The following is a 287,698-nucleotide window of genomic DNA, read 5'->3' as shown; positions in this document are numbered from 1 at the left end:
CAAGGTGGTCGTGGTGCGGTGCAGAGAGAGAGAGAGAAGTGACGGGATTTCGTTCGGAGATGGTGCGGGGAGGATTTTCTCCTTCACAGCCGGTCGAGAGAGAGGCAGAAGGGGAAAGACAGAGAGAGAGGCGCTGCATCGCAAGGCAGGCACGTGTATGTAGTGCCTTCTTTACGTTCGCGCATCCCATATGCGCGCCGAGAGGAGGCGCACGAAGGAACGGGAGACGGAAAAGTTAAAAAGGAAACAGGAAAAGGTGGCGGCATGAAGGGCGTCGGTCGTCGCCGTTCAAGTCGTATGCGCGCACGCTCATCTGCGTTTTGAGGAGGGGTCTTCCTTCCCGAAGCCGCGGCATCGTGTGCCTGAATGCCCGCTGCGTTGCGGGGGTCAGCTGTGTTGTTGGGGTGCGGTGGCGGCGGCGGCGGTGGTTGCTCGTATGGGCCGGTGCTGCGGAGGAGAGTGCGGCGGCGTGGTGGTGGTGGCCGGTCCTCTTTTTCAGTGCCCGCGCCGGGATGGGCGGTGGTTGCGCTTTGCCCAGCGCCACTCTCTGAACCGGCGGCACCGAACCGGCGGAAGAGTGGCCGACGCGCCTTTCTGTTTTTTAGGGCGTTGGGATTAGGAGTGTTAAAAAGGAAATAAGTGCATGTGTGTTGTTCGGAGTGTGGTAACCTGGCCACGTGGTAGAGATAGAGAGGTGACACACACACACATATGTATATATATATATATATATATGTATGTATATATATATATATATATATATATATATATATATATATATATATATATATATATATATATATATATATATATATATATATATACGCACACACATATATGCAACTTTTCGCTCCTCGAAGAGGCAGCATGTGTGTCGAGTGGGCTCCTGAACGGCGCTCTGAAGTGTAGTGAGCGCGGTATAAAACATGGATCCGGGATTTCAAGCAGGTGCGACGTAATGCTTGCGTATTTCCCTCGTTTACCGCTGAATCGCCAGGGAACTTCTTTCTTTCGTCCTTTCAATGTAGACCTCGACGCTATCTGTAGGCGCTATGCATGGGCGCGTAGCTTGCTCGAATTGACGCCTGGCGGCTTTGGTAGCGCGTGCGACTGAGATTGCACCGACGTGGGCACCGCTTCTTGTTGGTCCCCCCCCCCCCCCTCCCTTTGCTCTGCCAGCACCATTACGCGGAGGTAACTGCTTGTCTCACTCTGAACTCCAATCATTTAGAGTTCTCAGTCTGCCCGCGATGAGTGCACGTTTACTCTGCTTGGCACCGAAAATAGGCGAGCCTACTGCGTTCAGGTAGTACGAGAACTGTAGTAAACGGGGGTCAGTTACTCCCTCACGAAGGAGTCCGACAGCACTCCTCTTGTTCCCAGGGTGTTAACAACAATTTTGCACGTTAAGTAATATATATAGTAGTGTTGAATGAGTTCTGCCTGACTCCCATTTATCATCCCGCGAAGGCAGCTGTAGATGGCGACATTGTACGCTTCTTCCAATGGCTCCGTTCTGGCTGGAAAGGTGAAGTCGCTGAGCCAGCGTGTGGTAAGGATTGGACGTTCGTTAATGATTGCGAGGCGTGTTAGAAGCAGTCGCCTCTGATAACTGCCTGGTATTTCATTGCCATTGGCACCGACATAAGACACGGCAGAAACACGGGCTTATATCAATCAGATGGATGGCCTTGCGAAGACGTAATACGTAGCCGGCTGTCCACGCAAAGAACACAGCGTGAATACGCTTAGTTGAAGGGACGTGACTACAAGACATCTCGGCCCGCATTACTGACAGCCCAGAATACTCTTTGAATCCATACTCCCTGGAACATCGCCTCCGAGATGGGGGAGCACGACGCGGAATCTCGGAGGCCACGCTTTGTTTCGAAAGCTTAACGCATTGCAGCGAAGATTGGGGCTCGTGTCACATACTCAGTAAATGAGAGCGGGCTGCGTGTTTCAGAGACAGGAGTAGTAGGAGCGCTGGCCCAGTGTGGCCTACGTGTACTTATCCCTACATTCAGTCGGCGTCGCGCGCAGAGGCTGGACAGTGGAGGAGCGCTTCCTCTCTGTCCCGGTTGGCTGACTCGACGCGTAATCTTCACTGCGCTACACGGAGAGTTGGCGAGGTGACGAAGAACCAGATGAACTAGAGCATACCCGCATTTTCGCGTAAGTCATCTCGGCTCGCAACGACCGGATTGAATCTGGAAGCCCGGACAACGTAAACACATCTAACGTCCTTGGCCAGCAGAACCCATAGGTATCTCAAAACTTAATTCAAAGTCAAGAGCCAAGGATGCGATTAATTTCGCATCGCTTCTAGCGCTAGCGCGTCGCTTGCCTTGACGCGATTTTATTCGCTCAGAGACCTCCGCGTGGAAACATGGACCTGGTGTTTACGGCCGAAACGACCTGTCTAAACACTATGGTTCTCGCAAAGCCGAAAGCGGCGAGTTGGTCATAGGAACGTCGAAATCGACATAATCTCTTCCCCGCGCACATTCGAATCTCATATAGAGACCGAGTGCTGCTTCGTCCTTTTCGCTTCGCGCCGAAATAAATAAGTCGGGAGTACCTTGACCTCGATCGCTAAGCCAACGGCTGCGTGTGTATATATGCCTTCCGAAAGTCCCCCTCTTCGATCACCGGCTCTGTCGTCCCGCTGGGCAACCTTGCGCAACGGAAAGCGTAGCAGACGGCAAGGAACACGTCATTCCGCTCGTGGCCGGTCTCGGCTTGGCTTCGGGGGGGGGGGGGGGAGGCGGCGGTCCTCCTCTCCTCTTTCCTCGGCTTTCGTCTCTTTGCTCTCGATGTTGTGGATGTTGTGGTACTGCATGCATCCACCTTGCGGTCGACCCGTCTTCGATGCGCGCGCGTGTGCTTCGTTGCGGCGTCGTTCGTGTTGCTTGGCGGGGCTGGCTGGCGGGCAGGTCCGACTCGAAAGGAAGAGACCAACCGGTTTGACGCCGTCGCTGCTGCTGCTGCTGCATTCGGGGGTTCTTCGGGGCCGCGTTGCTGGGATTTGGAAGTGGTTTCCGAGCCATCCTTTCAGGGGGGGGGGGGGGGGGGGGGTTTGATGCGAAGCTTTGCAGGGATGGCGGTTGGAAGTGGGGAGCAGGAAGGGAGGGGGTGAAGGGGGGGCCATGGGGGATTTGCTGTTGGTGCGGATGCGGCGGTGTGCTCAGAGAGGAGATTCGAGGCAGGCTTTACTGGTCGGTCGTCAATCCGCCGCGCTTAGAAAAGTGACTTGCGGCGGCCGCGGTGTGCGTCTGCTTTGAATGTTTTACGTTCCGCTATTCGCGTGTTATGTATGTGTATGTGTACGCGTGTGCGTGCCTGTGTTTGTGCTACGAATAATGTTTTGAGGAGGGGCGCGTCGGCTGCTTTTGGGGTTGGTCCAGAAGAGAGAGAGAGAAGGAAGGGCAGGAATGAAGAACACTGTATTCTCGCGCGTGGCTTACAAGGAAGAGGAGCGTGGTAAGATTGGCGGCGAGGAATTGAAAGACGACGTTTCGGACGAAAGGAGCGATTTTCACGCCCGACCGACGCGCGCCGGGAAAGGGGTTCCGTTGCTCGCCGACAACGCGCGCATAGCTATGGGATGCACGTGGGCTTTTCTTTGGTTGTTGTTCTTGTTAAAGCGAATCGTAAGCAAGACGAACGCCTCGGCGATGAAGTTGTGGACGGTGGTTTCTCTTTATGGTTGGGTAAGCTCCGATCAGGTTGAAAACTGCGACACTGCTTGTGGGTTCGTCAGGAAGATAGAAAAGCACATTCGAACGCCAACTCGCAAAGCTAAGCACGGATACGTTCTTTATGTTGTTTCTTTCTTTGCGCAAGCTTTCGTACCTGCGGCTCTTTCTTTTGTCGTTCAGTGGTTGTTCGATGTGGTTGTTTGCTGGTCTGCGTTTCACTCTTGCCCTACTCGGAAATAAAGGTTTAACGGCCAACTGCAGCGATTAGGAAGGGCTTTCCGTCAGTGGCTATCGGAAGCTAGGCTACTTAAAGCGCAGAGGCGGTCGTTCCTGCGGCGACCGTCGGCGTCACTTGTAACCGAGCGAACGAGCTCAGCGAAAGATGAGAGCGAACGCAGGGCGCAGCGGGTGATGAAAAAAAGCGGCGAGAGCGAAGAGGCGCGAGGAGGAAAGCGGAGAGGAGGGTGCAGCGGAACCACGAGGCGGAAAGCGGAGGAGGGTACGGCGAAAGGGTGAGGAGGGAAGCGGAGTGCCTAAAGGAGTGCCGGCGGCGACCAGGCACGTGGCGAGCGTGGGAACAAAGTGCCGGCGTGGGCTAAGGACCCATTGCGCATGCGCGACTTCGCCTGCGGCGCCACCGCCGCTAGACAATGCGCTCTTCCCGAGCCACACGTTCCTGTGTTCACGCTTTCTCTCTGAACAGTGAGCGATGCAACCTGTGGAAGTGGTTCGTGTGCCGCTGTTGCTAAACGAGCTGCCCGAGCACAGGCTCATCGCTGATGCCGAGAGCAGCCTGTCGTTCAGAACCAAAATTATTTGCCACCGTATGGGGTGAATTCAGAACACCTAAAGACAGTGGCGCTCAAAATTCGCGTTAGAGGGGGTATCCTAATAATCGTCGGTGAATTTTGTTATCTGCTCTAAAATCGCGTTGGAACTGGCCGTTAACGACTGGCTGCTTCGTGAAGTTATGGCGTCATTGAGGTCTTGGATTGATATCGGAATACACGCAATCGGCGGAGCGCTGCATAGTTATCAGAACGACGCGCACCAAGGACGATGCTGCGTAAACTATAATCGCTGCACTAGTCAACGGGGCGCTATAGGCAACCGGTTGCCTAGGCAAGTTTTTGCCTAACCGGGCGCTAACAGTCTCGCGAGGGTCGACACTTTTTTTTTAACGTTCCTACGTTTTTTTTTTTTTTAACGCACATTGCATGCTCACTATACCGCTCTATATCTGGGCCCGCGGCTCACCCCGGAATTCGTGGTCCCGTCGAAAGATACGTGCACCTCCTTCTCTCTTCGTAACGACATTCGCGAGCTTTTCGAAAGTTCGCTCGCGGCATTCCCGGCACCCAGAGAGTCCTGTTCCCACGGGCACCCAAGGCCGCTGGGCGACGCACTGGCGAGCTCTCACACTTGACACCGATTCTCGATGTAAGCAGCAGCAGCAGCAGCAACGGAGGTTGAGGAAGTTTGTTTTTTTCCCCCGACGAGTCCTAAGCCCGATGCGTTCGTTCGTTCGTTGGTCAGTGGCACGGTCTTCCCCCGAGATTAGGCCGAGTGTGCGGGTTAATTGGCTCGTGTATCATGACGCAGGCAGCCTCTTCCTCGATACCCGGGCTGGCGCTCTCGCGATGACTTCTGGATGTTGCCACGACAAGGACAACTAGACCTTTAATTGCGGAACATTTCTCTCGATATCGATCAGACTTGCGCGATTATACTTAAGGAAAACAAACATGTTTGCGTGATGGTGGGGTGGAGGGAGTGGGCGGGGGTTCATTTTTGGGTCGAGACTCCCACTTCTGAAATTGAAAGAAAAAAATTAAGAATAGGCATACTGATACGGTCAGTTGGGGTAGTTGGAGAAGTATGGGAGAGGCCTTTGCCCTGCAGTGGGCGTAACCAGGCTGATGATGATGATGATGATCATGATACGGTCAGATTTGGCGATGAATATCTCGGGAACACAAACGCTTTAATGGGGCTTGATTTTTTTAATAGTCAAAACAATATGTATGAAGTAGCAGACAGGGGAAAGAGAAAAAAAAAAGGATTAAACGGAATGGTATTGTTTACGAATACCATTGTCGTCAAGTTTCTAATATTAGGGCATACCGTAATCGCGAAAGAAAGAAAAAAGAATGTCAACAAATTTGAAATTACGTGTTTGTGGACTTGTTCACAGGAACTGCCTCCGTCAAAGCCCGTAAACCCCACCTGGGGAAGCAACATTCGACTAGCTAACGTAGCCTACCTTTTCTTTTTTTTTTGTCGTAACGTTACCGATAGTTTTACTTTGTGAAGGCCGTGCACACCGCATTCCGAAAGGACCTTTTCGTGCGCATTCTTGTACACATTGTACATTGCTGTTGTACATTTAGCGGCGACGTTACGCTATACGCTCTCTTCCGGCAGCTCTCGTGTTCGCACGAAGTAGGCCCGCGTCGATCTATTCCTCGCACGTCCTCTCTTAACAACGAGAGACTCCGCGGAATTAGTCGGGCGTGACGGAACACTTGCGTTTCCGCCTGGCAACCACCACCGCCGACCGCCCTCTCACGAACCACTTTCCTCGCTCCCCGTTGGATGTAAGGCCGAGCGTCGCATATACATGCTCGTTCCGGGGGTGGCTGCTTCAGCGGGCGGGCGGGCGCGTGGCTTATTTGCGTTGTCTCCCGCAACTGTTCTCGCGACGAGATAGGTACCGGAACGTTGCCTTTCGTCCTTGCGTCGATGTCGGCGAGATATGCGACTCACGAACGCCACGCCCCAGGGCCGGGTGGGGAGGCCGACCAATTCTTGTCGCTGCGCCCGTTAAAACACACACGCACACGCACAGACACACGAACGAGCCCCCTTTTTGCCGACCTGTATCAGTTATACGCGAGCTCGGCGCCATGCAAATTCCGCGGATTGCTAGAAAGCTTATCTCTAGCGGGACCCGAGTGGTTTGCTGCTCTAGTGTGATTTATAGATATGTGCACGACGGAACGCTGCTCCATTGTGATCAGACTGGACTCGGAACTGGCATTAATAATAACACTGGCAAAGGCGGCCAGCTTCGGTGACGTCGCTGAAACCTTCGTACAGTTTGTGTGTGTGTGTGTGTGTGTGTGTGCGTGTGTGTGTGTGTGTGTGTTTTCTGTCTGTACGCTCCTCAGACGCAAGCACTTCAAGGATTCGTTTTCTGCTCGTATCTGGGCCGGTGCAACGTATGCGAGGATTTATTTCGTTCGATTCTGTGACTTCGTCGTCATAACGCATTTCACGAACGGCCGATATACATACAAAGGTCCTAACGTTCTGCTTCTTGAACCACTTATGAATAAGAAGAAAAAGCAATAGACAAAAAGGACATGTGGATGGCGAGGCCGTCCCGAAGTTGATGTCTTGGAATGGGACGTCGTCTATTGTGTCTGGTGTCCTTTCTTTATTTTATTTATTTGTTTCGTTATGTACGGGAACGGAAAGAAATCTGTAAAAAAAAGAGAGAGAGAATCCACTCACATTTTGCTTGTACTCAAAAAGTTATAGTCAACCAGCAAATTTCGAAGAACCTCTCGTACAGCACAACGCCCCAAACGCAAGTAAAATACCTTGAAATCCGTGACGTCACGCTCATGTTGGAGTGCTGAGCTTCCGGCGCCAAATTCGAAAGCTTTTTCTCCGTATATATATGTATTTCACTAACAATAGTAAACCCGCGTTCGCAAGGCGAGCAAACAGGGTTTCGAAGTAATGCTTTTATACGAGTCCGAACTCATTTTTAGCATTGGGTCTTTAGCGTGCCTGTAAGCAGACACACGTATCATTCATAGCTCGCGCTTTTCATGCTCTCCTCTCCATATGTTGTCTATACGGTGCTTGAGGTCGGACCATGTACGCTTCGAAAGAAACGTCACCGGATGCCCCCCCTCCCCATATACTTATACCGATAGAGTTTCTGACTGTATTACCTAGATGGAATTCTGGCGCTGCTGCGCTGTGGTATTCATGGGAATGCCGGTATATTGCGACTTCGGATTGGCATCGTTCTCGGAGAGCTAGGCAAGCACCGTTCCGTCTGTCACAATGATTCATATTCTACTAGAACTGCACGTAAAAAGCTGTTTTAGCTTTATTATTACACAAAAACATGTTTTGTTTAACCATAAGAACTTGTTATTGCATCTACAATTATATGGTACGTAAAAAGTATCAGCGGGCCGCTAAAGTTAGAGGACAGACGACAAGATTCGCGTTCGCTTTGAAACAGTTTGTCGTCTGTTCTTGCTTTTCTTCCCTTCATCATGCATTGTAGGTGAGTAAAGATGCAATTTGCGTGAGTAGAACTATTTTATGAAGCTTTTACTTTCAGAACGCGTTATTTGTGTAGCCATATCCACGTTTTAGACGAAGCCTGTTACAATACCAGCCAACACAAGCCTCGCAAACACATATACCGTCATTCCCATGACGGCACGTCGCCCCTTATAACTCTGTAACTCCCCTGTAACTCCCATATAGCCGGTGGCGCCAGTTTTCCCTCTAGGTGCTATAGTGAGAAACTCTCTGCCTCTACCACGTGTGCTCAGTCACATGACGAGGCGCTTGAAAATCTCGCGCTGGGCAGCGCGGGAGAGGGGAGGGGGGCAGACGTCTTGCGTGTCCTGCGGTGACTCGAGATGACTCGAGGGGCTGCATCGAGCAAAACGCACGGTTGGTGTCTGACTCTGAGTCCGACGCCGGGTGTCCATTTACGAGCGGGCAACAACGGAATTTGCCCGCCATCGCCGCCTCCTCTCTTGCGTCCCAGCTCGCGTGATGTCACCCGAAGCCCGTGCTTGCCTCGCGAATTCAACGACCGGTGCGGTTAACACGTGTGCGGATGTTTGTCCGTTGTTGTGACGCCTCTGGGGGGAATCGAACGCGACGCAGTGCGTTGGTCGGACCTCGCACTCGGCGAGAGACGTTCGCTGCTGGCCGTTCCTCGCGTTTCGACGGCGCATTCCAGTCTGGAACCGCCTCCGCATCGTCCGCCTGCTGCAACGGCCATGGCTTTGGTTTTCGATGGCACGGTCCCCCCCGTACGTGGGAATTGGGAAGAGAGAAACCTCAGGACGGTCAAATAGCAGCAGGCGTGGCATTCGGTTCGCGCCAGCAGGTGTACACTTGCGCAATAAACAAAGCCAGGAAGATAAACAAAGCCAGGCGTTGCGAGTTATTGATACCCCCCCCCCCCCCTGCTCTTTTTACAGCGAAGCTGTATACCTGCGCCGTCCAAGGAAATTTTCGTGTCGTAAGCGAAAAAACTCGCCATACGTGGGCCAATCCCGGAGATAGTGCAAACCGGCCCGACCCGCGGCGGAGGTGCAGTGCGCCATTAAGGGTCCCACATACACAGCTTCGCTGGTCATCCTTCTTTACAGAGTGGAAGGGCACTGAGATTTTTTTCCCTGTTTGCTGCGCTTACGAGATCTCACTTTGATCTGTAAACACGAGCGACTCGTGTCTTCCCTGTCTCATACGCGAAAACCCACAGCTGCGGTGGCCCAGTCTCTGTGGCGCTGAGCGCAGGGTCGCGGGATCGAACCCCTAGCAGCTGGGGCCGTGTGACTACTTGGAAGTGACGCCGAGGAGGAATATTAAGCCGAGCCGTACTAGTAAATTACGGTCCTGCATTAGGAAGACGGCTACTCTTTACTGTGACAGGAGTCTTGGTGAAGCCAGAAAACACGCAATGTACGAATTGGCGGGTGGCGACGCTTGTTCGAAGTTCACGCACTAGCCTCTCCCGTGACGTCACCAGATTTTGACGGCGTCTGCTCGGAGTCTCGTTATCAATTTATCTGTTAAAGAAGTACTGTAAATTGGGATTCTGGATAAACAAGACTCAGAATGTGGTTTGCCCAGATTGTGGGTTAGGAGGGAAATTCAATAACTGTATGTTGACCTTTTGTGTGTCTTAAGTCGCCGTGCTCTCCGAGTAGGTTTTCTATAGGGGATCAGGGACTTCAGAAGACTGTCTCCAGTGGGTGGTTGACCTGTTTTCAATTCTCACTAAATCAGGCAAACGTACATGTACACAAAAGAATGAACAAAAGAACAAACAAGAAACACTATATATATATAATGCGGCACTTTCAGTTGTGGTCGACAGCATTGTCCGCAAGGGTAAAAGGCGTACAGCTCGTTCCGGGAACGCAAGACCTTGAATGTTCACTGTAATCAACGAGGCATTTACTTTTTTTGCTTTCTCCGCAATAGTCGAGCCGAAATCGGTGGCCTTGCTTTGTCGGTGGGAGTTTGCATGAGTATCGTGAGAGGGTACCCGCCGTCACCGCGATACGACTGCTCCGTTGCGAAAGAACAAACATGCACGTGCGCTCCCCCCGTGCGTGGGAGGGGCGTTCCACAAAGTTCGTAAGGATAGAAGCCCGCGATAATTTGTTTCGCTGCGCTAGCCAGCCTCAAGAACCACAAAACCGCACGGCCATCTTAGGACGGGTATTTAGGGGGAGGTGCTCAGAACGCGAAAGAAAAAAGAAAGAAAGAAAGATTGTGATCCCCCTTAGCGTTATCATCTCGAAAAGGCAGAGCAGAAGACAAACAACCACAGCGCCAATCTTCTGCTAGTGGGTATCTTAGCAGACGAAAAGAACACTGCTGCTGCGATCATGGCTGCAACGCCTTGTGACGCACGTGTTCCTCCAGCGGACGTGGGCGTTAGAAGAGCTCAGGCTATTCTCTTTGCCGAGGGCACCCCCCTCCCCCTCAAGGGTGCAACAGGTCGTTCCTCGGGGCGCCTTGCGCGCGAGGCCGTCGAGACTGGTCAGTCAGCGGGGGCGGCCTCTTCGGCTCGCTTGCAGACCGGACTGAGCCGGGCCCGGCCCGGGCGAGGTTAGAGGTCATGGCGGGCTCGCCCAGCCGCTCGCTGGCTATCTCTCTCTCTCTCTTTCTCTGGGGTATCAGTCGCGCGCACGCTCATGCCGCGCGCGCGCGCGCCGGCTAGCCAACCCTGGACAGCAGGGTACGGTGCGCGGGGCATCGTACGTACGTACACCTACCTCTACCGCGGTGTGGTTGCTGGTGCCCGCGGTATCTTCCCCCACCACCTATCGCCATCTCTCTCTCTCTCTCTCTCGCCAACATCTAGCAGGGCACAAGGCTTCCCAAATGTATGCTGCGTGCGCGCTTGTTACCGGGTCGTTTGTCTTGTGCCTGTTTTTATCCCTGCGTCTCTGCCGCCTCTCCTTGCGTTTGGTTGTTTGGTTGCCGTCGTCTGCTTGCTTGCTGCTGGACGGCTATTGGCCGTCGTCGTCTGTTTCGTCGTTGACGTTCGTCTGCTTCGGTCTTCAGTTTTTTTGTCCGCTGACTTGTTTATCGGGCCTTAGTCGTTTGTCGGTTTCCTTGTTGACCTTAGACAGCTAGGGCGCTGTTCATGGTTTGCAGTCCTTTTCTGTCCCTTTTCTTTCTCCTTTGGTTTTCGTCTGCTATTTTATCGCGTACTTGCTCGCGTTGCGCCTCTTTGCTGTTGTCTCTTTCGTTGTTGACGTTTTTCTGCTTGGTTATCTTTTCGTCTGTTCCTCAGCGGTGCGAGTCTTGTCGTCTGCGCTTTGTCTGCTAGCTTGAAACGTAGTAGATTCTAGTTAGCGGTCATTTCCTTCTTGTGCTCACTGGACTGCTCTGCGTGCTGCGCCCCCCCCGTGGGCAAGTGTTGTCCATTACTCGTATCTGCCCGTGCCAGCAGCACAGGTCTCGCCTTATCTTTTAGCTCCACTGACGCGACACGACCCACCACGGTGTCGTGATGTGCGCCTTTTGACTGCGTGATTCGTCTTCGGACATATCTTCGACAGGCACGTTTCGGTCACTTTCATTCTCTTCTTTTGTCGTCGGCTTCAGCAATGGTGAACGACTAATGCGCACCCGGCCTGTTAAGTTCACGTGATCTTCCGCTTGGCTAATCTGCCAAGGAAGGTATAAGTTGCTTCAATTCTTGCAGTCTTTTCTGTGACTTCTTTTTTTGGTCTCTGGAACTTCTCAAGTTGTCATCGATCGCTTCTCACTTTTAAAACGGTTTCTTTAGTTCTTTTCGTTTATCCTTTTTTCGTCCACTCGAATGTGTGCGCTTGCCTGTTTTGCAAGTGCACACAGATGGCGCACGTGACATGAGGTGTGGAGTTTGCCGATGAAAGGTTGCAGACGTACGCCCTCGGTAAACGTTTCGTACGCTCATCTGTCTAGTTGCGTGTTTCATTATGGCGGTTTCACGTCTCGCTTCTCGACCTTCGGCCTTGGTCGCAGCACGTTTTCTTCGTCTGTTCGAAGCATTGGGCATTGCAATGCATTGGGCTCGACCACTCGCCCACCTTGAAACGTGCTTCGTTACGAAGTCTCCGGTTTAGACTTCTGGCAGTCATTTCTGTCTCTCCCGGCCGTGTGCATATATATCGGCACTTGCAACACTCCCACGGTCCATATCGTCATTGACTCATTTACACATCATAATTAACTCATTTATAAATCCGAGCTTCCTTATTTTAGATTGCGTGTAAAGCGGGTGTCGGGTTCTTTTGCTGTCATAGTTCCCGTAATTATCTTTCTTTTCTTTTACGCTGTGCGTCTGGGAAGTCGCTTAGAACCTATACGAAAGAGAAGCGATAAGACGCGTGAATAAATGCCGTGACGTTTAGTAATATGCCGAGGAAACGAGGGTATATACCGAAAACGCAGCGAGAGTGCAATGAAGCAAAGGCAGCGACTATATAGCCGGTTATACGGCCTGCGCTTGGTCCCCATGGCTGTGTACGCGTGCGCGTGCGGTGCCCGCCGATTGCGGCGTTTGGGAACCTGTTTTCTCGAATCGCTCGCTGCCCGAGAAAAGATCGCTCGCCCAACACGCGCTGCACATGGGCTTGCTTGCGAGGTCTGCGCGCGTTCGGCGAGCTTCGTATGTGGGGCGCCGGGTCTTCGGGCGTCCGCCATTACTGCGCGGAACACCCGTGTGCGCGCACTCGGTGGATCCGACGCGTGTGTGCGAGTCGGGTGATGAGCGAAGCTCTCTTTTGTGTCTGAAACGTCTCTCACTTCACTTAACGCTACTCGCTTAATAAAGGTAACAATAATAAAAGAAAGGCTTCGCTGTAAAAGCGATGTCATCCATTGGGAAATATGGAACGAATCAAATGCCCGTATCAGTTTCTTAGACAGCTTCGCCGCAGGTGGAGGAACGTTCTTCCTGGTCCGGGGGCATCGAGCCCTGGACTATCCTGGTCCGGGGGCATCGATCGGGCCCTGGACTAACGTGCTTCCGCGGGGCGGCCGCTATACCATGTCAGCTTACCTTACGTTTCTCGCTGCAAGCCAAGTCAAAATATAACGTACTGATGATGAACAGAAGTATTGTCACGGAAGCGAAATGTAAATAGCATGGAAGAAGGGAAAAGGAGGGAGCATCGCGCTACGCGATTGAAGCCAGACCTCTCGGTCCAACGCGTAATAGCAGTTCAAAGTGCGCGGTTGGTCTTATGGCGAGTTCGGCAAATCGCACCGGTGCGATTTGACGAATTCGCTATTACTGTTCCCGCTGTGCAGGCAGAGCCGCGGCAGGGCAATCGAACAAGCCCTCACCGAATAAAAACTATTTTCGTGGCTACTCTTGTTTTGCTCTTGATTCTTGCTTTGTGATCTCGACGCAAGAGGTCACCTGTTGGGCCGCCACTAGCAGAGGAACTGACTTCACGGAGCGTTCGCTTGCCAAGGCTGGCTGCGTGACGTTAATGATCCCTCCTAACTTTTTTCTTCCTCCATTGTAAATACGGGTGTATCTGCAGGCTGTTATACAGATTACATACGACACATTTACAAGATATTAAATAGGTTTACGGCAGCTTACAAGACGGCTAGTGGACCTCTTGCCAAGGCAAACGGTCGTCGTAATTGTCCCCGTCGACCACCTTCCGTCTTCGTCGTCCTGTCGCCCCTTAACAATCTTCTTTGAGAATTTACGCTAATATGACCTTCTTTGGCGAATGCCGAGTGACGTAAAAACCGCGATATGCCTTAGCTACTCGAATCCAAGCAACTCACGCCCACCGTAAAAGCCGTACTCGCAACTCTACGGCCGCAAAGACGCCGCAACTCCGGTTTTCTTTTATGCATCCCGTTATGCATATGACTCCGGGTGCTTTATGAGCAGGCCTGGCCCCTGCGCAGCTCTTAAAACCCGCGGACGAGAACACTGCGCCTCGCACCGCGTCGACCGTTCATTCGCTTCGTTGACCGTTCCCATGAGCGCCGACGACATCAAAAGCGTCCATGACTCACTCGCATGCAAACAGCTCGCGTCAGCGCTAGACTCGGCCGTAGGGTAGGGGAGATGATGACAGGCAGGCCGACGAGGGAGCAGAGGAAAATAAGAGAGAAGCCGCCGTCAAAGCGGGGGGTTGGTGAAAACATCAACAAACATCGCAGAAAAGCGTTGCTTTCCCGACCCGGATGCAAGAGAGAAATGACGACGTCGTCGTGGTGGGGCGGCACGGGCGATGGCGGCAGGCCGGTCTTTTGAAAAGCACACGAAAATGCCAGGCACGTGTCATCACATGAGATCTCGTTTTCGCTATGGGGTTAAGCGAGAAACCGAGCAGACGACAATGTCGCGTGTCGCGGCGGCGTTGATCCTCTGTCGTCTGCTCGATCACACAAAGCGAACGAGAGAAGGAACGAAACCGGCCACGGCTGTTGGCACATGACAGTCTGCGTGCGTGCTTTTAATCGCTCGCGAAGCAGAAGCGCTATTTCCGATGCGGGCCGCAGAATGCAGACGACTAATGCAGGCACGCGTCATCGTGCGAGATCTCGTTTTCGCTTGGGGTTGAGCGAGAGACAGAGTAGACGGACGACCGTCGCGTGTCGGGCGGTGGGCTGATCGTCCGCTCCCGTTTGCTGCTTGGCGGAACGAATGAAGAACAACCATGGAACAAATACGGTGCCCGCGGCCGCCCTTTCGGCGCATGCCCCCCTGTAGGGGTGCAGTCGCTTGTAAACCGAAGTTGCCGAAGTGCTTCGCAGTTCTTTGAAGGGGAGGGAAATGCAGGCGAAAAATGTAGGCACGCGCCATCCCGATATCTCGTTCTCGCTCGGGATTAAGCGAGAAGAGAAGCAGACGAGAATCGCGTGTTGTCGGGCCGCGGCCGTTCTTTTGTCTGGCCCAGTGAGAGCGAACGAGGAGTAGACGGTCACGCTTTTGGCACGCGACCGCCCGGCTAGTCGTGCTTAACCGGTCGAAAAAAAAACAACAAAAAAAAAACGGCGTGATGCAGTGACCCCGCTTTGTTCTGCGGTGAGTGGACATAGAGAATGCGAAGGAGAGAATAGAGCGGCCAGTTGGAAAGTGGCGATAATGTAATTGAATCGCGCAGGACGTACTGCGGTACAATAGGCACTTTTGGTTCACCCTCAACTTACTGCGCGTGCCTCGCACATGACCTCGATGACGTCATTCCGGGGGCCCTTGGTTATCAATCCCGTCGTGCGACAGTCCTTGCAAACTCGTGACTCACGCGGACGATGACGTCACCTGCTGAATCTAACCAGCAAATAAGTCATTATTGTGACCGTTTCGGTGCGACGAACTGCTTTTTTTCTTTTTTGGAAGGTGCATGTGAGGAGAAGGGTGTATGTGTGAAGAGGTTCGTGTCGTCTGTGCGAACTGCACTGAATACGTATGATATGCGTCAAAAGTTTACGGACCATGAGTTTCGCGGGAAAGTAGAATTTATGAGCAGTTGTTGCCCTCAGCCAGTACGACTGTGTAGCGTTATGTTGCTTACATATAATAGTACGGACTAGAAATCCGAATTCTCTGCTGCCTGCGGAACTTGAGGAAATGTTCAGCTTTCGCTCAGGTCTCGTGGTCTGTAATTGTTTGACGCCGAGTGTACATTTGCATCGGCGAAACATCCGAAGTATGTGCAAAATGTAACACTTTCCTTTTCTCGTGTAGGCTGAGGTCAGTTTCAAATCTATGTTGATCAAAATCATAAAGGTACGCCTGAGCGCGTGCAGGAAATAGCCTGCGCACTGACCAGTGCTTCCGCATGCACGTAACGACCCAATCAAAGCCTACGATAACGGCGGGAAGTAAACGAGAAAGCGGGCGAAAATGGCGGCTGAGCGCACTGGCAACATCAGCGGGATCAGTTGCGACAACAAAGGGGATGGTAATCGGCGACCCTAATTTTAAAGCACTTAGTATCCCGGCGGGTTCGGCCACAGCGACCAATACGTTAGACGCAGCGGGAACCCCCTCCCTCCCTCCAAAAGGAACCATCCATTCTGTCGGCACTTCCCGACGTCCCCTTAGTGCCGCTAATCACTGCAGCAGCAGCCGACGCACAGACCCACAATAAAGTGCACCGCCTTTACTGTTCGTTCAAAGCAGCACCAACAGTGCACGCCCATCCCTAAAAACTCGTAAAAAAGGTGGACCTCTCGCCGTCTTTCTCCCTGTGGCCGGGATGTGCCGCTATGCTTTACGAACACTCGTAAGAATGGCTGCGTTCTTTTGCGGCGCTCCTCTTCCTAATTGGCCATCCCCGAAACGCCCGGGGCAAACCAGAAGGACCATCCGAACAACGTCGACGATTTTTTGAAAGCAGTTCCCGCGCTTTCCCGGTGCGGCGCAGTTCCTGGTGCGTAATGAGCACCCGCCCTAGTGCGTTGTCGTCTGCTTTCTTTCGTCTGCACCTGATTTTCGTTTTATTCTCTCCCTTCTCGCCTCTTTCCGGTTTTCTGTTCCCTGTCTCACCGATTCCCCAGGCCAAGTCGAGGGACAGGAAAAGAGAACGACAGTCTTGTTCCTATTCAGCTTCATAGTTCCTTGCTTTGCCCCCATGGTATCTGGTTGGCAAGCGTCGTCGTCTTCAAGAAAGGGTCCCTTGTGTCGTCTGCTCCCGCACCCATCGTCATCTGCTTTTTTGCGGTCAACTTCCTAGCTAATCGCTTTTCCGTGCGGTTCCCCCTACACAGCGTCGGCGCTTTCTTTTCCCGCAACACTCTCTTTCTTTCTCCGTTCTTCGTCTGTCGATCGCTCGCCATCTTTACCTCAAACACGACTTCGAGCTGCGGGTTACACCCCCCTCTCCCCCCACTGCTTTGAGGTCTGTCCCCATTTTCGACCGTTTCGCCCACGACGCAGTGGAAACGGCCGCCTGCCTGCTGACTTCCTCATCTCCCCCGTACGTTTCCGCAAACTTTCTCCAGCTTCTGCACCTCAGTGGTCCTTTGTTGGCGCGGTTTGCGTTGCAACGAGTGGCGTTTTTCAGCAACAAGGATGCCTTGCGGGGGACAGTTGACGGGAACAGAAGACAGCGACAACGACGCGACCTGGCAGTCGCCTCTCTCCCGTTTTTCGCGACGTCTTCTGTTGGTGCTGCTGCTTCCAGTGATTGAGCATTAGCGACGGTCAAGTGGTAAAGTGTGCAGCTGCGTGCCAACAGTGCGCTGATGCTGCTGGCGAGAGAGAGAGAAAAAAAAGGGGTGACGTGGACAGACGCCGGACAACAACGCTTGGCCTTGTGGCTTCTCAGGCCTCCCTTAATTGGATTGGCGTCGCGGACCTCCCGTTGTTGACGGGCGACCCCGGCGAGAGAGCTGGAACATAAAGAGAGCGTTGGTCACGCGCGCGCTCGTACGTCGGAGCGACGTTGAGGACTTGACAGGCCATCTATTTCTCGCCCGGAGGTCGTTGCGTCCTCCGACTAGCAGGGCGTTTACACCTTGAATGGAGTCCCCTTTGTGCAGAACGTTCGCGTGCTGTGTGTCATCGCTGAGGCGACGTTTCCGCGAAGAGACCACCACCAGCACCGATGTGGGAAGCCGTATAGTAATAAGCGAGGTGACGTCGAGAGCTTGCGTTTGTGACGCCGCGCGTGTGACCCGTTAGGTTGATACTTTTGACTAGCTTCTTGAAGACTTAATACCGAGTCCGCGATAGTGATTTGAAAGCAGCGACGCCCCCCCCCCCCCCCCCCCCCCACCCTTTTTTTTTTTTCTTCAGGTATATCCGATAAGCTTGCCGTTTTTCACAGATACGTCTGTCTACTCGGTAGTTGCTTCAAAAACCATGAGAATCGAAAATATCTATTAACCTTTTTGAAAGGTACGAACTGTTACAGAGCTATTAATATGCGCCTCCGTAAAACTGCTTTGCCATATTCAGTGTCCCTAGGCTTAGAGTCGATTAACTCGGTCTTCCACTGCAATCTGCTAACGTCCTGGTTAGCTTGGATGGTACAGCGATATCGCCTCGGAAAGGCGTTGATCCCGGGTTCGATTACCTGGCGAGGAAGAATTTTTTTTTCTTCTTTAACTGAGAACCTTTCTCTGAGGAATTCGCGCGGATTTTCCTAGTAGAACCAGAGTCCTTCCATGGTAGTACTTTCGTTCGATCGTCGGGTGGATGACAGCTGGTCACTTCGATAAAAACTTCCTCCGCCTTATGGATGCTCGCAGGACCAATTTGCTCAGCATATTGACACTACAACGCAAAAACCCCTATATATCAAAAATTCCTGCATATTACTTTGTTCTCGATGCCTCTATACTCATGATCAGGCAGGAAGCACGCTCATAGTTTTATCTGTTTAATGTACTGCCTGTGATGCCATCATGCAGGGTAGATGATATGTCACCTCCGTTACTCAGATATTGAACTTGAGAGAAAAGAACAATCAACAACAACTTCTTGCTAGTACATTTTAGCTTCAAAACGCGTGTCGCGGTCCATTCTCTACAATCTTCTTTTTTTTCTATAGGGTGCTACTAACGTCAACTTCACCAAAATATCGCTTTAAGTAAATTTGTCACAAATGAGTAGTATATACTACTAAAGCAATCTTGGCAAAGCCGCAGGGCCGGTAGTTGTATAGATTTCTTGTTCATAGCCTTTAAATGGCTCCTAAGCAGACGACGTGTGCACCTGGTGGTTTTCGCAAGTCCCACTACGTCGCCTCCGAGGTTTTTCAGCGCGGCGCGGGCGCCGCCTCATCTCGGAGGCCATGCCAAAGAACCACGAACTCTAGGTTATGCGTCACTTCCGGCGAGCGGTAATAGCATCATCATATATTTTTTTTTTCAGTTTCGGCGTCAAGAAATGCTATTCTTGCAAGCTTTTTTTACAAGCTAGGCTTTTTACGCGGTCCAAAATTTCGTTTGCAGTTGGCCTTTAATGTAACGGCATTGGAATTGAGAACTTTCGCGTAGCAACGAGCAACACTTCCACCGGAAACGGGCAGTCTCCGCCATCCGAGTCCCCGCCTTCGATCTTGTTACCGTTATACTGTTGCGCCGACTCGCCATATGGCCTCTGGCGCACGCATCGGTGGCGCTGGAATCTTCAGAGGAGCGGCGGAATGCGACTCTAACCACCACAGCGCCGGTCACAGTCACTCTCGCAGTTTGCAAACACGTCCGGCCCTCCGATACCACTCCCCCCCCCCCCCCCCATCTGCACGGTTCCCAGCAAACTTGCGGGCCCAACAGAGCATCATCCTTCACGAAAAGAAAGAAAGGAAAAGTGAAATGAAAAAGACAAAACAGCGCGCGCGAGTTTCTGCCGAACCCCCGAATCCGCTAGGTGGCACCACTGTACGGTGTTATTTGGCGTTATTAGCAGAGGCTTCCTTTCTTCATCTTCTCTGGGTCCATGGGGACCTTTTAACTTTGCTCATTTATATACATGTACGTTTCTTTAGTACTGGAGAGAAGGGCGGTTCGAGCGGGAAAACTCTACTCGGCCAGGATGTGCTTCGGCGGTGCGGACGGGCGGTGTGGGCAATCGCTTCAAAGAACCGAAAATGCCCGCTCTCGTGTGTCGTAAAAAAAAAAAAAAAAAAGCGGCAGTGGGTTATTCTTCTGTTGTTCTTTGTTGTTTTCTCCTACGCGGGGACGCTCGCACAACGGCCCTCTAACTACCGCCCTCTCCGCACCCTAAAATTCCTCCTCGCCATTCTCTTGCTTTGCCCTCGCTTAACATTCCTCCCTACTAGGAGTCCTTTACCTTCGTTTTCCTATATTTTGTCTGCCTGCGTTTTCTTTTTTTTTTCGTCTGTTTTTGGTTGCGGACGATCAGCTCGCTTTTCGTCTGCCCGTAACCTCCTTGCAGACGACTTTTCTTCGTTTTGCCCACCTTCTTTATTTTTCTTCTGTACTTTATTGCCTGACCCTCGCTGTACTCGGGGAACCCAGAGTTGGCGGGGTGTTCTTGGGCGGACCCTTCTATGTGGGAGGGAAGTAAGTTTTCGGCATTTTTCATTTGCCTACGTTCTTTTTTCTCTGATTTCTGTCGGCCCCTATCCTCGGCCTGTGACCGTCCCCGCCCTTGGCACACGCGCGCCGCCCTTCACTACATAGGCCACCGCGCTGTTCGTAGCACCGACCAGCCGTCAACGGTGAAAATGGAGAGAATTGCCCCTCAAACAAGCCCAGATACGGTTTTTCGCGCCACTTGGGCTCTCCGTTCTTCCTTTACGTCCTGGAAGAAAAAATATATACTGTTCGAGGAAACTGCTTCTCAACACTGATTGGTATTTTTATCCTTCCGCTTCCGTCCAAATATTGTTGAAACGACGAAACGAATTGAAGTGCAACTGCGTCTTGCTCTTTTCGTAGTGTCTTCTGGAAAGGCGCTCGCAGATGTTTCGATCGTCTGCAACAACTTCAGTGCGCCTAAATGTCCCACGACCAGATGGGCTCCTGCGAAATGCGCAAACCTCTGCACGCCCTGCGCGCACGGAATGTTGGGAAATCGTGTTGGCAGGTTATATCAGCGCAGTTTAGCGGCAATCGACTGATTGTGAGCTCGTGTTGCCTCAATATGATGAGGTTCTAGCGAGGTTGTCGTTTCATCCTAAGCGAGCGATATTATTGGTCTTCCGCAAGTAGAACGTAGTCGACGACGTTTCCTTTCCTTATTTTCCTGCTTGTGCACGCCTATATATTATCGCATTCATCATCGTCACCATTGACAACAACAAAGCAATAAGTACGGTGCTGGCCGTTCCCCCCTATATATATATATATATATTTCACGCACTTTTTCGAACAAGCACGCACATCACTGATGATAAATGACGAAAATTAGCCTCTTTAGGTCCTCGAGAACAATAGGGGCAGGCGCTCGGTGCTCCTACGCCGACCCACACGTGACGCTTATTGTCCACTTACTAGGAGGTTCGCGCGCTGTTTAAGCCTCGGCAGCAGACTCCCTAATAGGCTCGCGAATCAGCAGACGGGGTCAAGACGAGCAGACGACGCATCGCCAGACGGCACCATCTCTGGATCTTCCTCGACTCCGCATTGCGTTGGTGGGTGAGCGCGAAAAAAAAAGCCGCCATTCTTGCGAGAGAAAGAATAAAACAGAAAGCGTCATGCAGTCGACAGCCGAAGCAGACTAAGAAACGGGTGCAGGCGGCCATCTTGAAAGTTTCATCTTACCACGCAGCGTGGCGCGCGTAATGCTCGCCTGAGGGTGTCTGCCCTTGTCGACCGGGTGCCGGCTTTCCTTGCGTTTTCTTTCTTTCTGTATTCTTTCGATGTTTTTCTTACATAACTGTCGTGCCTGTCTGCCCCGCCTTTGTAGTTTTCTGTTCTTGTTTCGGTTTCCCAGTCTCGTTGCAGACGACTTCTGACAGCGCGCATGCGTCGGATCTTCGCGGTAATGGCCTCGCTGCTTAAGTAGTGACGAGTGAACGACTAAGCGAAGGAAGGAAGGAAGGGAGGAAGGAAAGAAAGAAAGAAAGAAAGAAAGAAAGAAAGAACGAACGAACCTGTGGTGCGCAGGCGCAGTTCCAACTTCGCCAGCTCTTGTTCTGTCGACAATCGCGTATAGCGGAAGTGCGAAATCGACTTCAACAGAACACTCTAATGAACAAAAAAAAAAAAAAGCCTGCCCCGTGCAACACAGGGTGGGGAAGAAAAACGCGCATAGTAGCCGCTAGCGATTTGCCGAGAACAGTGATTAATGTCGTGTGCGCATCGGTAATATTGTTCTAAACCCTGAATGTCAACCGAGCATAATTAATTGCTCTCTGTTCTGACCACCATTTCGTAAGTCGTTAAGGTGAGACCGTTTGTCTATAGTGGAAATTGAAGGACTGTGGGGATGTCCTTTAAACAAAGTTTGGCAATAATCACACTCGTCATACACGGAAGGCCATGCGGTCGAGGTCGGCTTGCCTGCGAATGCAAAAGAGGTTCCCCATAATTACCTAGCTAGGATCTCATTTCTTTCGCTGCAACGAACGACTGTCTGCTTGTGGTGGGAGTGGTGAGTGGCGGGGAGGAAAGGCTGATGCGAAATTGTGGATGGGCCTACACCGTTATAAAAGATGAGTTTAACATTGCCGCAAACTTACTTCAGCGCTCACAAATGAATGTTTGTTACTTATTGTGCAATCTCCGTTGAGGAAACCGTTCCGTTGTTGCGCATTTCAAGCGAAACTGACTTAAGCAGGCGATCCCACGACGATTCGGTTGTTGCCGCGTAATTACGCAGCAACGGGCTCGCTTGCCGTTGTTCACTCTTCCCATGAGAAGTCTCGTGTGAGCCATCGCACTTAGTGGCAACCGTCTGTTAATGTTTCTTCTGTTTTTCAAGGCCCCAGCGCGTGCTTGTAACCGCAAACACATGTGCGGCACATGTCCGCCTTTTTTTTCTGAAAGGGCATGTCGTTTTTCGCGGCCAACTATACGGCGGCCGCCAGAAGTCGGGAGCAGACGACACCCGATACGTTGGCTCCTGCTTTTACTAAGGGTGGCGCCCTCGTGCGGTGGGTCTTCGAGGCCGTTAAGGAGAGTTCTCTCCCCCCACCCCCTCACGCTTCTTCTTTTCCTAAATTTCTCATTTGTTTTTTTGTTTTTCTTTCCAAGGCTTCGCGTAAGTGCAGTTGACTGTCTTGCCGAAGACAAATCGTGCTTTGAGAGTATTTTAATTCTAGATTTCTGACTGTGCACCTGTGTGGACCGACAGACGGCAATTGAAAGCTTTTTATTTTGTGCTTACTGCTTGTTACGACCCTGCGGCGGCGCGCACAGGCTCACATCGCGTCCCCAACTCCGCTTGATGTGAAGGCGAATAAAGCGGCAGATGACACGTGCGATGTTTCATAATGAAGCCGCCTGGAGACCAGACGCTGTGCGCGCCCACTTCTCAGCAACGCGCACAACACAGCGACCGAAATCGTCTTCTCGAGCCCTACTGTAGCTCTTCGGAGGGCCGTCGTGGTCCCACTGATGCACTCCGCTGTTGGTGTACGGTCAAATGCACTGCATAGCGTGCTCTTTGCGCCAGACAACCGCATTTGCATTCTGCTCGACACGTCTTCTCTTGGCGCGTCTGCCGTTTGCGTTTGATATGGGAGGTCGGGCTTTTTTTTTTTTTTTTTTTGGTACCTGTTCGTTCCTGCTGCTAGCTCTTGCGTGTGCGGTCGATATCGATGAAACGGGTTTCACTCTTTTTTTGATGATCGATATATGCTCGCTGCGTGCTGTAAGACTTGAGGTTAAGAGAACCGCAAACTGTACCGAGTGCGTGACGAGGAAGTATCCTAATTTCTGTTCCTTTACTTACTTCGTTCAAGATTTGATACGGAGAAAGAGTTATCAGGATGTGGGACCCGACGGGCGATGCCGAGGGCATAATACTGCTTAAGGGTATAATACATTTCGACTAGCTTATAGAGCCAGCACACGCAAATAACTAAAGCAGAGTCGCGTCGCCACTTAAGCGCCCCACTATACGTGCCCTTGTTTGTAAACGAGCCCTTAGCAGACGATAAAGTTAGGCTTGGCATAGACAGCTCCGCATTTCTGTCGTCTTCGCAGACGACTCTGTCGTAAAAGTTGCCTTCTGCCGTCGTATGTTCGTCCTTATTTTGTTTCCGCAACTGGTCTGTGCTGTCGATGTGTGATACGTTCAAATTGAGCAGGGTTGATTGGGCAGGGTGGCCTTCGCAAATTGCTGCGGTTTCAATTAAGCACGATCTACGGTACGGTATACGCGACCAGTTTAAATGCCTGCTGCTTTTGTTTAGCTCTGTCGCTCTGGTCGGCTCTGTATTCAGGATGCGATAGTATCGCGTTTCTAAACTGCCTGGCCTGAGCTTATCGCAACGACTGCACAGCACGGATCTTTTAGTTCGGGTGGTAACCGCGGTCTGTTGTACTTACGTATACTGTGCGGTATTATCTTCCGCACAGAGGAAAGAACGTTTGGATTTGCATAATCCTTTCCACAGCTTGAGCAATCGCCATGTGCGCCACTTGCAAAATGCATCCGTCTGGTAACCGTGTGTTGGCGCTTGCTGAATTGGTTAAATCCGACTTGATCCCATCGACCGTAATGAAAAGTCGAGGATTATACCCAAGAACACAATGTGAGCGCAACGCTTCTGTGTGACCATTTCCTGAAAGCTATACATCATTTGTTTCAGGCGTTGCATTTCAAACAGCTAGCGTGTCTGTACGGCTTCCTATAAATTCGGCAGTTAAAACTTGCAAGAAGCTGCGAATGCATCTGCTTGTGCAAACAATATTTCTTTTCTATATCAGCGTCGTGCTTGCACGTTCAAACCTTGTGCAAGGGCTTTGAATAAACACCGAGCGCTGTTGGCTGCGCCGCCAGAGTTTTACTATTGAATCGTTTGCACTTCTTTGGCCGCCGTCAGCAGTCTGTTTCTCATAATCGAAATCGTGACCTGGGTGAACGCCAGCCCTCCCGCCAATGCTCGGGCGGCGTCCAAGAGCTCGGCTAAACGACACCCACATAAGAAATAGGAAGCAAACGCCTCCGATTTTGCGGGCCCCAAAAGAAGGCGGGAAGGAAGGTCGTCGATGTTATCGTCTGCTTTTTGTTCTCAACTACCTCCCCCCCTCTCCTCTCGCAGAACCGGCGCCCTATACAAGGGCGCAAGAAAGAGACAAAACAAAGTGTTCGCGCCTTCCATCCGACCACACACCATCGTCGTCACCACGTCTTCGAAAAAACAACTGAAACGAGCTCAAATCGATACGCAACAAGCTTGAAGCAAGTGGAACAGACGGAACTCGCAGGGCGTCCGGTTTTATTATAAGTCGTCTGCTTCCCCGCGTGTTGCCCGAATAGTTTTCCATTGGGAATGCGTAGGCAGTAAGCAAGCTTGGAACAGGTGGAACAGACGAACATGAAAACGTCCGGTCTCATTAGTCGTCTTCTCCCCGCGCGTTACTTGCCCGAAGTGCTTCCCATTGGCCTCGCAGAAAGAAACTTCGTGACCCGGTGACGGTGCCACTATGTTCTACAGCCGGGGTTGGGGAAGAGGGGGAGGGGGGATGAAGAGCGAGCAAGCGTGCGAGGTTGGAACACGATCGAACGTGCGTTCTTTTAAAACATTAGCGTCGCCCTTACAGAGGCGTGAAAAACAAAAGAAGCGGAGGCGGGAGAGAAAGCGAGCCGGGAAGCGATGCGTGCCGGTCCGTTATAGAGAAACCGAAACTGGTTCCCCTTCGGCGGTTCACGCTCGCCGCGGTGTGCGCTTCGAAAGCCGCACACGACGATGGCGTCCCGATTCGTGAAGTCCCTGGACGAGCCGTGTTCGCGCGAGTTGCGTGCGAGGTCAACCGGTGCAGCGCATGAAAATCGAACGAAAGGCCCCTCGCGGGTCGTCCGGAACGAGGTCGCCCATCGGCTCGGTCTGCACGTTCGGGCCGAAGCCGAAGAACGCGGCAGCCATCGTTGGCCCTCGCCTGCAGTCTTGTTTTTCTTTTGCGGTTCGTCTTCTGCACTCGCGACTGGTCTTCTGCATCTTTCATCTGCAGTCTTGCTCCCTTCAATTCTTCTGCTCCCCTTACAGGTGGTATTCTGCTTCGGCTATATGGCGCCTTCTTCGTCTTCCGCGATGATTTTTTTTTCTTACGTGGTCATTTCTCGTCTGCCATGCAACGACGTACTCGTAGTACATATTTTAGTTTTTGGACGTGCTTGGCAAATTTGTTTTCTTTTGCAACAAGCCTTTAGTCCGCACAGCTTCCGAATGTTCGTCTGCTGTGACGCCGTAGCCGGCGTCTCTACCGGGAATGCCCCCCCCCCCCCCCCGGCCCCCGCTGTACTCCTTCCTGTCTCATGTCTCCTATGCAGTGACCTACTCGCGACGCGCGTCCTGTTTTTGTGTTGAACTCATTAATATTCCTTCCATTTTGCTCCTGCATTACGTCTATCCGGTTCGTGTGCAGGTTTTGTCGTCTGCTGCATTCGCCGAGGAGAGGTTTTCAGCTCGCCCCGGGAAACAATGTGCTCTGCGCTGGCCTAACTGGATTATTTGGCCGTTTGCTTCTGTAATCATGCAGTTAAAATCATCACTAATCGACAGTAAGAAGAAAAGGTGCTGCTGCAAGCTGTGCATTGGATAATAATTCACGTCGCATGTATATTAGTTTTCATCTGGAGCGTCTCCCGCAACGTTCCAAACGCTAATTACACAAAGACTGTGGCTGTTTGGAGAGTGATACTATAGCTACCGGAGGGCATACCTCACAACGATGAACTGTTGTGAAGTCATCGTACAAGCTGCAAAGGTCCGCTTCGAAAATATTGGCGCAATTCACGCCCCTTGAGTGTAATAAATCACGACTTGGCATGAGCAAAAACCAAGCGTACTGCTGCGATCGTCATGCCACGGCGCTGCCATCACATTTCGTGCGGGCAAAAATATAAATAATAAGAAAAGGATAAATAAAAATCGTAAGATTCTAATGTAATTAGGTTATTTATCTCTGAAGGCAAAATTAATATACGTTACCGAGGTTTTAATACTTATATAGCAGGTACCACTATTCAAAGCGGCGAACTGCAACGTCAACGGGGTCTGCGCGTTTTGCCTGTACTGCGCCTGTTTGTTCACTAGCATGAAGCTGTATCAAAAACCCGCTTTTGATTGTTTGTTTTTTCACACCACTCCTGCGTAGAACGCCGCAACTGGTTAAATAAAGAAAGGAAAAACTACAAATTAGCATTTATAACGTATTTCTAGTTGGTCCATCTGCTTTTGTTCTACGTCACAAGGAAGCGTAACCTCCGAGTGTCTTCTGTTCGCGAAATTCCAGTTTTCGTCTGCACACACACGAAAAGGAAAACTTCTTAGCTCTCACAGAAATAAACCTACCCTTGCCATCCACAAACCGTCAGCGTATGCTCCGTAAAGTGGGTTCGCAGAAAAGTTCATATTCCTGTCCACGACTTTTCGTATCGGACCCTATTTATGGAAGGGGAAAGCGGCCCCCAAAAAAACTCGTGACGGAGCTATTTGGGTTCTCTAGAAAAACAAGGCTCTCGATATCGTTGCCGCATAGAAAGAGTTCCGCCTCATGGAGCAGTTGCTTTCTTTATTTTTTTTTTGTTCCTTTTTTATTTTACCGTCGTCGTGGTGCAGAAGGATTCTACTTTTGAAATATGTGATTCGCAGCGGGGACGAAATTTTTTTAAGGCTTCCGAAAAAGTAGTCAAAGAGCCGCCTAACCTCCAGATATGCACTTGTGCCATACGATCGCACGGTATTGTACGATATTTTGATGTAGGATGCTATGCGATAATACGGGGTTGTTACTGTATATGGAAGTTCCTGGGACGTACGTCGATTCCTTTAAATTGACGCTAAAGGCCGACATTAACTCTATTGAGACTGACGTAGTACGACTGCGTACTAGAAGTTCCTCACTCATATGCACACGCACTTCATCACAGGGGCATTCGTATGCGTGACTTTTCCTTTACCTTGTTAACCTTGGGTTTTATTTACTTACCTAGTCGTCGTCGTTGTTCTGTAGTGAACAGTTCTTCATTTCAGGCATGCGGTGTCTCCAGCGCTAATACTCATTTTCTTTTTTCGTTCTCTCTTTCTCAGAATGCAGACCGTGTACGGACAGGGAACTCCTGCATCACTACTGCTCCAGCGATTTCGGTAAGTGACCGTTTCGACACGCCCTGTGTTGCACACGTAATCTCCAACCATGAACCAGAGACATACTAGTATGTCAGCATAAATTCGGGAACTACATCAATCCGTTTGTTCAGGTTGTCTATAGGTTCACCTGCATCGATAACAGCGGCTTAATTCGGGCTCCGAAATGTATAATAACACTTGGGACTGCTCCTGGCTTGGAACAACCGAATACAGAGCGATTACAAGTCGTACTTCCATATAATTACGCGTGTGAGGCGTTCGGCTCGGTTATTTTCCTGTTCGCGTTTCAATTTATATGCTGATTGAGACCTTTTAAGACCTGTGCGCCTTCTTTCGGCCCATCAACTCTTTCTTTTTTTTATTGTTTCCTCAAGGGAATAGCTGTTACCCGTAAGAGTCCAGCATTGTGAGCAATTCGAGTAGTTCGTCTGCGTCGTCTGCTACTATAAAACCTTTGTTCGCCATGCTGCGAATTGTGGCTTAATGTATGAGCACGCACTTGTTGCAATCGGTCTTCCCTTTGGAAGCGATCAAGAGCAAAAAAGGAAAGCGTGGGTAGTCTTACATGCGGCCTGCGGTTTTTGCCGTCTGCTAGGCATATAACCAGGCGTCAGGGTCTTTATTATCTTTCTTTTCGCCGAGTCAAAGGCAAATATGTTATGACTGCTTCGTTTTTCTCGCAGTTACTCTCGATGAGGAATGAATTGCAGCCATTTTAATTCGCTTCGTGGATGTGTTCTCCACCGTCCCCGCATCGACGAAGATATCGTTGAACACGTATTCTTTATAGCGGGCTGTCTTCGCGGCAATGTCTTTAACCGAAAAGTCGTAATATTAGATGGCCCCGTATTTATGGACAACCCCCCCCTAAGCTTTCGCGTCATTCCACAAAGGACTCTCAAGGGTCATGGCACTCGTTAAAAGTGGTCGTCTGCTGTGGCCGCGCTTAACAGACGAGACCACGCGCACAAGCTTTCGTCTGCTTTAAATGAGATTCTCGCGGCGACAAGGTTACGACCGTTCCCACCCCCGCGCCCCCTGAAAGAAAAAAAAAAAAAAGGAAGATAAAAATGTGGAAGTCACAAACGAAAATACACAGCAGCAATAGGGCGAAGTGTAAAGAGATAGAGGTCTTCGGGCTAAAGACCCGCGTGCGTATGGCTTGCGAAGTCTTGTTTATGACGTCTCAAAACTCTGTGTGCCACGCCACCACGCGGCCCGTGTCTGCATTCCCAGAGTGTCTCTTTTCAGATTCTGATGAGAAAAAGAGGGCGAGGGAGCAGCGGCACACAGGGAAGGGGAGAGGGCAAGACGTTGAGCAGACGACAAACATAACTCGAACAAGCAGACGACGCACACGCGCAGACGCAAAGCACAAACGACGAAAAGGTTGCAGTAGAGGAGGAAGAGCGAGTGCATAGCTCTGCACTTGAAACTTGCGTGAGTGCGATGATAAGCTGTACGGGATATAAACAGAAAGAAAGAAGAAGAAACAAAAAATGACGCACTCATCGCCCCTGCGACATCATCAAGGAGATGCTAGCTCCCTCCCTCTCTCACACGCCGAGATTCATGTCTCCGTGAAAGCGAAGCCAATAAACAAGACACAAGAAAGGAAGATGTCAGGGAGTGCAGGCTCGTGAGTCTGCACCCTGGGTTCACTCCCGCGGTCTCACGCTCCTAGTGGTTAGCGCGCTCCGTTGTCACCAGAGGGCGCCACGATGCGCCGAAGTATAAGAAAAAGAAAAAGCAGAAGTGCCAGTGTGCTGTAGCAGAAGTTCACGCAACAGCAGCATCATCAAGCGGCCAGCCCTACGAACCACCGGCACAGCGGCTGGCTCGTCGGTGTCTTGACTACGGGCTAAAAATAAAGCTCGCGCCTCCTCTTCGCCTCGTTGTGGGCGTCGGAGGAGCTTCTCGAAGGTTAGAAAGAAGGGACACGGCAGGCAGCAACTCGCCAGTTGGTGCAGGAGCAGAAATCTCAAATCTTTTTTCTCTCTCGCCAATGTCGAGGAGGGGGGGGGGGGTTGCGGGGGGAGGTGGCAGGGAGCAAAAGAAGAAAGATTGCTGGATACGAGGCGACGCGGGTTATCTGTAACAGGCCACCCTGTGGACAGATGCGACGCAGCCGAAAAAACTTTCCCTCTCCTGTATACCGCGCATTTTTGGTCGAAGGGGACAACTCGGCACAAAGTGTCTGTTGGCGGACCGGCCGACAACAACCGAAAAGAAACAGGAAGAAAGAAAACGGGAACAGAAGAAAACCACATGACTCCATTCGCCATGTTGCATGCACGCGCAACATTATCGGCTAGCTCCCTTTCCCCGTTCCCTGTCTAAAGGCTGGTGGGAACAGTGGCGCGCGTGGGAAGATGAAGTTGTTGGCGGGAAATTGGAGACGCCATATTGTTTCTGTTATACTGAACCGGCGTGACGCGTCGTCTGCTTGTGTCGAGTTTTCGTCTGCTCTGTACAACAACAGCCGACCCGCGCGTTTTTCGAACGTCTGGCTTTCGTCGGCGATCGACGACTGTAGAGTGGCGCACATCGCGTCTGAAATGCCGTACGTTCATTGGCTAATGCTTGCTTCTTGACGTTTGGTATCAAGTCCAAATAGTCGGTAAATCTTACATATTCCCGTTACAAACATTCTGTATCACTTAATGACCACCCATGCACAGCCTATACTATCTACATAAACGTTCGCTACACAACAGTTACATTGTTAATCTGCAAAACATGGATGCTTGGCATTACTTGGACGTCAGCTACGCTTGAGTCTGCCAAATTTTTGATATCTTGATTCGCAATTTTACCAAGCCCGTCCAACTCCTGCAACTGGAGTTTGGGTTGGTCATGTAATGTGTACGGTGGTTTAGAGAATAGAGAAACAATGAGAGTTGAGGAAGCGCAAACACAGATGAGGTAGCGACAGAACTAGAGGACAGTTGTGAATTAAGGAAGTCCGCTGGCGCAAAGTGGATTCAGCTAACGTAGAACACGGGCAACGGGATGTCACTTGGAGAGGTCTTCGTCCTGCAGTGGATCTAAAACATGATGATCATGATGATGATAAATGCCGGAGGCTCGGTGCAGCGCACAGCATTCAGTATCCCTTTAATGTCCAATTAAACGCCAGTTTCACACCAAGGGAAGTTACAATTTATCCACATTTGTGTCCGGACCATGCAGACTACATTTGTAGAAGCGAAGATGAACAAATGTAATTTCGCTAAAAGCTAATTGTATAGAAATTAATTAATGATTGGTTTACGGAACTATCCACTATCGAAAATGCTTTCCAGCGTATCGAAAACGCTGCTACGGGTCATGCGTTAAGCTTCCAGTGATTTAAACATAATTTTGAGTTGTAAAAGTATGTGTTAGAATAATGACATTTGAGTTGTAAAAGTATGCGTTAGAATAATGACACGTGGGCCATTACAGGGATATCCTTGTATTCGCAAAAAGGCACACCTTGCCTTTTAGGGGACCAGCTGTATAGCCATTTGACAGACCCGCCATTTCTGAGATTTGTTGCTTCAACGTAAGAGGATGTACACCGAGTAAGCGCGCATGCTCGCATATGTGGGTCGCTCCGCGAAGTGTGTATATACACATTTCACTCAGGGTCACAACGCGAGGGCGCGTATACTACGCAGGCATGGGTTCCAGCGCGTGTGTACACTGGGTACACTCGTCTCTCGCGGGTAGCGTCTCACTCCCTGCGACCGAAGCCCCCACCCCCCCCTCCTCCTTTTCTTGGAACTACCACGGAGCGGGCTTTTTAGACAGTGGTTTCGCTCGTGAGAACCGAGCGTCGCACAGTGATCCACGGATCTCTCTTGCTTCTTCTACGCTCTCGGTACTGCGAAGCGTCTTGCGCAATAATGAGCACCGTGCGACCATGTCTTTCTCGATGGTGCGACTGTGACGCTGGTGTCATCTAGCGGCAAACAGAAGATTGCTCGGCGTGCGTTTTCGCGGCATGGACTTCCGTAACATTTCTTTCTTTCCGCTTCGTGCGTTTCGTTCTTTGCATTAGATCTCATTAAAACCGCGCAGGGTGGTGCAGCATAGAGCTGGTTTTCATCGGGTGGGGGGGGGGGGGGGGATAGTTAGGGGACGCTAACGGGCCATGCGTCAGGGAGGTTACTTGCGCGGCCAGCGGAAGTACTTTGTGCAGGCACTGGATCTCTTCAATTTGTCAATCACCACTTCGGGCATCCCTAGGCAGTCCGGCGCAACAAATCGAAGATACCCATTGCGTCAAACGGGTGTCGCCGACGTAGCCAATATGTAGGCCAGTAAGGATTTTGTTGTGGAGCGCGATCACGTGACAGAAACGATGGAAGATCTGGAAAGTGGAATAATGTTCTTGTCCCCTGCCCCAATTCATTCGTCCAGTGGTGCTTTGTGAACGCTGTGGATGAGCACAGACGCGCGAAACAGTATCTGGCCGTATATATGCATAGCTTCCAACAAACACTGCCAACGCTTCTGACGAGACAGCTTATGTGCGTGCTCCCGTTTTATGTTCAGTTGCCGAGCGTGTACTACACTATAGTTCGTCACGACTCGATGCGTTCATTAAACAGAGGCGCGGTCCTCTTCTGAGCGAAAGTGTATCTTCTTGGAAGGAACAAGGAGGAGAGAGGCTGTGTGTGTGTGTGTGTGTGTGTGTGTGTGTGTGTGTGTGTGTGTGTGTGTGTGTGTGTGTGTGTGTGTGTGTGCGCGTGCGTGCGTGCGTGCGTGCGTGCGTGCGTGTCGGGATTGGGGAAGGAGGGGAAGTGAGCGAGAGAGAAAAAAAAAAAAACGCGCTGGAGTCTTTGGGATCGCCGTCCACGTCATCTTCCCATGGTTGCCCCTCTCTCGCACTCTTGGCAAAGCAAAGAGCGCGCTGAGCTTGTGTACAAGAGCGCATAAAACGGAAACGGGAGACACCACGGCGGCTCGTCGACAGCGCAAGCGTACAAGCGCAACATGCCGCGTCTGTGTCTAAAGAACTTGTTTCCCACACCTCTGATCTCGCTCCCTAGCCCGCGCACGTCGCCTGTCTCTCTGATTCGTGTGATGTCTGTATACGTCCTTTTATAATTTTCTCTTTTGGCTCCTGTGCGTTGCGGTACAAAACAGCGTTCGCTGTATGATGCCTGGAGTGTCACACAAGCGAGCCTGCGGAATGCGCTCCTCTTTCGATGCCGCCACAGTCGGCTGCTTCTGCAGCGTACGCGCATGCTTACGGCCTACGAGTCTTTCCCACAGAAACCCTCGGGCTCGCTCGCTCCCTTGCTCATGGCACTTCGAAGCTCGGTTTATCTTTCTGCGTAGCAGTATCTTGTTTCATTAGTATACGAAAGAAGCACGCGCAAGTGCATCTGTCCTGTCGAGAAAAAAAAAAAAAGAATGTTCCCTCGGGGTTTCGGTATGCGCCCCGTTGTTGTCTCCGGGTCTGTCCTTCCGTTCGGCCTTGGCCGAACACTATCGCGTTCGTGAAACGGAGCGGTCGGCATGCCTGTGTGCTTGTCCCTGACTTTTTGCTTTCTTGTGTGACTTGGGCGTTGGCCGGTGCGGACGTTAGCGAAGTATACGCTCACGAAATGCGGCCACCGCACGACTGCGACTGGATGCGAATGCGCTAGCAGCGGGAGTTGTCACGAAACGGAACGTTTCTCTTAGCTACTGCTCCGCGAAACCCGTTATTTGGGGTGGTCTGCACAATATACGGTGGTCAGGGTAAGCCTGCGAATAACAGAACGTTGCCGATGTTTCCGTCCAGAGACTTTAAATAGCTCTGAGGTTGACATTTAATGGCTCTTCGGTGAATTACAGTTCAGGAGTACCAGAAACCTGGAACTGTTTGCGTTTTCTTATTCGTCCGCACTTTTGTGGAAGGGTGAGGTTCGACCGGCAAACTCCGACCCGTACATGCGTATGAGGAGTCGTAGCCAGTTATCGACAATTGGCGCTTGGTCGTGGGTGCCACTGAGCCGACTGCTCATCGACCTCGGAACTGTGGTGACGCGCGACATTTGTCAGTGCAGTCCGTCACGCAAGCTACGTTCCGTGGCGACCTAGGAACGCAGTGATAGTGTCAGACTCGGAAGAGAATTTGCATAGGTACGTCAGATACATTGCGTGCACTCAGTGACGTCACGGCAGAAGCGAAATGCTTTCAAAATCAACGTTTCTCAGGAACTGTTTCGTGGCGCGGATGCGCAGAGGGTAGAGTACACTGCGGATTGTGGCCGGAGCTCTGAATTTGCATAACCTGACACCGAGCTGTTGTCAAGTTGTATCCAGCGAACGGAGACGTTTGTTTGGAGTCGGCTAAGACGTGATAATTCAGCACGAGCTCCGGAGGCCCACAAACCTGCCCTGAACTTAATTCCATCTGTGCCTCCACGCTTCGAAAACATAGTGCCTGAAAAACACCCAACATTCGGAGTAGTTCGCGTGCGCCATGACGTCATGGAAAAAAAGAAAAACGAGGCACGTAATCGGCTGACAAATCTATACAAGTTCTCTTCGAGTGGAGCAGCGGTGTATTTGCCGCTGCGTTCTTCAGGTTGGGTTTTACGCTGTAGGCCTCGTTGTCGCTGTAGCCGCAGGCAGCTCTCGCTTTCTTTCTCTCGCTACGGTTTCACGAACGTGCGTGCCCACAAGGCCCAGCGTGTTGCGCCAGCACGAACGGCGGATTCCTCGTTTGAACTTATAAAATTGCCAGCCCCGTCCTTCCTGGGCGGAATCCATAAATCTCGGCGAAGCGCCCTCTGCGCGAAGCCCAGCGCAACGCATATCGCACCGCGGCCTGTTCTCTCCGCCCACCTGCTAAAAAGCGTGCGACGGCCGCCAACAGGTGCGGCCGGGCACGCGAAACAGGTGACCGACGCCGCTCGGCGGTGGACGACGTGCAGTCGACGATCGCGGGGAAATCTCGTTCCCCGATCACGATCTCGCGGCGCGCGCCGTGTCGGCTCGGCTCGAGATGGCTCGGGCGCGCGTGCCTGATTGACCCCCCTCCTTTTCCAGTCCTCCTCGCTAAATGCGAGGGTGCTGACCTCTGCTGGCGAGGCACAGCTGACCGACGCGAGGCCGCATCATGAGTGGCGTTTAAGTGTCCCCCGCAAGCGGCACGCGCACCGCACAGACCCTCGGCCCACACAAAAGCCCCCTTTCGCAAGGCCCGGCCATCTTACTGCACTCCATCCGCGCGCCCTCCACGCCCCAATGCAAATCGCACCGTCGAGCGAAGAGCAAAAGCCGCGAGCCCCGAAAGATCGCGAGCGAAAACACCGCGGCGGTGGCGGCGCCTGGCGGCGTCGTATCGGCGCTGCAGACGAAGTGTGTGCCTGTGTGCGCGCGAGCGCGAGCAGACGAAACGCAAGCAGAAGTAAAACAGACGGCGAATGCAAAAGAAGACCGGCGACCGACCGCTCACTGAGCAAACGACGAACAAGATGTACGCAGACGAGAGAAAAAAAGGGCCGCGCAGGAAAGACGCAGCAGACGACGCGTGCCCGCGTCTTCTGTCCAGCGTTGCCAGGCCGGAAACCGGTTCGGGGCCAGATTAGGCCTAATGCCCCAACCACTGGCACGCGCCGAAAGCTTCGGCGCGCGCTGGCAAGCGAATGCGTCGCTTCGCTTCGGCTGGAGGTAAAGGGCGCGCAACCACTGGAGAAAAGCTCCGACGCGCGCCGAAGCTCGCTCCTCGGCTGCGGCGCACTGTTGCTGGACTACTCCGTCTTCATCCGTCAAAGTCCGGCCTAAAACAGCTTGCTGTAAACTAAGCTCGAAACAATAAGTTATTGATCTGTATGTGCTTTTAGATATTAAAAACACGTTTGAATAATGAATATACACCTGCCGCAACAGTTTGTTTTTATTTTTGAAGCAACAATAGTGTATAAAATATCGACATCAGCGCTCGCGCGTCGTCTGTCTGCAAGATCGCTTTGCAAACACCTGCACGACGATGCCATATATCAAAAACTGTTGCACCATTTCATTTTTTGGTAGCTTATTGCACAGCCAACTATGTAAGAATTAGGCGTGCAATGTGTAACTGAAAAAAATCTGTGTTGGAAATATTGCCACGTAGTAGTGACGGTAAATGAATAGTGCCGGCTCAATCGCAACGATGGCGGCGAGCAATGTCGGCAATCGTAGAAAATCTCATCTGCGGGTCAAGCGCGTCGGTTTGCATACGGCAGTCGTCGAAAGTTACAGCCTATTCGCTGGTGTCCGCGTGCCTTCCAGAAACTACAACACAATTCGTGTCGCGTATGCAATCAGATTAGCAAGGTTCGTCGACAACAGACAGAACCATCGATAACATTCGCGAAACTTCCGATACGTTCAGGTGCATCCTGCACCGAGCGATAACGTTTAACATTTTTTAGCCGGTGAAATACGGTAACCGGATACAGATAAAGCATCCGTGTCAATATAATTATGCTTGTTGGTGCATGAGAGAAACGTGAACAAGTGGGTTCTGAGAAAATCAGCAAAACAGAATTGAAACCCCTGTAGCACTCAAAAAAAAAAAAAAAAAAAACTAGAATAGCTAAAATGTATGCAATTCGTATCTTGTCTCCCCCCAATTCTTGATTCTGCCAAATCTAGCCCATGGAGCACCTCTATTATTCTAGGTTGTTTTGACGCATCAACACCCCATCCGGAGGCCTTCACATTGAGTGTATTGCTACAAAACATTTTCACAGTGTAAGGGCCATGTTCTATTGTAACTGGTTTCCACATATCAAGTTTGCCTTTCTTTACATTAATCAAATGACATACCGTCAGATAATACAAGCTTGAGAATTAGAGGGCTTTAATAGGAGTCTTTCGTTGCCCTTTGCCAAGTCGTACTATTGAAGCACTTATTCGAATGTATGGGAGCAGCTCATTTGCATAACATTAGAAAATATAAACAGGTTATTTTCACAATTTATACACTTCGTCACCACAAAAAGAAAAATTGCAGTTTATTGTTTTCAGCCTGCTATATGTTTTGACTGAGAAAGATATATTCAATTTGTTCTGCGAGGCCCGCAATAATTGCTGTGGCATATTATTTTATTGCACAACACTGCATACAGTAGCCAGCCATTATTAAAACCCAGAAGAAATGAATAGCACAATGCATATGATCAGGCACATAGCATATTATTGCACTTTCTTAATTCATGCCAGAACGACGACCACAGGCGTCCTTCTCCAACAAGGTCAGCATCCATCGTGCCTCCTTACCATCGGGCTTCACACCCTCAGCACGTTCAACCTCAGCTCTGTGGTGTTTAAAGCAACCTCAAGTGCGTCTTACGGTTCCAGGGATAAGAAAGAAGACCGTCCTGCCTACCTTGGCCTTGAAGCAAGCAGCTCTGGATTGTTTGCACACTTTCTACTTTGATCGAGTCCACATATATACGGATGGTTCTTCCACTCAGACCAGCTCCACCAGCGCAGTGGTTATACCATCACGATCACTAAGCATCCAATACAAGATTTCTCATTTGACAACATCGACCGGTTCGGAGCTTGTTGCCCTCCGAGGTGCCGTTGATTATATTAATAACCAACCGGCTAATCGGTGGGCAATATTCTGCGATTCAAAGGCGGCCTTATAATGTCTTCTGTCATCTCTCCGTCGCGGGTCATGTGAACAACTCATGTCGGAGATACGAGAAATGCACCATCACATGATCATGAAAGGACACGATGTCGTGTTTCAGTGGCTGCCTGGTCATTACGGTATCTCCGGCAACGACCTCGCTGACGAAGCTGCTACGAAAGCCCACGAAGGAGCAACCCTTATTTCTGTACCTTTATCGCAGACTGACACAGCCCAACACTTAGGCAAGCTAGCACACTCTTTTGACATTGGAAAAGTGGCACACACCTGGATTCACTCAACATCGATTGCATTCCCTCGATCCCTCTATGCAACTGCGGCTGTTATCAGGTCTTCTGCGAAATGAGGAAACAGTGCTGTGCCGCTTATGTTTGGGCGTCGCATTCACCAGTGCATATGCATTTTTGATTAGAATGGCTGATAGCGCCGAGTGCAATGCCTGCGGTGTCGAGGAAACCATAGAACACCTAATGTGCTACTGTCCATCTTTTGAAGATGAAAGGCAAGACCTCTGCAGAGCTCTCAATCAGCTAGATGGAAAGCCGTTCACCTTGAACAAGATCTTGGGACCATGGCCTCGCATATCACAGCTACAAAAGGCCACAAAAGCGCTGCTGTGATATTTGAAAGATACCGGATTGAGTCAGCGTCTGTGATCCAGACTGAGTGACCGACTGATATCCCCAGTGGACTTTCTCTTCTTTTAATCTTTCCGTCTCCCTTTCCCTTTCCCCAGTGTAGGGTAGCCAACCGGGCTCAGTCCTGGTTAACCTCCCTACCTTTCATTTATCATTTTCTCTCTCTCTTCTTAATTCATGCCCTTTTTTTAATTGCACGAAAGCTACTGCACTAAAATAGTATACTAGTACATACTTAAAAAGCACAATTTTATACTACGATAATAGTCAATCATTCAAATTTTTATTGTAGTGCCCAGGAACAGCTAGAGAGCCTTTGTACTGGTGCACTTAACGAGCACTATGTGAAACAAAATGTAGAGAAAACATGAATGCAGTAGACAAAAAAATGGAAGATAGAGAAACAAATAGGGAAAAAAGGAAACGCGGAAAAGTAAAAGGGAGTTAATCCTACGTGATTATTTACAGATACACAAAACACAGGAAATGAACTCTGAAGTATGTTTTGGAGTCGAGTCTTATTAGCACAATCTTGTAACAAGCCCAGGCAACGAATGTGGAATGCTACCTGGTATACTGTTGCGGCACAAACAAATGCATATGATCAAGAAGCTTTAAGGAATGTATAATGTCATGGACCACCTTATACAGGAACAAAAGGTGCAGGAACAAAGGCTCAACTGTGGTCGCCAGAATGGCAAAAGTGGTGCTTGAAGATAGACATCAATTTATTCTGGATGCGTTCAATGAGGTCAGAATTAGATTTGCTCATTGCACCCCCCTCCTACAGAGGCATACTCTAGTAGTTGGAGGCACACAGCAGAATTTCAGAAACACAACAGGTGAGTGGAAATCATGCAATATACGGCATGCAATTCCAAGAGCGTGAAGGACATCTTGTGTAATTATCTATGTGAAGAGAAGCTTAGCATTTTGTCGAAGTACACACCAAGATCTTTCATTTCATCGACCCTAAGGAGTGGAGCATCACGTAGGGTGTATCAAAATTTCACATGGTGCGTTTTGTGCATATAACTTAATGCCATAGTGTTGGAAGCATTTAAGAGTACTTATTGTTTCTGCACCAGTTCGAGAGTGAAAAAATGTCTTTTTGGAAGTCGATGCAGTAGTGAACACTGTTGACAGTCTGAAATGTCGGCACACAAAGTCATGCTGTTCATATATTAAAATGCTCTTAGCACTAACAGAAAGCGAGGAATCCCATATCGATTCAAACACCTGACGCACTGAAGAGGATAGATATAGGTCGGCAGTTAGTAACTGCACATCTAGCACCTGATTTGTGCATGGGCAATGTTCATGCTACCTTCCGAGTGCTAGAAAAGGTACTAGACTTTAGGGAACTATTGAAGATGCTTGTGAGAACGAGGAACAAGTATGCTTCCATACATCTTAACCCTTTCAGACACCACTTTATCCCGTTGATTGAAAAGTTGCTTTCACCACATCTCTTGCATCCTCAGAATTGTAGGAAGTGTACAGCCGCAGCAAATATTAAGAATTTTCAATAGTTTAGCGAGTTTTGTCAAGTTTACAAAATTTCGACTCCATGCGAAAACTCACTACAGGAACACAAAATATGAAAACATGTACTATTTCGTGTTTTGAAAAGCTTGAAAAGCACTTATCCAGCCACTTGACAATTATGCCTGGTGCACGACATTGTAAAAAACAATGAAAGAAGTGAACCAGCTACATACAACATACTGACACAGAGTAACAACACCCAGCCGTCCACCTTCTCACTCATTTTGTTAAAACATTCTGCACATTATTCAAAATTGCAGCACAGTTCCAATAATAAGTGTTTCAAGATGTATGAAACACATTTTAAATACCATTACTTTCATCAGTGCTTTTGCTATTGATGCACGCTCCTGCTGTGCCCAATTGTGTAGACAGCGTCTCAAAGGGTTAAGCTCTGTGGAGGAAATACCATCAACACCACAAGAAAGGGAAAGTTTAAGGCAAAGTTTAAGGCACTTCATATACTTGGAAACGAGGTTTTCATTGACTGTTAGCATACACTGCGCCAGACTGAGAAGGAAGGTTACTTGAAGCATATTTCACACCATATAGCAAACAGAAATGTTCTGCAAAGGCATCAGCAGTGTTCGAGACAACACCACTATTTTCATGAAGAAGACGTACATCTTTGGCACTCCTTTTAGAAGAGAGCCCACAAAGCTCCAGAAATATTTTGAATTATGTGTCACGCTGGCTTCAACAAAATCAATGTGGTCAAAGTAATGATTCTAATAATAATAATAATAATAAAAATAATCTTAGTGGTAACTTGGCACACTAGACTACAAAGAAGGCTGATGCCTGTATGTTAGAGAATCTGATAACAAGCCATCTAAAGCAGGAATTTGCAGGATGCAGAAGACACTTCCTTCCCCTCCACGTGCACACACACTTGCTCAATAACACAGCACAGCACACACGCACACACTCGACAGGTGCACAACACACAGGAGTGCCAATGAAGTCTGGTTCCTGGGAAGGAGAATCCAAATCGCCAGGGGGGTGGAGAGAAAGCTCTGCATGCCAGATATAATCATGGAGTTGTGGTGTCGGGCCATAGAGGCGTGATGAGGGCTCAGGCTGTGCTGACCACTTGTTCAGACGAACTGAAGAAAGATTAGTGCTGTCCAGAGAGACGACAAACACCCTGCAGTATAGACTAGTGCAATGTTGCATTGGTATTGCAGGGTGTGCTACTTGAGGGGTTTGAGGCAATCCTCGAAGGCTGGCATGAGCTTGTGACAACCGAAAAGACGGGAGTAAAGGGTGCGTATTGTCCAGGCACAAAACAAGCTGAAGTTTTGTAGCCTCGCGAGTTTGGTACGGGAACTATACTGATGAGCAGTACTCAAGTCGTGACAGAATGATAGAAGTGTAGAGTGCTCGGAAAACCTTAGGTCATCAGGGAAGGGACACACGGGACACAAACCCAAGAAAGGGCCGGTGCTTACACACAGTGCTGGTGACATATGTGGAAAATTTGAGAGAACAGCTAAATGCTACACCCAGAATGAGAAGGGCCCGAACAGTCTTTATAGAAGTGCCTCCAAGGAAGAAGGTTGGACGTGCAGCAGTTTCGTTGTGGCTGATACGCATGGCAGCACTTTTTACGGTGCTACTACAAAGTTTGATATTGTAGGCCCAGTCGTTCACCTTTACGGAATGTATTTATTGTAAGCACATATGCTGTTCATCGGCATATTGTTGTTGTGGAAGCGTTAACTTGTTAATCAAACACATTCTGGGCAGATGCATTAGTAACTTGGTTTTGAGTACATCTTTGTCCTGACTACAATTTATAGTATCGCAGCAAGAAACATTTTAGTAGAGGCTGAAGGGATTCCAGCAGTTTAAGCATACTGACTGCACAAAACACTGATGACACCTTTTCACCTTCCCCACAATGCACTCACACCATCTACAATTTCCATAAGCAAAAAGTGAGATAAAAATTCAATTACAGTTTCATTGACTCAGTACTTGCTGCTTCTGAAGCGGGCATCCAAGCAATCGTGGTATACGCTGCTACATGCATAGGTCTTGCATGATGCAGGTGCTGCTATGCACTGCACACGCCCTAGGGCACACGTTGCAAACAGATAATTTCTTTTTGCAGTGCTCAACTATAACGACACACTGACTCAAATATGACTGCGTTGCCACGTATGCTTCAGTGCGTCAGTGTTCTTGATTGCTACACGAGCGATTTATCCCCAACTAGCCCAAAAGACGGTCGCACTTGAAAGAAGTGAGTGAATGAGTACAGTGAACTTGTACTGAACTGGATTCACATGCCGAATAAAAGAGCGCAATGTCATCTGAAACAGGCGGCACGGCTGATTATGTAAGTACTTCCAATAGTTCGGCTACTAGTGTAGTTCGCTTTCGGGAGTTATCTTTACCACTGGAAACAGCGCAGAGCTTGCCCGTTAAACTTGAGTCAACCGACACCACACGAAACACGCCGCGGTTGACCAACCCAACTTCCACACGGTTCATTCACCACATCACAGGTCACACGAAGTCAAGAGTGCCATATTTTAAATCACTGCAGCACCAAACGGACCTGAAAATTCATTTCCTTCGACAGATTTCTCAGGTGAGTTCGTTCACTCGCCAGTTACGAACTCGATGGACGCACTAGGCCTACGCGTAACGTAAACAACATCGGCGATAGGCGAGTGTTGATTATCCAGACTTCGGAGCTCGTAAACGTGTTTCCATTCGTTTTGAGCACAACAAAATGCACATACAACAAGCACAGACGTTGCGGCAATCGTGATTCGGTTGGCTGTTTTAGCAGACGATCGTACCGAGCCTGGCGGAACCCAGTGGGCAGGTTGGATTAGTCGGCGTCGTTCGAAGTCGCTTCGGATCCACGTCGCACTGCCACAACCTACGGTCGTCGGTCGGTTGATCGTGTCGTTGTCGGCCTACTTTTACAACACTGTCTTTCAGGAACACTGTCGCGCGCGTCGTGCGTCCAAAACACTCGGACGAACGTTGGTGCCGGCGTCTCCGCACGGTCGGCCATTACAGTCCTAGCAGCAGGAGGCTCCGCAGCCTCCGATTGGTTGACGCCTGCGAGGCGTCGCAGCCTCCCATTGGTGCACGCCGGCGCAGCTTCGCCGCGCGCCGGCGAACTTCTAGCATCGGCAGTAGACGTAATCGCTGCGCGACGTTCCGCTTCAGCGAGTTCCCGACCGACGCTTTGACGCATTTGACCCTTCGGCGCGCGCCGAAGCTTTCCAGCGCGTGCCAGTGGTTGGGGCTTAAGTGCGAGCGAGGCATGGAAAAGAAAAGAGATTGTGCGGCGGGAAGGACGGCACGGAGGGCCCCAGCCTGAGCAGCCAGACTGGCGTCGGCGGCTCGGGCTGCCTTGCTTCGTTTGCGGGTTGAGTCGAGTCGATGAGCCAGCGCTGCGGTCGGTGTGCCGGCGGGGAGAGGTCATGCAGCGGCTTGTGGAGTTTGGGAGGGAGGAAGATCAAGGGTCAGCCGCAACGCGACTTTCGAAACGTCACGAGCGCGCCGCAGGTGGCGGAGTTCCTCTGCGCGCTCGCTTGGCGGGGCTTTTGATTATTTTTTTTTCTTCTTGCAAGCGGTGGTCGTTTAAAGAGGATGCATCCGCGGTCTCGTGCGCGAGTCTCGTCTCATATCCGAAGCGACGGCGCGGAAATGAAGAGGAACGCCCAGATGAGAGAGACGCGGCGCGCTCGCGCGAAGTTACACATCCACCGAGGAAGGAGGGTGGCGATTATAAACGTGGGCACGAATCTCGCGTCCAGATGGTAAACACGGTACGCCCGTAAGGAACCCACCTCGGTGGAAGAGAACGATGCTGGCGGCAACAGCGACGCAGCCTTTTTTTTTTTTTTTCCGGTTCTGCCACCAACGCCCTCAACCCCTACCCCTTCTTTCACCTTCCATACAGACGCACTGGCTTGCAAGCTTACAAGTCACGCCGGTTCTGTTCCACGCCGTGTTCGCTGTCATGTAAATGCCTGCAAACCTTCTTTTTTATGTTTTTCCAAACTCAAACCCTCTCTCGTTGGCGCTCAGCGGGATGCTTAGATGATCACGAAGCTGTGTGCCTGGTAGAATTGTAACTGATGTCTGTTTCGGCGTGCTCAGACGGAGTTGGAAATAACCACTGCAGGGTCTCTACCATAGGCTGTCAGCAGCGACATCAAGGATTCAGCACTTCCGTTTTATATGATTATACGAGGCTCGTGGAAATAGTGGTCCTCGATCCCACTCCCACCCCATCACCGCTGCTTGTGGCTACACGTAGGGATATGTGTCTCAACCTGAACTGCATGTAACCGGTGTTGATGGGTGCATTGAATTTGCGCAATGAGCAACCATGGGTTATCTTTGGTTACCTTTTTCACCCGATATTTGTATTTGGGACCTCACAGTCCTCGATGTCTCCGCGCAAGACTGCATCTCTCTTGGTAATGACTGGTCGAACTGCCTTGCTTTTACGTTTCCTCCGCTTACCATTTTAGGCATTTGCAGGAAAGATGCGAGAAGAAGCGCAAGCGTTGTATCACGTTGCCACGCGAATTTATTGCAACATATATGTGTATCATATTAAGTCTTCAGCTGCTCATCAGTCAGCACACCTCGCGTGGAAGTGTGAACGCAGATAATGCAATTGCCGTGGAACCCTTTAGTGGCTTGGCAATCTGCCTAAGAGTGCCCTGAGTTGCTCTCACAGTCAACTTTGGGTTGAACGTGCCAAATTTCAGGTTACATTCGTTAGTCACGAGCGTGAACGAAGTGCTTCGCGCAACCCTTGCCCCCTAGTACACGGAATCGCTTACTGTTGGGATAAATATAGCTTAAATTTAATTTACTTCGCGGTAAAAGCCAACAAGGTAATCAACTCTTTCAGTAAATTGCGTCAACGCTGGCGTCATACCGTCCGCTTTTCTTGTTTTTTACCCTCACAGTAGTGAGAAGTGTTGTTACATCGGATTGAAGTACGGATGAGGAGTAGACGACGATCGACGCGCTATAGCTGATGGTGATTGTCCAGTATCGCCAGGTTGCATCAGTCATTGAGCCCTGTACCGCTTAGCAGAGGACACGCAGGAAACGTCACCGTTAAGTGGCCCCAAAGAGATCAATTACGCTCCTAGAATACGAAAGAGGTCACTGTTAATGTCAGAGGAGACTTGATAAAAAGGAAACACTGCGTGGCGGCGTCGCCTTGAGCTTCCCGCACAATCACGCCGTTGACGTTACGAATTTTCACGTCGTCTGCTCTGACCCGGTTAACGTTGTTTACCTGCAAAGATCGACTGGGCACCGTGTATCGCAAAGGAGCCAAAGACTGAACTCGGCGAGCTTCCAGAACTTTTACTGAGCAACATTGGCCGAAGTATGAGAAAATGCTTAATGACGTCACGCTCGCTTACTGACGCTGAGCTTTCGGCGCGGAATTCCAAAACGAGCCCTGTGACCTTCCATTTTCTTTCCTAATAGTCAAACTATTGCGCGCAAAATTAGCGATAAGATAGTCCTTTTTTTTTTGCGAGAACGGTTTCTCAGTATAAACTGATTTATTGTTTCTCTTTAGTGTCCCTTTAATAATTGTTTCTCTTTAGTGTCCCTTTAATACAGCATCTCTCTACAGTGTTTCTCAATGGCTTCAAGCATAGCCTCCGAGTTCAGGCGGCGCACGCTGCCGGATCTCGGAGGCCATGGTCGATAAGAGTGATTTCCTACGACGGCCTCTGCTGAAAAACATGCAACGTCCGCTACGCTACGCTACGCCTCGGCTGGGTTAAATAGAAAGAACAAAAAAGAAATATCGGTACCTCCCACGAGGGCACTACTTGTGCAAGGCGTGTACACCCTTGCATGCCGACACCTCGTGTTCCTTCTGGTCATGACTAAAACTGAGATTCCAGGAGCTCTGGGCGCGCGCAGTCGACCGAAGCGCGATGACGACGCAGTCCACGCCAACCCGACACGCCCTTAATTTGTCCCCTTGCTCGGTGCTTATGCAACGATAGTCCTCGGTACGGGCAGGCACAGATTGCCTTCCCGCGTGCCAGGCAGCTTACGCGGCGGAACCTCCTCCGCTTGCGTATTGCGTACGGTTCGCGGAAAGCCATAAGGCGCCCGTCACCCGATCCCAGAGCGGCAGCTTTCGCCATACGGTGCGAGCCTATCCCTGTCGGATACATCCTTGACTGTAAAGAATTTTCACACTGTGGGCGGAGCCACCGACTTGATCTTCGGGAGCCTTCGGCTTTGGCTCCCCAAGATCTCAGTCCCTCAGGACTCAAATAAAGTTCTTGTCATGTCTTGGGGTGGCTTATCTTGTTTCCAAACGATAGTGGCAAGTTGTATTGCTTGCATTTCCTTCTGCTATTGCTCTGCTCGCGCTATCCTACCATCAGGAACACGATTCCAGGATGATATTAGTGTGCCGTGTAGGTGACCTGAAAGTTCAGGGAGCGCAGGAAAAAAAGAATAACTAAATCCGCGCATATATGAGAGTTATCGTTTGGGGACAAGAGAAGCCCCAAAGCGTGAAATATTCCCCCCCCCCTTTTTTTTTATGCTGGAGTAGCTGTTTGTTTCGTATTTTGACCCTTTTTGGAGAGTTATCGAACTCCCAGATGGAGTAAGTTCATTCCGCTTGCACCTAAACGGAGTGTAAACGTACTAAATTGGTATATGTGCTGGCACTCCAGGCTGCACGAGCAGAGTAAACGTCGGGGACTACGCGAACACTAAAAACAAAGTTTAAAAAATGAGACAGTCACTTATTACTGCGTATAGGAGCTCTCGGCACTCCATTTGTTCCTGGAGTAGTTACAGTGGCTTCCGCAATGCACAAATGTGAGGATCACAACGTCTTGGGAGACGGTCTTTCTTTAAATGAAATTTCATTCTCTTTAGATAATTCTTCAGCATAGAAGCGCCACCTCTCCATTTTTTTCTTCCCACCGTTTTGTTTGGCGTTGTGGAGCTGAGGAACACTGTTCCAGTAGACGACGGAAGAGTCTCGGTTCTAGGCTTATGAGTTCTTTTTCAATGGGGTCATTATACTGCACACCTCTTGTTCACCATCGCCCCCCTTGGGGGTTCAAGAGTGCCGTCTCGTGTAATATTTGCCTTTCACTTAGCTCCGCTCGAGGCACGTTTCCGCTCCGGGGTTATCTACCGGGACCTGGAAAGACCATCAACGGCGAAAGAGCAAGCGACCAAAGTTTCGCGCCCAACTAAGTTGTGGTTATTTGGATCATTATTTTCTTTTTTGTTTTCTTCGTTCGCTGTGACGCCCTTCTCCCCACTATCTCTCTCTCACTCTCTCTCCACATCCTGGGGCGTGTCCCGCTCACGACATTCCCCGAAGTGCGTGCATGGAGTATGCCGCAGTATATGCTCCGTCGAGTGCAAATGGGCGTCGGCATAACGCGCGCACTCGAAGGAACACACTCGTAAAGAACAGCTCGCGCGGCGAAAACTGCGCCCCCGCCCAAAATCCCCGTCGCCATCGTCAACAGCAAATAGCGGCGCGCGCCATCTTTCGCCCTCGCAGACAAGCAGAAAAGAGAGAACAGACGAAGCGTCCTCGCCTGTCGTCTGCTTTCCCCTCCGACGCCACGCAGCTTTGACGCCCCCCCACCCCCCCCCCCCCCCGAAAGAGCGCGCTTTTGGGTTCTGCACAACAAAGGACGAAAAACGGTGATGGCACACACCGAAGCAGCCAACCGGGTTCGGAGCAACTTTGGAGACAGATTCGAACGCGCACCCCTCTCTTCCTTCTCGTCGCCGGACTGCAAATAACGCGGCGCTCGGCAAAAGAAATTTGCTGAAAAAGGGACGCCGCCTAGCGGTGAACCACCGCCCCGCCGACCGGACTGCATACACAGCCGGCAGCGGCGTCGTCTGCTATGGTTGTGTGTGTTTTCGTCTGCTTGAACGAACGAGTCCGTCTGCTCGGGTGGGCAGGCGGGTGGGACGCTGGCACAATGCTCGAGACCTGTTGGAGGGTTCTGCCTGCAACGCGCTCCGAGAGGAATAAAAAAAAAAAAGCGTTTTTCTTTGGGGCGGCGTCTTCAAAACCTGCGCCGTCATTATAGAACCACTATATATGCGGCGGACCCCGTACTTCGCTTCTTCGCTCTGTTGCTGCTCTCGTTCTGCGTTCTGTGTTATTCTGGAACTGCGCCTGAGATGAACGGCGCACATTCACGGCAGCCTAACCTTCGAGGGAAAGAAATGGAGCAGTGCCAGCGTGTCGATGACTCGAAACTTCTACTCGGTTGAAAAATTATAGGTCCTGTCACGTGTCCTTGCCCTCCGTTTGTTGGCGCACACTCCGCCGGCTGCTAAGGACAATTGTATCAATAGGTTACTCGAAGAACGTATGTCTGGCGCAGCATAAGGGTACACTGAGCTGCTCTTCAGAATTGAAGGTGGAGCGTGTACTGAAGGACTACGCAAGTGTCTGGAGAGTTGCACGATGTTGCCGCTAACGCAAGAGTCGACTTTTCGTTTTGGCAGTCTTGCTTCGCGATCTTCCTCATTTCTCATATAAGACGAATTTATGTCATCCTCCCTCCCCACCCTATTGCGGTACGCGGAGAAAAGTTTGTTGGATTTCATTCATGACCTGAAGCCACTGGTTCAAAACTTCCCAGACGCCCGTTGTTGTGCGGTGACATTGGCGGATAGCAGACGACGACGGCAGCAGACGACAATAACATATCGAAGAAAAGCCAGGCAGACGACAAAGACGAGCGCTCGTGAAACGCGGTTTAGTTACACGTCCAGACATGCGTCTGCGGAATGTATTTTACTCTCATACGCGTTCACTAAATCCCTCCTTTATGATTTAGCAGCCCTTTGCTAACGCCCACCTGCCGCGCCCATTCTCTAGAGAGAGAGAGAGAGAGTACAGCCCCACTCGCATCATCCATTGAAAATGGAAACCTCCCGACGCTCGAGCGCTGGCTGTGTTCGCTGACCCGTGCAGACGCGACATCTTTTCCCGCCTTGGTGGCGATTCTGCCTTTTTCAACAAGGTTTTGGTGTTGCGACCATAATATGAGCCTCCAAAAGACCCAGAATGCCAACTATCCGGAGGAAAAACGCGTCTTCGTATACGATGCAGAATGGTGGGTTGGAAACCAGAGACGATAGATTCGCGCCCGCGAAACTTTACGTTACTAGCCGAAACCCGCGGAGCCAGACGAGCCATTGTTGTGCTCGCAGTTAGAAGGCGTGTTCCTCCCCATCTTGCAAGATACAAAAAAAAAAAAAAAATAAAGGAAGGAAAGAGGGCATGCCCCGACGAGCCCACGTCTTATCGCCCGTGAGGAATAGTGCATGAAGCGCTCAGCGGGGATTAAGGGTCCGAACCATGAAAGGACCGCGAAGCGGGCAGGCAGGTCAGGGTATACAGAAGCGGCAGTCGCGGGGTTTCAGCCATGTTACTGCTGATGTCCAGCAGAGAGAGCCAACCAGCCATCCAAGAAGGTGCAGGGTCAAAAAGCAACGCTCTGGCGGACATGGGAGACAAGATCTTTTCACGCCGTTACCTTTACTCGCCCCCCCCCCCCCCACCCCCACCCCTTTTGCTCTGCCCTCTGGTGGCGGTTGGGCACACAATTGGAAGGGCTTCTCTGTCAGGGCTACGCGAAGCTTTGGAAACGGGGACGACACACTCGAATCGCAGTGCAAACGCCGTCGACCGAGATGTCTGTTGACAGAATACGGCCGGCGGATTAGTGCGCGCCGCAGTACCTTTGAAGAAGAGGCCTATCCAAGACACGCCGTAGTTCCGTTTTCTTATTCTTCGTTTCATGTGTTCGCGTATGGCTTGGCGTGCCTTCTTTTTCATTTGCGTGACGCTGAAGGTGGACGGCCTTTCACTTTCCGGAGAGCCCCCTCTTCAGGTGCTTTTATAGAACGCCCGTGGCCGACCTGGAAGAGCCCGCGTCTTCTTCCCCATCTGGAAGGTAGGGGGCGCGACTGCACAAAGCGTGATTGGGAGGCGAATGACATCTAGTGGTCCGCTGCTTAGCATATCCACAATAGAGATATATCCGAGGACCCGACCTCACGTTTCAGGCGGGTCGTCCGCTTTCCGACAAACGAATAGGTGACGAAGTGGTTCGCGCGGTTCATTGTTGACAGGACAGCGAAGCGTCGTCGTGGGTGTAAGGTAAATCCCGCCGGGAGTCCAATGATTAAAGCTCTTTTGTGGCCGCTCGAACGTGCTTTAAAGAGTCTCACGAATTCGTCGAGAATAAACTTTTTTTTATCGAGCAACCCGCGACCCAGGCATCGTGCGCTCGTGTTTGGTTTCACTCGCACATTTTTTTCTTTCTTCGTGGCGTTGACGTTCTTTGTTCGCTGCTACTGTCGTCTTCTCTTGTGACTTCGCTGCACATGATGCGTCAAGAGAATTAAAAAAACAAAAAAGAAAAAAAAACATTGCTTGCAATGCAGTTTCCTCCACTACCGGCGCACGGAGAAGCTCGTGAATGTACACAAGCTGTCGAGAAGTAGTGCTAGTGAATGCAGGGAAGCATGTTAGGTTGACGTGCCGCGTTTGTGTGTATGTGGTTATTACCCGTTTTGCATAACAAGAGCGTAGGGCATGCTTTTCTACGCCGTTACTAGCCCGTATAAGACAATGCGCAGCCTTTTTAATTTACACTTTGCTTTGATTCTTACTTTAATCTCTACCACTTGTTATTTGGAACTGTACGTTACCTTTGTGCGTTTCTCGCCGTAGAGTATTAGTACCTTAGTTTGCATAGTTGAAAGTACAGTGTACGTCAGTGTACAGTGTATTTACACGAAGTTATAGATTTCCCTTTTACGCTATGCCGCATTCAGGGCCACTAACCGACATTGTTCGTTGCTATTTTCCCATCTGCAGTTGCGGAAGGCGTGGTGGCTTCCCTGAGGCATGTGCATCGGCGCGACGTCACCGAGATCACGGTGTCCGCTTCACGCGTCCACAGGGATTCCATCGAGGAGCCCGCATTCCTGCCCGGCAACGACAGGAAAATGGCGGCGGTGCTGCACCGCCCACTCAAGTGTGGCACCCGCGCCGGAAGCGGACACTTCTTGTTCATCGGCGTACATATGCTGGGAAAGCCCACAATGCGCTGCGCGCCCAGACTTCAGTACTGGAGGAAGCTGAGGGACCGTGCTACGAGAGACGGGACGAGCATGTGCACCCTGCTCTGATCATCAGCGGATCGTGCCAAAAGGAACCGTCGAGCTGTTTCGTCATCTGTGACACTCCATGCGCTGGCTACTGGACTAGCCGCATCCGATTTCCGAGCGTCCGTGACGGAAGCGACAGCAGGTGTCGTCTGCTTCAAACAGCGGCCTACGTGCACTGCCAGGTTTCGGAGGCCACGCTCCAACATTGCAGGCGTCCGCGAAAAGATCGTCTGGAGAGATTTAACCTTATCCTGGCATTCCCCGACGGGTACGGCTGGATGTGCCGTCTGCTCCGCAACATCAACGACGAAGACCTTCCGTAACTGACTTCTGCTTTTCGAACGTGCCGTCTCCTGAGGTGGTGAAACGCCTGCTTCTCTTCACCACGAGGGAAGCTTCTGGATATGGCTCCGGCTTTCCTAACGGCCGAAGCGGAAAGCTTTGGATGTTTGGAACACCGACGAGGAAAACATCTGAAAAGATGACCTCTGCTGTTGCAAAACCCACGCATTGTCTCATTGATTCGTTATTGGTGCAGCTTGGTGCTTTTCTAGACGTCTGTTCTCTGACGTTATAAACCAGTGTTTGACAACGAACTGCGTGCACCCGTGTCAAAAGTGCGCGCCTGATTGTTACGATGATTTGAAAAGTTTATGTACTGTATGTATCTACGTGCAAGGATAGGAAGGACAATTATTTTGGAAAGCACTGGCAAAAGTCAATACGGCGAAGTTTTGTGTGTGTGTGTGTGTGTGTGTGTGTGTGTGTGTGTGTGTGGGCATCGTACGGCTTGTTGCCTTCAGCGTTCCACACCGTCTGTATTTCTCGGTTCATAGCCTCCAGTATTTTTGCAATGCCTTCAAAGTCGCTCCGTATTGCATGGGAGGCACTGGTCTACTGTGGCGGAGCCACGTACCGTTTCGTTATTTCGACCCTGTTGCTAGAGCATGTACAACTTTTACTGCGCTCCCCCGCTTTCGCATGACGTGCGATGACAAGAACGTTGACGTGACCCTTATCTTGCCCCATATACTGATCATCTACTTAAAGCCCCTTAAGCTTCGTAAAGTAGTGCCACGCCTTGAAGAATGCCGCCTCCTCCTCGCGCGCTCTGGCCGAGGCCGACGCCGCGTCGCTGTTGGCCTAATAGCATCACGTGGGCCCTCACGCCGTGCATCAGCGCCATTTTTGCTCGAGAAGTGTCTACTGAGTGGCGAGGAGCGCATGTTGGCGGCGTTGCTATGCTCGAGCAGTTTAGGCGGCGCCACGGTCGAGGAGGCAGCGTGAAAGAGAGGAGAAACGAGGAGGAGAGTGTCGCTACTCTACGAAGTTTAAGGGGTTTTACATCTACTGGAAAAGCTGCGCCCTCTCAGTAACCCCTTGTTTTAGCGTCACTGTGCAAATATTGAAAAAAGAAAAATACCGGAGGCTATGCTTTGCTGCTCCGCAATATGATCCGCCAAATGGACTCGTAACAACAGTATAATTATTATGGTATACTGTATAGCTTTCTCTAACCGAGTTTTAGCGTAGCCAAGCGGATTTTTAAGGCAGCTGTGTTGCTGCCTACTTATCGCCCGATTTATCAGTGCCAAAGGTGCTGCTAAGTGTTGCAGATTGCCAGGTCTTACCTGCTTTTTCAGAAGAGCAGCCCAGGCGACCGAGATACTACAAAAGTGCAATGTCAGCGTGTAAATACCGAACTATACAGATTCTTATGTAAATATTTCCACGTGAAGGAGGCGAAAGCGTAAAGATTAGAAAGGCGGAAGTGTACAGGAAAATATATATATTTTTTGCGCTTGCGGCAATTTTTGTAAACTTTTTATTAACGCCGGCTTGGCAACGTTGCTGATCTCTCATTGTTCTGCTGTCGTAGAAATGTACTGAAGGAAAAGTTCGTGGCAAGTACGATTGTGTTTGGCTTTTGTCCGTAATGCGCACCGTCGCTTACTGCGTTAACCTGGTGCTATATTTTTCTTGCTTGACTGGTGCAATCGGGCCAACCTAGCCATTTGTTCAGATTCCAATGGAATGAATTTGTTTGACTTAATGCCTGAATTTTTCTCGGAACACAAGCAAAAGAAAAGTATGCATGTAAGCAAAGGGGGCAAAAAAAAGAAGCCTGCCTTTAGTAAACGTGGCCCAATAACGCTTGTTGCATAGTGTGCCTATGTAGATACGAACGATGATGTACAGCGCTATGTATCATACTGTAGATAGTCCAGAATAAAGTACGTGTTGTTGCAGAACGCCCTTCGCATTATTGTGTGTGACGTCTTGTGGGCGACTGAAGCCTACACCATACACTGCATGTATATGTACCTCCGTGGACAGTGTCCGCGGAAGTATGTGATAAAGCGTCCGTCTGATGCTGCTATAAACGAACGCTTCCGCCCTGGCCCGTTCCTCCTCTGCCGGAATTGAATGGGAAACGGTACCTGGGTGAGGTGCCTAGGTGAGCAAACGATGGTAAGTCAGGAGAGGTTTCTTAGGAGTGTTCAGCGACAAGGGAGTTGTAGCTTGGCATTAAAACAAGAAAAAGCGGGTTACCGGAGACGCGGATGGCAGGAGCAAAGCACGTAGTGCCCTCTTGCGGCGAACAGTTTAACGAGAGGGAAACAGTTATTAATCTAGGGACCAGCCATACTATATATAAGTGCTTGGTGTAACGAATGCAGCGACTGCCAACATGAACTCTCTCTATTTTTTAATTTCCTTCGACAAGAACACCCACCTAAGATTAAATTGTTTCTAACGCGCTGTGGTTGGGCAAAACGTCACAAGATGTCGCCACCAGCGTCGCTACCGCCATCTGCGTCTCCGGTAAGCCGTATTCCGTAAAAGGTACGTAGCACGCAAGCTGAAGAGCTAGCCACGGTGATGCATCACACGATCAAACAGCCCGACTCTTCGGGTAAAAGTTGAGTTTGCAGGGTTGAACCAACTTTGCCTTTCGAAACTATAAATCAGAGAGCTAACATCACGTGCCACCGAGGAAAGCCCAAAGGGGACAACATTCCGTAGCCGCCTTGTTTGGCGCCCATTGACGCTCGACGCCGAGCCGGACCAAGAGCACGAAACATTTTATTTGATGCCGAATACACCGCACCAGAACGTCTCATTGCGCACGGTCGCACCCGTCGAACGCAAAAAGTTAAAACACGGGCTATAAAATTCACTAAACGAATGCACACAATAACTGTTCGCACGGGATCGGGCCGGCAGGTGGGGAACGCGAGGGACGTGCACCCCCTCCGGCATTTCGATGTCGTATTTGGCAGTTGTAACGCTACGACTGCGACGACCGACGTTCACAGCTAGTTCCGTGCAATCGCCACGTAAGCACAATATACTACAGTGTGCCTGCAGGTTAAAAAAATGCACGCTCGTTCACAGACGGGAAAATAGACGAGGAAGTACAATTGTTTCAAACGGGCAGTGAGAACTCGTGAGCCGCTTCGAGGCAGCAGGCCCCTATAGGGCACAGAACGTGGCTTCACCGGAAAGTGAACGAACTTGACAGTTGCGAGTTGTCGCAGTTAAACTCTGTCTTAGTCCTCGATACTTGGCAATTAATTGCGCGTTTCACTAATGAGGAACACGGCACTTCCACAGAAGCTGAAAGTCGTGCCTCAGTCATCATCGCTGCTTTGGCAACTTGCACATTTCCCCATAGAACGTAACAGTTTGGTAAAGGCTGCTTATGCCAAGGCTGTGGATTTCTCTTATGGTACAGGACAACGCTTGGGGATTTAGCGTGAACGCTCAATTTTCCAACACCGACGATGAATTGTGCACGTGACACACGGAAAGCACGCGCATCGCTAGGTTTCAGCAAAACGTGTCGAGAATTCGTTCAAGTCACTGACCTCGTATCTGTTACAAACACAAGACACGAAAGGAACAGAAGAAAGTAATTACAGCGAGCCAACGAATAGTTCGATGCAAATGATTTTACCACTCGGTCTTTTACTTCATTCCAATGAACACATAGCGAACAAGTCAAACAAAACAAAGTTTCTTCACGCAAAACCCCGCAGCCGATGTGAGCAGTCTATAGCCGTTGAATTGAACTCTCGTAAAGTAACAAAGAAGGAAACTTCGATGATCCTTGCGACCACCGAGAAACGTGCAGGGGTTGAAAAATAAACGAACGGTGCAGACTGCTCAATGATGTTCGGTCAAACATAACAGACCAGTCCTTTCAGCAAGATGATCAACCTCCATTCATGTAAGTGCTCGAAAAAAAAAAAAGAAAAATAAGAACACTTCGATCTTACTACTGCGTTAAGCCTGTGCTCACGATAGCCGCTATCCTTATATTTCTTTTTTTTTTTTTACAACTCAGGAGCTACACTCCGACCTCTGCCAAAGAGCCACAGAAAAAAAAAAAGGTCAATTTGACTAGTCCTCGTGCAGCTACCATCCGAGAGCACATTAGCAAAGGCTTAGCTCTAGCACATCACATTATGAAAAAAAAAAAAAAAAGAGGGGGGGACTGTTTCTGGGGTTTCTGCTTCGGTGGTCACAGCCTACGCTAATTCTTCCCAAATTGAATCAAGCTTCGTCTGCGCGATGCTAAGCTGCATAATGCCAGGACGGTTTCTCGGGTGTTCATTGCGCCTGGTGCAGTTCGCAGTCCTTGACGTATCGCCGCAGCTGTGATCCTTAAAAGTTCCCAAGGGTCACCAGCAAACGGTCCTGCAAATGGCGTCTGCGCGAGGTTGCCACGACCGCAGGTGCTTTTTTTTTTTTTCCACACGCGTCCACATTCACTGAAGCCTCCCACAAACGCTTCAAACCTACACACGTACGTGGTCACTCACACACATGGGCAACGCTCACACACACAGGCTCACACGGGCTGTTCCGTAAGGGCGAAGACTTGAGAACACGTCCACGAGCGAGTCAATAAAATCCCTAGAACACGTCCACGGGCGAGTCAACCAAATCCCTAGAACACGTCCACGGGCGAGTCAACCACATCCCTCGCCGTCGCGCAAGGAGCAGGTCGCTCCAGCCGTTGTTACTTGCCGTAGAATTTCTTGTTGAGGAAGAAGAGCAGCAGGTTGTTGTTGACGCGCGCCCGCTCGCAGAGGTTGGTGACGGCGACGCCCTCGTACTGCTGACGCAGCAGGTCCTGGATGTCGAGGGTGAACTCGTCGGTGCTCACGCCGAGGAACTTGGTGCGCACGCTGAACACGCCGGCTCGGTCGGTGGGCGCGATCTCGAAGCTGACGCTCTTCAGCTGGTTCGTCTCGAGCCCCGAGACCTCGAGCAAAATGCCTTTCTCGTGCAGCTTCCAGCCCGAATACTTGAGGGCGCTCCGGGACCTGTCGTTAAGAGGAAAATATATATGGCTGGCTGTCTGCTTGGGCTGACCGGTGGCAACATTCCCAGGCGTACTGAATGAACAACAATGGTGCCGTTGGTCTGCCTCCCAAGTCTCTGAACAAAGCACAGGTCGCACAAGCTTGTCACAAACACACGCTTGTCAGGTAAGCGAAGCTATATATAACTTAACTTATACAGCACCCGTTATAAGACAGCTCACGGCTCCCGAAGAATGTTAACATTCGCCTACAACTGAAGTATCGCAAAGCTCACGTATCCCAGGTATTATGGCAACACTTGCCTACCCACTGCAAAGTTGGTCATGTATAACCGATATTAGGGAAAAGCATGCAGTTATCAATGATGCTGCACTCCCGTAAAGAAAAGTCGATGACGCTTAGACAGCTCGATCTCGAAGGCCATGCACTAACTTCATGAATGTTGCACATGCATCGACAGAGTTGCTTGTCGCGCCAACTATACACATAAAACCCAATAAGTAGAAGTGTTGCCGAAAGGCGAAGCGTCGATTGCGATAGCAAATTATTAGACAGACATACGAAATAACGATAGTAGTTTATCGGCCGTATAAACTTGTAAGCATTCAACAAGCATGACATGGTGTCACGTGCGCACAGGCAAACATGAACACATCTTACTCGATGACCGCGGACACTCGCTGTCAAAAAGCTGGCACGAGGAAGCGCGGCAGCAGCAGCGAGCGAATTGATCTTCGTGCTGCCTCTCGCTCCAACGAGAAGTAAGCGGCGAGAACGAGCGCACACCTAGAATCTGTCCATACGACAGATCGCTTTCAAGGTAGGGCCCGCTCGGCCGCGCCCTAAGCAGCCGCTGCTGGAGCCGGAACCCCCCGCCCCCACCGGTGCCTCGCGCGCGTCTTCTATGCTGCGTCCTCCTCACCTTCCTCTCTAGCGCGCGCGAGATCGAGCCACCATCCTTTTCACAAGCTTTCACTCGCACATACAGCATAGGGCGCGCGGCCACGATGTTATCGCACTTGAGCTTAGTAGGAACATCACGGCGACGGCGGAAATGCGCCTGGAGTGCCCATATAATTGCTATCGCAATAAACTTAACTAGGTGTTCAATTCGGCGAGTTGGTTGGCGCTCATTGTGGCAGAGCGGCCTGTGCTGTGTGCTTCTTTATCTGGGTGTCACCGCGTCCTTGCGCTGCTGTTAGTAGACATCCAGAACCGCTCCTCCAATGTCCGCCGCTGATCGCCCTCTGCGCAAAGCCGACTGAATGGAGGCGTCAATGGTGCACAATTGGCGAACCGTCGTCCTCCACTCTTTGGAACACGCAGCCGGCTGTCGTTAGCGACTGGTCGAAACGGGCCCTACAAAGCCTTCACTGCACTACACGGAGAAATAGCGCCTCCAAGCGAGCAAAAACCGAAACTCGCTTGCGCTCTTTTGTGGCCACTCTATTTCGGTTTTGTGCGCATGGCCGATGGCGTCTTCTAACTTTGGGTCTCCTATTCCTAAAGCTCAACAATGACACGGAGTATGGGGAACCAGCGCTGTCCAGGAGGAGCTGCGGCAGTTTGAGTGTGCAACTAAATATGTGAAGCCACGAAAATGGCGCGCAATATTGAACTGTAACAGACGCGCGCCTGTGTGAACGTTTGCATGAGCCCGATGAATCCAGCCAAGCTCTGTCCGTGGCCATGCGCGTAGGAGCGCATGCTCTTCTACCTCCTATCTAGCAAGGATGTTCCAAGTCAGAAAAGTAACCGGGCACTTGCGCCTCAAGACGAGCGGTGAATTCGAAGACGGGAAATCGCAGCATGTGCTGCTGAAAACGGTTTCGCCCGCTCTCTATATAGCTGTGTGGTACTGCCGCTCGCACGCGAAGTTTCAGCGCTGGTTGCCCATAGAAAGGCTTCGGCGTCGGAAGCGTATACACGTATGCCCACTTGACCGCTGGAGTAACATGGCGCGAGGCTCACTTGAGTGGCTTGAGGTGCTGAATGTCTCCGGCCGACTGTCCGGCGACGCCAGGACCGATGGACTGCCGCCTGGACTTGCCCGCCGACAGGTTGGCCAGGCAGGCGTTCACGTACCTCTGGTAGTAGTCCAGCGTCTCCTCGTAGTAGCACGTCTTGACGTCCAGCTTTCGCTGCGTGTCCACCAGGTTGGCCAGCTCCCTCTTGCGGTTGACGCGGTGGTTGCGCTTCTGGAGGATGTCCGTCGCGATGCTGCTCATCAGGGCCTGCGAGTTCGTCGGAAAGAGTGAAGGCAAGTTACTGGGAGGCACGCGTCCAACTCCATAAGCACTGATGAGCTGCCCTTCCGCCCGAAGAGAGCTCACTCTGTGGTCTGTAGACCCCAAGCACTGGCTCATATCGGTGCCGGCCCAGGACGCGCTTCCCAACGACTATAGCAGGAATAAAACGACATCGAGACGAAACTTGCCCGGAAATTGCGACAACTCGGCAGATCACGTGATGTTTAACACTGAGCGGTGCAGGAAGGCAGTGCGCATCAAGGTATTCCAGAGTTCTCCCGGCTTGCCGTCGCACCCACAGCGCGATCACGTGGGCCGAAACACTCGAGACATTGCGCACGGGCTGCACACGAGCACAAACACTGCGCTATAGCAGTGCAAGTGTAGTAAACGCCAGCAGTACGACTCTACAGTCAATGTGTATAGTCTTGCGCATCATCGCGCTCATCCATAGCCTTTGCTATTGTTGAAAACAAGGCCACGGCCAATGAGAAAGCGGTAATTAAAACAAGGATTCATGTTCCTATTCTCATAAGGACTATAGCTGGTTAATGGTATCTATTGTCAGCGTGATGTGCGCAAAAAAGAAAAAGGAAATAAGGACAATATAACTTTGGCCGCGTCTTTCTGACCTCGAAGTAAGGTGGCAAATATATACACGCCCGTATAGGATTTGCATCCCTAGAACGTTGACTTGTGACAGTCGGTGCATCTTCCAAGTCAATGACAATGCACAGGGGTGATCTATCTACTGGTGCTGTGCACTTAACTCGAAACGGAAAGGAGCCCATGCAGACAGAGACAACTAGTATAATTCGAATGCCGCGCGAGCACACGCAGAGCATTTCACCTTTCATTCGCCGCATTTCCTGCTCCTTGCAATCGTGCCCAGCAGTTCGCGGCGAAACGTGAATGTTTCTCCTCCCGCGTTTGCATTACTCCCCGCGGCCTGAACCGCTTGCGCACGCTAGCTGTACCAGCGTGCCGCTTCCAAAGCACAATGGCCGGGCTAGCCCCATCTGCAGCGGAGACTGCAAAACCGGCGACGCCCAGCCGCGGGGCCCCTGGCGAGCCGAGCTGCTTCCGCAGGGGAAACGCTCCGGTGTATAGAGACCACGGAAGCAGGCGTGGGTGGCCGGCGGCGAACTGGCGCGACGGTGACGTGCGGTTTGACTGCCCCGTTGTCTCCTCCTTGAAAAATGATTCAATGAGGCCCCAAACTGCGAAAGACCACGTGTGTAACGGCAGACAATGGCGAGGGAGGCCGCTGGCACGCCGTGCGGTCTATTGTTACTGTATATAGCATATACAGTGACTCTAGTGCGGTCGACGCTCGCGCGACATTACTAATCAAGGGGATCTTCATTCCCATCCCTGTCATATTTCTGTCCCTTTTCCCCCTGTCCCCACACTGCTGACCGATGCACGAGCGTCGACCGCTCGTCAGACAGTTACGCGTTCACACTGAGGCATTCGGCCTCCGGAGCGGCTCGGAACCCAGTTCGGCGGCGGCGAGATCCGCCGGATTATCCCCTTCCGCGCCGATCGCTCCCGGAACCGATTTTTGCGGCAGCTTCCGCCGGATTACCTCACCGCGTACCAATCGGAGTGCGTTTCAGCAATTGTAAAGATGGCGGCCAAGACCGACGCGCTCGTCATATCGTAGTCTTCGAACGCGTTCGGAAATGCTCATCGAATTGGTGCGTAACCGCTCCGTCTTTTTCGACAAGTACCACTCGAAGCACAAGGACTAAGCGACCTGACGAGGTGGCGTGACCAAGGTACGCGCGCTCTTGCAAAGCAGCACGAACCCACCAACGCCGGTGGCGGCGTCCCTTCGCCGAATGCTTCTGCTCGTCACGCATCGGCAGATAGGTGCTTGCCAGTAGGCCTAGAAATGCTGCCTCCTCTTCCTCAGGGTTTGTTATTGTCGTTGCAAGCAGTGATGAAGAGGCCAAAACAAAAACACGCGAACTCTACCCGAGCGGAGATAACTGCGCAGTTTCTACAGGGTGTACTAGAAAGGGGGACTAGGTCCACGGCGGGTTCTCCTCTGACGATTTTTTTTTATTAAAAAATTACTGGCGCCACCGTCGCCATCACGAGCGGCTCCGCACGCCGGTCGGAGGCAGTCGCGTCGGAGACCCAACCTCAGCTGCACGGAGCTTTCACAGGCGTTTCACTCTGCATCTATAGTTCTGATACTCGGTGGCGGAAACAGTGACTTTCTTCCCCGCCGACCTGCAGTCAATAAAATGGAGAAAGAGTGACGGAAACAATGCTAACGACACGACAAGCAGACGACAGCCACTCGGCCCGTGAGCTCGTCTCAGCCAATGGGCGCTGCCGAAACAGGCGAAGCTTCAGGAGAAGGTGACGGCAGCGTCGCAGCGTTTTTGCAAACACCCTCGGCGCTTGCCAAACCGTCCGCTGGACCCACTCCCCCATTCCAGTACCCTCTATAGTTTCGTGTCGCGGGAACATCCGGGATATTGACTGATTGATTGATTGATTGATTGATTGTTCGATTGATTGATTGATCGATTGATTGATTGAAACATTTATTAGAAGGGATGGCCCGTCGACTAAGATAGGGGTATAAGGGATCAGGTGAAAGGAAGGATGCCTGCCTCCTACACAAAGGACAGCAAAGCGTTAATCCTTCTGGTGGCATCTGCTTGCGGTGCGATCCAGTCTTTTAGAGGTCGGGTGTCCACGTCTCTGAGAGATATCCCGCGCTTGCTTGGAGGTTAGCGTCCTACACGGCAGATGGCTCTGTATCGCGTTCCGGCGGCGCGGTGGGCAAGCAGTGTGCACAACGCGAATTTCGGCGGCAGGAGCATTCCGTTCGCTGTAGACGCCGGGTTCCCCAGTGTGAACGTTACGTTACGGTGCGAGCAGCAGCCCTTTGTTTTGCCTTATCAACCAATTCTCGCTCCACGAACGAGGCATGCCGCGGCAGAGCTCAGTTGCGGCGTATGCAAGCGAGAGGCGACCGCTAGCTTAGTAGGAAGTAATAGGAAGTAGCAGTAAGTAGTAGTAACAATAAGTAGTAAGTAGTAAGTAATAATAAGTGGTAAGTAGTAGTAGTGGTAGTATTTTGAACATATTTACATGGTAGAATAGTATAAGATACAGGTTCCAGATTATAATACTGAAATGGGACTTACTATGATTAACTACTGCAAACAAATGAATATCAATAGCGTACGAGCAGTTGTAGTAGTCGTATCACATATAGCAAAATAAATTTTGAAAAATCTAGGTGAATCGAAAAAAAAGGAATGCTAGTACAGAGTGATGCATGACAACGTATTACCAATTTTTCATGTATCTATACAGACAACAGTTGAAGAAAAAATGTACATTACACTCGTTTGACATCGACGGGGGGCGAGCTCCGCAGTTTCAAAACAGCATACCCGACAGTTTGTTGCCGACAGTTGCTATGAGTTGCAGGCAATAACATGTTATATTTCAGGGCAAATATTGTATTATTTGGGTTGATTAAGTGAATTCGGACCTATAAAAAGAAAACTACATATTACGGTTAAATATTATGTAGAAGGCTCTAGTGGCAAGCTACTGAGTAATGATATATTTAATGGGTTGTTAAAAATTAGATTCATGTGCGCATTATAACAAGAAAACTTAATTATGCAAAGCGCCTCGTTTTGTATGTTGTGTAGATGTTCTAAATGACAAGAATAATAAGGGAAGTAAGTGTGTGTGCGTTGCAGAGAATCACTGAAAGGTGCTGACGATTACACACGAGTTTGTCAGCCTATCTCCGTCGAACTGAATTGCTGACATGGCACTCGATCGTATCTGTTCTTTTGTTCAAAAAGTTGATTATACTAGATTGATTACTCGAGTTGCTGCAAGTTGCCTGAACTTATACGACATGGTACTTATGGTTATGATACTGAACCACACTGATAGTAAACCTCAGCTAAGCCTTTTCGCGTGTTCGCTCGCTTGCTTGCTCATTTAGGTTAAGCTTACGATGTTTGTCGCGAAAAAAAACGAAGAGCAAGCCTCCTGAGAAACTTTGGTGCATAAGGTATCGTATAGCTTTAAACTTTCTGTATACGGCTCTCTGTCCCGATTTCTGCCGTTCAAATGTTCGGGGAATGTCGAATCGTTTTTTTTTTTTTCTCATTCGGTTCATTAATGGTCAATTTGCGTATGAAATGAAAAAAAAAAAGAAAACAATCGCGTCCTCTTTATCTCACTTTCTGTCAACTTTGGATGCCCGTCACGGACTGCAAGGTGAACCATCAACTTATAACAGACTTGATATTGTTACGAGTAGGAAAAGACGTATAATATATTTGCGGGTTATGTACAGAAGGACGCTTCGAATGTCACTCAAGATGGCTACCGAACCACACGAACGTCACCGGGCGTCGTCGCTTTCTTTCTCTCCATCGCTGACAGCGCCTCGTAGCAATGTACACACGTGCGAAAGCCACGCATCGTCAGCGCAGCTCAAATATGTGTGCGGGCGCCCCAGCACCGGGATGTCGATAGTAGAGAGTTTTAGCTTAGGGGACGCAAGCGCCTTGCGTACGCAAGAACTGGAGCCCAACGGTACTGCGCATGCGCAAACAACGCAAGAACTGGGGGGCGACGGCTCTGCGCATGCGCAGAGCACGTCGGGGCTGCGCATGCGCAGTAGCGTCGCCCCAGTTCTCGCGTACGCAAGCCGCTTCCGTCTTCACCTAATATATATATATATATATATATATATATATATATATATATATATATATATATATATATATATATATATATATATATATATATATCTGGCCGCCTCCTCACCTGATAGTCGTCATCGGCCCTGGCAATGCCGCGCCCTTCCAGCATGTCCAAGTTGCGCAGCAGCGCCTTGCGGAAGGCGGACAGGGAGCCGTACTTGCGGCGCCCCAAGAGGCTCGCGGTGGACGTCTTGGGAAGCCGCACAGTCGCCTGCTGTGCCTCGAGGAAGGCGCGCTCGAGCTCGGGCCCGGCCTCCTCGTGCAGGATCTCGTCCACGGTGCGCGCGTGCCGGAGAACCTGCGGCGAGAGCGGCCACACGCGCGGTTGCCGACGACGAGGTTCGGAAGCAAGGGTCGCGAGTTAGGACAATTACTATATATATATATATATATATATATATATAAAGAACGAGAAGAAAGGCGGTTAACCGAGGAGCCAGGTTTTTATTAATCATATCACGAGAAGCCTACAAACACAGACACCGAGGACAACGTAGGGGAAATTACCTGCACTTACTAATTGATTTTATGAAATGATAAATTAATGGCAAATGAAAGTGGACGAAAGAAACAAAACTTGCCGCAGGTGGGGAACGCGTAGTGCGAGGACGTGGGATCGCTCTCCACCTGTGGCAAGTTGTTTTTTCATCCAGTTTCGTTGCCATTAATTTATCATTGTTTAAATTCAATTAGTAAGTACAAGTAATTTACCCTGTGCTGTCCTTCGTGTCTTCGTTTGTTAGCATAGAGGGCAACAGATTATTTGGACGACGAGTTGTAAATAACGCTTGCGAAATTCTCAGTACAAAAAAAAAAAAAAGTGTTACGTATTCTGCCCACGTCAAAGCACTGACCTTGAGCAGTTCGACGAGCATGTACTTGGTGTCCCTGAGCAGCTGGTCGGTCTCGGGGACGTCTTCCTCCTCTTCCGAGAACTTTCCGTACAGGGACAGAGATACCTTGGCCGAAGACAGTACGCCCACATCCATGGTGTCTGCCGAAGTGCCTCCGCCACCAACCAGGTCCTCGAGCGTCGGCTCGGGACCGAGGTCCTCCAGGAGGACGTGCAGGGGATCCTTGGAAGAGAACGGCGCGCCGTTCGGTAAGTATGCGGCCGGTAATGAAGGTCGTCAGTCGAATAGTGTACTCTATACCGCAGACCGAATCGGTTGCCAAAAAGTAGATGTGTATAGAGCAATTAACGAACTAATGAAGGCGCCTCCACCACTCCCCCGTATATATTTAAGGACAAGTGAAGAGCGAATGGCGCTTCAGACGACGAACAACAAGATCATTAATCATCATCAGCATCAGCGTCATCAGCCTGGCGACGCCCACTGCAGGGCAAAGGCCTCTCCCATACTTCTCCAACTACCCCGGTCATGTGCCAATTGTGGCCACGTTCTCCCTGCAAACCTCTTAATCTCATCCGCCCACCTAACTTTCTACCGCCCCCTGCAACGCTTCCCTTCTCTTGGAATCAAGTCTGTAACCCTTAATAACCATCGGTTATCTAGCGATGGCGTAGAGATAGAGGGTCGTGTTTCAAATCCCTGTACCGCGCAATTTTCCACCAGATAAAAAAAATCCGCGTGTTGATAAAATTGCATAAACAGGCCTGGAGTGCGGCCTGATCCCGGTAACCAGAACCGGTAACGCACTCCCTCACCAGAGAAGGATTGGCCACCCTGGTGCAGCACTTGGCCACAACCTCCTATATGAATAGAACAATCAAGATCATTAATAATTTAGGTTAAACAGCTGGACGGTCAAGTTGAATTTTTAACAGACTTTCGATTTAGCCGAGCTTGATAGATCATATACAGCAAATGCCGGCTGCTGACTTTGGTTGACTGAATGTGTTTTAACGTCTCAATGCAACGCGTGTGTCTTGTATCATTGTACGCGAGGAACCAAATGTTGCTGGGAAGCAAATTCTTGACAGCTTATTCACACGAAAAGGGTTGAATGGGATGACTATATAGAATCCACTGAAGAAAGGCACTCAGTTCTCCATTACAAGAGCTCTTGATTTTTCCCGCTTCCTGCGAGCCCACAACGCAGCTGCCTTAAGATTCCCGCCCCGAGCACCTTGGGATCCGGCGCGATGTCGTCCTCGTGCTCCAACAGCAACCTGTGCGTGCTTCGCAGCTCGAGGGCCGTGAGCGTGATGGTGGGCGGCGTGATGTACGTGGCCTCCGAGTAGCTGTCCACGTTGAACCGATCCTCGGGCTCCGACACTTCGCACGCATCCATGAAGAACCTGCGCCGCGAAGGAATTACACACACAGAGAGAGAACGACGCACTCTGAAGAGTGCGGATGTCCCCCGACAAGGCGGGACCACGGCAAGGGCTATACGCACATCGCAAACCCCGTTCAATGATCTCTTGCTGCCCCCCGTCAGCACGCTTTGCTGAGATCGCGATGGGGGTTGCCTTCGTCCTTACAGAACACTGCTGCACTGCAGAGAAACGCACACGCAAGGCAGTCATGCGTAATCTTGAAATACATACCGAGCACCAGCTTCAAAGAGCAATACTGCTTGAAACGGCATGATAAATGTGTATAAAAGTTTCGGCCTCACAGGAGCAGATGGCTTATAAGACTCGAAAGTCCACGGTGCGAACTAAATTCGAATGCATTCAAGGGCGCCCAGAAATGAGAGAGCCGCCTGGTCAACTTTATTGTCCCAAAGCTTTACACGCGCATGGTCTGACAGGCACCGCACCGAAAGACTAGGGATAAATATCAACCAACTTGGGTTTTTTTTTTCCAATGCGTATTAAAATTTTCGTATACGGCCGTTTCTGCGGTCGTATAGTCCGGAACCTGCCTTACACTGCAACGCCACTGAAACTGAGTTAAGGCATCGACTCATGGATCCCAGTGAACGATTGCGGCATATGTATATAAAGTACTAACGAAGATTACTTCTATCGTTGTAGATAGTGTGGCAAACACGCCCGCATATACCTGTGGAGGATTTCCCTGCAGGACTCGATGAGGTTGTTGAGGCGTATCTGGTAGGCGTGCTTCTGGCGGTACGGCGCCCCTGACGTGGCCGAACTGAGGATCTTGGAGATGTTGCCCAGGTTGCGCCTCTGCACGTTGGTCACGGGGCACTCGGGTTCCAGCTTGACGACGCCGAACGACTCCGGGGCCACGATGCCCGGGTTGAGGTAGCGGTAGTACAGGATGTTCCCGATGACCTGAATCCCCCCGAAAAAGGGCATTGAACGAATCGGGCGTCAGCTGTGTCCGCGCCAGTGCCGCAATATGCGTGCGCTCTCCGTTGCTTAAAGAAATAACTGCACTTCAGCGATTCCTACGACTCTAAAACTTAAAATTAAAGTATGGGATTCTATGTGCCGAAACCATGATCTGATCATGAGGCACGCCGTAGTGAGGGGAATCCGGTTTAATTTAGAACTACCTGGAATTCATTAACGTACACCTAAATCTGAGTACACGGGTGTCTTTGCATTTAGCCCCCATCCAAATGAGGACGCCGTGGCCGCGATTTCGATCCCGCGACTTCGCGTTTAGCAGCGCAACACCGAAGCCACTAATCCACCACGGTGGGTGCCTACGGCTCTGAACTCGCTTAATGGGATAGTTCTGCATGCTCTCGAGAGCACGCGGAGATGCTTGGAAGCAGCAAAAACCTCACAAAATCATGCCCACAACAAGGTCGGGTAGCACGCGACGTACGCACAAACTGCGACAATGGATCGGTGACCATTGTCATTTCTTTGTGTGGGAATCGGTGCTCCTCCGCGATGGGCTGTTCTTGTTAACTTTAAACTGTGCATTGCACACATTTATATAGGACTGCGCACAGAAGCAACACCGAGTCTCACGCAAACAAGTAGCGACGATCACATATTCTTCAACATTATCAGCATATTTACTTTCACCGAGAGACAAAGGTCGCGCCGAAGGAACTCTCGTTTACCACTGCCCAAATTTAGGCAATACCATGCCATGTTTTCAAAATACTTAACTCTTCTCCGGCCATTTAATCATCTACCAACCTCGACTGCATTTCCTTTTTTTTAGAAGCTTATTTTCCTTGCAAAGCAATTTATACGTGCCCACACTGCCAAGTGCATACGCGAGCAAAGGGGTCATAGGAACTCGAAACTTGAAGCGACTAAGATCGGTCGAACAAGGGAAGCTCAAGCCTGGAGCCGACGTTTCAACAAGGGGATTATCTTCTTCCGCGGCGACAACAGCACACAAGTCCCTCAAGGTCGAAACGTTGGTTCCAGGCTGGGCGTCCCTCTTGTTCGTCCACCGTTTATCACTCCAAATGTACATCACAGTGGCTACGGGTCACCTTGGTGATCTCCTCTCCCGCCGATTCGGGGAACTTCTCTTCCAGGGCCTTCTTGAGGACCTTGCAGAGATAGAGCATGCCGTACGGAATCTTGTTCTTGCTCTCCGCTATGGTCCGCGCGAACATCTTGGCCTTGTTCTCCAGCTGGATGACCGAGGTGTGCAGCATCTTGTAGACCTCGTTGTGCTGCAGCGCCTCCTCCTCGGTGACCTCGTACTTGAGGCCGCTGGGCTTGCCCGACGTGGTCTCGGTGTCGTTCACCCACTTCTTGTAGATGTCCACGGGGTTCAGGTCGATCTTGAGCTCCTTGTCGTCGAGCACCCCCTTGACCAGCGGCGAGAGCAGCAGCTCGAGGCAGTTGTGGCCCCCGCGGGTGCGGAAGAAGCCGACCACCATGCGCACAACCAGCGGGTTCCCGCGCAGTATGTCCGAGGGCTTCTCCAGCTTGGAGCGCACTTCCTCCTGCAGGGCGAACCGGAAGAGCCGCAGCAACAGGTACTCGTCGCGCGGCGTCGATCCGTAGTTGTAGACCGAGTAGATGACCGACTCGACGAAGTTGTTGGCCATGGCCAGCGGTATGACGAAGATCAGCTTGGCCAGGTAGTGGGGGTCGACCTGGTAAAGACAAAGACAATAAAAAAAAAAGAATAGCAGTCTAGGCGTCTGTCAAACGAGCGAATTCGCCATCTGTGCGACGCTCGCGATTTCCAAAAGCACTCCAACAATTTTGTATCGGCGTTAAAAGTCCAGAGATATCAGCACGTCTACCTTGAGGAAACAGCAGCTTTACGTTTTGCATTCTCCAGTGATGTTCGGTGTTATAATAACTATGTCATTCTTACTTTATTCATTGCGTGCGTGGCTACATTATAGGCTCAGTGCTAATGGCAACCGTTTAACTTGAATATATATGAATGTAATGACGCCAGAAGTGGCGAGATGTAATCGCAGGATGTTGACCCGCTCAGCAGCCTTTATCTGTGCTCCGTCGATACGGCTTCACTGCCAAAGACGTGCGACTACATACGGTCTCTACTCCACGATCTTCAACTCAGCCAGTTGATCGATCTACGACTGGCGATAGGACACGCACAAATGGGGAACATATGGCGAAGCTATTCGTTGGATGATTAACTTGAAGGCGGCCAGAAAGAGCTACACATCGAAGTGTTGGCAGGCAAGTCGGTCAAAGCCCTTCTCGAGACCAAGGACAAAAGGAACTATCTGACTACTGTCCATTAGCAGAAAAATGCTCATCGGCCCTTTCTTGCACACTGCTTGCTTCAGCGTCGAAAACAGTTGCAGAAAAGATAAAGAAAGTGTTATATATATATATATATATATATATATATATATATATATATATATATATATATATATATATATATATATATATATATCTAAAGAACGCGTTGTCCTCATGTGACAGCCGGACTGCGCGCGCGCGCACACACACACGCCACCGACCTGGAGCAAGTAGAAGACGTGCTGGTACGCCTCCAGCCTCTGCCTGCTTCGACGACTGAGTGCCGTCAGGCCGCCACCCGAGGTGTGTAGCCAGTCGGACTTGACGGCCGCGAGCGCGGTGTCCCTCTTCTTGGCGCCGTGGCTCATGACGTCCTCGAGGGTGATGCAGTTGCGCACCAGGAGGCCGATGCGGATGTCCATCTGGAAGACCTCCTTCTCCAGGGCCTGGTTGTGCCGGATGGTGGCCACCACCTTCTCCTTGACCTTCTGCAGCTCCATCTCCTCGGACAGGTCGTGCTCGCTGATGTCCAGCATGTGCAGGAACCGCTGGAGCACTGGCACCGTGGGCGTCGCCCTGGTCAGCAGCTGGTAGTCGCGCAGCGCCCGGTGACCCCGGTACCGAGTCTGCACGAACGTCACCACGTCTTGCCGGTCTCTGTTCGAAGGATAAAAAAGAAGAAACTTATGGGGGCTATACTCAAGGAAAAGCCTTGACGAGAGAAAAGTGAACAAGTTCCGGTGTATTAGTGAATTACCGTTCTACAATATCAAAAAAAAGCCACGAACTCCTGACGATATATATTGGTAAGCTAGAAAGGAACATTAGAGACAAGACGGGGCATGTGCGGGCTGTAGCAAAAGTATGGAATCGACTTAGCACATTGTAATGAACTGCCAAGATATTCGCCCAGTAAGAATCGTATACCGAACGTCCACCTCCCAGAGACGCTGGGATTCAAAGCTCATGGGAAAGTTAACTGGTTAGTGGTCGAGCTAAGCAAGAGACGTTTAGAGTACTGGTAGAAAAAACGAGGGAAGAGTTTTATGGAGACGGGGACGTTACAGGCATAGGTGGTAATGTCATGTAATACTCGGTCACCGGACCACTGAAACGTATTCAAAGACAGGTCTGATGTGTAGGTTGTAAGCTAGCACTATTTTTATCTCCTTTTATCACAAATTAAATCGAGCTTACGGTTACTGGAATTCAACTTACAGGAAAAAGTCACGCCACGACCACGCTAACGAAATTCACTTGCATGATCTACGTGAGGCCCGCCGTACATACGAAAAAACGCAGTGGGCGTTTTCCGTTGATGAATGTCGAAGTCAGTTTTCTTAAAATCAAGTGACTTACATTTGCCATGCGCTGTTCCACTTACAGAATAAAGAAGGTAACACTTTCGGCCGAAAGGCGAAGTACTGGTTGATAGCAGAGTATTAGACATCTATGCGCAGTAATGAGTAGTTTTACGAGCTGTATAAACTGCTGTAGATATCCGCTTGCTACCTAAACTAACAAACACTGTGCCACGCGCGCACAGGCAAATACGAACACATCTCACTCGATGACCGCGGACACTCCCTGTCAGAACGCTGGCACGAGGAAGCGCGGCAGCAGCAGCGAGCGAATTCTCTTTCCTGCAGCCTCTCGTTTCAACGAGAACTAGGCGCGCGAGAGCACGGCGTACACAAAGCCATCATATACAGCTATCTCAGGTCAGGTAGCCTTCGAACCCAGCGCAGATTGCCTCTGAGATCGTAGCGCGCCCCTACGTCACACGCTGCGCGGCTGCGACCTTATCGTACTTGGACTTTATACGGAACCTCAAGGCGACGCCGATGGTGGAATTTTGCTTGGAATGTCCATATAATTGCTATTGCAACAGCAGGATAACACTGCATCCTAATAATACACTGACTCAACCTGGCAACTGACCAGGACTGCGAAAAATAGACACATTCAAGGAGCTTTCGGGTGTTGCGGCGTGCACCTCACACACACATCTGTATTATTTGTACCGGTGCTGTTTGTGGGTTACGCGGCTCGCTAGACCACTGTACAGTACAGATGGCTGTCTCAGCTCTTGGAAGGTCAAGTCGAGACTGGGGATTCTTTTACGAAGTCCGGTACGGTCCTGCAGAATGAGAGATGGTTGACAACCGATTTCAAGCATATATGACAACTCCAATTAGTGCATCCCTGAGCATGCACATAAACGGTGTTTTGACGATAAAATTGCTTGAACGCCGGCCCAAGAATATAAGGATCCATGTTGGATTTCGACTGGTGCGGATGTATTTGTAATGACGGTTACCATTTTAAAACCGAATGTTTTTTTTTTTTTTTTGCGAATCTCGCCGGGATTCGTGACCGTGGCTCCACCTGGCTGTTCCCTCGTCGAATAGGCCAATCAATCACCGCGAAGTACGCGCGCCGCACGCGCCGCTGAGTTCCTTGTACCACCACCAGATGACGCTCGCCTCCGCACATCCGCGGCAGCGACGGTCATGCGGGGGGAAATAAAAGAAGATGACCAGGAAGCTCGCCTTCGCGCATCTGCGGCTGCACGGTAATGAGGAAGTAAACACTTCTTGCCGGTAGAAGAGATTCGAATTGCGCTACGTATACGTATATGCATGCTGCTTCTGAAACCATGATGCATTCAAGACGTCCGTCGTACTCGCTATTAGTCACTACTAACTACGCTTAACGAAAGGCTCGCTATAATTTATGTGCGTCCGCATGTGTGTGTGTGTGTGTGGGTGTGCGCGCGCGCGCGCGCGCGTTCGTGCATGCGTGCGTGTTTCAACTCATTATGCCCTCACACAAAGCTTCGCTGTATACAGATTCCAACTCATTGGATTTGCTGCACATCTTAATTTAAGCGGCAGCTTCATCGAGTGCGCGTGTACGCAAATGACTCCAACATAGACGGGACAAAACAAAAGAATAAATAAACGAAAAGAACTCCCGCAGAAGGCTTCTCCCCACAAGGACCTTGTGTTGCGGAGAGACTAGCGTCAAGGTAGACACACATCCGTCGGTGGCTACGCACGCACGCAGGCACACACGCGCGCATCTTTTGTGGGGGACATCGCAAGTACCGCGCACAGACCGCGCACCTGCGCAAAAACGCGGCGCGCTGTCGACGAAAAGCTCACTTGTAGTGCTCGTAGAGCTCCAAGACCTTCCTCCGGGCCAGGAACCCTCTCGCGTAGGACTGCAGCCGCACAATGAACGGCACCAGAGCCTCTAGTTCGTACAGCATCCGCCGGTAGCGCCGGCGCTGCCGTACTGCCCGAAACCACGACTGCAGACGCACGATGTCGTCCAGGTGCTCGCAGTAGAAGGCGTACTGTTCGCGCACAGCGCTGCGAATGAGGAACCCGCGGGCGCGGGCCTGGAACTGGGTGATCATCGGAGACAGCTGGGCCACGATGCGGGCCTCTTCCAGGCGCTCGTTCACTTTCAGGACGACGGCCTGTGAGGGAAAAAATGATGTAGCGGGTTCGCGGCACGGGAAGAACTTTCGGCGGATCTGCAAACTCTTAGTAGAGGTACACATCAAGAAGAGCGCCAGGTGGAAGCGACGCCACGGCGTCTCCCATCGCCTATGTGTTGGTTCTGGACTGTAAACCCGATAAGTTAATCAATAAACCAGTCCGACAACTGACGAGGCAGGCACTTATAAACCGCGTGGTCGTAGCAACGTGGTTTCGGAAGGAAGCCCGAGATTTATTTCGCTTGCTCAGCGCGAACTGCTGCATCGTCTCCATTCTGCTTTGTGCGCACTTGATAAAAATTAAAAGAAATCAAATTTTGGGGTTTTATGTGCCAAAACCACTTTCTGATTATTTACTGTGATTATCAGTCACTATTGATTGAATAACTCAATGATTCAATCGGTAAGTAATTCCATTATTCAATCTGTCAGCTACTAATTCACTCTGTCAGTCATTCCATGGTTCAATCAGTCCGTCACTACATGCTTCAACCACTCAGTCACTATGGTTCAATCACAAAGTTACTCCGTTATTCAAACGGTCAACCAATCCAAATTTCAATCGACAACCAACTACACGGTTCAATCAGTCAGTCACTTCATGGTTCAATCAGTCGGTCCCTCCTTGGATCAAACAGCCAGTCACTCTTCCATGGTTCAATCACTGTCAGTCATTCCAAGACTCAATCACTAAATCACTCCATGACTAAATAAGTCATTGATTCCATTATTTAATCAGACAGTCATTCTATCGTTCAATCAGTCAGTCAATCCACGATTCATCCAGTCAGTCACTCCACCGGGCAGTCCCACCGCATCGCTCTAGTGAGTAACGGTGAAGAAACGAGCGTCGCCACCTACCCGCACGTCGTCCAGCGAGAGGAAGGACGTGTGGTCGGCCTTGGGCGTGGGCGACCACTCGCTCCGGAACTGAACCACGTTGAGGTTGAAGAAGAGCCCCGGCCGCACCAGGTAGGCGAACCACTCGATGGGCGCGAACGCGAACGGGGCCCGCTTGTCGAGGAACACGGCGCGCAGCCCGAGCGTGTACGCCTCGATGGCGCCAGCGTCGTCGCCGCAGAAGAGCGGCACCACCCGCAGGCTCTCCAGGCCCCCTCGCACGTCCTCCACGCTCTGGTTGCAGACGCCCACGTTGAGCGTGGCCAGGCCGATGCACATGTTGCTGGCCTCCACGGCCACCTGCGATGTATGCGCACGGAGTGCACGGTGGGTCGGACGTGGCGTAACAGCCGGCAAACGACACACCATGGAAAGCACTTGACTTACCAGTGCTTGAAGTGGGGTTCAATACATGCACGAGCCGCTGTAGTTTTACGTACCTGCGTATGTATGTATGTATGTATGTATGTATGTATGTATGTATGTATGTATGTATGTATGTAAATGCTGTAGGCTAAGCCATCATTCAGCCAATTAACCATATTTGTACAGTGTGAGCACGGGAGCAGCGCTCCTGGTCACCATGTCTTACACGCTCTGCGTTTCTTCGCTCCACACATTTGGCTGATCCTGGCCCTTGTTTCGCCTTCTGCGGCCCCTGCATATCTGTCCTCAACGCTACGTTGTTGCTGATGAAGATCTTCAGGACTCCGTCTACAGCTCATGCGCCGTGGCCTACTTGTCGCCATTCCATGGTTTGCCGCTAGAGGGAGCGCTCGTCGCCTCTGGGACGACTACAGCGGCAGAAACGCACATCCCGTACCTCATAATAAGCAGCCCGCGGACGGACTAATCGCTCGTGGCAAAACGGTTTGCGCTCTGCGTCTCTTCGCTCCGCAGGTGCGTAAACAGACTGGCTCTGTACGATCTAAACGGAGTGACAATCGCTCCCTGTTGCCGCTTTCCAGCCACTTTGTTTTGGAGACCCCGCGAATAACGCGCGAGGTCTCCAAAAGTGCAAAAATCCAGCGAAGACGTTCCTGCATCGAGTAGTGTTGCTGAAACTCCTAGTGAATTCTAATGGCAGATTCGAAGTGGCCGACGAATTTGGCGCCGGCGGAGGGCAACAGAATTAAATCTGCGATTGAAACACAGGCGCTCCCGCCAGAGCGATTGGCAGGGGGCGCTAACGCACATCCGCTTCCCCAAGCACCCAGCATTCCTCGCGTTTTTCGCAGTTTTCGCGGTTTTCGGCTTGAACTCGCGCGTGCGTTGTGTTTAGAAGTTCATTCGTGTTTCTTTTTAGCCTCCTGCGCTCCCATGGAAGTCACACCGCATGTAAGTCTGCTTCTTTTGTCCGCCGCGATATAGCGTGTCGGAAACATCAGAGACGCAACGAAACCCGCGATCAGTTCGGTGGCACCACATCAGACAGCCTGAAGTGCCTTCGGAATTGCGTTTCATTAACTACTGTAAAGGCCGTTAAAATGCGAAGTTCTGAAAAGGAGCCGTTGTTACCTCTTCATTCGTATACTGACGAACGACGTCATCGACAAAACGCGTAACTTTCGGTCTCTTGGTCGGCGGCCGAAACATGATACGTCGAAAGCTTGCTTCGGTACACTATAGCTTCCGAAGCTTTTTCGTCGCTTCAGACCCCGCTGGTCGATTCGGGAGCTGAGTTATAGATGAAGCATCGCTCTCCGCAAGCGGTAAAAGCGCAAGTTGAATGGAAGCACCACTCATTGCTTCCGAGAGATCGCGATTCGCGTTCATGGGCGCGCGCGCCATAGCGATATACGTTGGCAGTGGGTGGCCTGACATCAAGCGACCTCGGGTCGACTCCGTCAATTTTAGCGGAGTAGAGAGCGCTTCTGCTCCGGGGAGTGGATCTAGCGGCGGAGCTACTCCCTATCCGCCAATGGGAGATACGGGAGGCACTCTCAATCTGCCAATGGAATAGACTTGCTCCTCAAGGAGCAGGAAAAATACTACTACCGGAAGTGCTCCGAGTCTGCCATTGGAATTCACCATTAATCGTCGGAAGAGGTTAGCGTTGTCCTACAAATGCTTACAGACGTAAAGCGAGCAACAGTTGAGCTTCTTAAAGGTCAGAGTCAAAATCGCACGTGAAAGACGCGAGAACTACAGCCAACTAACTGTCGAAAGCAAGATAACTGATATCTCCGCCTTGAATCACTCGAAAAATATATCTGGTGCACTACAGGCAATGTTCGCAGTGATTTTGCTGATGTTCAAGAAAAAGCGGAGTGATTGGACAAAACAGCAGGTTGAAATCACGTCGTCGCCCTGCTACGTAGAAAACACGCGAGGGTATACATGTATACAGTGTCGTAAGTCTCGGTGCTGCTCGCTAGCATAAGAAACTGCGATTAGCAAGCGCGAGGGGTGCCGGCTCGTCGACAGCTGCTCGCACTATCACACTGACGGAAACGTGGTTACAATCTCACGTAACTACACTACGTAGTGTAACTACGTAGCGCGAGGCGTGCCCGTTCGTCAAAAGCTGCGGCGCTGGTACTATCGCACTGACGGAAACGTGGCTCACGTAACTACACTACGTAGCGTAGCGCGAGGCTACGTAGTGTAGTTACGCTACGCTACGTAGTGCAACTACGTAGCGCGAGGCGCTTGCTCGTCGACTGCTGCGGCGCTGGTATTATGCACTGATGGAAACTCGGTTACAGTCTCACGTAACCACACGACTGTGAAATCTTTGACAAATCTCGCTTTCTTATTTCCCGTTGCGTTCGTCTCGCTCGCCAAGGCGGAAGCGCGGGTATACTGCTCGCCATTTCAAAATACCTGCCATGCATCGTCACGTCGACTTTCGATCACGGCGAAGTATATACAATGTATGTGCGCCTGCGTATAGACCCATGGGTCACTGTAAATTTGTCTTCGGCCTGTTTGTCGCCACCCTCCTGCTATACCCATGCACTTTCACCGTCAAGCTTTCACGATACGCTTTATCTGCGACATCGGTTTCGAAATTCGATGTTTATAAGGACGCGAACACCACCTACATAGAAGCTAAAGAAACTTGTCAAAAATTTGGAGGACGCTTAAGCTTCACCTTTAAGCGTTGAACGCCGATAGCATTCAAAGATCCCTGACTGCTTCTCACACTTCCCGGCAACTGCAGCGTATGTAACCGCTCGCTCGCGGCGTACGCTATGCACGAAGGCGGGCTTTCTGGTAGAAACGCGACCTTTTCCGTAGGTCGCGATGTGGCGGAGGCGAACGCCATCTGGAAGTATTGCAAGGAAACGGGCGCGCCGCTCCGAGGCCTCCAAGACATTTGCGCGCCGGCGCGCGCAAATGGCGGACGCCGTGGGCGGTCTATGAATGGTAGAAACGTGGTAAAAGGGGTTGGTTTGAATTTTTGCATAACATAACTATGTTGTCTCGTATATTCAAATTATAATCCGACCCTATCATGTTTGTAGGTTGTAAGTCGTACTTTACGATTTTTCTACGTATTTTAGCTTGAGAAATTCCGTTAGTTCAATGACTTCCTTGCGCCCCACGGAGGGCCTGGGTATGGGTAGTTCGAAAATCATTTTGCCGAGACGACGTCCGACGCTGGACGCCGACGCCGTATTTTCGGGGACACGGGGCCCTTAACGCTGTCGCGTTCAAATAAATTTCAACAGCGCACATTACGTGCAATGCCTAATAAATGGTCCGAAAATGTTTTGCCGCCTTATTATTCCACCCAAACATAATTCAGCCGCGTTAGCCGATTGAATCAGCGACACCCGGCAATGCTTGTCCACGGGTACTGACCTCTGTATTCTGCAGCAACTTCGTTGTGTGCCCTGACACTGTGCTTCCAGCTTTGAGTGTTGCAATTATCAAGCTATGCATTTTATTACAACTGAGCCACTTGGGGTTAGAAAATGTTATTAAAGGTTAAGGATGTCATCAAGCCCTGGCGCTGACTTGGTTAACGTAAGAAGAATATTTGAAAATCAATGTTGTTTATTCATTCCGAATACTCAAAAATATTCGAGCAATCTTTGTGACGCTAATAACCCCCCCCCTCCCCCCCCCGACTGCAAGGTCGGAAAGGTGGTCCCACTTCACAAGTCCGGCAGCAAAAATTCGCCTCTCAACTACCGCCCCATTTCTCTCACTGGTATTCCTTGTAAATTACTCGGGCATATTTCGCTGTCACATTTAGTAAAGAATTTAGACGATAATTTATCATTCGCACGAGCAGCACGGTTTCTGAAAAAAAAAGTGTCCTGTGAAACCAAACTTATTTCTTTCAGCCACAGCCTTCACCTTATTCTTGACAAAGGTTCGTGCGCTGACTGCGTTTTGTGCCACTTTTCCAAAGATTTTGATGAACTCCGTCATAACGAAGCCGGCGCAGCGCCGGCTTCGTTTCCGTTCAGTTCATTCTCGGAAAACGGATGGGACGGCCACTCGTTTTGCGTTCCCCCGAGGAACTGGCAGCGTTCGACGAGCGGCGGCGAGAACGCGCCCGTGAAAGGGCTCGCCATCGACGCGCAGATCCAGCCGTTAGAGCCGCCTGAACCGAGGCAATTCGACAGCATCGAGGAGATCCCGAGCTGAGGGAGCGGGAGGCCGAAGGAATCCAGCACCGTTACCCGTGGCTTACGTAACCGTGACGAATAAGTTTTTCAACTTATTAACGGTCATTATAAGACAGATCTCACGGGAATAATTACTTTTTCATCTGGTTATATGCTGCCGCTCGCCTTGACATAGCGACATAGCCGAACAATAACCCCATTTAGTACACGTAATAATTGTTTTAAGTATTCCTTCTTTCCCCGAACAGTCGTTGAATGGAATCATCTAACCAATGACAAAGTTTTAAAATCATCACTTTCGCCGTTTGTTTCAAGTATTGAGTAACAATTTGTTTTCTTGCTGTGCCACTGCTATGTTCAAGCTCTGTTAACCTTATTTGTATTGTTTTCGTTGCCTATGCTATAGTATTCTTTACATATGTATTGTTTCCCACCCTGCTAAAATCCCCAATGGGGATTGCAGTATTGATAAATAAAAAATAAATAAATAAAGGTCAGGTGCACGCAGAGCAAGCTTCGCTTACCCCCATTTTCCGGTAGGGGAAGGGTTGGTCTTTTTTTTTTAATGACGAACTCCTTAACCCCTGCTCCTCACCTCTCTAGTCCCCCCTCCCCTGCGAATGTTTAAAAAAGGAGGGGCGAGGAAGTTTAGGGGGGGGGGGATGTTATGGTGGCATCGGCTCTGGTATTTTAGTGACGTGCTGGCACCACCGTTTCACAGCTCGCCGTAAGCATACACCCCACAGAAAACATTCCTGCGTTCAAACTGAGGAACGTCGAAGCTGAGCTGCGCATCATGAGATTTGCTTTAGACGTATGCTCTGCTCAGTCAGCTCCTCTCCGGAGCCGTTCAGTTCAGCCGTTCGTTAAACGCGGTTCCGTTGGGCGCTCCAGGAAAAAAGAACACCGTGCGCTTTACCTGGTTGGCAGTGTCGATGACGCTCTGAATGTCTTCAACGCCGAGCGGCCTCTCATCGTCCAGCGACCTCTGCTTGACCTCCAGAAGGTCCTGATACAGAAGCACGTGGTCGCGGCTCAGGTGCTGAATGCCCGCGGCTGGCGCCAGCAGCGCTTCCATGGTGGCCTGCAAGAAGCGTGCGAGCACGATGTTGCACCTTCAGAAGTTAAGATGCGTGCTTTCAACGAAAGAGGTGTCCGGGAGTCCGGGATGTCACTTTGAACGTGCAGACTTGGTGCCACGCGACGTGCCCACCTATACCAACGTGATGCAATGCGCTTTAACATCCAGTAAGAAAGTCGGAGCATCATACACAACGGCATGCGCTCTAGGCGCCGTACGCCATCTATGAAGAGCAAACAAAGCTCGCCTCGAGCAATGAAGCGGCCCATCGCGACACAAGGCAGTGTCCCGACAAAACGGATGCAGTTTTGCGAGTACCAGTCACCGCGCCCCCCTTATTTTATCTCTTCGTATCTATATAGCGCACGTCGCTTATAACGAACCTAATATTTAACTGATTACTTTTATCAATACACGAGCGCGTATAGCCTCAGGTATAGCCACAGGTATAGTTACCTGTGGGTAACTCAACGCGGCGGCATAGCTGCGATATTTCGCTCCCATTGCGAATTCGTTATATCGAGCGTTACACAGACCTTCGACGAGCTAAACAACGGCGTCGTGGACGCGCTATTATAGTCCTCGGACGGCTACTTCGTTATATCGAGGTCAGACCGCAACACAGGTATACCTGCAGCGCGTCCAGCACGATCGACGACGTCAGGGACGCGCTATTATGACCAGACCCCTTAATTCGTTACATCGAGTTCAGAGCTCGGTAATCGCGCGCATACCTGCGGCGTGCCCAATGCGACGGCGTCGTTGATGCGCTCCAGGGCGTCCTCGAGGTCGGCCTCGCTGTCCTCCGCCGCGTTCACCTCGTTCACGACGTCCTGGATCTCGGTGTGCGTGAGGAAGCCGTCGGCGCGCTCGCCCAGCGCTGCCTTGAGCGCCGCCAGGTACCGGTCGTGGCTCTGCGGCCGCACGTCGGCGATGTGCGCGTGCGGGTTCTCGAGGCAGGCGGCCGCGTCGAAGCTGCCGCTCGCCTTGAGCGCGAAGTTCACCTCGGCGATAGCGTTCAGGATGCGGACGCCGCCGATGAGCTCCTCGTGGCTCAGGTTGTGGCCCGCCTCGCGGCGGATGAACGCGAACTGGTTGTGGTAGAGGGCCGCGGCCAGCGGGTACACGCCAGGCAGCCGGGCCCCGGGGTCCCGCAGGGCCTCCAGGGTGTCCTCGGGGCGACCGCAGTCTAGCGACATGTTCACCGCCTCGATGGCCGCCTCGAGCAGCGTCTCTTCCTCGACCTTCTCGTTGGCCAGCTGCACGGCCACCTGCAGGTCGCTGCGGGACAGCGCGAAAGGGTTGTTGTTCGCCTCGGCGTCCTCCTTGATTTTGGCCAGGACCTGCACGGGACGAAATAGAGAGAGAGAAATGATGACGTCCAAGACGGGGAAAGGAGGGAAATCGGCGGTAGAGGTTTAACTGCCGTTTTTTGCAGCTTTGTTTGCAAACGTGACTTATATATGAGCAGGCAAAACAAGCATGGTGAGTATGTTAGCAATTGATTTCCATCTTGCTCTGACGCCGCTCTCAGATGTTCGAAGGTTTCGCTTTGCCAGGTATAACTGTTGCAAATTGGACTCTGCAGCGTGCATTTTATCTTGCCTCGAGAAAAGCTTTGGCGCCGTTAAAGTCACATTGCTCCCGAAGTAAATATTGCGGCAGCACTGTCGCATCTTCATGACGTCACGCCTTGAAGATTGGGTACTGGTTCCTACTGAACAATAACCGTGCGCGCGCCTACAGGGCTTTCCTATACAAAAGTTACTTGATGAAATTCTGGCTCTTGCGATCGTTCGGCTATGTATACCATATGAGAATGATGGGTATAGTACATGACTTTGGCTAATCTTCCGGCTTGTGGCTTCAGACGTTTTTTCTGGCGTTATACTCGTTGCGCTTAATTTTCTAAATTTGAAAGCAATATCTTTTTTTTTTCTAGACGCTTGAGGGCAACAAGTTTGAGCGAAAGTGCAAAATTACTGCGAATCGTTGCACTTAGCACGCAATATTTAGTTGAAAATGGTCTATTAGTAAAGTCACAAAGTCGACTGAAACCAGAAGTACAGGAATTCTAGGCAGACCCATGTAACTACTCGTCGCTCTCATGCACGCTGAGCTGTCAAGTTCGCAGCTCCACAGATCGACACTGGCGCTAGTTTTCCCGAACGATTTGTAAGAAACTCTTTGGCCTGCGGGACTGGTCCGCCGCCGCCATCTTCATCGCCATCGACCTTGACGCCGTCCCACCTACGTTTTCATGTCTATACACCGTTTCAAAACCAACTTGCAGTGCAGCTAAAGCTACGAGGCGTGCAAGGGCGCCGACAGTGTCACCACTGTGGCTGGTATCGACATGAGCTGTTCATTTAACCAGGCGTCGGCCGTAAGACAGATAGTCTGCGAAGAGCTGTCCACGAAAAACGAACCGGCACGTATACGTCGCCTGCCTGATGTCTCCGACGTGTCCTTTCCGCAAGCCCCGGCTACCTCTACACCCCCGGATTTGTGGCAACCGTCGTTTACCGTAGTTGAACGCCACATAAACGTTTCTCTATCTCATAACATACTAAATCACTGCCTTTAATACGCGGCTTTTTGTATGAAAGCGACAGCAGCCTGGCACAGGCGCGGATTGATAAACGTTGCGGGGTTGATACCGTCTGCACGTTGGCTTCCATAGCTTTGATTAGCTCACGCGGGCTCCGCAACTTCCGCCGCGGCCATCATTATCGCCATCGATCTTGACGCCGTCGCACGCACGTTCTCATGTCTATACACAGTCTCTAAAACCAACTTGCAGTGCAGCGATAGCTACGAGGCGTGCAAGGGAACCGACAGTGTTCCCACTGTGGATAGGATCGACATGAGCTGTTCATTTAACCAGGCGTCGGCCATAAGACAGACAGTCTGCGAAGAGCTGTCCAGGAACGTGTCTGCACGTTGGCTCCCATAGCTTTGATTAGCATTGATTAGCTTTCGCCGCGCACTGCAAAAAGGGTGTCGTGAGGCGGGGCATCGATCAGAGGGCGCACCTGAAAGTAGGCGGGCACGTTGTCCTCGACGATGTCGTGGACGCCCAGGTCCTCCCTGGTGAGCAGGAGTTGGCCGAAGAGCGCCACGTCGCCGCGGTCCATGGCGGCGTCGATTTCGGCCAGGAGCACGTTGACGTTCGTCTCGAGGACGTAGCCCTGCACCTCGGCCAGGCTGAGCAGGCGCTCGTACATGTCCTCGGACTCGTCCTCGCCGCCTTCGAGACGACGCATGGCGCGCTGCCCCAGCTTCGAAGCCTTGGCGCGCTCCAGAACCTCGTGGTACCTGCCGTCGAGCCCGCGAGGGTGCGCGCCCATCGGTAAGCACGCTTGGTCGAGAAAAACGAACGCGCGTCCCTTACGAAATTTGTTACAAATTATATATATATATATATATATATATATATATATATATATATATATATATATATATATATATATATATATATATATCGCGTTTTTACAGCGTTTTTTGTTGACTTGAGTAGACTCTCTGTTGAGGTGCAGTTGCATTTCGTGCGTAATTTTTTGCGAGAGATGTCGCCGTCGAACCGTTCTCTTCCCGCGAGTGTTGGTAGCGACGTGAACAGAACCGGCTCGCTGGTTTTGCACGCACTGACGTCTGCTTGAAAACCGTTTACTTGCCCGTGGGATCACATGAATGGAATGCGTTTTCCGATTATGTCGCTAGTAAATCTGAAAGTTGTTTTGAATGTGCACTGCGGTCTTGAGGGACTCAGTGAGAGACAACATTATGGCATAATAACTGTCACTGCAATATCTTATGTCACGACGTAGTCCCTCACTGAGCCATTAATTTTTAATGTAATGTATGGCATATATACTCCACTGTTTCTGATACGTGAAACGTATTAACTAATGATTACTTAGACTTATGAAGGCATTTGTTAACTGCTGCAAACTTCATGTGCTGCTTTCTCATTTTCTCTTACACTCCCGTCCGCCTGCTTGGTCTTCCTGTAGACAACAGTATATATGCTTCTAAAACAAATAAAATCAAACGAACACGAAAACCAGCGATAACGGCACATGCACTAAATACAAGGTGTATGCAAGACAAGTTAAGTGCTGGAATAATTATTTAACATTAGTGTTGCTATAACCCCAAGGTCTCACCATGAACATGCGACAGCACGAATGTACCCTACAAGCACCAGGTACTACACACGCCACTCAAGCTTACTATGATACTCATTATTTTAGATAAGCATATTCGTCTTCAGTTGAGCCTGAAAGTATGCCTGGCGCAGGTGCCACTGTGCTTCATTTATTAATTAATCATTATTATTTATTAATAACGTTTATTATTTATGAAAATAGTTTATTAGGTAATAATTATGAATACTAATAATTATTTATTTATTTCCAACATTGTTTCAGACATAACTTGGTCTTGAATGACAGGACTAAAGGCAGATAATCTCTGCCTTTATCCTATGCGTCTAATCTCTGCCGAAGCCCACCTGGAAGGTTTCAAGAAAGCGTATGCTATAGACAACGATTAAAGCAGCTCTCAAATCAAATGTCCCATAAACTCAGAGGTGCACAGGAAGACGGTAACGTGATCAACAGTTGACGATCACAAGCAAGAGGTGTCTCAGCCTGGAGGCCACCGTTTCGACCAGGGAATTCGTCTTCGCTGCAGGGCTACGACTGACTGGTTGTCTGTCAACGCTCTAGACATACGGGCGCTCTGTCGCGATAACGAATCGCTGCCCTGGCGAAGACAAGTGCCCTTGTCGAAGCGTTGGCCTCCAGGCCGAGACATATACCCTTGCCGTAAACAATTGTTGATGACGTCACAGAAACGCGCGCAGTTTGGCTGTTTGCGCGTGAATGTGTTGCGAACAAGCTGCGGTAAGCAACGTAACGTAAAGAGCATCAGCGTCCAGCGAGCTTGTGAGATAGTGGAAAGAGAGGCGGCAAATCGTTCAACGTGCTTGTCCACAACACGAGTCAACCGATCTGCCACTGATATTGTCAAGGTCCTGGTGCCGCATTCAGGTGAAATGGCCACTCGCCTTAATGGGTTGGAGGCGACGTACGGCCTTCTGTAAGCTGATAACCAAAGCACGAGGTCGCAGGCTCGACTTCCGGCCGCGGTGGCAGAATTCCGATGGGACAGAAAGCAAGGAACGCTCTCACACTTAGATTTACGTGCGCGTTATATACAGGAAGGTTTGCGTTGAAAGTTAAACCGAAACGATCAAGTAGGAAATTTTATTCTTCTTCGGTGCTCGTCGCACGAATAGGTGTGCACAGTGCGTGTGACGCGGTGTCGTCAAGGGATCAAGACGTCGGCGCTCGCTTGCGGAGCCTGCAGTACGTAGGTGAAAGCATGGTCTTCGAGATTGGCGTCCGTTACGCCGAGGCAGCCAGCCGCTGCTTGAGGGGCGAGATGTGTGCCCTTCACATAACCAGCGACGAATGCTTCAGAGCAACGGAAACCAATCTCAAGAAAGGGGGAGGGGAAGGGCATGCGCGGCCGGCTAACCAGTGACGTCATGACTGACATCTTTTTGGGTGCATCACTCGTGGCGGGATCAGCATCAGGGTGCTTTGAAAAACAGCGCGCAGGACACAAACCGCGGTTTATAAAGTTTCGCACGACACGACTCGTAAATTACACAAGTGCACTGTGAACGGACGGGAGGCGCGTAATGCGTACCTGTGTACGTTCTCCGGCCTTACGCCTTTGAGCTGCGCGGCGGGGGCCGAGAGCGTCTCGAAGAGCAGGTCCGCCTCGCCCTTGTCGATGGCCGTGTTGATGGCGATCACGGCCGAGGAGTCGGCGCTCGTCTCCTTGGCGAGGATGCCGTCGATGAGGCTGAACGCCGGCATGGTCACTTCGGCGTTGAGCACCAGGCTGCGCCGGACCTGTCCGCAGCCATTGGAGCTCGTCAAGCTCAACCCGTCGTCATCGTTATCGTCATCAGTAAGCAGCCATTGGAAGTCTGCGCTGGTATGCTGTTTTGGGCATTCTCAAGTTCTTCCGTACTGTTGACTCCGCCATGTTGTCATCTCTGATTGGCCCAGAGGGCTGCTACGGCCTTTCTGATTGGCTTAAAATTACCCCCCCCCCCCCCATTACAGAATTCGACGACATGGTGGTATTTGAGGATGTCCAGAATAGCACCCCAAGTCTCGTCCGCGTCAGCAGTGTGCATATTCCTCGTTGTGCCTTGCAACAGTGCAGTTGCCAGAAAGTTATGGAGTATATAGCCAACGAGTTCCTACACTGATGTTCCACCACGGCCTTCGAGACCAGGATGCGCGTGCGATGCGGCGCACAATCTCGGAGGCTGCGTTTGACGTAAGGAAGTTTCTGCTATAGTTATCATCATCAGACTATCTTATGCCCACTGCAAAACGTGGGACCGTTCCCCACCTGCGGCAATTGTTTTTTCATCCACATTCATTTGCCATTTATCATTTAATTGAATTATTAAGTACAAGTAATTTGCCCTTGTTGTCCTTGGTGTCTTTGTTGGTTTCCCATGGTACGATTAATAAAAATTGGGCGGGAGTTTGTGCGCTCGATTCCCACCACCGCCGGGTACTCACATGGTTCTCAAATGGGCACAAGTGTGTACCTGGCCTAGCGTTCAGCTTTCTTCAGGAGTGATGCGCTTGTGAGAGGAGCCATGCGCCCCAAACTCGCGTCGAAGCGCGCGCGCGCACGCACAGACGCACGCACACACACACACACACACACACACACACACACACACACACACACACACACACACACACACACACACACACACGCACACACACACACACACGCGCACACACGCACGCACACACGCGCACACGCGCACGCACGCACGCGCACACGCGCGCACACGCGCACGCACGCACGCGCACACACACACGCGCACGCGCACGCGCACACACACACGCGCACGCGCACACACACGCGCACGCGCACACACACACGCGCACACACGCACACGCGCACACGCACACACGCACACGCACACACGCACACGCACACACGCGCACACACGCACGCACACACGCGCACACACGCACGCACACACGCGCACACACGCACGCGCACACACACACGCGCACGCGCACACACACACGCGCACCCCCCCCCCCCCCCCCCCCCCCACACACACACACACACACACGATGTTTGGGCCGCTCCTATGGCGCTTGCGGCGCGCAGTGTCGCTCCTAGCGGTAGGCGCCGGAAACGCACCGGTATTTTGTTTTTCTATTGGGTAGAGACGTTCCCTTGCCTGGCGTTCGGCTTTCGCGCAGGATCACATCTCGAATGGGGGGCTCACTAGAGATTTCACGAGTTGTCCGTGGGCGCCGCTAGTTGTCCAACTACAGCCGGCCCTGTTGAAGAGCATCCGCCGCGGCTGTGGGAGGTAGGTGCTGCCGCCGAGTACCTACCGGTAAAACAAGTACAAGCGCGCTCCCGACCTGGTGCTCGGCCATTATGGGGCCTCAAGCTTGCAAAGGGGTGTTTGTCCTCAACCCGAACTTCTCTCAATGAATGCATTTGGGGCGCCACGTGGGGAACGGCCGCCCCCAACATTACTTTTCTTTTTGTGCTCACGAGGGTTTCGGCGGGAATTTAGGGCGCAGTCTCCTTTCCCATGCGTACGTCCCTGAAGAAAGCCGAACGCCAGGCCAGGTATACACGTGTGTCTATTTGAGAACCAGTGGGTGCACCTTTTAAATTTTCTCTTTCTTAAGTTGGATTGTTCCATGAAAATGCTGTGTGACTCCTCCCTTGTGTATACATGTTGATGGTCTTTAGGCGTACTTTGAATGAATGAACCGTGACGAGAGAACGGTCCAGGTAGATAGCTCGGTCATATGGTTTGGCAAAGCAGGGAAATATGCGCGCGTGCGGCATTTTCGCGACTGGCGATGTTCGAGGTGGTTTTTGGTTATGCCCGCGGCACAAAGTGACCACCAAGGAGTTCGACGCTTTGTAATATTTAAACAGCCGATTTACATTCTTTCTACGGTCAAGATGTGCCGTACGTTGCAATAATGGTGTGCAGGTGCGCACATAATTAAAACACGGGAGCCGTGGAACTCTATACCAATGCCACCCAGCAGCCTCAATGCTGTTAGAGGACATTGGGATGTAGTTCGGCCACAGCTAGCTCCCGTGTTCCAATTGCTTTCTTTCGCACCTGTACATTATCCACGGAAATGGTAGTAGACTTCGCGGCCACGGAAAACGCTGATTCAGCCGCCATGCCAACCGGAGTTAAACTTTCCCTCTTCGCAACAGTGATGTTGCCACCGGCTCAATAAAAAGGCATAAGCAAACCGTAAATTAAACCCTACTTTTCAGTCGTGGTATTTCCAGTGCTTGTAAGAAAAGAAAAAGGAGCTCTAGATGTGAGATAAAAATAACGGCAGCGCAGGGAAGGGCGCTGGCAAACATCGCACATGCGCTCTACCATTCATTCTTCTCATACGTGTTACAGCCGATGATTGTAACGTAGAGAAATCGGCGGGCTGCTTATGCACTTATCGCCTTCTTTTTAGATCATGTAAGCTTTATGAAATATTCTACATTTTCCTTATCTGTGTCTCCCCGGCGCCTTGCATGCATACTGTGGTTATATATTTAAACGCCTTCCATTTCCTCCTGAGGCGTTTTTTCTTTTCCTTTTACAAGAGCTGGAAATGTCGCCTATGTCTTCCAACAAGCCCACCTTGCAGCTTTAAATGTCTCATTTTTCACGGTACATTCAGAACTGACACGGTCCCCCGGTCCGATTCCCAGTTACCGCTACAGAATTCTTCCACAAGAAAAAACCGGAGGTGCTGACAACGCATCCCGAGCATTTACAAAGCTGCAACAAACATTGCAGGGCATTTAAGGGGCAGGCGATATAACAGCATCGACCCACGTAACTCCGCATTCAGTCATACTACCTCGTGGGCCGGCCTACTTCATTTTGCTTCGACACTGCAGCGACGAAGAACGGAGCGGGTGTGACTAGTATAATGCCATCGCATTAAAGAACCGATCGCTCAACTGTGTGTACCCCGCTCTCTCGACGACGCCCTTCCTCGCGCACGAAACAGCTGCAGCAACAATCGCGGCGTATACACGTTAACGCGCGCATATACCTGTTCCACCTCTTCGTCCGAGAAGTGCAGCTTGCCCATCAGCTTCTCGATCCTGGGCGCCTTGCCCAACTTGAACAGGTACAGGCTGAGCGCGTGCAGACAGTAGATGACCTTGGGCAGGTTCTTCTTCTCGTACAGGTCGAACGGGTCCGGGAAGAAGTGCTCGGGAAAGCCGATGGCGCGCATCGCGTTCAGCCAGTGGTTGATGTTGTCCGTGTGCCGGAAGCACAGGCCGCGCTCCCGGTGCAAACTCTGGTCCGCGTCGTAGATCTTGCGAAGCGGCACCTCGCCGGGCGCGAAGAAGTGTGACAGCCGCGCCAGGTAGACGCCGTTCCGGAGCGACTCCTCGAGCCGGGTCGCCGACGGCATCTCTTCCTCGATGCACGACGACAGCCACAGCCGCGTCTCCTCCAGGTGGCACAGGTACAGGTAGGCCATCCGCAGCTGACGCTTCTCGTCCATCTCGTCCGAAGAAGGCCGCGGCTCTTCGTCGTCGGCGTCGGTGGACATGATGGCGTCGCTTTTTTTTTTCCACGCACGCTACTACTACTACTACGCTCGCAAAAAAGTACTACGCGCGTGCTTCGCTTTCGGTCAGGTCAGCAGGCCGGCACGACGTCCCGGCGCACTGCCATGCTCGTCCGCAGACGTTGGAACGTACCGGGAACTAGCCGTCCTGGACTGACAGACGGTCGTTCTTCGCGAGGAGCCGCAGTGACGGTTTGAATTTGGTGGCGGCGGCGGGGCCAGCGACACGGGCAGCGTTAAACATCACACACGCACCACAAACACGGCGTTCCTTTCTTGCTGTTTGTCCCTTCTTTACCCTCGTTCTTCTTTATCTGATTCGCTCCATCTGCATCTTTTGCAAGAGGTCGCGCAAGATTACGGACACTCGGTGGCTAGCGCTAGGCCGGACTTTCATTGGGTAGGCAGTGAATCACGTGACGAGAAAATGTTGGCCATATTTACAACAAAGAACAGTATATATATACAGAGACCATCCCCGTAGTGGGTACGTGCCATGTTCGAGACACATCAGCAACAACTGTGACCGCAAACTGCGAGACAGTGATGGTGGTCGTACTGCCACTCAGTTCGATGGAACGCGCAATGCTGCACGAGCAAGTCGTGTTATTCGGCGACGACGAACCACAGAACAGATAACTCCGTTCAGAACCTTCCCGAGATAAAAGCATTTATTGCCTTCACAAAGTCCTTGTTTTCGTTCTACGCGCACGCAATCCCCACGTACACTTCAATTTTCGTTTGTACCTTACGTAACCATTTAAAATTGGAAAACGGCTCAGAATGGAAGGGTAATCGAGAGTGGCAAAAGATTAGATGAAAAGATGAGATAAAGAAAATCGCGTGTGTAACGCAGCTTCGGCTGGCGCAGGACAACGGAAACGGGATATCTCGGGAACACCCCTTTGTCCTATACGGTATGGCAATGGCAGATGATGATGATCACCATGCCGAGGTGCACAAATTCCGTGACTCGGTCTTTCCAATCGATTATTTCTCGCGGACTCTGAGGTCGGCGACTATGTTCACCAAGTATTCTCCTCTACGTGTTACTCCCCTTTCTGGTAATGCCTGCACACTTTGACTTAACCCTACCCGGAGGCCCGCGAAAAGAGCTTTAAAATTTCGCGCCGAAGCTCCAGCGCCGGTGCGTCAGTGGATTTGGAAGTATATGGGCCGTTGTGACTCGGTAAAAGTTTTACGAACTTTCTAAGTACAGTCTTTGCACTTTCATATATGCCTTCGACATTCACCTTTAAAAAAATTAACTAGGCCTGAGCAGACGGCATCGAAATCCACGACGTCACGGGTCGGACCTGGTGAAGGAACTTCAAGGTGAACTTACCACCACTACGTCACGGGGACCTGGTGCAGGAACGTCAAGGTGGACTTGACACCACTACGTCACGGGGACCTGGTGCAGGAACTTCAAGGTGGACTTACCACCACTACGTCACGGGAACCTGGTGCAGGAACTTCAAGGTGGACTTACCACCACTACGTCACGGGGACCTGGTGCAGGAACGTCAAGGTGGACTTGACACCACTACGTCACGGGGACCTGGTGCAGAAACTTCAAGGTGGACTTACCACCACTACTTCACGGGGACCAGGTGCAGGAACGTCAAGGTGGACTTACCACCACTACGTCACGGGGACCTGGTGCAGGAACTTCAAGGTGGACTTACCACCACTACGTCACGGGGACCTGGTGCAGGAACTTCAAGGTGGACTTACCACCACTATGTCACGGGGAACTGGTGCAGGGACTTCAAGGTGGACTTACCATGCCCGGCTCATCCCACAAGGGCGGCATTTTTAAAGGGGTCTCTTTTCAGAGCTGTCTCTGCGAACCCTCCCGGACTTTCCCGACCGCGACTGCAGCTGCTGTCTTGCCCAATTGTTGAAACAACAGAAGGTATAAAAGAATATCACGTCCATTACTCTATGACACGCGCATGTAGTACTTCTGTCGTGCCAATGCCACACATTTATCCGAGGCGACTGAAGCGTTCGTTACGTAAATACGCCCGAGTAGCAAGTGTGTGTGAGTGAACCGTTTCACATGGATTCCGACATATATACGTGCGTTGCATTTGCATATTTTTTTTCTGTGTGTGTGTGATGTAATTTACTAATACAGTTCAAATACTTTTTTTAAAATTTAATGTCTCTTCAAGTCGCAGCTATATATAGTATTCCGTGCGGCGTTTCTTTGTGCATAATCGCAACGGTGTTCTCACTAAATTGGTTTCGAACATGATTGACCTGTTGAACTGTTGCGATCTGACGGAGGAAGCTTCAGCTTGGGCCCAACTCCGACGCCGCCTTTTCAAATGCACGTAAAATGCATGATTTTCTGAGATAGCTCTTTTTTTCAGTTTTAGTTTCAGTTTATTGATGCGTTTGAAATGGACTTGGGCCAGTTTGAATTATATTTGTTGAATTTCAGTTAGAAGGAGGACTTCTTCAGGCTGTTAGGCTGAATTTTGATTTAGGGTCTGATTTTTTTCCGAATATTGCCGGAAATTTGTAAGTTTGAAAAAAAAAAAAATAGGAGAGCGAAGTTTACAAGTCCGTAACTCTGCACCGAAAGCAGATATCGCAGTTCTGTCGACTGCATCCGTTAGAAAATTCAGATCGGACACATTAGATATACATCTCAACGTGAATTTGTTACAACGTTTACGAGGCCTGTGCAAAAATCATACTTACATATTACTGGTGTATTCAAGATCCATTAAAATTACATCAATTTAGTCCGCTTTAGATGCACTACAAGATGCGATTGACAGAAATGTGATATCGTTTTTCATTGCCGAGTTAGTTTCTGGAAATTTTCTGGAAATTTGTGATTCTCAGCAATTATTATTTATAAAGAAATCGACGTCCTAAATAAAAAAAGAACGCTTGGAACGGTCACTTGGAGTCGCTAGGTTTTTAACTTGTTCCTTCAAATGCAACGAACCTCATCAGATTTGGTGCGGTGGTTACCGAGAAAAACTATTTCTTCTTTCCCTTGTATTTGATAGGAGCCCCCGCGAGCTAAAGCTTCCTCTTAACCCTTTGAGGGTCGAATTATTTTGAAGAAAACTTTCCCGGGTGGTCAAATTATTTTATTGCGGATATTGAATGTACAAGATGTATAAAGTCGGGAATAAATAGTAAAAAAAATTAGGGAACAGTATTTTGGTGTCGGCATCACTCGGAACTGCAATATGTTCAATAGTATTTTAGAGTGTGGTACTCCTTGAAACACGAGTCTCCGCGCAGCCGCAGAGAGCGAGAATACCTCATGAGCGGCGGTGATAAACGAGCTAAGAGCCGTGCCAATCAAGATAGAAATCAACTTCCGCCGCCCCCGCGATAGCGTGCCGACAAAGATAAAAATCACGTTTCACGCGCCTCCGTTGCGGCGGAACCGAAACCGCGAAAGCGCGTTGCCGCTGAGAGCGAGAATACCTCGCGAGCGGCGGTTATAAACAAGCTAAGAGCAGCGCCAATCAAGATAGAAATCAACTTCCACAGCATTTGCAAGAGAGTGCCGACAAAGAGAAAAATTACGTTTCGCGCGCCTCCGTTGCGATCACGCGGCGAAACCGAAACCGCAAAAGGGGTGTGGCCGCAGTCTGCGCGACGCGCTGAAGCTTGAAGTCAGTTCTGTTTATCTCCCCAAGAAGGTAGCACAAATTTCAAACGCTTCTTGTAAGACCTAAGAGGTGGCAGCACCTCCCAGTAAGCGTGCATCGTCATTATGGCGCGAAATTTCAAACGGAGGGTCGAAACCGTACCCGTACGGCGAAGACCTTGCGGGACAGAAAACCGCCGCCGTACATGTACGGCAAAAACCGTCAAAGGGTTAAAAGCAGCAGACGGGCTACGGTCGAGACGTGGTCGTGCAGATATGGCAGGGTACGGTGAACTTTATTCAGGTCCTGAAGATCAACCCTTAGGTTGACGCAGACGGCTCCCACGTCGGGACAGTAAGGTTTAACCTTACCGCCGTATCGTGGGCCTTCTGGACGACCTGTACTTGATTTAAAAGAGCTCCACTGTGAAAGACTCTTCGCCACCAGTCTCCTTCCTTGTCACAGTCGGCGAAAGACACGGGACACTGCCAAAGCATATGATCCAGAGTAATGATGCCGTTACACTTCTCGCAGTTGATTGGTACCTCTCTTCCTGGAGCTGCGCATTCATTTTGAACATCTCGGGTTTTCACAACGTGCACCCAATAACACGGTGCGCCTCGTGCTCCGGTTTCGCGGGCGCCGCGACCACGTGACAGCAACGATGCGAGTGGTCGAGACGGACGTTGCGCGAACCGACGACTCGGTTCCGGCTCCTTCATAGAGTTATTAATAGCGTATTAGAATGAGGGAAGAAGTGTCCCGCGACAAAAATGAAGCCAACCAAAGTCGGCCGAACGTGTGTGTCGAAAGCACGAATGCAAGGACGTGCGTCCGTATGCTACAAGAAATAAGCGAAATTGCACAAGCATATTGAGAGAAAAAAAAAATTGCGCAAGTTAACGCGTACGCTGGCATACATGTGAAAGAGTTAATAATTAGATGCCATAAATCTAAACGCGATGCGTATACAGTGCCTTTTTATTAAGTCGTTGTGCACATCGCGTGATGTCACGCACTGTTAATTATGCACTTGCACCGTTCGCAATACATGCAAAAAAAAAACACAAATAAAAACATGCTAACGGCGCAGTTGATGCGAATGCACGCGCCAGCTTCGAGACGTCGACGCAGTGACGTCACGACCGAGGACGATGTTTGTCGAGGGACGAATGGTGAAGCGAGGTGTATGCAGAGAGGGGCGTGCGACTCAAAAGGCAAGCGCGGTACGACTGACTACATTATTCGCACGTTTCATTCGCCTCTTTTGGCCTAATGGAAACTGGCGCGCATGATCGTACTTTCGCTCGGTCGTGCCGTGCCAGAGAGAGAGAGAGAGAGAGAGAGAGAGAGAGAGAATCAACTTCTATCGAGCCCTTAGTAAAGGTTGGTGCGCGCTGGCACCAGACGGGGTGGAACCTTCTTCTCAGGTCCCATATGCGTCCAGCAGTTCCATGGCCCCTAGCCGCCAGCGCGAGCTGGGTCGGTAGGTCGGGGCTGGACAACAAGGTCTCCCATCGCTCGCGGGGGGGGGGGGGGGGGGGGGTGTTCTTGAGCTTCGTGTACTCTGCAAGAATGTGTGCTAGAGTGCCTTTTTATCGTCTGCAAAACGGGCATGAAGTGTCATGCTCTGTTGGGAACATCTTGTGCAAGAGCACGGGATGCGCTAGCGACCCCGCTTGCGTGCGTCGCACGATCGTTTGCTGCATTCGGCTGAGTTGCGGATGCGGACGGTGAAGCCTACATCTGCCGCTTCTGTACATTTGGGTGATGTCTTTGTAATTTGTCGTGCGACGCGACTGTATGTATGGTGGCCTATAATGGTTATAGAGCATCGAGCTCTAAAACCATTAGCACGCATACCTTTATCGCACTATTGCAGGCGGCGAAGGGTTTTCGACGACATCGCCGATTCGAGGAGCGATGCGAGGTTGCGCTGCGCAGCGAGGGCGGGTAGCGGGAGTGCGTTAAAAACGTAAGCACCCCGATTTTCAACACATTTTACCTCGTGCATAATCACGATTTTACAAGTTTGCCTTAAGTTATGCGAAAAAAATTATTAGGTTTGAGGCATTATGCGCCTTTCTTTCGTTAGAAATACGTAGAGATACTTTCCGGACGTCGAAACCACTTAACAATGCATTTCTTTGTTCCGGCGCATAGTTGATTGCTATTCTGGCACGTGACCGCGGATTCCAGTAACAACGACGTCCGATGCATATCCTGTGGACATCCACTGCCGGCTAGGACGTGGACATAGCAGGGATGTGTCGAGCACGCGTCCTGCGCGGATGTGTCCCTCAGACGATCATTTGGCCGCACTTAATTTCCGCGTCCTGCGGACATCCCTTCCATCGTTCCGCGAGGGACGTCACGAGGAAACGCAGCTGCATGCATTTTGTGGACATGTTGGGAGCTTCTGCACATTGTCTGTTGCGTCTATTACGTCCGTGGTGAGACGCTGTGCGCGAACAGGTGTATACATCTGCGTGCACATACGTTATGCGCGCGCACGTACGCGTGCGGAAGCACGTGTACACTCCCAATGCCTCCTTTACAACTAAAAAAAAAAGTTTACACCCTTTGGGGTGTTTATCTGCTACACAGCACTCTAAGAAATGTTTACACCCTTTGAGTCGTATCTTAATTGCCACATAAGAATAAACGTCATCTGTCTTGTCCGCATTTCCTTTCTTTAACGCTGCGAGCCCAGTACTTCCCAGTAACGAACAGCATGCGTGTGATCAGCATGACATAGCATTGCCGACAGGAATGTAGCGGGCGCGGCGTTTTCAAAAAAGGAAACGCAAGCAAGGCAGATGACGATTATTGTTGTGTGGCAGATATACACCCGAAAGGGTGTAAACTTTTTTTTAGAGTGCAATAATCGAGCCGAGAAGCTGGTTCCTGCCCCTCTCCTCTTTCCTCCTCTCCACCAGGGCCGGCTGCGAGCGCTAGTTGCGGCGGCTGCTCCAAACTTTAATCACGTTCCACTGCCTCCGAGATATTAGCGGCGCCCGTTGCAATCCCAGAGGCAGGACCCACGGTCTCTCGTCAAGCCATTGGTCGAGCGCACACCAGCCTAGTAATCTTCATCCGCGACAGGAAGTAGGGTCGGCAGCGAGCGCCGTCTATCCGCGACTACCCTGAACTACAGGAACCTCCACTCCAATGGAAAAACGAGCGACGCGGCATGCACCTAGCAAAGGAGGCATTGATACTCCTCATTCTTCTAGGCTTTTCTTCGAGCGAAAGTGGCTCACCGAACCACTAACCGACGTTTTTGAAGCAAACTGCGTCGGAAAATTTGAAATGTGTCGACGTACACGGGAGCCACAGACACGATATATAGCCTCGGACTTCAATTCGAACGTAGGGGAAAATGTAACTCGACTACGTGGAAACTCAAAAAGTTTCTTGGAGGACAAAATATTCACTGTATGCCGAAAAATGTCCATGGGCGATATCCTTGGGACGTCCATGGTAGGGCATATCCAACACTGGACGGCAATTGCGACGGCCCATTTGCATCCGAAATGGTGCACGGACATAGGGACACGATGTGGATGTCCTACGGATGAAGTGTTTGCACTGGAGTGATTTTTGGGGCCACAGTCCCACTGCCGTTAGTGCATACGTGGAACCATTTCAGGTGTAGTGGAGTGAAATTCAAGCTATGGGTTGTGTCGGACAACCAGCAGAGAACCACATGAACTCCCTTAAATCTTCCTCTTGTCGCCCTCCCACCAACTGAAAGGAAGGTTCACAGAAGTATTAGTAGTGCACGATGAAGTAAGCCTTCCTCAAGCTCTCCCTTCCATGTTGCAACGGAAAATGACAGTACCACGCAAGCATGCTATGTCTAGCTTTTCGACATACCTTTTTAATTCCTGCTGCGCTGGGAAGTTTCAAGGAATTTCCACGTCGAGCTCTTGCGATGGTCTTGGGTGTAACAGAATGCTTGTTTGCTCACAAACACTACAACACTGTCAAACGCGAGTTAGGGAGCTTCAAGGTGGCACAACCAACTGTTTCACATTTATGTCCTGTCTGGAACCTTCTGAAGGTGCCTGATCTAGCTTGAAATAACACTAAAGAGAATCAGTTGTGATTGGAAAAGTATTTTTTTGAAACCTCTATTTTCATTCCTCATATATGACAGAAATATTATGGGAGAAAACTATGACAAAATGACAAAAAAATTCATTTTATCACGTTCACCATGGCGGAACTTAAGTCTCGAATTCAGCGCGCCATGACCCACCGGTAGGCTGCTTTGTTGTATTCCCCTGGTGCATCGTGACCCACTGTAATGACTCACAAGAATTGTGTGCTCCTTTTATACTTCCTCAAGGTGAAAAAATATGGTGCTACGTGTCATATCAAAAACGGGAATTTTTCCTCTCCATTAATTTCTGCCAAAGACTCGACTTGGGCACTCCAAGAAAGCCACACCCAGCCATTCTGGGCGAATAACTGTCGTGACCCGTGTCACAATGAAAGTGTTAACTTAGAGCAATAACCATCACTCTCGCACGTTTCTGCGACACCATGGATTTCAATATATAGTACATACTCATGCTTGAGCAATTTTGGTGCCAGCGGAGCTTATGAAGATTGCTCTGTTGATTCCTTCGTTCACTGAAAGTCCAATGAAGTCCTTCTTTGGCAATAAGCAACCAACTCAACCAACTAAGCCCAAGTAGACGTGGCTGAAATCCACGATGCCACAACCAAATGGTTGGTGCGAACCCTTCAGTATGGCAGAGCCAACTGTACTTTGCTTCTGCATGTCTTCTGGCTTACCAAGCCTTCTCCTGTTGTAAGAACGGCCAATTTGCTATTCCACAGAAGCATAATTTGCTAATCAAGCTTCAATTAATTCTGCACGGTGCCCGCTTAAGATGTTTTATTTTTACCGTCCCTCAACACACTGCCTAATGTGAAACACACAAGTACTCCCGATTAGGTAAATGCCAACACTGAGCAAATGAAAACTGCTGCATCAAAAAGTAAACCACGTAGCGAACGGTCATCATAAAGTATGAATTTCAGAATACTTGATCAAAACTGCGCCTTGCAAGCTTTCAAACAATAATATACTCGTTTACAAGTCTGATGCAAACAGTATCACGATGCTGTAAACTGCATTTGACAAAGTATAAAAACAGATCAGTAGAATTCCCCACATGTGGCTTTAAACAATCGTGGCATTTCAAAAATGGAGTTGCTGCAAAACTGACATACTCATTGCAACTAATACAGTACACTGTGAAACATTTTTTTTTTCGCTTCGAGATATCAGGTGCAGCTCATTGATGTGCAATATTTTGGTTTCAAAGCAGATGTTACTGTTTAATATATTTCTTCTCTCAGCTCTTACAACGTAGTTAAGGGACTAAATACATTTGTTACAAATATATCGGTCACCATCTCGTGACTTTAACCTTTTAAGTGCAATATATTTTACTTTAAAGAGACACTAAAGAGAAAAATTATTTTTTTTCTGTATCAGTAAATCACCCTTCCACAATGCCAAAAACACCACTGTTATCACGAAAAAAACAATTAGCAGGCCAGAAAAGGGGCAAGAACAATAGATGGGGGGGGGGGGAGTGACACCTCCATGAAGTTCCCACACCAGCCTGCCGTGACGTCGTGGATTTTGACGGCGTCTGCTATGGCCTCGGTAATTATTTAGTGGTAAAGGTCGGCTGTGTTGTGTTCTAACGGAGCCGAACACCAACGACGGCAAGATTCAGGAATGTCTACTCAGCCAACAGCACCAAAATGTGAAATATTACTTTGAAATCCATGATGTCGCGCCGACGTATGGCATTTGACTTTCGGTGCAAAAAAAAAAAAAAAGTGAAACTCTGACCTTCATTTTGTCTTCTAATAATCAGCCTATCATCACGAAATTAATGACAACAGTTTTCAAAGGCTACTTTATCAGTCTAAACTGACTTATTGCTTCACTTCAGCGTCGTCCGTTTAACTGCCTCAAGTGATCTCCTAATGAGAGCATTTCTGCGTTCTTCATCAACAAGTATAGGAAAACTGGAATCTGGCATGCGCCCAAACTTCCTCAACAGGTTTGTACATAGCAGGATGACTTCACCAAACACGGAAACAAGAGAGACACTTGTTTTAACAGTTTGAAACTCGACCAGTGTTTATTTACACACATCGCTGTTAACTCGATCTCGAAAAAGAAAGAAAGGAAATAAAAGATGTGGCAGCCCAGTCCACTCACTTTCATACCTTGCACGCGTACCAACATCAACGTCGATCAGACGGTCGCCTTGGTTGCCTTGCGCAAATACATGACTGCTGTCGGAGGCAGCGGCACTATCATTTATGATTCTCATTCACAAACGCACACTTTCCCTTCGGTACTTCAATGCATGAACATACACACACCACTCACACAGTGTTTCAGTGCTTGCACCTCGCTTAAGCTAGTGCGTAGCAGCTACCCGAAGCACGAATAATCACGGACAGAGAAAGCAAGCAAATGCTGCCAAACACTTGGTGCCTGCAGCGCTGAAGATTGTTGCGTGATAAAAGCCGACTGCTTCGTTCCAACTGTAACGCAGATACTTAGTGTGCTATGTGTCCTCTGTGCAAATACTTTTTTGACCTGGGTCATTTCCAACATTGACCTGGGTCATTTGTGTTGACCCAGGTCAGTGACCTGGGTCACTGACCAGGTCAGTGTTGACCAAGGTCAGTATTGACCCAGGTCAACACTGACCTAGGTCAAATACTGACCTAGGTCATTTTCCAACAGCAGTGCAGAGTTTTCACGCTTGTGCCACGTATGCATGCAATGGGCAGCTATTTCCAGCACCAAGCGACACCGGGAAAAGAAACAAGTGGGGAGGATGTCGCATGCTAGCGTTCCCTGCTGAGACACACAAAAAGGCAAGCATTGAATCCATTGATGTCGTGTTACCCTTCCAGAAAATTTTTTTTGTGTGCCAAGAGCGGTAGCGGCTCTGGGAAACCAAGTGATCCCCCAATACTTCCTATTGGCCCCCTAACAGACCCCCCCCCCCCCCCCCCCCCCCTAGCACCGCGGAGTGCCAAGTGACAGAACACCCTCCTACAATTGTAACGAAAGTGGACAATCATGCTCTGTTCTCCCAACAAAAGAATCCTGGTGCCACCCCTGGCAAAGAGATTACTTAGTTTCTGAGAAAACTGCAACTTAAAGGGCCACACAATTCATCCGCAATTTGGATCAGCAACGACAAACATGGCTGCAACAACCTCGGACGTCGTGCTCTGCCGACTATTTGAGTCACGAGCTTCACACGGAAAGGTTACCCGCACTACCGCAAAACGGTGCCAATAGAAACATGTGACGTAGCAGCACCAGCCAGTTTGGCAAATTCAACAAAAAACGACCCAACTGTGTTAGTTTTCTGCTGCAATGCAACTTTTTTTATCATCAGTGATTGACTACAGTTTACTGGTTATAAATGGAGTCATGCTATGTGCCAACAAAGCTGGTGTCACTTTTTCACAGTGGCTACCAATTGTCTCCTTCCATTCATGGCGTTACTTTCATTATAAAAAATAATAGTAATCTATTGCTTTATCTCAATTTAATACTTGACTTTAATGTAGCATTAAGCATGGCTTTTGTGGTTTCCTATAGAGTTACAAAGTCTTCACAGTGCGGTCATCAATCCAGAACCATCTCCCAATTTAACAAATAGCTCGGAAACTGGCTGAGGCTGCAAGTAGCCAATCAAATTTCAAGCCACAGCAGTGCAAACTGACACCACATTCTGTCTGCATCCCATGCAATGCTAGTGGCTTAAAATACACCTCTGCTGTTTTCTCCTCGAGGTAGGTTCCCTTGGCCCTAGCTCTCTTTGCTTCGAGTGTTTGAGATTTCAAAACAGGGATCCTTTCACCCGACTCCGTTCCTCTCCTATCATCCATAACTCATGACGGACTAATTCTGGCGAAATGTAGACGGAGCACCACTAGCACCACTGCCTAAATGTGAATGTGGACTGGCATGGAATCGTCACATTATTCCAGCCCAAAATGTGCTAGAATGGCCGATGGCATTGCACTGGGAAGGGCACATTCAACACACCCTTTATCAACATGGAGCAATGGTGGTCTTGACTTGCCAACTGCAAAGTCAAAAGAAAGATGGAGTGCCAGTGCTCAGTTGAACAGTCAGATTGCGGCCAGACTGTTTGCAAGATCAAACCGCATCCAAATCCATTGAAGAAATCAAACACTCTGAATCGATGTAGCCAGCAACAACAACAATGCAACATCGTGTCACTTTCACCACATGTGTGTGCAGATGGCGCTATGCAAGGTGACAGTCACATAATGCCATCAAGACGGATGACACAGGCTGTACCACACCACTCTGTTGGTGTAACATGTGGAAATCCAAACCACATCATCATCATCATGTGCAGCTTGACAAAGAAAAGGTACTGACATCGATTCCGCACTTACGACGCAAGGAAGCCAGTGTCGGTGACTGCTGCAGAATTACGGCAGTCCCCACCACTAGACACTCCTGACCAAAGCCATACAAGTGAACGCAAGGCTTGATAATGGGAAACCCAGATCCCCACTTCATAACAGTGTGCAAAACGGCACGCCCAGACAAACCTACGTTTACAACACACCAAGTTCTAAAAACAGGCATTCCTGGAACCGGGTACCACTGGGCTTTTTTGCCACTTTGGACTCTATGGCTGCAGTAGAGCGTACAAGTGCCAAGGCTAGTGCGGTATGGGACAAGCAAACCTAGAGCTATGGGACCATTCGAAGAGTTATGCGGATGCCCTAGGGCAGTAATGGTTCATCACGCCCATGACACTGCATGTATGTACAACGTATACCTTTACATGGGCGGTTGGAGAGAAGGCAGCAGGCCACTGACACAAAGTGACAAGACTGACTGACAGGCTGCACACACCCACGTCTACTTTCCCGCTGCCTCTTCAGACATAGACAAAAAGCTCACCTGAACCTCGCAATTTCAAAACATTCCATCAGACGCTTATGGTGGTAACCATGAGGTCGTCGCGACCAGCGCAGTGAGAATGGAACAGACGACGAGAAGGGGGACAGTGCCAGCTTTTCTCGTGTCTCCTTTGTCGCCATCTGCTCTGTTCGCAATGTCCACTGTGGATGAGGCCGCTTCCAGCAATTCCAAACTATTCATTTAAGTTTGTAGGAAAACACAAGAAACTTCTTCAGCGCAAGCTTCTATGAAGCACGTGTGGTACAGCTACACACAGGACCAAGACCTTCCTCCGGTTGCCCACTGTAACACTTCCATTTGAAACTAACGGAAATCAAGACTTTGCAACTGTAACTCATCTGTGATTGCAGACTCTTCCAGTCGCTACAGTGTGCTGTTCTTTCAGGCTACGATCTCGCCATTACGTTGCATTTCAAGTCCTGGTGTTGAAGACGTTGGGTGAAACGAATACGACACTGTGCAATGAATCAAGGCAAGACTGAACATGCTGCTTCAACGGCTCATTAATTTCGTAATCGGAATGCTCAAAGAGTGAGTGAATCCATGCTACTAACCATTACAGCAGAGGCTCGCATAATGCAATTCACAGCTGTTACCGGAGTGAGAGTGCATAAATCATTCACTCATATACACGAGAGACTGATCTATATGCAGGACTTGTTCAAGACCCGATTTCATGGGGAAACCTGACGACCAGCTGCGGGCATGTTGAGACCAGAGAGGTGTGGACAAAGAAAAAAAAGAAAGAAAGAAAAGGAAAGAAAGAGCCCGCCGTCTGGTAGCTGCGTAACACACGCACAGCAGCTTATGGAGGTGCCCACCAGCTCGGTCTTGTTAAGAGCGAAGAAAGCAGGTGGTGACATGAAATCGAAGCGGGTGACTTTCGGCAGGACAGCGCACGGTCCTGTGCAAAGTCACGGCGGATGGGGCGTTCTCAGTAGTCGAGGGCCCACTCGTTTTCCGCGAGGAAGCCGTCCACCACCTCCTTCATTGCCAAGTTTGGAATCAGCTGGTCCTGGGTCAGCGGTGTTCTCGTCACTGGGTCGAAGTGGCCGACCCTCTGTTTGTGATTAAAAAAGGGAGACCAGTTATTTAGGCACCATACGAAGCAGCAAGACGGCAGCTTGCATGCGAGTTGCCAGAGCAAAAACATTGAGCATCTTCACTCTCTCAAAACAAAGGGCTGCCACCCATCTCAATCAGGTGTGCGCGCACACACACATACACACACGCACTTGTGCACGCACACACACACACACACACACACAAACACAAAAGAAAATGTGCGGGGCGACAGTCATGACTATAGCTCACTTGGTACTGCATTGCACACGTAAAGCACCTGTAGGTTTGGCTCCTACCAGGAAATTTTCTTTTGTTCCATTTGCATTTTCTTTCTATTTTGGAAAGGATATTAGCTGCACTACAAATATAACCATTTCTAATAACTGTACACGAAAAAAAAAAAAAAAAAAAAAACGCATAATCTTTCCCCACACAGTTCTTGGCGCAATAGTCTCTTGGTTTCATACGCATAAATATACTTGAAAGTCACCGCCTTCGCTTGTCCTTTTTTCTATGTATACATGTTTCCCCTGCGCTATTTCAGCCGCTATGAATTCATACCGACTAGCTCAAAACAAACTATGAGGTTTTACATGCCACAACCACTTGCTGATTATGGAGCAAGCCGTAGTGGTGGACTCGTAATTTGGACCACCTGGGGTTCTTTGACGTGCACCTAACTCTAGCGACTTGCTCAACTTTCATTGCTTCTACGGCTTCTTATGGTTGCTACTAAAGCTTAAGCCCCTTTGTTCCCCTATTCATCCGCCTGAATGTCAGCACGAAGCTAAGGTGGAAGCCCATACGCATTCCGTACGGGGTGAGTGCTTCACAGATGAACCTGTGTCCTGGTCAGGAGATCAAATCCAGCACCACCAGCTGGCGAGCTAACCGGCAGGATAACATCTGGCAGCATGAGGGCCAAAATGAGCACCAAATTTCAACATTAAAAAGGCAAACTGCAATGAAAATTTGGACTAGTACATCAAAAATCTCAGTTTCAGACAGCGTAGATATTTGGCAGCCTCTGGGCAAAATTACACATTCGACGAAAAAAAGACAAGTCTCCTTTTTTCATCCTGCCTCTTCCCAACCAGATAGGATTCCGCAAAACCCTGGATTTTAATTTAACATTTGAAATACGAGTGGATGGATCACAAGAAGTTTCCAAAAGAAAAAAAGAAGACGTTTTTGATACCAAAACTGAAAAACAAGAACACTGCCATCACCACTCGCCGAAGATGAGGCAGGATCGGGACGTTGACGACCAGCGAGTCGCTCCTACATAAGCTCCAAGGTTAGACGGCGCCTGCGGCACAGCGGAAATCTTGGGAGGCCATGGTCTTTCTGGGATTTACATCACGTCCACTAAACGCCCCCAGGCACTGTGCCATCTACTAAAGGTGCCACTTAAAGGTCGTCGATAATAAAGACAACTGCCAGCCCCGCAGCTTTGTCGAGATTGCATCAAAAGTACATACTATTATCAAAGGAAAGCTTTCTCTGGGAACCCTTCCAGACTTTCCTGAACATGGCAGCTGGCAGGGCTCTTCTGCTGCTGTCGTGCAGAATAGGTGGCTTAAAGGACAACACTGACATCTTTGCTACCCTTAAAGGTGTCCAGGCTGCTGGCCTTGTTTTCGACAAATTACTCGAGTGACAAAACAACAAATGATACCTAAACACCCCCACTGCAACGAAGATACGTTATAGAGAGCAATATTCCTGTAGCAAAGCAAACTTTTCTAATCTTGCTATGCCAACTTTTGTAACCATTAGGACTGTACTATACAGTGGAATCTCGACGATACGAATCTCACGGGGTCACGAAAAACATTCGTATTAGCCGAAATTCATATCATCGAAACACAATTAAAACTAGCTAAATTAAAGAATCGGAGGTGAACTCACTCCGGCACACATACGTAAAAAGCATTTATTTCTTGAAGAAAAAGTCTCTAATGTCCTTCTGCTTCTTTTTCTTTGTCAGGTCACTTAGCAGACTTTGTTCAAATCCATAAAAACGCGCGCACGTATCGCCGCCGATTTCATCCGCCGCCATCGCACACCTCGGAACGTCGAGCGCGTGCAGCATTTCAGCCGCCGGTGGTGGTCCTTCGCCGTCGCACACGTCTAGGTCGTCGACATCATTGCTAGAATCAGCAGCCTCGCATGTGGCCTCTTCGACAATATCTTCTACCGTGCGCGCACCACAGATGGCGAGATTGTCATCTGCCACGCAAAAGTCATCAGCTGGGCACTCTACATTAAGCCGTTCCCAATCCTCAATTGTATCCTTCCGGCTCTGGGGGCACCTCTTCTGGACTACTGAAGAAGCCGCACTTGCCGAAGCAGTTCACTACGGCAGTCGGAGTTACCCGATCCCGTGCCTTAGCTATAAAATAGATGGCGTCCAAGAGGCTTATTCGCAGGTCGCCTTCATCCTTTTGATCAATTTTAGCAAATAGGCGGCGCACAAGAAGGTGCTTGAAATGGTGCTTTGCGTTCTTTATAATCCCAGCGTAAAGGGGGTTGCAGATGCGTCGTCGTGTTTGCGGGTAAAAAGACAAGTTTGACGTTTTGAAGCGTTACTTGCCTCGGGAGGGCGGCGCACTGGTCAAGAAACAGAACAATCTTTCGATTCTTGCAAACCATCCTCTTGTCAAGGAGCGACAGAAACTCTTCGAACAGCACCGCTGTCATCCACGCCTTTTTGTTTGCGCGATAAACACATGGCAAATGACTCTCACTCTTGAAGCACTGGGGCTTTTGAAACTTGCCAACTGCCGTGAGCTTAAGTTTCTCCGATCCGTCGGTGTTACAGCATAAGAGAACCGTAATGTGCTCTTTGCTTTTTTTGCCTCCTTTGCATGCTTCGCCTTTTAAACAGAGGCTCTTCTCGGGTTGCCGGTTAAAAAAACAGACCTGCCTCATCAGTACTAAAAACATCACGAGGCTCATACTCCGCGATGAGTGACGGCAGCTTCGCTAGCCAGTTGCTGACAACTGCCTCGTCAGCTTTTTTTCGCTTCGCCGCAAACGCTTTTATAAACGAGACTGTGCCTAGTCTGAAAACGCTGCAGCCACCCACCTGACGCCTGGAATCCAGCGATGTGCAGAGCAAGTGCAAACTCGTCGGCTTTCTCCTGCAAAACTTTACCGTCAATATTTACACCAGCTGCTGTTACTTCTTTAAACCAAGTCAGGAGAGTCTCCTCAAGCTTCACGAGCTGAGTACTCTTCGTTTGCTTCGCATTGACCTTGAACGAAAACCATGTGTTTCATGATAGTCTCACGGTGCAACAATTGTGCTCAGTGTTGACGTTGTGAGGCCTAGCTTCTTAGCCAACTTTGTCCCCTTCCTGTTGGGATCCTCATCAACCTTTCAAAGAATGTCTAATTTCTCTTTAAAGGAGAGCACTTTCTGCTTGCGAGACATAGCTCGCTGCGACTAGGCAAAGTGGCACAAACACAAAGAACACGGCCCGAAGCACAGCAGCCACTTCGTTTAATGGCACACGGAAAAGGAGGAAAAGCACAAAAGCAACAAAAGCGCAATCGCTTGAAACTCCCATTTGCCCATTCGCGCCCTCCGCGCTGTCCGGCGCCGCGTTCGTGCCTCCGCACCAAAATAGAAAGGGAGAAATCACACGACTGCGCTCTGTTCTCTGTCGCGGCTGTCGGTGGGGCGGCATTTATTCGTAGCCAATGCGGGTCGAAAATCGATTCGTAACAACTGTTCTCTAGCATGTCGCAAAGTAATGAGGCTCGGCCGGGACCACAGAAACATTCGTATCATCCGGAAATTCGTATTAGCCGAGATCGTACCATCGAGGTTCCACTGTACTTGAAAGTGATAAACCAAAACTTGAAATGCCTTTACTGCTATGTAAAAATTTCACTGCCCTTATCGCATCTCACTGAAAATGCAATTCTCTTTCTCCGCTGTCACCATGGAAGACTAGACAACTATAACTGTGAACAAAAGACGTGAGGAAAACTTGGTGCAAAAGAAACCTTGCATGCGACAGCATGGGATAAAGAGAAGCTGGCGTTGGCAACAGACAGAGGCAAAAGTGAGTCACCTGTAGGTGCTCCTCGATGTCCCTGCGGTCGTAGGTGATCCCGCTGGGCGTGATGACAGGCTCGCGCATGATCTCAAAGCTGATCTTGCCGCACAGGTAGTCTGGCACGTCTCGCTTCTGCACGTCAACAGATTGTTTTCCCAATGTCGGAACATTCAAAAGAGAAAAAAAGTTCAACACATTTATCAGGCTGATAAAGAACAAACGTAGATGATGAATGCTTTACTACTCAGGCACAGGAAACTGAAGCGTAAGAAGCGAGGCTGCCTTACAAGAAGATTGTAGTGTTCTATGTAAGAAAAAAAAAAGGCATCACTCAAGGAATAAAACTGCAGTTTCACCCAAAAGGGGAAGAATTGATAGTAATAGCAAAGCAACAGAGAATTACACGGAGTAAGGTTCAGAGTTCCTTGGACCGTACATATTTCAGCGAAAATTTGCTTTCTCCCCGCACTTTGGAAAGTATTCGGGACAGCAAAACAATGCGCCTGAAAAGCGCGCGCGCGCGCTTTCCAGGTGCATTGTCGTACGTGTGTGTGTCACACACACACACACACACTAAAAGAAATGTTGGTCTGTGTCTCGCATGTGGAAGCATTCAAACAAGGTATGCGACATTACTAGTGCAGCCTCTAATCCACTGATCATTATGGGTTTGGTAAAACCCATGTGCCTTGCCGATCCTTAATTATGTGTTATACAAACTCGCAAAGTACACTGCTCGACTGTCAGTGGCACCATCCGGTTTGCTGCGTGGTGCACAACCTAACAGACGATCTTGTTATTCCTTCAGTGGTGATGCAACGCATAAACGCAACTCACCCTGCGCTTGTCGTCCACTTTTGCAAATATGTTGTTCAACTCTGATATGTACTTGTCCTGCAAAGAGAAAAAGATACAGTTGAAGGTCGTAATAACGACATCGTATCCGACGCAAAAATACCTTCATTATATCCAATATTCGCTATAAGCATATTACACTACACACTGATATTGGTGAGAAAGTTTTTATATTTATTTCCTTACATCCGCTAGTTCGTTACATCCATGCTGGTTATATCAAGGTTTGACTGTATAGCCCCAAGGTAAAAGAAAGAAACCACAAAAGCCTTTCCAGTCATTCCGTGGACATCTCAAGGTTAACGTTGATCCTGTGTCCAAGCATCAGAGAGGTGGTTATTCTTTTCAAAATGCGCAGGTCATGAAGAACAGTACTTGAACATAAATTACCACTGCATGTACGAAGTGACTCAATGTCTTTTGCGCTGCACTTTGAAGCATGCAACCTAGGGCCCTACAACGTAAAACTATTCCAATATGTTTTTATTCCAATCTCCCGACGTCAGATCTGCGTAACCGCCGACGCAAGCATCAGGCGGTGACCCGAAGGGTTGTGTAAAGGTCAATGAAACGCTCTACTCGTTTATAAGAAGTCACTTTTGTTTGCTTTAAAAACAAATAACATTGCTTAAAATGAGCGGCTTGTCTTATCTAATTGGGTGACAAGAAGCGAGGAGCATGCTCAAGTGGAGAGGGATTCGATGAGGCCAAGCCAGTGCACTAAAAATCGGTAACCGAATGAAGAGGGTAGTGCCCGTGCCTGCGATTGGTCAGTTTTCCCTTACTTAGCTTGCGGTGGCTGGTCGAAAATTGCGGTGGCATGCAACGGAAGGCTAAGAATGACGCTAAAACGGATCCTCAGCAAAGAAGAGTTGGCAGAGCCAGGGCGTAAACATGCCGAAAGTGCTCGAAAACACTACACGGCCACGCAAAAGGTTTTATTGTGTGCAAATAAACCCATGCTCTCCGGCAGGTGCGAGTAGCCAGTGCCTGAGCGATCGGCGGCAACCATCTTTTATTCCTTTCGGAACGGGGCAGCCTGCGGCTATTCAGAAAAAAAATTCAGTTTTGTTCGGCATATTAACACATCTTTAACGCGTACACATCACTTTGACGCGATGAATTGGCTGCAGTCTGAAAACTTTTGACCAATAGCGGAGGGCTAATGGCGAAAAGGTGTCGAATCAGAAATAACTTTTTCTTTTGTTCGGTCCAATCATGCATAATCAGTGTGTACATGTAATATCAGGTGGGGAGCCATCGCGGTTTTCGTGACGTCGCGTGACAGACAGGCTAAGTGGGGGTTGTCCAAAAAAGTTTTCGGCCAATCACGGAGGGCCGATTGCAGAATCGGAATAGAAAAGTTTGGAATAGCTTTACGTTACAGCGCCCCTGCCCATGGCTGCACCCTCAATCGCCAACGCATGGAAGAGTCTGCTCATATAACCCATGCAAATAAAAGCATACTGTTTGAAACTTTATCAATACAGCATGTCACGACAGAACCCCCCGTCCTCCTCATTCCAACTTGGAAATGCACTTCCCCACATGCACTTAGGACTAAATTATTCAAATGAAGACGTGCAAACCCTTGTACCTCATAAAATACAGTATCTGTGAACGTAACCGCTGGTTAATAATTTGGCTGCGCCACCATGAGGAAATTGTCAGCACAAGGAAAACACCCACCCCTCAAGAACATTGCATCTGCCGGTCATCACCACTTTCACTGCTGTCCTCAGGTATCGGGGGTAGCACAAGATAACTTCACAGCAGTGAGGAAAACATGAAATTGTGACTGCATATATAGTGGCGATCTGCATTGGTCAAACGGCAGCACAGGCAGAGGTTGGCAAGCAGTAGAGTGTACAGAAGACAAAGGCAGGAAACATTAGTGAAATCACCGTTATCATCATTTACTGCTATCCTGTCAAGTGTCTGTACACTCGTGGGTTTGTATCGCCCTCAGTGGAGTATATTGTTATTTACCGTCCATGTTGTCCTCGAAGCTTGTTATTTTTGTGTTTTGTCTTCTTTCTTTGTTCAGTTGATGTGTTCCAGAGCTGCCATCGTTTCAAACACAGCAAAACACGAACCTGCTTGTACAAAGTGTTTTGAAAACCTGTAGGTGAACTGGCCCGAAGTGGCACAAGTGAGACTAACTAACCTTTCACACGGCAAGTTGTTCGGTGACGGTGCAGCAACTTGGTGCAAACCACCATCACTCAACAACTCGCACTGTCACTAGAGCGAAGCTTTTCACCTGTGGGTCAATTTACCTACAGGTTGAACATTTTGTACAGGCAACCTGTATTTTTGCTCGCCCAAGGGGCAATCTCGACCTCCCCCCCTTTTTTGTTTGACAACTGAAAGCCCAGCGCTCACGCAGGAGCAGTTTTGATGATGAATTGAATTTTTTGGTGCAGAAGCTGTGTCGACTAGTGCACCATAATCGCGTTATGGAATAATTAACTTATTGCTAAACAGATTAAAATGGTGCACAGGGCTGGACAATAATGACTTCTTTGTGTTCTATAATCTCCACACACTATTAATAAATTGCCGCTTCGAAATACATAACGTTGTGACAGGATCAAGAGGTTCTTCTAAAAGAAGTTGAACATAAAAGAGGATGTCAAATTTTCTTAAGGTCACTGAAAAATTTAGGAGTAGCTTTGAACTGCAGCCGTCAGTACAGAGGCAGCAAAACGAACTTGAAAAAAGAAGAAGCAGTTTCATAAACGAACCAGTGCAGCCTCCACCCGTTCGATGTCCGCCTCGCGTGTTCCCTTCATCCTCATTTCTTGCACCCTCCTGGAAAATGAACGAGAACAGAATTACGTGCACGATTCCACAGCGCATGAGAGAAACACCGCAATTCTGCACTACAAACAATCGTACTACCTTGTCATTACACGTCAGGCCTTGGCCTTCAGGTCTACTCTCTGTGCTCCATTTCATAATATTAGGGCCAGGGTTGTGCCATTGTTTTCGGCGTACTTCTCGTGCCAGTTACAGCGATTTTAGCACAGCTATTTGCTGAGTGCCATCACTCGGTCAAAACGGGCTGAAGTGCATCGCATACAAGCCAACACTTCACAGGTGACTCCAACACTCCGCGGGACCCGATCGAGCAAGCACAATTGACATAGGCACAGTAGCCGACCTTGTTGCTTCTTCCTCGATGCTGCTGGCTGAAAAAAGTGTGTTCACAAGTTTTTTTTTTCAGTTAAATTGTGGAATCAATGTCGAACGACGCACTGACATCTCCTGGAGTACGACAAGTTGTAAAAGAAAGACTGCTTACCAAGTTTGGTGAGCAGTAGAAGAACAAGAATGCATGCAAAAAGGAAATACAATGATGCACAGTCCTGGCCCGCTCCGCCAGTTTTTGCAGAGCAGCCTAGGCTGCTCCACAGAGCGATCGCGGATCGAAATGTGCTCTCGATCTTTCATTGGAACACAGTTTCTTCGAGAAAGAGCAAGAAAAGATGCACCGACTCCACAACTTGACTTTGCCATTAAGTTACAGGTGCATTTTCTCCATGTTCCCGATACAAGGTTGCTGTTACTGCACATCTGGCAAATAATAATCAATTGTGCTGGTCTTCATGTTGAACCCGAGCTGTGAACATAGCCGGAATGTTAAAAGTATATCAGGACCTCCTGCCTAAATACATGGGGACAGAGAAATCATTTCGCTCAGCAGCCATTGCGTTGAATTTGACAAGGTCTGTTTCATTTAAAAGAAAAAAGTTAGAACCTACTGAATGCAGTCAGTAATTTTTTAGTTATGTAATCGATTCTATAACAAAAACTGTTCGATATTGCAAATAAAAAGAAAAGAAAAAAGAAAAGAAAAAGAAACCATCTGATACCTTAAGCTCGCACCTCAATAACTCTGCAGTAAAACATGATATCACAATTACATAAATTGCATCTACTGTGATACCTAAAGCAGACAAAATTGATGTATCATACACCACTCTAACATAAGCCAGTAATTTACAAAAGACTCTCGTAAGAATTGCAAAAATTTCAAGCAAGCAATAACTTGCATATCAAATTTGACCATTTCAGATGTTGTAACAGATGCAATTTAATAGAGAACTGCATTATTTGTTTTTGGTGGAGAGTTACAAATTTGCAAAACTTCAAGCTTCAGTTTTTCTTTGATATGTCTAAATTTTCTCCAATTTCTTTACAACCTACAGGGTCCCAGGTCACCATTCTGCTTCCTACAGTGAATGGAATTCAGTTCTCTCTCTTAAGTGAGGCAAATGTAATTCAACACAGCTACATCACTGTCTAATCGGAGTGTTTATTTGTTTTACATATATTTAAATAGGTGATCAGACTTAGCCCTCAGGTAAAGCCTGCTCTTAACACAAATGTTTGTCACTGTAAGCTGATATGGTGGCACCGGCATTCACAAATGTTGAGCACGAAAGGGCAAAAACAAAAAGTGAAATGAACCACTGCAACATATGGCCCCTGTTTACCGACACCTCTTGAATTCACAATGGCAAATTAGCCTCGTGAAAGTTAACATCTTCAAGGGGAGGCAGAAAAAACAAAAAGCAGAAAAAAAAGAAAAGAAAGATAAGTGAGTAAGCAAACAGTTGGCCACAAATGTTTATGGAACATGGGTTCCATGAAAACGCGAACTTGCACTCTGTTTAAGGGTTCACGCTTCCAATTTAATGAATCGGCTGTCTAGGTCGCAGACACGACGACAGACCGAGACTTTGAATTCGAAACTATGTGCAGATATTTCGCGAGAATTCCGCTTTCTCGTGAATCCCGTGTCCCGCAAACGTTTCGTGGCTGACTGCAGCGCGACGCACTTCTGCTTGTCGAGCAGGATCAGCTGGTTGAGGTAGGTCTGCAGCTCGATCTCCTGCTGCAGCCGCTTCTCCTCGATAAGCTGCCAGCGACGCTTGCGCGCCAGCCGCAGCTGGCACGCAATGTCGTCCCCAAAGTTGAGCTTCTGCTCACGGGCCAGGTCGTTGGCTGCACAAGGTCAACAAAGAGTTTGTTCGTGACCTGCCAGTGGAACAACAGACAAAGACGCAAAACAACAGACAATCACGGAGAAGTCCCTTGGCCAAACGGGTCTTCATTTACATCAGCTTATGCTATCACATACATTGCAACTTGGTAAACTGATGGGCCCTAGTTACATTAAGCTAAGAAAAAAAAAAAAAAGAAATCCATTTGCATGTTACAGTAATTCTTCATGAATTATTGTAACATGCGAATGGCTTTGCTTACCAAAGCAATGACACCGCAAGCATGCCACTGCTGCATTACAGGCACTCGGTAAGCATAGTGAACAAATTTCTTGTAAACTGACAGCCTGAAATTGACTAATGAAGCGGGATATTAGCAATGCCAAGTATGAAATGTGATCTTCTGTTCCAGGTTACATGGCAAGGCACCGAAGAAATTAGGTTCTTTACAGGTGCACAAGACACGTCCACACATGAAAGGAACATCACACTTTGGCTTTATGCATTTAAAGATGACGGGAACCAAAAATCTCCCATTTTTCTTATATTCTTGCAGGGAACAAAAGGTTCATGCCAGGCTCCGTGTGCAAAGTTAATTTTTTTCCTTTGCTATTTTTTCACCAAGTGTTTTCTAAAGATGCTTTTCGTTATAATTATCTGTGGCACTCTTTCAATTTCAATGACACACAATAGCGAGAAGCAAATTCTAGTTTAAACTCGTACTAACTGTGCTGTCGGAAATATTTGGTTTCAGTGGTCACAGAGACTTTTATTTATTTATTTCATACTCGTTTTACAGCAAATTTGTGTTTAACCAGCTCACAATGAGCAAAAATTTAATTTTCAAGTTTATAAAAACAGGAACTTGAAATTTTCACAAACCATAGAAATGGCTTCAACTGTTACACAATGTCACAGACAGACATAAAGAAAGTTTCAGTTCTGCCCATAATGTCAAGCAGTGATGTGATAGCTTGTGCAATATTACGTGCAGTAAAGTTTTGCACTGTTTTGTGCAGTTTCGGTTAGAGCAAACATTCACAGATGCATGCTAGCAATCGTCTTTGGAGATGAAGTCCAAGTCATCTTTGTTTGTGGAACTGGCAAAGATAGAATCTATGACAGGCAATCCGTGGTCCCAGAGCTTGAATCCCCGCAGGGTAACTTTCTTTCTTTTATTTGCTGCCTCAAACTATACTGGCAGAGCATGCGTAACTGAGCCTAAACGTTCATTTGCCTATGGCACATCGTCTAACCTTTCACTACGCAGTCAAAATTGCAAATGCACTCTGAAATTTGTAGACAGTACAGTTCTGTTTGGACATAAGAGTCCAGAAGCACGCATTATGGTCAAGGCTTGGCATACCATTAACAGTGGTAGCACATGCTTGAGCCAGCCCTCGATTACTTTACATAAAGACGAATTTTCATACTTGAACGGTTATCTTTCACGAGTGCCTGCATGCGTCCATGACTGGTGAGTTGGTGATGCCTATACTTGAGCATGTGCAGATAAGCTTCGTGTCCTCCTCCTCTTCTGCAATCGTGCAGCCTCTCACTTGATAACGAGCGTCTGGGTTCTGCTCCTCATTCTACTTGTGAAACCATGTTCGCACACTTGCCTTTCTGTAACATGAATTCCTACCAACCTGCCCAACCTTTAGTCATTCTAGTGAAATACTTTGGGATTCCTGCGTTGGACACCGGTGGGCATCAACATAACCAGGGGAGTGCGCGCATAACAGCTACTGCTGCACACAACAGCATACTGCGTAAAAACATAGTTATTAGAAGTGGAGCGCAACTAACGCGCACACAGATGAAGTGCAGGCAGGTCAGGCGACAGCATTAGCTGTTCTATTACACCTCCAAAAATTTTCCTCTACACTGCACGCAATACCTGGAGGATGTGTGTAGCACCACAAGGCAACAGATGAAAAACAGGAACTACCCGCCGTGGTTGCTCAGTGGCTATGGTGTTGGGCTGCTGAGCACGAGGTCGTGGGATCGAATACCGGCCATGGCGGCCGCATTTCGATGGGGGCGAAATGCGAAAACACCCGTGTACTTAGATTTAGGTGCATGTTAAAGATCCCCAGGTGGTCGAAATTTCCGGAGTCCTCCACTACGGCGTGCCTCATAATCAGAAAGTGGTTTTGGCACGTGAAACCCCATAATTAAAAAAAAAAAAAGGTAGCTACTTTATGGGTTGTTAGAATCGCACCGCTGGCACGAGTTGTTGCAAATGGGTCGCAAGCCCCAAGGGTAGCGTTGGCCTGGCGGCCTGGGGCACAACTGGAAGCATCCGAAGGTCCCGGCAAAGCATGAGTCGACTGCTAACAGAACAACTTGTTTATTCTAGCATCGCAAAAGAGCGGCCGGTCAGGTCGACCGAAGTGGAGAGACGGGAGAGCACGTTACTCAACAGAAGAAATCGGAGCCTCTCTCTTGGCGTCCGGGGGCAGCTGCTCTTATACTCTCGGAGTCGAGGGCAAGAGGAAGGCCTCGTGACGAGGCCACGTGACGGCGATGCACGGACAGGCTGAGAGACACGTTGAGACGAGTGTAGTGACGCATCCGCCAAGCCGGCGCCTGTCAGACCTCCTCGCTTCACACTTGGGGAGCTCCTCTCCCCGGCTGCCGCGCTTTGACAAGCGTGGGCACACACACACACGCACACAAGAAGACACGTGGCACTGAAACACGCCTGGACGCGCTTGGCGGGGAGGCTTTGCAGGAGCTCCGAACGGGCCAAAATGTCCGCCGCTTTGAACGAAGCCCCGGCGTCCGTTGCATCCGCGCCGGCTATACCGCGCATCGTAGGCGAAACGTAACAGGGTGAATTTTGAAGGCCTAATTAAACAGTCAGTAGCGTCGCTCATCCTATCTGTACTTCGTCTGTGCATGTGTGTTAATTGGTGGCCACTCTTCTAATAGCTACGCTTCAGCAACGAGCCCAGCAAGAAGTATATTTGCACACAAAAACAAGTTTCAGCTTGAAAGGGTGCGTCTTAATTCTGGCCAGTATCAGAGACAGTCTACGTAGACGGCTAATAAGACGACTCTGAGTGCGAGTAATGAAATGCATTTAAAACCGCCCGGAAGTCATCACTATGACGTGACGCCACCTTGAGTCGACAAGAAACGGCTATGAAATGCACATATCAGCTGTATTTTAGTACTTTGCATGTGCCAACCTATGATAACACAACGTAGCTCACATTAAGCGCATAGGAAAGCATGACTACATTTTCTTGTGTGCAGAAAAACCTTCCTGTTGAGTTTCCAAGCTTTCTGCTCAGCTGCCGTCTTGTTTGGACAGCAAGGTAGCCTGCATTGTTCTTGACTTCGATGCTGTCTTCTTTGGCACTTTCGTCAGAATTGGAATGAGACTTAGGATGGCTGCTGTCCAATTAGCTGTTTACTTTGCCGCCGCCGCCGAGTATTGGAACACAGCCGGAGAAGGAGCAACGAAAGATTTGGGAAGTTACTTTCAACAGAACTCGCACACGACGGCTTGCTCGTCACGACCAGGTCAAAAATGCAACCGAGGAGCGGGCGACTCACCCCTCTGCAGGTACTTGACGGCTTCGTCGTAGTTGTCCATCTCCTGCAGTGCCTGACCGAGGAAGAAATGGCCCTTGACCGAGCTGGGGTCCAGGTCGAGTGCGCGCCGGCAGTCCTGGCACGCCAGCTCCCATTGCTGGAGCTTGAGGTAGCATAGCGCCCGGTTGGTGAAGTAGGTGGCCGTGGATGGGCTCTTGATCTGCAGAGAGGAAACGGACAAGTGGTAAAACTGAGAGACAAAAGCATTCAAAAAGGAAGGAAGGAAAATTAGCAGAGCCGCCCCTCCCCAAGTTTGGCCAATTTAAACAGACAAACAAGTAGACATGATGCACAGATGATCACATCTGCAAAGTATTACTGTGCTGCGCTCTCGCGAGAACAGCTAAAATTTAAAATCAAACGCTGCGGGCCTTCTCTCTCGAAGAAATCCGCTCTCGGAAAGAGTCACGGTCACACACACAAATGCCTCTCTGCAGTGTGTGATTCGTCGCTCACCACGACTAATCATCCAACACGGAAAGCATGTTGACGCAAAAAGGGAAGAAAAAAAAAAGAGGCATAGCTTGATGCTGTGGTACATCCTTCAGCTCTGGTACGAGAGAAGAGGGAAGGTACACCAGTTTAATATGCTACGAGAGGCAGAGGGGGAGAATGTCTCCATGGCAGTGACATTAGCCTCACCGGCGGCATGGTAGCAGGACAGTCAATTTCTTCCAGCTCCTCCAATAATCAACCAATTTGAAAAATTATTTCAGTGAAACACTCCTTGGATGGCATTTAACACAGCTTCCAGCGTATAACTAAACTTTGCACTGGGGCATGGTGAGGGGCCCTCTAAGAGCAAGCTTAGGCTCGGGAGCTCCTGTCTAAATACGCGGAAAAACAGAAAAAATGTTTTTCTCAGTATTCACCGCGCTGATTTTGATGAGGTTTGTTGCATTTAAAAGGAAAAGTTCGAGATCTGACAAATGCAAGATGCAGAACTTTTACTTAGGCCTTGAATATTTAATCAGGAATTGTTCAATACTGTTAAAAAAAGGAAGAAGAAGAAGAAAGAAAACTGGAATGCCAACTTTTCGACTCTGTAACTCATAAATAAATGAAAATATCACACTTCTATTGATAACCTATTGAGTTATCTGAAGCAGAGAAAACTGACGTATTACACACTTTGTCGAGTAGGACTTCTGGAAAAAAAATCAATGAGCTGTAAATTCACATATCAAATTTGTCCGCTTCAGTTCTTCAATAGATGCAGTTTGCAGAGCTGATTATATTTGCTTTTGGTACAGAGTTACAGATTTGTAAACGCTGTGCGTCTTGCTTTTAAGCTTGCCAATTTCAAAAAAAAAAAAAAAAAAAAAAGGTAAACTACAAGGTCCCACATTAAAATTCAGTTTTTTACAGTTGCTATATTTACCTTTTTCACTTGAATGCAGCACATTTTATTTAAATCGGTTCAGCATTTGTGCAGTGAGAACATTTCTGTGTTTCATAAGTCTTTCAATAGAGGAAATTGGAGTTGGACCCCGACCTAAGGCCTTTTTTTCTGTAATTATAAATTTTAAAATAAGAAGGTTAATTTACACTTCTGTAATGGTAAAAGAGCCACTCTTACCTTGATAGTACTCTTGGTACAGAAGGTATGCAACCCCCTACTCCCCCTTCCCAGTGAAAGATAAAACATCACTTTATGACTCTCAAAAAAAAAAAAAAAAGTCAGTCATTCCCCTGCACATTCCTTGGTCTCAGTCAGCTGAACTTTGCTCCCTCTGATAAGCAGGAGACATTCATGAATGACGCACATGAATCACATCCCGTTCTGTCTCATAGTAATTATATTTCACTTTAGGAAAAGATCATTATGCTAATTTAATTTCTCGAGAGAAGGCAGAATTAGTAAATGAGAAAACTGAAGTTCAAAGTTGTGGCATAAGAAAAGCAAACAATGTTGTCATGAGACAATGTGATCCGATAAAATCTGTTCATGCCTTCAATCACGGCAAAAGTGCCATGCGGACAAATATCTATGATGTTGACTTGGGCTAACCAGATTTATTCCAAACTGTGAACATCTAAAGGACCCCGATAACTGAAAAGACAACACACTTTCGTACACGACCATGTGTTGAGATGCTTTACGAAGGAATAGACTTTTCTCGTAATTCTAAAGCTACCTTATTTACCTTGGTCAACAATGCAGTCGGCCCAGGTAATGCCAGCTAGTCATTTTCAGTGACATCTGTGTACAAGCGCAGTTTTGCTTGCGTTTTACATTAAAAAATGTAGACGTGGCTCTCGTGATGAAGTCGTACATGCAAGGCAAGCTCTGGCATGCACAGCTAGCACTTTCGTCTTCATCAGAGCCATGACTGGTGCCACCATTGTTTTGAAAAATACGCAATGCATAGAAGTTCGTTTTCCAATTAGGAAACGAGTCAACTGTCTACTTCCAACTCATCGTAATCAGAAAAGGCTTTTTGCTCATAAAGAGACATATAGCGATAAGACAACTGTTTGGTCAGGCATCAGACACACCTCGCTTCAATTAATGGTCTGCAACAGACACCCACTAGATTAATAAATTCAGGGCTCCAAGTTGACACCCAGCTCAAAAAGCTACCTTTACTTTTTATTTATTTATCTTTTGCATGAACATGAAAGATTAATATTGAGAAATGTGAAAAGTGACTGGCTGCTGGCGTGTATCCACTGGTCTTCAAAGCAAAAGCTACTGAGACTCCCCACGCACATACACATGCAAAAATAACCCAGGAATTCACGCGGGTTTTTTACACATGAATTCACCCATGCTGAGCTGTAACTTTATGTGCTCAGGAAAAAAAAAAAAATTCTAGAATTAGTCTGCTGGCAGCGAATGCAAGAAGCCGAGTCTGGTGCTGTATCAAGCGCACCTCTTGATGAATGTGTCATATTTGTGCTCCGTCATTGGGCTATTCTATGCCTGCAGTCGTTCAGTTTCAGCTACAATCATGTAGATCGCAAGCAGCCAATAGCATGATATGACATTAAGTGCACTAGCTTGACGCTTGGAACACATTTTGAGCACACAGCAGCAACATTATGAAAGAGGTAACGCAACATATATTTTTCGCTAGAAATTGGAGGTTCTATAAAAACGCTTACCATCGCACAGATCACACTAACGCACAATAGTGTTTGTGTCTGTTTACAACAGCCACATGGCTTGCTTAGTTGCATTGTGCATAACTGCGTGTGTGCTTTTTCTAGTGAAAGCACAGAGAACAACCGGTCATTCACTGCGCTAGTCGTATCACTACACTTTGGTTATACTCAACACGGTAACAATGTTTAGATAAACTTGAAAAATAATAATAAGAAATGTCAAGATGACGAGCAGTTGTTACCACACAGGGGCAACCACACAGGGGATAAACAAATCATACACAGCTAATGTAAAATTTAGCCTATAAGGAATAAACTGCACAGTTTAGATTCGAATACCAGCTTCAAACGTGGCACTCGATTTCTACACATCACTGCGTACATGAAACGTCAAGATATAGAGCCTAATGATAGCGCTCGACGCTCGCAACACAGACGCACGCAGCATAAAACAATAAACTGAACCATGAAACACGTGGCTTGTACTGCCTGTTTGCAAACAAGGCCAGCGCGAACGACCCACGTGGGCTGTTTACCAGGAAATCGTAGAAGAAAAAAAGACAAACACAAACAGAGGGGCATGTCACTGGAAGCCGTGGCGAAGCTGCGGTTTAAAGAACTCCTCCAGCCCGCCGAACCGGGGCATTGCAGCCCCTTTTCTTTTTCTCTCTAAACAATGAGGCTGTTTTTAGAATTAAGCCGACCCCCCGCCGAGCAGACTTCAAGCTGATTCATGATCCACTGCCGCCCGAGGAAGCCGCAGCGTGACACAGGCGTCGCAAAGGCTTTCGTCGAGGCAGAAGCCCCAGCAGCGCGACAAACAAACAAATCTGCTGGTTCGGCCGGGACAGAGGAACCGGATGTTTTAATATCTCGGGAGAAGCTCGATCATCTCGCTCGTATGCGACGAGACACAGCGCGGTCTCTCGAGTTTGGCAGAAATTAATTGGCTTTCGTCTCTTGCGAGTCTTCGGCGCGACGCAGCAGATGTCAACCGGGCCAGCGAGACCGGACGGGTTTCACCCGCGCTTCAATCAAACGTCACGTCCACAGACGATCGACTGCATCGTTTCGACGACGGACGCGTTGCCGATCGTTCGAGGCACGCCGATAATTGCCGACGACGTTAAAAAAAAAAGAAAAAAGGAAAAGAAAGGAAAAAGCTAGTTCTGCCGCTATCGTCTGGTCGCGCGACGTGAATTCCATCGAAAACGAAAACAGCAATACAAACACGCTCGGCATGAGATAAAATGCGTCAAATCCGGTCGCAACGGGGTTTCTGACAGCTCGGGGAGTTCGCTCTCGGAATTCAAAACAAAAACGAACAAAAAACGAGTCCGTATTTTCAAAATATTTTGTTTTGTTCGTTCGCTTACGGGCGAAAACGGCCTTCGAAACAACCTGCACAGCAACTGCGCGACGACGGGGGATTAAAATTTCTTTCAATGCCATCAATAAAGGACGTTTCGCTTCCGCGTCGCATCAGCTGTTCCCAGTTGAAACGAACAGCAATTCTCCTGTTAGATGTCGTCGAACGCGCCACTTATTGACAAGCAGCAAGTTCTGAACGTGGCAACGCGCTGCAGACTATTTAAATAATATAGCCACACTCGTGAAACTGCGATCGGAGCTAGATTAACTGACAATTTTCGAGATGATATCGAGTGACTGTTCGACTGTCGAAGAAAACCGGAGTCCGTCTTTCCTTCGAGCTTTTTACACACCGTAACGCTAAATCAACGCAATCACAGCTTTGATAATAATAAGCTTACTTACAGAGGGTCAATTCCGCGCGGAGCAGCACTGCTAAAACGTGATGACTGTTTATCGAAGAAAGGATTGCGAATGCGAACTTGAAACTTACGATGGCTTTGCTGTAGCACGATATGGCGTCTTCGTACTTTCGGGCACTGAATAATTTGTTACCGAGGTCCTTCAGTTCGATGGCAGTCATAGTGTCTTTCATAATCCGGTCTCGTCCACCGGGTAGTTCACGAGTGAAGAGTAATTAAAAGAAAAAGAAAGAAAGAATAACTGCACTGCTTTTGTCGCCTAGCCGATCTGCCAACCTCCGGCGGCCGCCATTTATTTTCGGAGCTTCCCGCCAGGCCTCGACGTGGATTCATCAAAGTTAAAGGCTTAGAATCCCATGAGGGCGCTGGTAACAAGTCGCAGTTGAAAAAAAGAAAAGAAAGAAGACTAACGGTGCGGCATTAATGACAACTGGGTTCTATTTATTTGGAAGTGGAAATATATGACGTCGTTTTTTAAAGATAAAACGTACAGTGTTGTAGATTAACAGCTCGCAAATTAGCTCTGATAGCAGCCAATATCAAACATCGTCAGTTAAGTATGCTGTTATTGCGTTGATCATTTAATCATTACTTTATTACTGCATCTCACTTACCGCTAAACGATTCTGAGCCACGGGTTAGTAGAGCAGCTAGATTTAATACTGCCATGTAAATAAGAGTGACCACCCAGGATGTTTTATGTTCAGTAATTTTATTGTCAGCTGTACAGGCACACATACATTAGGCACGCCTTTTCGGTGGCCAAATGGATGAAACTATAACTATAAAAGAAATCTCACTTCGACGTAAACTAAGCAAACTATTCATGAATAAACCACTTCATCACACAAGCCCTTTTTGCCAAAGTTCTGGCTACCATGAGACACTTGCAACAAGAACAGAAGCGGAGCTTTTATTCCACAAGAAGCAGGGCCTAGCCAGTGCTTGGCCTGGCTGCAACCTTCGGCTTCACTTATTATTTGGCTGGTATCCAAAAGGAGGTAGGAGAGACAGAGAGGGAAAGAGAGAGAAAGAATGAAGAGAGAGTAAGAGAACCTATGAGACAACAGGAACGACTAGCTAAATGCAACACTAAGCATTTCTTTGACGGAAAGCAGCTTCTCACAGGGTTTGCCTTTACATTCACCTTGCGCCTTCTCGTACGCTTCGATCTTGAGCCACTCGTCGAAAGTGACGGGTCGTATACCTGAAAGATCGAAAGAGAGTTCGAAATTATCCGTGGGCTGTGTTTCCAAAAACAAGGGATGCCAATTTAGTTGCGTCCAGATGGATGAAAGACAATGCCACCCCCCCCCACGAAAAATGAAACTCATCATTCATTTTCTCAAGCAACAAAGAAATACTACAAGTACAAGCAGTGATATGCCCATTTCTCTCCCACAAGAGATACGCACCTGGTCACGTGCAAAGAAACTAATTTCCCCAACATATTGTCATAGGCATGGCATGAACATTATCGCTAAAGTTGTCACTCTAACTCAGGAAAGACAGTGTAGTGCCGGTTTTGTGGTTTCTTTTCCCCCCCAGTACAAACAGGAGAATTTCGTTTTGGATCCATGCAGAGCGACCAAGTTTGGGTGAACTGCGAAGAAGTGCCAGATTCGTGGTCGGCACACATAAATATCAGGCCAATTATTTTTATAGTTCTGTAGAGGAGCACTACAGCTGAACCTGGTACATTTTCTATATCCACAACCTGTGAACCTCTCTCGAACGCTGCTTTGCAAAGCACCGGACACTGCACAAAAACGCTACGAAGAGATTGAAATTTGTCCAACCAATGCACATCACCTCAAATGCGCGCAGCCCGCCTTTGAATTTTACCTTCAAGATGAGACCAATTCAAGTCCCTATGCTAAAAGGGGAGAGGGAGACCTGTAAGGCAAAATGGCAGGTCATGCAAGGACAAGAGCTCCTATGCTATGCAACGGACACTCAAGTTGAATGTAACAGAGACCTGGCTCCGAAAGTTCGCGCTCCTCAAATTATTGACAACGGTCGACAATGAATAGCGTAAAGCCACATTTGCGGAAAATTATGGTTGAAGAGTGGTTTAATCAGCTGGATCTCACATCCATTCACTTGGTGCCAGCCAGCATCGACAAAGTTATCTCCGTGTTTATGGAGAAGCCCTGACGTATGAAAATCGTGGTGTGAAGGAAATATTTGAACCAGGGACAAAACAACATTTTTTAAAACAATGGAACTGTATTAAGTACATACAGCGTGTTATTACAGTCACACTTTTAAAAGCATGTAGGTTGGAGACAGCTTTGCATAGTAAAATCACCATGCCATCTTCTGATAGAATAATGTTATGCCCCCAAAATCTGCAACCGTATATGTTGTCGTAATTCTGAATAAAATACTATATGTATGGTTGAGCTTGAACCCTCATCTATTGCTGCCATTGCATACTGTTTCATCATGTGCACAACTGTTGGACACTCCGCGTCTGTCCGGTGCATTAAAAATGAAGCCATAAACAAAGATGGACCATAGCATGTTAAACATGTAGTCCATGTTTAATGCTCCTTCTCAAATTTTCTCGCCTGTATAGTATAATCACTGAGATACCATTTATGTCATAATACAGTGGATTTGCATTACTTTGACTCCGGTTAACTCAATTTTACAGTTATTCCGATCCTAACCGCAGGTCCCGGCCAGCGCCCATGCATTTCTATGGGCCCACTTTCATTATTTCGATCCTAAAACTGGCATTCGCTAGATAATTCAAACTTGACAAGTCAAGTAAAACTCTTGCTTGGGCTAGTTGGTTCGTGCTTAAATGAGTAAATAGCAAGGCGCAATAGACCAGGACAGAAGTGACATGCGCCGGTCCTGTCGTTTGTGTTCTTCTTCTGTCCTGGTCTATTGGGCCGTGCTATTTATTCTTTGACAAGTCAGCATGCATGCATCTAATCCTTAAGCTGATCCCAATAGCGACTCCGTTACTGGCAGCGCCTGTCTGGGCAGAGCTTAGAGGACAGGGAATGCGCTGAACGCCTGTCACCTCTCGCCGAAAATTCCTATTTTCGTCCTGCCCTAGAAAGATTTTTCAAGCAATAATGGTAGCTCACAATGTCCGACTACGGCATTTACCCGAACCTAACGCATGTCATTTTTTTCCCCAAGAAAATTTGATTGAAAATCGCATTCGAAAAGTTTGTATGCTTTAACGCATAACACAGCTGCGGATTGCGGCGAAGCTGAGTTTAGGTAACTGGCTACCACTGTGCAACTGAAATTAGCCTTCCCCATTTTTCTTGCTAAAAGTCAGGTGAATGTTAGATTCATACTTTGTTTAGAAGCTTTGCTGTCATTCCTATGTTAGTTTTCTGCTTTGGAGACATAGAAAGCAGTGCGCGTTTGATTCAGGGGCATGTTAAAATTGGGCAGTTACTGCCAAATGAATCGGCAGTGTGCTTTAACTTTTTTTTTTCAGCATCTTGCTTAATCTGACCCACCGGATAGTTCGATCAGTTTCGTTGGTTCCATCAGGGTTGAATAAAGGGAGGTTGAATGCATAAAAAAGCACATGAAACATACACAAAGTAAGTGTGAAGCATTTAGCATTCCACTATAAGGCATACTGAACATTATGCTACTCTGAACACAACATAGCTTGAATTATTTGGGCATTAAATGCATGCGAATGCATTTGAATTTCAATCAGAGCGTTCCTGTTTTGTGTGTGGAGTGTTCTAGTCCACTCTTATATTTAACACACACACACACAGACAGTGGAATCTCAATAAATGGAAATCACTTAAACGGAACACCATCCTCATGGTTGGTTGGTTTTGTATCCATGCTACTGTATTCAGCTTTCTCTCAGTAAATGGAACTCCTGGTAAATGGAACCACTTTCCCTGGTCCCTTGAGGTTCTGATTAAAGAGAGTCCACTGTGTCCGTTTAAAGATCGTCTATGCCCATTACAACAGAGCGTAGAACAGACTTTCGGATATAATGGACCATATTTGAGCCTTAGCTTGTTCCACCTATTTTATTAATGCAATGAAGTTCGCTTTTAATGGAGTGCACTACAATGGACTATCGGCTACAGCGGACAAAATTAGTGGCAATTTTTGTCAAAATCAGGCGTATAAAACAGACTTTTGCCGTGTCAACATGGGCTGGCAACTGACTTGTGAGTGCCAGCCGACGATCGCGACTCAATATCTTGCGCGGAGGGAGGAAAGTGGGGTGGAAGTGCGCTGTCTTTCGCGTGCGAGGCAAGGGGGAGGGGTGAGGGTCTACTTCGGTGGCTGCTGTTAAGAAGTCGCGGCCGTGCGGGCGCTGTATCTTGAAAGCGATCTGCAATGTGGACAAAGTGCACCTAGTGCCGGCAGCTTCGTATGTGCTGTGCTTTCAACGTTTAGTTCGCGTTGAAGCGAGAGAGCACAAAGGTCAATTCGCTTGCTGCTGTCGCTGCGCTTATCTCGCTTAATTTGCGATCGCAATCAATGCTTCGCCTTTTAGGCGAAACTGCGACTTTTTGTTTATTTACTTTGGACGTTTGTCACTCACTCTTTGCAATAAAGTTGTCAGACATCGTGACGAAAGTTCCGGAAGTGAGGTGTTCGGATCTTACGAACTTCGGTTGAAACGGACATTTCTTGTAGAATTATCAGGGTACGTTGTAATGAGAGTCGATTGTGTGTGCGTGTGTGTACACATATATGTATACATATATTGAAAAAGTGCAGGTGTATATGTCCTACCAATACTAGATCCGAAGAACTACATCCTTCACACACACACATTATATATATATATATATATATATGGGAAAACAGTTTGTTCAAAACACAGTTCAAAAAAATTCCAGGCTTCGTGCCTGGAAGTGGATCCCTTAAAGATCTCGTCTCAAATGGTTACCTTTAGTACCATTAACCCATGCGCCTTAACTGTAGCACTATGCATGGACCAGTTTGGAAGCCCAACACTTGCCTTTCGACTCGAGCAGTTTCAAGATAGATGCCGAGCCCTCCCTGTCGTCTGCCGGCAGAAGACCCGACTCTGCATCTTTTACTATTGCCTGGCCCGTTTCAAAGCTGCTGTTCATCGTCGCCACCAAAACGCCTACCGGACCCGTCTTGAGCCAGCCACTACAGTAGACACCTAGACAGGCAAATAAGCTCACATGTACACATACTTACAAGTACAAGTCCGACAGCTTTCGAGTACTGTCAGCCCCAATGATAATGGGATGCAGGATCTCCGAGATAATTTAATATTTCTAAAGCATAAGCATGCAGCGTCAAGTTTGGATTTGCAGCCTTGAGCAGCATGTGCTAGCAACACTGCGTTGTACTGCTTTACTGGCTGCACACCAAAACTACCACATTTACTCGAATCTAACACACACTTTTTTCCCAATGAAACGGGTCCAAAAATTGCGTGCGCATTAGAATCAAGTAAGACCCTAAATCTGCGTTACCGTATCGCCATCGGCATTTCAAACTGGCCGCCTCGTACACGCTTCGAGCCTAGCTGCCGTAGCTTCCTCCATGTGGTGTAGTATGTGTGCTTAGGTTAGTACACCTATGGTGTACTGGAATAGTGCAGTGCGTCGTCCGGCGGCGAAAACATGATTCTTATTGTGATGACGGCCGGGAGTGCTGGAGCATGCCAGTCTACTTCAGTGCCGCCTGTCGCTGCAGCCTAGTCATTGCTGGTGAGAGGAAAAATAATGGTGCAACACAGGGCCTCCGGGATTAGCAGTTACGGTAGTCACGGAGGTTGTGCATGTACGTGCGGAACTCGTAGATTGCTTGCTTGCTGTGGTTTTTCCTGCCATGTTTGCACATTCTTTATGTGCACGGCAAGCGCTGGGTTTGTGAAAGTTTTTTTTTGTGTGTGTGCATTGAGGTTCCCGCATGACGATGAGAACAACTCCAGGCTGCTTCAAATCGGGAACATTGGGAAGATTGGCTCAATATGCCCTTCTTGACCTTCCGCGTCCTTTTGCAGAGCAAAATATCGAGGCGATAGAGGCTGAATTCATCACAGAGCAAATTTGTCTTCTTCAGTGAAGCCTGGTGACTGCCCTTCTAGCTGATGCAACATGAAAGGAATCCCATGCAACCCACCAGGCAGGTGTTCCTTCCAGGCTTCCAGACTTCCAGGTGTGTTTCGAAATACTACAAACATGTGTGCTTACTGAATGGAACGAGCAAATGAGCGTTTGTTTGTCTGCTGCAACCAAAACGCTGAGCAGACGATCTGGAACACTGAATGATCTGTGGTTGGAAATGTGCAAGCTTAGATGGCGTTATTGATGCATCCTAACAGTTTGTCTTATTTATTTTTTTGTCAATTATAATAATCTAAATGGTGTTTAGAGGGTGTTTTTATAAAAGCAGAAAGTTTTGCACAAAATGTTTATATTTCACGTGCTAGGTACGCTGGTCGATCACAGCGCCCGCCTGGTGGTGTCATCGCGGAAGCGTCCCCAGTTCTCCCATTGTTTTGCTGTACGGACGACACGCTGCCCAATTCCAGTACACCGTAGTACACCGTCCGTCTTCCCTTTTTCCGCGTTTGCTCTGTCAGCATGGAAGTGCAGACTGTGAAGACAACGCAATGCTGCAATTAAAAGGAAAGTGATCATGGAGACGGACAGAAATCGGGCTTCATCACGGGCGTTTGGAGTTCCCGAAACTTGCGTGCGGGACTGGTGGAAACGGAAGAGGCGTTCTCTCTGGTAGCTGCTGCGTATGGCGCAGCATCCCCCATCTTGAAATCGATCTGTGACGGAGACAGAGTCTACGCATCTAGGCCACACAAAGGTCAATTTGCTCGCTCCTACTACAGCACTTCCTCACTCCAGCATTTTGATAAAATAGTTTCTGTGGTCACTGGGTGAGACGTGTTCATGTTTGCTGATGCGCACGTGACGCCACGCTTGTTAATTTAGTTAGTTAGTCAATGTTTCAAAGTTTATATGGCTGATAAAACTACTATCCTTATTTTTCATATAGCTGTCTATTAATTTGCCATCACAGTCGATGCTTCGCCTTTGGGCGAAACTGCGACTTTTTTTATTTATTGCAACGTTGGTGTATTGGGAGTAAATATTTGTTTCTCTAAATGAGAAACATGTACATGTATTTCTGTATCAAAGAATGAGGTGTGCAATACTGCAAAAGACTTTTCTTTTTTAGGTCACGGCAAATGGGTGCGCGTTACAATCGAGGGTGCGTTAGAATCGAGTAAATACGCTACACAGAAAAACTGATATTTTGGTAAATCTGCATGCCGTACATTTTTAACGCCCATCTAAAATATGTGTGCACATTCCAACAAGTCTAATGCTTTTGAGTGCAATTCAATTAAGCGAAAGCGTTCACGTTTGAATTTCACGAAACCAGAAAGAGAAATCTGTGGATTATAAAGCTGCTGGATTACTGAATGAATGGCGAAAACAATAAGCAAATGCTTACTTAGCAAAGAATTCATTCACATTTTTAGTTTGTATTTTGCTCTAAATCTAAATGAACGGCAAGCTTTTACTCATCTGGTGTGCATTACGCAGTGCATGGAAATTATAAGGCAATCTGTACTAAACCTCTATCGAGCAGTGGGAGCCTTTCAACATCCTTCACATTATGGTGTTGGCATGGAACACACATATCCGTCCAAAGCTGACTTCCCACTAATTAATAAATAAAATAATTTCGTTATTGGCATGTTGGATTATGTAATTTCCCGCCACAAGAAAGCGAAGCATTAGTGCCTGCATCGCACCTGAACCGATTTGCAGTTTCAGGTGGCTTCTAGACGGTCCACCACATCGTGATTCTCACAATGAATGAAACTGAAACAGCTTCTTGTTGCATCCTCATTTTTGCACGAGTCCTATATACATACAATGTGAAATAAGAGAAAGAATAAATAGCCTAATCAATTAAAATGTCTTCTCTGTTGTTTTCTTTTGTATGTTCACTGTTATGCTTCGCTCGTTCACCAATCACCACCATGCATGCTGCCTCAAGCTCCTACCAATCAAGCAGTGAAAAGTCAGAACCTTCCTAATAAAGAGCTTTTTATGCTATAGTAAGATTTATGCAAAAACTGGATATGATGTCCAAATGATCCAATCTGCTGAATTAAAGAGCAGTGAATGGACAAGATTTTAGTGCATCTACTGTAATATTGCTTCGGCATGGTGTCACCAAAGACGAACCTTCAATATAAAGATCCAATCCATGAGAGATTAATGCAGTCCCATTTATTTCGTAAAGGTTAGGTTTCTTTTTTTTTTTTTCCTTATCCAATGTGAGATAAGTGATAGGGAATCAAGTACCTGGCAATGACTCGACTCGACCTTGAGAATTTGGCACGAAACCTCGCTTGCTGTCGTACGGGACGGTGGAATCAACAACTTCACTCGTGTAGCCAATGCTTTTCAGCACCTAGAAATTACATGGAAGACAAAGAAATAGAGAAACAAAGGACTAAGCACTGCGACCAAAGAGAAAATTATAATACAGTTGAACCCACTTATAATGATTCCAGATATAGCAATAAAGGCCACACTTCACTGTATTTGTGATTTTCCGACCCTGCCTGTTTTAAAACAACGTCCAGATATAGCGAGCGTTTGCAACAGTGCCGTACTGCTACAACGAACACTTCAAACCCAGTCGCGGTATAACGAGGGTGCATGCAAAGTTCCAAAGCACCGAAACACGACTGAAGTGGGTGGCCCGAGACAGCGTGAACGTCGTGAACAGATGTTTACTCAGAGTTCTGGTTTTGAGGAGGTGCTACCAAAAGTTGGAGGGGTGGGGGGGTGCACACACACACACACATATATATATATACCAGGTTTTCTACAAAGACGTTACGCAATATTTAAAGATAGCCCTTTTGAAATAAAAAAAAAACATTTCCTTCGGAGACACGCAGTTGTCGATGGTGGTGACCACAGGGTGACGGGTAATACAGGGTAACTGGTCACTAACTAACAAAAACTCGTTCATTTAACTTTTAAGCTTTTATTTTCAGCGGGCTCATTGTAACCGGAAAATCGAAGCAAGCTCTCCCTAAAGGCCATGCCAACTCTTGAATCTGGAAAAATTCAATTACTCGTGGAACCGTGGCACGACAAATTTCGGCAGTGAGAGCGTGCGAAACCGAAACTGGGAGGCTGCAGCGAGCGCAAAGCCGCACCCCTCGAGGCGACGTTCCGCTGCAAACGCGTCTTTGATTAGCAGGAATCTCAATTAGCCAACACATTGCATTCCCCATGTTTTAGTTCTAGCCAATGATTGCTTTCCACAAATTATCACCAATACATCATGTTATTGCTCTTGCACAACATACACTTGGCAGAGAAGTGGGGATGGAGCTGGAGACACGAAGGCCCTGCTGCTCTACTTACGTCGGCTGTGACTTTGACTTTTGCTGCCTCTTTCCACAAAAAAGAAAGAAAAAAAAAGGAGAAAAATATTTTTAACCTATTCTATTTGCGTTTATCTTGTATCTCAACCATATTCAGTTGAAGCGGCAAGTAATGTGCATAGCAACACAGACAAGTTAGGTTAAAGCTCTTGCTCTCTCTAAATGGGGCAGTACAACGCTTCTCGAAGACAGCAGGAAAACATCTACGATCTGCAGACATTGCTGCCGTGATGATGCGAGCCTAACATCATTCCACTGCGCACAGCAGGGAGCCCTCAATTTCACATAAAGGATCGCTCACTCCTGCGAATTTCGAGGCCTCCTTCTATTATTTATATGTTATTCACATATACTGCAGCTCTAAAGGGCTACTGCAGGAGTGGGCACGCGGTACAAAAGAAGACGGTGCCATAAAAAAAAATTGCACCTAATAATTCATGCTTAACAGACCAGAGTCACGAATACTGTAACAGAGGCCAAACAGAAGCATGCGACGGTGTAATACCCAGTTCTGCAAGAAATTTTTCTGAAGGAAGAAAACGAACACAGGCAGACAACGAATCCCAGCACTCTATTGTACACAGAAAGCAGCTGCATTCGAACATATCGGCGCGTGTATGAAAGGGTGTGTCAGATTGAGTTTACGGTAACTATGTTCAGAAAAACGTTTGGTAAACATCAGAAAGTCACACGATAGGCGACAATATCTGTTAGTGATGCGGTGGAGAAACCTTAAAGCTGCCTTTGACGTCCCAGACTCACGCAACTGCCCATACCTATGAATTCTCTTGCAAACAGGGAAGCGAGAGCTGTTAATCGACTGGCTACCAAAGTCGACAAACCGCCAGGCGCAACAAGGAGGGCCACATTGCAAATGCCAGTGATTCGCCAGGTGGGAGGTATATGTCATTTAAAAACTGGCAATATATGCTCTGCCTGTTAAAAAATGCTGTCAATAAATGGCACTACATGTCCACTACGGCGGAGGTTCGATTTCTAAAATATTTTGTTTATATTTGTAGAATGTTTGCATGTGCTTTCAACTTGTGAAAAGATGTCGACAAGGGGTAGTCAGCGCACACTGTTGGATGAAGAAATTTTTGACATTCTCTTCGATAGTGAAGTAAGTGAGGACGCAGATGATGAGTGACTTCCTTGGAGAGCCTTCTGAAGACGAAAGCTGCCTCGACGGCAGTGTGGTGCTGCTCTCCAAATGCCTGAATGTTTCTAGGTTTTTCATACAAAAACAAACCTTTGGCTTTCGCTTCTAGTTCACAACTGAAAAGTGTCGCTTGAGTTACTTATTTGTTTGCATTTCCTGAGCATTTATTACCGTTAAGCATTATATAACGAACGCACCCACGGAAGTTAGTGTAATTCCCACATGCGGCAAAAATAATCCATACGGAGGGCCCCGCAGCATGCGTAACACTTGGTAGCCAATGGGTTAATGCGTCAGTCCCTTCCTGTCACCACTCCTCTTTTGCTCTGTGGCATTCTTCTCACGTGCCGATCTCGAAGGGTTGCCGGAAGTGCGCCGAGAAAGGAGGAAAAAGTAAAGGAGGAGGAAGAGGCAGGGCAGTGCTATCAGTGCTGTCCAAGATGGGGAAGAAACATTCAGTTGAGGGGGAAATGGGGGAAAGTAAACATTGCACTCTTCAAACGTCCATTCTTACTAGGTCCTCTTCAAAAATTTCTGCAGGAATACATTCATTGAAAGGCATCACAGTCACTCCAGTTTGATCTCAGTTCTGAAGAACAGGGACTACAGCGCCCCTCTTTAAAAGCTGCCAAGAAGGACAGCACACTGAAAACAAGGGAAGCACGCAGAAAGTGAAGTTTTACAGTAATGAAAATGAGCAGGGCCTATGCAAGGAACAGCCAACCTAAGGCACGACCTTTTAACGCTGTATTCACAAATGGGGGTTGAATTGAAGCTCTTTGACTCCGCACAGCATACAACATCCATCGCTCCTCAATTGAAGCAGTCACATTGAAGATTCCAGCTACGAGGAATTGCTTGATAAAACTTTTCTCCTCCTGAGCCTCCCTCCAAAGCTGATTCTTAGCTCTGAAAGTTTAGCTCAGGAATAGCTGAGGAGCCTTACTGATGAACGGCGAGTGCTTTACTAATACGGCAGCACTGACCTCCTCTTTCTGGAGTTTTTATAGGGTCTTTCTGGAGTTGAGGTGGATTATCAAGAGAAGAAACATCTTAGAAGTACATGCGTTAGACAAGAACGACACTGAAGCAAGTGATGCTTACCATCTGGCAAGGAATTGTCTCTGTTTCGCTCGTTGCAATGGCCTTGCTTCCTGATTCAGTTTTCTGCAAGCATCAACAGGAAAGTCGTCAGCCGCAGGCTTTAGAATTTTCCTGCGTGCAGGAAAAGCAGCAGCCTTCCTGTAGTCTAGTAAATATTTTTTTTTTACTATACCAGGTCATGCTAGATATTGAAGTGTATAGCATCAAATTGAAGAGGAAGAAATTCTCTTTTACACAGTACTAGCCCCAAACCACATGTCTGTTAAGAAGAACTTCAAAAGGAAGGTAAACAAACATTTTCTACGAGAATCGAGAAAGTTATAGAATAACCCCCCATCATCGTTGCTTCGCATGGAAAAAAAAAAAAAAATCCCGAGTATCCATTTTCAATGCAGGGAACCTGGGCAATATTCCAGGAAATATCAACTTTCTGTGTAAGGAATTTCTCAGCATATAAAAGAAAATGTTAATCCTAGTGACAAGCCCTAGCGCAATGCAGAGGTTGACTTCGGGACGTCTGTTCCTGCGATACCCTAACTCGTTGCGCAGACATTGGAAAATGATCCCGACTGAAGGAGGATAACACCCTGCAGATGAGAACTGAAACTTTTAGAACACACAGGATATCTTAATACTGGCGCACGGCGAAGAAAGTGAAACACCATTCTGAAATCTCATTAACCAAACTTGTGCGCAGATGCATCAGAATCGGTAGCAATGCAATGTTTCCATGGATGAGCAGCGTGCAACAGCAATGCCATCATGGAAACTACAAGCGCTCATCACACCAACCATGTCCCTTCTCAGAGGCACTTTAAAGAGCCACGCACGACGGTAAACGAAAACAGAGAAGCGAAACCAACTAGTTCTTAAAGAACGCAATAGATGGTACTAGCTGTCCGAGAGCACTCGTAAAGCGGCAAAATACGATTTTGCAACCATATATAGTGGGCTATCAATGGCAATCAATGGGAATAGTAGCAGGTGCAAACAGGAAAGTGTGAAAAAAGTAAAATAAAAAATAAATGTAGAGGACATGAAACTGGATGAAAAAGGATTTGCGATAGCTTGTTCATGTCTGTATTGCACATGGCGTCCTCGACGTACATGCTGCAGCTCCATCTATTTCCCCTTCAGTCACACATTACTCGAAAGGCGCAGGTGCTAAGCACGCACACAGCGAATGATGGCTGTTGCCACTGAGAAAAATGCCCACTGCCATGCCCTTTTCTGCCCCTTCTTGTGTGAATAGACACATGACGCAAATGAGGCTGCAGACAAGACAAAACAGTGAGCGCAGCCACTATGTATAACTTTCTGTTTCAAGTAAAATTTAATTCGATTAAAGATCTCGGAGGTACATATGAAACACAAGGGGCTTCAGACAAGAGGCACAACAGACTGAAGCAAACACTAAGTATGTGTTGCTACCATAAGTAAAGCAGGCTTGAAGTGCTACCATGCAAGTGGTTTGCGTGGCTCTTTCAATTCAGCTGACTATGATTAAAAGAGTTTTACTTTTTTAGCTTTGAGCAGCTATGACACTCAACAGGTCGCTGACCTCAAGTCGGTTGACAGCCAGCTCAACGCCCGAGACACGCCCTGTGCTTGAGTCTGCCAAAAAGCGCAGCGGACTTCGCAGAAATCGCAGCTCCCAGGAGCGGGGCTGGTTGCTCGGTTTTCTCTCTGACGTCTGCACCATCAGATCAAGCAGACGCTTGCGGGGTCGTGGTAGGTCTGCACACAAGCATGGGGCGACGCATGTGAAACGTTCACCATGTCTGCACAATTTTCAAGTGGTGGCAGCACTGTTTTCGCATCAGCTCCGCTGCTTGTATCACAGTCACTGCTTGTTTCATTTCATAGTTCCACAGAGAATACTTAGCAGGGAGGTGCGTCTTATCAACTGGTTGGCATTGAAAGCAAGAATTTCCCACACAGGGTTCCCTGACATGTTGCCAGAACATGAAAGTTACTGCCACATGCTCTCCTCCGTTTTACCATTTCTGCACACCTGCGATGATACAGCTTGCCAGCATGACCCTTTGAATTGAAAGAGCACGGTGTGTGCTTTCCAATTCATTTCTTGTGTGGCCATTCCACTGAGTGCAAGCACTTAATTAGGCACAGTTCATGTGCCTTGTTCGCTGCATGTGGAACAATGACGTTTCTAAGCCCTAATTTAAAAGTTCAATTGTTTTATTCGTGTTACCCTTAGGGCAAGAGGCATTAGAGTTGCAGATGTTTTCGCAAGACCTAATAAAGCAGAAAATCATCACCCACGCTTTGAAGGGACAATAAAAAAAAATTGAGCTGTATTAGTAAACTACCCTTCCTACAATACCAAGGCTGCTCTCACTGAGAGAAGAGGCTTGGTAAGCAAGAAGAGATGCAAGAATTAAAGGTGGGTGCTGATCCCACTATGAAGTTCCTGCACCATGCCATGGATTTTGATGCCGTCTGCACGGGCCTTGTTAATGCTTTATTGGAAAAGACACACTACACTGTACTTTAAGATCGCCAAAGACTGAAATTCGCAAATTTCAAGAACTTTTACTGAGCTACAATAGCTCAAATGTATAATAAAACAATTTTAAATCTGTGCCGTAGTACTGAAGCACTGGCATTGGGTGGGGCCTTGGTGCGAAATTTAGAAACTGGAACTGACATTCATTTTCTTTCCTAATGATCAACTTTTTACCATTAAATTAACGAAAACAGAGTTCTCAATGATTACTTCGTTAGCCCTAAACTGACTTAACGTTTCCATTTCAGTCCCTTCAATTGGCTGAACATACATGTCTACGTGTTCAGTCTAAAAATGGTATGAAGTTGCCTTGCACATGCCGATGGCTCGTCCATTGCGAAATCTCGCACATGTCAATTTAGCCTAACAGTCAAATCGAGGTATTGAGTCAAATCAAAAGGAGTAATATCACAGATATTTGTGAGGCAGTGTTTTCCTTGCTAATTTGACGAATAAGATCGCATGTCAGTGTGCAGGGAGCGCAAAGCTGTTGAATGGTGACGTTTTTGAACCCCAATACCTGCAGACGTTTCTGCAAAACACAGGTATGAAATGAATGCAGGTATGGCCTGAAGGTATACTATAGTATGAATTAATTAAACTTATACCAGTGTGTGTTTCTTACACTATCAATTAAATATTTACGATTACTAAGGTTATCATAAGTCTTATTCATTATTCTTATTAGTTCAAGCTTTGTTTTTCGTGTATGTACAAAATAATCTTCACTGGCTTTTAGCAGCATGTTCTGACACATTTTTACTGCTTTACTGAACTGTTTCAACCTTGAGGCCATTATATAAAGAAACACAGTGTATTCCACTTAAGGGTAACTCTGTCGAGACAAATTATTTGATAAGCTGAACAATATGAAGACCTTTGTTTAGGTTGTGCTGATTCAGTGAACTTTTGATAAAACAAACGGATCTTGAAGGTACTTCCATGTTCACCTGAAAAAGAGTTTACTGTAAATAAATAATGTCCCAGATATTCACAAATAGGCCCCCTCACCTTGAGGGTGCCTTTGAGGTAATCAAAAAGAAATGGAATGAAAAGTTCTTCCGTTTCAGCCCACGTCAATGCAAATTACAGTGACTGAGCAAGCAACAGCACCCGTACCGGCCAACCTCTCTCGGACCTCGTTGAAGTCCTCTGGCCGGAAGATGCTGTCCACACCTGGGATCTTGGTCATCTCTCGCAGTTCCTTGATGGTGAAAGCTACCTCAAAGGGCCCTCTCCGCCCGACCACAATCACGTTCCGCACACGGCTCTTTCTTAGTGCTTCCAAGGCTGGTTCGACTATGTCCGTCTCCTGTACGTGGAAAAAACAGTGTGACAACAAAATTCACCTTTCTTGACTGCTCAGTGTGGGTCAACACTGGGACACCTGATGAGTGAATTGGTTGGAGCAAAAGAAAGCTGACACAAGGCAGACCCTTTCATTCCATTCTAATCATGTGTCGTGATGACTAGCTGGCTGTGCAAACAATGAAGGCATGGGGGCATGCGAGGTGTGTGATAAAAGGGGAGAACATACAGAACTTGACCAAAAATGAAACTAGTGTATTACAGCAGAATATAAGTTCGGGACAGTTGATGCTTGCTGAGACTCATGTAACTTTCTTTTTTCACATAGCTTTTAGCGTTGTTCTGCATCCTAGAATAAAAAAAACAAACAAGTATGAAAGGCTACGGGTGGCCTTTACAAGGCCTTCTGCCTTTCGCATTAGAATGACCAACAGAGCTACGTGCAATGGCTGTTACGGCGAAGAGACCACCGAGCATGTTTCGTGTGAACGCGCTGGCTCGAGTTGATCACAGACCTTAGTCAGAACACACCATTTTGGCATGCCGACCTCAGAAGCGATCACACCAGTGGGTGACAAAGGCACAGTCACAGCTCTTAAGGACAACAACAAACCTGCGCAAGCAGCATTACATCAGCCAGCAACGGTGCATTCACAAATGACCACAGTGGTTGTTTCTTCAGTCTGCATAGAGCAATGCGCACCTGAAGCGACTCTGGGGGTGATAGCAGAATGCGAGCGACATCGAGGGCGACGTTGCCGTGGCCGATGACGACAGCCGTCTCACCGGAAAGGTCCGGACAGACACCAACGTCGGCAGGGTGGCCGTTGTACCAGCCGACAAACTTGCGGGCGCTGAACACGTTCGGAAGGTCCTGCACATCGTAATTGCGGAGAGCGGGCCACGTGCATTGTGAAAGTCGAAAGTCATGGCGCTTGAAAGTTGCACTGAGTCAGAGCAGAGCTCGTGGAGACACCCAACTTTCACATTCCCCAACTTTCTAGTTGCATGCATGACATGCATGTAACTCTCCCAAGGTCAGTAACGACCAAACGAAGCCATAGGGAAAATTAGTTGCGCAGTTTGATTGAAATGTAGAAATGATAAAGAAATAGGAAACGAAAGTAGAAGACATGATGCTTGTTGGTACCAAACCCACAATCTTTTCACGGTGCGTTCAACGCTCTACCAATTGAGCTAAGACAGCAACAGTCTTTCTTTGGGTATGTCTGTGCGCTGCAGCTAACCTAGCCCTGACAGTGTTGGCAATACCATTTGTGACCATGGCAGAGACACATCTTGTCAAAGTTAGTTTCTCTAGAATAAAACTTGTCTCCTAGGAGGAGCCTGTTCGTTGCGCCTACGGCAGCTACGACAGCTGGTACGTTCTGAAACCACCTAATGGTGCGAAAGCACAGGGGACTCAATTCCTCCTTTTTTGTCTTTGGAATTTTGGCAGGCGTGAAATTATCGCACGAATTCCAGACAGCTGCTTCGGGGGATTATGCTATGGATGGTTTCCCGTTATGGTTTAGAGCACAACCCTGGCATGGGTAACAAGGGAGTCAGAAGAATCACAAAGCACACCCTACCTCGCCAGGAACACCGAGGCACCTTTCTTGATCAGCGCCGTATGTCTGAAAAAAATAAAATTAAATTGAAGTCTGGGGCTTTACAGGCCAAAACCACAATCTGACTATGAGGCATGCCGCAGTGGGGGACTCCGCATTAATTTTGGCCACCTGGGGTGCTTCAATGTGCACCCCAATCTAAGGACACAAGCATTTTTGCATTTTGAAACCACTGAGATTTGGCTGCCATGGCCGGGATCAAACCAGCGGCACCGCAGCGCAACACCACAGGTACGGGACTACCAGGATGGGGGGGGGGGAATATTTGCTGTCTTGGTCAGGTGAACTGCCAGTGAAGAACAATTTCACTGGCTGCCTCAGCTAACACAGAGCCAGTAAATAAGTGAGCTATGCCTCAACCAACCCCATGGTGTTAGCAACCTCCAACACAAGCCTCCAGTCATTTTTGTGGTCTTATATATAGAGAAATTAGTATTGATTAATTAGCAAAACAAGCATTTTGTTCGATAACATTGTGGCCACAATATCGATACAAGGTTTGTAGGGCCCATCTTAATTTTTTTTTTATTTAGGACACAATAGCGAATCTGTTTTTTTTTTTCCTTTTTTATAGTTTAACGCAAGGTCCTGAAACCTTTAAAGGGACACTAAAGCGAAGCCATAAATCCGTTTAGACTAATAAAGCATTGTTTGAGAACCCTGCAGGCAGTCATTTCAAAATAGTAGTTTTATTGCTAGATGAGAAAATGAAGGTCGAAGTATCAGTACTTGAATTTTGCGCCAAAACCCCGACGCTGGTATGTCAGTGCGACGTCAGGGATTCTAAAGTATGTTTTCGCATTTGGACCGCATTGGCTGAGTAAATGTTCCCAAAACTTGCCATGTTTAATATTTGGTTCATTTAGAACACAATGTAGTCTATCTGTACCGCTATATAATTAAGTAGGCCCTAGAATATGCCGTCAAAATCCATGACGTCACAGCAACTATGCGGGAACTTCAAGAAGGCGTCGCCACCCGTCTTTCCTTCTTGTGCTTTTTCTGGCTTACCAAGTGCCTTATTGTGGCAAGAGTGGTGTTTTTGGTGTTGTAGAAAGGTAATTTACTGATGCAGAAGAAATCATTTTTCTCTTTAGTGTCCCCTTAAAGAATGCTGCAGCCCTCTGCTTGCACACCACAGAGGCTACCTTAAATGTGGGAAAAAGGATTACACAGAAGTCAGCATTGCAAACTCAGAATCATCTTTAAATGCGCTCTGCAATCCTTGTATTGACATTGTGGCAACAAGGGATACCTACTCTGGACGTTGTAAAATTCTGCCACATCCTTGAATTCTCTAACAGTGGCATTTTGAGCCAATCAGACGCCGCAGCAGCCCTCTCGGCCAATCAGAGCTGACAAGATGATGAATTTGACCATATGGCAGAATTTTACAATGTCCAGAAAATTACCGTAGGTTAATAATTTAGAAGTTGTTAATTCATTGCTATTTACTAACACAGTAAGAACACAACACCTCTTTATGAGGTAGCTAACAACATACAGGTGGTTTCAGCCCCCCAAGATGGGGCTTCACATCATTTTGAAAAAGAAAAAAAAAGAAAAAAAAAAACGATTTTGTGTTAGCTGAGACAACCAGTAGATGACAGGAAAGCTCTTTGATCTTATCATACAACCTAAAATGATGCTACGAGCTCTTCATTTGTGTGCTTTTATGTTCAAAAGCTGCTGAGTGGCTGACGAAGGATACCATAGTGGAGAATTCTGAACTAATTCTGACAACCTGCCCTCCCTGAATGTACAGCCAGCTGCAAAAGTTTGCAGGACACGCGATTTGCGAAAAGAAAAAAGCTGAATTCCCCGCAAGGCCCGGGCTCATAGGCTCAAAGCCAAAGTTTCAGTGCCGCATTTTTTTTTTGCGATCAACACAGTGACACGCAAGTAAGATGGCTTAACAGGGCAGAAGTTTACATTCGGCACAAAACCTGTGCCTCATCAACTTTCTGTGCCTGACTCTGCAATGAAATGCGGTATATGAGTGTTTCGGTATTCACCCCTCAAGGGATGTAGCCGCAGAAGTCCAGGAATCAAACCTGCGACCTTGTGCTCAGCAGCAGAATTGCGTAGCCACCGAACTGGGGCAGCGAGTTGCGGCCAGCTTTTGCGTGGGGCCCAGGAGCTACAGCATCAAGCAGGGATTCCTAAACTCTGGGGCCTGAGGAAAGCACGAAAAGTTTTGCAAGGAGCCACGGAATTTTCGCCTCCTTGCTCCACAAGCGTATAATGCAGGGAATAAGAACAGTACAGATACATATGCACACAAAAAAAAAAAAAAAACAGTCATGGTCAAACAAGAAATGCCCCTGAAGCCATTGTTTTAACAAACATACTTGTCTTCACTACAGTAATGGGCAAAGACGAGGCCCGTTTGTCAAAACAATGGCTCCGAGCTGAGGATCACCTCGTTCGGCACTTGCTGATCACGTCAAGTCTGCATCTTCCCTTGTACCTCAGCATTGTGCACGAAAAAAAAAAAAAAAAGCACACACACACAGATACACAAATACACACACACACATGACTGACCAGCACAACGGCGTGGTAGGCCTTCCTCAAGTCTGCCACCGTGACGTCCGTGCCGAGCCGGACGTTGCCGTACACGTTGCACCGGGGGTTCTTGGCAATGTTTGTGAAGGTGTGGACCACATTCTGCAAGTGCGAGTCGGCACGGGACGGTTACCAACGGTACCGACAGCCCACACGTACAAGCACAATCATCACTCGCGGCAAAGCTCTGGCAAGAGCTATCCAGCAGGAATCGGAAGTTTATTTAGTTTGGAATTGTAGAACTTCGACATGATATACAGAAGAAGGTCCCGTAGTCATTCACTGTGCGAGACCTCTAGACAGAAATATACAAACATGGTTCAAATGAAATGGCAGTAACAAAAAATGACGCATTGGGTGAAAGAAAATCACAAATAATATATAAAAAAAATTAATAGAAAACATTTGGGTGACTACTGGCAGGAAATTATCAAGAGTAAAAGTGTGCTCTATCTGGGATAGTAACGTTGGTTTAGCTTGAACAGCACATAAAATGAGGAACACAACAAGAAAAACACGTAACAGGTCCTCACCTCCAATTCTTCCAGGCATCTCCTTCTGTCCTGTTCCTCATGTTATGTGAGGTTATTTGATGAGCCCGAATAACCAAAGTGCTTTCCAGTGTTTATGCTTGGCAAGTGTCATCCTTTCTATGCGTGAGAAGCCTGCGGTAGTTTCTACAACTGAAAGCTGCATTCTGCAAATATTCGACTTCGTGTATGGAGATCTTTACACCAACTCCTACACAACTGGATTCTGCTTATGGCGCACTTTCGACTATGTTTCATCCATTTCATACTGACTCACTTGACAGCTTAGTTTTGCTTAGGATTTTTCAATACCTTAACCCTTATGTTGCCTGTGTTCTAACATTTTCTTTTTTGCTCAAGAAAAACATTTGGATTGCACATAAAAATATTTGATGTGAGGTCAGAACCCCATACCATAATTAGGTTCACTCCATTTCTTGACTTACCTTCACCTCAGGATGGTCTGGGGCAACACCAAAGCGGACCAAACCAAACGGCACTGGCAAACCCTCGTAGATGTCGACAAGGGCATTTGGATGCTGTTTTGGGAAGATAGTTAGGTCCTGTCAACACACCATAGAGTGCCTTTTGAACTGCAGTTGAATAAATTTTATGCAAACAGACTGACTATACCACTGGTCAAAGGTGCATTAGAGATTAACATTGGGTTGAGCTGGATTAGCAAATTACACTTCCAGACCCGCAAAAACGTCAGTTTCAACGTGAGCAGAACGTTGGCAAAGCAAGAAGGATGGAAAGCATGAAGGAAGGAGGTGCCGCCACCCTGAACTTCCTAGAGTAACTATGTACCTATAGTTACTGTAGGGAGCCAGCCAGATACAGATGTTTCTATGCCAGCTTGCCATGACGTGGGTTTTGACAGCATCCACTTGGGTATACTTAATTATTTGTTAGTAAAGACGGGCTGCATTGCATTCTAAATGGACCAAGGTCTCATACCAGCAAGTTTCTATAACGTTTCCTGCACCAAAGTGGCCCAAATAAAAAATAAGCACTTAAAAATCTGCAACGTCCTACTTACATACTGGTGTTGGGATTGCATCACAAATTTCAATAAGTAGAGGAAAGTTAGGCCTTCATTTCCTTCACTAGCAATCAACCATATTCTGTCAAAGGAATCAGGATAGGAATTTGAAAGAATACATTATCAGTCTGAATGACTTTGTGTTGTTTTTAAGATGAGAACAGGCATGGCAAGCCAGAAAGGACTCAAAAAAACAAAAAGACAGGTGGTGATGACGCCCTGAGGCACCTGCACCAGCACACCCTGACATCATGAATTTTGGCAGCACATCTCCAGCATAGTTTACTGGTTATATATGCAAAGAAGCATAGCATTACATTTGAAATGAACCAAAGACTCAACATACCAAGCTTTGACAACATTTCTCGAGCTGAAATGGTCACAATATGAGAAAATGCTTGGAAATCGGTGAAACCAGGCCGACATACCAATGCTCAGGTTTCAGCTCAAGATTCAAGAAAAGAGAGGCTAGGCCATCACTTTTCTGGATATCATCAACCAATCCTTCTTTCGGTAAATGATTTCAAATAGGGTTTTTAAACAATACCTCACCAGTATAAATTGGTTTAGTGTAAGCTCTTTTTGCATCGCTTCGAGGAACACTAGCCTAGGTGAACGTAGTGGATAGTGCGATGTAGGACGCACCTACTTTGAGAACCTGCTGTGCCGTGTAGAAGCCCGCCGGACCGGCGCCCACGATTGACACCTTGAGGGGTGAGTTGGAGTGCTTCCACCGTCGCACGTAGCACCAGGAACGCGAGCTTCTGAGCAGGTGGCACCTCACAGCACCGACGTTGAAGACAACCATGGTGTCGTGGCTGCGTCGTCGTACGGCTGCGGCCTGGCAGAACAAGAACAAGGGCAGAAGTGGCCTTATGCTGGCGAGCATAAAAAATAAACAAGGAAGAGGATAACATGGGTGAAGTGATCCTGCCGTGAATATAGCGAGCAGTACAAACATAACCCGAGGTCAAGTGATAAAAAGCAGAGGTCCTCGTTCGAGATTACGATGCGACAACAGTTGCCAGTGTACCGTCGACCGTTTCAGAGCCGACGGACAGATGAGTGGTCTCCGCGAAACAGCTGTGGGTGGATCGTGTGTAACGGCGTCTGTCTTTGACACAATGACAGGCATGAGCTGTTCGTGTTTTGTCGACAGTGACAGACCTGACCTGCAGCAACAAACGTGAGGTTATTCTAACTTAGTCACTAATTTGAATAACCTTGTTGGGCTCACTTACAGAAGTCTTTTCATTCAAGAATGGAGAAATGGCACTGCAGTAAAGATAGTCAATTTAGAGATCGTGCTGTTCTAAAGCGGGTGTCACACGGCGCACTTCTGATCCCGATCGAGGCCGATACGGATCGAATTTTTCGGTCGCGATTGGCTTCCTAGCTCATCTGCGGAAGGGAGCCAATCGAGGTCGGTAAGTTCGATTCAGATCGGGCTAGATTGTGATCGAAAGTGGCCGTATGACACCGGTACAATTTCCTTTGGCGAAACGATTAGTTATTCAGCTATGAAGACTGTAATAAAAATGAGCGTTAATGTTCAGCATTGACGAATTTATACACAATTTAAGAGGATATGAACATTGCCTCAGGGAGGTAAAATACATGCAGACAAGTATCACGGCAGCTTTTGATCAATGAGCCAACACACGCAATCAGCGTAATTGGCCAATCTTAACGCTGTGGTGATGGACATGCAAGAGAGAGAGTGTGTGAGCAATGGTGTGAGAGAGAAGGCATGCTGTTTTAAGCAATCGTGTCAGAACCTCGCCATTTCGCATCAGCATTGGGAATGCCTGCGAATAAGGTTTTCAAAGCGCGGTTACCTGTTAAGCCAGCGTCCTTGCGTTGACGCGGTACATACGTGAAGGCCTTCTGGGATGATTCACTCGGCTGTTAGCAGCTGACATCGCGCATTAAGCACAGTGCAGCCTGCGATCGCTGTGGGCGAACCTAAAGTGTAGTTCGCACGGCCTGTTCGTCAGCGAATCGGGTAGTAAATGCAGCCACCCTCGCAAAACTTTGGTTCTGATTCCTAGCAAGCAATTTAAGACGTCGTCGCAAATACAACGGCACGTAACACAAACACCCGCTGAGTATGTTTATAAACTGTTTACCGACCGCCGGTTACCACTACGACCCAGAGCTGCGTGATCGAGGAACCATGCACACTTCACAGCCGGCACTATTAATGTATCAATCCGCCATCCTTCAATGAGCGTTTCTCAAATAAACGTTGTTTATGCAAGCTTGTAAAAATGCTCGCATACTTAAGTTACAGGTAATCATGTTTTGAGTTTCATTCCAGGCAAGTGCTTGCGATAATAAAGTTAACTAATCGCCTTCCGGTGGTACACCTTTTATTGCGCGCACGCACCTCCGCGCTACGCGCCGGAAGTCGATAAAGAGTAGCCATCTTGGATTGATTTTTACGAACACCGCGGGTGGCGAATCTCAAAGCACAATCAGCGCACCTCCACGAGTTGTAGACGACACCCGAAAGGTCAGTTTCCTTTCTTTCACGGCCACGGGGACTCCTTCTCCCACCGACGATCACGTCTTGGTTTCCGAAAACGAAACGTGAGGTGTAAGACGCGAGTTTTTTTCATCGGGGGTCGAAGAGCATGGCTTCCGTCCGTTTGAACCAAAGCAGCCGGCGTTCTCCGCGATTCCATACTTTTGCAGATTGCGAAGCGTAGAAGTGAGTACGATTTGGTGGTGTTGGATCCGGTTGTGGTGAATTTCGCATGTACGACGTTGATCTCCCTCGCGAGCTTTGTGATCGCGCTTAAAAGTGAAGTGAAACCCTCTCACGAGGGCGTACTGTCACGAGCTGCCCGCGGAAACACCCAACCTTTTTTTTCTCCCCCTCCCCCCTCCTTTCTTTTTTTTGTCACCGTTGCTTTGCTCATTGAGAATGATCTCATCGGCATCTGACATGCAAGAAACCGTGCACGCAGTTACTCGTCACACTGAACTCTGCAGATATAACGTGTTCATTGCAAAACCGACATTCGCAGGCGGCGTTTATGTTTGTGGCTGTAGAGCGACTTCGGCCTCTCTTTGGAAACACAGTTGTCGCTCTGTGCTACTATTGCGCAACAAGTGGTTCCGCGCTTTTCAGCAATCTTGTCTCGAGCGCGAGCTTTTGAGCCGAGCATAGATTTTGTATCCGAACGTCGGCTGAATGTCGCCTTCATTTCCGTGGTCAGAAGAGCCATTGCCTCCTTAAAGAGCCTGATCGCTCCGGCAGTTCTCTTCAGCCACCTTTCTTCTCTCTCGTTCTTTTTTTTTTTCTGCTTCTTTAAAACTCTCCCGTCGTTTGTCTCGCCGAACTGACGTGTCCGGGAAGTCAGATTTTTTCTTTTTTTTAGTGCGTTGCAGCCGCGTCAGGTTGAGTTTTTTTTTTTTTTTTTTGCCACACGATCGTTTCTTTTTTTCTTTATTTAGCTGTTTGTCAAGGCGACGCGGTGTAAAAGTACCGTTAACCGTGCGGTTCGGTTATAACAAATGAATAACCCGCCCCGCTTTCGGACCCTTCGAAACTAAGTATCGTTCTTTTTGTTTTTCGTTTTCAAACCACTGCGACGAAATTTCAAACTCTCGTCGTCTGTCGGCCAAAGTAGGATATGTGCCAAGCCCCGAAGTGAAAAGAATAGAAGGAGAGAGAGACGGATTGCTGTGCTTGGCTAAGCCAAGCTACGTGCAGGAGCGTAACTGTATTACGTTACCCGACTTCGGCAGCAGATATGTTTCATTGTTATTTTTTTAGCAGCAGCACACTCAGGGGCATGGTAGACCGCATACACTTCACATACCTGAGATTTTCTGGGCCATGCTTGGCATGTTGGACGAGTCCCAGGAGTTGTGGGCATTATTGCTCAAGCATGTCTAGAAAGATGTGGAGAACCGTCGGGGCGCGTAATTGGTTAAGATAGGATTTCATCCTTTGAGAGGTCAGCAAGGAAAGGTATATGCACCCATGATCTACTGTGGTGCGTAAAGCTGAAGCATCATGTTGTCTTCGTTTTCGATGCTGTCATTGTGTCCTCATGTATGTCTTGGGTTCAGAAGAGTACCTCGATTTTAAGCCTGCTGTTTCCTCTTTCACAGGTGACGCACATGAGAGCTTTAATTTGCTTTTCCTCAGTACCCGTTTTAGTCAGGAATTGTGCTGGTAATGAGCAAGGTACCTCTGATGGCTAATGGAAATGATTGTATGAGAGCCACACAAACATCTGATGCGAAGATAGTTTTACATAACAAAGTTGATTATGCTTACAAGAACACCACACTAAACTCGGAAGGTGAAGCGCAGAGATGTGGTGCCATGCGGGGGCTTTATCATCTCATGCAACCCCAGTAGTGCATGTTATGTCATCATGTACAGTATGTCATAATGCACAACAATGTTGTGGCCCCTTTGTCAGCTCCTTGAGCACTCGTGGATGTATATTGAAAACATGGGTGGATCGCATTGAAATCTGTTCGTACAGTTCCGCACAAAGCCATGTGCTTACAACGGCCATATTTTTGCCGGACTAAAATTTGTGTGTGTGTACCAAAGACATGTACTCCGAATGTCATTGCAACGATGCAACCTTGTTGATGTAAGTGGGTTGTGAAAGGCATGCAAACAAATTTAAGCCTTTTGACATGCACATTTTGTGTGAAAACTGCAGTGGCATTCAGCAAAAGACAGCCTCTGCTATTTATGTCACTGAATCAATATGGACTCTAGTAGTGAAATTGGTTGGTCAGTTTGAAGTGACGTTTTACTGCCCGCTGGAGTCAGAAAGGCCTCTTCATTAGGTTATGTGCTAGACTGCATGTTGTGTTGACAAAATTCAATTTAAATAAGTCACTTGAAGTAGGTCTTGTCAAGCAAACAGGCATTCCCTTCCTCTGGCAGAGCCAGACTGCGCATAAGTGACCAGTGGAATTCGCTCGTTACTTGTGCCTCTATGGGTTTGCGTTAACTACAACTTTTGGGGCTTAAAATTTTTTTGGTTACCCAACTATTGTTTTGCTTGGTTCAGTCAGTAGGGCATAAAAACAAAGCCATCATGCTTTGTCTGAAGCGTAGTTTCTGAAATGCTCTATTCTATAAATATGGAAATTTCTTATCCTTCCATTTATAGATGACAGAGTCATTCGTTAGTTGGGCCTGCTTCTGATTCTGAACGCGTATGCGAGTAGTGCTGCTTGACAGATTTGAGACTCGTCATGGCAAGGAATGAGATTAGGAGATTAGTTGCGTTGTGTTGTGAACGATTTCCAACTCTGCTGATGTACACTAACTACAACTGTTGATTGTGCAGCTCTTATCCTAGTACCCCCGCCCCCCCCCCTGAGCTTTCTTTCCTCATTTAAAGCTAGATAATGGTGGCATATAGAGAGATTCCTTATCTGGCTCTCTGGGCTCCATAGATTAGATACTATCAGAAGTCACAGCCCTGAGTGAAACTCAGCTGAGCACACTATTCTTGGAACCTGATGCAAAACGAGATATGTGGACTTTCAACTTCTGTTGTAGTAAGCATTTATTTTAGGCTTGGCGTGTAGCAGGTACACTCGCCCAGAAAATACTGTGGGGCACGCAAGCTCATGGCTGCACTCAACGCATCGAAGCAAACCTGTGCAGGCACAGTGACACATAAGAGGTCTGGGTTGGTGTGGTCTGCTACATAGTGCAGGGCCTGCCAAGTCTGCATTTTGGTGAGGTAAACCTTGCTTTCAGTAGCGTATTGCCATTTCGGCAAGCCAGCCTTACTTTTGTGCACTGCATGTGAAAGGATGGTGGTTTCATCACCTTGAGCCCCAGTTCACCACGCCATCGATTCCAGTAATGATTTCTGTAGTGGTGCCCAAACATTGTAGCTGACCACATGAAGCCATGCCCCTTTTAGGTGCATATTTCTCACATTAGGCCATAATACAAATGCCATTTACTCATCCGTGTATGTTTAGTTTTCTTTCTTAAATCAAACTTACTTGCCTGGCAGGTCCTGTTGATGCACATGTAGGTGACATTGGGCATGGCTCTCTCTGGAGCTTCTAGCACACCATAGCATTTCCATTGCACCTTGCCAAGATCGCATATTGCGGCGCCGTTACTTGCCGGGTCTTTCAGCAAAAGAAGGAAAAAATAGTGAAAGCTTTCACTAGTGCTTCACCCAGCAGTCAAGTGCAAAGAATTCCTTTTGTACGAGAGGGCTGGTAACACCATCTTGTCACTGTGGTTTGCACAATTTATTTTATTTATTTCTTTTACTGGCTAACTGAGGCAGTACCAGTCCACACATCGCCGTAGCACTGTGTTGCAAAGGGGAGTAAAAGGACAGAGAGGGTAGCAGAAAGGATAAGAGAACTATTTAAATGTGTAGAACAAAGTGACGAGTCATCACTAAAACAGCATGTAAAGTGCAGTTTATTTTTTTTCACATGTTATCATGTACGAAACACATTACACTAAAACTTAAGTACTCCCGCTGTAGTGCACAGTTATATCCCATGTGAGCAGTGTTGCCAGCTTGCTAAGGTTGGAGGAAAATCGGGAAGCTCCTCGCTCGCCGTGCTTCAGTTTCAGTCAAGCTTCTTTTGGTTTACTTTTTCTCCTTGTACTACGTGTGAGCAAAGAACCAAGACATTTTATAATGATTCCATTCTAAGAAAGCTTGGCGCCACTATGGCCACATCTTGGGCCAAGCTGCATTGAAGACAAGCAGAACAACATAACATTCCTACAATGGATCCTGCTTGTTTTGAAAAGCTTGCATTGACTATCTTGCAAGATTTATTTCTCAGTAGTGCTGCAAGAAGCTCTGTGGATGACAGAAGGGCTGTAAACTGAAGTTGTACATATCTTCGTGAACACTTGGGGATAGCGCGAAAAGAATGGGACAGGCTTGTGTTGTGTATTCTCATCCCCTTTTTTTCGTGCTGTACTCAGGTATTCACTCGTCTACCTATGGTTGACAGCCTTGATCGCAGTCCTTCAGACCGTTAAAAGTTGGCAGCAAGGGGTCGTGAAGACCTGCTGCTTTTCTTAATTAAAATTCTGCTTATCAGGTGGTTGGTGCACTTAAAAGGTTCCCTGCATTGTCTGAACAGACATTCTGCATTGTGTGTTAATGCACGAGCGCTTCCTGTTTGTGGTAACGGTTGTATCGGCACCCTGTGGCAGTCGGTCGCAGTGCTTCCTCTGGCTAGTTATTTAAACGTTTTAACGACATGTGGGGCAAGGACTTGACAACAGAGTTGGTCGGATGCATCCAGTACACTGTGCTGATATCAGCTGTTTACTGTTTATTATGAAGCGTGTTTCCTGGGGCATTCCAGCTTAGTTAGAGAACCAATTAAAAGTGAGTGTTTCGTTGTATAACTGTGGCTGTGCCAGCCATTGCCCAGTCTCGGTTCACGTGTGTGAGGTCTCGCACGTGCTCTTCGGACCTTTAAAGGAGCGACAACACAGTAGTGCAAACAGTGACATGGGCATTTATTGTACCTTTTTGTACACTAGTGCTTGCTAGCCGAATTGCTATCCACAGAACATGCCGATGGGCGCGCAACAAATCTAGGAAGTCCTACTCACTGTGACTGGATATCTACTCACTGTGACTGGATATCGAGTGAATCACCCCATCCTGGACAGCAACGCCTAGTCATTCGCGTGTGCAGTCGTCGAACGGTAGTGTTTGTCCATTCCGGTGTCTTGCTCTAATAAGTTATCAATTTGTAAGTCAGCGCTGTGTGTGTCCCCACTCTCTTTCTTTGTCCTGTGTCGGTAACGCTGTTTTTAGGTAACATAGATGTTAGAAGCTGTTTTTCTTTAATTGCATGGAAATGCAGGTGCGCGAAACACGGATGCAAGGACCTAGACCCTGACTATCAACTGACAAGTCGTGCAGAAGTGGAAAAGAGTGAACGCTGTACGACCTTTCGGTTGATAGTTGACGTTTGCGTTGTCTGGCTCATTCTTGTGTCCTTGTTATGCATGCCTGAATTTTTGTGCCATGAATACCCACCAATTTGCTCTGTTTTCTGTTGTTCATAAATTTTATAGCCTGTCAAAGTGCAGATGTATCTGCCACTCTAACTCGCCTTAACTTCCCTGCCAATTCTAATTCCCTCTTGGGCTTTTTTTTCTTTTTTGCATATTTGTTTAGCTGACTTTTTATGCTACATAAAAGCTGGTGCTTCGTTGTCACTTTCTCCCAATTTACAAACAGTTTCGAAATCCCCTCGTCCGCCTAAGTGCAGGCAGACCTACCATGCTGGCTCACTACAGCTGCCCTGCAAAGACACACTGACAGAACACCAAGTAATGTGCTCCACCTGCGATTAGAAGCTTACAAGCTTTGTGTGTCGTAAATGACCTCTCAGTAGATGACACAAATCGTACACAATGCTAACTTTTGCATGAGTTGCTTTGGGAGAGGCAGAGAGTGGACTGAAAGCACAAAACGAATATAGTACTCGGAAGAAGCAGGGGTCGCTATCTGCACAGAGCTTCAGGAACGCCGTCAGCCATACACTTCGACACGTCCACTGCCGAGTCGTGCGAAATCTCGTGAAGGGGATCGAATTCCCGAAACTGATCGCTCAAGAATACTGCCCCAGGCCTTGTTAACAGTGACCTGGTGCCATCCTGTCGTCTTTCATTGCGTGATGTACGCTTGTCATTGTGGGGGCCCTTGTAAAAAGTGCATGTTCGCACATCCGCATTCAGGCGAGCAGTGGGCCATGGCCGACGACAAGGTGCAGACGGTGGTGGCCGAGGTAGAAGAAGACGAGGACCACCCCAACTACAAGCCACCTGCAGCCAAGAGCCTCAAGGACATCGTTGAGGCCGACAAGGAGGACCCGTCACTCCAGAAGTACAAGGAGACGCTGCTAGGGGCCGCCACTGCGGAGGCCATTGTTGTCGGTGGGCACCTGCCACATGCATGCATGTTATCCTGCGCAACTTTTGCAAGCTTGTCCAATAAGGAAAACAAACTCATTTATAACCTGTAATGCAAGGTGGTACACTTGTGACACATGGATGCAAAAAGCACTTGAGGTTTAATACCATTCATGCGGTATATTCACATAAGAAGTGCAGGTATATATCCGTACTTTTTCATGTAATAAAATCAGTTGAAGATCAGTGTCCTGCCTGTCCTTTCGTCCTTCCTCTTCTCTTAGTTATTGCTGTTTCTTTAAAGCGCTGGAAAGGCATAAAATTGCCTGAGTAGATGCTGTGCACTACTGGATGCTATTTGCTCAGAACGAGAGATTGCTTGTCTGCATTGCTTTTTCCTTTTTGCTTCTCCCTTTCAGAACCAGACAACCCCAACCGCGTTCTTGTGAAGAAGCTGGTGCTGGTTGTCGAGGGGAGACCCGACGTCGTGCTCGATCTCACAGGTGACTGGCTGTCTGGCGCTTGCACATTTTTAATTCTTTTCGAGTGGGCTTCTGCAATAACGAATTCGTCATTCGTAGTGAGAATGGAGCTTTTGCAAGCAAGAAGGTGACTAAAAAAGAAAACAAATCAAAGTGCTGCCACTTGTCGTGTACTGTTGTACCTCTCCTGTGTTATTGGCCCTAGTTGACACACAGAGTACACGCCACTGACGAAGTTCACGTGGAGATTCTGGTGTGGGTTCAGATTTGAGGAGCAGCAGCTGGACACTACGGTGCCAATTTTCTGCGCAACAAAATGACATATTGGCACACACAAAACGATGATAGGCTTCTAGACAACTCATCTATCAATCTATCTCAACTTAATATTTTCCCCCCCTTTAGTGTCTATTTAAGGGAACTCCAGGTATCCGAGATAGATCTGCAGTCCCCTACTGCAGCATCTCTTGTAACTTCCTCTGCTGTTTCGGAACGTTAGACCCCGTCCTTTTATTTGATTTTGACATTCATAAGGTGCACCTCAAACACAGTAATGCGATCCAGTTATTATAACCAAAAGCGAGCTTGTCACTTTTGTCGAGGTGCTTTGTAAAAACAGGATATTGATTGCTGCAGTATTGTTACTGGGGCGGGTGGGGTGGCTGGCATTTGCACTCGCATTTACTGGTTTTAAAGGTTCAGATTTTTTGTGTCCTGAAATGTCACTGGACACTACTTAGCTTGGTTTTCACACCAGATTTATCGCTCTGGCTTCACGCAAAAATCTGCAGTGAGAGAGTTTGTAGGTACCATTGCCACATGCTTTATCAGTCCTACTTCCTGTTTTTTTAATATCCGGACATTATGCTTGCATCATTGTGAAATTCATAGTTGAGATTTAGATTTCAGTAGCACAGCACAGCTACTCATAAGCACACAGATAGCAAGTGTTGGGCCTTTCCCATTCTGCATGATGGGGGGGGGGGGGGGAGGAAGGCCGAGAGCTGCTTTTAAAAAAGGCAGTAAAAATGGTGTTGTTGCATGCCAAGTGTTGGAGTGCTGTGCATGATGGTGCACTTGAACATTATGGATTTTAGCATAACCGCGTACCTCTGCCAGTTCAATCCAATTACTGGAAGTTATCCGGCAGCCTCGTTACTGGCATGTTTGTAAACTATAGCACTAAGCAGTATTTTTCTGCTCCAGTCGTTGGTCACTTGTGCTAACCTCTTGTGGATGACTGCACAGGTCAAGCTGCTCATATGGCAGTATTTCTTTCCTTATCACACACTCTTTTCGATGGAACATGAAATAAACGGAATTGAATTGAACCATTCTCCTGCATACACATCAAACGTAATGCGGTGCATCCTGATGTTATACTTTAGTTGCCTGTATTGTACCTACATCCTATAATGGCAGCACTCCAATGCCCACAATAAGATAGCCTGTTACTCTGTTTATACTGATGGAACGGGCTTGCTCTGTGCACCCACGCAGAGGACTTCGAGCAGATCAAGAAGCGCACATTCATCGTCAAGGAGGGCATCCAGTACCGGATCCGGATCGAGTTCTTTGTGCAGCGCGAGATCGTCACAGGGCTCAAGTACGTCCAGAAGATATACAGGCACGGACTGCAGGGTGAGTGGTGCTTGACTGTGCGGCCAGTTCTCCCATAGTTTGGGCCTGTACTGCTGATTTCAGTCAGCTATCCATGACGCACGAGTGCTGCAGGTTCAGAAGCTTCTCATTAAAGGAACTTGAATAGCCCTTCACCACACGCAGGTGATGGTTACAAGGTTAGCACATCTGCTGGACACCTAAAACAGCTAGGTCATGAAATGCTAGCCTACTGTAGCAGAGTGTCTATTGTGCGCACAACTGCAGTGCGTGCAAACTGCACTGGCCAGTCTTGACTACACTGCATAGTAGATGACATCAGCCGCGCTCACCAGTTGCTCCCACACAGTACCTGCATATGCACAATGCAGGGTGCACTCCATGCTTACGGGCCGGTGAACTTTGCAATAAGCTCGAGTGATGACATCAATTTTGATTGTAGCGACAGTATAGAGAAAATAAATTCTACGGACTCGCCATCCGTGCTACATTTGGCTTGTGTCAATACTAAAAACTTACAACCACGCACACACACTAAATCCATGGCTTTTCTTAATGTGCAAAACACTTACAATGCAGACTTGCCTTAGTATGAAGCATGAAATAAGTTTGCAGAACACCAGCAAATATACTTACAAGTGGAGTGGCCAGCCGTGCCTGCACCATTTTGAAAAATGGATAACTGGATCTTTACAAGCGAGAGCAGCTTTGCCTCTTTGTCTGCCCTCTCTTGTCATTCCGTTCGATTGGCTTGTGACAAGGTGTGTTTTAAGTGTTAAAAATCGGTCTTGAACGTAATAGGTTGCCAGAACACGTTATTGTCTGTGTAGATCGGCGACTGGAAAACTCGTGCGAATAAACATTATACAGTAAAACCTCGTTCATACATCTTCATCAAAAAAAAAAAAAAAAAAAACGAAAGTGTACTAACCGGGAAAATGTGTGATCTGGAGTCACTAAACAAATTTGAGAGGCTCATCTGTAGTTGACGCATACGTAATGCAAATTGTTGCAACACAGAGCGCCAATGTGTGCCGAGGTGATGGGGCCTAAGCAGCCCGAGACGCGCGCTGTCATTTTTACGGCTTCTGCAAGCTTACGTTGGCGCTCCCGAGCCCGCAGCTTCTTTGAGTAGGTCATATTGGTGAGAATGTCCACTTGAAGGCAAACCATTGTGGCACGAGACGCCGACACATGTCGAGCTGGTGGGGCCGCAAGCAACCCAAGACACACATTGTTTTCCCATTGCGTACTGTTTTAAGATGGCAACACAAAGCCAAAACGAAATCAAGCTGGTGGATGCCGCCGGAATTCAATGCCTATGATGCTGCCAGAGCAAAACATGACGCTCACTTTGCGCCGCCTGTACAGTGCTCACGGAATGAAACGCGTCAATTTAGGGCTAAGTAATGCGCATACTTTCGCTTCAACCGGCTGCAGTTCGTGTCACATCGACGTATATCTGGCGCGTACACTTACATCGGAGCCCTCGTCACCTTTGGTGACCAAATTCCTAGCGACATGACATTGTGCTCTCGCGTACTTTGCACATATGTAGGGTTTTACTAAATGCTCCGTGTCCTATTTCAATCCATGAGCACTGTACATGGGAGCAGTGACGCGTTTCAGTTATTGCCTGTTACAAGTGTGCTGTAAGCCTCCGACGGCACTGTGCCCCACGCGCTGTGGTACATGGGTGAAGATAGTTATACACAATACAGTTGGCGGCGATAGTTGTGAATGCGGTGTGCGACAACCGGGAAGGGATTTGCTGGTACTGGTATGGGAAACTGGGTGTGTGCCGGCATTTTCATGTGAGACGGGCGAGCGAGTAATGCGGGGAAGCTGCTGCGGTGGGCAGCTGTTGTCACCAACTGTGCATGCCTCGTGCCTTTTCTTATTTACACGGGATCTAGTGGCCGGAAAACGCATCGTGCTATCACAGTATGGCAATACACCGAACATTGCTGTCGAATAATTGTGTTCTCCGGGAACGCATGAACCGGTACAAAAGAAGCGCAACTGTATTTGGTCATCTTGTAATGTTCTCGATCGCGAACGTAGGTGCCGGGAAATCATATTTAACTGTATCATATCAACGAATTTCTACTGTACAGTGTTAACTGCTGCCACCATTTCATTCTGGAGACTATCTACAGGCATCACTGTAGACAATGCATACTTCCAATTTTATTCTGGACAAAAGGGGCAAACAATGCACCCAAATCCAGTAATACACAGCGTACACAATGCGATGCCACCTCCTTGTGAAGTGTAAGCGCAAATGAGCCAGTGGTTTAGCCTAACAGATGATATTGCAGTCAGTCCAATTTTTCGGACTCTCTAAAGACCGCAAAAATGTCAGAAGAAATTGGGTAGTCCGAAAAAAAGAGAGCATGCTACTAAAGGGGCCCTCAACCACCCCTTGGGCTTGGTCAAAAACATAGTCTGCGAATAGCATACGCTGCTGTGAACATCTCAGCCAAATTTTGCTGTCGTACATGGCATGTGGAGCTTGCAAGCAGAGCGCAAAGTCGCCTATCTTAATATGCTCTCTTTTCAACAGAAGCCTACTCCTCATTTTCTTCTGAATGCTTTATTTCTTAATAAAGCTGGTTCCCACACGCGGCGGCTATTGGGCAATGGACGACGTCAATCAAGAAGGTTGTTTGGATCAGTGCGCTTCTTCCGTCTGTTACTGTGTGTATTTATTGACGAAGTTTAATAAACAGGCCGAAGTAAGCGAAGATGTGCTTTCGAATTTCAATAATAATTACCTACTTCCACAAGTAGCCAACAATTGTCTGCTCACGTACGCTCGGCCGTGGTCACCTGTCTAGGAATTGAAATTTGGCCACCCTGCATATCGGTGTCGTAGGCGACAGTCTCCCTAATTTTGACTACTTTTGAACACTTACCTAAACACTTACCTAGCCCCGAACCACGCAAAACTTAGGGTTAGACTACATACACACGTGCCAATGCTCGCTCACTCCTAGCCGCTCCTGGTTAGACGCCTTCGCAGACTAATTGATAGTGCTTCAGAAACGCCCAAGTTGGATGTGGCTGCTATCCATTGGTCAAGCTGTTGAAGGACAAAGCCGGTCCGCGCCACGTTGCTTGGTGACAATGTAGCTTATACATGCATGCACGTACTCAAGCCCTGTCGTGCACAAAGCAAACGCTTGAACAAAACAAACACTGCGCATACGCACTACAGGCGCATGTAACTCTGGTATTCTCACTAGCGGAGATATTGTGGCGGCTGCGGTGTGCCGCCACAAGTCCACTGGCTAAGTGCACTGTGGCTTGCCGAGGACAACCACGTTTGGCTTACCTTTGGCACGTCGTAAGCATCACAATCTGAAGTATTGGTGTCTACGTTAACATGCAAAAGTAAATTTGACCTGTGCGCTACGGTAACATTTACAAGGCGAAAAATTCTGGGCACAACCCTCTCCACCCTAGCCTTCTCAGTGCAAGGCATTGAAGAAGAAACGGGAGCACAGCAAAGAGGGTGTTTGATTGCCGAGAACTCCGCTTCTGCTGAATGCATTGAGGTAGTTTTTACGGCAAAGTATTTATGAAATAGCCTATTTTAACTTCAAATGCATTTTTCCTTTTCAATAAAAAAGTGGATCAGGGCCCCTGTAACAGCCCTCAAGGGCTCAGATTGCCACAACCACATCCAAAATAGCTTTAAAAGCCTGTCGGTACAATTATTAGGCATCTCGGTGCGTAAAACTGTAGCAGAAAAGGGCAAGTGCGTGCGTGATGAAGGAACACATTTTATGTCCCGCGATTGTGGGCCCTTTGCACCCTTGGTATGCTTCACTGCAATAATTTGTGTATGCTTGACCGCATAACACCACTGTATTGCAGTGAGGCTAATTTTCGGGAACCGGCATTCTGCAATGCTTTAGAGCCTTAAATCTGCTTTCCGCGCTTTAACGCCATTGGCAAGGATGACGAAGGTGGAGGCGGCTTCATTGATGACAGCAGTGAATCCTTTAAATGAAAAAACACAGCACCAAGCAGCTAGAAAATTGATAGTTGAAGCAGCTAGGCTTAATGACAGAACAAAACGAGTTCTACGGCTGCCAGTGGATTTGCATGCACGAGCATGGTTCGAGGCTGTCGAATAATCAAAATGGCGGCGGCGGTGGCTTCAGTTATTGCTTTTTCAGACCTGGTGTCATGGAAAGAAGTCGGAAAAATAGAATGGTGAAGGGGTTTCAGCCTCTGAAATTTTAGATGTCCTTATAGGTTGGCTTTGTGTGGGTACATGGCGGTGCCACAAAGCCATCCGAATTATTATCCGCCATGTCTGAAAAATTGGGCATCTGAAAAAGAAATTGGTCATTGACTGTATATCTAGGATTGCAGATTTTTGGGCTAGTTGGTTAGTTGCAATAATTGAGGTCATAGCGCTGGATTCACACAGACAAGACAGACAACAGGACATGCGCTCCCTTTCTTGTGCAACATTCACTTGTACGTGTTGATTTGGCTTATCTATGTTCTCTACTGCACTTGAATGTTGTTCAGTAATTCATATACAGCAATCGTGTTGACGCCCTTGCTTTTTTTTTTTTTTTCGTCCTCCGCAACGCTTGCAGTGGAGAAGATGAACCAGATGGTGGGCTCGTACGCCCCCAAGAAGGAGATCCAGTCCTTCACAACGCCGCAGGAAGACATGCCGTCGGGCATGCTCGCCCGTGGCTCCTACACGGTCAAGTCACTCTTCACTGACGACGACAAGCACGAGCACCTCAAATGGGAATGGACCTTCGAGATCAAGAAGGACTGGGACGACTAGACGACCTCCTCGCCTCCGGGCTCGGACGGTGACTCGGAACCGCGTCTCCGGCAGTTTCTCGTGCCCAACCCTCCCTTCCTCGGCCAGTGGCAACTCACCGCTAGCGACGTAAAAAGGCACCGAGATTGACCATAGTTGGCAGATCGTTGTGAGAAATTTGTTTTCTGCCGCTCCTACTCTTAATTCATCCCCAAGAAGCCGGGTTTCTGCAGCGTTGGTTCCTTTTAGTGTAGCTGGCAATGCCATTGCTGCATTGCTTTTCAAGGTTGGCGCCTCTGCTCGGTGGCTAACCAAGCCTGCCTGCATTACGTGGCAAGGGTGAGGCTTCTAAACTACACTAGAAGCTCCTCAACATTGCTGAGAGCAAGCACACCATCACCTCTCATATCACGTGGTCATTGGACTTCGTTGGCTCTGTTTTGTAGATGCTGTGAGTGCATTTTTATTAAAGTTCAGCTCGCCATTCACCGAAGAGTGCTTCTAAAATGCAGAGACCACGTCATATGAGCAGTGGTTGGTTGAGTCAAGGTTGAGCATGAAGAGGGGGAAACCTTAAGAATTTGAGAGTAGGTGGGGAGAACTCAAATTTCTCACATTATCTGGCTCTGCCTCAGAATGTTAGTCACTTCACCCAGAGATATTGGGGGGGGGAGATTGGTAGGAAAGCTGTTGCACTGAGACCAAAGAGTGGCTGTACATGGTTTCCCACCGTTTGCTGGAAAGCAAATTGGGTTGAACAGTAGATGCCAAGACGATCTCTTTGACCAAACTGCGACCCCCCAAAAAATCGCTTTGTTCTTGCATTGTTTCTGGAAGCAGAAGTTCCACTAGACCCCACCGTCGGTTAGCGGAGTTGCACGCAGTGGTGTTGAGCCCGTGAATGTTTCCGTCGCATGGAGTGAGAATGTGAATTGTGGTTAGTGATGGCCAGCGTTCCTGCATTTGTTGTTGTTCAGGGATTGTGAGTCTGGGTGCAGCGACGATGACTGAAGCTGCCTCCGTCATTGGGCTGCACTTGTTATACGTATTGTGTACGAGGCTTGTTGCAAAGGCCACAGTAAAACTACTTATAGTACACCTCTGAAGGAAAGAAAAGAGGAAAAAAAGCCACACGTTGATGACACATCAATCTGACCGACACTGTTGGTTTCACGGTCTGTTCGGTGGCATGCACGCTTCTTCAGCATGGCTGCCAGAGTGTGGCAGTTTCAGCTGCTTTGATTGCTCACTGGGACAAACATTTTGGTGGGGTTCACGTTGCAGTGCGTTGCCACTGGCCACCGAGTGTTCTCCTGAGTTCTGCGAGAGTTGGAAGTTGAGTGGACAGTTCTTTGTCCCCTCTCTGGCTGTACATAACGAGGCGTCGTTTCACACGTCTTACATGCTTCTGTTTTGATTATTTTTGTTTTCCACAGTTTGTGATCGCTTGTTCCTAGCTGGCGTGTTCAGCCAGTGCGAGCGCGATCGATGACTGCGGCGTCTTTATTTTTTCCAACTCTTTTTGTTTTTGTGTGTACCACTTTGCTCAGTTTTATACAACTGGGACCTTTTGTATTTTTCCCTCTCTCTCTACCTTTCTTTTTGTTACTTACACTAACCGCACAATACGTCGACGTACAGAGGTGAACGTCGTTAGAGGATGCCCGTGATGTGCCCAGGAAATGCTGCCTCTCGGATGGATGGTTGGCCAATCGGAGCTTTTGGCAATGTGCGGGAACAGCTTTTGATGCCCGACGAGAACTGTGAATTATATGAGTATTTTGATAGCACTTTGTGCGTCTTGAAAATCTGGGATGCCAGTTGGCTCCCCGTACTATAAGGAAAACAAATAAAGCTCGGTGTGGTCACGCTCAACTTTTGTAATGAGAGTATTAGTCTAGTAATAATGCTGCGAGTGCACTATGCAAAACTGGAGCTGCGTTCTGGACCGATCACTTTTGGAATTGGTTATAAGCTGGTGAGGAAGTTGGATGTTATGAAAGGATCGGCACGCCTTCCAACAGTGTCGCAGTTGTGTTTCTTGGTTCTCAAGTGTTTTGACAGAGTGGCCGTAGCGCTTTTGAGGCGTTGCATTAGAGGTTGTGTGAAGCTGAACTGAAAAAAAAAAAAGTATATCCTCGAAAGTGATCGGCCTGAGAACACTGACCCCAGTGTGTGATGTCGGAGAGATCTTTCTTCTTTTTTTTTTATTCTGAACCCCCGGCACGAACACTGCGCACCAGATGTTGTCTTCCTGACGCATTGGTGTATATTGAGCAGAACGAACTAGAGGTATCAATGTGGGGATTTATTAGCTATTTGAATAGTAACATGAAGCTGTGTTAACATAAACTCTGCGCATTCTTTTGTTGACTGGGACAAAAGGTTGCCAAACCGGTGTCGTCTGTTTACTGCTCTGCGAACACTGACAATAGAGCAAGCAGACTGGAAAAAGCCAGTAAAATATTTTTCCTGCTCGCAATGCAGATTGTGCGTGCATCTTCCACAACAGTTTTCCAAGTTTTGCTATCTTGTGTTTCTGTACAGTTATACAGTGTCTCACTTGCGATTCGTTGACCAAAAAATGTGCAATGCCTGCTTAATTTCTCCACACATAATGACAATGCACCACCTTGCAGATTGCGTACTTGGCATGTTCGCACCGCTGCAGCAAAACCTTGTTATGTGAGCGCCGAATCAAACATCGTCGTGCCCAAATGTAAGCTTGTCTTTTTTTTTTTCCTCGCACGTGCCTTTGGTGTTTCCATCACACGACGTGCCTGCACTTTTGACCGTGTTTTGATTGCACCGATAGTTGTGTGCACCGTTTTTTCTAAGCCCGTTTGGAGCAGTATTTCTAGGCACCGTTGTTGGACTTGACAGGTGATGTAGTGGCTGTACAGTTCGACCGAGCTTCTTTCGCAGGAAGTCCTCAATGTTTTGCACAGAAGCTGAAAAACGTTGCGTTTGTCATTCTGCTGGCCCCGATGCCATCCACTGCAATAAAGCGTGTGCAACAAATTTGCATTGTGTTGTGGCTTCCATCGATGCATCTTGTGACGAGGTAACTGGCCTTGCGGTTTGTGCGGTTCAAAAGAAGAAGAAATTTGTGATGGGCCTCTTGCCGGAACCGGCAGTAGCTGTGCTTTCGATCACAACAGCAGTGCAATGGCTCACACTTGCCAGACGTTGCATTGAACCCTGGGTGGATGGTGACATGTGGAGCCGGCATAATGGGGGGACACTTCTCGCTCGATCCTATCTTCTTTACTTATCCACCAATCGTGGGCAACCATTCCCAATGGTAACGTGGGTGGAGTACCACTTGGCCCACTGGTAACGTGCTCACATTGTTAGCAGGCCTAACCTTCTTTTATGGTGATGTTTCGGCGACTTTATTTGCAAATACGGTAAACCTCTTGGGGGAAAGAGAGAGAAAGAGATCTTCGATGGCAGAAAGGTGGACAGTTCAGCCTGAGTGACGTACCTCAGGGCTGCTACAAATTTACTTGGGAACGTAGATGTCCTTCTCGGCAACCACTGCACCTATTTTGATAAGGTTTGCCACATTTAAAAGAAATTAAAATTTAGTGACTCTAGGAAGGAAATTTTTTTGTTTAGGCCATCAATTTGTTTACAAAAATGTCTAGAAAATTGAAAAGGACTCAACTACGTCAAATCAAAATTTAGTCACCTTCATTTGGTACATAGGTTTTCCTTGTCCAACCTAAGCACAGCATGCTTGTTGGTTGTTCAAGCAGCACGGTGAATCGACAAATGTGTACCACAAAACAATGAAGTAAGGCATACTAGTACATACTATGCATATTATACAAAATTATTATACAATACAAATTAGACGTCAAGTTAATAACTCTTAAACTTGACAGTAAAACCCAACATAACAATTTCATAAACTGCACCTAATGATACTTCTAAAGCAGACAAAGTGGATGTATCATCATACAGTGGTTTGAAATGTTCCACCAATTTGTGAGTACAACTTTCGAAACGCCCTCGTAAAAATGGTAGCAATCTCTCACATTCTGTACATTAGTGTATGTTCATTAGCACCATGTTCCAACTGATGCTGTTTACGGGACTGGACTTCCCAATTTCCTGAACTTTTTTTTTTAATTCCAGGTTCTAAGTCAAATTTCTGCGTCCTGGAATTGGTAAAATTTAACTTTCTGAAATGCGACAAGCTTTATTCGAATTGGTTTAGCGGTTGTATCATAAAAGTAATTCTGCATTTTACATGCATTTGAATAGGGAAATTGGAGTTGGTACCGAGAGCTCCCTCGTAAGGCCTGTACAGAAGAAGGCACACAAGATTGTAAATACACAAGTGAATATTTGTGCAGGGGACTTCTTGTAAACAGAAAAGCTGTACTACGACTGATCATAAAAACAAGAAAATGTCTAGAACTGTACCTAAATTTGAAAACTAAGCATAGTAGATATAAAATACCTCAACAGTGGCTTTGGGCCTTGGCAGTTACCTCTGTAAACTATGTCCTTTCAGTGTACTTGACCACATGTTCAGCATGCTACAGTGTCTACACCTGTGTGTACATGTAACCAGTCTGGACAGAAAAGCTTTATCACTACAAAAGTGTTATGAAACAAATTTGTCTTGCCTTACTGCGCCCTGCGAATGATTTGTGGGCAAGGCATATCGCAAACCTCTGCACAGGCTTTTTCAGCATAGCTGATGTCAAACGATATAGTATACCTTTTCCGTATGTGCTGTGGCAGCAATGTGTTAATGACCTTGGAAAACTTCCGGTCAAGTTAGCCAAGGAAAGTGTGTTTTGTTGTATAGTATACTATACACTCTAAAAACAGTTGCACTCTCTGGGGTGTATATTTGCCGCACCCACGTTTCCTTTCTTTAACACTGTGAGGCCGGTACTTCCCAGTCACGAACGGCTTGCGCGTTATCAGAGTGACACGGCATTCTCGACAGGAAAGTAACGAGCACTTCAAGAAAGGAAATGCGGGCAAGACAGATGATGATTATTGTTGTATGGCAAATATACACCCCAATGGGTGTAAACTTTTCTTAGAGTGTAGGTACATGTTCTTGATGTGTTCTGCCGTGTGTGTGTGTGTGTTGTGCGTGCGTGCGTTTAGAGTTCATGCAAGCAGCTCATTATACTTAGCATTAAAATTCAGTTCCAAATTCAAACATTTTAACCCTACAGCAAAACTGCTGCCAGCTGGACAGTTGTATATATGTTTGTAGGCTATTGTAACTTGTGTTGTTCCGGAGGACTTAGCAAGAAGCCTTTTGTGAGCTCTCTTTGTAAACATAAAAAAGGGTCTATAGACACTGCCTTCGCCCCTTAACTGTCTAAGCATGTCAAAGCACAAAATGTGACAGAAATGAGAGTCATGCGGCGTGGAAACGTCGCCACGAGCAAGTACGAGCTATTTATAGTTGTTTTCCAAGACCCTACATGACCGCTGTTTTCAGTGGTGGAAACTTGGTTTCAGCATACTACAAATTTAGGCACTCTCATGCGGAAGGCTTGAGTGTTATACTGCAGTGCATACGGGATACATCTGGCAACAGCTGGTGCTGCTCATACGAACCTGTGTGGCTTGTCTGTCCATGCAGCTCTTCCTCCTTGGCACAAGACTTGTTCCTTGGTGGTGCATGTTGAAGCCGTGTTCTCTACTGTGTAGCGTATTGTGCCAGAGATTTGCATGTGATTAGGGCAGTCTGCTACTGTCCAAATCAGACTTGCGTACTGCAAGGTCTCAACAAAATCACGAGTTTACTAGGAACCCACTTTCATGCATACCTGAAGGTTTGCCTCTGGTTATATTTTTTATTAGGACTGATCACTAGGTTTTCTTCCTACTAGTTAGCCTCAATCACCATCTGAATGATGATAATAATATAACAAGTTTACATGTCCGATGGTTGATTCTGAACCCTTGATAGCGCAGAGGCCTGACACTGTAAGATATTTATTTCATCATGGGTTGAGCAGCAAATGATTTGCATTAAAGAGACACAAAAGAGAAACACTAAATCAGTTTCGACAGATGAAGTATTATTCCAAAACTCTGTTTTTGTGTTAATTTTGTGGTTATAGTTTTTTTTTTTCAGACGTCTTTACTTCTGCATTTGATAGGCAAAGCCTTGTGGCAGGAAAGGGGTGCTCTATGGGGGAGGGGAACCGGTGCTCTCTTCTTCCTCGAGGTGGAGTGGTCCCGAGGTTGGATCTGTAAAGAGGTGGCCAGGCCCTTCCTTTTTCCTAAAAAAAAGTACAAAAAAGCACGCCAAAGCTGGAGTGAGTCCTTGGGCCCGATATGCGATGGTGGGTCGAGCCACTCCTGCGGGTGCCAAGTCGGTTCCCGCCCAGGGAGTGTAGTGTCCTTTCTCGGACTGTGTCAAAGGCAGAGCAGCTCCACAGAAGATGTTCGGCTGTACCTCTGGCCGGACACGCCGGGCACTTGGGGCGCCGGTATGAGTGCGGGTTGATGAGGTATAGCCTTGCTGGTGACAGAAGCTGGCCGGTCAGGGCTCGGCGAAGAAGAACCGCCTCTATCCTGCGAAATGTGCTGGGTGGGCGGCTTCTATAGGTTGTTTATTAGAAGAGATAAATTAAGCCCAAAGTTATCGGGTGTTTTCTGTCTTTTCTTTTTTTCATGCCAGCGCAATAATATGACATCGTAGATTTCAACATATGTTTTCTAGAATTTGGGCCATTGCGGCTCAGTAAGTTTCTGAATGCACTCTATGGCCACTTTAGTTGATCGTTACCAATGAGAAATTAACTAGGCCCGAGCTGGCGCCATCAAAACCAATGTCACAGCCACCTGGTGCTGAAACTTCAAACTTCAAGGCGACTGGGATGCCCATATTTCTTTTTTGTATATTTTCTGGCTTACCGATTTTCTTCTCACAGTAAGTGCAGGGGTACATGCAGCTCAACTTGCCTTTGTGTGTGTATGCGTACCTGTACCATAGATGCCAACAAGGTGTGGGAACTGTGTAATTTTTTCCCCACAATGTTCAACTTCACAATGACACTATACATACCTCGTATAATGCATTAAGCGTGCCCCGTATCTAGCAACTGCGAAAAATTTGCATGATACCGCAACTTTGTTCCTGTTCATTTGCTTGCGATGATGTCACATAGGACCTCCTAGAGGTTTAAATTGCCCGTGTGCATATTATAGCACACAAAATACCGGGTTAATTGGAGACATGAGCGGCATAACAATGCTGGTACAGCCGAGCCTGGTCATAAAAAAGTTGCACATGACATGGAAATACCTTTGTTATAAGCATATATTCGTTGCAGGTTGATATTGATGAACATTACGTACTTCGTTATATCCACGTTCGTTTTACCGAAGTTTGACTGTACCGACATCTTGTGATACCTCGTGCAACGTGTTAGAAACATTCTTGTGTTTGATGAAAGTTCTCATTGAGAAAAATGCAAAAAAGAAGGCTGCATGCTATATAAATTATCGGCTAGGATAATAGGGTCCGTTACATACATAGCTAGCTGTACAGTAGCTGTACGATCCCACCGCTGTCAAACAGATGTAGGAGTCGTCGGACGATCTCGCCGCTGCCACCATTTGAAGGAGTTGACGGTCGTAGAGAGGAACTCGGTGAACAGGATTTATTTACATTATTTACATCTTCGACAAGACATACATCGACAGTTTAGCATGACTCCCAAATGGAGCCCGCAAGACTAACATACAGCAAACAGCTTACGAGCACACAGCTCACGAGTACATTTCGAGCATGACAACGAGCACACCACTCGACGTCATAGTTCGACGTCATTGAAGATGACCCGCCCTTTTGGAGGAGGCGGGCTCACATACACGTGATGCACAGGTTTCAGTGGTCCGGAGCCGACGTCAGAGGGGCTTCGTAGAACTCTCAGCCGTCCCTGTTGACGCGGCCGGATAGCACATTGTCTGGTTTCTCGAAAAGCTCGTGGGGAGGTTCCGCTAATTACCTCCCCTCGAGAACTCCCCTGAGCTGACCTCGCGCCACGTGGCTGCTGGTTATCCGCAGTTCTCTGAAGTGCACCCCGTCCGGTTGGATTGGAACACGTGCAGCGGGCTGAAATAGCTGCAGGCCGATCCTAACAATAGGTAGGGAAGTTTTTAGGATGAGAAAGAAGGTTAAGGAGATGTATATACAAAAATGCTAGAATGGGAACATGTATAGCATACGTGATTAAAGTCAAGCAGGCTAGGTGTCTATTTCTCACTGCCCCGTTTTAAAGGGGATGCCGTTAAATCATCGTCATCATACGTCTCCGGTAATTCGGTTAGCCACCCTAACCTGGCAATCAGTAAGTATAATAATTAGTAATACAAGCTGAAAATACTTAAATTATCCACCGTCAGAGTCCTGCCATCACTGAAGGAAAGGGCACACTCGTTTAACAAATTGTTAAATGTAATACATAACAAGACCTTCCTATGTCAACTTTCATTGATGGTCGAGTCAGTAAGCATGACGATTCAATGAAAAGCAAGAAAGGTCAGGAGTGGGGACAGGGCATTGGGAGTGTTGAGTGGGCACATTCAAGCTACCTGTCGTAGCGCTTCGTTATGGGGCCTCTTTTTTATTTCAAATATATAACAAAACTGTGACTGTCCAGAGAAAGGAAATGGTTACGTAGTTGGTTACCAGGGAGAGTAGAACGTTTGATGTATACAGTTTGTACGGGAACGTTTGAAGAGAAGCCATAGTGGTGCAAGGACAGTGTGCAGCGAGTTTATTGTACTGAAACTGGCAACACTTCTTCGGCTATGAGAGAGCACGCATACCTGCAGTGCAAATTAATAAAGAATGGCAACTGGTCGTACTACTGTAAATCGTGATACAAGAACGTGTGATAACATTTGTTTTGTTACTGTTTTTTTCCTTCAGTGCGGCAGAAAACTACAGGTCTTCTCACCATTTTCTTTTCATTTATTTCACCTTAAAGGCCCGAAGGCATTACGTAATAGGGAGGGAGGGGGGGGGCGTGCAAGGTGTAATATACAATTCAACAAAAACCCAAAGAGAAGAAGAAAAAAACGCAGTACAGAAGGCAGACAATCCAAGGGCAATGACATCATTACAGAGTGGGACAAAGAAGAGCTTTCTAAAACGGCCTAGGACGAGTATATTCAGTTAATTACCACGTGATTGTTTAGCATATTGCGGAAAGTTTCTCGGTTACTGCACGTGACCATATTTTCGCGCCACAAATTGACAATATTTCAGTTAGTCGCACCGTGGCTACTTATATTGCCATGGCAATTATATGGACACTCCAAGCGCACTTCTGCCGTCGGCGTCGCCGTATGTGCGAGTGGAAGCGTTGCGAGGGTGAGCCGGCGAACGCGGCTCAACTTCGAGCGCGCGAGCGAGGAAAGCGGGGCGGAAACGCGATCTCTGATAGCGTGTGAGACACGGGAGTGGGGTGAGGGATGGTGGGCGTTCTTCTCCGGCGTAAGCTGCTTGGGGCGCGGCCGTGCGGGCGCCGTATCTTGATAGCTATCTGCGACGTGGTCCATATGCGTACTCGCGTGTGCCTTATCTTCAAAGCGATCTGCGATGTTTGCAGAGCGCGCGCGGTGCCGGTAGCTTTGTATGCGCTGGGCTTTCGACGTTTCGTTCGCGTTGAGGCGAGAAATGCACGGAGGTCAATTAGCTCGCGGCTTCTGCCGCGATTCCTCACTCCGTCGTTTTGACAGCGAGTTTCCGCTGTCATCGAGCGAGATGTGTTCATGTTCACCTGTGCGCGCGACACCGTGCTTGTTGATTTAGCTAGTAAGCGAATGTTTACAACTTTATACGGCCAATAAAATTACTATCCTTACTTCGTATAGCTATCAACTAATTCGCTATCACAACCGATGCTTCGCCTTTCGGGGAAACTGCGACATTTTTGGCCACTTTTTCTCCCGAGGACCTGGCAACCCTTGACAGCAGAACCAAAAACAAATGGCGGGCAGTTCGGCTGAACCCAGGCAGATGCTTCGGCTGGCGCTGACTTATTGCCCTTCGCTCGCATGAACACTTGTGTTGATGTGCGCCATTCAGTCGGGCGAAATTGCGTCGAGGCGAGTCTGGTCGTGGATTTGGTGGTCTCATCGTGGACCTGTTTATGCGGATAAATCGGTGGGCACTGTGTGCGATGTGTCGCCCATAGTTTCGCTTCTGCGCGAGGAAATGCGCGTCACAGCGGAACGTTCGCTTGCTGTTTGAAATGGTGTAAGGATACACGGTGGTGAAGCAAGCTAGGACGGGTTACTTCAAGCAATACGGATTCACACGCACAAGTGCATTCCAGGAAGCCATGGCGCAAGCGTAAAGGTTAGTATATTATGGTGTATAACCGTATAACGACCTAGTGTACGACTTGTAAATAATAAAAAAAAAAAAAAACGCAACTTTGAGATTATTTTAACTCAGGCGGTTCGCATTGTCACGAACGCATTTAGTTGTAGTAGCAATAGTACTTAAAGGCACCGAATTGTGCTAACTACGTGTGGTTTTTACGTAGTCTTTAAGTAATACATAAAACCAAGCTGGATAATTAATTTCCATACGTGTGCGTATCGGTTATGTATTTCCTACGGAAATTTTTATTCATTTTTTTGTTTTGTTTTCGTTCATTACATGTCTGAAGTCCATATTGTAAAGTTTCCGAATAGAATGCCACGCGTACGGCAGTAGGTTCATTCGGTAAGGCTTTATGAGCCGACGCTATCAACGTAATAATAATAACAAATAATAATAATGTAGCATTCTTAGTTAAAAGGACACAATAGAATTACAGCTTCCTGTGGAACTGGCATCCATCTTGTCTACCTTTATTCCAACTTCATCCTCCTTTTCTCCCCTCCCCAGGCTCTTGTGCATCTTCATGTTCTATCCAAAGGCTCATGTGATCACCTCAACAGGTTCCTGGAGTGCCTTCAAGACATGCCACCTAATCAGAAGAAAAAAAATAACTACTAACTCAAGCAGTCACTTTGTACGGACCGACACAGATTGGTCACGCTGTAATCAGCGAGAACTGAGCCACTTTGCAAGGAGCAGAGAACTTGCTCACTCCCTCAGGTCAGGTGAATGATGTTGACAATGATGCTCAAGAGTTTTTGACGACAAAAGAAACTAATAAACAAGGGTGATGAGTCCAACCTGATGACTGCAACTGAGACTTTATTTCGCTTGCTGTAGCCTACTTCAAGTTCCTGTCAAAGTGGGAAACAGTCATGTAATGGCATTGGTAGACAGCAGTGCTTCTGTGTCTATAATAAATGCCAAGCTGGTGGATGCAAGTCACCTGCGTCGTGGAAGAGTACAAGGTTACAATGTAAAAGTGACATTGCATAATCAGTGGGCCTCAGTAAACATTGAGTTCCAAGGTCGTAAAATAGAGTGAAGTATTGGTGATAGAAGGTGCGACGTATGACTTCTTGCTATCCAGACCAGATATAAACAGAATCAATGTATATTGGGACGGTGCGGTTTTATTCGAAAGAGGAAGGAAGCAGAAATAGATAATAGACGGAAAGACAAGGAGGTTTAGTCTGACTACCAAGGAATGATACACAGCAGGGTAGACAAGATAACCTACAAGTTCTCAAGTGCATGGAGAATGTTGCTATGACCTACCCTGAACTTGTATGCATAGGAAGCTGTCCACAATCAATGAAGTCACACAAGGTTCCTTTTGAACTAACTGACAAGACCATCATGCACAAATCACCTTATAACCTGTCAAGAGAGCGAAAGATATGGTTGAAGAACGAATTGCACAAGATGCTGGACGCCAGTATAATGTGACCTTCAGTATCACCCTTCGCCTCTCCCATAACAATTGCACCGAAGGGAGATAGAACTTTCAGGTTGTGCACATACTACAGGGTTCTCAATCGTCAGACAGAATTTCCCATGCCGAAGATAAACACGATTATAGATGAAACAGGTGGTTGCTGACATTTTTTCACACATTTACTTATGCAGAGGTTTCTGGTAGATCCTGCTGACCAAAGGAACAAAAATGTACAGTGCTTCTATCATGCCCTTCAATTTGTAAGTTTAACCAGCTTCCATTTGGCTGGAAGAACTCTCCAGCATTGTTCCAGAAGAACATGAACGAAGTCCTGAAGCCTTTTCTAGGTGTATTTTGTAACTTGAACACAGACAATACTATCGTCTTCTCCAAAAGAGAGGCTGGGTATCAGGATCACCTGTCTCAGGTGTTAAATGCCTTGAGCTTGGCAAACCTCAAGTTTAATTTTAAAAGTGCATTCTTTCAAAGAAAAGTTGTCTTTCGTGGAAGAGTATTTGATGGGACTACCAAAAGCACCAAACAAGACTTCTTTTAGAGGATATCCCAGCTGGTAAAACCATATGATGTCCACTCATTGCATGTGCTTTTGGGATCAGCAGGACATTTCAGACCCTTCATCAAATGTGTTGCCATAGCAACTTGATGCCCCAACCACCTAATGCAGAAAGAAGTTCCGTTTGAGTAGAGTGACGAATGTGAGAGGGTCCACCGTGATATGGTTTACAAAATCTCTGCTGGCTCTATTCTATGCATACCAGACTTTGCTTTACCCTTTAAATTGAATACCGACACCTCACACTATAGGACAGTTACAGTTTTGTATTAGAACTGTTCAGAAGCGTCTGACCGAGAAAGGCAACGCATAGTAGGTTACTAAAGCTACACCCTCAAGCCGTCTGAAGTGAACTACACCACTACTGAAAAGGAAGCACTTGCAGTTCTTCAAGCTATTCAGTACTTCTGTATGTACCTAGAAGGTAAGAAGTTCACTTCGGTCACCTATCACCAGGCCCTCACTCATCTCCTGAATATGACCCAACCTAAAGGATGTATTCCCAGATAGGTGAACTACTTGCAGCAGTTTGACTGTACCATCTCCCACCGACCTGGACCCCTTTTGACTGATCCAGATGCTTTGTTTGGATTGATGATACAATCCAACAAAGAACAACTGGAAGAAATCAATGAAGTAAAATTGTGGGAAGGCACTGAACAACTGATTTTAATTGAAGGTCGGCATCAAGTCCTGCCAACGCTGGTTTTCAGGGTGCTTTATTTGTAATACGATAGCCCAGGATCTGGAAGAGACAACGGATTTTGGCGCAACTGTAACAAACTAGTTAAGAGATTTATGTGGCCTCACATGAAGGAAGAAGTCAGTCAGCATGTTTGTACATGCCATATTTTTCAAGTCATCAAAGTGAAATATTAGCAGCGTGTGGACGCCATGATAATACCTTGCCACTTGAATGTGCCTTTTGAGTTTATACACCTGGATGTTGCCGAGCTAAATAAGGAACGAGAAGGAGTCATAAAAACACACGCTTTTCTTCTGGCCATAAATGAATGCACTAGGATGGTCGCGGCACGGGCAGGAAAAGAAGATGAAAATAGCGTTATCGCTCTTCTCGAATGGGATACATTTAGGACTACCAGGACGATCGTATGTGACAACGGCCTAGCGTTCAAGAGTGAAAAACTAGCAAGATGGGCTCGAGACCAGAACATATCGATCAAGTTCTATGTGCCATAGCATCCTGCGGTGAATGGGCTTGCAGTGTGCTCTGTGCTATCCAAGATGTGAAACATTACATCAGGCTTTATTATAGTTTACCTAGTGGATGGAAATGCTGCTTAGAAGCAGCTGTAAAATATCGCAATTGCTACCACACCAGTGGCTTGGGATGCAGTCTACAGTTTGCTTCTTCACTTCACTTCACTTCACTTTATTTCCTTAAAGACCCTCATGTGAAGGTATTACATAAGGGGTGGGACACATATAGGTTAACAACAGTGTACAGAAGAATTTTGAACGAGTTGAGAGAAACCCCTATTCTGCAGGAGAACCGTGAGTTGGGGCTCTTGAAAAAATCTCAAGATCGTTGAGGAGAGGAAACAAAAATCTCAGGGGGAGAGGTACCGGAAACAAATAAAAAAAAAAAAAAAAACTTTGACAAGAGACATCGCCCAGACATCCCAAACATTCAAGTCACTGACCTCGCTTAGTTAGGAAAGGAGTAAGATATTCCACTGCAAAATTTTATGGTCCTTACTCTGTGACAAAGACAGCCACTCAAAAAGGAATATTAAAGACTGGTAGATCGCTGAACGTGGCTCAGTTGAATGTGCTTCACTTGGAAACGTTTTTAAGTATGACCCCAGGAAGGGTTAGCAAAAGAAACCTGGAGGGGTGAAGCAGTATGAGCCTTTGGATAGGAGATGAAGCGCAAGAGACTGGGGAAGGAAAAAAAGGATGAAGTTGGAACAAATGTAGGCAAGATGGACGACAGTTGCACAGCAGAGCCTTAATTATATTGTGTCCTTTTAACTAGGAACGCTACAAAAAATAATCAGAGGCGCCTCTGACTGGCTCAAAATGTTGCCATTACAGAATTTGACACTGGCAAATGTTGACTGACCAGAATAGCACCCCATTCGTATGTAAAGAAAACAGCGCAAAATGATATGCTGCAATAGCCGTATCAGAGGGACAAAGAGGAACTTCAGTGATATAAAGGTGCAGAGGTCGGCCTGGTGCCCCACGCTGGAAAAGGGGTGTCGGGGAACAACGGATCGTGATAGACTTGCCGTGGTGGCATAGTGGCTTTGGGGTTGCGCCGCTAAGCCCGAGGGCGCGGCATCAAATCGACGGGGGCTAAATATGAAAACCCTAGTGAACTGGGCATTGTGTGCACGTTAAAGAAACCTCACGTGGGCAAACTTAATTCAGAGTCTCCGTCTGCGGTGTGCCTCACAATCATATCGTCGTTTTGGCGTGTAAAACCCGGGAATAATAAAAAAAAAAAATAAGGTGGGGAGGGGGGGGGGATGTGATGAGAAAGGTGTGGTGACGAGGATGAAAGTGGAACTGTATGTTGATGACTTCAAGGTCATCATCATCATCACCACGCTGTTTCTGTACAACGCGTGCTGTACGTGCACGCTTCGTATGTTCACGTCGACGAGACGCACTGTAGTGTCGCCAGGAGACTGTCGCGCATATATTTTCGCAGCTGTTTGTACCACTGACGTATTTAAACCAGGTAGAAGCTAGCTGGTTTAAGTACGCCAATGCTGCGTCGATTATTCGTCGCAGCACGGCCTTGCTGATAGAGTCCGATGCGCACTGTCGTTCTCTGCGCACTGGCGTTCGCGTTCGCATGTTCCAAGGTCCGGGATTGCGTTGGTCACGTGACGGAACGGCTCGGCAAAGATCGGCCGACGCAGATTTAAGTGCCCGGACTGGCGCGATTGATCCTAAAAGCCAGATAGCTCTCGTTTGCACCTACGGCTTTGTCCACGCCGACGACCTGTACCTCAAGCAGCAGGGTAGTGCGGTCAGATTCACGGGGAATGCCGTTAGAAAGTATCATCATCACCAAACGTGCCAAAAATGGCGTAATGCTGTCTGCTCAGTGACCGGCAGTTCCTTTCTGATCGCTCGCCTGCCGCGCCGACTTCGTGCCGAAATGAGCACCGAGCTCAGAAACGAAGCCAGCGCATCAAAATTCGTCCTGTGAAGATGCGTCGGGTGCCGAAGTCCGGGCCTGAGCTGTCGTTCAAGTGAGCTTTGCTTTAGTTTAGCTTTGCGACGGATGCGTTGGGCGACCGTGTAATTGATGCCGACTTACATCCCCGGCCTCGTTTCTGCGAGGGGCAAAAACACTCGTGTAGTGTATAGTTTGTGAAAAGGGCCCCCTCATTGCAAGGAGATCGCGCGATGACAATCGTGTCTCCAACGTATCAAACGGCCGCCCACCGCGCGAAAACGGCTTGTTGCTGACGAAATGATTTTCGAAAGGTGCACTGTAGCCGCCTTGGCTGCTTAGCGGCTGCGGCGCGGGATCAAATCCCGGCCGCGGCGGCGGAATTTCCATGGGGGGCGAAATGCGAAAACGCCCGTGCATTGCTGTGGATGTGGAAGAACTCCAAGGGGGTCAAAATTAATCCGGAGCCTGCCCACTACGGAGTGCCTCATAACGATTTCGTGGTTTTGGCTCGTACAACCGCAGGATTAAAAAAAAAAAAAGAAAAATAGTGAGAGAGAAGGTAGACCAAGTGAGTGTTGATGCTAGAGAAATAAGACAAGGTAGCTAGACGTACGTGGTGGTTCAAATTATTCGATCATTACATGTTGACTCTATCTTTCTATTCGGCCTCCTTTTCACGTTTGTTAGTCACTCGTTTTGTATCTTATTCGTATCGCATTCCACGCGCAATGGCGTTGAGCTTGTCTTGTTTAGCGTCGATGTGACACTTGGTTGGCCCTTTCTTTTTTTTCAGCGTTTGACACTCTAAATGAGCCCCCTCGCCTCGGTTTTCTTCTTGCCTCGTTCACGCTACCGTTGAGGTATAGGGCCCGTTAGCCTCAAGTGTCTGCTGTTTCTTAAAAATGAATGCCCAAGGCTCCGACCAGGCACTCGTGCAGCCTGTTCTCTTGTTCTCCGACCCAGCTCTCCTCCGTCCTGAACTCAAGGGCTTTACCGATGTTGAAGAAGAAGACGTGGTGCCTTTCCATTTGCAGTAGATGAAACCATAGATCTCTTTTTTTTTCTTATTCTGCCGCTGTTTTTCTGCTTTAAGGAAAAGCATCTTAGAACCAACGTTCACGCAACTTGGTTTAACCTTCTCCATTTTAAATATCCTTTCTCTAGGAGCCTCCTCTCTTGGCAACTACCACAGAGATGTCTGCTCAGCCGTGGAGGAATTCATAGTTGTTTCAGGACATTTTCCTTAAGTTCTTCAAGCATTATTTTTATCTGTTTCCACATGACACTTTAACCAGGTTTTGTACCACCAGAATCTTCCTAATACCATCCAAATTTTGGCCAATCACCCGCAGTGGGTATGCGTCATCGAAGACGGAAATCCAATCCAATCCATTTGAAGCAGGTGGCCGTTCAATTCTAGTGCACATACAGGAACACTATTGAATTCAGGCGAGGGCGCGGCACTCGCTTTGGTAGGCACGGTGGCGGCATGGCAGAGGGCGGCAGCAACACAAGCACTCGCATTTCGCCCCGTTAGTGGCTAATTATGTTCACTTTTGATTACATCCTTAGTTGCCGACTGTTGATGCGTGTGATCATTCTTTTCTGGAAGTGGTTACAAAGTAACAAGATCCCAGATACTCCAACTCCCTGTAAAGTCAGCCAAAAAGCCTTGTCTTGAAAAAAGAAATATAGAGATAAAGAAAGAGAAATTGCTTGCAACATTACCAAACTTGGCATGTGATCTCGTCAGCTCATTCAATGCAGAATGCGCAACACCGCCCTTGGAAAAGCACTGGAAAAAGCGAGAGAAGGAAAAAGAGGCGGGGCTCGCAACCTAAACGTGATGCGGTACCTTGGCTTTGGTATGGGAGAAGGCAGGGAAAGGAGGTTGCTTGCAGATACTATATATAGTTGAGGCAAAGGGGGAGAATGTTGCTTTATCATTGGCAGTGAAGCTTGCCTGCCGGTAGCATGTTAACGCTACATTTCGATTTCTCCTGTCTCCTCTGATAACCAACCAATAAAAATATGTAATAGGACAACTTACACTGCACATCTTTACATAACCTACAACTTTCAGTGCATAACCGCAGTTTCCAGTGGGTTCTAGTGAGGGGCTCTTATTATTAATTATTTTGGACCATTCTATACATGGCGTCTCTCACAGCTCCACTCTAGTGAAAATTCCAATAAAACTAATAGCTTATCAAGTTATTGACACTTAATAGCCTGTTAGCCCGATAAAAGCTCTTACAGCGAGAACCAATAGTATATCTGCTTGTTGACACCCAATAGCCCAATCCAACTTATTTGGAGCTACTGGCCCCAATTGGTCCCGAAAATGGTTAACACTCAAATTGAGAAGCTCATGTACTCCTAAGCACAAACCCAAATGCTAATCGCTTCAGTGACAAAGACCCATCGTTTCACTGTGCTGTCTCACACATGCTGTACACCGTATGTAAGCAATACTTGAGTCATCAATTAGTGCGAGTGGTTCAAGACAAACATAGGTAAGATTTTATATGGCACTAAAAAAAAAAAAAAGAATCTAGATGCTGCACTCCAGTGATCATATGAAACTACAAGGTCCGTTATTTGAGGACTGAGATGTTAGTTATTCTTATTATTGATTTTGTTGTTTCAGAAGCATTACTTAAGGAGCGACTTTCTGCGAGACCTACTGAGACTAATGGACTTATCAAACCCTATCAAAACATACTGGCATTTAGTTCTCATTCTAATAGAACTCCCAACACAAATACGGATTACCTTAGTCTACTATACAGCTTGCAAGGGCAGAAAGCTTCATCTATAACAGTTGTAATTGACAGTGGGCTTCATTAGACATTCATATTAGTCTATCAGCCAGCACTATGACACTGAATAGGCACTAATGCAAATTCCTATTTCACTGACGAGAAACTAATAAAGAATTACGCTGGACTAATACAAACTCTTTATCAGACTAATGAATATCTTACACAAGAACTTAGACTAATATGAATATGTATTGAAATTTTCACTTGGGCTGCAGTGTTGCTTGGGTTTTGAATCCCAAGAATCAAAGGAAAAGATTAAAGAACGCCACTAGTGACGATGTTTATTGACAACAGCACTGTTAAAACCATTGCTGTTCTTGTTTGAAAGGATGCAAAAATTTAATGGCTATACATTCTGGATTGTCTGTTTGCCTTGACCTCATTCATCTGTTCTTTTTTGTGTGTGTTTGCATGCAAGCTTTTCTAATTTTCTACACTTCAGCAAAAAATACCAAGTGTAGCATCCAGCGAAACTGCTGGCCAATTTTAACTTTATTAGCTTTCGCGCAGACGTGGCATTTTGCAGTGTGTTCAATTTAATTCCATGTTTGCGAGCATTGGCTACCTGTTTTGTGTACAGTAACATCAAAAGTGTGCATTGCCTGTGATGCTACTGATGAAAAAAATTAAAGTACATGTCGGTTTTGTGGAAACTAGACTAAATGGAAAAATTTCCAGTGAATGTAGCTGTAATCGAACGGTGGTGCCTTTATTGACGACTGGCGACTGGTGATGACAAACTCTGCAGGTGCAAGGAGCTGCCAGTTGGTGTGTGCAAAGAAGTAGAAAAATTTTTTTATCCTTACCACGTCGCGATTTACAAGGAAGGTGCAGTAGTTGACTGGCTAACATGGCTACAAGTATAAATAGTGGTGCTGCAAATGGTTAGGGCCTACATCAGGACTAGAACCTTGACTAAAACGAAACTGCCTTTATGTTTATAACAATGCATCAGAAGACAAGAAAGAATGTGCAACCAAGCTAGCTATAAGGCACTATAAAAAGGAAATCTATTAGGAAAAACGAAAAAGGATCATCAGTAGAAAAAAAAGAAGTTAGGATATTTGGTTGTTTTGACTGTGTCAATTTGGGACTTGGGACTTTTACTGAAAAGTTAGAACTTCGCCTCTGCCCAATGCAGCTGCGTGGGATGTTGCCTGGTTCCTCCTGGGTAACATCTTACTTTGCCACAGAGCCCCCACAGAGCCGCTTAGTGACAAAGGTCTCGTCTTTCTCTCTGATGTTATAGAAGCCCTACTCAAGGAATGCCACGTAATTCACGGTACGATTACTTATCTTGCTAAATTCACGATGGTTGGCAACCCTAGGTACCATGCATCGGTCGCTGCAAAGATGAAAGGTGCTTTTCCCTGTAGTGGTGACAGATGGCACCACGAAAAGAAATCATAATTTTTTTCAGTGGCACTGCCACATAGTACGAGTGCACTTTGGCACTTGTACTATGTACTGGCACTGTACTTGTAATGATCGCAACCATAGTAATAAACTGAACCCACTGCAATATGCTGCCTCCGTGCACAATTTGAACACAATTCAGCCAGTGGCTGAAACAACTGTGTATACCTTGCACTCCTATTCAACCAACGCTCAACGTGTATACTCTTGTAATCATTCGTGTTTGTATATCTCGATGTTCACATTGCATCGGTTAAAAGTGGGGTCAATATAGTTCTGCTGGAAACAACATTTGAATAGTCTGTGCTGGTCACTTCGTTGCTGTGTGGCTTGCCTCATTCACTTGTGCAATGCCTGCACTTCTTGAATTTTTATCGGGCACAGGCCCTACATGAGGCAGGGTTATGGCTACTCCCAGAAGCCTTGAACTGCCCATATCACAGGTTGCTGACGTTTGGGTACGTGGTTATGACAAGTTTGACTGTGACTTATATTTTCTAGTGCTTGCTTAATTTGGTTGTTTGGCACTGCCCTGTGCACATGATTCATGCACCACATTGAAAACTGTATTTTCATATGTGTAGCAGTGATAATAAATTATGGCATTTTGTTTGATGCAGAGACATAGAATGAGAAGTGCTGTACCTGATGATTTTAAGCCATGCTTAAATTTTAATATCAAAATTTTTTTGGAACACTCCCTCAGCATGAAACCTAATGGTTGTTCATTATCAGAGACAAATTGCTTTCGTTCCCACTTACTTTCAGGTGGGTTATCTGTATGTTGATTGTACTCATGGAAATGCTAATTTATATTGAAAAGGCCTACAAGGCATTAACAACAGCTGGTGACAGGGATTCCTAAATGATGGTGGCAGGCTATGCAATGTTTGTTGTTGCAAAAAAAATCTAGCCATATATGCCAAGATATTCTTAATTCTGGTTGAAGAGAAATGTACTTGCAATTTTGAGCTTTGAATATTTGTACTTTCATTATTATTGTCTAGTTGGCAAGCCGATGCATTACTGCAGTCTGTGAGATTCAACTCCCTCCCCTCACCCCCAACTATTTAATTTCATTGGTGTGGTATTGTTCCCTGGACAGCCAATCTGTAATGCTAGTTTGTGGCCGAACTAACTTGAGAGTGTTCAAAGAAGCCGTGTAGCGAAGTAGCACTCTTCTGTAGTTCGTCTTATACTTTCTTATATTGCACAGATATATATTTAATTAATATTGTCGCCGATAGGCAAAGGGCTAATGTGGGCTGAGTGAAACAGTCTTCCGAAAATTATTACTGATTGCTTATTCTTCTGAAGGAGCTGGGAGCTTGGTGCAGTCCATCATACTAGCAAGATAATTCTTCAGGTTAATTATCCATTTACTTCGAGAGAGTAGCATAAGTGCAAGACAGCCCTTGAGGTAAACCAATAAGTTGCAGCACGGGAATGCAAATGACCTTTTGAAAGACCGATGCCGGCCCTAGAACATTCATTAGGGCTAGGCTTGGGTGCGCGAGATGTAGGTGTGCGGCTACTCGCATTCGCGGTCGCTAATTCGTAGTCGCTGCTCATATAAGTATGAGTGCCAGAGTGTCATTTTGTGGTGGAAGCAAGCAGTGACTACCAACAGCGACGCTGAGGCGACATCGCATAAATTTATGTGCCGTAAAATGACCACTGGCCAGCCCGACCGCTATCGAGCCTGATCATCCTTTACCTAGATGGAATTTCTCGATCGCGATTGGCTTCCTTGCGCAAGCTGTGAAAGGGAGCCAATCGCGGTCGAAAAATTCAATCCTGACCGGGTTCGATCGCGATCCGAAGTACTCCTGTCCGGACGACCACATCACACTCGCCGACCACGCAGGTTGCAGTCTTATTTATCATTATTTTAGTTTCGAAGCATGCAGAGAAATTGGCGAACGCACCTTGGAACTTTGCTGTTCGTGACGCCTCGAGGAAAGTAATTGAGAGCTGTACGCCATGGAATAAAGATTGTACGCTACCTAGCCGAGCGTGATTTCCGACGAGAAGCTGTGCTGTTCGCGGCGGCGGCGCTGTTGCAAAAAAACGTTGATGTAGAAGAGTGAGGTGCTCGTCCAATTTCGTGCTAGAATACGGTATACTAGAATATGGTTCTAGTACACTGTAGTTATGCGTTAGGTTGTCGCCAGAAAAATAACCACACAGCTGTGCGCACTCCGTGCAACCTCATTGATCCGTACATCCACGAGTGCAGCATGTGCGTCCGATGTAGAGAGATGAGAGGCGTGGTAAGCGGCTCCGCCACCCGTCGATGACGCGAAGCTAGACAGGCGTGCCGTTGTCGCAAAAACGTTCTCTTTTGAGCATGTCAATGAACCATGGTCACATTTGTATGGGTATTTGTAAAGATTGCATTAAAAGGACCGAGGGGAGGATCAAAAGTATCCCTACTTTTACCAGCGTAGTGACCAAACTCTTCAGTGAACGGCACAATTTTCGTCCTGCAACTCATCCCCCACCGGAACGAGTTTGCCGTCCCAACGGAGTCTGGAGGCCGTGCGAGACCGGCCCTCGGCATACTTACCTGGTGCCGGGATTACCGTGATCAGCGAGGCGGTGTCTCCAGGGAGAGGCGCGGGCATTGCACTGCGCTCGTGCTGACCCCTGCCACTACCCCAAACTGGGGCAGATGGGGCATGCAATTTTTGGTAGTGGGGGACTGCGTTCGCGCTATCCCCCTCCATTGTTAAATCCAAAGTCAGACTATCAGTTATCATGAGCGTGCGACTCTCTTCGAAAGCACAACTATCGCTGCCTCATTACGCTGATTATGCGGACTTCAAGGTTGTGCATGGCTTTCTTTGAGAACTGGTGGGTGTAAGGCGACTTTTGAGAGGCCAAACGAGTCCGAAGCGTTGTGTCTTGGCGAGATATTGCAGATAGGGGGTGATGCGTGTCTCTGAAGTGTAGGGGTACATACTCAGTATCTGGAGGATTTCGACCTCTGGTGCCTGTTTGCCATCCAGTTCTATGACAATGCGGGAGAGGAGTCTCTCAGTTGCGGACTGCAGTTTTACTGTGCTCAAATTTTCAACAATTTTGTAAAAAAACATTGTCGTCCTAAATAAAAAAAACCTGCTCTATACAAGCACTAGATTTAAGATTTTTCTTTTATGGTGCATGCAGTGCACAAAGTCGAACTGCGAGCAGTGAATTCCAAGGAAATAATTTTTCCGTTGCGATGCATTTAAGTAGGAGCTTCCAAGTTTCACCCTTTACACCCCTACATGGCACAAAAAACTAACCAACAAACTGACACTCTAGTTAATTCTGGTTAGGACGTTCCACCCTTGCATGCCATTGGAGGGCAATTGGAAAACTGTCTTGATTATTCTTTTCACATACACGGCCAGTACAATTTAAGGGTTTCTTCCTTCTCAGCCACTGCTCATAACCACCTAATCCTGTTGAAAACTTGGGCAGAATGCTGCCTCGACCAGTGATAAAGTGCGAAGAGGACAGACAACACGAGCACTACTTTCGCCTATTATCGGTCCTTCTCTGAGACACTTGGGGATGATTGCAAACCCGAGTTGGAATGAGTTGACTTGTTAGTTCTCCGACATATGGTTCAACTTAGTCTCAAGAGTCTGGCTAGCGCAACTTCTTGGGGCTCACTCTGAGGCTCATGGATGAGACTGAGTCAGAAAATAAGTTGACTCGTTAGTTCACTGACGTATAACCACGAAAGTTTAACATGTGTTTCATTAATTGTTAACGAAGCATTGTTTTGCATATTTTGGTCACTGTTTGCCAATATTTCAAGGGTATGAGGAAGAGGAGGAGGAAAACATTTATTGAAAACAAAAAAAAAGAGGCAAGCAGATGTATTTCTGCTTGTGTGGGGAGGCGCCCTTAGTCCAGGGCTCCTGCGGCTGTTGCTGTCTCCCAGGCCCGCCACACCAGTTGCTGCTGGTCACGAGGGCCTGAGCTAGTCAGCACGGCCTCCCACTGCTCGGGCGTGGGCTTGGGTATTTTCGGGGCTGCCTTTATGTGGGGGTACAGCCATGTGATGCGATATAGGGAGGTGTAGTCGTTACAAAGGGGACATTTGTACGAGTATAGTGTAGGGTGTACCGTGTGTGGTCTGCTTAAATGGGGGTATGTGTTGGTTTGTAATTGTCGCCATGCTACAGCATCTTCGCGTGAGAGGGTCTTGTGTGGAGGTTGGTATTATCGTCTGTTTAATCTGTGGTGTTTTAGCATGGTGTTGTAAAGGTACGGGCCCCATAGATGTGGCCGTATTCCTCTCTTGTGGCACCTGGGAGGCACAAGCTTGGGCTACAGCGTGCGCATGCTGATTTCCATGGAGGGACTCGGGTCATGGAGTCCATACTATTTCAACGTCCGGGAATTAGGAGGCTTGTTTAAGGAATCAGTGGGCGATAGAAGATATTCTGCCTCTCGCATAGCTATGGCAAGCTGCCTGGGAGTCAGTAATAATGGTGACATGCTCATTGGTTAGACTAGAGGTGATGGCCAAGGCGATGGCTGTCTCCTCCACTTCGAGGGCGTTGGCATTGCAGACCGTCATCTAGACTACCTCTTGAACGGTATAGGTGACAACATGCTGGCTATCATGGCTGCTTTTTTGGGGGTGCTGCGTGGCATCTGTGTATAGTGTGGTAGGGAGACTGCCGTATCTTCTCCAGACAGTCTTTGCGTGAGTTTGGGACGACCGGCATGATGTTCTGGGTGCATGGTTCTGGGGATAGTGGCTACCTTAATGTGCTCCCGTATGCTGGGGGCCAGATAGATTGCTTGTTCATGGCCTTTGCCCTGTCTGGGGTAGCCTAGGTGCACTAGGACTATTCTTCCTGTTGGTGTGAGGGCTGGGTGTTCTTGTTGGTTTGTGAGGTGCACGTCTATTATTTCTCATTGTGTTATGTACTCCCATGGCTTTGAGCTTGAGTGTGGCTGTTTCTCGTGATAGGCTAAGCACTTGCTTGTATGCTTTCTGCAGAAGTATGTCTATTTGACCTTTGTCTTTATTAGTGAGGGGCAGATACAGGACAGCTTAGGTGATGCAGCTGATTATCAGGGCCTGGACAAGCTGTGTTATGTTGTCTTATTCAAGTCTGTGTTGTATAGTGGTGATGCGGCTGACCATTTGCATGATTTGGAAGGTGGTCTGCTGGAGACGGATGGTTTATTCGCCTCCGCCATCCTGTTATATGTGAAGGCCGAGAACGTGGACGTGGTTTACTGTGGGTGTACCTTTGGCGTTGAGGGTGAGTGTGATGTGGGGTATTTCATTGAGTTTTCTTCAAGATTTCTGTCGAACGACTAATAGCTCCAACTTCTCAGGGGAGCATTGGAGATACTTGTTTATGTATACTGCTGGACAACGTCCGTCACTTGTAAGAAGGTGTGTTGTTTCTCACCTTTGGAACCTGTGGTGGTCGAGATACTGATATCATTGGCGTATATTGCATGCCTGATTCCTGATATCGCATTGGTTGTGAGGTAATTTCATCATAATGTTGAAAAGGGTGTGTGATAGACCAGACCCTTGTTGGGTTCCTTTACTGCGGGAAGGTAATGTCAGGATTTTGAGTGAGCCAATGTCTATTGTGGCCATGCGGTTGCTTAGAAAAGTTCGTATGTAATTGTTAAGTATTACGACCACAGTTGGTGAGACTTACTTTTGTAAGGATGGTATGGTGAGCCACATTGCCGAATGCATCTTTGAGGTCGAGTGCTAGGATCGCTCCGGTGTTGTGTGGCGAGATGTGCTCAAGGACTTGTTCCTTCAGGTGAAGGATGTTGTGAGTAGAAAGGTGAGGCTGGAATCTGCTAATTGTTTCAGGAAAGAAGTCGCTGGATTCTAACTAAGGTTGAAGTCTGTTCAGAATGACGTGTTTCAGGAGCTTCCCTAGGCATGAAGTCAGTGATATTGGTCTCAGATTTTCTATGCTGGAAGGTTTCCCTGGCTTAGAAATGAGTATGATGTCCGCATGCTTCCAATCTGCTGGTAGCGCACCTTGTTGAAAGATGTCAGTAAAAGATTGCATGGTGCTGTCATCCAGATTGCGCAGGAGCTTGTTATTTATTTTGTCCTTGCCTGGGGTGGTGTTTCATGTGAATGTATGAATTGCTTGTCGCACCTCAGAGATGGTGATTGGCTTGTAGAGGTCGTGGTTTTGCCCCCACTGTACGTGGGAGGTTGTCCCTGTATGGGTTAGAAATCGCCTATGTACCGCATCTGCAACTCCTCCAGGATGTCGCCATCAGAGCCCAGATGGTTGTGGAGGAGATGTTACATCGTTTGCTGGCCAACTGCGTTGCATGGGGTCAAGAAGATGTCGTAGAAGTGACCATGTTTTGGCCGTGCTAAGAGTGCCCTGCAACTTGTTGCATAGTTGTCGCCAGTTGTGACGGGTAAGCTCCCCAGCATAAAATTACGCGGTTACCATGAGTTTTGCTATATGTAGTTTCAATTTACAACTATGTTTTTGGCGATTTCCTCTTTTAACAAGGCATCGACGTGCCTCCCACAGGTGAAGAAAGTGCGGGTCTACTGCCAGTATGTCTGTGGTTAGTGTGATCTGTTTTGAATATCTGTCTACGTCTTGCTGGAGATCTCGTACCCACTGTTGGAGATTTGTAATACCTGTTAAGGAGTCATCCGTTCGCTCTTTGTGAAAAGCTGTACAATATGTGAGTGCTATCTTTTTTATCAGGCGGCATGCATGCGTAACATTCAATGTGGTGGCAAGTATGTGGTGGTCACTGCCCAGGGTTTCTTCCCTGTTGTGCCAGGTGGCGTGTTGTATCTCTTAAGTGGGGGTAAGGTCAGGGCACATATCTCTGGAGATGCTGTTTCCTAGATGTGTGGGGTATGTGGAGTGTGCGAGGATGGCGAGATGGTGTTGCTGTACCAGTGCTGGAGTGCAGTGCCTTCTGATGTGGCTGTCGTGTAGCCCCATGCCTGGTGAGCTGCGTTGAAGTCACCTGCTATCAGCAGGCTATTGTTTTTGGCTATAGCAATCGCTTTGGTGATGAAGTAGTCGAACTTGACCTGCTTCTGCTTGAGTGAACTGTAGATGTTCAGTATAAGAAGGCTCCTTCGGCCTTGCTGAAGCAGTAGGATCTCAATTAAGTTGTGATCGACGTCACTGCCATCTATTGTGTGTTGTGAGCATTTTAGCTCAAAGTGTGGTCATGCAGCTCTCAGGCCTGGTGGTAGCTGTGTTGTAGCTGGTTGGGGTTGGGTGTGTGTGTTTCCTGCAGTGCGATTACACTTGGTATCGTTTTGGCGTTGCTTCCATACTTTCTCAATTATCTGTGCTTGCGTTTGCAGCTGTGACAATTCCATTGCTGACCAGGAGTGGGTTTTTGTTCTTGTGGTTGGTTTTGCTATTCATCCTGACTTACGTGTGGATTGGCAGGGTGTCCCTGCTCTACTTCGTGTTGTGCTGGTGTTTTCACTTTCTTATGTCACTGATCTTTTGCAAGCCGTGTTTCTTTGATTACATTTGCCAGTTGTTGGATGCTTTGCTGCATTTCTAGCATCTGCTGTTGCAGTGCATCGACTTTCTCCTCGACTTGTGCAATTTCTATCGGTTTTGCTGATTCTGCGAGAATAATGGATTCAGAACTTTCCGAAGATGATGGCAATGAGGGTGTGCTTATCGGTGAGGACTGCTGACTGGTGGTACAACCGTTGTATAGTTCTGCGATGTGCGTGCGAAGTTTGTTGTTTTCCTCTGGAAGGCATTTGTTTCCCTTTCTTGATGGTCTTTAGTTCAGCTAGAATTTGCTGTTGGATATCAGTACAATGTATGGGCAAATAATTATGTGGGGTGGGTGCTGGGTGTGGGTGTGGTGAGAGGGTGTTGTTTTGGGGGCTATGTGAGAGGGGAAGAACTGTGCTGACCAGCTCACTGTTTGTGATGCTGGCGCAGTAGGTCCGCTGAGGTTCCGGGTCACTCCCTGTTGTTTCTGCGAGCAAAGGCGGGACCTGGAGCAGGAATGCTTCCGTTGCTGGTCTGTGCGTGACCGAGACTTCAAGGGTAGGCATCTAGTGCAAATTAAAAATCGTGGTTGAAAGGTTGCGAACGTGCATTGTTTGGTCAGATTCCTGTTTACCTTGAAGGATGCATCCAATTGCATTAACATATGCTTGAACACATTTGCTTACTTGGACCATTAGAAACAAATGATATAGTCAAAGGACACCATAGGAACAAATCTTCATTAGGTGTGGTGACAGTACATCATGATGCATATAAGTGACCACCAACATAATGACATGATGAAGAACCAGAGGGGCCTGTAGGAAAATATTGCGCCGAGTGTTATTAGGTGATAAAGTCGCTGCACTTACATATGGCCTGTACAATGCTAAACCTTAATTTATCAGTGGAAGCAAACATGCAGCGGCCTTGTGGAGAGCAAAAATTTACCTGCAGCTTGCACAAGGTGTGAAGTGCACCAGCTAGAAACCAACCCACATACTATGTATTGGTATGAAGTGCTCACAACCAGCGACAATTACTTTTTACTGAATGCACACTTCAAGGGCGCTGTTGAACGTTTGAAACATTAAGCAAAAAGGAAAACCAGAGGCCTTGTGTCAATTCATAAGTCCTTTGGGGAAGAGAGAAACGTCCACCTGCGCTTCGTTGGAGAGAAGCTGCTCGAACATGGCAAGCATGTTTGATTGGCAGTTGCTCCACTCGAGGAAGGCAAAAGGGTTGTGGTGGTTTATGGGATGGGAATAACAGGCAAAAAATAAGAAAGTGGGAGAGAAAATCTAAAGCAGCGTCCCACATTGCTTTAGCTAGTTAAGGTTGATGTGGCAGAATCAGGAGGTCCCCAAACGACTCGGGTCTTAAGTTAGTTTGGAGGGTGTCCACGAGAACCTGTCGTTCCTTTTGAAACTGGGGAAGAACCAAATGATGTGTTCAGTAGTATTCGGTAATTGGCAGTGCAAACAGTTTCCCTGATCACGAAAGAAAATGTGTCATTTGGCTTGGCAGGGGAAAGGTTAGTAAGAGCCATGAGTTGCCTCATGCGGGCTGGCCGAGAGCGTGAATAAGACTTGGGAAGGGGAGTGCGATTAACGAGACAAGCAGAATGCTCATTGCATTGCCTCTTAATAGCTGTCAGGTCCTCATTTAGGTTATATTCAGAGTCAGAAGGGGTCCAGCTGGCTTAACGCATGGAGGTGAGTTGATCAGATGCCACCAGGTGGGCCTCCTCGTCTTGCAGTTTTCCAGCATGCCCGGGCACCCATGCGATGGTGACATTGACGTTGTAGTAGCGAAACAGAGTGGCCTTGAGTTTCTGAATTTCCTGGGTGCCCAAGCTGTGTGACGGCGGATATTGGCACTCCAGGAAAGCCACTCCACTGTTGGTGTGAATGCATATGTGTTTGTAACATGGGAAAATGGATATGCCATTGGTGACATGAGTAAGCGACAGAATGATCCTTTCCAGTTCTGCCCCTTTAATGGTGACGTATGGTGGTAATATGCATATCTTACAAGCATCAAGTGAAGGTATTTGCCATGCTGCTGTTGTATCTGTGTCAGTTTTGCTTGGAAGTGTCTGTGTGTATGTTTAGAGTGTCTGGACGCTCTGTTTGCTTATGTTGTATTGCGGCTGTATTTTTGTTGAGTGGGTACGGACTTGGTTTAGGATCAGTTGGTGATAGAGTAGCCCATAGTGGTAGGACTGAAGTTATGTCAGGTATCCATGTTACTGATTGATGTTACTGATTATCCATACTGATGGCTTGACCGATATGTTGTCCATATGAGGTTGTTGAAAGTTGAATATGTGAATTGAGAAGTGCACCTGCTCTATGTGCATATGTTGTCCTATTACTGTTGCTGTAGAGGTGCTGAATTTTTGTCTACATTGGCAGACCAGTAATGAGATGTAGACTCTCTGTTCAGGATTTCAATTACGCACTGCTGCTTTTGCATAAGATAAGATATGGATATGTGTACGTCACGCGTGGGATGATAATGCATGGCAGAGTTGCCTAAAGTTTAGCTTACTTGAGACGAGATTGGCGAGACATAAAGTGCTTGATAATATGAAGTATTTGTTTCCAGTTTTGATTATGTTAGTGACCCACGTACTAGCTTTTGACGCCTTGTTCAATATTTAAGGCTAGTGCCCTTATAGTGGGTTTAAGTAGTATAGGCTGGTGTAAAGTTTGAGTGGCAATAATTGGTGTATTGATTCTGCTCTTTATCTGGGGCCATTCAGTACTAAAAGTTACTCTGACTTCTGGGGTGAAGCATTCATGCCAAGTCTCGGATGGCATTAATACCTTGTTGAAGGGTGTGCTCTTCTTTTCCTGTTAAGCCTGTGTTGGACCACAATGTTATGTCATCTGCGTATATACTAAAATGTATGCCCGAGATGTCTCCGAGATATGCAGGGAAACGGACCATCACCAAATTAAAAGGAGTGAGTGACAGGATGGTGCATTTCAGAAGGCCGGTGTTATTTGTTCGTGATCGAGATAATGTATTTCCTACTGCGATTTTGCTCATGGCGATTGAACTAGAAAGATTTTATGAAATTTAGGCATTGGCCTATTTTACCGAAATTTTCAGTGCTTTCAATTACCGATTGGTGTGGGACCGTGTCATAAGCCTTCCTAATGTCTATTCCAACGACTGTTCTTGTTTGTGCTGTGCTAATAGGAAGAATAATATGCCCACAATGTAACAGTAGGGTATCTTGTGCATTTGTTTGTAATCGAAAGCCTACTTGGAAGGGGTGAAGAAAGTTGTTTGCCTCTATGTAATGCTGCAAGCTATTCAGAACCATCTGCTCTGCTAATTTGCAAATCGTAGCCATGAGTGATATAGGCTGCAAGTTAGCAAGGACTGTGGGGGTTTGCCTGGATTAGGAATGGGTATAACAATGGAGTGTTTCCAATCTAAAGACAGAGTACCGCTCTCACAAGCATCGTTAATTGCATGCAGTCGCGGTTGAGAAATTCAATACCGACCGGGTTCGATCGCGATCCGAAGTACTCCTGTACGTGACATGAACTGTCCGGACGTCCATACACACTCGCCGAGGTTGCGCAGTTTTATGACATCATTATTTTATTTTCGAAGCATGTAGAATTAAATCGGCAAACGCACCTTGGAACTTGCCGTTCGTGACACCTCGAGGAAACTGATAAAGAGTTGTACGCTACTTAGCCGATCGTGATTTCCGACGAGTAGCTGTGCAGTTTGCGGCGGCGGCGCCGTTGCCGTAGTTGCAACAAGACGTTAATGTAGAAGAGTGAGGTGTTCGCCCAATTTCGTTAGGCTGTAGTGAACTAGAATACTAGCTCACTATACGTTGGGCTGTCGCCAGAAGAATATCCACACAGCCGTGCGCATGGAAGCTGTGGCCGTGCGTCTGTCCTTGCCTATGACGGAGTGCGCTATTCGTACATCCACAAGTGTCATATGCGTCCAACCTAGAGAGATTGGAGGAGGGTCCTGGAGCGTAGTAAGCGGCTCCGCCACTAGTCGACTACGCGAAGCTAGAAGGGCTTGCCGTTGTCGCAAAAACGTTCTGTTTTAAGCAAGTGAATAAACTTGCTGACAATTATCTAGGCATTTGGACAGACTGCAATAAAAAAGACCGTGGGAGAGATCAAAAGTATCCCTACTTTTACCAATGTAGTGACCAAATTGCTTAAATGAACGGCGTAATTTTTGTCTGGCAACTCCTCCGAAACCGAGGCGAGTTTGCCGTCTCAACGGAGTCTGGAGGCCGTGCGAGACCCTCCCTCGGCATACTTACCTGGTGCCGGGATTACCGTGATCAGCGAGGCGGTGTCTCCAGGGAGAGGCGCGGGCATTGCACTGCGCCCGTGCTGACCCCTGCCACTACCCCAAACTGGGGCAGATGGGGCATGCAATTTTTGGTAGTGGGGGACTGCGTTCGCGCTATCCCCCTACACATTTGAATCTAAAGGAAGGCATGATTGCATACCCGTGACGTCAGTGTGCAAAACCAATACGTGATGTCGAACGCTTCACGTCGCAGGAGAGTGCACCGTGCGAGTGCAGAGCGGCTCGGGTGTGTTGTTTTCGAGTGTGGTGGCCGCTGTTCAGTTCTGCGTACTGGTTACGGCCGCTTTGGGTAAAATAAATTGAATAACGAAGTGTGAAATGTTGTATTTTAAATTAATCAACAAATATCGCCGCAAAACAATGCGTGTAAGACGCCACCAAAAAGGCTACTATAAGGTACCACCTATCTTATCTACTGCGCTCCACCACCAACCGAATGCCAAAAGACGCCAAAAGACGTGTGTGTACCCATCGACACCATGACGCTAAGAGGAAGCTTTAGCTCGGTTTCAACACTGACGCGGTCTATTCAAATACATGTAAAACGTAAAACCGTTTTTCTGAGATGACCCCTGCACCAGTGTTAATGAAATTTGTTGCATTTGAGAAAGTTAAATTCTAGTGACTGTTGCAAGCGGAATTTCGATTTAGGGCCTGAATTGTGTTAAAAAGATTTTCAAATATTCGACCATTTGAAAAGAATAGAAGCATGAAGTTTACAAATTTATCTCTGCATGAAGAACAGATATCGCGGTACTGTAAACGGCATCCATTATATCATTGAAAGCGGCCAAGTTCGATGCGTCATTTTACATCTTACGTGAATTTGTTACGTTGCTTACAAGGGTTCTGCAAAAGCTGTATTTCCACACTATTAAATTTTTTTAGATTCATGTGCGACCTATCAATTTTGTCCGCTTTCGATATACTATTATATGCAATTCACAGAATTGCATTATCGTTTTTCGTTGTTGAGTTACAGAGTTGTAAACTTGATAGTTTAGCTTTTTGAAAATTCTAGATTTTTGCCAATTTTTAATAAAAAATTGGCGACATAAATCAAGAATACGAAACCAACAGTCACTAGATTTTAAGGTTTTCATTTAAATGCAACAAACTTCGTCAAATTCGGTGCAGTGGTTGCCGAGAAAAACGAATTCTCTTTTTACATGTATTTAGATATGAGCACCCAAGTTAAAGCTTCCTCTTAAAATGACGTAGGCCGGAACTACTAGATGGCACTGTTCATTTTCCAGTTTTGCTAAAACCGCCAATCAGCACGCGCTGTTGGCGGAGGTGTGGCCGAAGCGATAGTTTCACGGGAGGCGAACGTTTCAGAATACGGGCCGCGCCGGTTCTTTATTCTATGGCCCAGCTGTATAATATAGTTGTAGGGGTTGTGTGCGTGCATTCCTCCCGGCCGAGTTCGTCGCAGATCGGCCTATCATAACCAATTTGCGCACAGCCGCTGAGCAGAGCGCTACCGGGAACACTGACGTGCTTGTGCGCAGCGCACATAGCGAAACGTGTGGTCAGCGTTCCATGGTCCGCTAGGAACCCAATTTAGTGGAGCGTCGGAGTGCATCTAGTTGCTTTCGTAATCATTTTACAGCCAAGGTGAGAGCACGTCAGTAACGTCTCTAGGAGACGCGCTTGTTAGATAAGCGAAATCAATGCATTCTATGCAGCCACCGGTGCGCGCGAAATGTGTGCGGAGCGGAGTGTAAGGAATGCCTTGATAAAACTGTGTAGTAGCTGGGAGACCCTGCTGTGCTCTGGAGACCCGGTCGTGTAGACCGTGGCTACTGATCAGGCAGCCAGCGTTATGGACCGAAGTAACATAAATGCTTGAGTGCAGTGGGGTCGTACGGGGCCCCGAGAGCCTGCATGCCCCAAACTACAATAAAGTTTTCATGATGATGATGCAAGTAAAAAGAGTGGGCAGCGCCGTTTCAGACGTTATTGGTCGGGAGGTGTATTTATGAAAAGGTGTTGCCCAATCCTGTTAAAGATTGGTAGAGTGTTGCCTGGACCGGTGATGGAGTGTGAAAAGGACAGACAACATTGGCACTACTTCCAACTATTATCGGTCCTTCTCTGTGTGTGATGGTAACTGTCCCATCAAACTTCGCGAAGAACTGGGCCAGAATCGCTTCATATCGTTGCCAAGTCAGAACACTACCATGATCATCCTGGGGCCCACTTTCGTCATCATCACCACCAGCCTATTTATGTCCATTGCAGGACCCAGGCCTTTCCCAGCGATCTCCAATTACCCCTCGCTGGTGCCAGCTGGCCCCATCTTATGCCTACATATTTCCAAATTTCATTGCACCACCTAATTCTCTGCCATCCTCTGCTCTTTTTCATGACACTCATTCTGTAGCTCTTATAGACCACTGGTTATTAAACCTATGCATTACAAGGCCTGCCCAGCTCCATTTCTTCCTCGTATCAACTAACATATTGGCTGCCCCCCTTTGCTCTTTAATCTACACTGCTGTCTTCCTGTCTCTTAACGTTATGACTAACATTTTTCATTCCATCGCTCATGAAGTCCTTAACTTCTTCTCCAGCTTCTGTGTTGACATCACCATGCTTCAAGGTCATTGTAGTGCTATGTTCAAAATGTGGTTTATTTAATGTGAGGGAAACATTGTTTTGGACATTTTAACCATTGCTTGCCAATTTTTCAAAGATAGGCATCTGGTGTATGTTGAATGTCATCGTTGAAAGGTGTTGCAAATGTGCATTGTTTGGTCAAATCCCTGTTTGCCTTGAAGGTTGCATTCAACTGCATTAACATATGCCTGAACGCATTTGATTACCTGGAGCAATAGAAACAAATGATATATAGAAAGGACACCATACGAACCAAATTTTAATATAGGTGAGGTGACAGTATATCATTATGCGTATGAGCGGTCGCAAACAATGACACGATGAAGAACCATTGGAGCCTGTAGGAAAATCTTGCTCCACGTGTTATGTAGGCGATAAGGTCGCTGCACTTAAAATATTGTCTGTACAATGCTAAAACGTAATTTATCAATGGGTGCAGACATGTGGCCGCCTTGTGGAGAGCAAACATTTACCTGCAGCATGCAGAAGGCGAGATGTGCACCTGCTAGAAACCAGCTCGCATACTATTTACTGGTGCGAAGGGTGTTAAACCAATGACTATCACTTTTTGCCGAATGCATGCTTCGAGCACACTGTCGAACTTTGTTGTTGTTTTAAATGTTTATTAAGTAAAACGAAAAACAGAGGCCTTATGTCAATGCATCAGGCCCCTGGGGAAAAGGGAAGGGAAAAGGGTTGTGGTGGCTAATGGGACGGGAATAACAGGCACAAAGTGAAAAGGTCAGAGAAAAAAAAATGTCAAAGAGCATCCCAGACTGCTTTTGCTAGTTTGGGTGGATGTGACAGTGAGGAGGTCCTTAAACGACAGATCTTAAGTTAGTTGGGAGGGTGCCTACGAAAATCAGTCGTTCCTTTTGAAACTGGGGACAGGACCAAATGATGATGTTCTGTAGTATTTCATAAATGGCAGTGGGAACACCTTCCCTGATCTGGTAGATCATGAAAGAAAAATGTCTCGTTTGGCAGGGGAAAGGTTAAGAGTCACGAGTCGCCTCATGTTGACTTGCTGGGAGCGTGAATAAGATTTGGGAAGGGGAGTGCGATTAACGAGACAAGCAGAATGCTCATTGCGTTGCCTCTTAATAGCTGTCAGGTCCTCATTTGGGTCATATTGAGAGTCTAAATGGGTCCAGCTGGCTTAAGGCATGGGGGTGAGTTGATCGGATGCCGCCAGGTGGGCCTCTTCATTTTGGGATTTTCCAGCATGCCCGGGTACCTATGAAATGGTGACATTGATGTTGTAGTAGCTAAGCAGAGTGGCTTTGAGTTCCTGAATTTCCTGGCTGCTCTAGCTGTGTGACAGGAGACATTGGCACTCCAGGGAAGCCACTCCACTGTGGGTGTGAATGTGTATGTGTTTGTAACATGGGAAAGTGTATACGCCATAAATGGCATGAGTAAGTGACAGAATGATCCTTTCGAGTTCTGCCCCTTTAATGATGACATCTGGTGGTAATATGCATATCTTGCAAGCATCAAGTGAAGCTATTTGCCATGCTGGTATGGTATCTGTGTCAGTTTTGTAAGCGACTGTGTATATGTTTACTGTGTCTGGACGCTCTGTTTGCTTACATTTTATTACGGTTGTATTTTTGTTGAGTGGGCATGGATTTGGTTTAGGGTCAGTTCCTAGTATGAAGAAGAATATGAATACGTAGTAACAGTAGGGCATCTTGTTCACTTGCCTGTCATCAAAAGCCTGCTTAGAAGGGGTGAAGAATGTTGTTTGTCTCTATGTAATGCTGCAAGCGATACAAAACCATCTGCTCTGCTAATTTGCTAACCGTGGCTGTGAGTGACATAGGGCGCAAGTTGGTAAGGAGTGTGGGAGGTCTGCCTGGTTTAGGAGTGGGTATACAACAATGGATTGTTTCCAATCTAAAGGCAGTGTGCCCCTCTCACAAGCATTTTAAAATGCCTGCAATAAAGCACTTTTGGCATTTTCAGAAAGATTCCTTAGGTCAGAATTTGTGACACTGTCCTCTCCCGGAGGAGTTCCCGATTTTGCGGCGTGAAGTGCGAGTCCTAATTCGTGTAACTCGAACTCTTGAGTCCATGTCGGTAGGAGGAGGTGTGTGGAAACATGGTTGCATACAAGATGGGATCGGGTGTTGCTGGTTGGGGAAATAAAATGTCGCCTGCTTAGCTAGCTAGGTCATCAGGTGCAATGTCAAGATGAAGGGCAATGTTTTCCCCTGTATTCTGGCTTTTGGATTTTCCAAACATTTAATTAAGGAGTGTCGAAATTCTGGATGGATGATGTGAACCATTAAGGTAATTGCATAACTCTTTCCATTGCTTAGTATGTAATTTATTTGCATACATTATGGGCTGTTGGATGGCAGGGCTAAGTTTTCTTCTAAGGTGACGTGTGATGCCCTCTCTTTGTATTCGTTTGAGTAGAAAAAGATGGGAATTCCAGATATTAAGTAAATGCTGATCTGGATCAGAATTTTTGCGAGGAACGCAAGTTTTAGTGGAAGTCTTTCAGAGTGCTTTGAATTGTTGTAACAAGGTGTGAGAAGTCGTGTGGTTCTAAATCACTGCTGGTGAGTTCAGCATGGTATTTATCTCAATTTACAGCATACACGGTGTATCTGCATGGGATGTGCCATTTGGAATGGAGAATAATAGCGATTGGGAGTTGGTCACTTCCAATTGTATCTGATAGCGTAGTCCAGCTATGCTTGAGTTTTAGACTGCACCTAAGTCGTATCCGGTGACATATTCTTTGTACGACTATACTGAGCTAGTCGAATAGGTGAGTCTAGGTCAATAAAAGGAGTAAATTTAGCAGCTGTCATGCGAGTAAGGAATTGATGTCCATGTTTGCTAATGCGTTGGTAACCCCATTCGTGATGATGTACGTTAAAATCTTCTCCAATAATGAAAAAAAATCTGATTGGCAAAGGTTTCGAAAGTGTGTAATCAAGAGAAATCATATTGTAAGGTATGTGAATGTCCCAAACGAAGATAGGCCAATGTGATAATGTATGTGTGGTTATGTCTCGTACAGCGCACTGCAGTGATCTCTTGTTCTGTGTTACAATACTCGGAAAGTCCAGTTGTGAAAGTGGTATGTCTGCTTAAATACAGTGCAGCTTTACGTGGGGTGGGGTTGTGATAAACGACGTAGTCAAACAGAATGGTACTGGAGCCATTGGTTTCTTGAAGAAAGGCGATAGGATGGGTTCGCTGCAGGTGTAGCAAAAGCTTCATTTTTTGTGGTTGCTGACCACAACAGTTCCACTGAATAATCTGTAGTTGCATCCTGGGAGGACAGAAAGCTCTTCATGGTTAGGTATGGTTGGGTGATCATGGAGTAAACTGAGATTTTCTTTGAAGAGTAGCATTAATGACGTTAGGCAGAACTGTCATTGTTGGTATGGTATATCATGTACCACTCTGCGAAGATGTGTTGCAAAAGCTGGGGAAGTACTTGTTGCTTTATTACTTGTGTGAGTGACCTGCTAACTGTATTTGCTTAGCGAGTTGTTCTTGCAGGACAGGAACAATCTGTTATTTGATGGTATCAGTTTATGCGGTTTCCAAGGATGTGAAAAATTATTCTCTGGTGGTCTTTAGGTTTGGCAGTATTTGAGATTATTGGGATACGGGTTTAGTCTCCCTCAGCTTGGTGCAGCAATGCTTTAGATGTAGTGGCTTTCTGATTGAGAAGTGGCGGAAAATTTTTTGAAGTAATAAGGACTTCTGAGGTGGCCATTGAAGGTTTTGGTGATTCGTGTCCAATTTGAGCATGTTTTTTAAGTCTTCCCACTAGTGAAATTTGATCTCGTTTAGTGGCTGGGCATGCGGGGTCTGTCACCATGTTTGTGCCTTTATGATTTCCGCATGAAGGCATAGTTGCACATTTGTGATCGTCATTCTTTTGTAAACCACATCTGTCACACTTTGGTGTGGCAAAGTTTGGACAAATGTTCTTTTTATGGCTGAAACAATGGCATGTAGCATAGATTACGTGCTGTGGCCTGTATGGATAGACCCACATTATTATGTTTAGAAGGTGAATTATGCATGAAGGTGGGGCTCCTTTGAACATGACAAGTGCAGGATTTGTCTAGCCCATTCGTCGAGTGCAGACAACTTCGGATTCTGAGCAACAGATATTATCTGCAAGCTTAGCTGGTGGGATGCCTTGAATCCAGTGTACTCCTGTTATGTTGCCGGCTTGTAAGCCTTCGTACACATAAGTTGGTACAGTGCAATGGTATGGTCTTTGTTCGGTTGCTTAAGGTAGAAGTTCAGTGGCCAATCGGTGTGGCTTGATATATGAACTGCGACTAAATTCGAGTGCTCCAGGGCGCACACCTGGAATGTCTGAGCAGTCAGGAATGCTTTCACCTGGCGTTAAATGACTCAGTGTGCATGGAGGAGGCCAATACCTAGAAGGTTGACTGGTTCTTTGGGACGGGAGATGATTGTTATAGGCATGCATTCAACCTTGTGCAACAGGAATTGAGGTGTTCTGGGCACTGCAAGAAGCGTTGTCTCCTCCCTCGAAGTTGCCAACGATAGAGAGGTGTGGCGATGAAGTGGACTGGCAGGCTTAGTAACTTCGACTTCGTAACTGGTGGCAGGGTCTGTGTCAACTGTTAAGGGATCGTCAACGTCCAGTCTGAGTGCGCTTAAGGGGCTTAGTGCCTGTGATATGTCATGCCAAAGGTAGCCGGTGTCGAGGAAAAGCCCGACGGCGGAGGAGCCGTGCGCGTCGTTAGGCCTCCGGAGGTTTGCTTCGTCGGTGACTGGGGAGGCTGCGTGAGACGAGGCAGCCGGGTTTCCAAGCGGCGGCGGGCCGAAGTTCGCCGTCGCATATAATATCGGTCGCGTGTGCGTATGTACTTCAGGACGGCGGCTATGCTCCCGAGCATGCAGGTTGTAATTCTCGAAGTATGCAGAATGGAGTCCCGCGAACGTAGCTTAGAACGGAACGTGAAGTCGCATGCTGTTTCAGCTGCGAGTGATTTCCGACCAGAAGCCGTGCAATCTGCAGCGCGGCTGCAGGTAGTCACTCTAACCAGTACGGAGGGCGATTCTGAGCTTCAAATCGTCAACTATCATTAGGGTGTCTGCAGACGTACCGGCCGTCATGCAACCGCCCACGCCTACCGCTCGCATCCGTGAGAGTGCCCTCACATGCCCTCACGGTATCCCCCATAGAGTAAAGAACTATCCATGAGTGTGTCATATGCGTCCAACCTAGAGAGATGTAAGGAGGGTACGGGAGCGTGGTAAGTGCTTCCGCCACCAGTCGATGACACGAAACTTGCGGGCTTGCTGTCGTCGCAAACATCAGTTTTTAGCAACTGGATAAGGCGTACTAACCTTTTTTTTTCATCTTTAGCGAATTGAAATAAAAGGAACGAATGAGAGAGATAGAGAATTACACTTTTGCCATCTTAGTGACCAAACTGCATAAATGGACGGCGTAATTTTTATCCGGCAGCTCATCCCCCACCGGAACGATGTTGCCGCCTCTGCGGAGTGTGGAGGCCGTGCGAGACCATCCTTCGGCATACTTACCTGGTGCCGGGATTACCGTGATCAGCGAGGCGGTGTCCCCAGGGAGAGGCGCGGGCATTGCACTGCGCTCGTGCTGACCCCTGCCACTACCCCAAACTGGGGCAGATGGGGCATGCAATTTTTGGTAGTGGGGGACTGCGTTCGCGCTATCCCCCTACAATTCTAAATCCAACGAAAGACTTGTGTATACTTCTGCTGGTGGAGTCTGCGTTTATTAGCGCTTGTTATGTCGATGGTCCCAACTGGGTCGATGCTTGCCGCGTGCTTAGCCATGGACAGTCAGGAACGAGGAAGAAAGGGATTAACGAGGGGCCTGATTTTTATTGGTCGTATCATAAGAAGCTAACAAACAGGAAAGGGGCCTGCAGAGCCGTTTCAATCGTTTTTATGTGTCATCGTCACTGGCGTGTTCAATATGCTTTCTTATGGTTGGTTCCTTTTTCTCTTAGCGAAAATTCTTTCTAATTCTGCGGTTTGCCGATTCGAACATAGTCTCCCGTGGCATCTAAATCCAGGGCTCCTAAAGGACAGGCAAGCAACCACAGAGGTATCATCCATTCGCTTTCGATCGCTGCACAACAGTGAGAATCTAGATGGCATAGAATGAGATGAAGGCCAGTGTGCGCGAGTGCTTCAGGTCTTGGGGCAAGCGTCGAGCGCGCGAGGAACGCGTGGAGATTAAAATCGTCTCCGACGCGATCCTCCTGCTCTCGAAGCCACTGTCCTGCAAGGCTTGGTGTTGCTCCGGCGCTGGCCTCACTCCGAAAGGAACTTCGGATTCTCCTGCAGTGACGCTGGGATGGCTTGAGAGCCACAACTCGAGCGGAGCGGTGGGAAATGGAAGCGTGGTGCAGCAGAAATGTCCTACGTAGATATCTTTCAAGGAAGAGCACAACTTTCTCTTCCCTAGTAGATCCAAGTGATGGAAGCATAGTCGATTCACCAGATGGAGTTCTTGCACCGGCGAGGCAAACTTTACCCAAACTTGTATGCCGAACCAGCTGCCACTCCAGCTGTGTTTCCATTCGTTTCACCAGCTGAGCCGCTGGAAGTCTGTGACTCAGCCATAGTCGAGGACGAGCTATATTTTCGGCTTTGAAGTCTATGAAGCATAATCGCAGTCCAGGATCCGATGGTTGAATTTTATGTGAAGTTTTGGACACTGTTAGGGAAGCCCTTCACATCATTGGTGAACAGGCTACCCAGTGAAGCGTGTCACAGAAAGGGGCTAATCACTCTCCTTTGTAAGGGTGAGTCGAGAAGCACCGATCTAAGAGCATGACGTCCAATCACACTTCTGAACAGCGATTACAAGCTCATAGCAAAGTGTCTTCTGTGTATGCGACTCAGTCCAGTACTCAACACTTATGGGTCCATACCAGCCATGCTGTGTCCAGGGACGTTCCACTCAGCTTCTCGGTTTAGCAGTCAGGGACCTTCTCCTGTGGGCAAATGCCAGGAAACTTCCAGATATTCTGTGCTCCTTCGATCAGGAGAAGGTTTTCGATATCATTAGCCAGATGTACCTGTTCCGGGTCCTGGAAGAGGCTGGCTGTAGTGTGGGTTTTCGGCAGATGGTCCAAGCATTGTATTCTCGACCGACTTTTGCTGTTCTCAGAACAGGATAGCGTCTCGGAGTAATTCATTGTGGGGCGTGGTGTACGGCAGGGGATCCCCCTGCCGTACACCACGCCTCTCTCTCCTGCCCTCTACGTGCTCGCTTTTGAACCGCTTCTGCAGAGGTTGTCCTGTGACAGTAGAATTGGCATGTTGGCAATATCATCAGCGAATTGGCATTCGCTGATGATATGCGAATCGGCATTCGCTGATGATATTGCCTTGCTTAGTAACTCAGGGGACCAACTACAATGCATGCTCACTGACCTGGAGAGGCAAAGCCGAAGGGTGGGTCTAAAAATTAATCTGCAGAAAGCTAAAGTAATGTTTAACAGCCTCGGAAGGGAACAGAAGTTTACAATAGGTAGTGAGGCACTGGAAGTGGTAAGGGAATACATCTACTTAGGACAGGTAGTGACTGCGGATCCGGATCATGAGACTGAAATAATCAGAAGAATAAGAATGGGCTGGGGTGCGTTTGGCAGGCATTCTCAGATCATGAACAGCAGGTTGCCATTATCCCTCAAGAGAAAAGTTTATAACAGCTGTGTCTTACGAGTACTCACGTATGGGGCAGAAACCTGGAGGCTTACGAAAAGAGTTCTACTTAAATTGAGGACGACGCAACGAGCTATGGAAAGAAGAATGATAGGTGTAACGTTAAGGGATAAGAAAAGAGCAGATTGGGTGAGGGAACAAACGCGCGTTAATGATATCTTAGTTGAAATCAAGAAAAAGAAATGGGCATGGGCAGGACACGTAATGAGGAGGGAAGATAACCGATGGTCATTAAGAGTTACGGAATGGATTCCAAGGGAAGGAAAGCGTAGCAGAGGGCGGCAGAAAGTTAGGTGGGCGGATGAGATTAAGAAGTTTGTAGGGACAACATGGCCACAATTAGTACATGACCGGGGTTGTTGGAGAAGTATGGGAGAGGCCTTTGCCCTGCAGTGCGCGTAACCAGGCTGATGATGATGATGATGATGATAATGATGATACTCCCACCAGTTTCCCCTCCGGTTGCAATCTTTGCCTATGCGGATGACTTGTATATTGTCGTCTCGGACGAGGCACTAAAGCTTGCACCGTCCTGGATGTCATGGACAGTTACGGCGGGGCGAGTGGTGCAAAGTTGAATAGATCGAAAAGTGCAGCCATGTACTTGAACTCCACGCCGTCCAGTTCGCAGCCCGTTCATGGTCTTCCCGCAAAAACGCGATTGCGCATTCTAGGTTTCCAATTCGATACAGATGGTCTGTCTCCTGAAAGCTGGCAACAAGCTAAGGAAAAGCTTGAAACCAGGATTCAGCGCGTTGACATGCCCATTGACAGCTCGAGCGACAATTATTCGCTCACTTCTGTTTTCCTTCCTTACGTACGTGGCGTGTGTGTCTCCTGTTCCAACCCGAACCAAGCTTACCTTGGAGACGGTCCTCTTTCGTTTCGTTTGGAAAGGGGCAACTGGTTGTGTAGCTCGGCAGGTGCTTAAGTTGCCCAAGGATAAGGGAGGACTCGGAATTCCCGACATGGGCATCGTGGCTACTGCGCTACACGTCTGGTGTACCGAGGTCGCTCTTAACTCGGATATGCTACTGACTCGAAGTGTTGCTTCCTTTTTTTCTTAGTACCCGACTCCGTTTGTTTTCGCAGACCACATTTTCCCATTGTGTGCCTCGCTCAGGTTCCCCATACACCATTTATGCGGCGGCTGCCAACTCTCTCGTATGCCTCCGCAAAGTTCTCCCCGGAATCGATGTAGTTTCAACTCCAATACAAGAACTAGTTGGTATCCTCATCTCAGGTCTCCCCCCGCATTGCCAAATGTACAATCTCTCCATTCACAGGCCAAGCTGGAAGCTCAGTACGGCCAGTTTTCTCGACGCCAGGCGCGCTATGTTCATGTACCGCCTGGCGCGAGGGTGGTCGGTGAGTTACAGGCCCTTCACAGTCATCCCGGCTCGTGGAGTGTGCCCCTTTTTGTGGCGGTCGTGAGGATTCGGTTCATGTCTTTGCGCAGTGTTTGCTTCCCGCAGCTCTTCCCCAACGGATTGCTAGTGTTTTTAGTCTCCCAGGTCTTCCATATCAGACTGTTCGATTTTTGCACCCTTTGCCTAAGCAGGCGATCAACCTGTTCGTGCTTCTTCTTGTCGAGTGCTCATACCAAGTTTGGTTGGCACGCTGTGAAGCGGTTTTCGGGGGGCGGGCGCCGGGCCTTCACGAGGTGGTTGCGAAAGCATGGAAGGAGGTCTGGTTCTATGTCACCCGGGAGCGGCATCACTCGGGCGACAAGAAGTTGCTCGAAGTGTGGGCTCGTCCTGCAGTGATTTTTGATGAGTCAGGTGGAAAGCTCTCCTTTAAATTACGATGCATGCTCCTAAGGTCGCTCGACTTGGCCGTGTGTGCCAGTCGATCTACGGGGTTTTGTTTGGCTCAGTGGAACCCAGAGCAGGAACCGGTCGTGGCGCACCATCGTGTGGTCGCGCTGCTCCGCGGATGGCTTTGGCGGTCTCCATGGTTGTGTGCCTTGACCTCTTTTGCATTAAGGCAATTCGTGGGTCTGTCGGGCTGGTGTCCTGTAAGACCGACATGACTGTTTGTGTGTTGAGTGCAGTAGCTCAGTTGTGCTGCACCACAGCAGCCCCCAATTGTCCGGGAAGGACCGTTGGTCCGAACCAAAGTCTCCCCCCCCCTCCCCCCCGCCCAGTGAACCCGGGCAGAGGGGGAGCTCCGGGGTCAATGTACTGAATGACGTTGGGTTGATGAGTACATGTAAGCTCTGGGACGCGGCACCTCTGGGTGTCTAGTCCTCTTCCCGTCTGACAACGGCGCGCTCGTGCTGACACCTGCCACTACTCGAAACGGGCAGATGGGGCATGCAATTTTTGGTAGTGGGGGACTGCGTTCGCGCTGTCCCCCTCCATTAAGAAATACAAAGGCAGAGTACCCTGAGTGTTATCCTTTGCCATGCGAAACTCGGACAGGGAATTAAGCTTCGGGGGCAGGGGCCGTGTTAAGATGGTTGACTCTAACAGCGCTCGTTCGACATCTATAGCGTGGCGTAACTCCGGGCCCAACTGTGATGCTGCCTATTCAAATACATGTAAAACGCAGAAATGCTTTTCTGAGATGTACTGGGCCGATTTTAATGAAATTTGCTGCATTTGAGAAGTAAAGGAGGAGGAAAAGCTTTTATCCAGAACCATATTAAAATAGAACCTTAATTTATAGCGACGTTGGAAGCGGATTTTGATTTAGGGCCCGAACTTTTCTAAAAGAATTTACAGAAATTGGTGTGTCTGAAAAAAAAAAAAATGAAGCATGAAGTTTACGAATTCATAGCTGTGCAACAAGAACAGATATTGCAGTTCTGTAAACTGCATGCGTCAGAGCATGCAGTTTCTCGAAGTGGTGGGCTCGTCACGTACGCACGTATTTTTTAAGCCCTGGCGAAAGTTTAGCTGGGGCACCCTGTATAGACATGCAGGAGAGTCACCGATCTATTTATTCAGGTATCTCACTGGCTCCGACTGGAGTAATATGTGAGGGGGGCTACGAATTTACGAATAGTCAAGTCGCTCAGGCATAGCAAGGTCATAACTATTTGGAATATACTTGGTTTTTCCTTAATCGCTTATCGGGGACAGTTTACAAAAAAACTTGTCTCGGGAGACTTTATGGCCAAAGGCAGGAGAGTTCCCCGCGAGGCCATGACACCCTCGAGGGCGGCAGCGGTAACAGAAAAGCTGAACGAGTCATGTATATCAAAATTATGCAGAATGCAAAATAGAAATTTTTCACCCAAAAATAATCTGCGGCGTTTTCAACACGCGAATTTGAGAAATATGCGTTAACGCAGAACACAGTAGGGTGAACCGCACCAAGATTCACATAACGCATTAAATACATTCTGTGCTTGACGAAAAAAGAAAAATTCTCATCAGGTGGCTTGCTGAATGGAGGTGGGCATGCATTAACCTGCGCGAGGAATCAAAATCTACAGCCAGCTGATTAACGGTGTCATTAATTATCTTTTTTTGTGCAGTTTAGGGTGCATGTTGAAATGAGAAATTGTGTAATAACTTCTAAGTCGTATACATATACTTAGCAGTAATCTTCAGAATACCACCAGTTCCGAGATATGTTTTGTACATGTTCAATATGTTCAGCGAAGTACATCGTTACAAGTACGTCTTTACGAAGTACAGCGAAGTACGTATTGGGAAGAAACTAACCGGAACGCCAGCGGCAATCTTACGGTGTTTTCGGGGTCGGATATCCCAAAACTGTATCATACTCCGGACTTTTGATCAATAAAAGAAAATTAATTAGGGAAACTTGCTAAATTCTCAAACAGAACAGAAAATGTCAGCTTTTTCAAGTAATCTAGCACCAGGGGCGAATTCACGCCGCCGCGCTGGCTATCATTAAAAAACTATATTATTCGGATTAACAAAAAAAACTAGCCTGCATGCGCTCATATAGTAGTAGTAGTAGTAGTAGTAGTAGTAGTAGTAGTAGTAGTAGTAGTAGTAGTAGTAGTAGTAGTAGTAGTAGTTTTATGACATGCTGTTCGGACGCCCATTGTGGCAGGGGTGCTTGGTTGAACTTGGCGCGACAGCTATCGCTGTACTTGGAGACACTGTAAGCATTCATAATAAATTTATGACATTCATAAATCGCACCGCTGAGATCTCGGAGGCCACGGGCGTTGCCGAGACACGCAGCCGCTACGGACCTTTCAATACGTTTAGGTCGTAGAGAGATATATTTTTATGTTCAGGTGCCGATTCGTGCTCTCATCGGAGCAGCAGAAAACAGCACCTTTTCCATGCTGTAAACTGTTAACACTATATAGTAGCTTGCATGCAGAAGCTGCCAGGACCATGAATGTTGCCGTCGCAGACTATCGTTGCCTGTTATTGCGCCACTGCGAGCGTGAATATTTTACAGGGAAGCTGTTACGGGCTAGTTCCCCCAGGATCGGGTCCGTGTGTAGACACAGAACTCACCATACGTGCGCCGATTCCGAAGATAGTGCGATGCCGGGCCGACCCGCGGCGGAGGTGCTGTTCGCCATTAAGGGGCCCACATACACAGCTTAGCTGGTCATCCTTCTTCAGAGAGTGGAAGGGAACTGAGTTTTTTGTTCTTTATATGGGGCTCAGCTTTTTTCTCTTTGTCTTCAATGTTGCAGGTATTCAAGTGGTACTGTAGTTCGCTAAGATGATTTTTCTTTTTGTACTGTCGGTGATCCTTGATCACGCGAAATTCTCTACCGGGGAGGAGGGGGTTCATCATTTTATTTTTTTCAGACGATCAATTTTGTCTTCAGTAAATCGAGGAAACCATAAGAAGACATTTGCATGTTTTTCAACCCGATAAGCTGCAGTTGACAAAGGCGGCTTTGGACTACGGCAGTTCAGTTCGTAAGGCCTTGGGTGACACGATGCTGCACACACAAATCTGGCCCGAGGGCGTGGAGGAAGGAAGGCGTAGGAGAAGCCCAGGCCAGCACGGACATGTTGGAGAAAGGGTGGCGGAACTGTCATGTGCTGTTATTCGCAAATGAGCACTGGGACTGGTACCCTAAACGTCACCGTTTCCATAGCAACTGCACTCCTGAAGCTCTCGCTGCTGCTCTCGGCCTATGAAAAGTGAGATAAGATTTTTCGGCCCGTATCTTTCTCGCAGCACATTCTGCTCGCGAGACAAGCTTACTTTGGAGCGGGGTGTGTAAGCTTGAAAGCAACAGAGACATTAAAGTACGGCGCGGGTCTTCGTCTTCTTCTTCAACCTTCAACAACGGAAAAACACAGGAGCGCGTCTGCTTCACTAAAACTGTTACAGGTGTGTCGTAGGCTTTATTCAGATGCGGGTCGGCAGCACACACTTCCGGCGGATCGTAGCAATGCATGTTCAAAGCTCGCGCCTATCTGCTCCGGCAAGCTGATTGGAGGCGCACAGGGAGATGGCACACCAACATGGCTGCATTTCCGGCTTCAAAAAGTTGATGTCTGGGCCTCTTCTATTTTGTTTCTTTCCTCCATGCCTGAGGGTTACTACCGGGCATCGTATCTTTTGCGGTTCGGTCTTCCGTTGGGAAAACACGGGGCGAGCACCATGGTGTGGTAAGCAGCTCCGCCACCAGTCAACGACGGGAAGCTTGACTGGTCCGCCATCGTCGAAAACGGCCTGTTTTAAGCAGCTGGATGAGGACTACTGACTTTTTTGCTGACTCTTTGGGCGAGTTACAATAAAAGGAAAGAAGGAGAGAGATAGAGAATTACACTTTTGCCATCTTAGTGACCAAACTGCATAAATGAACGGCGTAATTTTTATCCGGCAGCTCATCCCCCACGGGAACGATGTTGCCGCCTCCGCGGAGTGTGGAGGCCGCGCGAGACTATTCCTCGGCATACTTACCTGGTGCCGGGATTACCGTGATCAGCGAGGCGGTGTCCCCAGGGAGAGGCGCGGGCATTGCACTGCGCTCGTGCTGACCCCTGCCACTACCCCAAACTGGGGCAGATGGGGCATGCAATTTTTGGTAGTGGGGGACTGCGTTCGCGCTATCCCCCTACATCTGAATCCCAAAGAAAGAACTAATATGCTGCGTGTACCGTTCACTATGGAGTCGTGGCGGTTTTATTAAGTTGAAACCAGTGAGCACTCGAGCGATCTTTTCGCAACTGGGCTCGAGGTGTCGGTAGGCTGACTGAAAAACGTTCGTGTTCGAAGTACTTACAGTAGAGGAGTGCTTGCGTTTTCCCGACGGTACAGATTATTAGAAGGGGCAGTGCAGGCGGGCGGCGCTGCAACGGACGAAACGCTTGCACCCACTGCGATGCACCTGTACACTTGGGGACATGGAGGAAGGAAAAAGATAGAGGAGGCAGCGTTACATCACGCTGCCAGCCTTGGCAAGGGAGGGCACACCCTCCCCCGTCCTGCGCCACGCGAAGATAATCTTCATCCAAAGCCCAACAGACCACTTACACTCCAATACCTTCACCCAATCTTGCTATCCTCGTCTCTTGGAAAGCTTTTCGAGCATGTGGTATCAGTGAGGCTTACACAGCACATGGCAGCCCATGACATATCACAGCATGGTGGGATTCCGGCCCCATTTGTCCACGCAAGGTGCCATTTTGCAAATCACCCATGACATCTTCGACTCGCTCATTCCTGGCCACACCAAGCAAAGTCTTGGCTTTGGATTTATCCAAATCCTCTGATTGTGTTGAACATCATGTGATCACGACTGCACTCTCCGCAATTGTGTTGAACATCATGCCATCATGACTGCACTCTTCCCCACTGAATGTGGGTGCCCATATATGTACACCTACATTCACACCTTTCTCAGCATGCACGGCTGAGCTTCACTTCGGCCCGCTCACCATACTCTCTAAAAAGTGTCGACACCCCAGAAGGGCCCGTCCTCTCACCTTTCTTATTTAATATCGCTCTCATCCCCCTAGCGTGACAATTGGCAACCGTTCCTCACCTCAAACGTACTCTTTAGGCTGACAACATTGTGCTATGGACTACCGATGACAGTGATGGCGCCATACATGACACCATCCAAGCAGCCGCCAATCTGACCCACAACTATGCAGTTAGCATAGGACTCTCTTGTTACAACACAATCGAGGAACTTGTAGATGCACACTGCCAAGCACAGTACCTTTGTCTGACACAAACCAACACTGGCCTGCATTCCCTTGAAATCCGGATACCAGCAAATGATCCGACATTACGCCCCATATCAAGAGCCTTACACCATGAACTGCTCATTAGAGGGACACTAAAAGCACATCTTAAGTCAAGCTAAAGTAATAGATTAGTGCTCGAGAAACTCTAAGGTGTCAATATTATTGTGAACAGAGCCTTAATAAGCGAGAAATTGAGGTAAATGCAGGACATGATTAGAAACTTTGCTGGGACTTTCAAGTACTTGCCCGACGATGAAAGCACTCCTCAGTTAAATTCTGTCACTAGTACTCAACCACTCGTTGCAGAAAACATCCTTGTATTGTATTATAAGATAAAAGAAAGCGTTACTTGTCCAGTTCTAGTTTGTTTTTAGAAAAAAGAACTCCTTGAATTTACCCTTGACAATGACGTGGACGGTCGAATGGTTTCATTTTCACTTGACTCCGCGCCGCCCACACTTTCGTGTTTCAGTAGTTACATTATCACATAGTGCTGTGCTGGTTTTGCTGGCTCTCGAAACTCGCACGAACTGCAAGTAGCAGAGAATTTAACTTCCATATGATGTTGCGGGATGCCCAAATGGTCTACGCCACTTGACCAAAAAGCAGCTGCAGCGGTGAACCCACCGCTCTGTCTTGGCTTGGTACCACGTCTGTCGGGCTCCGTTTTACTCATAGAGTTAGTTTTACTCACCAACGACAGCAAAGGGCGGTGAAGGTGTATGCATCGTCACCACTCCCCAGGTTGGGCGGCGGGAGATGCGAATTTAGAAAAACGTACTCGGACCCTTCAGATGCAATTTGCTCGTAAACTAAGTCTTTTCATGGCACTAAACAAGCATTGCAAGGTTTCTGGAATGGTATTTAAACAGTCCACGTCGACTAAGTATTTTCCTTTAGTGTCCCTTTAAGCCGTTTGAGCTACAGCACTCCACCAATATTATGGCTCGGAACCGGCTGCCGTATGGGTAGACACAGCCTGCATGGGCGATGAAGCGGTCATTGCCATTGTGGATCACACACTCTGCCCCATTGGAACCCCATTGGAACACACGCACTGAGAATTATATGTAGCTGGTCTTCGAAACATTGAAAGTAAGTGTAAATTAAGCTGTTATATAGCACGTTCGTTCTCTCCTTGGCACACCTTTCAGCAGTGCATTATAGGTGGCACCTTGGATAAATACTGAAACTGCACTAATGAATAACATGAACAGCTGGACTTGTTGCTCCTGATGCGAACAGAAATGCTTGCATATTGAAGATGTCACATATGCCCACAGAACCTATTTATTCTGGAAAAGTCACTGAAATTCAGCTGTAGAAATCGATCATGCCACACCCACAAAGTAAACACGAATGAGCAGGAGAGGACTAGCACAAAAATGATGCCGGAAGCCAGATGGCAGCTTCACTGAAATGGCAAAGCACCTAATTTTTGTATTTATGGTGACCATGCCTTGGCAATCAGTTTAACAACCCAGTGAAAACACTACGGCCATAGGACATTCGAATCATGTCAGAAGTCCACGCTCCATTTCGTATACAAGCAGGACATCAGCTGGACATCAGTCTCGGATATCCTATTACGAATGTCTCAAGCATATCCCACATGGTCCTGTTACAGGTATTCTACCTTGAACGTCCGTCGGTTATGTCATACATGGACCATTTTTTTTTACATGCACGTGAATATTTGTCATACAACTGAAGCTATGTCTCAAGAGTTTCCTTATAAGAGAATTATATTTTCTTGCATGTTTCAATTACAACCTGAAGTTATTCCATCCGCAGCTTGTGTTAACACTGTACTACAAATTTTCTGACGCAGTTTACTTCAAAGACTTCAATTAGTTCCATAAGGCGATTGTGCTTGATGGAAGGCCTAGAGAAATGAGGAGTATGGTGCACTTCCCTACAAGTGCGTGCACGTGAAATGTGCACACAGTGTACCTGTTCTTGATGTGTGGGCATTCTGCCCATTACATCTGTCACATAGCGTGTGCTGTGACCGTAATTTACATTATGGCGAACCCTATCCAAAAGGCCTTGCTATACGTCTGTAAAATGTATGCAGCATGTCCACGTAATGTCCCTCACGGACATGCAACAGACGCCTGCAAGACACAGAAAGTGTGGCCAGACTATCATGTGTGGGACATTTGCAAGATGTATTCGTTGCATCCCAAGGATATCGATATGCTGGCAGCGGACGTCCATAGGATGCCCAAAGGGCACCATTGTTGTCACTGGGGAGGTACAGCATTTCACAAAAGGGGCACAAGCTCATGGTCTATGTAATCTGTAACTAAATGCTCACTATACAGGCATCACAGAGTATGGGGACACACACAAGAGCCAGTAGGGTGCAGAACATTGATACCTGGAATACTTTTTCACACTAATGCAACGACAGCATTAATTGCTATAGTAGTGGGCACAATGGTGCCCACTACTAAAGGCATCACAGAGTATGGGGACACACACAAGAGCCAGTAGGGCGCAGAACATTGATATCTGGAATACTTTTTCACACTATAACACAATGACAGCATTAATTGCTATAGTAGTGGGCACAAGAACAAATGAACTGCATTGCAAAAGTCCTGCTGCTTGCTTTGATTCAGCAAATCCTAGTCTTCGTAACAACGAAAGTAAGTTTACATTAGGCATTTACATTGTATGATTATTCTCTCCTTGGCAGATCTTTCAACAGCTAGCACAAAAGCTAGCACAGTAGAAGGGGTGATCTTTGAAAAGCAATTAATGAACAAAAGAGATGTAGATATTCTGGAAAATCTGCAAACCTAAGGTGTCAGCGCTGTTTGAAGAATCACCATCCGAAGAGCGAATGAAGAGATAAAAACTAGCCACATAGTGATCACATTCAACTGCAGAAGTCTTACAGAAAGAGTAAATGTGGCATATACCAGTTGTCCCATGAGGGCTTATGTCCCCACTCCAAAAAGATGCTTCAAATGTCAGCGGTACAGGCATGGCTTGCACTCCTGCCGAGGAAAAGTTACTTCTGCAAAATGTGCAGTGATTATCCAACTGAGAACTGCGACAAAATAGTTATGAAATGCCCCAATTGCAGTGGTCCCCATGCACTGTACTCGAGATATTGTGAAGCTTTCAAGAAAGAAAAGGAAATTATTCAGCTAAAAGTCAAAGAAAGTCTAAAATTCCAGAAGTACGCCGAAAACATGCTATGTTTTCAGGCTCGCATTATGCTGATGCACCTTGCTGGGGGGGGCATCCGGTGTCTACAAACTGCCACTACAACTTCACGGATCCGGCCTTGCCTCTCGCCCCCCACAAGCAGCAACCGGCTGCTCGAAAGGCCTCCACTTTCGAAGCGAGGCCCCCAAAGCCAACCAATGTGCCCCAAGCGGTTTTTATTGTAGAATGTGTTGCAGCATCTCCTGTCCCTGTGAACATCATCATCATCATCATCAGCCTGGTTACGCCCACTGCAGGGCAAAGGCCTCTCCCATGCTTCTCCAACTGCCCCGGTCATGTGCTAATTGTGGCCATGTTGACCCTCCAAACTTCCTAATCTCATCTGCCCACCTAACTTTCTGTCGCCCCCTGCTACGCTTCCCTTCCCTCGGAATCCAGTCCGTAACCCTTAATGACCATCTGTTATCTTCCCTCCTCATTACATGTCCTGCCCATGCCCATTTCTTTTTCTTGATTTCAACTAAGATGTCATTAACGCGCGTTTGTTCCCTCACCCAATCTGCTCTTTTCTTATCCCTTAATGTTACACCTATCATTCTTCTTTCCATAGCCCGTTGCGTCGTCCTCAATTTAAGTAGAACCCTTTTCGTAAGCCTCCAGGTTTCTGCCCCGTACGTGATTACTGGTAAGACACAGCTGTTATAAACTTTTCTCTTTAGGGATAATGGCAACCTGCTGTTCATGATCTCAGAATGCCTGCCAAACGCACCCCAGCCCATTCTTATTCTTCTGATTATTTCCGTCTCATGATCTGGATCAGCAGTCACTACCTGTCCTAAGTAGATGTATTCCCTTACCACTTCCAGTGCCTCGCTACCTATCGTAAACTGCTGTTCCCTTCCGAGACTGTTAAACATTACTTTAGTTTTCTGCAGATTAATTTTTAGTCCCACCCTTCTGCTTTGCCTCTCCAGGTCAGTGAGCATGCATTGCAGTTGGTCCCCTGAGTTACTAAGCAAGGCAATATCATCAGCGAAGCGCAAGTTACTAAGGTATTCTCCATTTACTCTTATCCCCGATTCTTCCCAATCCAGGTCTCTGAATACCTCCTGTAAACATGCTGTGAATAGCATTGGAGAGATCGTATCTCCCTGCCTGACGCCTTTCTTTATAGGGATTTTGTTGCTTTCTTTATGGAGGACTACAGTGGCTGTGGAGCCGCTATAGATATCTTTCAGTATTTTTACGTACGGCTCGTCTACACCCTGGTTCCGCAATGCCTCCATGACTGCTGAGGTTTCGACTGAATCAAACGCTTTCTCATAATCAATGAAAGCTACATATAGTGGTTGGTTATATTCCGCACATTTCTCTATCACCTGATTGATAGTGTGAATATGATCTATTGTTGAGCAGCCTTTACGGAATCCTGCCTGGTCCTTTGGTTGACGGAAGTCTAAGGTGTTCCTGATTCTATTTGCAATTACCTTAGTAAATACTTTGTAGGCAACGGACAGTAAGCTGATCGGTCTATAATTTTTCAAGTCTTTGGCATCCCCTTTCTTATGGATTAGGATTATGTTAGCGTTCTTCCAAGATTCCGGTACGCTCGAGGTCATGAGGCATTGTGTATACAGGGTGGCCAGTTTTTCTAGAACAATCTGCCCACCGTCCTTCAACAAATCTGCTGTTACCTGATCCTCCCCAGCTGCCTTCCCCCTTTGCATAGCTCCCAAGGCTTTCCTTACTTCTTCCGGCGTTACTTGTGGGATTTCGAATTCCTCTAGACTATTCTCTCTTCCATTATCATCGTGGGTTCCACTCGTACTGTATAAATCTCTATAGAACTCCTCAGCCACCTGAACTATCTCATCCATATTAGTAATGATATTGCCGGCTTTGTCTCTTAACGCATACATCTGATTCTTGCCAATTCCTAGTTTCTTCTTCTCTGCTTTTAGGCTTCCTCCGTTCCTGAGAGCTTGTTCAATTCTATCCATATTATACTTCCTTATGTCAGCTGTCTTACGCTTGTTGATTAACTTCGAAAGTTCTGCCAGTTCTATTCTGGCTGTAGGGTTAGAGGCTTTCATACATTGGCGTTTCTTGATCAGATCTTTCGTCTCCTGCGACAGCTTACTGGTATCCTGTCTAACAGAGTTACCGCCGACTTCTGTTGCACACTCCTTAATGATGCCCACAAGATTGTCGTTCATTGCTTCAACACTAAGGTCCTCTTCCTGAGTTAAAGCCGAATACCTGTTCTGTAGCTTGATCTGGAATTCCTCTATTTTCCCTCTTACCGCTAACTCATTGATCGGCTTCTTATGTACCAGTTTCTTCCGTTCCCTCCTCAAGTCTAGGCTAATTCGAGTTCTTACCATCCTGTGGTCACTGCAGCGCACCTTACCGAGCACGTCCACATCTTGTATGATGCCAGGGTTCGCGCAGAGTATGAAGTCTATTTCATTTCTAGTCTCGCCGTTCGGGCTCCTCCACGTCCACTTTCGGCTATCCCGCTTGCGGAAGAAGGTATTCATTATCCGCATACTATTCTGTTCCGCAAACTCTACTAATAACTCTCCCCTGCTATTCCTAGTGCCTATGCCGTATTCCCCCACTGCCTTGTCTCCAGCCTGCTTCTTGCCTACTTTGGCATTGAAATCGCCCATCAGTATAGTGTGTTTTGTTTTCACTCTACCCATCGCCGATTCCACGTCTTCATAGAAGCTTTCGACTTCCTGGTCATCATGACTGGATGTAGGAGCGTAGACCTGTACAACCTTCATTTTGTACCTCTTATTAAGTTTCAGAACAAGACATGCCACCCTCTCGTTAATGCTATAGAATTCCTGTATGTTACCAGCTATATTCTTATTAATCAGGAATCCGACTCCTAGTTCTCGTCTCTCCGCTAAGCCCCGGTAGCACAGGACGTGCCCGCTTCTGAGCACTGTATATGCTTCTTTTGGCCTCCTAACTTCACTGAGCCCTATTATATCCCATTTACTGCCTTCTAATTCTTCCAATAGCACTGCTAGACTCGCCTCACTAGATAACGTTCTAGCGTTAAACGTTGCCAGGTGAACAGTGTGCCACCAAAGAATGCAGTGCATTCAGGCAACCAGCTTGAATGCGTACCTTCAGTGTCCAAGGTTTCTGATGAAGCAGTGGTGGACACAACACCCAGTACACCGTGGACATCTGCTCCAAAACGTCCTGCTTTACCCACTGGTCGAGGGAAAGCAGGTCTCCAGCCAGTCGCTCCCGTGGGAAGGGCACATTACTAAATATGGCTTCCAGTTATATTTTTCGCGCAATACAGAAGTGAAATATACATCTTCCGTCATCTACTCCACGTTCAGCGTATCAGAAAGCAGCAGTGACGTTTCTAACACATAAGAAAAGAAAAATGGCTTTTATTGTTCGCTGGAACTGCTGTGGACTAATACGTAACTTAGGTGACGTAAAAGATATTTTAAATTGGTTCTCTTGTTCAGCTCTATGCATTCAGGAGACAAATTTGGGCTAGAGAAACATGAACTTTCTGAAACAATACAAGGTTGCCCGTTGAGACCGTGACACCACGGGTCGTCTTTCGGTTGGCGTTGCTGTTATTATACAATGTGGCACTACAGCACAAGAAATCCATTTAAAACTTGTTTCAAAGCAGTTGCAGTTAGTGTAGTGTCATTGAAAACGTTATCTGCTCCATATATGTCCCACCTCATACACAGGCATCTGTTAGAGACCTGGAGAAACTCATTGAACAACTTCCAGAACCTTTTTTATTGGTAGGCGATTTTAATGCTCATAGTTCCTTCTGGGGAGGTACGACAACAGACTCTAGAGGGCAAACTATAAAAGATTTTATGCTAACAAATAACATCTGCATTCTCAACACAAATAACCCAACATACTGCACACCAAGCAAGGGAAAAATGAGCTGGCTTGATTTAGCTCTGTGTTCTCCAAATCTTTACGGCCACCTTAATTGGGAAGTACATGACTATCCGTACGGAAGTGATCATCTGCCACGTCTTATATGTCTTGCACAACCAAATCCAGCACCTACTAAACCATGGCGGTGGAAACTACATCTCCTAGACTTGATACTATGTACAACACATGCTGCGTGAGAAAATAGAAGGAATATTGTAGCATAGGGGAAATTTACAGAATATTTACTATCTGTACTCTTCAAGTGGCATCGATGTCAATACCGGAAACGTCAAGGTTAGCGAGAGAAAAATCGGAAACTGTGGTGGACAGACGAATGCTGCACAGCGAAAAAAGAAGTAAAGCAAAGCTTGGGGCACCTTTAGGAGGTATTGAATGTACATCAACCTAGTAAACTTCAAACAAATGCAATATCAAACTTGTTACATCTGTAGAAGAGCGGAAAGAACCTTTTGGGAAAACTATGTATCTTCTATAAACAGCTCGATACCAACCAAAAAAGTATGGTAGGGTGTGTGGAAAATCAGCAGCGATTACACAGCCTACATAATGCCTCTGTTAACTCTTTCTGGTATTCAAACGACCCTCCAAGATCAGGCGGGCATCTTAGAAGGAACATTTTGCCCAAGTGTCAAGCTCATTGAACCACAATACCACTTTCCTATCCTACAAAATGATGACAGAAAAACAGAAGTTACCTACCAGAGGAGGTGTGAGGGAAGACTATAAGAGCCTATTTACTATAAGTTAACTATGGAACACACTTAGTATGAGCTGGTAAACAGCACCAGGTCTGGATAACATTCATTATGCAATGCTTCAACACTTATCTGAAGCCTCAGTAAATGCTTTACTCAAGTTGTTTAACAAGATGTGGGTTACAGGCACAATACCCCAAGCATGGAAGAAGGCTATAATTATCCCTGTCTTGAAAACAGGGAAACCACGTACTTTGCCTAGTAGCTACTGTCCAATAGCCCAGACAAATTGTGTGGCAAAATCATTTGAAAGCTTAGTAAATGTTAGGCTCATGTTCACCCTTGAGCACCATAACCTGCTAGATACGAACTAGTGTGGCATTTGAAAGACACAATCAACATTAGATCAATTAGTCCAATTAGAAAACACAATATGGTAGGCATTTATACATAAACAAGTGTCTAGCAGTCTTCTTTGATCTAGAAAAGGCCTAATACACTACCTGAAGGTTCGGAATCCTACGAAACTTGGTTGATATTGGAATAAAAGGCGGAACGTTGAACTGTTTAACTGACTTTCTCTCAAACTGCACCTTTCAGGTACGCATTGGCACGACCCTCTCATGTATTTTTACTCAGGAAAATGGTGTACCACAGGGTTGTATTTTAAGCACAACGCTCTTCATAGTAAACTGAATTCTGTCACAATAATAATACCCAGTTCTGTCAAGCATTCCATACATGTGGATGACATAGGAATTGCATGCCGCTCATCCAAGATTGAATCCTGTGAATGCTAGATATAGCTGACTATAAACAGACTGTCTGAATGGACAGACAAAAACGGCTTCCTGTTTTCGAATGAGAAAACAGGGGCTGTGTTATTTTCATGCAAATGAATACTCCAACCAGACCCTAATCAACGGCTAAATAAACATAATCTGCCTGTGAGAAAGGAACACAAATTTCTAGGTTTGGTTTTTTTGATAAGTCACTAAGTTTCATCCCACATATGAACTCATTGAAAGCAAAAGCAAATAAGACACTTAACATACTAAAGACCTGATCTCGAAAAATGCTGGGGCTCAGACAGAACACGCATCCTACACTTATACTGATCATTAGTTCGCAGTATTCTTGACTATAGTTCAGTTGTGTATGGATCAGCAAGGCCGCCATATCTTCGAAGACTAGATCCTGTACACAACCTTGCTCTCCGACTTGCCATGGGAGCATATAGAGCATCTCCAGTGGCTAGCCTGTATGTAGAAACTAATGAACCATCTCTAAATGACAGACATTGTTTGCTTTTGGGAACATATGCATTGGAAATCTGCACATTGCCTTCACACCCTTGTTTTACCACCATTACTCAATGCCAAGCAACAAACCTTTGCACCAACAGACCCTCTACTGTAAAGCCGTTTTGTCTCAGGTTTGAAGAAATATGTTGTAAATTAAATATCCCATGAGTATTTGTGTGCCGTGAAAAGACCCCAAGCATTACCTCCATGGTATAACCTGCATACTATCTGTCACTTCATGTTAACAAACTTCAAGAAGAGCGAAATGCTGCAGGAGCACTTGATCCAAGAGTTCTACACTGTGGAAGGAAAATATTGGGACTTCACAGAATTTCATACAGATGGATCCAAAATACACGAACACGTAGGCTGAGGAGTTATTGGAGTTGGGTGGGAAAAAAGTGTACATTTACCAAATCGCACTTCAATTTTCACTGCTGAACTTCTTACACTATACATAGTGGTAAACAAAGTAATAGAAGACAATGGCCATAACACAGTTATGTACAGTGATTATTTGAGCACACTTTAGTATTTAGCATCCAAAAATAACAAGTTACCAAGTTTAGGAGACATACTGAAAGCTATTAAAGAAGCAAGCAATAATGGGTAAGCTATAATATTCTGCAGGGTTCCAAGCCATGTCAGGATAAGCGGAAATGAAAAGGCAGATAAGTGTGCAGCTATGGCAAGAAATAATCCCATCGAATGCTTAGAGGTGCCGTCAACCGACTGCATGGTGGAATTTTGATGAGCACTGAATAAGCAATAACATTTAAGATGGGATGAAAATCAAAATCACAAGCTCTATGTTATAAAACCAGCACTTGGTGAATGGAAATCTTGCAGACACAAAGAACTCTTCATAGTAGTTTCGTGCCGACTTTGAATTGGACATACACACCTGACCCACAACTCTCTACTACATAGAGAACAACCAACTTGTGAGAATGGTGAGAAATTTTAACTGTAAATAATTTTCTGATCTCTTGTCCGAGACTAGAGTGGGAACGGAAGCAGCCTTTTCATTGCTTATGTGAAAAAAAGCCTGACATTTCACCCTGCATAGTTAATTGGGGATGACCCTCAAGTACAACTAAAGGATCTCATCAGGTTTCTAAAATCCAAACCAATACTACACAAACTTTAAGATCCCTTTGCTTTAATGCCTCGGTGGGAATGATTTAAAGAACATTTTTAATGACCTCTGAATTCGGTGTAAATCGATATCTTGCGTTTGGTGGAAGATAGCCTTAGTTGCTTTTGCGCCAGAAATCCGGACACAGCAACAACATTTTTCATCAATGGCAAGAGGAAGGAGAACGTAGGGGCCTGATTTTTGTTGGTCACCACAATGTGGAACCATGGAAAGCATAGGGGAAATTAAGTGCAGTGTTAATTTAAACGTGTAAATGATAAGCAAAAGGGAAATGAAAGTTGACAACTTGCCACTGGTGGAAGTCAAATCCACATCCTCTGCATTAAGCATGTGATTCTCTTACCAATTGAGCTATGACGGCGGCTATCTTCCTGGTAAATTTTTGTGGTATTTGTGTTTGTGTATCATATCTGTCCCCAAGAGCGTTAGGCAGCACTGCTTATGACCGTGGTGTGACACTCGTAGGTTGGCAGTATAAGTGGATACTCGCCAATGTTGTTTAAGGCTAGATACTCACTCATATTCATGTGCACTTAGACTCGTCAGCACTCACTCACATTCCTGCTCACTAACACTCGCTAGTATTACTAGTCGCTTCCATTCACACTTACTGGCACTACTCACGTTCATATGCGCATCAGCTCCCGCAGGCACTTTATCACTCATTCCATCACTCACGTCCACTCGCAATCAGTAACTCATTTTTATTTGTAATCACGTTAACGTGCACTCGCTGTGGTCCACTCAAATCGACTGGCACTCACTCCCTTCATACTTACGTCCATTCACAATGTTCATCACTCTCAAGTGCTCTGTCTCATGCCTGTGAAATCAGTGTTGAGGGATTATGAGTCGCTGTACTTATGAGTGAGAATACCGACCTATGGCGACATATTCTTTTAACCGCATACATAACATTATTTGTATATCACAGTTTGTGGGAGTATGTATTGCATGACCATGTATATCGTAATAAGCTTCTCTTGTCCAGTCAAATTGGTGCCTGGAGCACAGGGTGTGTAGCACTCCCGATTGGCATGAATGCACGAAAACTAATCTTTAATTAATCCACTTGTTTTTGTATAGTCACGTGTGATACTAGCACTTTCAGAACTGAAGAAAATTTATTTTGTTGCAGGCACCAGCATTTATGTAGAAAACAATGTAGTCGCATGACGAAAAAAGAGCAGCTAAATAAAATATAAGGCTACATGTAGACATCTCATAGTCATAAACACTACACAAGCCAATAAAAAAAGAAAGCAACTGACTATCCGTACAGTTACGGCCAACCTAAATTTAAATTACATGTGAAATAAAAGAAAATACATGTTAAGAGACAGCAATGTGCTGTCTGTTAGAAATAACATATTCTCATCTTGGTCAACACTGCCAGCTATGTAAGCGCATTGTGAAGTAAAAAAAAAAGCTTTCTATTTAGGAATGGTAATCAAGTGACTTTTAAAATCATGAAGGCCTTCCACAACCACCACTCAGGTGACCAATGTGTGAGCCAACCATCAATTGCACCAACAAAAAATAGATTTCTTTTTAAGTTCTTAACTCTATGTGTAATCAGTTGTCTCTTTACTGCCTTGTGTTGTGTTGATGACTATACCAGATGTCTACACGCGGCTATATATTTCATTAGACTGTTTTTTTTTGTCATGTGACTGCACTATTTATTGTTTAAATGCCTGGTGCCTGTGCTGAAATAACTTTTATTCAGTTGTGAGCGTGCTGCATTCTGATCATTTCTTTGCTTGTGTCATCATTCCTTTTGCATGCCATTCATAATGAATCCTGTCCTACATTTGTGTCATTTTCTTATGAAAGCTCTTAGCTTGTTAAAGTAATGCTTTCAGCAGTTCGAGTTAGTAAGCTATCCTTTTAGGATGACTTAAAGTTTGGTAGTAATGTTTACTGTATATTTACCCCCGCAAGGCTGTATTTAGTTTTTGTGGAAGTAAAGCATACATACATACATACATACATACATACATACATACATACATACATACATACATACATACATACATACATACATACATTTAAGACGGCAGAGATTTCTCAGACTTTCTGGATTTTGTAAACTTGAATGTGGCATTTCGAGTGTTCAGTGTTTGGATGGCCTCATACTTAGGTCTCTGAAGCAATTTAAGGGTCTTAATGCACAGTACCCTCCCAGTTCACAGTACACCAGTTCTGGTCTCTTGTGTTGGTGTCATTGTCACGTGCTGTTGGGAGCAACTCGGGAAGGAGGCAGGCAGAACAGCACCTCATGAAAGACAGCACTTTATACCCATGCACATTTTCTAAATTTGATTTATTCATCAAGTGGTAGTACAGGAGGAGGTCCTGGAGTTACAAAACTGCCAGGGGACCTCTTAGGAGTAATCGACAATACAAGAATTAGAACACTATTGGAACATAACCATGACAACAAAGTACTAAATGATGTTAGCTTAAGGAACCTAAATGTCACAATATATGAAATGCTAGAGTAATACGATTAAGAAAGTATATATCCTACGCAGACAAAAGCTGTAGAAAGAGAGGAACTTTATTTAGAGAAAGGTGGAGACGTTGGCCTGAGTGATGAGCCTCTAGCCTGTTACTCCACGGTGGGAAAGGGGTTTGTGGGGACAGGGTAGGATGATGAAGCTGGTTGGCATGGTGAAGGTGATGAGAGCTGCTGCCAGTGCTACACACACATGGACACTACACAGCAAATCCAACTTGGTGGAGAGGAGTCGACGCTGTACTGGAGCATGATATGAAAACATATGCGCAATATGAAGAAAAACATGCGTGCATACACATTGAAAGATGCAAAATAAATATGGTTACAACATATAACCAAAGTATGAACAATACAGAGAGCACCAGCTGTCAGAAATAGAAAGTGTACAGCTACTGCAGCTACATGTACAGCTACTGCAGTAAGTGAGAAGTCAACACACTAACACCATATGCATGCCAAACACAGAAACCAAGCCCTAAAGTTCTTCACTCTGACCTCCTGCTTTAGTTGTTTCCAGAAATGTTAAACCTAGGCCACCTATCGAAAGGTGTAAGGCCTGATAGATTGCCCGTGAATGACAGGTATATGTTTACAGGTTGACACCGGTAGCATTGACTTCTTGGCATACGTAGTAGCACTGACACAATGTATAAGACAGAACTTACGTGGCAACTGATGTTGGCTTAAAGGACCAAGCACCGTCACAGGGACATTTAAGCTTCGGCTGAAGCCTACAAGCTATTACTGCAGATTTTTCCAGGAATGGCTCAAGCCGTGAATGGCGATGCCTTCTGTAAAGCTTTGAGAGTCCCAAGTTTGATAACGCCCCAGAGCAGAGCTGTAAGCTCTTTCATTGATGTGTCCTTGCTTGTCATCTCGCCGTGTTGCCTTGTGCTCCATTATGAACTGTCCGTGCCTGTACACCATAATTCGTTGCCATCGTCTTGCCTGGCACAAATTTTTTTTTTTCTGCCTTTGCTCACGCCCATGTAGTCATACATTTAAATAGCCACTTTATTGTCTGAATCAAGCAGAGGTGGTGCTCTTTTGACCACTCTGCAGCACGAGGTGCTGTAGCGAAGGCTAATTTAACAGCAATCACGATTTTGCATGTGATGCTTCAGCACCATACATTGGTAAACTTACAGTTCATACCTTGAGTTGCTCATGAAACACACGGACGACGGAAGAGACTACACAAGTGCAACAGACATCATCATCATCATCATCATAAAAAACTTTATTGTACAGACTGAGGAGTTTGGGGCACGCAGGCCCCCAGGCCCCCGCACGACCCCACTGCACTTGAGCGTTTATGTTATTTTGGTCCATAATGCTGGCAGCCCGATCAGTAGCCAAGGTCTGCACGGCCAGGTCTCAAGAGCGCAGCAGGGTCTTCCAGTCCTCCCAGGTCTTCAGGTGCTCTAGGCCCCGTGGGGGACGATCCGCCGGGCAATGAGAAAGTAGGTGGAGAGCAGAAGCGCAAGGTTCGGGACAGAGATTACAGGCTGATGTGAGGAAAAAGTGGGTGATAGCGAGAAAGAGTGAGAGGAGATGGGAGAGTGTGTGTTTGTAAGTGGCGCCAAAGGGTTGCTTGTGTGTGCGTTCCGAGTGGAGAGAGAGTGTAATCCACCATGGCAGCAACTGCTTCATCGCCCTTGCAGGCTGCGTCTACCCATACGGCATGCGGTTCCGAGCCACAACAACGGTGGAGTGCTGTGGCTCGAGCTCTGCGGTGCTTATCGTGGCGGTCGGGGTGCATGTTTTGGGGGAGTGGCTTAATGAGCAGTTCGCGGTGCAAGAGTTTTGATATAGGACGTAACGTCGGATTGTTGGCTGGTGTCCGGATTCCAAGGGAATGCAGAATGTACCGGCCAGTGTTGGTTTGTGTGAGACGAAGGTATTGTGTTTGGCGGTGCGCGTCTACAAGTTCCCCGATTGTGTTGTGGAGGCCTAATTGTAAGAGTCGGTTGGTATATGTGCTTATGGGAAGGTGGAGGGTGACTGTATGCCCGGCGAATGAGAGTGTCCATGGCGTCAGCTTCACGGCGAGAGAGTTTGAGATAAGGGATGGAGTAGAGTACACGGCTGAGTACAAAGGCATGAACAAGGCTGCATAGATCACGCTCCCTCATGCCTTTGTGGTGGCCCGAGACCCAGCGGATGAGGTGCGAGATCACCTCTACTACCTGCTTGAGTCTCCGGAGTGTAGTCGTGTGCTTCCCATCACTCTGGATATGCATACCAAGTATCCTGAGGATTTCAACCTCTGGTATCGGTCTACCGTCCAGCTCGATGACGATGGGGGAGCAGGGCGAGTTGCGGTTCTTGGGCTAAATGCACAGCAGCTCGGACTTCTCTGGGGAACAAGAAAGTCCTACGCTAACTGCATAGTTTTGGGTCAGATTGGTGGCTGCTTGGATGGTGTCCTGTATGGCGCCATCACTGCCATGGGTAGTCCATAACGCAATGTCGTCAGCATAGACAGTATGTTTCAGGTGAGGAACATTTGCCAATTGTCGTGCTAAGGGGATGAGAGTGATATTAAATACGAATGGTGAGAGGACAGAGCCTTGCGGGGTGCCTACGCTTTTTAGAGAGTATGTGAGGTAGGTGAGCGGGTCGAAGTGAAGCTCAGCCGTGCGCGTTGTGAGGAATGTCTGAATGTAGGTGTACGTACGTGCGTCCACATTCAGTGGGGAGAGTGCAGTCATGATCGCGTGATGTTCGACGCGATCAAAGGCTTTGGATAAATCCAAAGCCAAGACTGCCTTGGTGTGGCTTAGAATGAGCAGATCGAAGATGTCATGGGTGATTTGCAACATGGCGTCTTGTGTGGACAAATGGGGGCGGAATCCCGCCATGCTGTGAGGGTAAAAGTCATGGTCTGTCATGTGCTGTGCGAGCCTCGCTGATACCACACGCTCGAAAAGCTTTCCAAGACACGAGGTTAGCGAGATTGGGCGAAGGTTTGCATGACGAAGCTTGCAAGACGTGTAGTCCTTTCCTTCATCCATGTGTTTGGTGTGCAACCCAACATGTGAATATGAACAGGTACCAACTCTTCCAGCTTTCAGTTCTGCTGTAAGCTGACTTATGAGTCAGTTCACTCAGACTCGGAGCCACCCATGAGTCTGAATGAAAGCCCGGCAAGTTCGAATTAGTCTGAGTTGAGGTGAGTTGAAGTAGCAGTGAGTGTGATACAGAGTGTCAGTGAATCGGAGTTTCTGTAAGTCTGAGTGAGCTTGAAATAAGTCTGAATTGCATGTGCTATTCTAATTGCATTTGAGGCCACGAGACATTATGTGAGGTGAAGTTTTCATGATATCGAGTAGACTTGTACTTGTTACAGAAAAAAAAAGCAACTAATTACAATTACGACTAACTGAAAAAAGATGTAATCAATCACAATGACCAACTACTCTCCCACGAAAGAAATTAAGCAATTGCTAAAATGTAATCGATTATGTTGATGCTACTTTCCTCCCAACATTTATCGACATGCATCTTCTTCAGCCCTTCACATGTTAATTAATTTATTTATTTTACATACTTTCAAGACCTGAAGGCACTACAGAAAGGCATTGTAGCAAAGCAAAATAATATGCACACAATTATATATAGAAAAATATGTTACACAATGACAATGTAGACTGCTATTTGGAAAGTAGATGTATCAGTGATGTGAATGGTGGAAGCAGGAAGGTGGTTCCAGCCGACACTTGTGTAGGGTCAAAACAAAAAAGAATCATGGTACTTTTATGTTTGGCATGCTGGGATGGCAACTTGTGCATATTCACAAAAAAATTGCTTTTAAAAAATTTTGTTGTTGCTAATTCTCCCTCATTTTCTTGTGAAGGCACCAGCAGTGACACTGAAAAACTCATTCAATATGCGCGCTGGAAGGAAGGGCGGCGTTGCAACGTAAAAAAAAAAAAAAACCTTATGCACAAGATTGCGGTGACTCAGCATCATGATGCTCACGTCTGTATCCTCTATGAAGTGCAGTGCTTTATTGTTTTGGGTGCTGGGAAAAGGCAGTCCCAGTAGGGCCAACGCAAACTGAAAAAAATCATCCGTGGGTGATTTTCTGGCATCAACGTCTAAATCTGCCTGTCTGAAATATGCACATCCGCAATGCTGATGCATAGCACAAATGTTCTGCTGTACTTCTCACCAAATTCAAATGCTCAAAGCTTCATCACCTGTTACAGCTTGTCTCATCAATAAGGCAACTTGTAACTGGTTACAGAAAGTAGCTGAATTACAGTGAGCGTTACCAAGTAAAAAGAGTAATCGTGCAATTACACTACTACCAAAATTAACTGATTATAAGTAATTAATTATGTGTAATTTTACTAGCACTTGCTGTTTGGCTAGTTCGTCCATGTGAGACAGTAATGCATCATCATCGTCATCATCAGCCTGGCTACGCCCACTGTAGGGCAAAGGCCTCTCCCATACTTCTCCAACTACCCCGGTCATGTGCTAATTGTGGCCATGTTGTCCCTGCAAACTTCTTAATCTTATGCATCCACCTAACTTTCTGCCACCCCCTGCTGCGCTGCCATTCTGTTGGAATCCAGTCCGTAACCCTTAATGACCACCTGTTATCTTCCCTCCTCATTACATGCCCTGCCCATGCCCATTTCTTTTTCTTGATTTCAACTAAGATGTCATTAACTCGCGTTTGTTCCCTCACCCAATCTGCTCTCTTCTTATACCTTAACGGTACACCCATCATTCTTCTTTTCATAGCTTGTTGCGTCGTCCTCAATTTAAATAGAACCCTTTTCGTAAGCCTCCAGGTTTCTGCCCCGTAGGTGAGTAGTGGTAAGACACAGCTGTTATACACTTTTCTCTTGAGGGATAATGGCAGCCTGCTGTTCATGATTTGAAAATGCCTGCCAAACGCACCCGAGCCCATTCTTATTCTTCTGATTATTTCAGTCTCATGATCCAGATCTGCAGTCACTACATGTCCTAAGTAGATGTATTCCCTTACCACTTCCAGTGCCTCGCTACCTATCGTAAACTGCTGTTCTCTTCTGAGACTGTTAAACATTACTTTAGTTTTCTGCAGATTAATTTTTAGACCCACCCTTCTGTTTTGCCTGTCCAGGTCAGTGAGCATGCATTGCAGTTGGTCCCCTGAGTTACCAAGCAAGGCAATATCATCAGCGAATTGGAAGTTACTAAGGTATTCTCCATCAACTTTTATCCGCAATTCTTCCCACTCCAGGTCTCTGAATACCTCCTGTAAGCACGCTGTGAATAGCATGGGAGAGATCGTGTCTCCCTGCTTGACGCCTTTCTTTATTGGGATTTTATTGGTTTCTTTATGGAGGACTACGGTGGCTGTGGAGCCGCTGTAGATATCTTTCAGTATACTTACATACGGCTTGCCTACTCCCTGATTCCATAATGCCTCCATGACTGCTGAGGTTTCGACTGAATCAAACGCTTTCTCGTATTCATGAAAGCTATATATAAGGGTTGGTTATATTCCGCACTTTTCTCTATCTTCTGATTGATAGTGTGAATAAGGTTTATTGTTGAGTAGCCTTTAGGAAATCCTGCCTGGTCCTTTGGTTGACAGAAGTCTAAGGTGGTCCTGATTCTATTTGCGATTACCTTAGTAAATACTTGTAGGCAACGGATAGTAAGCTGATCGGTCTATAATTTTTCAAGTCCTTGGCGTCCCCTTTCTTATGGATTATGTTGGCGTTCTTCCAAGATTCCGGTACGCTCGAGGTCATGAAGCATTGCGTATACAGGGTGGCCAGTTTTTCTAGAACAATCTGCCCACCATCCTTTAAGAAATCTGCTGTTACCTGATCCTCCCCAGCTGTCTGCCCTCTATTCATAGCTCCCAAGGCGTTCTTTACTTCTTCCAGCGTTACTTGTGGGATGTCAAATTCCTCTAGACAATTCCCTCTTCCATTATCGTCGTGGGTGCCACTGGTACTGTATAAATCTCTATAGAACTCCTCAGCCACTTGAACTGTCTTATCTCTATTAGTAATTATATTGCCGGCTTTGTAATGCATTCAGTACCAAAAACACGATCACAAAAGGGGACGGACATTTAGACAAGACGTACTCATCCTGCTTTTGTGTTCTTTTCTTTCTGTGATCATGTTTTTAGTGCTAAAATTCATTGCTTTTCCACATGTAGTTTTTTACATACAAGTCTGATATGTAGTGAATCTTCCTCTGCGTGCCCATGAGTCGCATATGTCAAGCACAGGATTTTGCTTTATGCAAAGGGGTAATTTCCTCGAAATTTTCTTGCAAATGCACTTGGATTTCCTGAATCCAAGAAATCCTACTGTCTGTGATCCACATCCACACTTCATTCGAAACACGCACTCAAATTGACACTTTCTTGCATATACCTCCACTCTGAGCAAATTTATTGCACTGAGCATGCAATGTACTTTATATATATAAAGGCTGTAGTGAATTGGAAATACATGGCTTCCAAGCTTTTCCAGGGGCATAAGAAAACAGTTATATCTTTTCATGAGGTGCATAATTACATCACTTAGGGTACAGGTCTTTTGTAATGTGACTCAGGTATATATACAAACAAAAACTTATTTGCTTTATCTGCCAGAGAATCAATCAATTTGTGAGCCTATGGTAAATAGAACAAAAGGAATATTCCTGCCGCCCCCTCTTGATCAAGCCTCTAAAGGACTTCTCTAAGATATCTCAAGCCGTTTCGTGTGAGCATGGTTTTTTGCACATCGTCATTTGTTAGATCTAGCTGCATAGCCGAACCAGATATTCCGGAGACTCAAAACACCCCAGCGTATCACATATGACGCAGTGGCCACACTCACGCAGGCCTGCATACTTACAGAACCTAATTTCGTGGTAGCATATCTTCGCGACGACGTTGTCCTTTATCGATGCGCTCAGCGATGTGAAATGTAAGGCCAGAAATAGACCGCAGCGCGGTTCACTTTTCATGAAAACTGGCCGTGCGCTCACAAACTTGCGAACACTTGTGACCAAGCCTTCCATCCTCCGTCGCTTCCGCCGACACGGACGAATCATACGGTTGCCGAGTTTTCTCTGTAACAGGAATTGTCCAATCGACTACAGTTCGTCATAGCTCGAATAAAACACCGCGGGATTTCGTACTGCTTCAACCGCATTCATGCTTTTTAAGTAATGAGAAGCCGTGCAGGGCAGCATGGCTGCGTCGAGATTTCGCTGTAGAAACGTGCTGTTCGCTCCAAACTGTGAGGCATCTCTCGGGTGTTGTGGTTGTCCAATTTTTTTCTTGTAACGGTGCGGTCGGTATCTCGACGTACTCTACGTCCGTTCGCGTCGCCCATGGCGTCGCCCGTCGCCATGCAATTATAGAGTTTCCTACGCTATACTTGTATGGTTGCAGTTACTGTGGTGGGGGTAAGTGGCTCCGCCACCAGTCGATGACACGAAGCTTTACGTTGTCTGAGATATGTGTTGCTTTTGAGCACTCAATACAGCTTATTTAATGTTCTGTGCACCGCTTGATGCATCTCAATAAAAGGACCGAGGGAGAAATGAAAAGTATCCCTACTTTTACCAACGCAGTGACCAAACTCTTCAGTAAACGGTGTTAATTTTTGTCCGGCAACTCATCCCAAACCGAAACGAGGTTGCCGTCTCTGCGGAGTGTGGAGGCCGTGCGAGACCACTCCTCGGCATACTTACCTGGTGCCGGGATTACCGTGATCAGCGAGGCGGTGTCTCCAGGGAGAGGCGCGGGCATTGCACTGCGCTCGTGCTGACCCCTGCCACTACCCCAAACTGGGGCAGATGGGGCATGCAATTTTTGGTAGTGGGGGACTGCGTTCGCGCTATTCCCCTCCATACTAAATCCAAAGAAAGAGTAAAATCGTCACCCTAGCGGGCTAAATTGTAGTGCTCAGCATGCTAGGTCGGACGGAGCAGGAAATACGGAAACACCAAAAGACTGCAGCAAAATAGAGCACGTAATAGTTAATAATAATAAAAAAAAGAACGTATTCCGGTGGACTTCTAGAAGATAAAAAAACAGCGCGTAGTTGGTGGAATGGGGAAATCGGGAAGGCCATTGAAGAAGCCTGTGCAAGGCACCCGGATAGCACAGACATGCGAAAAAGGCACAAGAGCAAAAAATAGATGAAGAATAGGACTTACACCGTCAGAAGAAGCGGTAAGTCCGCAACCTGATCGAGCGGAAAATTAGACAAACATAATCGCTGACTTCTTTCAGGAGCGTGTGGGACAACCTAAAGAACTTTGAAATGTTTTCCGGAATGACGCGAAATATCTAAGGAGAAAATACAATTGTACAGGTTTGTCGATTATCCCTGGTCGTGTCGACGCAATGAAATACATTACCCGAAGCATAGCAAAACCACTCGAAAGTAGTGAAAGTGCAGGCCTGGGGGCATTGATGCATAAAAGAAACTGCTCCTGAACAACGTCATCTAGGGGAAAAAAAATCAGCCCTTCCACCTTGTGAAGAAGGACGAGCAGGCAAGCTGTGATGTGTTTTACCTTAATCGACGCATCTATGTAATATAGGTATTATTATTATTATTATTACCGCTATTCAAGGACATAAGCAACGAATACATCTTTTGACTGTAGGGCGATTTATTCTTCTATGAAATAGTGACGTGTACAAGTACCGCCGCATGGCAGGCGGGAATTTTACAATATTTACAACTTCACTGGGAACTACGTAATTATATAAAGTAGATGAAACTCGGCGTAATGTTAGAGTCGTGTTAACGGCTAGTTGTCGTATAATATGTTTTGGAATAGTTTCGATAAAACAAGAGTTAAAGCCGTTTTCTGTAACCATCTCCCTCCGCAGACGGCCATGCATTTACAGCAGACGAGAATTTTGTAACGTTTACAACTTCACTGTGAACTAAGTAATCATGACAAGTAAATGAAACTCGGCGTAACGGATACATTTAGCGGCCAATTTCAGTGGGATTTTCCCCCAATATACCTACATTAACTTGAGAGCTCTAGAGCATTCGCGAGAAACTGGAGAGTAAAATGTTTTCTTGTCAACGCTACGAGTATACAGACGAACATGTGCCACCGCCGAAGGGTAGCTATATACAGCTTCGCCGTAAAAGTGGGAAGAGAAAACTAGCAAGCCGTGCCGCAACAAGATTGGCTGGAATACCGGCGAAGCTAATCAATAAGCTGCGGCCAAAAAGCAAGGACTCACTACAAAAATAATGTAAAAAAATTGTGAAGGAGAAAAACGAAATTCATGAGAGTTGGCGACAACATAGTAGGCTGAACCTAATTCAAAAGCGTTTGTGAGGCGCTACTTTTTATTTTAAGTTTGGTTCTTAAAAACTGAAGAACAGCATCAAGGAGGCCAAAAGTTGTTTGACACTTTTTTCAAGAAATTTGATGCAGCAGATTTTGGAAAGAGTGGTACGTATATGTACCACTGACTTTACTACAAGGAATGAAATGTGTTACACATTTGTACCGCTGTCCACAGGCGGTTCACAACGAAAAGGCAATGTCTAACAGGAGCGACATTTACAAAGACAGTGGTGCTGTTCACTTGTGAAATGGCATAAAACATTCAACGCACAGCGGAACTACGCATTTGCTGCACAGAAAGCTCGTTCGAACCTGCGTTTGCGCCGTGGAGCACCACCTACACATCTCGGTCTGCTGGTCGACCGCTCTGGGTGATGGTCTTGGCCGAGAAATCTGATGTCGTCAGGCGCTCCTACCATCTGCTGACCACTTGCAGTCCACTTCTTGTTCTTATGGGCGACAGTCCCTTGCAGTGCCCTGAAGGTTTGTCCATTAGCCTGCGGTCCAGCCGAACGTAGCCTGGGGCCAAGGAAAAGCCGAAATAACAAGTATGTGGTCTCGTAGTGCGCGGAAAACTGCACGAGAGCATTTGCAACATAGGCGTCCAGTAGATAATAGAAAATTCTGTGCCACCTTTTTTAGAGCGGTGGCCTGCTGAGTACGCACTGCGCTTCTGATTAAATCAATCTACGCCGCCCATCCAGGTGTTGTAGTCAGGTATCGACTTCGGGCAGGTAACTCCTACAAGAGCGCCACGAGAAAGCCTTCGGTTGACCTCTACAACTGCTTTCGGATTGTGGAAGTTTGACATGGCAGTGACACATTTGCTGTCCTTCCATTGGTCCGTAGTTACTGGGCCTTTGGACCACCACAAATGCTCTTCTTTCGTTACTCTTGATCATTTGAGGCAAGTCATTGCGGTTGACGTGGACAGTGCCAGTTGCAAGAATGCCCTTCTCGGAAAGCACTTCAAGGAGTCGCGTGGTACTAAAAAAATATATGTCAATTAAGAACAAGCTGAGAACCCTCTTGGGCATCCTCGGAGAGTGAGAAGACGACATGCTCTTCTAGTGTTATATCAGCGGGCCGGTTACCGCCTTTTCCTTCGTAAATCTGCAACTGTAGAAGATAGCCTGTTACATAATCAGCCCGGCACCAGACCTTTTACGCGCTGTTGATGGGCTTCATTGGCATGTACTGTTTCAAAGAGGCTCGTCTTTTGAACGGTATCATACTCTCATCCACTTCTTGATGAGATGAAGGGGTGTAATGCCGCTTGGAACGTTAGTTCAAAGTATCGACAAGAGGACGGCCTTTTCCGAGTCGATCATAACGATATTGGCGCCTGTCAGCTTTGAAAGGTCAGTAAAATGAAGACAGTTGAGAATTGCTTGAAATCGCCTAAACGTCATAACTTATTCCTTCTACGTAACAAAAAGTTTGTCACTGCTCCAATATAGGCACACGTGTTGAGTAGGGTTCACACTCATCAAAAGTAGCGTGCCTGGGAAGGTTTCAAGCTTCTGCTTAGGAACGTCGTGCCTAGCCCGGCTGATGCTCTTACTTGGCGTACCTGTTCGTCTCTGCAACAAGAACGTCAAGCACTTCTTCATCACAGTACAGGAAGAATGCCTTTTTTTTTTGCGGTCAAAGGAGTTTCAGAGCAGAACAGCGGGACCACGTTTTCGGTACCTCTAAAGTACTAATGAATACATTGTTGCGCCAAGAAAGGAAAACAAAGACTTGGGAGGGAGAGTACGAAACGACAGATCGAATCTCCCTCCCAAGCCTTTATTTTCCTTTTTTTGGCGCAACAATGTATTCATTAGATTCCAACCAACTTGCTTAACATGTTCTAGCCCACTCTAAAGTACTGTTGGGCAGGTTACTAGTCCAGCTCTTTGACGGAGCGTCATCGTCGTCTTCTGAATGAGCAGCGTGGACCAACTCGCGCGTCATTTTCTATCTCGCTGGTCTTTTTCTCGAGTACGAGCGCTTTCGCTTCGAAGTCAAACTGGTAGAAGAAGGAACACCGTCGCTGCCCTCCTCGTACTCTGGAACGAAATCCTCGTCTCTTGTGCTGCCCCCCTCGTCGTCATGTTCTGGGTTGTCAGGCAATTCAAATAAGAGGGCAACAATATCCTTCCGTGTAAGGCTGCGACCTGTAATGAGTTTATAGTTAGGTATATTAGTATCTCTAACTGCTAGAGCTATCGGCTCGCGACACTCGGCTTTCACACCGACAAAGCCGCGCAAACTCCAAGACCACCGGCGACCTGTGGATACACCGGCCCACGCGACTTCGCTCGCCAAGCAGGTGAATCAGTCGAGGAGCGACTTGCAAGCTATAATTTCGATTATGCAAAAAAAAAAAAAAAGAAAGAAATGCGCGTTCAGACAAAAAATGCAAATGCACGGCCTGTGCGACTTTATCGGTGCGATGTACCCGTCCTCTTTTCCCTAACAACGCCAGCCAAAAGCAAGTGCCCGGAAAAGTTGATTAAAAAATGGACTGGCCGTCTCGTCCCTGCGAAAGCGGACGTCCAGCGAAGCCGTTGAAAGCCATCGCTACAACGGCTGCGGGGGGATATGCAATGTTTTGTTGCCTTAAATGTACTGTGGTAGCAATGGGAGTAATGGTAATTTTGACAGCACGCCGCCACACATTGAAATAAGTTGCTACGCTGGTTCTTTTACACACGAAAGGCTGCAGGGATGTCGCTCCCCACGTCGCGAGCTGCCGTCACCCCGCGGCAGCGTATGCAACAGTAACCTTGACCGTGAAACGTATGCGGGGAGCGTTACGTGCTTCCCACAGCTATCGGGAGCCCCTTATCATCAATTATGGGGTTCGGATGTGCTTGTTGTTTATTGAAACGTATGCTGTTCTGTATGTCGTATGCGTGATTCCGAAGAATGTATGCCCCATTCGCTTCGCTTTGCTGAGTGCTAATTGAAGCCTCTGCCTTACGCGGTTACGAGCCACTGTGCCTGGCGTTGCACTGCCGCCGAGATCGGCCCGCATTTTCGCTAACGGGCGCGCACACGAAAAGTGCCGACCACCGAGAGGCTAACAGCTTCGCTGTAAAGCACTGAACGATTAGGGCGCCCAAAATGCCTGCGTATGGTTTCATATGAATCACTAGGTTCCATTTGGTAAACGGGTAAAAGGATTTACTAACCAGGCGTGTTGAAGCAGCGTTTTCAGCTAGTTTTTTATTCCCATGCCACAGCAGCAGGCACCGAAACATAAGGTGTTTGCAAAAAAGTAATGTGCTGACCGCGCCACTTGACGGAATAAAGTGGAAACACACAGTGAAGCTTCCTAAATGCCTTGGTAGATGGCAGCACTAGTATAATTTGGTGCCAATTTGAACGGTTGTTTGATTGGGGGCGTTTGGAATGTGCCCAAAGAGAGACACACATTTGTACCGCTGTACCACAAGGGCAGACAGAAGGAACATCGAATCATACAGACCGGTAACGACATCGTCAGATACAGTTTATAGGCTAACAATGCATGTCACAAAATTGGAAGTTTCAGGCATGGACGGAAGTGATCAACGTATAATGGTATAACTGCAAAATGGTTTTAGAACAGGCACGCGCATGTCCGATAAATTACTTCTGCACCAGTCTAATAGAAATAGCTATAGCAGAAAATCGACGTTTACACCGGACATTCCTGGGTATTAATTTAGATATTAGAGAGGTTTAGCTTGTCCGGTATTCCGGTAAAACGCAGGCGGGCGGAGGCGTTGGGGCGGAGGCGTAAACGTGAGCAGTCTGCATGGTGCAGCCACCTGGTGGCGCAGTCATCAAATAGACAGAAACAGCTAACGTTCCATTAACTGAGCGTATTCTTCTTCGCTGCTGGTGTAAATTTTCGGCACGCGCGTAATCGTGTTGCTGCCAAAAATTTACACCCGCAACAAAGTAAAATACACTTGGTTACTGCAGTGTTAGCTGTTTCTGTCTGTTTGATCACTGCGTCACCAGGCGCCTGCACCATGCAGACCGCTCGCGTTTACGCCACCGCCCCAACGACCCGTCCACCTGCGTTTTACCGGAATACCGGACAAGCTAAACCTCTCTATTAGTGGTGCATACGACAGCGTAAATACAGACATTTTGCGGAACCTGTTTGCGAGTGAAGATCTGGCGGAAGACAGCATAACGCTAGTAAAGGAAATCTACGAGAATACTGAAGCACAAATGAGTACGGGAATTATGGACTAACCCTAGAGATAAGACAGTTTACATTAAAAAAGGATTGCGCCTAGGTTGCCCACTTATCACCTCTGCTCTTTATGATGCAGTACACGATAGGCACCGAAAGGAGGCTGGAATCAAGTAGGTTAGAATATAACCTATCGTATAAACATGCGGTATAAACAACAAAGTTTTTCTGGTTTGATATACGCAGATGACATTGTTTTGTTTGCGGATAGCCAATGAGATATTAAGCATTCTCGTAGATATTTTCAGGGAGGCGGGCGACGGCTCTAGTATTTCGGTTCAGTCAAAAAAAAAAAAAAAAAAAAAAAAAGAAAAACCAACTTATGGCGTATAATGGTGCGCCTGCAATCAGATTGTCACAGAACAGAAAAACGAAATCCCCAGGGTTGGAAAATACAAATGCCTAGGAATCATGGATAAAAGAGAGGCAGCATGACATTGGAAAAGCAGGAGCAAATACTCAAAGCGAAAGGCAAGAGGAGGGCAACCATAATGAAGCGTAGAGCGCTAATGGGGGCTCGCCAAATGTAAGGTATTGCGACGAGGCGTTTGAAAAGGGTTATGGCTCCTAGACTTACATATGGAGACTCGGCGTTGTGCTTAACATCTGAAGGGCAAACTGGAATAGAGATTAATTGAGGGGCTGTTGGAAGGATTGCTTTAGGGGCGCCAGGGAAAGCAACAAATTAGGCGGTGCAGGGAGACAGCGTCCTTTGAAGTATTGGAGAAATTTCGTTATTGCGCAACTACGTTACTTGGAAGCCCAAATCAGTATCTGCTTCGAAAAAAAAAAAAAAAACGACTTATGAATGTGACGGAGAATAGACGGGCAGCTAATGTTTTTAAGAGCCTGTAGAGGAGAAACATCGACTCGCAGTGGAGAAAGAGAAAGGAACTAACCAGTAAATGCGTAAATAAACGCAAAGTTGGAGCGGCGGAAGCTACGTCCTGGATAGGCGTGAGGGAGAAGCCAGCGATGTAGGTATGTCAAAACAGCGACGAATCAAAACGAAACGGAAAATTCGTACGGCAATTCAAAGTAGTGCTCTGCGCACTACTTTTCGAAGCCATGGCAGATCAGGGTGTCCGAGGACAGGGTGTTGTAGGAAAAAAAAAATGCCGGTGACGTCACTAATTGCGTAGCTTGTAGAGATGGCGCGGAAACCGTAGGACATAATTTGCTAGGGTCGCAGTATCCACCCACAAGTCATTGAGGACTTATAGTGACCCTGCCCGAGGCAATGGGCTTCGGGGATACTAAAGAAAAACTTGAATCGGCGGTGGTGAATAGTAAAAGACGACAGGATTACTGGTGGCGCAAAAGCAGTGAACATAAAGAATAGATCGTGGGACATTTGATTCCTTTCAGGAGGAACGGTTTGTTATGTCGAACTGGGGGTCCTAACTCTGAAAATGTTCGCAGAAGACAGACGAACTTGGCGCAATCCGCCACCAACCCAATCTCAAGGGGATAATAATAATATCCACTTTATCTGTCGAGAGGGTGCCCACTCTGTAGTGCAGTTTTGTCATCGATTCTATTAGTGATATACTTGCAAGCAACCAAAGGGGTGAAGTGTATAGGCAGTGCAGGCGTAAAAGCGACGTTGTTCGAATGCGGTACCATTCGCCAAAGAAGTTATATGCGAATGTTCGTTTGGATTAGGCACAATTAAGCTCTGTATGCGTCTCGGTTTTTTTTTTTTTTGATGCACAGACCAGACGACGCCGTGACGTTCAAGCACGGGAAACGTGAGAATGGCGTCGAGGCCCTTCAAGGAACCATAGAAATCACCAACAACAGCAGCCGGGTGGTCAACTTTCGAGTGAGACGCTATGCGCGAAGTTTGCTTTGCAGTTCTTTCTTTCTTTTAGTCGATTACCAAGAGTAACGCCACGAGTAACGAAACTTAGGGGTGTGTGGTGGTTTCGTTACGAGCGATATTTTCTTACGTGCATGGCTTACTTGACGCTTTAGTAATGACTAAAAGAAGCAGTTATATCTTGCGGAACTCAGGAGATATACGTGGACAATTGTTAGAATAAGTCAAGTAATTTCTGGGGACATGCGATGGTTGGAAGTTCCAAGACCGTTGAAATCCCGTTTTTTTTTTTTTGTTGGCTTGGCTCAATTGTGACCGGCTAAGTATGAAAGAAACATTTCTCCAAGCGCGCATTATTCGATCTCCGCGGCCCTTTTACTGCGGGGTATAGTTCTTCGGAACTACATTATTCGTGCATTTTTTTTTTGTTGTTGCGGGGAATGATCGCAACAAAAATGTGCGAATAATGTACCCTATAGGCAATGAAGGCCGGGCTCACCGCGGTAGTCCAGTGGCTGTGGCGTTGCGCTACCGAGATCGATGTCGCGGGTTCGATCCCCGTTGCATTTCGTTGGGATATTCAGGCACACGTTGGACAACCCCAGCTTAGGCGCCCGAGTACGATCTCGAGGCTCTCAGTCGCGAAAAATAGCGTGTCCTTCAAGTCGCAGTGAAGTTGGTCGCGAATTACACGTTCTCGTAATTCGACTAATTTTTTTTTTCAGAAATGAAGCTATTGTTTTCGTTGTGTGCATGTGAACTTTAGAATTGTCGTCATGGCGTTCTTTATTTGTTCTTTGTTTGAGATTCTTTTACTTCTGTGAGCTAAGGGAGAGGAGTAGCCAGCGCTGTCTTCACCTTGCATACAGTTCATAATAATAGTAAAAAAAATCTATCGTTAGCAGGAACATCTCATAATAGCACTAACAAGCGGTTACTTTGTAACAGTAGCTTCGCTGCGCTTTATGACCGCAGCGACCGCCTAATTTCTAGAGAATTTCTAGGGAACTTATAGAGGTATAAAAACACCTCCTAATTGCGATGTACTCAATGCGCCGGATAGCAAAACCAAGTCGAGGCGCTCGGGGCCGACCGTAGGGCGCTACCGACCAGTCAGGACGGGCTGTATATACACTTTATTTATTACAACCTAGAAATGACAGCACAGGCACAGTACTATAGATGGCCGCCAAAAAAAGAGAAAAAAAATCAGATAGGGTAGTACGACCAGTGTCCTAACGACGGAACAAAATATCTTCACATCTGCGCCATGTACGCGTACGTACCGGCGGCTAGCAGACGATTCGAGGGGCGGTCATGTGGTGAATAGTGTTCTAGAATATTCCGCGTACCTTTCATACCAGATTGCAGACTCGCGAGGTTTAAAGAAAAAAAAAAAAAACGCAAAGAGGGCAGGTCGACACACCGCGTCAAGCAACCGTCACGCAGTAAGCGTGCGTTGTAGCGGAGGTCCTTATAGCTGGTGTCACACGTGAGCGGGCGCCACTCAAACTTCTCGGGATAATGCATTGGCGTTACAGTGAACAGTTTCCCGAGAGCCTCCCTGTAGGAGTTCGGGACGATCTTAAAGGCCAAATGCGGCGGAAGTTTGTACCGCGTAAGGAGCCTACAGTTTCAGGTAATGTAGTTATGGGGAAGCCTTCGTGCAGTGTTTGACGTTTGAAATGAAAGCGGACGCGTCACGAAGAGCTCGCAAAAAACAGCCGTTTTTCGATACCGAAATTAAAAAAAAGAGAGCCACCTGTTCCGCTCTCCGGAAGTGACGAATTACCCGGAACACGTGGCTGCTCGGCATGACCTCCGAGATAAGGTGGCGCCTACGGAATGGTGAAGAATCTCGGAGGCGACGTGCTGGGACACATGTCGTAGCGACGACCGCCAGGTGCACGTGTCGTCTGCTTAGGTGCTGTTTAAAGGCTGCTAACAAGAAAGCTGTGCAATTACCAGACCTGCGGCTTTGCATAGATTGCTTCGGCGGTACGTACTACTCGTTCTTGAGAAATTTAGCCGAAGTGAAATTTCGTCGCAGTTCTGGTTTAACTTGAATGGTTACGCAAATGGTAGAATATTTTTTTTAGCAGCGAATTTCTTATTATAGCGTGGTGCGAGTTACTCTCGTGGTCTCTCGTCTCACTTGCACAGTTTGCGGACGATCCCGAGTTCGAATTCGCGCCGCGTGCTGCCTGCATCGCGCCGCGGTCCACAACGGTTGTTTTCGCGACCTTCTACAACGGTGAGTCACTGTCGAGAATGACAGAGCGGCGGTGAATGCCGGAGAATGCACAACAGGAATCTTGTGGCTTGTCCGTTTATAAACGTGTTGCTTTTACGGAGTATTAGGTTACCAGAGACGTAAGTGTGAGATGTTGATGGACGATTTCTAACGACACCCCCTTTGAAACGGCGCACCGAGAAATAGTCACCCGCCTAGTCCACTTGAACTAATCAGGTTTTACTACATCCGTTGCACGCTCTAGCATTTCCTCTATGTCTACTTCATATCCCCTACTTTTTTTCTTCCTACAATACTGCAAGCGTCTCTAGCTTATCTGGACCGCTGACCACCTAACACGCTTCCGTAAGCTTTGAAATAGATCGTAGACGTTCCCAGCGGTCGACAACCTTGGGTGAATTTTTTTACATTCCCCATTACAGTGAATGTGAGCGACCAGGTTCGTAGCACCAACTGGTGGCGGGGTTTTACCAGTGAGGGCTGAGACCTATTATTGCAGTACAACCGACCATATTGTACCTAATCGTGAAGATGCAACCCCTTTATTTTAAAAGTGAAGCCTTTGCGAACCTCGCGCCATTTCGTGACCGTGTCTGCGGCCTGGCAGTTCCCTTGCCGAATAGGCCCGCCAATCACAGCGCAGCGCGCCCGCCGCTTCGTTCCTTGCACCACCACCAGATGGCGAGCAGATCATGTCGGAAGTGGGATACCGCCACTCGACCGTTGATTACTGTCTGATGACAGAACGAATTTATGATAAGTTGAGAGAAATGGTCATTGACGAGGAAGGGTATAGCAGCATAGGGAGTGACTATAAACGCATAATATTAAAAATGGGATATGTAATTGGGAAAGAGAGTAAGGAGTGCAAAATGGCCAGTCCAGATTTGAACGCTGAACAAATAAGAAATATACTTACAAGAGTCGAGGAAGAACTTGGCAAATGGCCAAGAGTTGGGATATCGTGAGATTCTAAGTGTAATAACGACAAAATACGGAAAGATAAACACGTGTTCGTTGGAAAGGAAAAAAAGAAACCGACAAATGGTAGAACAGGGAGATATGAGAGGCGATCGCCGAACGACAGAAAACATCCCCGGAGCACAGGCAGGAAAAAAACGCAGCTGCCGCAGGATGAAGTGGCCAGTAAATGGGAAATATACCGGGAGAAAAAAATCTTCGGTTCTAATACTGGTGCAAGCTAAGGTAAAAGGTGAAAAGTTAATGTTTGTTGTCAGAAATACGTGAGAAAAAGAAGGCCGCACCTACAATATTTTGGAACGGCATAAAATTATTAGGCAGGAAGTCAATAACAATACAACTTATCCTAGACGAAGATGGAAACAAACTGGAAGGAGAAGCGGCATTAAATTACATCCGAAAAATAACAGCCGAATGTTTCCAAGACAATGACGAGGTTGTACTTGGAAAAAAAAATGGAGAGCATGAAAGACAGCCAGATCGAGAAGGGGCTGGTGCTGACAAATTTCAACTGGAAGAAAGCCGAAGAGAAAATTCCTAAGCGCACAGCCGCAGGGCTATACGAGATTCCTGTTAGGCTTATTCATGAACTAAGTCGAAAAAGTAAGGAAGCTCTGCTGAAAGCTGTGGAAAAAAATTTTAAAAGATAGACGAATACCAGACAGTTGGCGACAGAGTAGAATTAATTTAATTTATAAAGGTAAGGTGCAGAAATATAGAATTCACTCGTATAGATCGTTGACCATTACATCGGTAATATGCAGGTTAGCAATGCAGGCAATCAAATTAAAGCTGCAAGCATGTGCTGAGAATAATGACATTTTGGGAGAACTTCTGTATGGCTTCAGAATAGGTAGGCGTTTGGATGATAACCTATTTGTTCTTACTCAGTGTATTGAAATATCAAGAGTAGAAAGCAGATCGATATATGATGACCTTTTTAGACATTACAGGAGGGTATGACAACTTAGACCACAACATTTTGTGGGATATTCTGGAAGAGGAAGGCTTAGGAGACGATTGTCTGCAGCTTTTGAGAGAGATTTACCTAGAAAATACCGTTTGCGTTGAATCGGAAGGGATGAGGAGCGAGGAGAAAGTCGATATCAACAAGGGGCTGAGGCAGGGGGGCCCTTTATCCCCACTGCTGTTTATGATGTACATGGTGAGGATGGAGAGGGCGCTAGAAGGAAGTAATATCGGGTTTAATCTCTCATACAAACAGGGGGGTAGAGTAGTAGAGCAGCAGCTTCCAGGTTATTTTATGTGGGCGACATTGTGTTGCTAGCTAGCAAGCAGAGTGATTTGCGACGTCTAGCTAATATCTGTGGACAGGAAGGCAAGAATTTAGGTTTGAAATTCAGTGTTAGAAAATCAGGTGTTATGGTATTCAATGAAAACAGTGAACAGATATTGACAATACAGGGCCAGGAAATCCTCGGGTAAAAGAATATAAATACCTTGGTATATGGATAAAGGAAGGCGAGAGATATATGGAAACACAGGGAAAACAATAACAGTAATGGGGAAGAGAAATGCAGCCGTAATGAAACACAGACCGCTATGGGGATACAATAGGTACGAGGTGCTGCGGGGTATGTGGAAAGGTGCAATGGTTCCAGGGCTTACTTTTGGAAAGGGGGTTGTTTGCTTTAAATCAGGGGTACAATCAGGGCTCGATGGGAACCAAATGTCATTGGGACGCCTCTCATTGGGCGCTCACGGCAAGACTACAAATGAAGTTGTGCAGGGTGAAATGAGCTGGACAAGTTTTGAAGTGATGGAAGCTCATAGTAAAATTGATTATCAAGAACGACTGAGGAATATGGAAGAAAGTAAATGGGCTGGGAGAGTGTTGAGGTATCTGTAAAGGAAAAAACATTGATTCACAGTGGAGGAAAAGAACTAGGAAGCTTACCAGCCTGTATGCGGCCTGCAGGGTGAGCAACACATCAACAAAGAAGCGAGATTTTCGAAGCGAGATCAGGATGCCTTAGAACACGCACCTATAAAGCGAGATATAAAAAAGGAAGAAAGAGCATGTGCTTGCTGCGTAAAGCTAGGGAAACGATGGAGCATGTTTTATTAGAGTGTGAAGATATCTGCCCAGCGGTTGATTTAGACACCATTGTCCTTCTTCAAGGCCTTGAGTTCAGCGTGAGCAGCGGGAAAGTAAACATGTCCGCAATAGAGATTTAGAGGCTATTGGGAATATTGGTGGAAGAAAAGTAGGGGAACGATAAAAAAACGGAGACATACAAAAGCAAAGATCACAATAGGGGGCCAGGAAATTTGGTTGTGGGAGTTCATCGTGTTTTTCTTTTTCCTTTTTTTTAACCTAGGTAGGACATTAGTTAGTATAATAGCAAGAGCTTGGCAAGAGCAAGAGCTCCATCCATCCATCCATCCATCCATCCATCCATCCATCCATCCATCCATCCATCCATCCATCCATCCATCCATCCATCCATCCATCCATCCATCCATCCATCCATCCATCCATGTCACACTCCGCTAGGGGGCGCTCGTGACGTCATTGCAGAAAGAAAATATTCGAATCTATAACTTGTTCTGCGCTCCTCTTGGCGTCCACATCGCACCCCCCCCCCCCCCTCTTCCCAGCACTTAAAGAACGCCAATCTCGAAGGTCATGCTTTGTTGTATCAAAAACACGGAAAGGGACGAGGAAGACATCATAGCCACCGTGTTCTGGACATCACTCACTGCAAGGAGGCGTAGATAAGCCTAGATAAAGGCAACCTCGCAGATCTGTACTGATCACGGAGTCTTGACAAACCAGGTAACAGTGATAACATTTGTATCGAACGATCAGGAGCACAATGTGCGACCTTGCCGCGAAATCAAATGTAAAGTGGCGTAATTGCATGGTGCACTAGAAATCAATTTTGAATAGTTTTTAAGATCATTTGTGTACATTGTAGTGTACTGCAGCTCGTTGTATATTAACGTGTTCAGCGATGTGTCGGCATGCGGAGCGACACTCCTAACAACACATACACGTTGGCGCAAATAAATTGATCGACCGTTGCAGTGGACGGCCACTGCCAACCGCGGAGGTCCTCGGTGGTGCTCCGCTCCATCAGAGTCCGCAGCGAAGACTCGCAAGAAGTCGAGAGGCTTTGGAAGCGGACGCCCGCGGGGCTTGTTGCAGAAAAGAGGTGCGCCGGCACAGTTTCAATTTCAGGAGACAATCGCATCTGATACGAAGTTTTTTTGGCAGCTGTCGGGGGGGGGGGGAGGGGGGGAGTAGCCGTACGAAGAACTCGCCTGGCCTCACGCTAACAAGGCATTTATTTGAATCGCGTTCAATTCGGTTTGCCCGGACCAAAAGCTTTGCCGTAAGGTCACATGACCAGTCGCCGCAGAATAACAGAGAATATAGAATTTTTTAACTCCACACACACACACACACACACACACACACACACACACACACACACACACACACACACACACACACACACACACACACACACACACACACACACACACACACACACACACACACACACACACACACACACACACACACACACACACACACACACACACACACACACACACACACACACACACACACACACACACACACACACACACACACACACACACACACACACACACACACACACACACATGCCCTATTTTCAGCTCCTGCAATTGCTTCCGGTGCTAGCATTGCAAAAAACGACGGCTCTTGAGATTGGCTTCTGTACCCGAAGGAGCCGTTTCTAGGAGAAGCCAATTCATTTCGTCACTACTTAGCGTTACTCGGCCGCTGTTACTGTTTAGCTCGACATAAAAAAAGAACATTCAAATGCAAATGTTGTGCTCCACCGAATGCGCTAAAATTTTGCCAGCTTGTGGGACGCGTACGTTTGAACGTGCGGTACATAATTCAAGCTCGAAAATTTGGTGCCGTGGCCATTTTAAGTAAAATATGGTGCGTCACTGTCATATCACATTTGCGTGCTCTCTACTTAAGCTCTCCATCACAAGGTGTCGCTACCAGCACTGTTGCCACCATAGAACCTGGTATCCCACAAACGCTAAGACGTTTACGGAGAAACTACATTGCCCTTTACGGAATACCGGAGACGCTGAGAGCTGGTTGTGCCATCTTGTGTTGGTGAGTTCCACTATATATAGAGCACACAGAACTTGCAAATATATAGCACATTCAGTCTAGCGGCTCGTGTTATTGCGGCGAGTACACCTATGCAGATAAAAAATAAAATAAAAAGAACGCGTGAGTACTGGTGATCTAATCGAGTACAGTTAACTGGTGGCTTCTGTTGCGAGAATACTGCTTTGCTCCCATTTCCGAGTGTTTTCATGCGCCCGAACCGGACGTGCGTCTCGTTAACTTCCCTGCCTTTCCTCTCCAGTTTCTCTCTCTCTCTCTCTCTAAGTAGGGTGCATACCATGCGTCCCAGCTGACGCACGCCAAGCTGTTCAAAAAAGGCTAAGAGACTAGGACCAACGGTATTTTGCTATCGCTTGCCTTGCGCACAACGGGTTTTTTTTTCTCTGTTAGTGATTAGCTAATTAGTCAACATTAATTGTCTATCTATAAGTCATTGTCTAATTGCGTAAGATCTAATGTAAATTTGTGCATCACATTCGAAAACATGATATTCATCATTTCCGGCTCGCTACATACATTTCCCCAGTTATATATTTTTCGCGTTTCAAATTTCTGGCGCGAAACGCGAAAAGGAATGCGCATTGAAAGGAGGGTCCACGTGTATCGCGCGCGCGAGAGAGCTGCGTTTGAGAGGGTTTCAGAGAATCAACACTAATCATTGGCCGACTTGGCGACCGCGAAAAAGTGACTGAAGTTACAGCCTGTTTCTCGTTTGCGATTACGATAATAACCTCGAGACATATTTTTGACCTTGAAATGATATGCAGGTGGAAGCTGCGGTTCGAGCAAGATCAGCCGCTTAGCACAGCTCTATCTACGAAGGCGCATACAAGACAGGATCGACAGTTCGGCGAAGCGCGCGCTGGCGTTGGCGACGCAAAAGTGGAGTACAACATTATTTCTTGCTTTATTACAGCCCCGTCACTCATTCACATCTCCAACTATAGCGGACCAAGAGTGCGTCTTGCTTATTTAACTTAATCGCGTTTACTGTCCTTTTGTACGTGGAGTTCATTCTTTTTTTTCTTTTCGAATTGGGGGTCCTCTGGCTTGGCTGGCCGCGGACTGATTGTTCGTGTAAGCAGCGCTTCGCATTAGAGACTATAGTGCGCCGGCAACTTCCTTTGTTAGAATTTACGCACTTTTCGTGCAGTTCACTACACGCGTGAACAACATCGTTGAGAGAAGTACATCGTCAGATAGTCGCGGAGCGACCCTTGAGTTTTATCGCCGCAGATAATTAGTTTTACTCCGTAAACAAAATGTCGTCCTTCTCATCTTGTATACGGGACAGAAAAGAAGTAGGATGCTCTTTTCATTTCCCTGCCGAAAGTAACTTTTCTAATAAAAGGCAGAAAAACGCCAATTTGTTTTACAGCTGTTTGAATTTACATAATATTGAAGCTAGAAAAAACGTATAAGACGGTGTTCTGTGTGTAAACGTTGTGTGTAAACGCTGTGTGTAAAAGTCAAGCTGTCGCTGTGGCTATCGTGGTTTCGCATATTTGAGTTTGTCTCTGTAGGCTGCGATATATTAATAGACATGGAAGTGTACAAAGGCTGAAAGACGTCCTTGTCGTTGGCTGTAGGGGCTAAGCCACAAGGCTTAAATTTTCACCATGATTTTGGTTGGTCAGAGGTAGATACAAGTTCCGTTGGGCTACAGCTCAGTCGAATGTAATGAAACTAATATGATGAAACTTTTTGTTGCAGAAGAACCACTGCGTGCAATAATTAACTCTAGATTCAACGCTCACACTGACCCTCTTTGTGCCTCTCTGGGAGTTACAAGAAGATACATGACATCTATAATTCCTTATTACCAAAAATGTGGGAAAGGGAATATTTGGCAATATTGAGAGATTGGCTTGTCTCAATGAACGTGAACACGTTTAAATGAACACGTTTCGTTCTAAGCTATCGCTGTAGAATAGAGACGGCTTTAGAAGCAAATGCACGAATGGATATGGGAGAAATACGAAGGTGCGGTGACCGGAGCGTCGGCAGCGGGGAGCGAGCGTACTTGTCTCAATGTGAAAGTTTAGTGCTGCAGTTCGCTTTATTAGTTCAACTGTGCTATGTCTGTATGAGAGATTACGGTACCTCCAACATTAGGCGCGCGGAAAGACAGCCCGCTTGAAGCCACATCTGTCTCGCCTCGCCCTTTGCCTTGGAAGTCGCAACATATTACCTCCAGCATATTTGGGTGGGCTGCGTATGCGCTCGGCAGCGCGGGTAGCCACGGCCTAATTACCTCCAGCATGTGGGCACGTGGGAGACGTGAGATTTTCCTGCTCTCCTTCCCTGTCTCGGCCGTGATGCAGGCTCCATCATGTGACCTACAACATTGGACACGCGGGACGGCGGCGTGCATCATTCGAACACCCGTCTTCGCTCGTTCTCGCATTCTTTCCCTCGAACCCGCATCACGTCACATGACCACCTATATAGGGCGCGTGGGTCGCAATGCCCCTAGCACTTAAATTTTATTTGGGGCATCACGGCGACGAAGACGACGACGAAAATGCGCCTGGAATGCCCGTAGAACTGATGGAATTTATTTGTTTCGCACATTCACGCTTTATTCTACAAGATGTCACTGGAAAACAACAGCGATGGCTTTGTCTCGAACCGCCTGGGTTCGTGGACGAGGGAGGGCTCGAGGCACCCTCTGTCGCAGAGACACTCTGCCGCGTGGCGGTGGTGAACGATGAATGACCGCGAGCAGCTGTGCTATGGCGGCTAGACGATAGCTGTTCTCGTCGGTGTTTATTTGGTGCGGTGGTCAATGTTGCTCACGGAACCTAAAGGTCCGCCGGGCATGGCGGGACAACGAAGATAATGCCGAGGAGCCGTCACGTGCTCGCCACAGGCGTATCTAAGAAATATGTACGGGGGTGAAAACGCGTCCGTAAGCGATCGCTGGGAATTGACACCGATAGCTTAAGGTTGTTACCTCTTAAATAGAGCACTACACTTGATAGGAATCGGCCAAAGTTCGGTGTGGGAAGAGTTAAAATTTACTTGCTTTTCCGCATGCTTAATATTGACTATCACAAATAATAAAACATTATTGCCAAGTGAAAGAAATGAATATTGACTCGTCTTTGTCGTTCACTGTAGTGGGTCCCGTGGGCCGGCAAAACAAGCAAGTCATGGTTGTCCGCAGCGACTCGGGTCGCGGAGCGCAGCAGCTGGCTTCTGCGCTCGCAGCTGCACTTGGCCGTCGTCGTGATGGGTGCCGTTGTGCTGGCCGCCTATTATGTCCTGTGGCTGGCCAAGTCTAGGCATGCACCGGATGCGCCGGAAGCGGCACGTGCAGTAAGCTATAAGCTATCGCTGTAAAACAATAGCGATAGTTTAGCAAGAATGAAAATACGCTGCTTGAAGGCGTGCGTAAGCTATCGCTGTAAAATAACAGCGATAGCAGTTTTTTTGCTGCCTTCTAAATATGGCACGCACACGCGAGGCCAATCGGCCAAAGTTCGCAGTGGTAAATATGAAGTAACTTCGCGTTAACGTACGTTACGCATTTCAAGAGATGTTAACAGTGACATGTACGGATGTTGAGACTAGTTTTTGTCATGCACTGCAGTGGAATAAATTCCGTGCCAAAGCAAACGAGCCGCCGCTTCCGGCAGAGACTGAGGCCATGAAGTGCGCCAGGAGTCTCCTACTGACGCAGCTACTGTTGACTGTCGCCGTCGTTACGGGTGCCTGCCTGGCGCTGTGGCTAGTCAAGTTGAAGCGAACGCCGGATGTGCCAGATGCGCCGAGTTTGACAGACAGAGTAAGCTATAAGCCGTAACTGCGCAACAGGGTTTTAAGCTGCGAAACTCGTTTTAGTGTGGGTTACGGTTCAGACGTTTAGGTTCAGGTTCACCTTCAGAGTGAATGTTATAATGGTTCCTTATAGTTCCTTAAACCATAATGAACTGGCTTTAACTGGTTTGTTAGGGTTTAAGGAATTATGGGAAATTTGAAAACAGCACCATAAAAATACAAGATATGTTTTCATCTGCAGACTCGCATCAGTGGTTGCCACATACTATGTAGTTTGCTGTAAATAATCAACGACGGGCAGAATCACAGTGATTTGCGTTTGTAAGTGCTATTTTTCATTGACCAGTTGCCTTCGCTGATATGCGCAACACTGCGATCGTCTTGAATTTTATCTTAGGAGCAAATTTCAGGTAACAACGTTGCTTGTGAATTTGAGTCTAATTATTTGCAAACGGCAGTTTGTTTCGAGAAAGCCTCCCTTCAGTAATCTACTACCGCTCAGTGATGTAGCTAACCAGAGTAGAGTAGTTGTGGCATCGCAACTACCGACACTTACGAAGCTATTTCTTTTTGCTTTGCACACAACAACCCTTGTACCAGTGAACAACGTGTGAACTCAGAAGAAACGGGGGCAAACCGCCAATAGCTGGAAGACGCCGTGAAGTTCGGCATCAAATTCTGTCACTCATCCCTGATTAGGGCATAAGAGAGCACCCTAATAATGCAAGTGATTTCCATATTCTTCCATTAAAAGGGCGATTTTTATCTCGCTAGAGTGTATGGCTTTCGGGTGTAGCCACTTAGGCTACACTGGCGATATATCCACAGTTTGCACAGGGCTAGTGGATACAAAGGCTTGCGTTCCCCCATCCCATAGTTAATTCGAAATATGCTTCGCGCTGGCCACGATAGTACCAAAAAGACGTGCAAGTAGCAGTCACCTGCTGGTTGACAATTTAGTTTCCTAGAACCAAATGAGTTTTGCAGATATACTCGAGATCCAGGAAAGTTTATCGCCTGCCCCACAGAACGTACTTCGAGGCGTAACTGGGGACAAATAGGAAATAAATAGCTGGTAGACACATGCGGCGAGCGTTGTCCGATCTCGGCGAGTGACTTGTGCAGCTGCAAAGGGAAGGTAAATCACTGTGTTTGTGAGGCTTTGATGGCGCCCCTTCAATACTGCATAGAGGTGAAAAGCAGTTTTGAGCGACTCTGTCATTCTGCTAGCGTTGCAGTTGTTTACCCCTCATAACTAATAAATGGTAATAAATTTGCTGTCCACTATCCATTTATATTAGCCGGTCTATTTTTCATACATATGGGCTAGAGTCGGAAAGAAAACAAAATACACATGTACGCAAGAGAATATAATACCGAAAATGGATTGCAGCGTGCATGCAATGATAACGTGGATTGTGGTCTACTTCGCTATACTTCGCGGCTTAGCTGAGTAAAATGAGCTCAGCGAGAGGATGCGGTCAAGACTCCTAGAACACAGACAGTTACACTGTCTAGCCAAGATTTATTTGTGTCTCAAAAAATATTTTTTTTCCGTGCTGACTATCGTAGCAGGCACACAGCAAGGGCTACAACAGCAAGGGAGGGTGACTCGGGTTGTGCGGAATAATTAAAGCGAGTGGCTGGAAATAAACCATGCCATTTTTTTTCTAGTCATTGTACAGTCATCTCCAGATGGCTATCTCTAGGACACGCACACATCGTATACCGCCAGTATAATTTTTCCGCATTACTCAGAAGCGCAACTATTTGTCAGAATACGGTGCCTACATGGTAGGTAAGTCCGCAGCGCGGGCAATTGCACTCGAGCTGTGCCTACTTTATTTGCAATTTATTACATTGTTATGAAACTTCTCCTTGTTTTCATGTCCAGAAAAAACGAAATTACTTTCAAGGCGCCCTTACCTTCCAGCAAAGGCCGGTTACAGAGCAACGATGAAATTCGATGTAAAGGAACCATAATTTCCGTAATCTTTATACCTGACGCAGAGAAAGTTTACTTAACCAGACATAAAGCCTCTAGCATAGATGAAAAGCTTTTCTTGTGCGTTTATTTATTTGTTTATTCAAGTTACCCCCAATGGCCCTTTGGTTGAGGGTATTACATAGGAGTCTGGTACAAATAAGTGCAGGCATACACAAAATTAATGAAAAAATGATGCAGTAGAATAGGCGCAAAAAATATATTTACACGTTACGTGAACATCAGCGAAGGGTAATAACTCGAGTTATCGGTTGGTAAAGGAGGACGCATAAAGAACACAATGAAACAAAGGTACGAAGTTCAGTAACGATTAAAGTACAGAGCAAAAGTATAAAGTAAATTGAATAAAACTGCAAAATACAGTAAACATATAGAAAAAAATTGTGAATTAATAAACACACAGTGAGAAGAACAAACCAGTGGAATATTAATGAGGGATGGTTGCATGTACGTTATCATAAGTGAGGTCTTGAAATTTGCTGCTTTTAGTTTCTGTAGCGATGTGTGATGGCAACTGTATTATGGTAAGATGCAGTTACAAAAAAAAAAAAAACGCATTGCATGTTCCGAGATCGCATTCTCACATGGTATATTGTTGTTAATTTTGTATTGTTCGGACTGTTTAGTGAGAATTCTCAATGCAGCAGCCGATTTCGTATATTACGGTGACGACAGTTAGAAACTAGTCTTGGAGGCATTTGTATTGCAATGGTTACTTCGATGTGCACGAAACCATCCCTAATTAACCACCGTGCAACAGCGAATTGGTTTCGTTCCGAGCCGTTATGAACAGTTGGCTGAACCGGCTGAGAACGGTTCTACAGTTTTCCTGCTATTTAGGTTCAGCTCCATAATGGTGGCACACGTTCTGGTTCGGGTTAAGTTTCCGTTTGACAAGAATAAGTGGTTCTGTGGAGGTTATGGTTCAGCGCATTGCTGTAAAACGACGATAGCCTACAGAACAAAACCATATAAGGAGGCTGAAATGTGTCCGTAAGCTATCGCTGTAAAGAGCGATATGTTCAAAAAACTACTAATGTTTAATTATGGCACGTGTCCGCAAGGTGGGATTGGCGAAGATTTGCAGTGGAAACAATAATAGATAGTTTTAGCCTCTTCGGTGTTCTGATATACGTAGGGGCACCTGCGTAATACCAGGTTACCGGAAGTTGGTAGCGACGGTTTGTGACGGTTCATCTAACCACAGTGCATCACCGATTGTTTTTTTGTGTTCCAAGTGCTCTTGTAAAAAAAAAGAACAGTTAAAAAAGGCAGCGTGTTCACGATCATGCCGCTGTGGAAAATTTACAGCCACAGCATAGTACGCCTGGAATGCACTTGCTTACTGCCGTAATAGCCCTGTGTTTGCCTACTTGAGCTCTGCTACACCGTGTGGCGTCATCGATCAGATCGTTTGGTGACGCCTCCAGTAACCCGGTGATTCGCAAACGATAAGAAGTTTTCGCACAAACTAAAACTGCTAACTATTGGAAGTATTCAAACTATATAAATAAGGCGAAACGAACGGACGTTTAAACTCGTGTTTGTCATGCACCGCAGTGGGCCACGTTAACCGCCAATGCAACCAAGTCTTGGCTGTCGGCAGCACCTCGGGCCGTGGAGCTCGTGCGGAGGCTTCCGCGCTCGCAGCTGCTGTTTGCCGCTGTAGTGATGTGCGCCGTAATGCCCACCGCCTACCACGCGCTGTGGCTAGTCAAGCCCAGGCACGCGCTGAATGCACCCGACCGGACACATACAGTGAGCTATGAGCTATCGCTGTAAAAAACTTTCCCAAAGAGAAGTATACGGATGTTGAAACGCCTCCCCAAGCCTTTGACTCCCGATTTATCTTTAAGTAACGTTCCAAAATGCCGATTTGTGTAATGTGCACGTTAAAATAAATGCCAGAAATACATATAGAATGGTATCTTAATTTGGAGAACGCACACAAAAAATTTTTTCTTACCGCTAAATAAAGCTAGCTTCACTGCACTGCTTGAAGTTGACTTTTTCAGCACCAATAAAGTAAAGAGAAAAGTGAACCTCTCTAACATGACATTCGTAACCCTGTGAAAATTGTGATGTAGCCGACTGCCACGTGGAATTCGGTTTAATTATGTATAAGAGTCTCAGTGTGCCAGCCGACGACGAAGATGAGATTTCTCGTGTTTGCAGATTTTCAAATGGTGCCGCCGAGACTTCCAAGTTTGTTGCAGCTCCATCTGTCACTGAAAAACACCACAAGATGCTTAGATGTGCTTAGGTTGTTTTTGGAGAGGTAAATTGGCACTCTTTATCGTGGACTATAAAGACAGTTATGCAAGAAGTGCTTGACCTTGAAAGAAACTAGAGACAGAAAAGCCTCGAAAAAATTACGACACAAGCATCACCTTTGAAACGGGGAGGCGGCATGTGTCACCAAACTCATTTTTGCCTTTCTGGTGTATCTTTACTATTACATGTCTTAAAATACGCTCGCTCGAGTTACTGTAGATATGCTCTAACCTGCGATAGTTCACTAGAGCAGTGGGAGGCTACCTCTTAAAGCGTCTCTCTGTAGATATATACTGTAGGTATAGCCCAGCTCGTGCAAAGCAACCCAACTAGTGAGAAAAACATGTGGACATGCCTAACATGTCTGCATAAGGTAAAACGATAAGCTATCGCCGTAAAAGAATAGTGATAGCTGTTTTTTTTTGCATTTTAGATGTGACATGTAATCGCGAGGGCAGATCGGTCAAGGTTCGCTGCGGTAAAAATGTGACAGGGCGTTTTCTCCTTTCAACTTAGCGTTTTTGAACTATTACAAAGTGAAATGCGCGGGTGTTTAGGCTCGTCTTTGTCGTGCGCTGCAGTGGATGAAGTACCGCTTCGAAGGAAGCATGCCATCGCTGCCGGCAGCGACTCGGGCCGCGGAGTGCAGCCGCTGGCGCCTCCTCTCGCAGCTGTTGTTCGCAGTCGTCGTCCTTTTTGGGGCCTGCCTCGTGCGGTGTGTAATGAAGTCCAAACGAGAGCCGGATGTGCCAGATACGCCGAGTTCGACAGACAGTGTAAGCTATAAGCCGTTGCTCTAAAACAGGGTTCTGAGCCACGAAGCTCGTTTAATTTCGATTTGGGTTATGGTTCGAACCAGCTTAAACTGGTTCATTACGGTTCAAGGAATAACCATAAATATTAAAACAGTACAATAAAAAAGGCAAGTTATGTTCTTATCTCCAGAACACCTGTGGCTTTTCTTTTTTCGCCACGCACTATGTATCTTGCTGTACCTACACTAAGGCAGCCATTTTCTTCTATTCAGTAATCTTTAAAGGGGTCCTGAACCACCCGTCGGGCTTGGTGAAAAAAACATAGTCCCCGAAAAGCATACTCTGCTGTGAACATCACTGCCAAGTTTTGCTGTCGTACGCGGCACGTGGAGCTCCTCATTCTTTTGGGTGCTTTATTTCTTAAAGCGGATTCCCATCCGCGGCTGCTACTGACCGATAGCTGATGTCAATCGAGAAGGGTGTTTCAATATGTGCGCTTCTTCCTACTGTGACTGTGTATATTGACGTGGTTTAATAAACAGGCTGATGCAAGCAAAAATGTGTTTCTAGTTTCGATAATAATTACGTACTTTTGGAAGAAGCCGAGTACTGTCTGTTCACGTATGCTCCGCATAGGAATTAAACTTGGGCCACCCTGCTTATCGGTAGGTCTCACTGATTTCGACTACTTCTGAATGCTCACCTAGCCCTGATCCACGCGAAATTTAAGGTTAGACCACACGCACGCTTGCCAGCGCGCGCTCACTGCTGGCCGCTCCTGATGAGACTATCTTTTATTCCTTTTGGAACGGGGCAGCCTGCGGCTATTCAGAAGAAAATTCAGTTTTGTTCGGCACACAAATGCATCTTTAACGCGTACACGTCACTTTGACACGGTGAATTTTCGCGGTTTTATGACGTCGCGTGACAGGCAGGTGAAATGGGTGCAGCCCGAAAGTTTTTGACCAATAGCCGAGGGCTATTAGCCAAAAACTTTCGTCAAAAAGGAATAAAAGATGGCTGCCGCCGATCGCTCAGGCACTGGCTACTCGCATCTGCCGGAGAGCTTGGGTTTATTTGCGTACAATAAAACTTTTTGCTTGGCAGTGTAACGTTTTCGAGCACTTTCAGCACGTTTACGACCTCGTTCTGCCAATTTTTCTTTCCTGAGGATCCGTTTCAGCGTCATTCTTAAGCTTCCGTTGCATGCCGCCGCGATTTTCGACCAGCCACCCCAAGCTAAGTAAGGGAAAGCGGACCAATCACAGACGCCGGCACCACCCTCTTCATCCGGTTATCGATATTCAGTGCAGTGGCTCGGCCCCATCGAATCCTTTTCCACTCGACCGTGCTCCTCGCCTCTTGTCAGCCAATTAGATAAGATAAGCCGCTCAGTATAGGCAATGTTGTTCGTTTTTAAAGCAAACAAAAGTGACCTTTTATAAACGATGAGATTGTTTGATTGGCCTGTTCAGACAACCCTGCGGGTGACCGCCCGATGCTTGCGTCGGCGGTTACGCAAATTTGACGTCGGGAAATTGGAATAACAACATATTGGAATAGTTTTACGTTATAGGGTCCTTGGCTGCAATCGCGTTGCGGTATGCTCGCTCCTATCTCCCTCCATTTTAAGCGCACTGCGGCTCGCTGAGAACAGCCGCGTTTTGCTTACGTTTGTCGCGTCGTAGGCGCCAAAATTGGAAGTATAGTGGCGTATACGTAAACGAAAAAAGAAAATTTTAACTGCACGCCACGGCGACTTTTAGAAGGCGGAGCATTGTGGGCATGCCCCACACTCCGACGTAGCCTTCGCAGTGCAAGGCATTGAAGAAGGAACGGGAGCCCAGAGGAGGCCGTGTTCGATTACCAATAACTCCGCTTCTGCTTAACGCATTGCAGTACTTTTTGCGGCAAAGTATTTCTGAAACAGCCTACATTAACTCGAAATAGCATTCTCCACTTCGATAAAAAGTGGTTCAGGGCCCATTTAAAACGAATGAAATGTTCCAACGCGCAAGAAAAGGAGTCAAATTGCCATTAGATGAAATGCGCCGTTGTGTCCTGCATCTAATGCTGTTGCTAATACCCGATTCGGGCACTCTAGCGGTCAACTTCATTGTACAAGTGATTTCCATACTATTTCGCTAAAAGCTTCTTGTTTATCTTCTCGAACTATACCGTATCACTTTCGGGTTCACTCATGGATACTATATTGGTGAAGCATCCACAGGCTGCACTTTGTTGGTGGATTTAAAGTTACGCCTTTTCCCGTCCCAGAGTTAATCCGCAACTTTCTTCGCGGTAGCCACAGTACGAACGAAGTTACGGGCAAGTTGGAGGCGCCGAATGATTGACTATATTATTTTCAGTATTTTATTTCTGTCTCTATAACTGTCTATTTCTTTCGGTGTATTCTGTCTATTTCTTTCTGTGTGTGTATTTCGTTCTGTGTATATTTCTGCGGGTACATTATAGGTCGGCAGGGCGGGCAGCCACGCTCGCTAGATGTGTACCAACTGCACTATTAATTTATTGCTTAGCTATGAAACTCCTTGTAGTTACTCTACTCGAACAAACGAAAATGACTTTCAAAACGCCTATACTCCGGCAAAAGCTCTTCGTAGAGCAACGTCGAGATGCGAAGTAAACGAGGCCTGATCGCTACTATATTATTGCATATTTTTTTATGCATGCCTTAACAAAGTTTGCTTTGCTGAGCACGAGGTCGCGGGATCGAATCCCGGCCGCGGCGTCCACATTTCGATGGGGGCGAAATGCGAAAACACCCGTGGTACTTAGATTTAGGTGCACGTTAAAGAACCCCTGGTGGTCGAAATTCCCGGAGTCCTTTCCGGAGTTTAACGTCTTCGGAAATTTCCAGAGACGTTAAACCCCATAATTTAATTTAATTTTTTAACAAAGTTTGCTTAACCAGCCGCAAAGTCTCCAACGCAGATGAAAAGCTCATGTACGTGCTTCTCTTTATACATGCAGTAACGAAGGAACTGCGCGACAGGTCCGAAGCTTGCTCGTCTCACAGAATATGTTGTTCAGTTTGTATTGGTCAGGTATTTTAGCGAGAATTTTCAGAATAGCAGCCAATTTCATATTGCTCTGAAAGCAGTTAAAAGATATGTGTTATATATATATCGATTTGGAACGGTTGCATTGTTTTGCACCGAACCGTTCCAAGCCGTTTCGCGAATTAACCATGGCGCAACGGCTAATAGGTTTCGTTCAGATTGGTTATGAACAGATGGTCGAACCGGTTGAGAATGGCTCCACAAGTATCGTTCCTGTTCAGGTTTAGCTCCAAAATCGCGACACGCATTCCGGTTCGGGTTCAGTGTCGAATGGCTCATCTCCGGGTACAGTTCGACGCCCTGCTGTGAAGCGACGATAGCCTAACGATCGAAGATGACTACACTGCAATTGAAACTCGTCCGTAAGCTATCGCTGTAATATAACAGCGATAGCGTAAAAAAGCTTTCTTCTTTCAACATATGGCACATGCTCGCGAAGGGAGATTGGCCAAGGTTTGCAGTGCAAACAATACGAACTGGAAAAAAGGCCCCTTAACATTCTCCGATGCCGGTCTGAATCAAACCCACGTCGCAAAGGATCCTCAAGGACAGCAGTCGGACTGCATTTGCAGGGTGTGCAACAAATGCATTAAGTGGGTGTTTTTGTTTTTGTCCTTCCAGCTAATCTAATATTAGGGATGAGAAACATTGTTAACAAAGTGACGTGTGCGGTTGTTGAAGACGCCTTCATTTTTTTTCGCTGCACTCCAGCAGGTCACCTGCGGTGCCGCAGAAATCGAGCCGTGGCTGGTAGCAGCGACTCGGACCCCGAAGTACGCCGGCTGGTGCCTGCGTTCGCAGCTGCTGCGGGCCGCGAATTTGTCCGCACGGTGGCTGCACGGCTCCGAGATGCTGCGGGCCGTCGTCGTGATGACCCCGGTCGTGCTGACCGTCTGCTACGTGTTGTGGCTATTCAAGTATAGACACGCGCCGTACTGGACAGACTGCGCCACCTTAGGGAACGAGAAGTACTGCTTTTGAGCAGGACCGCACTGTGTTCGACAGTACGGGAGTCAAACGCTCTTTGAAATGCGCCGACCCTCTTCCCGGGCCTACCGGCGGCGACTTGGCGACCTTCTGCCGTTCCGAGCACGAAGGGTCGGATTCGATTGGCTGCCGCATTGCGACGCAGGCGAGAAGAAAAAAAAAACGAAAGAAAAAAAAAAAACCGTTCGTCATGTGTTTAGAATTGCGCAAGTTTTTAGGCCTTTGTTCTGGCTCTGAATAGTCTCGTGCGGCCATAATTATTCATGAGCGACTCCACTACGGTGTTCCTTAATCGCACGTATTGCGTTGCAACGTTAAAATTAATAAATCATTTCAATCAACAAGTCAATTAGTCCATCCTGCCTACTAGCCGGTCGAGCATATCACTGGTGGATAGAGCATCGTCTCGTGTAGCTTCGCTTTTTCTCGCGGTGGAAATCCCAATAAATGTAACATAGCTGAGTGTGGGTGTAAGCCGGTTGGTTATTCACGATTTTGGGAAATTACCGCGAGCAAAACACCACACTTGAAGAAAGGGACAACACGAAGGGGCACTGACACGGCTAGACCAGCTGGTATAAGCTCTGATAAGAAAAAAAAATGAGGCCTGTTTCCATGGCAACGGTTTTGTTGATGCGTGAGCGGGAAACGCAATGCCGGTTGTCGTCTGCTATGCGCTTGACGAGCGCAAGACTTTCTCTGCAGGCGGCAACGGAAACCAACACCACTTGCATAAGTTTTTCCAGATTGTTTTCCTCTTTCAGATTGTCTTCAACACCCTTCGGCTTCTAATTTTCTTACAACATATATGCAACACATCTGTGTGAAGGCTTATCTTTTTGTGTTCTAGATGCGCGAGCTAGCATGCCATGCCACGCGGCAACTTTGTTTCAGCAAAACATAAGTAGGCAGAAAAATGTGGTTTATTCACTATTTTTATTAGCATCCTCGCACAGCAAGGCATTCAATACACAATAGAATAATGTAAAGCTGAGTATCTCGTTAGTCAGTGCAAACGCGCGGATTCTGTACTACCAGCATACATACGTAAGACAGCTTCCTACAATTTCTCATGGACAGAACATTGCTAGTTGGTTTGCTGTGCAACGCAACTTTACCAAAGCAATTTCTGTCGCAACAGTTGTTTGTGAATAATGAAAAGATTATCAAGAGCAGCAGATACACATTTTTCGCATACCAGTAACAAAAACTTCATTTTTTATTCCATACAATGGGTATACTTGCTAGTCCAAATAACATGCTATACCTGTAGTCAATTTTCTGCATAGCCCTCTTTTTGCTAGTGTGCCGATAAATAATCAGCAAATTATGTTGAAAATGTGTGTAGTCTTTCTTTCGTATGTGGTTTCGTTTCGAAATGCAACATATAAGACCACCAGAGATTCATTCAGATCTGTAACATTGCGAATAAGGTGTCAGTACGAAATTCCTCGCGAGCATATTGCAGATGTTTCTTAAAATGTGCAATACGCTTCATTTGTTCTGTCGTTATCTAGGCATAAATGGCGCAGTAACAATACAATAACGACGAGCGCTAAGTTTTCTTGCTGGCGCTCTTTGGCCATACGTGGCCCTTGTGCCACTAAACACCACACATTCATTCATTCATTCATTCATTCATTCATTCATTCATTCATTCATTCATTCATTCATTCATTCATTCATTCAAGTTTTTTGTGGAGAAACAGTAAATGCAGGAGCATCATGTGTCGATCGGCGGTTGATCGTCAGTAGACGTTGGGCAAGGACAGAGTGATGCACAAACGTATTATTCAGCGCGTAGCTTCGGGACATTGAGAAATATTTTTAAAAGGCAACGTAAATCGGCTGCATTCAATGCATGAGGGCAACCTGCTCAGAACAATTCTCTTTTGAATGGTTTTCAAGACCTTTCTCTAATACATTGAATGTACATTATGCACTTTCTATAACATAGCCTATAGGCTCAGTTTCGTACGACTTGTTTGAAGCATGGGACAGGTGTTAGAGCTATGTTATGAGTTTCATCATTGGCTGGAGGTCATCCGTCATGAGAATTTCGTTGTCGACACGATAAGGAGGCGAAAGCGTTTCAACTTTTCTAGAACAGTTATTTCTGGCACAGCATGCTTTCTTTGCGTAAGATTACTCGTGACTTTGCCGAAAGCAGCCTCCACTCCTCTTACTTTTGCCATATTAATGAAATCACTGAAGTCAAGAGTGCCGAGCAACATCAGTACTTCCACAACTTTACTGAAGTAAGCTCGAGAAGATTATAGCATCCCAAGGTCCATGTATGGTGGTATCAGGGGCGTAGCCAGGGGGGGGGGGGGGCTTATGGGGCTTCAGCCCCCCCCCCCCCCGAAAGTTTTTCATGCTGTCATGCACCGCTGACCAAAACAACCCCCGGCACCGGAGATAATTCTGGATTTTGTCTAGAGTGTGTTTTTCACGCTCGAAATGACGTTTCAGCGCGAACATAGTGAACTCGGACCGGATTTCGCGGCAACGCCCATGCACCGGGAGTCACATGACGCGAGGATCTCCATCCGAGCACAAAGTTTCAAGGGTGTTTTGATGGCGAGCGGGCTCGTCGCGGCATCTCGCGGTGGCCGCGGAATCTACGGAGCGCATGGATTTTGATTACGAAACTTTATGGGTATAAAGTTCTCAAACTTTTGATGTGAAAGGTGCATTGACATTTCCAAAGTTGTGCTTTAGACTTCCAGTTCTGGAACTTTGTGGGTTTAATGTTGTTATAAACATTTGACGCCAAAGTTGAATTGACTTTTCTAAAGTCGTACATCCGACCATACAACGAGACACGCCAAATCAACACAGTATCAGACAAGATGACAAAGCACGCAACGAGGTCCCATGAGACGAAGCGTTGTGGTTGTTCATTTGTGCCGTCATGTTACAGAAAGGACTTGCAACATTTTTTTCACCTGCGCCAAAGCATCCATGTCTAGGCATTAAAGCCAGCAAAAATAACTACATTCTTATTTATTTTCTACTTTGACTTTTATTTGCGGGGACACATTGAGCGTCTTCAATTTTCTTGTTTTCGCTACCCGTGGGACTTCCGTCGCACGCGATACATCAGGGGGAGCGGAGGGGAGGGGGTGCAGGCCTTAGAATTCTGTGAATCTGTTATTGCGCAACATCTTTATTTGCTTTGTTTGACGCATTATATAAAGCGACTTTTTCTTAGACATACCGCTTTATTGGATACTTATAGATATATTTAAATATCTTGTTGCGAGGTTTTGTGTATACGTGCAGCGAACTTTGTTTCCAGTGACACTTTTTTGTCCTTTATCAAGATGTATTTTCGCATTTGTATATTACATTGTATCTTAGCATTTCTAATGCACGAGGGCGAGCCAAAGGAAAGTGAGCCAACCCACCCCGCGCAATAATGGTTTGGTTCATTATCTGCAAGGCGTGCGCGTAGCATACATGCATCTCTCACATACAAAAGTGACAAGAAAGTGTGAGGATCAATTTTCTTTAATGCTCCCATACACTGGGTTGAACATGGTTGCGTGACATAATGGACGCTCCAAAAGTTGAACAGCGTGGTGTGAGGTTTTTGACGGCTGAAGGTGTTTCCCAAAAAGAAATTAGTCGCCGTATGGCTGCCGCGTACGTTGAACATTGCATTTCATTGGTCATTGTGAAGCGATGGAGCAAACTGTACAAAGAAGGACGTGAAAGTTGCAAAGGTGATCCAAGACTGGACCAAAGCCACCGTGCAACCACCACCAACACCTTTGTTCCCTCACCCAATCTGCTCTTTTCTTATCCCTTATATTTATACCCATTATTCTTTCCATAGCTCGTTGCGTCGTCCTCAATTTAAGTAGAACCCTTTTCGTAAGCCTCCAGGTTTCTGCCCCGTACGTGAGTACTGGTAAGACACAGCTGTTATATACTTTTCTCTTGAGGGATAATGGCAACCTGCTGTTCATGATCTGAGAATGCCTGCCAAACGCACCCCAGCCCATTCTCATTCTTCTGATTATTTCCGTCTCATGATCCGGATCTGCGGTCACTACGTGTCCTAAGTAGATGTATTTCCTTACCACTTCCAGTGCCTCGCTACATATCGTAAACTGCTGTTTTCTTCTGAGACTGTTAAATATTACTTTAGTTTTCTGCAGATTAATTTTTAGACCCACCCTTCTGCTTTGCCTCTCCAGGTCAGTGAGCATGCATTGCAATTGGTCCCGTGAGTTACTAAGCAAGGCAATTGTATCATCAGCGAATCGCAAGTTGCTAAGGTATTCTCCATTAACTCTTATCCCCAATTCTTCCCAATCCAGGTCTCTGAATACCTCCTGTAAACATGCTGTGAATAGCATTGGAGATATCGTATCTCCCTGTCTGACGCCTTTCATTATTATGATTTTGTTGCTTTCTTTATGGAGGACTACGGTGGCTGTTGTTGTGCCGGTACAGCCAGCCCGGATTCCGAATCTACAAGTTGCAGAATTTATCCTGCGAACGCCCTTTGGACAAACCCGGGGCTGCGCTGAAAGGCACAGCGCCCTAACGCTCCCTTGACAAGTCAAGATGCTGCGCTGCCAGGCAGCGGTGTCCTGTGGAGGAGCATGGGCGAGCGACATGTCCAAACGTGCAACAAAGTGCTAGGCAGCCCGGAGTCGCATTTCCTTTCCCCTGGAGGTCACCGCGCGCGGCAAATTTGAAGCGGGTGGCCAGCGCGGTCGCTGGTTGGACCTCTCGGACGACCGTCGAGTGCTGGCTTTGTATTGGGCCGTTTGAGTGACAATCGTTTCTTGGGGCTTTATAAGCCCCGACGCTGCCGCCTGGAGAACCGGGTCCACCGAACCACCGTGAGCCGAATGCCGCTCTCGAGTAGAGTGAGATGTGTTACGCGTTGGAGTCTCGCCGGACATCGCTGTGCGGGAACAGTCGCGTTTGCTGTTAGCTCTCGGCCCCCGTGCCGATCCGATCTTGTCCTGTAGAATGACCTGTGTATAGTGTATAAAGTCCCTTTTGTTATTCTCACCGACGCCTGACTCGTAGTCTTCGCTACCAACGCTCTGTCACGAAACGGGTGACGAGCGCTACGGGACCACCTCAATGTCGCAACACTGTGGAGCCGCTATAGATACCTTTCAGTATTTTTACGTACGGCTCGTCTACACCCTGATTCCGTAGTGCCTCCATGACTGCTGAGGTTTCGACTGAATCAAACGCTTTCTCGTAACGAATGGAAACTATATATAAGGGTTGGTTATATTCCGCACATTTCTCTATCACCTGATTGATAGTGTGACACTTACCCTTCCTGACCTTCAAACTCGGCGCAACATCTCGCGCCTTTGTTTAATCCACAAAGTGTTCCATCACCAATCATTGAATCAGCAACTCATTTCGCAGCCAGTGTACTTATCCTCCCGTATCGATCACAGCAATAAGGTAGCTGTTCCCCTTTGTCGCACTGACATGTTCCTGCATTCTTTTATGCCGAAAACCTGTTCTGAGTGGAAGCGCCTTCCCTCTTTTATCGCCACCTTAGCCGATGCGTCATCATTCAAGACCGCTGTGACAGATCATCTTTTAAAATGACTGGATTTTTGCTGTTTTTTTCCCTTTTATTTTGATGCTCTTACTGTCTGTTTATCTTCTCCTTGTGTTATACGCTTGAATGCTTCTTTGTAAACCATGTACCCACCCCCTCTGTAATGCCCACTGGGCCCTGAGTGTATGATAGTAAATAAATAAAATAAATAAATAAATAAATAAAAATATGTTCTATTGTTGAGTAGCCTTTACGGAATCCTGCCTGGTCCTTTGGAAAAGCAACGTAAGAACCTATAAAAATACCGAGCGGCCTTAAACAGCGGTGCCATACAAATACTAAGATAAACGCTGAGACGCCGACGCGCCGAACACGTGTGTATCAGATGGAAGGAAAGAAAGGTTCTTCTTGAGAAACCGCAACTGACGGCGAGCTAACGGAATCGCCCACCTTAAAGCGTCGCATGGCTACTGCCTCTACAATCTTTCCAGCTGGCCATTTGTTTTCAAAGACAGATTATCTGCAAAAAAATGACGAACCGGACAGACGTGTTCGGGGCGTAAGTCTCTCGGCGTGTATCTTAGTATGTGCATCGCAGCTCTGTTTAAGGTCGCTCTGTGTTTTTTTTTGTTGTTCTTACGTTGCTTTTGGGATGGACACGCGTGTGCGATCTGTATAAGCTTAGCGTTCGATTGGTTAAATGCTCAGTTGCCAGTACCGCTTCGTGTTCTTTTCCCTTTCTTCAAGTCTAGTGTTTAGCTTGCGGTAACTTCCCAAAATCCGAATTAAGGGACGCTGAAGCGAAACCATAAGTTGGTTTGGTTGGGCGAAGCGTGTTTCCACGGCAGCTGGGAGTTCGCCGCATCCGTTGGCCAGTCGACATCAGAGATGGATTCACGCGACGGGTCCGGTCACTAATTCGGGTTGAAAACGAAGGCGATGTGGCTCAGTGCCGCTGAATCACGTGAAAGGAGCTAGATCGGAGCCCTCCAGCTGAAGCTTTGTCTTAAGACTAAGCTTTAGCTCCCACCTTAATACATGGCAAAAGAGAAATCGTTTTCCTCGGCTACGACTTGAGCAAATTTGATGAGGATCATTGCATTCAAAAGAAAAAAAAATAACATTTAGTGATTGTTGGAAGCGAATTTTTTTATTTATCTCGTCATTTATATATATTTTTTAAATGTCGCAGCAAAGGTGAAACCGTGACTTCTTGCGAAATTGCGAAAGGGGACGTCATGAGAACTTCGAGGAACTGAGCAGGCTGCAATCGTTGGTTACTTTCGCCTGTCTGTCTGTTCGTTCCTATTATAAGCCCACCTATTATAAGCCCACGCTGTGTCTGATGACATGCTAGTCCACGTGCGACTGACTATGTATATGAGTCGAATTCGGGGAGGAAGAGCAAGCATTTAAGAGTGTGCCTCTTTGTTGCACACCGTGCTGTCGCACTGGAAGAAAAAAAACAGCTAGTACAGACGCTGAGTGCAGGTAAGTATTTACGCGTGGCTCCGTATTTCAGCGAATGTTTTCTCGTGAGCAAGCTGCCGGTGTTATTTCGAGGTGCAAAGTTCTAGATCGAAGCCATTAGATCTAGAACGAAAAATCGACATTTTTTTGCGTCACAGCAGCATGGTTTTCGTAAAAATTATTTTTGTGAGACCCTATTATTAATCTTTACTAATGATTTCAGCTAGTCATAGCTCAGGCCGACCTCTCTGCCTTTCTGTAAATAAATTTATCTCTCTCTCTCTTGTCTTCTGCTTTAGATCGAGCTTCAGTTATTGACTGCATCTTCCTTGACTTCGCGAAAGCTTTCGATACCTTCTCACATCGACGACTATTGCTGAAACTTAGCACACTCCATCTTCATTGAAGCTTCCTTAATGGATTGAATCTTTCTTGCAGATTAGAACACAGTACGTTTCTGTTAGTGATCATGACTCTAAATCATGCAATGTAACATCCGGTGTTCCTCAAGGGTCAGTCCTTGGGCCTCTTCTTTTTATAACATATTAAAGACCTGCCTGATTCTGTTACTTCTAACATAAGGCTCTTTGCAGATGACTGCGTTCTGTACCGCGCAATTTCTAATGAGTCTGACTTCTCCACTATTCAGTCTGACCTCAACAATATTTCTTCTTGGTGTGATACATGGCTTATGAAACTAAACATTAACAAATCAATGAGGGTGTCAGCGCGTGTGTATGTGGACGTTTTATTCGAAGGACGATGTACGCGGTTCTATTTGCCTTTAAGAAGATCGGTGCGCTTGACGATAATTTTCATGGCTGCAATGCGGCGAAAGGGCAGCGTCTGCTTAGCTATGCAAGTGACGCTGAGCAGGTAATTGGACACGACATTGTATGTGCCGCCGGAAAAATTGCCGGCACATACGGTGCGTGTTAGCTAAAGTCATTTTTGCAGTTTCCCACAAAATTTTTGCTACAAATCCGTGTTGCCTCTGTTGGCGACAACGGACTTCCGTAGACACTGTGCGGAAATATACAAAATATATCACCGAATAGCACAAATACGACACGCGCACACAACTTTAACTAGTACGTCCCCTACCATATAGAATGGAGGCAGCAGCGTAAATAGCTTGGCCATTATTCAACAGTGCTCAAGAGACGGAAGTTGAAAGTATTAGTAGTCATTTCTGCTTCAGCAATGCCGGCGCGACCAAAACGTGGGCGTGTATCGTCCAGTAACTCGATCGATCGGTGCAGTGGTGATGCAGGTATGGACCTCGGTCATGTTCAGTGCATCGTGCACATATGCAATTTCTCGGCACGCGTGAACTCCGGCCACTGCTAGCGCATGCAACAGAAGTGGTTTACATTCTTGGGCAGCGCAGACACAAACGAAACACAAGAAAGAAGACAGGACAAGCGCCGGTCTAACAACTGAAAGTTTTTATTTCAATAAGAGGATTATATACCCAGTAATCATGAAATTCATGGGGATTAGATGTAAAAACCGTCATACACTCGCAAGTAATCAATGAACGAGATCACTTCGATTGCCAGTTGTTTACTTACTTTGTTCGGCGCACCGCAGTAATCCGTGTCTGTCGTCTGCTTTTTTCGTACCATTGTGAATGGGTGGAATTTCACTGGTGGCATCAACCCTTTCGTGTTTACATTCCTGTCGTGACAGTTAACAACACAATAATAATTTCCAGTCATCCGAAGAGGCGCCGTCGCAAACAAGAGACGTTTCGCGCACAGCGCGAGCTATGCGCGGGCGCGACCTTGAAGGGAAGCGGCGGAAACGTACACCCGTGGGCGGTGAAACCGTCCGCCAGGGGAGAAACGAGCGCTGGCGTCTAGGATGAAAGTTGGCGTGCGGACGTCTATACTGCGTGCGGTTGCCGGTGAGCGGGTTCTGTGGTCGGCCCGACAGGCACGACCGTTGCGACTTACCGACTGTCACGTTTCTTTCTGCGAGCAGACTGTACATAACCATTTCTACGAGATTTGTTGCGCAAAAGTGACGATCTACCGAGAGTTAGTGAAGAGTTTGACGGAATGGCGTTTTGCTAGGAAACGGTATCCACCGACTGTTGGAAGTAAATTGTGAAGGCCATCAATTTATGCTTTCCGAAAATGGCATTGATGTAGAAAAAGAAAATGTGAAGGGCCAAGTTTACAACGCTGCTTTTGAAGTAAGTAAAAACATGAAATCGCAGTTGTGTAAACGGCATCTGTTAGATCGCCAAAAGCGCACCAATCTGACGTATATTGCTGCGAATAATATCACAATAATTTGTTGCAAAACTCAAGCAAGAAAACATAGTGTTTTTAATTGAGATGCGTAATGTATATGCATGCATAAGACAGGCATCATATTGATCCGTTGCATCATATTTATCCGTTGCAGAGTTTCGGTGTTGTAATCTTGGTGATAAAATTTTTTGAGCATTTACCGGTTCTCAGTATTTGCGGGTAAACAAAGAAATAAAGAATGCGCCATTAAATCAACCTTATATTCAAGACATGAAAACATTGCCATTTCTGTCCAAAATTCTACATATATTCAAATCTGCTGGGTGATAGTGTAATGAGGGCACTTGTACGTTTCAAATGAACTAGAAAAAAAGATGTCTTCGCTCTGAACTACACTCAAAACACGGCAACCTTTAAAGGTGCATATCTTCTTTTTCACATTTTTTACAGGAAGAAGCGTGCTCGTTATCGTAAATCTTGGCAGCATTTCACCCGGGATTGGACGGTACAGTTACTTTTGGTCAATTGATAACATAGCATCGACCGTTATTAAAATTTTTACGGGACAATATACACTGAACGCGAACGCTAGGCGCCAATTCTATGGTTTCTGCAACGGAGGGGGTCCGGGTTGCGCTTCGGTGGCTCGTGGGAATTTCGCGCCGACGGATGCAGAATGTAGGTCTCACATACCTTGAAGCGTCTGTTAGCATTGTTTGGGGAAAAATTACCAATATTTAAAGCATATTATCATCATTTGTGGCAGACGCTGCCCGCGTTGCCTATGAAAAATGAGAATGTGCTCAATGCTTTCATTAACCGTTGGTGTTATGGGGAGCTGCAACTTCGAAATCTCGGTGTTCATCCGGGAACTCCAGCGCCACTAAAAAACGACCTTTCGGCCGGCGTGCACCACATGTTGATCATGACGATGACCTTATACGTTGTGACGCATGCGCACTAAGCTGGGTCGGTCGGGAAGGGAGACGAACACGGCGTACAAAATGCGTCTTTAGAATGATTGCAAAGCTCCACAAAATGAATTGCAAGCGAAGTGGGTGAGCGTGTTTGCGGCAGCTGTTCGTTTACCTTTGAAACCATGCTTGCAATCCTTGTGTGCAGCGAGTATTTGCCCTCTAAATGGCAGCATTCAGCTGCATTCACACAGCGCCGAAGAAAGCAGTTGTACGGAACACACAACCGGAATCACACATGAAGATGTTATCAAAGTTTAACGACACGTAGTGAACTAAGCAAGTACCTGTTTATTCACCTTTGGTTATTGCAGTGTTAGTAGTGTGAGACATGCAACTGTATTTTAGTAAGGTACAAATACTTCATTTTAACTAAGGCTGTAATAAAAAGCAAACCAAACTGAAAGGAAGAACAAGCCCGGAATTCGGAGTGCCAGAGTACCATAGGTGCGCTTTAAAGAAAATACAGGTGCAGCATCACGGAGTGTCCTGCAGATGTTTTTTTTTAAAAGTTGTTATCGGATCTCAACTAGTGCCTTTCTGGACTATACAGATTTTCACCCAAGTTTTTAATGTAAAGGCTACGGGCGTAGCCAACGTGGCGCTTTTGGATAGGGTTCGTAGGCAACGCAGGCGTACTTTGCAGCTAATAATGTAAGCTTGAGAAGACTAAGAAAGATTGTTGATTAACTCTTTTTTGAGAACCTTGAGGGCAGTTTTATGGCACACTTACAGGTGGCGACATTCTAATGCGCCCCCGTTTTTTTTTTTTTTGTTAAATATCGCGCCTAATTCGAAATATTCATAATCAAGTTTCAACGCTCGATCCAGGAATAGCGAAATGGAGTGCAGAAAAAGGCCGCCCCGCTATCTTATCAGATGGAAACGTCCGGAGACAAAAGCGCGACGAAGTTTTGAAACTTAAACGTCGCGACAGATACTGACTGATACGGCACGTTATGCCTGGGACGAATCTGTCGCGTCGTGCCGTGTTTGCCGCGACATGTCATCACTGAAACTTCGTCACAGGCCGTTTCTGTCTAACCTAAAAAGGGGGTGCGCTCGAGCTCTGTATTGCCTGGATTGAACATTGAAATTTGATGATGAATAGCTCGTATCACCCACGATCTTTAAGATAACAAGAATGTTATTAACTTAAATGGGACTGCCTCCAAATTTCTCCTGTAAACAACTGTCCTCGAGGCTCGAATAAAAAGTTGAATATTTGATAATTGATCTTCTAAAAGTCACATTTATTAGAAGCGTACTATATCTAGGCAACCTTCGGTGCGTAGATGGCAGTGTTCTGTTCAGCAACACTTGGGACGAATTGTCACATACGACTGACGACCCTAACTGAGAAATTGTAAGAGTATAGGGTTGAAGGTTCTTATGTGGATGACAGATAATGTTTAATAGCCTGGCAAGGAAACAAGGATTCATGATCGCCAGGCGGCCTGTTGAGCCTGTACAGGAGTGCGTTTATCCAGGTCAATTATTCAGTGGCAACCCTGATCATGTGAAGGAAATTTACGGACGAAAAAATTCGGCAGCATGTTAAACTCCTGTATCACGTGAAGGCGAAAGCCTGCTTCAGACTTGCTAAGACTTGAAATGTGGCACGTTAGGAAGGGTGAGATTTCTTGCAAGCCATACAACGAGCCGCAGTGCGGTAAACGTGTGGCAACCCTTTGCCTGCAAGCCTCGGCCTGCTCTCTACGGGGTCGTTCTACCTGGTCCATTGCATCTCGGGTGCGACCAGAGATCTTTGTTCGATACGCTTTCTGTTCGGTTGCTGCAACGGCCGGCACAAAGTGGCAGCATGCAAAAGTTGTGTAACGGGACAGAGAGAGAAGGCAAGCAGTGAACTCCTCGGAAGTTGTCTCGTTTATCGTTGGATTACCGACAGTATACTACAATACGAGCTGTTTCTCGTCTTCAAATGAGTGAAATCTTTACCTAAACAATGTATTTTTTCTTATTCTCAAGCTTAAACACGTTTTGAAATAGTAATGCTTAATATTAATAGTAATTTCAGGCCGGCAACTTTACTGTAAACGGTCTTTGGAAATTTTTTTATAGAGAAGCTCAGCTATATGCCGGTAACAAAGGTTTTGTTTCGTCGTTGCGGACTGGCGGCGCTCGCAGTGTAAGGAGCAATGAGTCAGTCGATGAGGCCTCCTTCAGATCGCCTGGTTGATAGGTGGATGAAAGAGCTTTGTAGGGCGGGTAAACTAGCAAGCTCGAAGTTACTAACGCTCACAGCTGTAGCGCGGAAGTTAATATATATATATATATATATATATATATATATATATATATATATATACAGGATGTGACCCTATGTAAAAAACAATATTGGGGCAAGATGATTAAATTGACAGGGCAGTGTGTTTTGTGCGATCGCGGGAGATCTATATGCCATGCGCTTTGTATCACACTATCGATGTCAAATTTCGTTCTAGGGCTCCATTCGGTCGAGGTGAAAGTTGACAAATAATGATCCGCGTGGCTGCAGCAATCTTTCTGGGTAAGTTGACCGATTATATTATAACGCCAATTATTGGGGGCTTACTACTAGTACCAATAAAATTTGCATACATGTGTGCCCATGAAATGGGATGATGTTATCCATTTCATTTGCCCAGATTTCTTTATTTAAAACTGAATCTGCACGAAGCAAGACCTGCTCCACTACAACAACAACAACAACAACAAAGAAACTTCAAAGACAGCGAAAAGCGCCACCGCGAGCCATGGAACGAAATCTGATTAGCATAAAGATATGAGATAGAAAGACTGAGGCATGGATTAGGTAGCCGGAGCGGGTTTGCTGATATTCTAGTCGAGATAAAAAGGAAGAAGCTGCTTTAGCCAGTTTGTCAATGCGTAAAACATTTTATCGACGATATTAATACAGAGCTACATAATGGATGTCAAGTGAAGAGAAACACAGTCGACGCTGGTACATGAATAAATGGAGTGATAAGGGTAAACAAATTGGAAGCATAGGACGTGCTCGGCGGAAGACGCGGAAAGGTTAGTGCATATTCCTTGTAGATGCCTCAGAAAGAGAAGCATTCGTCTTACAGTGTAATTGCGTGCGGCTAATTATGACGATGTGTGCTCGCTATTAAATTCCGTAAAAGGGAGTCGGCGCTCACGAGTTTAGAAGAAAGCGGCCGTAGCGCGACAAGCAATATCAAATTTGGGACAAAGTTTTGACAAGGCTGAATGACATCTTTAACGTTTGCTATCGTATGTCTACAAAAGGCAGTCCTTGTTGGAATTTGATGCGTAGAGTTTCCGTGACCGTCGGAACTGACACATTTGAGCCGTATCTGTGTTCCTTCATGTAAGAAGTTGCACGAGGCTCGCTTCGATGTGAACGCCACATCTTCAGTGCTTGTTCCGGTGTGCGATGATAAATCTACGATGATACGATGATAGCTGTGTCGCTCAAAGCGGACAGCTTAAATATATTGTCCCCGTGTTCAGTTGGAGTAGACGTTGAGTCCGCAGCAGCTGGGCAGCTATCAGTACTCGGTTCCTCAGGTTCTCACCCCGCCAAGGATTGACAAAACGAAATGTTGGTTCACTTTGGTGATCTGAAGAAAAAGCATAATTTCCCAATGACATGGCTGATAACATTTGGACATGCATCGATGACGCATCAGTGTCACGGGGAAGAACACACGATATCCTTTCAATTTGGAAAGTACTTGAAAAATTTTGTCTTGTTAGAGAGAATCGTGGTGAAAGGGGACAGACAGCGACCAAGCTTAAAAATTATTTCAAAAGAACGACGTATCACTTGTCACGCGGAAGCCTCGTGTACAGTCTGGTGACCTGCTCACCATTGCGAAGAAGGCATTCGTGTTGGTGCCAAAATGTCACGTTTTAAAAAAAAAAAATTTTTCCCCTTGGTCAGAGACTGTCCGGTGTGATCACATGACGGTCACGCGTGTGCCTTAGTACGGCCCGTTCGAATTACTTTCAACTCATTAGGCACAAGCGTGTGATTCTTTATGACTCATACTCGAGAAATCCCCCAGAAAACCTTTACACTGTTGAACACGTATCATGTATCCATAGTGCAATGCTCAGATGGCAGGATAGGTGCAACAAAAAGCTTTCAAGGATGGCATTTTGATGGTGGCTAAAGTACAGGCTGGTATTTGCGTTTATGTATGCGTGCGTTCTGCGATTATTGAGATTAGTGTGGCAGTATAAACATGTGTACTAAACAAACTCAAGCTCAAGCTTGGGGTGCCCACCTTTCAACCAAAGTAAAGCAGCTTTCTGCTGAAACTCTAACCGATCGTTATCTAAATCGCATCTCGTGAGAATGATTGCAATATAGGTGAAAAATTATAGGTGAGAGTTTGACGGAAAGCCAATACGTTGTTGAATAAGAACTGAATGGCGACGGTACAGCGAAGCTGCATGCGAATGCCACCGTAACTGCTAATACAATCGAACTCTTCTTGTTGCAGCCGCTTTCATTCTGCGGTCCTCCAGCAATACTGCCACATGCCCACCTACAAAGTGTCCCGTAAAGGTAAGTTTTCCTGAAGCGCATTAACAAGGACGCAACAAGTCGGTGCATGGCTTTAGGGACACGAATAACGGGGATACGACTTAAGCTGTTTTCTGACAGAAAAAAAAGTGATACATTTCATGTGTTTCATTTGTTCCACTGTTTATTGCCATACGGCTTCTGCTCGTATTGCAAGCGTGTAAGTAGTGATCCTGCATGAAATGACCAGCTAAGGAAACGGACAAGAAAAAGAACCACATGTGTCGTTGGTTGTCTCCGTTTGCTCATTTTGTCTCGATCTCCATATTTCTCCAGGCATGCGTTGAAATAAATTATCAATTAGTCATCGCTCCCGCCAGTGTCGTTCCCTGCTCTTGTCTCCCTCTGCACGGGCTGTACGTATACACTCAGTATCGCACCAACTATGCTATATAAACTTCTTAAAGGGACACTAAAGGCAAATACTAAGTCAAGCTAAAGTTATAGATTAGTGCTAGAGAGTCTCTAAAGCGTCAATATTATATTCGGACCCTTCAGATGCAATTTTCTCGTAAACTAAGTCTTTTCTTGGCCTGAAACGCGTTGCGAGGTTTCTGGAACGGTATGTAAACAGTCCTCGACCACTTATTATTTGCCTTTAGTGTCCCTTTAAATGGTGAGCAACGTATCTGCCACTTCAAGAAACACTTCTTGCTTGTTTTCTTTTTTAGAAATGCAAGACAAATATTTCTGGGCGAGAATTCTGTTAAACGCAGTAACTCCTCCGTTGTGGCTTAATTTGAATGCGGTATATGTACAAATTGCTTTGGCACTCTGCCCGATAGATAATGCTGTGGAAATTTCCATTTTGCGTTCATATGACATTTCTGAACGTCTAGGTTCCTCGAGCTGCTTCCATGCTTGCTAGATTTGGGAGTGGTTCCTCGGCATGTTTCGTATGTTGCTCTCTCATGTTCTCGCTTTCCGCTTACATATTGGTTATACGCGTAAGAGATGAGCATTTTCCAGCTGGGATGTTTTAACTGTGGGAAACATTCTACGTATCATTTCGCGGTGCCCAGCTAAAGATGACTTTGATTCTGTCTCCCAAAGGCAAGTACAAAAATAAAGATAGCTAGAAACAGAACATCTGACCTTGGGCCGAACGGAGTATATTGCATTGTCAAGCCGAGTATTTCAATTACTACTCTGCGGCTTCTTTTGAAAAGCATATAACACGAAAAAAATCTATAGAAAAAAAGTCACTGTGTAACAAATATGCTCAGGTTTTTATACAGCGTGTCTAAGCTGACTTTAACCAAAGTTTAGAAATATGTCAAATCACTCTAGGAGGACGCGACATGCATGTTGCATGTTGCTAGCCGTTGTACGGAGCAAGTCACACTATCTTTAGCATTCTGCTTAACCTCACATTTAGTCAATATTGCTTACTTCGCAAGCATTAACTTTAGGGTTAAACGAGGCATTACTAAGCGTGTATTCTTTTGACCCGTTGGCACTCTCCCTATTTAGGTGTCGCCCTCCGAGTTACAGACCAAGAGCCATGATTCTTGGCATTTCTATTACTCAAATAGTCGACGCTTGAACCATGGCGAGCCATCGTTTTCGGCAAGTTGGCATTTTTGCGGGTGAAAAGTAGTTTTTGTTTCTAGGAATTTTCTGAATGAATCCTAAGCGCCTTATATCTGCCCCGGATCTCACCGAGAAAGCCTTGTGCTGCAGAAGTTAAATGAAAAACAAACAAATAAACAAACGGACAGAAAATACGCCAAACTCGCGACTAACTTTATTTCCTGAAATCACGCGCATGTGTGAACTGTCCAGATTTGCAGATAAACAGCGCGAAGCTGTAGCCATCCAGATGCGCTATATATCGCCAGAGACATCTATTAACTGAAACTCTCAGTTGTACAGTGAAACAAAATGAGGGCCGATATTGGTTTCAGCATTGCGTTTGATAAGAAAATGTTTTCGTTTGCCCCTGTGGCCGTTGTTTTAGAGCTCTTACAGTCCGTTTAATCTTTATTTCACTTACCGCCTGCACTACAAACATTGAAAGCTGTGCACCAACTTGCCCAACATCGTACTTTAGCATCGATTTTTGGTTCACACGCCTTCGTCTCTGACTCTTGATCGATCAACGGATGTATGAAGCAGCCTACTGAAAAAAAAAAAAAACGGCTTCTCCCTCTTTTTAGAATGAAACTGCGTTGAGGTGTACGTACGTATGTCGTGGAGCTAGTGTATCTGATTTCTGGCTGGCACCGCGAGGATCATGGATAAATGGTACGCCGTGCTGGGTAAGTAAGAACACCTGATTTAGTTTGTAATATTTTTATTCGTGATTTTATTCCCTAATGTTTTCCAGTCGTTGCCTTATGCAGACTGCACAAGGCATGCAATGGCCATGCGTATAGAGATAGCGAAATGTTCAATGGAGAAGCCTTGCGTCCTGAACGCTGGCTGAAATCGGCTGGTTGACAACGTTCCGAGAAACAAACAAAAAAAAAGGATACTGTGCAGAATATTGCTGCAGCTGCGACAAAAGTAACACGAGAGGAAAGCGCGTTTTCGCGCGCTTTGTCCCTTGTTTAACACGCATATTTTTTAAAGCGTCCTTGTTGCATTAAGGAGCTTGAATCGACATGCTGTTTTGAGGCCCTAGTAGTGCGGATATGTGTGAATTCACAGCGCTCGCATTCGCTTGGCTCGAATTCACTGCGACAGCTGCGGGCGCTCACGGCATGTGCCACCAATCTGCTCCACAAGAATTTGTTCCTCTTCTTGTTCCCTAATAATTGCGTTTACTAAATTAATTTTTTACGATGCAGACAAATACGTCATCCACGTCCGCTACACAGTATTTTCGGCTGTGGCTCCTGTTAATATACGTAGAGATGCAACCGAGGCCTCAGTGGTCTGCGATGCTCGCAAAACTCCGCACAATTCGTCAAGCGTCAATGTTAGCAGCCTGCTGCTTTGCACACTGCACTGAACCCTTTGCGCCGAAGAAAGAAGTTGTAGTGCTTGCGTTACTTGTAGCGTTTGCCAGTGTCATGCGGTCTTGTATCTTGTAGAGAGTTTTTAGCGCGTCCGGCATTCCGGCAAGCGCGCGGGCGGTTTTGGGGCGGACTGTCAGATGAGCGGAGGCGTAAAAACTTGAGTGGCTGGAGTGGTGATGCCACCTGGTGGCGCAGAGCTGCGCCAAACAAACATAGCTATTGTTGCCGTTACCATGTGTGTCCTATTTCGCTGCTGGTGTAAAATTTTCTGCAGCATTGTAATCGTGAACACGTTGCGTCTTTAAAGGTTCCACTTTGCCAGCAGCGACGCAGAATATGCTCGGCTATGCTGATGTATTAGCTCTGTGTTTGTCCGCTTGAGCTCTGCGCCACCGCTCCGGCCGCTCGCGTTTACGCCTCCGCCGATCCGGCAATCCGCCTGAACCGCCCACGTTTGTCGGAATACCGGACACGCTAAAACTGTGCATTAATTGTCACGCGCGGCACTGCAGTAAATTACCCGTACAACAACTGGAAACAAAATACAGCGGTGATTTATCTGTTTTTTTAAAATTTTTTCAGATGAACGAAACGGGAGAGGGATGCGTAGGCGTGTGCTGTGGTGGAAGCTGCGTACTACCAGGCTGTTGTGAGAGCCTGTTGAATGAATGTCCAAACTTCGATCCAAACTCCTCGAGTGCTTTGCGACAATGCGACTCAGTACGTTTTTAAAAATAAAGATGGGTACCGAGAAAGCGGTTCAGCGCATAACTGAGACGTTTTTTCTTCTACAATCGGTCATTTCATACTTTTGCGGTAAAAAAAAAAAAAAAAACGCTAACTTCATTTCGTTTTCTCTGTTAATGTGTTATACGGCGTCACTCATGACCACTTTATGACCACTCATGTGCAAGTCGTAAACTACCAGGTTTCTCCAGTTGAGTGCCATCTGTGCGGTTTAAACGAGCTCAGACTGGCATAAACGCACTGGAGTGCGGCCTGATCCCGGTGACCAGAACCGGTAACGCACTCTCGCACCAGAGCAGGATTGGCCACCCTGGTGCAGTACTTGGCCACAACCTCCTATATGAATACAACAATCAAATCCCGGCCCTCAGTCCCCAGCAGCTGCGAAGCAACTGACCACGGCGGCGGTCAGACCTGTGACGCAGCAGAGGATGCTAAGAATCCCTGGCTCCGGACAGGCCGCCATGGGAATCTGAACCTGGCAACGTTTACCGTTAGAACGTTATCTAGTGAGGCGAGTCTACCAGTGTTATTGGAGGAATTAGAGGGTAGTAAATGGGATATAATAGGGCTCAGTCAGGTTAGGAGGACAAAAGAAGCATATACAGTGCTAAAAAGCGGGCACGTCCTGTGTTACCGGGGCTTCGCGGAGAGACGAGAACTAGGAGTCAGATTCCTGATTAATAAGGATATAGCTGGTAATATACAGGAACTCTATAGCATTAACGAGAGGGTGGCAGGTCTTGTTGTGAAAATTAATAAGAGGTACAAATTGAAGGTCGTACAGGTCTACGCCCCTACATCCAGTCATGATGACCAGGAAGTCGAAAGCTTCTATGAAGACGTGGAATCGGCGATGGGTAAAGTCAAAACAATATACAGTATACTGATTGGCGACTTCAATGCCAAGGTAGGCAAGAAGTAGGCTGGAGACAAGGCAGTGGGGGAATATGCCATAGGCTCTAGGAATAGCAGGGGGGAATTACTAGTAGAGTTTGCAGAACAGAATAATATGCCGATAATGAATACCTTCTTCCGCAAGCGGGATAGCCGAAAGTGGACGTGGAGGAGCCCGAATGGCGAAACCAGAAATGAAATAGATTTCATACTCTGCGCTAACCCTGGCATCATACTAGATGTGGACGTGCTCGGCAAGGTGCGCTGCAGTGACCATAGGATGGTAAAAACTCGAATTAGCCTATACTTGAGGAGGGAACGGAAGAAACTGGTACATAACAAGCCAATCAATGAGTTAGCGGTAGGAGGGAAACTAGAGGAATTCCGGATTAAGCTACAGAACAGGTATTCGGCTTTTACTCAGGAAGAGGATCTTAGTGTTGAAGCAATGAACGACAATCTCATGGGCATCATTAAGGAGTGCGCAATAGAAGTCGGTGGTAACGCCGTTAGACAGGAAACCAGTAAGCTATCGCAGGAGACGAAAGATCTGATCAAGAAACGCCAATGTATGAAAGCCTCTAACCCTACAGCTAGAATAGAACTGGCAGAACTTTCTAAGTTAATCAACAAGCGTAAGACAGCGGTCATCAGGAACTATAATATGGATAGAATTGAACAGGCTCTCAGGAACGGAGGAAGCCTAAAAACAGTGAAGAAGAAACTAGGAATAGGCAAGAATCAGATGTGTGCGTTAAGAGACAAAGCCGGCAATATCATTACTAATATGGATGAGATAGTTCAAGTGGCTGGGAAGTTTTATAGATATTTATACAGTACCAGTGGCACCCACGAAGATAATGTGAGAGAGAATAGTCTAGAGGAATTTGAAATCCCACAAGTAACGCCGGAAGAAGTAAAGAACGCCTTGGGGGCTATGCAAAGGGGGAAGGCAGCTGGGGAGGATCAGGTAACAGCAGATTTGTTGAAGGATGGTGGGCAGATTGTTGTAGAAAAACTGGCCACCCTGTATACACAATGCCTCATGACCTCGAGCGTACCGGAATCTTGGAAGAACGTTAATATAATCCTAATCCATAAGAAAGGGGACGCCAAAGACTTGAAAAATTATAGACCGATCAGCTTACTGTCCGTTGCCTACAAAGTATTTACTAAGGTAATTGCAAATAGAATCAGGAACACCTTAGACTTCCGTCAACCAAAGGACCAGGCAGGATTCCGTAAAGGCTACTCAACAATAGACCATATTCACACTATCAATCAGGTGATAGAAAAATGTGCGGAATATAACCAACCTTTATATATAGCTTTCGTTGATTACGAGAAAGCGTTTGATTCAGTCGTAGCCTCAGCAGTCATGGAGGCATTGCGGAATCGGGGTGTAGACGAGTCGTATATAAAAATACTGAAAGATATCTATAGCGGCTCCACAGCCACCGTAGTCCTCCATAAAGAAAGCAACAAAATTCCAATAAAGAAAGGCGTCAAGCAGGGAGGTACGATCTCTCCAATGCTATTCACAGCGTGTTTACAGGAGGTATTCAGAGACCTGGAGTGGGAAGAATTGGGGATAAGAGTTAATGGTGAATACCTTAGTAACTTGCGATTCGCTGATGATATTGCTTTGCTTAGTAACTCAGGGGACCAATCGCAATGCATGCTCACTGACCTGGAGAGGCAAAACAGAAGGGTGGGTATAAAATTAATCTGCAGAAAACTAAAGTAATGTTTAACAGTCTTGGAAGAGAACAGCAGTTTACGATAGGTAGCGAGGCACTGAAAGTGGTTAGGGAATACGTCTACTTAGGGCAGGTAGTGACCGCGGATCCGGATCATGAGGCTGAAATAATCAGAAGAATAAGAACGGGCTGGGGTGCGTTTGGCAGGCATTCTCAGATCATGAACAGCGGGTAGCCATTATCCCTCAAGAGAAAAGTGTATAATAGCCGTGTCTCACCAGTACTCACGTACGGGGCGGAAACCTGGAGGCTTATGAAAAGGGTTCTGCTTAAATTGAGGACGACGCAACGGGCTATATATATAAAGAAGAATTATGGGTGTAACGTTAAGGGATAAAAAAAGAGCAGATTGGGTGAGTTAACAACTGCGAGTAAATGACATCATAGTTGAAATCTAGAACAAGAAATGGGCATGCGCAGGACATGTAATGAGGAGGGAAGATAACCGATGGTCATTAAGGGTTACGGACTGTATTCCAAGGGAAGGGAAGCGTAGCGGGGGTCGGCAGAAGGTTAGGTGGGCGGACGAGATTAAGAAGTTTGCAGGGACAACATGGCCGCAATTAGTACATGACCGGGGTAGTTGGAGAAGTATGGGAGAGGCCTTTGCCCTGCAGTGGGCGTGACCAGACTGATGATGTGGATGATGATGATAGCATCACTGATATTATTGCGATTAGCAGTGCTTTGGGACTTGCGATTAGCAGTGCTTTGGGACTTCACCACTTCGGCAGCACGAAAAGATATAAAAGTACAAGAACAACACAAATGTGAACAGGTCATAGGAAGTTTAGGTGACACAGATATCTTAATGAACAGAGGGGATGGACCAAGGCATAAGCGCGTTGACGCACGGGAGACCCTCATCCCTGAATATATGCAGAAATAACGTAAAATGAGGGTCTGGCTGATTGACTTAAACTGATGAAATTTGAAATGTGGCTAACTATTGCTTCGTCAGCTGCTCCACAAACAAATGAATCAAATCAACGATGAAAGCATGAGAAGAAAAGGTGACATATATTATATAAACGTCCCGGCTGTAAAGCAGTTTATCAAACGTCGTAAACAGTTAGTTTAGAAAAAAAAAGCGGACATGTTCTGAAGTTTCTGCGATTAGTCGCAAGACAAGGATATAAAGTCACTCCAATAATACAAAATAAACATATAAGTTTAAGAACACGCATAAACATACATATTAAGCGTTAATGAATACAGACAGTTTCACTTTCAGTAAATTCAGTTATTAAAAGTATTCAGAGCATATTGCTGTACGACGCCCTTATCCAGGACCAAAGTAACTTTACCGCTCCGAAAGGACGATCGTCAGTGTGATTCACTTATCAGTGACATCAAAGTATATCTTTTCTTCTTTAACTTGTGTCAGCTTATGTGAACGTGTTCTACGCGGTCCCAACAAAAACCATGCACACATGGCCTTTTGTTCTTGGTATTGCTTCGTCAGATGAGTCTTTTAGCTTCACACGATACCACGCAGTCATACGTTACCATGGGACACCTTGTGCGCGTGCAGGTTCTATGCCGTGAATAACTTGTCCGTCTGTAGCACTACCGCGGTGCGAAGGATACCGCTGTCGGGCTCGGTACCCAGGAACCCAACTTCATCCGGTTTCCTACAGAAATCGCTATAGAGAGGACTCTGGCTTTGCACTTGTTCATTACGCCACACGAATGTTGCCTTACTCCGGAAGACGTTCTTGTGGCGTTCTGCCAGAGAAAAGCTTGAAGTCGCTTTTTTGGTTCCAACTCTCCAAGAAATTGTACCTTTGCAGACGCACGAAGGTAATAAGCTTCTGCGCACATGCATAATCAACGCAGATCGTCGCACTTATACTGCAGCGTCTTGTTGAAGAATGATCAGTTTTCCAAAGTCAGAAAATCGTTCGAAGCCAGGCGGCTAAAGTGTAGGCTATAAATCCATGTACTATATCCGCCATCATAATCGTGCTAACGGAACCGCCGTAGTTGTGCGCGGTTGTCGCTTGCATCAGCGCCAGGTTTCCATGCCGTAGTAATTTTTGTCGGAAACCCTTACAGGAGGCGCTCACTTCGATCCGCATTTTCTCACTCTTGGCACTTGCTCTCCGTCGTGACAGCAAGAAATGCTGAAAGTGGCCTTCCCCGAGTCATAGCTTACACTGAAGAAAAAAAAGAATATTAGTGATGTTTTTTTGGTGTTATTTGGATTATGTACTGTGACGTTGTTCCGCCCAAGACGCCCTTCTCCTGGCTTGCTTCGTAACATTTAGGTTTATGCAGGTTTTGATGATGCCGGAATGCTCTAAAAAGCCTAATTCGCGGCATTACTAACGTACGTGTACGCTCGAGCATGGTGCGGTGCGCCATAACCTTGAATCACGCGGCATGTCAATCGCAGTTGTGTGCAAAGGCGGCGCAGCCGCAGTAGACCTGAAGTATTGCGTATCAGTGTAACGTATCACGCAAAGCTAGAACGACCCAACTCTGTGCCAGGTATCTCGCATTGACTGGCATTTCCAGCTTGCCTTAATTCAACGGTTGGTGACGCACATAGCTCAGGTGCTAGAAGCAATGAACATTGGCATGAAAGTAGACACGTACTCGGCAATAAGTTTCATTCACTGGCTGCGCTGAGCAACTCCACGGCAAATGTAGCCCCCCTTCTCGTGGCCTAGCAAACCCGGTTCTACAAGAGAACGAATGTTTCAACACACATGCAATGCTCAAAACTGGCCTTCACTTGAACGCCACTGCGAACTGGTCAAAAATTGCCGTTACCTTGTTTTTTTTCCCCGCAAGCCGGTTCATTTTCCCCGCAAGCCGGTTCAAAACTTGCCTTGCTTTCTGACGGTGCCTTTTCCCATTCACGCGATATTTCCATGTATACAAGCTGCCACGAGCCAAGAGTGGCCACGTTATTGTTTACCCGTTCCTTAATGGCGTTGGCTTTATTCTTCCGCGCCAAGCATGACAAGTGGCAGTTAGTAAACCAATGAACAGGACTAGTTGGTGGACGTTCATGATTGTATTGCGCTTAGTGTTACACTGACGGAACAAATGAACGAACATAAGGAACAGGATGCGGACCTACGCGGCGCAAACTACCAACTGGTTTAATACTGTTAAAAAACAACCTTACATACAAAGCGATGTGGCGGGGGGGGGGGGGGGACATATAGAAAGTTATGACTTGGTGACGACATGTGGTGAAGCGAACGATGTTTTTCCGGCCCACCGCATCATCACATGTCATCACCTTGTCATCTTTTTATATCCTCCCCGCCCCCTCCCCCCTCCCCGCCACATCACATTGTATATAAGCGTGTTCTCAAACAGAAGTAATTTGGTAGTTTGCGCCGCGTACATCAGCGTCTTGTTCCTTATTTTCGTCCATTAGTTCCGTCAGTGTAACACTAAGCGCAGTACAATCATGAATGAAAAGTGGGCCGACGCTGGCACACAGTTCTGCCGCTGTGTGAAAACCACAGTTGCGTATTCAGCTGCTGTTGCTTTGAAAAATCTGGCAGCGGCAGCGGCCGTTCGCGCTAGTGATTCGCATCATTGTTATGAAGTTGAATCAGTGCTACTGTGCCATTCGTTGAGTATTGAGATTTGAGGCTGGATGGCTGGCACATGCCGAGTTCCGTTCAGATATTAGGTACTCCCGATGTATCATCCTGTAAAGAATCTTAGATAATCTTGTCAACATCATTGCTGCATTTCCCTTATATTGTGGTTTTGCGTGACTTACATATGCATTCTGTCGGAAGCCTCCAATGGCAAAGATCACCGCTATCAATTCTGTGCACGACAAGAACAGAACGGGCAGAAACCCTGCAAGTTATGATGCTTAAAAAGGAAACTGAAAAAAAAACACTGACGAAACTATTTTAAAAGAAAATCCTAACAATTAATGAGCGAGAAATTAATTACGGCACTTTTATATTGGCGCTGTACGTTTATTCAGAAACTGTTCGGTACTCAGCGCACCAATATGGAGGATGGAGCGATCGATGTAACAGTTCTTTTACTCTCTTTCATACAGGTAGGTCAATAAAAGCTTGACTCTTGTTTAATTGCTGATACCAACAGGTTCCCAATAAATATGGCTGTGGCTTAGCTAAGGTTAAGCCCAGGATGCGAAGCATACTAGCCTTTATTTTAGTTGTTGAACCACTGTTTAGCCTGGTGAACTGCTGTTGCTTGGCTATATTTGGTTCGGCTAGACGAAGAAACAACTCATGCGTTACTCTGCTTCGCCTTCAAGAGTGGAACGCGACAGCTTTCCCGTCGACCCGCCAAGGGGTGTAAGACAATGGGCTACGGCGCAGCGACTACGCGCCCCGCATTGGACGCGGTGAGCGTCGAGCAACGCAGCGTTCGGCGCGGCAACGAAATGTGCGCCTGAGCAAGCGACGCACGCCTGAGCCTTAGAAACAGCTCGTTTCTAAGGCAACACCGCATTCACTAGAGGTGCTTTTGTACCGCTTTGAAGCATCGTACTCGTGGCTCAGTGGTAGCGTCTCCGTCTCACACTCCGGAGACCCTGGTTCGATTCCCACCCAGCCCATCTTGCAAGAGTTGAGCCAAAGCCACCTAGAAACAAGCGCAGCTGCTTATATACCGCCGCGACGCCGCGAGCGACGGCGCGAGTTGGAGCCCCGTTTCTCCTCTGTCGTGACGTCACGGTGTCACGTGGTCATCCTTGAAGGCGACGCCGCGAGCGACGGCGCGAGTTGGAGCCCCGTTTCTCCTCTGTCGTGACGTCACGGTGTCACGTGGTATTGAAGGCGACACCGCCGCGCCTGAGGAGTGGGTTGAGCTCTAGTAATATGCTTCGCATAAAAGAAACGTCTGGTGCGCCCCCATGCACAGCTGCGTTCATTGTTCATTGCTTTCGAGTTTCGCGGCTTGCTCGCAGCTACGTGCACAGTTCAGTGCTTTCAGGTTTTGCGGCTTGCTCACCGCTGCATTCACTGTTCATTGCTTTCCAGTTTCGTGGCTTGCTTGCAGTTACGCGCACAGTTTATTGCATTCCGGTTTCGCGGCTTGCTCACAGCTACATTCACTGTTCATTGTTGTCCGGTTTCGCAGCTTGCTCACAGCTAGATTCACTGTTCATTGCTTTCCGGCTTCGCGGCTTGCGCACAGCTACATTCAATGTTCATTGCTTTCTGATTTCGTGGCTTGCTCGCAGCTAGATTCACTGTTCATTGCTGTCAGGTTTCGCGGCTTGCTCACAGCTAGATTCACTGTTCATTGCTTTCCGGTTTCGCGGCTTGTTCACAGTTAAATTCACTGTTCATTGCTTTCCGGTTTCGCGATTTGCTCACAGCTACATTCACTGTTCATTGCTTTCCGGTTTCGTGGCTTCCTTGCAGCTACGTGCACTGTTCATTGCTTTCCGGTTTCGCGGCTTGTTCACAGTTAAATTCACTGTTCATTGCTTTCCGGTTTCGCGATTTGCTCACAGCTACATTCACTGTTCATTGCTTTCCGGTTTCGTGGCTTCCTTGCAGCTACGTGCACAGTTTATTGCTTTCCGGTTTTGCGGCTTGCTCACAGCTACATTCACTGTTCATTGCTTTCCGGTTTCGCGGCTTGCTCACAGCTTCGTCCACTGTTCGTTGCTTACCGATTTGGCGGCTTGCTCACAGCTGTGCTCATTGTTCATTGTTTCAGGTTTCATGGCTTGCTTACTGCTGTGTGCGCAGTTTATTGCTTTCCGGTTTTGCGGCTTGCTCACAGCTACATTTACTGTTCATTGCCTTCAGGTTTCTAGGCTTGCTCGCAGCTACGTGCACTGTTTATTGCTTTCCGGTTTCGCGGCTTGCTCACAGCTTCGTCCACTGTTTATTGCTTTCCGGTTTCGCGGCTTGCTCACAGCTTCGTCCACTGTTCGTTGCTTACCGATTTCGCGGCTTGCTCACAGCTGCCTTCATTGTTCATTGTTTCCGGTTTCATGGCTTGCTTACTGCTGCGTTCACATTTTGTTGCTTTCTGGTTTCGCGGCTTTCTCACAGCTACATTCACTGTTCATTGATTGCCGGTATCGGGGCTTCCTCACAGCTACATTCACTGTTCATTGCTTTCCGGTTTCGTGGCTTCCTTGCAGCTACGTGCACAGTTTATTGCTTTCCGGTTTTGCGGCTTGCTCACAGCTACATTCACTGTTCATTGCTTTCCGGTTTCGCGGCTTGCTCACAGCTTCGTCCACTGTTCGTTGCTTACCGATTTCGCGGCTTGCTCACAGCTGCCTTCATTGTTCATTGTTTCCGGTTTCATGGCTTGCTTACTGCTGCGTTCACATTTTGTTGCTTTCTGGTTTCGCGGCTTTCTCACAGCTACATTCACTGTTCATTGATTGCCGGTATCGGGGCTTCCTCACAGCTACATTCACTGTTCATTGCTTTCCGGTATCGGGGCTTGCTCTCAGCTACGTGGACTGTTTATTGCTTTCCGGTTTCGCGGCTTACTCACAGCTTCGTCAACTGTTCATTGTCTCCGGTTTCACGGCTTGCTTACAGCTGCGTTCACTGTTCATTGTTTCCGGTTTCATGCCTTGCTTACTGCTGCGTTCACTGTTTACTGCTTTCCGGTTTCGCGGCTTGCTGACAGCTGCGTTCGCTTTTCATTGCTTTCCGGTTTTGCAGATTGCTGGCAGCTACGTGTACTGTTTATTGCTTTACGGTTTCGCGGCTTGCTCACAGCTGCGTTCACTGTTCGTTGCTTTGCCGGTTTCGCGGCTTCCGCGCAACCGCATTCACTGTCCATTGCTTTCAGGTTTCGGGGCTTGCTTACAACTGCGTTCACTCTCCACTGCTTTCCGGTTTTGCACTTTGCTCGCGGCTACATGCGCTGTTTACTGCTTTCCTGTTTCGCGGCTAGCTCACACCTGTGTTCACTGTTCATTGCCTTCTGGTTTTGCGGCTTGCTCACAGCTACATGCAATGTTCATTACTTTCTGATTTCGTGGCCTGCTCGCAGCTAGATTCACTGTTCAGTGCTTTCAGGTTTCCCTGTTTACTCACAGCTACATTCACTGTTCATTGCTTCCTGGCTTCGCGGCTTTCTCACATCTGCGTTCACTGTTCGTTGTTTTCCGGTTTGGCGGATTGCTCACAGCCACGTGCACAGTTTTTTGCTTAACGTTTTCGCGGTTTGCGCGCAGGTACATTCACTAGAGACTTTTAGCCTGTCCGCTATTCCGGTAAACGGGAGCGGTTTGGGCGGGTTGCCGGATTTGCGGGGGCGTAGCTAGATCGCTACAGCCGCCTAGTAGCGTAGAGTTCAACCAGACAAACACAGAGCTAAAACTGCTGTAACCCACTATATCCTGCTTCGCTAGTGGTGCAAATTTTTGGCAGCGGCGTAATTGTTAACACGATTACGCCACTGTCGAATATTTACACCAGCAGCTAAGCAGAATATAGTAATTAGCTCTCTGTTTGTGTGGTTGAGCTTTGCACCACCAGCTGGCGCCACCAATCTGGCCGCTCACGTTTACGCCCCCGCTACACCGGCAAACCGCCAGGACTTGCCGGAATACCGGACACGCTAAAAGTCTCTACTGTTCATTGCTTTCCGGTTTCGTGGTACCTTGGAGCTACGTGCACAGTTTATTGCTTTCCGGTTTCGCTGCTTGCTCACAGCTTCGTCCACTGTTCGTTGCTTATCGATTTCGCGGCTTGCTTACAGTTGCGTTCATTGTTCATTGCTTTCCAGTGTCGAAAGTTGCGCACAGCGGCGTTCACTGTTCATTGTTTCCGGTTTCACGGCTTGCTTACAGCTGCGTTCAATGTTCATTGTTTCCGGTTTCACGGCTTGCTTACAGCTGCGTTCACTGTTCATTGCTTTCTGGTTTCGTGGCTTGCTCACAACTGCGTTCATTGTTCATTGCTTTCCGATTTTGCGGCTTTCTCGCGGCTACGTAACCTGTTTATTGCTTTCAGGTTTCGCGGCTTGCTCACAGCTGCGTTCGCTGTTCATTGCTTTCTGGTTTCGCGGCTTGCTCAAATGTGCGTTCTCTGTTCGTTGCTTTCCGGTTTCGCGGCTTGCTCACAGCTGCGGTCACTGTTCATTGCTTTCCAGTTTCGCGGCTTGCTTGCAACTGCGGTCACTCTCCATTGCTTCCCGGTTTTGCAGCTTGCTCGCGACTACGTGACCTGTTTATTGCTTTCCGGTTTCGCGGCTTGCTCACACCTGCGTTCGCTGTTCATTGCTTTCTGGTTTCGCTGCTTACACGCACCTGCATTCACTGTCCAGTGCTTTCAGTTTTCGTGGCTTGCTTACAACGGTGTTCACTCTCCATTTCTTTCCGGTTTTGCAGCTTGCTCGTGGGTACATGTACTGTTTTTTACTTTCCTGTTTCGTGACTTGCTCACGTACAGCCGCGTTCACTTTTCGTTGCTTTGCCGGTTTGGCGGCTTGCACGCACCTGCGTTCACTGTCCATTGCTTTCAGTTTTCGCTGCTTGCTTACAACTGCGTTCACTCTCCATTGCTTTCCTGTTTTGCAGATTGTTCGCGCCTACATGCACTGTTTATTGCTTTCCGGTTTCGTGGCTTGCTCACAGCCGTGTTCACTGTTCGTTGCTTTGCCGGTTTCCCGGCTTGCACGCACCTGCGTTCACTGTCCATTGCTTTCAGGTTTCGCGGCTTGCTTACAACTGCGTTCACCCTCCATTGCTTTCCGGTTTTGCAGCTTGCTTGTGGGTACATGCACTGTTCATTGCTTTCCGGTTTCGTGGTTTGCTCACAGCCGCGTTGACTGTTCGTTGCTTTGCCGGTTTCGCGGCTTGCACGCACCTGCGTTCACTGTCCATTGCTTTCAGTTTTCGCGGCTTGCTTACAACTGGGTTCACTCTCCATTGCTTTCCGGTTTTGCAGCTTGCTCGTGGGTACATGTAGTGTTCATTGCTTTCAGGTTTCGTGGTTTGCTCACAGCCGCGTTGACTGTTCGTTGCTTTGCCGGTTTCGCGGCTTGCACGCACCTGCGTTCACTGTCCATTGCTTTCAGTTTTCGCGGCTTGTTTACAACTGGGTTCACTCTCCATTGCTTTCCGGTTTTGCAGCTTGCTCGTGGGTACATGCGCTGTTTATTGCTTTCCTGTTTCGGGACTTGCTCACAGCCGTGTTCACTGTTCGTTGCTTTGCCGGTTTCGCGGCTTGCACGCACCTCGTTCACTGTCCATTGCTTTCAGGTTTCGCGGCTTGCTTACAACTGCGTTCACTCTCCATTGCTTTCCGGTTTTGCAGCTTGCTTGTGGGTACATGCACTGTTTATTGCTTTCCGGTTTCGTGGCTTGCTCACAGCCGTGTTCACTGTTCGTTGCTTTGCCGGTTTCGCGGCTTGCACGCACCTGCGTTCACTGTCCATTGCTTTCAGGTTTCGCGCCTTGCTTACAACTGCGTTCACTCTCCATTGCTTTCCGGTTTTACAGCTTGCTTGTGGGTACATGTAGTGTTCATTGCTTTCAGGTTTCGTGGTTTGCTCACAGCCGCGTTGACTGTTCGTTGCTTTGCCGGTTTCGCGGCTTGCACGCACCTGCGTTCACTGTCCATTGCTTTCAGTTTTCGCGGCTTGCTTACAACTGGGTTCACTCTCCATTGCTTTCCGGTTTTGCAGCTTGCTCGTGGGTACATGCACTGTTTATTGCTTTCCTGTTTCGGGACTTGCTCACGTACAGCCGCGTTCACTGTTCGTTGCTTTGCCGGTTTCGCGGCTTGCACGCACCGCACCTGCGTTCACTGTCCATTGCTTTCAGTTTTCGCTGCTTGCTTACAACTGTGTTCACTCTCCATTGCTTTCCGGTTTTGCAGCTTGCTCGCGGCTACATGCAGTGTTTATTGCTTTCCTGTTTCGTGGCTTGCTCACAGAGAGCGAACATTTCCGTGCACGCGGGTGCTATAGGTGATGTATGGAAGAGGAAGGCGCGACGCTACAGAGAAATTTGACTTTCTGCGTCTCATAGACCAGAAAAGGAACGCGTACAACGCCAGCAGAATGCGAGCGCAATGCCACGTGACCACACTTCTTTTATTTCCTTATCGTGCATGGCCACTGGGCTTCCTGCCTCGATATCGAACGCCGATCATAAGTAGGGTGCCTCGGTATTCTCGCCCGCCGCTCCGTCGCTCCCCAATGAGCTGGGGAGGAGGTACGCATTGAGGCACCCTAATCATAAGCGAAGTGCGGGTCATTGCTATCGCACTGTCTTCCTGGCGAAAAAAGACATCAAAGCTAGGAACAGCGTACAAAAATTGACAGTCACTTAAGCATACTTACGTGATTCGAATACAAAAGCATTAGGACTTGTCTATGTTATCACCTGAAATTAAAGCTCCACAATCATCCATCTCAATTGCTTTAATTTGGAGCAACCTTAATCCACCCTTATCCACCCTAAGCCTAATCAAATCAAATCAAAGGTTTTATTTCCAACAAAGTTTGTTGGGGGTCCTCCAGGCGAAAAGCTGCGCCATACAGCTTGAATATGCCTGAAGGCCCTCACATGGCAGGAGTAAGTCAACATATGAAACACTGATATATTAGGATATACAATTAAAATGGGCCACATTTACATTAATTACAAAGATCACATTTCAAAAATACGCTTACAAAAATACGCTCTAATCTGTTTTCGCTTCAAGGTACTTATCATAACATGTCTTTCTCAAATTTATTTAACAGTGAAGGTAGCGTGTGTCTTAGCGACAGCATGAGGTAAGTTGTGCGCCGGTATGGTACTTACCACCTGTCTTCGCTGCGGGTACGCGCATCACTTCTTTCACATTGAAGTCGTGACGTATGTTTTAAAAATGTTTTAGAATTTTCGGACCCGAAGGAAACAGAATGCAGTAGCCGGTATTCATAAAGGTTAGTTACTCGTATTATGTTTTTATTGTCAAAATGTTGTGCAGTAGAATGGAAATAATGTACATTCGCTACATGTCGCAGTGCTCGTTTTTTAATTTCAAGAAGTGCATGAAGATTACGTTACGCGGTGGTAGCCCATACAGGCGCACAATAATTCAGATGTGATTCAATCTAGGCATACTA

The 287,698-nt window shown here is 47.2% G+C and overlaps 6 protein-coding genes, 5 long non-coding RNA genes and 5 other non-coding genes across 30 annotated transcripts in view; 10 read left to right on the top strand and 6 right to left on the bottom strand.

Moving 5' to 3' along the window:
- Window positions 1-52,968, top strand: part of LOC126529162 (meteorin-like protein) — a 72,555-nt gene extending 19,587 nt beyond the window's left edge. The window contains exons 4-5 of the mRNA XM_050176761.3: window positions 27,629-27,685; window positions 50,424-52,968. Coding sequence (XP_050032718.1) covers window positions 27,629-27,685; window positions 50,424-50,737 — 371 coding nt within the window. The 3' untranslated portion in view covers window positions 50,738-52,968. The remainder of the gene's footprint in view (window positions 1-27,628; window positions 27,686-50,423) is intronic.
- An 817-nt stretch (window positions 52,969-53,785) lies between these two features.
- On the bottom strand, window positions 53,786-89,185 carry LOC126529158 (ras GTPase-activating-like protein IQGAP1). Its single transcript, XM_050176754.3, has 15 exons — window positions 87,897-89,185; window positions 84,448-84,656; window positions 81,762-82,044; window positions 79,461-80,069; window positions 78,565-78,729; window positions 73,021-73,359; window positions 71,819-72,138; window positions 68,873-69,308; window positions 67,406-68,020; window positions 66,040-66,275; window positions 65,156-65,327; window positions 63,919-64,140; window positions 63,129-63,362; window positions 58,024-58,286; window positions 53,786-56,052 (listed from the first exon to the last, which is right to left on the bottom strand). The coding sequence occupies exons 1-15, from the start codon at window positions 88,404-88,406 to the stop codon at window positions 55,746-55,748; spliced, it is 4,920 nt and encodes a 1,639-aa protein (XP_050032711.2). The 5' UTR covers window positions 88,407-89,185; the 3' UTR covers window positions 53,786-55,745.
- Window positions 89,186-95,981: 6,796 nt separating this feature from the next.
- LOC140219855 (uncharacterized) lies at window positions 95,982-101,833 on the top strand. Its single transcript, XR_011896119.1, has 2 exons — window positions 95,982-98,741; window positions 98,783-101,833. It is a non-coding gene; the product is annotated as an uncharacterized lncRNA (long non-coding RNA).
- STUB1 (STIP1 homology and U-box containing protein 1) lies at window positions 98,199-120,902 on the bottom strand. The gene is made up of 7 exons (XM_050176763.3): window positions 120,668-120,902; window positions 115,657-115,855; window positions 111,925-112,090; window positions 109,825-109,891; window positions 107,060-107,116; window positions 106,238-106,354; window positions 98,199-102,147 (listed from the first exon to the last, which is right to left on the bottom strand). The coding sequence occupies exons 1-7, from the start codon at window positions 120,767-120,769 to the stop codon at window positions 102,022-102,024; spliced, it is 834 nt and encodes a 277-aa protein (XP_050032720.1). The 5' UTR covers window positions 120,770-120,902; the 3' UTR covers window positions 98,199-102,021.
- Window positions 120,903-121,291: 389 nt separating this feature from the next.
- dare (NADPH:adrenodoxin oxidoreductase, mitochondrial) lies at window positions 121,292-144,105 on the bottom strand. 3 transcript variants are annotated; one of them, XM_072289866.1, is made up of 13 exons: window positions 143,746-144,105; window positions 142,557-142,748; window positions 141,309-141,401; window positions 140,312-140,434; window positions 137,726-137,770; window positions 136,837-137,007; window positions 135,945-136,137; window positions 133,860-134,035; window positions 132,299-132,361; window positions 128,933-129,041; window positions 125,575-125,745; window positions 121,723-121,803; window positions 121,292-121,580 (listed from the first exon to the last, which is right to left on the bottom strand). In XM_072289866.1, exons 2-13 carry the CDS (start codon window positions 142,713-142,715, stop codon window positions 121,573-121,575), a joined length of 1,392 nt encoding a protein of 463 aa, XP_072145967.1. In that variant the 5' UTR covers window positions 142,716-142,748; window positions 143,746-144,105; the 3' UTR covers window positions 121,292-121,572. The 3 variants fall into 3 exon arrangements, with proteins under 3 accessions (XP_072145967.1, XP_050032712.2, XP_054925615.2); XM_050176755.3 differs by having other exon boundaries at window positions 121,292-121,803; window positions 143,746-144,104; XM_055069640.2 differs by lacking the exon at window positions 143,746-144,105 and adding an exon at window positions 143,149-143,239 and having other exon boundaries at window positions 121,292-121,803.
- A 211-nt stretch (window positions 144,106-144,316) lies between these two features.
- RhoGDI (rho GDP-dissociation inhibitor) lies at window positions 144,317-160,745 on the top strand. Of its 3 annotated transcripts, none has more exons than XM_050176765.3 (5): window positions 144,317-144,422; window positions 150,651-150,848; window positions 151,244-151,327; window positions 152,807-152,947; window positions 157,546-160,745. In XM_050176765.3, the coding sequence occupies exons 2-5, from the start codon at window positions 150,665-150,667 to the stop codon at window positions 157,743-157,745; spliced, it is 609 nt and encodes a 202-aa protein (XP_050032722.1). In that variant the 5' UTR covers window positions 144,317-144,422; window positions 150,651-150,664; the 3' UTR covers window positions 157,746-160,745. The 3 variants fall into 3 exon arrangements, with proteins under 3 accessions (XP_050032722.1, XP_050032721.1, XP_054925616.1); XM_050176764.3 differs by lacking the exon at window positions 144,317-144,422 and adding an exon at window positions 144,447-144,620; XM_055069641.2 differs by lacking the exon at window positions 144,317-144,422 and adding an exon at window positions 149,776-149,850.
- Window positions 160,746-165,767: 5,022 nt separating this feature from the next.
- LOC126529166 (uncharacterized) lies at window positions 165,768-179,949 on the bottom strand. Of its 2 annotated transcripts, XR_011896117.1 has the most exons (4): window positions 179,456-179,949; window positions 175,015-175,081; window positions 168,919-169,063; window positions 165,768-165,856 (listed from the first exon to the last, which is right to left on the bottom strand). It is a non-coding gene; the product is annotated as an uncharacterized lncRNA (long non-coding RNA). The 2 variants fall into 2 exon arrangements; XR_011896118.1 differs by lacking the exon at window positions 175,015-175,081 and having other exon boundaries at window positions 179,456-179,936.
- LOC140219854 (uncharacterized) lies at window positions 166,320-168,912 on the bottom strand. The gene is made up of 2 exons (XR_011896116.1): window positions 168,586-168,912; window positions 166,320-166,550 (listed from the first exon to the last, which is right to left on the bottom strand). It is a non-coding gene; the product is annotated as an uncharacterized lncRNA (long non-coding RNA).
- On the top strand, window positions 166,544-256,193 carry LOC126529160 (uncharacterized). 10 transcript variants are annotated; one of them, XM_055069642.2, is made up of 10 exons: window positions 173,009-173,359; window positions 235,040-235,148; window positions 237,309-237,399; window positions 241,433-241,559; window positions 243,316-243,430; window positions 245,672-245,869; window positions 246,144-246,338; window positions 249,897-250,094; window positions 251,192-251,386; window positions 255,160-256,193. In XM_055069642.2, exons 1-10 carry the CDS (start codon window positions 173,319-173,321, stop codon window positions 255,427-255,429), a joined length of 1,539 nt encoding a protein of 512 aa, XP_054925617.2. In that variant the 5' UTR covers window positions 173,009-173,318; the 3' UTR covers window positions 255,430-256,193. The 10 variants fall into 10 exon arrangements, with proteins under 10 accessions (XP_050032713.2, XP_054925617.2, XP_054925625.2 ...); XM_072289861.1 differs by lacking the exon at window positions 173,009-173,359 and adding an exon at window positions 189,274-189,623 and having other exon boundaries at window positions 255,163-256,193; XM_072289860.1 differs by lacking the exon at window positions 173,009-173,359 and adding an exon at window positions 189,275-189,623.
- On the top strand, window positions 180,089-180,252 carry LOC126529488 (U1 spliceosomal RNA). The gene has a single exon (XR_007599231.1). It is a non-coding gene; the product is annotated as a U1 spliceosomal RNA (small nuclear RNA).
- LOC126529513 (U1 spliceosomal RNA) lies at window positions 189,337-189,500 on the top strand. The gene has a single exon (XR_007599251.1). It is a non-coding gene; the product is annotated as a U1 spliceosomal RNA (small nuclear RNA).
- LOC140213054 (U1 spliceosomal RNA) lies at window positions 197,574-197,737 on the top strand. The gene has a single exon (XR_011889989.1). It is a non-coding gene; the product is annotated as a U1 spliceosomal RNA (small nuclear RNA).
- On the top strand, window positions 205,614-205,777 carry LOC126529499 (U1 spliceosomal RNA). The gene has a single exon (XR_007599237.1). It is a non-coding gene; the product is annotated as a U1 spliceosomal RNA (small nuclear RNA).
- LOC129384328 (uncharacterized) lies at window positions 220,964-227,100 on the bottom strand. Its single transcript, XR_008612064.2, has 2 exons — window positions 226,608-227,100; window positions 220,964-221,165 (listed from the first exon to the last, which is right to left on the bottom strand). It is a non-coding gene; the product is annotated as an uncharacterized lncRNA (long non-coding RNA).
- Window positions 227,444-227,607, top strand: LOC126529489 (U1 spliceosomal RNA). The gene has a single exon (XR_007599232.2). It is a non-coding gene; the product is annotated as a U1 spliceosomal RNA (small nuclear RNA).
- Window positions 256,194-259,912: 3,719 nt separating the features above from the next.
- On the top strand, window positions 259,913-274,027 carry LOC129384327 (uncharacterized). The gene is made up of 5 exons (XR_008612061.2): window positions 259,913-265,222; window positions 268,157-268,221; window positions 270,188-270,252; window positions 272,430-272,531; window positions 273,816-274,027. It is a non-coding gene; the product is annotated as an uncharacterized lncRNA (long non-coding RNA).
- Window positions 274,028-287,698: the final 13,671 nt, after the last annotated feature.

The sequence above is a fragment of the Dermacentor andersoni genome, chromosome 8 (genome assembly GCF_023375885.2).
Source record: "Dermacentor andersoni chromosome 8, qqDerAnde1_hic_scaffold, whole genome shotgun sequence".
Taxonomy (NCBI): domain Eukaryota; kingdom Metazoa; phylum Arthropoda; class Arachnida; order Ixodida; family Ixodidae; genus Dermacentor; species Dermacentor andersoni.
This window is presented reverse-complemented; position numbering and strand designations above follow the sequence as displayed.

Bases quoted from the DNA above. Each gene is read 5' to 3' on its own strand.
- RhoGDI (XM_050176765.3), top strand. From the start codon at position 150,665: ATGGCCGACGACAAGGTGCAGACGGTGGTGGCCGAGGTAGAAGAAGAC. The intron at 151,328-152,806 runs GTGACTGGCTGT...GCACCCACGCAG, and splicing joins CGTCGTGCTCGATCTCACAG to AGGACTTCGAGCAGATCAAG. The intron at 152,948-157,545 runs GTGAGTGGTGCT...CAACGCTTGCAG, and splicing joins ATACAGGCACGGACTGCAGG to TGGAGAAGATGAACCAGATG.
- STUB1 (XM_050176763.3), bottom strand. From the start codon at position 120,769: ATGAAAGACACTATGACTGCCATCGAACTGAAGGACCTCGGTAACAAA. The intron at 109,892-111,924 runs GTGCGTCGCGCT...TTCATTTTCCAG, and splicing joins ATCCTGCTCGACAAGCAGAA to GAGGGTGCAAGAAATGAGGA. The intron at 106,355-107,059 runs GTGAGTTGCGTT...GTTGACGTGCAG, and splicing joins AAGTGGACGACAAGCGCAGG to AAGCGAGACGTGCCAGACTA.
- LOC126529158 (XM_050176754.3), bottom strand. From the start codon at position 88,406: ATGTCCACCGACGCCGACGACGAAGAGCCGCGGCCTTCTTCGGACGAG. The intron at 73,360-78,564 runs GTAAAGCGCACG...CATACATCGCAG, and splicing joins TCATCGACACTGCCAACCAG to GTGGCCGTGGAGGCCAGCAA. The intron at 66,276-67,405 runs GTGACCCGTAGC...GGGGGGATTCAG, and splicing joins CGGGAGAGGAGATCACCAAG to GTCATCGGGAACATCCTGTA.
- LOC126529160 (XM_072289860.1), top strand. From the start codon at position 189,568: ATGTCGAACGCTTCACGTCGCAGGAGAGTGCACCGTGCGAGTGCAGAG. The intron at 241,560-243,315 runs GTGCGCCGGCAC...AATGATATGCAG, and splicing joins GGGCTTGTTGCAGAAAAGAG to GTGGAAGCTGCGGTTCGAGC. The intron at 245,870-246,143 runs GTAAGCTATAAG...CATGCACTGCAG, and splicing joins CGCCGGAAGCGGCACGTGCA to TGGAATAAATTCCGTGCCAA.
- dare (XM_050176755.3), bottom strand. From the start codon at position 142,715: ATGGTTGTCTTCAACGTCGGTGCTGTGAGGTGCCACCTGCTCAGAAGC. The intron at 141,402-142,556 runs GTAGGTGCGTCC...TTCCCAAAACAG, and splicing joins CGGCACAGCAGGTTCTCAAA to CATCCAAATGCCCTTGTCGA. The intron at 140,435-141,308 runs GTAAGTCAAGAA...TCGCACTTGCAG, and splicing joins CAGACCATCCTGAGGTGAAG to AATGTGGTCCACACCTTCAC.